The 243,793-nt window shown below is 38.3% G+C and overlaps 12 protein-coding genes and 3 long non-coding RNA genes across 29 annotated transcripts; 8 read left to right on the top strand and 7 right to left on the bottom strand.

Annotated features, from left to right (window-relative positions):
- The first annotated feature begins 734 nt into the window (after window positions 1–734).
- mmp11a (matrix metallopeptidase 11a) lies at window positions 735–17,460 on the top strand. The gene is made up of 8 exons (XM_079637924.1): window positions 735–1,000; window positions 7,639–7,889; window positions 9,915–10,058; window positions 11,160–11,293; window positions 11,998–12,215; window positions 12,985–13,189; window positions 14,342–14,605; window positions 16,081–17,460. The coding sequence occupies exons 1-8, from the start codon at window positions 890–892 to the stop codon at window positions 16,197–16,199; spliced, it is 1,446 nt and encodes a 481-aa protein (XP_079494050.1). The 5' UTR covers window positions 735–889; the 3' UTR covers window positions 16,200–17,460.
- Window positions 17,461–17,843: 383 nt separating this feature from the next.
- derl3 (derlin 3) lies at window positions 17,844–21,830 on the top strand. The gene is made up of 7 exons (XM_079638315.1): window positions 17,844–18,218; window positions 18,915–18,980; window positions 19,083–19,156; window positions 19,327–19,420; window positions 20,097–20,292; window positions 20,681–20,771; window positions 20,865–21,830. Exons 1-7 carry the CDS (start codon window positions 18,129–18,131, stop codon window positions 20,995–20,997), a joined length of 744 nt encoding a protein of 247 aa, XP_079494441.1. The 5' UTR covers window positions 17,844–18,128; the 3' UTR covers window positions 20,998–21,830.
- On the bottom strand, window positions 21,731–27,586 carry smarcb1a (SWI/SNF related BAF chromatin remodeling complex subunit B1a). 2 transcript variants are annotated; one of them, XM_079638314.1, is made up of 9 exons: window positions 27,348–27,537; window positions 26,893–27,004; window positions 26,650–26,758; window positions 25,624–25,761; window positions 25,136–25,263; window positions 24,854–25,020; window positions 23,721–23,911; window positions 22,536–22,667; window positions 21,731–22,309 (listed from the first exon to the last, which is right to left on the bottom strand). In XM_079638314.1, the coding sequence occupies exons 1-9, from the start codon at window positions 27,429–27,431 to the stop codon at window positions 22,270–22,272; spliced, it is 1,101 nt and encodes a 366-aa protein (XP_079494440.1). In that variant the 5' UTR covers window positions 27,432–27,537; the 3' UTR covers window positions 21,731–22,269. The 2 variants fall into 2 exon arrangements, with proteins under 2 accessions (XP_079494440.1, XP_079494439.1); XM_079638313.1 differs by having other exon boundaries at window positions 21,744–22,309; window positions 26,650–26,779; window positions 27,348–27,586.
- Window positions 27,587–28,484: 898 nt separating this feature from the next.
- LOC307011908 (ral guanine nucleotide dissociation stimulator) lies at window positions 28,485–58,770 on the bottom strand. Of its 3 annotated transcripts, none has more exons than XM_079638001.1 (17): window positions 58,576–58,770; window positions 38,131–38,435; window positions 37,972–38,046; window positions 37,642–37,835; window positions 37,429–37,553; window positions 36,918–37,133; window positions 36,571–36,674; window positions 36,189–36,273; window positions 34,052–34,129; window positions 33,809–33,895; window positions 33,679–33,711; window positions 32,369–32,490; window positions 31,976–32,246; window positions 31,548–31,622; window positions 31,185–31,457; window positions 30,980–31,094; window positions 28,485–30,344 (listed from the first exon to the last, which is right to left on the bottom strand). In XM_079638001.1, exons 1-17 carry the CDS (start codon window positions 58,753–58,755, stop codon window positions 30,169–30,171), a joined length of 2,514 nt encoding a protein of 837 aa, XP_079494127.1. In that variant the 5' UTR covers window positions 58,756–58,770; the 3' UTR covers window positions 28,485–30,168. The 3 variants fall into 3 exon arrangements, with proteins under 3 accessions (XP_079494127.1, XP_079494125.1, XP_079494126.1); XM_079637999.1 differs by lacking the exon at window positions 58,576–58,770 and adding an exon at window positions 55,888–56,260; XM_079638000.1 differs by lacking the exon at window positions 58,576–58,770 and adding an exon at window positions 46,479–46,789.
- LOC307011909 (serine/threonine-protein kinase pim-3-like) lies at window positions 58,326–103,344 on the top strand. 2 transcript variants are annotated; one of them, XM_079638003.1, is made up of 12 exons: window positions 58,326–58,493; window positions 58,579–58,726; window positions 58,855–58,935; window positions 90,183–90,793; window positions 94,106–94,216; window positions 94,375–94,469; window positions 94,870–94,920; window positions 99,874–100,225; window positions 100,322–100,438; window positions 101,294–101,395; window positions 101,516–101,533; window positions 102,925–103,344. In XM_079638003.1, exons 4-12 carry the CDS (start codon window positions 90,652–90,654, stop codon window positions 103,209–103,211), a joined length of 1,275 nt encoding a protein of 424 aa, XP_079494129.1. In that variant the 5' UTR covers window positions 58,326–58,493; window positions 58,579–58,726; window positions 58,855–58,935; window positions 90,183–90,651; the 3' UTR covers window positions 103,212–103,344. The 2 variants fall into 2 exon arrangements, with proteins under 2 accessions (XP_079494129.1, XP_079494128.1); XM_079638002.1 differs by lacking the exons at window positions 58,326–58,493; window positions 58,855–58,935 and having other exon boundaries at window positions 58,598–58,726.
- LOC307011802 lies at window positions 69,953–83,818 on the bottom strand. 2 transcript variants are annotated; one of them, XR_013800477.1, is made up of 4 exons: window positions 83,800–83,818; window positions 71,249–71,339; window positions 71,061–71,152; window positions 69,953–70,420 (listed from the first exon to the last, which is right to left on the bottom strand). It is a non-coding gene; the product is annotated as an uncharacterized lncRNA (long non-coding RNA). The 2 variants fall into 2 exon arrangements; XR_013800478.1 differs by lacking the exon at window positions 83,800–83,818 and having other exon boundaries at window positions 71,249–71,500.
- Window positions 103,345–107,745: 4,401 nt separating the features above from the next.
- ptgesl (prostaglandin E synthase 2-like) lies at window positions 107,746–111,235 on the top strand. The gene is made up of 7 exons (XM_079637089.1): window positions 107,746–108,144; window positions 108,269–108,460; window positions 108,556–108,611; window positions 108,923–109,075; window positions 109,193–109,393; window positions 109,485–109,602; window positions 110,254–111,235. The coding sequence occupies exons 1-7, from the start codon at window positions 107,851–107,853 to the stop codon at window positions 110,371–110,373; spliced, it is 1,134 nt and encodes a 377-aa protein (XP_079493215.1). The 5' UTR covers window positions 107,746–107,850; the 3' UTR covers window positions 110,374–111,235.
- Window positions 111,236–111,555: 320 nt separating this feature from the next.
- Window positions 111,556–120,970, top strand: odf2b (outer dense fiber of sperm tails 2b). 4 transcript variants are annotated; one of them, XM_079636880.1, is made up of 19 exons: window positions 111,556–111,681; window positions 111,927–112,064; window positions 112,172–112,270; window positions 113,777–113,941; window positions 114,024–114,211; window positions 114,790–114,919; window positions 115,004–115,135; window positions 115,220–115,294; window positions 115,848–115,919; window positions 116,091–116,207; window positions 116,291–116,476; window positions 116,753–116,862; window positions 118,157–118,292; window positions 118,369–118,479; window positions 118,563–118,826; window positions 118,935–119,035; window positions 119,479–119,641; window positions 119,719–119,844; window positions 120,398–120,970. In XM_079636880.1, exons 2-19 carry the CDS (start codon window positions 111,972–111,974, stop codon window positions 120,560–120,562), a joined length of 2,433 nt encoding a protein of 810 aa, XP_079493006.1. In that variant the 5' UTR covers window positions 111,556–111,681; window positions 111,927–111,971; the 3' UTR covers window positions 120,563–120,970. The 4 variants fall into 4 exon arrangements, with proteins under 4 accessions (XP_079493006.1, XP_079493004.1, XP_079493005.1 ...); XM_079636878.1 differs by having other exon boundaries at window positions 112,169–112,270; XM_079636879.1 differs by having other exon boundaries at window positions 111,590–111,681; window positions 111,762–112,064; window positions 112,169–112,270.
- Window positions 120,971–120,983: 13 nt separating this feature from the next.
- snrnp200 (small nuclear ribonucleoprotein 200 (U5)) lies at window positions 120,984–137,403 on the bottom strand. Its single transcript, XM_079636877.1, has 45 exons — window positions 137,032–137,403; window positions 136,546–136,709; window positions 136,267–136,438; window positions 135,607–135,799; window positions 135,468–135,523; window positions 135,285–135,380; window positions 135,015–135,167; window positions 134,834–134,933; window positions 134,539–134,675; window positions 134,346–134,423; window positions 134,042–134,215; window positions 133,242–133,379; window positions 132,948–133,103; window positions 132,542–132,712; window positions 132,267–132,460; window positions 132,054–132,177; window positions 131,790–131,939; window positions 130,585–130,695; window positions 130,362–130,493; window positions 130,083–130,271; window positions 129,438–129,635; window positions 128,016–128,168; window positions 127,811–127,891; window positions 127,645–127,728; window positions 127,443–127,549; window positions 127,234–127,352; window positions 126,998–127,152; window positions 126,658–126,847; window positions 126,294–126,464; window positions 126,052–126,212; window positions 125,695–125,922; window positions 125,386–125,577; window positions 125,094–125,272; window positions 124,853–125,004; window positions 124,065–124,173; window positions 123,856–123,964; window positions 123,561–123,750; window positions 123,253–123,417; window positions 122,760–122,881; window positions 122,522–122,665; window positions 122,204–122,380; window positions 121,962–122,122; window positions 121,752–121,833; window positions 121,413–121,505; window positions 120,984–121,266 (listed from the first exon to the last, which is right to left on the bottom strand). The coding sequence occupies exons 1-45, from the start codon at window positions 137,074–137,076 to the stop codon at window positions 121,117–121,119; spliced, it is 6,405 nt and encodes a 2,134-aa protein (XP_079493003.1). The 5' UTR covers window positions 137,077–137,403; the 3' UTR covers window positions 120,984–121,116.
- Window positions 137,404–138,992: 1,589 nt separating this feature from the next.
- On the bottom strand, window positions 138,993–155,827 carry slc20a1a (solute carrier family 20 member 1a). 5 transcript variants are annotated; one of them, XM_079636754.1, is made up of 12 exons: window positions 155,718–155,827; window positions 152,969–153,055; window positions 145,441–146,070; window positions 144,209–144,349; window positions 143,726–143,811; window positions 143,484–143,580; window positions 142,304–142,423; window positions 141,415–141,630; window positions 140,798–141,290; window positions 139,961–140,146; window positions 139,543–139,627; window positions 138,993–139,451 (listed from the first exon to the last, which is right to left on the bottom strand). In XM_079636754.1, the coding sequence occupies exons 3-12, from the start codon at window positions 145,787–145,789 to the stop codon at window positions 139,287–139,289; spliced, it is 1,938 nt and encodes a 645-aa protein (XP_079492880.1). In that variant the 5' UTR covers window positions 145,790–146,070; window positions 152,969–153,055; window positions 155,718–155,827; the 3' UTR covers window positions 138,993–139,286. The 5 variants fall into 5 exon arrangements, with proteins under 5 accessions (XP_079492880.1, XP_079492879.1, XP_079492878.1 ...); XM_079636753.1 differs by lacking the exon at window positions 155,718–155,827 and adding an exon at window positions 153,953–154,017; XM_079636752.1 differs by lacking the exon at window positions 155,718–155,827 and adding an exon at window positions 153,623–153,964.
- A 9,620-nt stretch (window positions 155,828–165,447) lies between these two features.
- vgll4l (vestigial like 4 like) lies at window positions 165,448–171,111 on the bottom strand. The gene is made up of 5 exons (XM_079636759.1): window positions 170,594–171,111; window positions 168,346–168,469; window positions 168,002–168,239; window positions 166,440–166,512; window positions 165,448–166,335 (listed from the first exon to the last, which is right to left on the bottom strand). Exons 1-5 carry the CDS (start codon window positions 170,658–170,660, stop codon window positions 166,028–166,030), a joined length of 810 nt encoding a protein of 269 aa, XP_079492885.1. The 5' UTR covers window positions 170,661–171,111; the 3' UTR covers window positions 165,448–166,027.
- A 6,711-nt stretch (window positions 171,112–177,822) lies between these two features.
- On the top strand, window positions 177,823–194,362 carry syn1 (synapsin I). 2 transcript variants are annotated; one of them, XM_079636749.1, is made up of 14 exons: window positions 177,823–178,031; window positions 178,129–178,661; window positions 180,002–180,059; window positions 180,815–180,906; window positions 181,287–181,443; window positions 182,005–182,094; window positions 183,209–183,271; window positions 183,443–183,585; window positions 183,680–183,754; window positions 186,467–186,569; window positions 186,697–186,828; window positions 188,197–188,269; window positions 189,362–189,953; window positions 191,597–194,362. In XM_079636749.1, the coding sequence occupies exons 2-14, from the start codon at window positions 178,354–178,356 to the stop codon at window positions 191,625–191,627; spliced, it is 1,917 nt and encodes a 638-aa protein (XP_079492875.1). In that variant the 5' UTR covers window positions 177,823–178,031; window positions 178,129–178,353; the 3' UTR covers window positions 191,628–194,362. The 2 variants fall into 2 exon arrangements, with proteins under 2 accessions (XP_079492875.1, XP_079492874.1); XM_079636748.1 differs by having other exon boundaries at window positions 177,892–178,031; window positions 191,559–192,014.
- LOC307011286 lies at window positions 190,905–195,018 on the bottom strand. The gene is made up of 3 exons (XR_013800392.1): window positions 194,797–195,018; window positions 191,476–191,684; window positions 190,905–191,391 (listed from the first exon to the last, which is right to left on the bottom strand). It is a non-coding gene; the product is annotated as an uncharacterized lncRNA (long non-coding RNA).
- Window positions 195,019–211,435: 16,417 nt separating this feature from the next.
- On the top strand, window positions 211,436–222,593 carry unm_hu7912 (un-named hu7912). Of its 2 annotated transcripts, XM_079637231.1 has the most exons (3): window positions 211,478–211,662; window positions 215,998–216,126; window positions 217,610–222,587. In XM_079637231.1, exon 3 carries the CDS (start codon window positions 217,653–217,655, stop codon window positions 220,854–220,856), a length of 3,204 nt encoding a protein of 1,067 aa, XP_079493357.1. In that variant the 5' UTR covers window positions 211,478–211,662; window positions 215,998–216,126; window positions 217,610–217,652; the 3' UTR covers window positions 220,857–222,587. The 2 variants fall into 2 exon arrangements, with proteins under 2 accessions (XP_079493358.1, XP_079493357.1); XM_079637232.1 differs by lacking the exon at window positions 215,998–216,126 and having other exon boundaries at window positions 211,436–211,662; window positions 217,610–222,593.
- Window positions 222,594–229,559: 6,966 nt separating this feature from the next.
- LOC307011128 lies at window positions 229,560–231,072 on the top strand. Its single transcript, XR_013800355.1, has 3 exons — window positions 229,560–229,651; window positions 229,733–229,827; window positions 230,124–231,072. It is a non-coding gene; the product is annotated as an uncharacterized lncRNA (long non-coding RNA).
- Window positions 231,073–243,793: the final 12,721 nt, after the last annotated feature.

The raw sequence follows: 243,793 nt of genomic DNA, 5'->3' as shown, positions 1-243,793 counted from the left end.
TCATGGGTTTGTGTGTAGATGTAAAGGATGCCACACGCTGAATCGCCCTTCCACATTTTAATTCCATTGTCATAATTTTATTCTGCAAAACTGCTTGCAAGTATGAAATACCGAAAAATACAGAGAGAGGACTCTATAGAGCTAAGAATGTTTACAAGTACAAAATAGAAAATGGTTAGTCTACTTTACATTGCCTATTCAATAACTTTAGCAATTCTCATTTGCTACTTAAATCTATATAAAAAAAATTAAACAATAAAAATTAGATCAATTTAGCATTTGCTTCACTGCCCGCGCTTGTGTCAAGGTTCAGCCACATGTGCATCCTAAAAACGCGGTAGTTTAGGAAAGTGCTGCGGCAAGTGTTTGTGCCATCTAGTGGTGAAGAGGAGAATCAAATCAAATGCGCCTTTGTATGTATTTGTACAAATGTTCTTTAAAATGTAGCGCTAACCAAATAGATTATTATACAGTTTCTTCCCCTGTAAATCTTAGATATCTACATCAAAAATATTAGTCTTTCCCTAAAATGTTAAACATTTAGAGAACATGCAGGTCTAGTGGAAATTAGCTACATTTGGAAGTTATCCAAATCTGACAAAAATAGGGAGTTTTTGTATGCACTAGATTAGGCTACAGGCTAATTGATCAGCTCTCTTCAGAGGCAAGAGTTAAAAGTCACGTGGTGAGACAGGGCAATATTGTCACTCCGGCCCATAAGAAAAAAAGCCGGTGTATTTGAGGAAAGAGAACAAAGAAATCATTGCATATACATTACTGCAGTCTCCGCAGCAGCAGCAGTCGCACAGGCATTGCGCGAGTTGTTTGCACCGCTACCTTCCATTGCATTTCCACTTCCAGCAGTGGAGCTCGAGGATACAGGAGGAGGATGCGGGTCTCCGGGCTTCTGTCAGGCGCTTTTGCTCTGCATGTGCTCCTGACCGTGAGATGCATGCCTTTGCATGGGGGGCGAGAACTGATGAAGCACAAAGAGCCCCCGGTGAGTTTATTAACGCCAGTACTCTTATTCCATACATTTGATTTATTGTTTCGTTCCAGCTCTTGAAAACCGGTAGGGTGCTGTTTAGTTATTTTACGTTTTACCGTTGTAACTTGCCACAAAGTTTTAAAGTTTGAGTTTTGGGCTACTTGATAAAGTGTAATAAAATGCTTTTTATTTTACTTTCATGCAACATGACAAATAGGGCAACGTTAACAAAGCTAAATTTGTTGAGCTTTGGCTTGTTGCCAGACTGGGTTATACATAATCATCATAAATTGTAAAACGTCGTCTGAAGCCTCTACAATTACGAGCCAGAACCTGTCATTTTCATCTGGGATTGTTAACGTTTTATGATTTAGGATTAGTAAAGAATGCTTATGAGAGCAAGTTTATCTCATTTAACTGTTTAACTCCCTTTAAATGCTGTATTTTCCATCAATTTAAAATATACTAACAACATTACTGTGCCACACATTTGAAGTGTTTGTTTGCTTAATAAAATGACCTAATCAACAAAAATGACCTAATTTCTATTTATGCCCCATATTTGAAGTGTTTGTTTGCTTATTAAAATGACCTTATCAACCTGTGATCATAATCTGAGTACTGAAGAATGGCTTTTTTGTGTTTTGTTTATGATGACTCACTCAGGTGTAAATTGATATATAATGCTGTCAGTTTGTTCCCTCGGCGATGACAAAAGAGCGAGGGATTGTGCAGGCATGGGCAAGTTTGTGTTTCTGTGCCATCTGGAGGGGCAACACTCCCTCTCACACACACACATGGATGCATGTGTGTAGAGAGAATTTACTGTAGAGAGAATTTAGGGAATGTGATAGCCTGCTCAGAGAAACCGCACTGTCCTTGTTCCTGTTACGATTATTTTGGCCCCATGTTCCCAGGCACGTCCCTTGCTGAGAGATGGAAGAGAGAATAGATTGTGTAGTTAGTACTATACTACTAACTACTAGTCCCTGTACTGGGACTGTGCTATTTAAGAGCAGTTTTATTGGATCTGTAGGTGCTTATGTAGTATATTGTGTTAATTTACATTTTTTTGGAAAAATAAATCCTAAATTTGGTGCAAGGTCTATTTTATTAAGTTGTTTGAATAAAGTTTTATGTATGATCAAATTATACACTGTGTATAACATAAATGTAACTCAGAACCTTATCTGTTTGGTCATCTTGAAATTTATCTCTTAGATCATTCCATCTTAACTTAAGACTACATGGGAAATTGTATACTTTTCCCATGTAGTCTGTATACTTATGCAATTTGTCAGTGAGTGTTTACGTCATGTCCGTAAATTAAGACTCGTGGTAAAGACTTATTTTTTTTGGATGTTTTTTTTTTTGGTGAAGATAGCCAGGGAGTTTTGATGTCACAATGTAATGTTATGTAATGTATTGACTTTCGCTCTCATAAAATCACCTGCAACCAAGGGTACACCGCAAACCATCATCCGCTTACTTAGAATAGCAGAGACGAAGCCAAACTCACAAAATTACAAAAACAAACCACTAGAGGGCCAAAAGTTACATATTGTAGAATTCAAAGTTTCTGTAAAACAGCCTCTGAAGTGTAAGTGAAATCACCTGCAAACCAAACAGCATTTCCATCACAACACAAGGAACATTGTGGTTTACGTATATTTGTCAAGATTATAAGGCTCACTCACGTTAACTTATTGGGAAAATGCCCCTGCTGTGATTTCGTCGGGGTCATTCAAGGAAAGCATGATATCAGTTTCATGACTTCCTGAATGTGCCAGAGCAGGAATATATGTGTGTGGGAGAGGGAGAAATAGGTTTATGTGAATAAACCAGGTGCCAAAATCCTTCAAGCATTGATCCAAACTTTGCAACATTTACTACAGCTGGTAGATATAGAGGACTGAGCTGCTGGGGATAAAGTTTAACATGAGCACTGGTGCATAAACAGTATCTGGGAGCTTATCACTGAAAGCTACTTGAAAGTCTCCTTTAGTCCTGCACTGGACCGCTCATCACTCCCAAAGTCAGCTGCAGCTTCTAGGGGATTTACCTGTGAATATTTGTTCAAATGGTAATCCTTTAAAGCTTCATTTATCTTGCCATGTAGAGTTGTGATATGTTGGTGTAAGGATTAGCTTTTATTTTTCTCTCCCTGATGTCTGTAAACCAGATTGGACAGTAACCCATATCTTTGATCCTGCACTCTAACCATCCAAAAAGTATTTATAGGGTCAAAAGGCTAATTTAAGTACTTTTGATAAATGTGTAAATATGCTAAATCATACATATTCCAACATACACCACGATCCTTTTACCTTACTTTTACTTTTTTACTTAAAGTAGTAATCTTTTAAGAAACCGACTCAGTTGTTCCTGAAATAATCTTGCTTTATGAGCTAAATGTGAAGTGTGGGATTTTTGCATTACTAGTCATCAAACTGATTAAAAAAATGTTTGTTTCCAAACATGTTTCCCAGACAGTCCTACGTCTTCCGGTGGTTGCATAAACAGATGACTTGCATCTCATTGACTCATTGGTTGAGTCAGTATTGCTGTGTTGTGCTAGATCGGATGCTTATGGATTCAGTTCAAGTTAACTCAATTAACAGCATGCCATAATGATGATTACCTCACTCGTTCCTTGTTTTCTTTATAAAAATCGTACTATCATATAAGGTACTAAACTTGATAAACTGTAAAGTTATCGTACATTTTTGGGTTTACACCATTATGTTTGTCATGAAAAATTAGTCGTAAATAAATGCACACAGTAAAGGATAGTAATCGATTTTTTTTCCCCCACTAAAATACACATATAGTTTGTCTTGTGGCTATACTGAAACAGTTGCTGCATACGAATATGCATACTTCCTTACTCTATAGTAGGCGAAAAACATTTTGTGAAAAGAGTTTAAAAAGAGTACATCCAAACTCACAATATTCATAAAACTATATTCAAAAAGTATCCGTGTGACTTACAACTGCTGGTGAGATTCTGAAGTGCGCACATCCATGGACGCATCAATCAATAACTTTTGCTGGAAAATAACATTATTCAAGAACCGCTATAAAGCCAAAACAATCTGGTACCTTAAATTATAAGTTTATCTCTGTAAAGCAGCTTTGACACAATCTACATAGTTAAAAGCGCTATATAAATGAAGATGACTTGACTTGACTTGACTTGACACTTTATTGTCCCATGAGACCACGGAAGAGAAGTTTTAAATGACAGTGAAGAGATGCAACTGACACTGGTTGGTCACATTACAATGACAAAATTACATCCATACTACACATATTCATACTAGAGCATATTTATTTTAACATTTGCAAAGTAATAACTTATTCACAGAGTATGCGATTTCGAACGCAGGCAGTGAGTGAATATTTTAATGTTTATGTATTGGCCTCATTCACTTCCATTGTAAGTGACTAACTGTAACCCATATTTTTGCTTCTGTCTTAAAGAAAAGGAGGGAAATGTAGAAATTAGTTTTTGTGGTTATCAACATTATGCAGCAATTGCTGCCAATTGAGCGAAACATGACACTGAACCCAGAATATTCCTTGGAGCAAACAGATAAATGCTTTAATAGCACCCCCAGAACTACCGTTTACACTTTAATGAAATATAAACCTGCAAATTGGTTTACTTACAGTTGACTCTGTATATGGATAGGTGAAATGATTAAATCACTTTAAAGTATTAGCTTTAAATTGCTACTGAAAATGGCTTGTACTCTCAGTTAGTTGAAAGCAATGAGAAAAAAATCCCAACAATTCATCCATTATGCAATACAAGAACCTGACATTTTTTTGCAACATAATGGTCCCATATTCACACAATATCACTATTTCTTATCAATCTTCCTCAACAAAGGTTTCTGAACAGTTCAGATATCATTAACCTGAATTTGGTGATTCTGAATCTTTGCTGATGTTTTGCAGTATTCTAGGGCATAGTTCTGGAAAACGGCACATAGGGGCAAACTTGATGCACTCAGATGCACCATGTCAGGTCCTCTTATCAGGATTTCCCCTGTGCTGAACGCATGTGTGAACACAGGAGAGAGGCGGGGGGACGTGGGAGCTCTAGGCAGAGACAGGCTGTGTTCAATGGGACTGGCAAATCTAACCACACATAAAAGGAGACAGCAGCATTTATAACTTGGCTTTGTCTGGGAGGGGGGCGTATCTGAAACATGAATTAAGTCGAACTATACAGGCAAAACGCTGACTCTAAATACTTCCAGCATTAAAAAATGAATCAGAAAGCATTGTTGGCTAGCTTTCAAACTCTCTGAGACAAGTTTTTCTCTCCCTGTCTGATGTCTGTGAACCCATTAACCATTGACCCAGAATTTTGATCCCACTCTAAAAGGTATTTTCAGTAGCTCTAGGGTCAGACGGTTCATTTAAACAGTGTTGATAAAAGTGGACAGCTACATTCTCACACATATTTCAAAATTCACTCTGATCTTACTTCCATTAACTGCAGTAAACCCATAGCATTCCTTTCTATGGCCGCTTGGTTTCCATTTTGTGTATATAAAGTGCAATTTTGTTGCTTTAATCTCTTCAGAAATTAAATGAAATAAACTGCTTAAACATTGGGGATTGTGTTTTGGCAGAACATCAAGGCAAGTTGGGTAATTCTTTCTCTTTAGATTACACACACACATACACACTCTCTCCCCCCCACACACACACACACATACATGAAAAAGCGACCTATTGTGTTGACTTCATTCCCCCCTGCATAGTCAAATGTGTCATAACTTGCCCTTCATTTTTGAGAAGTGGGTCATACACATATAAACTCTGAACTGGTGTTCTAAAAACATGCATTGTAAATGAACAATGCAGAAAGCACCTCATCTTTGTGTGTGCCAGATGTGGAATGTGTGTGTTAGTCCAGGGTAATGGCCGATCTCTCCCACTGATAGGTCAGGAGTCATGATGCTGTCAGATGTTATGATGAGATAAACAACTGCGAAAAAGTAAATTTAATCAAGCATCTGCTTTGAATTTCACTTTGTAGTCAGTTTGGTCCATGACATTTGATTGAGGGTAAGTGCTCAGCGTAAATATTTTAAATGAAAAAAGATGATGGCATACATTATTAGAAGAAGAATATTTAGATAGAAGAATATTTCTGTGAATATAAATGTGATAGAATTTCATGAGCTGTAGGTGCATTTTGTGAAAGCAACATGCTGGAAAAAATATATACATACATTTCTAAGAAATTGACATATGCATTTTAAACTAGAATGTTTATTTTATTTATTGTGCCCCTTATTTGTCATTGGGCCATAAGGGTATTAAGTATACAGTAAGTAATACCTGCAACTTAATCCAAAACACAAAGAGCATAATGAACCTGAACTGTCTGTGCACATGTTTGAAATCAGTGTGCTGGTAGAAAGTCTCGCTCAGAGACCAGGGCACATTCCATAGTTCCTGCTGGGCATTGTCTCCAATATAGCAGCTCTGCCTCACGCATGAGGAGTCACCGCTGAGCCCTCCGTCTCTGGGAGAGAGACACAGGGTCACAGAGGGGGAAACGTTTAGCCTGTTTGCCGTCTCTTTGCAAAAGTCCTAAACATTTTATAATATGTTGTAAACCAGTCGGGGGAAAAAAACAAGGGCGCCAACAATCTTGTCAGGACTGTGATTGTTTTTCTTCTAGTCCAAAGGAAAGATAATAAAAGTCACATTGTAAAAACTTAAAATCTTCAAATTGTAACATTTTTGACTTTTTGTCATACATTTTGGTGCTTATGATTTTATGTAAGTATTTAGACATCTGGGGTTGGTAAAAGTGGGTAAAAGGCAAGACTGTAAATGAAAGCTGAAACATCCTGAAGTTTAAAACCTCTATAAATGCCTCAAAAATTCTGTCTAAAAGCACCACAGTGCTGCCCAAGGCATTCTTCTCTGTCATTAACGCCCATGTTAATGAACAGCCATTTCCTCCAAAAGTATGTTTAGGGATACTAAGCAGTCCATCCGCAATCATATCTCACGGGTAGTAAACAGCATCAACCATGGGAAAAACATAATTTTTATTTTTGTATCAGATTAGGTCGGCTTGGCTTGTTTATTTTTATTTAATGTTCCTTAACATATTTTGTTCATTATCATGAACTGTTTAGCCAAAGGGGTCAGTATGTAAAAATAAATAAATAAATAAATACATTTTTAATAACTTTTTTCTATTTTAAATTAAGTAATTTATTCCTGTGAATTTTTGTCACATGGTCCTACAGAAATCATTCTAATAATATGCTGATGCTCAAGAAACATTTATTGTTATTATCAATGTTGAAAAAAGAAAGGATTATTTGCATTTATTCAAAAGCATTTATTTGAAATAGAATTCTTTGGTAACATTATAAATGTTTTTAGTCACTTTTGATTGATTTAATGCATCCTTGCTGAATGAAAGTATTAATTTCTTTAAAAAAACAACAACTCGCTAACCCCACAATTTTTAACAGTAGGGTCGACTTTATTCAATTCATTGAGCTTGCGTTAATCTTCACTTACACTCACAAGAGCATTACAACAACATACTGTCCATTGTTGTCCATTACCAATAAGTTCATGCAGGTCTCATCTTTCCATAACAGAGTTTGCCCCAGATTCCTCATTCACTCTCTGAGAAGAGGAGAGACATGGTCCACCTCCACCACCCTCAGGACACCATTAAACCTCAAGCAAAGGGTGAGCCGCTCAAGAACAGCTCCAGGGGTGTAGGTCCACTGCGCTGTGGCGTCCCAGACTACCCTGACCAGAGAGAGGTGCATCTCAGCAGCCACCCCCGACAGAAACGCTTTGTGATTTTTGGAGGACGCTGGCCAAAAACTGGCCTCACTTACAAGTAAGGTGTACAAGAAAAAAAACTTTTTCTACACAAGGTTTAAACAAGGTCCAGATCTTTTCAGTTGCTGCGTCTCAATTTGCCTACTTATACTACGTACATACTTTTAGGGCGTAGTATAAGTAGGCGAATTGAGATGCAGCAACTGAAAAGATCTGGACCTTGTTTAAACCTTGTGAAGAAAAAGTAGATACTTGAGTGTGTAGCAAAAGATTGCACAAGCTTTGGGACATACTATCACATCATACAATTGCATCTTTAACAGTTGCTCTCTGTCGCATCCTGTCACAGTAAACTGGCCTGTCAATCCTCTTGTGACAGTTAAAATCCTCCACATTTCATTTCATTATTATTTCCTACCGAAATGCAGTCGCACGTTGATCTGCAGTCACGGGTCTTTCATGCAGAGAACTCTTCTCATATTAATGCATAATGATACATTTAAAAGGCAAATGGCAAAACGGATCTTGATAAAAGTCCACATTGTTATTGCAGATGAAATATAACACGGGTCGGATACCATTAAATATATATATTTTTTATCAGGTTAAACTCACTCAAACCTTTATCTAAACCTCACCGTCAGCCGTGCACATCCACCATTCTTTGTAGTTTTTTAACACTTTTTACTCGTGTTTGTAGTTCCTCCTCCAAAGCGCAATGGGTTGTGGGCAATATTAGCCTTTAGAGTGAGCACGGATTCACACTTTGAAAATCTACCGGAAACAGTAGACCATCCGGGGACTTTTGACATAGGCCTACTCTTTTCAACATACTATGCTTTGGGACACACTAATCTCACAAACTATTTAGGATGGATAGTATGGACATTGGGATGCAGGGAGTGTCTCAGAGCCCTCTTGTTTTCAACAAAAGAGTAATTTCCCCAATTGGTTCAATATCTGAATTAATAGTAATGTTTGTGCGCTGATAGCACTTTCTATCTCTGTTCTGATCATACCTATTCAGACAGTTTATGTGGAGGAATGCAGGGGCATTATAGTCAGAGCTGTGAGGGAGAAAAGGCCCGTCTTTGAAAAAGAAACTAATCAGCCACATTTGTACAAGAATCTATTCACAGGCAGCACAGTGTGGATGCATCCGGTGGAAGATGTAGGATACACTGTTTTCTTTCTATGGTCGTGTCGCTCTGGATTGTTCTTTGTGTAACAGTTTAATGGATAGTACAAGGGTGTGTACAATGTGGATTAGAATGGGACAGTATAAGATAAACTAGATGTTTACATTGAAATATATATATTTCAATGTAAACATCTAGTTTATCTTATACTGTCCCATTCTAATCCACACACACACACACACACACACATATATATACTAATGGTTGTGAATATAATTCGCACAACGAAGGCAGACTAATCAAAGACTAATGAGAACTCAGGCAGGCAGGAAACAAAGAAAACAAGATTCAAACTGAACATGACACAATAAACGTGTTAGTAATGCTATTTTTAATTTTTTTCTTTTGCTATTGGAGCATATAAGAACACAAAAATATATTTGTTGTAGTATCCATTCACTGGTATAGAAGTTTACCCAACTATGACGACTTGCCCTTCTGAGAACCCCAGACATGGGAAAAGCATAAACACAAGAACACAAGCATAAGAAGTGGTATCAGAAATTCTAAGCCGGAGGGGCTGAATGAATCGAGACACATTCCATGACACAGACAGGTGTGTGGGCCCTCTGATAAAGCTTGGCTTCCTTTATTAAAATGCGCATTTCTAAATAATCTCTGATACAAGTAGAAACAGCTTTTATAAGTTCCTGCAACAAATTATTACTGCTGTTCAACACAAAAATTTGAAGAATGTTCAATTAAGTGCTCACATTTGTGTGCATGACTATAATAAAAAGTTAATCATGCCCAAATTGTAAGTGAAGATGGAGAACAGTCTGATACTGTGCCTGAAGTTACACACAATGTGTTTGTGCAGGAGCAAAAGTGATCACATGTTTTTTGTTGATAAACTTTGAGCATTTCTCAAATTCTGTGTTCAGAATCCAGCGCTTCCCGTGGCAGATGAGCGAGGATAAAGTGAGGCGAGTTTTACAGGAAGCTCTCAAGGTCTGGAGTGATGTCACACCTCTCACCTTTACTGAGGTTATCAACCAAGAGGCCGACATAGTCATTGACTTCACAAGGTAAAAAACAACAACAAAGTGCAACACAGTAACAAAGTGAAGGATTGGGAATTTTGTCATTTTTGCTTTAGGTCTCCAGCTCATCTTTATCTTCCTAAACCTTAATAGTGACATCTATTGCAATAAATGCAGTACCTTGCAAAATCATGTTCTCTGTTACAATTATTTCTGAAATACCCTCTTCATAGATGTATTTGTCATCCTTGATTACTTTATCCTGCAAACAAAGTGTCCAATAATACAACCGTTACAAGATAAAGTGAGTATTATTATAGTATTCAGTATAACTATAATATTGAATGATAGTATAGAACAGCACATTATAATAAAGTACAGATGATACAGTATAGTACAGTACAGTGCAGTATAATATGGTATACAGTACAGAATAACATACAGTACTGTTCAAAAGAATGTTTAATATTTTTGAAAGAAGTCTATTATGCTCAACAACGCTGCATTTATTTGATCAAAAATACAGTAAAATTAGTATTATTTTGAAAAATGTGTTCTATTCTTTATAGTAATATAACATTTATAGTAATATAACATAATATATGTTAAAACATAATTTATCCCTGTGACGGCAAAGCGGAATTTTCTGCATCATTACTCCAGTCTTCAGTGTCACATGATCAGAAATCATTCAATTTTGCTGATTTGCTGCTCAAGAAACATTTCTTATTATTATGAATGTTGCAGACAGTTGCGTAATATTTTTGTGGAAACCGTGATAAAAATGATTCAGAATTCTATTAGGAATAGAAAGTTTAAAAGAACAGCGTATTCGAAATAGAAAACTTTAGTTAACTTATAATGTCTCTACTGTCACTTCTGATCAATGCATCCTTGCTGAATACAATTGGTTTAAAAAAAAACTCACTGACCCATCTGGTAGAGTGGTGTAGTAAAGCACAATATACTATAGTACAGTAGCATTCTGCTGGACATGCAATCTCAAGATAGCAGAATAAAATAGCTTTTTCTTGACCACTGATATTCATTTTAATTTCATGTTTTCATATGTATGTCTTTAGATATAAAACTAAAAAAATGAATATATGGAAAAACTTTACATTATTACTAAATATCCTATACTAGGTACTGGCATGGTGATAATTTGCCATTTGATGGCCCTGGTGGGATCCTGGCTCATGCTTTTTTCCCAAGAACGCACCGGGAGGGAGACATTCATTTTGACTATGATGAGTCCTGGACGGTGGGCAATGAGCTTGGTAAGTGGTAAAGATAAAATCCTCATCTAAATGCTTCACTGCCTGCCACTTTCTTGGAAAACTGTACATCCCTGATACAGATAACACTCATTCTTGGGATATATCAGTGAATGTATCATAGATTATGCTTTCAACACACGCCTACTGTATAAAAATTACCTGTAAAGTTCTGATTCATATCTGATTCGCTTTAAGACTTTGTGCAGACAAGCAGAATTTTTTTTTTTTTTTTGCATATCTGACACAAATCTCAAACACGATCCACATTTCACTGATTAAACCAATCAGACCGATTAAAATCAGATTTCTTTTAATCATTTGAGGTGTGACGTGTGTGACAATACAAGTTTGTTTTAATGTGTAATGTTGCGTAAAATACATTTTGAGTTCAGCACCTCAGTGAGATGTCATGACAGACATAAGCAGGGGCACAATTTCTAGTTTTATGTCTCTCATTCCACACTGAGAGCAACTCAGTTTATCTTTACCACTTTCAAGTTCACTCAGCTGTTGGATAAGAAAGCCTCTCGGCATCCTGCTAACATTTACATCATTACTACAGAAACTGATGTAGAAGCACCAGATACTGACGGAACAGAAGAGATTACAAAAACAAAAATGACAATCATTCCTTAAGATCACATTTGAAAACCAAATCAGATTTGTGTGAAAAAAAAAGCATAATTTAATTTGTCATCCTACAGGAACAGACCTTCTTCAGGTGGCAGCACATGAGTTTGGCCATGTCCTGGGTCTACAGCATTCTATGGAGCCTGGGGCCATCATGTCCCCATTTTACAGCTTCTCCTATCCTCTCGAGCTCAGTGAGGATGACAAGAAAGGGATCCAATACCTCTACGGCCCCCGACCGCAAGCCCCGCCCCAAGTCCCAGTGGAAACCAATGAGATTATCACCAGTGCAGTGAGTCGCTGAACGCATCATCCCGCTTCACAGTTTATCTGCGGTCAATTACACTTGAGAAATTATTATTGACATTGAAAATAATTGAATGAATTTCAGCAGCAACATCAAAAAAAAAAAAAAAAAAAAAAAAAAAATATATATATATATATATATATATATATATATATATATTGAAAAATAAAAATCCGGAATTGAGGTTATGGTGAGGCATTTAAAATAGAAGTGAATGGGGCCAATCCGTTAATGTTAAAATACTCATTGTTTCATTAGTATAGACTATAGATTAGTATAGTATAGATTTTTTTTTTTTATAGACATAAGATATAAACAATATGTGTGTTAACATATCACATTTTAGTGTGAAAAAACATTTACTAAAATATATATTATATCCACTATATTATATTATATCCAATTTTACAACTTAAACCCTAAGATGTCCTAAAATTATGATTTGAAACAGCTCTACAGCTCAAATAATACACATTTTAACAGAATGAACAGTTTTAACAGTCATTAATAATTAATCTCCATTGTAAGTGCTTCACTTTAACCTCAATTTTTTCGTTTCCTTTTCCAGGGACAGTTGATAATTATATATTTTTTGTGTTAATAAATTTTATTATTATTATTGTATTACAATTGTGTTATTGTAGTATACCAAGAATATTTGTAAAATATGAAGTATTTTAAATTAGTTTATATGCTCCCTTTATTCTCACTCCCGTTATTCCATTTCTTCTTCTCCCTCTGTCATTGTTTGTAGCCTGACGCTTGTCACACAGATTTCGATGCTGTGTCTATAATCCGTGGGGAATTGTTCTTCTTCAAGGCCAGCTATGCCTGGCGCATCAGGGAGGGCCGTCTGCAGGCGGGATACCCTGCCTTGGCCTCCCGACACTGGAGGGGCATTCCAGAGAAAATAGGCGCTGCCTATGAAGACAAAAAGGGCAATATCTGGTTCTTTGAAGGTGGGTGAGTGCAACACCGGTGGCTGACTGTGGTGATTTGTGGTTGGAGGACAGGATCAGACAGGCCTGGTTATATACATATTTATGGTGACTGGTGGTGCGGTACTTCCCCTTGACCCATATATGAAGCATCCTGAATTGTGCTTCTAATGCAGGGCATGATAAAACATGACCATGTAGAACAAATGCTACTAACAACAGATACATACACTTGTGTTGTGCAGTGCTGCAGTATCTAAACAGAATTGTACACTGTAGGTTGTTCCTGTAGTTAAGATGGTACTTTCTCTGAATGAATTTCACTGAGCTTTACAATATTGAGAATTTGGTTGAAATTCAGTGCATTTAGACTTCAGTCAGTCAAACATGGGGTACATTATAATGTAAATGTACTTCATTTTTTCACCATTAGAGGGAGCACCTGTGACTGACAATTTTATAGATAAAATGTTTTAAATTCACTTTTTCATAAATTAACGCCATAAAAAGTCTAAACATGCCATATTGTGGTCTATATACTATTGACATTCTGTACTTTTAAAGCTTTTGAGGGCTATATAGTACATTTTATACTGATTTATATGCTAACTTCTGCTGCAAAAACATCTTCTTAAGCCATCTTAAAATATTGATCATTCAAAAGGCTAAACATATCAGGATTTTGTTGATTTTTTTTTATCACCCAGTGTAGCAACTCATAATGTTGCATACAAAGCATAATGTAGTAGGGCTAGGTATTACATTATTAATGTGATAAAAATGTTTATAATGTAATGATTTTGTCAAAATGTAATAAAATCTTGAGCTCATAATGTGATAACAATTTTCCAATGTAAAAACAATTTTTACATAATGTAATAGTCATGATTACAATTCTTTGTCTTGTGTTTTGTAGGACTTTTATGTTGAAGTGTAATCTTAGATCTCTTTCTTTCTGTTCATTCCTGTGTCCCGTTCCTGTGGCCATGTTTGTAGTTTTGTAGTTTTTCCTGTTCATTAGTCTTCCCCAGATGTTACTGTTTACTGTTTAGCTTGTTTGCCCCTGTGTATATATTTACACTGAATTAAAATCACTGAATGGAAATCATTCAGTGAAAAATACATTAATGCATTTATATTTATAACAAACTATTCCCTTGTGTCTTGTGTAAGGTTCCAACTACTGGGTGTTTGATGCAGAGCACAAGATAACAGGACCGGACCCTCTGGAGACTATAGGCCTCCCTGTCACACACATACAGGCTGCACTGCGCTTAAAGGAGCACCATGGCCTCCATACATACTTCTTCAAGTCAGGAAACTACTGGCGTTTGGATCCCCAAGAGAACAAAGTGGACACACCCTTCCCACGCAGCATTCAGCAGGACTGGTGGGGCGTCCCTGATGAGATTGATGCTGCCTTCCAGGATGCTCACGGTACTTCCAGCTCTTGTCTTTTTAATACATATCAGGGAATGTTAATATTAACATGAAAGAAATCAGGTCTCATAAGATAAGAAAGTTTGTGCGTTTTTGAATTAATCAAGTGACTGATTCAATAGCACATTTATAAATCACTTGCATAATCTCTGAATGAATCAGCCGTTTTGAATTAAAGGTAGGGTAGACAATTTCAGAGAGACAAGCAATAGCAAGCTAGCTTTGAAAGCATAACATACTTTATGAGTTAAACTCCCTTCTGAGCGTCTCCAAAGCCACTCCTCCTCCAAAAGAAAAGAACGTGCACAGCAGAGTCTGCAACGCGTCACGAGAGATGCCGTTAAATGAAAGCACATAAAATTACAATAATAATGAATGTAAACATCTTACAGAATTCTGACTTGTACCACCTGACTGCTGTAGATTCATTTCTGCGTTGATGGTGTTGACAGAAACGTACAAATATGAGTCTGAGGACGGGAACAGCTCCGAGTAGTACGCCACGGGTTGCCATCTCGTAATACGGTTATGACATGGCTTGAACGCAGCATAAGCTTGTTGTTCTGGTTCAGGAGGAACTGTAAAAGGCGGATGCTGATTTTTTGAGCTGCATTTAATAGTCTGTGTTAATACATCTAAATGCCACTTCAGACGCAGATTCTTTGCCTCCACTGCATTTCAAAGATGGATTATGTTGATACTGATTTGAATGATAACAGCCCGATTGTGTATTATTATTCTGATTGTATTTATTGATTAAATGGAAGAATTAAGATAAAAGGTGATGGATCATTATCAACAAAATCCCTCAAAAAGTATCCAAAATGTTTTTTTTTTTGGTCAGTATCAGACATCCCTAATCCCAGAACAGTCATATATGGAACGTAAATGTATTTGTTACTTAAGCTGCACATGAACGTTTGTGACGTATGAACAAAATTACTTCAATGTTTGAGTCACTTTGACCCAGATTTTTTTTTTTCTTCTGCATTATACTATGGCTTTTTAGTGGATAAAACTCAACATATGTTTGTGGGTCAAAGTGACTCAAAAAAGATGCAGCAGTTCACGTTCACAGAATAAAGGCACTTGTAGCTTCTTCAGTATATTACAATTGTACTGTGGTCATTTTCTTATTTTGGTGAGCTTCACATTGATATGCTTCAAAATTATGGTGCTTCAATCCAGGAGAGGAAATTGGAAAGAAACGTAATAGGCAGTCGGTTGATTTGTCTCTGCCATTTTGAATTGGTGAGTGTGACAGACCTCTGACAGAAGAGGGCGATATTTCAGCAGCAGCAGTCGGTGACACTTGTTTTGAATCAAGTTGTTTTGTTACATGATACTTGTGCACACTCACTTTACAATTTATAATTTCAGTGTATAAATACATTGGTTTATGAATGCAAAAACATTTCCCATTAATGCTTTTTCTTGCATGAGATCGTTTAAAACTGTTTTATACTCTACAGGCTTTGCCATCTTCATCAGTCGCCGACAGTACTGGAAGTTTGACCCAGTTCAGCGTAAGGTTTTGGAAGGTTACCCGCGCTACATTGGTGCAGACTTCTTTGGATGTAACATGCCATAAACCCTCAGGAAGCATTTCTTTCACCATGTTCTCACACTCTGGTTTGAAGCATACAGTGTAAATTTCCCAACATTTTCATGATGACGAACTATGTAACCTAAGTTCTTGTTCCCCCGGGCATTTCACTTCCCTTCTCCTCAAAAATGTCTGATTAATCTAATTTCTTCTCAGGAAATCTTGCACATCTGAGCTTTATGAACCATGAGCAGCTACAGTATGTCTGTATTTGTTGTATATCAAGCAACCACTGTGTAAGAAGACTTGTTGTTAAGGTGCTAAATAAGGTGCTAAACATTTGTCAGGGATCTTTGCACCAGTTGCAATGTCCGTAACTCTTATCTCGAAGTTTTTACAATTCTTTGCAAATTGTACTGTATCTTAAACTGTGCAGTTTGTATTAATTAATACAAATTAATTTTAACACACACACACACACACACACACACACACACACACACACACACACACACACACACACACACACACACAACTATTGGTGCAACTACATTATGAGGACTCTCCATAGTCGTAATGGTTTTTATACTGTACAAACTGTATATTCTATCCCCTTACACTGCCCCTATCCCTAAACCTACCCATCACAGGAAACATTCTGCATTTTTTTAATTTTTTGTTTTTTATGTTATCTATTTTAATTACGAGGACTCATGAAATGTCCTCATAAACCACGTTTAAGTTGTAATACCAGTGTAATACGCATGTCATTATACAAATTTGTGTCATAAATCACACACACACACACACACACACACACACACACACACACACACACACACACACACACACACACACACACACACACACACACACACACACACACACACACACACACTTATTTAGAGATTAAGTTTCTCTCATTCTAAATGTTTTTTTGTTTCTTTTAAGTGAGAGAGAATGGAAAGGCAAGGATGTTTTGTGTTTGGTAGCCTAATGTTTTTTTTAAGAACAAAAACTCTTGACAGATCAGCATTTGTTTATGATGTTGAGACTGTATGTTAGACTTATATACCAACAGAAAAACTGGCACTCTTCAGTGCAGGACACTGACAATGTTTTAAATCTCCTTTTTTTAAATATACAAACTTGGAATTTTTTTCACATCATCTGTGTACATTTTTTTTCCCTCTATACTTTCTCAAGTTTTTTAGCTTTTACACTATTTTCTTCTGCTTTTCATATTTACTGTGTAAATACTTTTATATAAAATGTGTGTTGTATTTTGGTACAATTAAAATATTCCCAGACCACTTATTTGTCCGAATTTTTCTGTGATCCACTCGTTTATAATTGTAATTTTATTCATAATAATATTTATAGTTTTATTTGTAATTTTATTTGCAAATGTATAATGGATCATCCATTCGTTCGTTTGTTCATTAATTAATTAATTCACTCCTTTAAAACAAATAGGCTACAAACAGAAAAAGTTATGCCCAAAGTGTCATGAAAATGAAATAGCCTACGTTTTATTTATAACAAATATAGGCCTACATTTTTCAAAATATAATTTGTATAATCTATTAATTCTCAATTTATTAAAAAAAAACTATTTTCATCAGGTAGTACATTTACGCCAATATTACATCACGTCAGCGAAACCGTGCGATCTCATTGGTCCACGGAAGAACAAGAGAATTTTGCTTATAAACACGTGGAGGTGCTGAAGCGACAGATGAAGCCTGGATGTCTCACTCCGCCCCTCATATCCTACCACAAACATTATGAACCATTAAGAATAAATAGTTGACGCTAACACTAAACGCGGACATGCATCTATTGATCCAATCCACACTGAGCCGATCGATTGTTTGTTAGTGTTTTTAAATGTGATGTGAGATATAGCCGACTATACAGATAGGATAGGCTACAAAAGTGTGCAGAAGAGTTTAGATACGCCGGAGAAACATTATGGCAAACAGCGTCACTCAAGAGTACATGCAGATCCCTGCCGTGACGCGAGCATATACCACTGCATGCGTCCTGACAACTGCAGCTGTGGTAAGTAACCCGTGTCTATTTACATTTCTGAACAATTATAGTATCACATGCTGATGATGATGACAGTCAATAATAAGTCAATATGTCATCAAAATAGTTATTCGCACATAAAGATTCAATGTCAGTGTAAATCCTTAAAGAACCAATATCCTTGTGAAAAAATTGCCTATTTAACTTCAGCTGTAACTTCACTTTTTTGACTTTTTAAATGTGCTAATTATTATAAATAGCCTCTCAACAATGAGGTCATAAAATGTAATGTATTATTATACAATAATTAGAAATTAGTGTTTTTATATGAAGATAGCTTGTCACACTGTCAACTACCCAAAAGTACATTTTTCATTGCCACTAAAAACCTTCTTCCCAGAAGAATACATATTTCTTCTTCCCAAATACATATACGTTGTGGCAACGTCTGTGGCACGTTGCATTTCTACTATGGCAACGTCGCTGTCTACGTGCTCGCAACATTGTAGAATTGACGCGACAGGGCTGTATACCGTTGTTGCGCGACATTCAGCAACTCAGAGACGACGAGACAACATTGTGACAACAGTGTAACAACCTTCACCAAACAACATAGTTATAGCAACCTTTTGGCCATGTTGTTAAAACGAGAAGGTTGGGTACGTTGTGCCAACGTTCTGTGTTTGCTGGGTTATCACTTGCTCAATATTTTTTTGTGTATTACAGCAACTGGAGTTCATCACACCGTTTCAACTGTATTTTAACCCTGACCTGATATTAAAGAAATACCAGGTTAGTTCCCAAATTATTGAAACAATGCTGCATTCATGACAACAACTTTAACATCAGTATGTAGTCTTTTGGTTTTATAATCACGTTTCTTGCTTTATGTAGATATGGCGACTGATCACAAACTTCTTATTTTTTGGACCTCTTGGATTCAGTTTCTTGTTCAACATGATTTTTCTGTATCCTCTTTGATCAATATGACTATTTTTCTCTGTTGGTTGTCTGTGAAATGTTCAGGAAGTGCACACAAAAACACATTCAGAGTTTCACAGTGTGTTTGCTTTGCATAACAGCCGTTTGGCTCCTGTGCAGCTGTAGGCCATCTGAGTTTCTGTCCTTGACTGAGCAGATATCGGTACTGCCGAATGCTGGAGGAAGGCTCCTTCCGTGGTCGAACGGCAGACTTTGTCTACATGTTCCTGTTCGGTGGTGTTCTTATGACCGTATCCTTCAACATTCATCACATTAAGAACAGTCAAGCATGCATCTCTTCACCAAAACATATCATGTTGGTTGAATAAATTGAAACTTATATGAAGTACACTGCCATTCAAAAGTTTGGGGTTGGTGAGATTTTTTTGTGGAAACCGTGATACATTTCCCCCCCAGGATTCTTTGATGAATAAAAAGTAAAAATAGAATTTATAGAGTAAAAATATTAATTTCTTTACCCACCCCAAACATTAGAATGAAGTGTATTTCTTTCCTCTGTGAAACATAGAAGTAGATGAATTGTAGGGGAAATTTTTGGTGCTTTTATTTTAAATTCATAATTGTCACAAATAGTCATACAAAATGCACTTGATGTCATGACTCCATTTCAAACTATGGATTGTTATCTCATAAATGTGACTTTTTATCTCAGAATTATCTGAGATAATAATTTGTATTATCAGAATTATCAGAGATTATCTCACAATCTCATGATTGTGGCTTTTATATCATAAATATGACCAATTATGTACTTGTTTGGAGAGAATAGACTTCCACAGGTTGAAGCCCTGTCAATATAAAAACATTTTCTTAAGGAACATTTAATCTTTTCAGGTTATTTATTCGTAGTAGCAAATTAAGTTTAGTCTTCCATCCTTCTAATTTCTTTAACTTCGGTGTCTATAGCTCTTTGGTCTGTTTGCCAACCTGTTCTTTTTAGGACAGGCTTTCACTATCATGCTGGTTTATGTCTGGAGTAGAAGGAACCCTTACATCCGCATGAACTTCTTTGGCCTTCTCAACTTCCAGGCCCCATTCCTCCCCTGGGTGCTCATGGGATTCTCATTGTTATTGGGCAACTCCATTGTCATTGATCTTTTGGGTATGTTAACCTTTGTATAAACAAAATTATTAAATAATTCACTAGAAATACTTGTAGCTGAAGTTGAAGAGTATATACATTTCAGAAGTTGTTCTATCCAGTCTTAAGTGTCACATGATCCTTCAGGAATCATTCTAATATGCTGATTTGGTGCTCAAGAAACATTTCTTCTTATTATCAATGTTGAAAACAGTTGTGCTGCTTCATATTTTTTTGGAAAGCATGGAAGTCAGGATTCTTTGATGAAAAGAAATTTCAAAAGAACAGCATTTATTTGAATTCAATTTAAAGTATACATGCTGAATAAAAGTATTAATTTAAAGAGTAAAAAAATCTGACTGGTCTCAAACTTTGGATAGTAAACTTTAGAGTGTGTGTGTTGGTGTAGGCATTGGTGTAGGACACATCTACTACTTCCTGGAGGATGTATTTCCTAACCAGCCAGGAGGCAGAAAGCTTCTTGCCACTCCTGGACTTTTGTGAGTATGACTATAACGTTTTTTCTTTTATCATTTGTTTGGCTTTAACACAATAAACAAACAAAATTTGAACTATTCAGTCATGTTTTGCAGTCGAGTTTTGTTTGACGCACCTCAAGAAGATCCGAATTACGCCCCCCTTCCAGAAGATGAGGATGGGATATCCTGGAATGGACAAGGTGTTGAAGAAACTGGCCCAGATCAAAATGAGGAGGATCCACAATGAGAAGAAAACTGAAGGATTCAATACCACTAAGACAGCAATAAACGTTGTCATGCTTTTCAAGTCCTGCTTGTTTTAGTTGGGAAAGTTTATGTCTGCATGTCAAGTTCTGTAAGTCAGAATATTTTGAAGACACTCCTTGTTAAAGGGACAATGCTTTAGCATAGGGTCCACAGTGGATCCAGGAAAGACGGACACTATGGTCATCGTAGTGCCTTTGTGTACTAAATAAATCAAATGGATCCGAATTTTGCATTCAGTGCCATGCACATCACAAAACAAGTTTTCCTTTGTTATTTTGTTCTAGAAGAACAATGCCTTTCTGTTTTACTTCACACCACATGGCTTGAAACAATTGCCGTATTCTCGTCAACTTCTGTTTAATGAATATCACAAAGTAGTGGTGGCTGGCAGCATTGGAGTTCAAAGAGAAACCATTCAATCTCCCGAACTATAATCCATCATTTATAGGGAGTGCGGACGCCACAAGAGGGTATTTTCTTGGGTACAATACTGGCATATCTCTTTTCCCACAACAGTCAGCGGCGATGGAGGTGGACACATTCACAAATGTGCCGACTATCTGAAATGCCAAATTGAACTGCAGACTGTGCATTTTCAAGCCTTTGGTCTTTGTTAGCACTGCACCATTGCAAACTACAAAAGCTTTGTGTGGTGAAACTGAAATTGTCCGGAAGAGTTCGTCCTCCATAAAAAAAAAAAAAGTACGCTTCTTAAAACCCTTGGATATATGTGCGAGATTTTTTATTTAAATATAAATACAAACACTTGTTTGTCTGAAGGCTGATGAATAAAGTTTTCATATTTGCCATCTGATTGTTTGTTGGCTGCTTCTGCTTTAAAAAAAAAATGTGGCTCATATTTTTATATCCATAAAACTTGCATGTTAATTGAAAGCTTTTTGGAACAAATTGTTTGGAAAAAAAGATTTTTTATCTTAATAATTTTATTTAAAAGCACATTGTTTACAAAATGGCATCTATACACAAAACAAGACAATAAAGATACCATAAAATACTTTTAACATTTAGACCGGCTGTCTCTGATCAGACAGATATTGGGTACGGGGGAAGGTCACGACGAGGGATGTGACTAGGCCAGACTGGAGCAGATGTTGCTTCACATTAAGTTACTCTGATCAGGAGGGACTGGCCAATGGAATGTCTCTTATGGTTTTATTTCAGTAATGCTGGGTTGTAGCTCTATTGTATTTCCTCTTCAGATTTACATAGTTGTGGGAGAGGGCTGTTATCTTCACCATGCTGGGGCTGTGTTTGCAAGTCGTCTCATCCGCCTGAAATACACAGGAACAAGTTTGATATGAGCACTGGAATGGTCACAGTCACCTCTCAAATCTCCAAATTCTGAGTACATTAATCTTCTTTCTATGTTGAAAATGCTAGGCAATTATTGGTCTTAGAGCGATAATAGTTAGTCATTGATATGGCTTGCCTCTGGAGTTGGTATGTGTCTGCTAAAGGGCAAAACGGTATCTTAAGTAAGGCAGTTCGTTCTCTTACCTTGTGTTTCTGTCCTGGTCCCTGATCTTCTTCTCCATCTCGGCATCTGTCAGCGTCTCCAGCAGTGGACACCACTGGTCAGCATCACCTGTGTTTCGGATGGCAATCTCCACTGTGGGGAGAGGGTTCTCGCTACAAAAAGAGAAAAAACAGCAATTTAAATCCAAAGTTCAGAGACAACTTGTTCTTTTTAGTCAGATATTTTCCAATTAAATACAGTATAGGTTAAAAGTTTGGAAACATTAAGGTTTTTTGAAAGTTCAATCTCACCAAGGCAGCATTTATTTGATCAAAAATACAGTAAAAACAGTAATACTGTGAAATATTATTACAATTTAAATTAACTGGTTTCTGTTGTAATACATTTTAAAATGTAATTTATTCCTGTGATGCAAAGCTGAATTTTCAGCAGCCTGAATTTTCAGTCGTCTTTGGTGCTAAAGAAACATTTCTTCTTATTATTATTAATGTTAAACACAGTTGCACTGCTTAATATTTTTGTGTTAGCTGTGACTTTTTTCCCCCCAGGATACTTTGATGAATAGAAAGTAAAAAAAAACACCCAGCATTTATTGTATAAAGAAATTTTCTAAATGTTTTTACTGTCTTTTTTGATCATTTTAATGTGCCTTTGCTAAATAAAAGTATTAATTTATTTTATTTATTTTCTTAAATCTTACTCCAAACTTTTGAATGGCAGTGTATCTTATGTGTAATATGTATATATATATATATATATATAATAAAATATAAAAAAAATGTTTCCAAACTTTTTACCGGTATGTCGGTTCACAAAACTGGGCTGAACAAAAAAAAATTGAACCTTAAAATGATTATTTCAAGACATTATGTCTTCCTCCCAGAGGAAAATCATGACCCTTCTGATGAGTTTTGTAATAACAGATGTTAGAGACAGTCTGAAAAGATCTCCAACTTGGGAAAAAGTTCACATTGGCAAATTCTGAACACTCTCCTATGCTCTTTATCATATAAATGGAGCAACATTTTATACAGTCAAACTAAAATAAAAAATCTCTGTAACAATATGGGGATGTTTGGAGGCATTTTAATAACACACTAACACTTCACTTTTTAGCACATTTTATCTTATGCAGTGAAAAAGCTTTAAAAGGATTCATTCTCAGCCAGGACTGTGATGAAGTGGATTTGTGTGCAAGTCTGAACCTGAAAGCGTAGGTCCTCTGATGCCAGCTGAGCTGTCCACGTATGCTGTATGCGATGGTGGTGACAAACTCTCCGCCCAGGCCCAACTCAGAGCACAGCTTCAGAGCAAACTTCTCCGGAGAGTTCTCCTTCTCAGACATGTCCCATTCAAACTGGTCCACCAGAGATATGTTCCCAACATGAATGTTTAACTACAGAGATGACAGCATAACAGCAATCAAAAATCAACCACATAATCAATTTTTATGCAATCGAATAATAATAATACTTTATATACATTCCAATTTAGGGATGATTTTTTTTTAATTTTCGATTCTTTAATTCAAATAAATACTATTATACAGATTTTTTTTAATCAGTTTTCAAAAAAAATATGAAGTGGTTACTAAAACAGTTATTAAACCGTTTCCAACACTGATAATAATAATAATAAAAAAACTAAAAAAACTAAAAATAAATAAATAAAAATCTGTGGGGGAAAAAAAAATCTAGCATTTCGAGATTAAAGTCGAAATATTTAGACTTTAATCTTGAAATATTTAGACTTTAATCTCGAAATGCTAGATTTTTTGTTTTCCACCGATTATTATTGTAAGATTTTTTTTATTTTACAGATTTTTTATTTTTTCACAGATTATTATGAATTTTTTTAACGTTGCGTTTTTTTCAGAGATTAAAGTCGAAATATTCAGAGAATAAAGCCAAAACAGTACGAGAATACAGTCTTCCGTAGAAGTTGCGTCTGTGCTTGTCGTTGTTTCACATTGCCGCACAGGCATTCATAACAATGAGAGTCCATTGGCGCAAGAGCGAGTGTTCATTACTCGCGCGTGTGCGTGTAAATGCGCTTGTGAGGTCGAACTGGCTCAGACATGGATCTATACAAAATAATAGCTTTTTACTTTTATCTGGGCTTTCAACAAAAGGAAATTCTACAGGTGCCAATCATCTGTTGTTAGTAACTGGAGTTTGTTAATGGTCACACCACAACTCGACTCACTATAAGTAGAAACAAAACTGTTAAATTTATGATTTCTTATAATCATGTTTGTAGTGGCTCCAGCTTAATGAGTTCTGATATTAAAAGATGAGATTACTGAAATCAAGGGGACTTGACAGAATGACGCATGTACCTTGATGATGACTCTCTGGTCCATCTGCTCATCCAGTATGCTGTCTGTGGGGTAGGACTCGATCTGCTGTCTGATGGCCGAGGCAATGGCTGGAACAAAGGTCAGTGGGCTGAGGTCCAGATCGTCGCAAAGGATTTCAGCAAACATCTCTGGAGTCATTAACTTTTCTATCGTGTCAGGGGAAAAAAGAGAGTTCAGGATATTGTGTAAAGCGTGAAAAACATAAAAAAAATTATTAAATTCAATGACCGCTGCTCAGAAGCCGTGTAAGGGACAGTCTACCATTCATGTTCCATGTGAAAGCATCACGCAGCTTCTGCCCGTCAATCTCCATGTCCAGTCGGATGGGCACCAGGATCTCAGGCTGGGTGGCATTCTCATGAATGACAGCAGGGTCATGATCATCAAAGCTGTAACAGCACATATCCAGAAGACAAACACAGTAAGAAAATTAAACCAGTGAAATTATATAGAGTAAGCAGACTTTATGAAATCTGTTTTTATTTTTTCACAGATTCTGTTTTTTAGTCCCCAAATTATTTTTTATTGGTTTGATTAAATTTTCAAACTTTTGCTTTTTGACAAACAAAGTGCTGCACAATAGAGGATTACTGTTTAAAGTCACCATAAAACACATTTTTATGGAATATAGCAATATTTATTATAAATGATTTATCCATGCACATCTTGTGTCACTTAATGAACTGTGATGCACAGCTCCACAATGTGAGATTGAAAGATTAAAAAATAAAAAGTAAAAAAGGTCTCACCAGAGGGGGAAGGTCCTCTTTTTGTCACGGCCCATTCGGTTGCGGTTAATTGTGGTGGAGCAAGGCACAGCATCCAAGTGATGGGAACTATTGGGAAGAGTGGGAACCCACTGACTGTTTCTCTTGGCTTTCTGCTCCCTGTGAAGAAAACCATAGGTTAAAAAAGCAGATGTGCTGTCATGCAACAACTAGGGCTGGACAACATTTTTTTTATTTGTGGGTGACAAAATTACCATGATGATTTAATACACTATTTAGTAGACTTAGTCACCAAATAAAAAGTGCATCATTAGACTAATTTCATCATCATACAAAAATAGTCAAAGGTCCCTGTAACGTCATATCAGAAGAAGCAATGGCTATATTCATTGCAAAATCAACATTATTTCAATTTAAACAAATAATGATGATTACAATATCATTTCAATACATCGTTTACAATAATTTAGCAAATTTGTCTTCACAAAACCAATCAATATACAAAAACATACATAGACAACAATTATACAGATATAACAACAATTATACAGAATAATAATTATATAGAATATTTTAATTTAATAGGAATATGATATAAATTCTAAAAAATATTCTAGGAGAAACCTTTTAAAAAATGTCCATTCATATATTTTCTGATTAAAAATATTGTCTAATATCATTTAAAATAGACATTCTATTAAAATATGTTATACATGGAATCAATAAGATTAATCAAAGACAATCTCTTTATGAACATTATGAACCATCTGAGTTTTGGGTGAATATATAGGTTTCAATGGGGGGACAGAAATCACTCAGATTTCATAAAAAATATCTAGAAATACAAACGTCTTACGGGTTTGGAAAGACACGAGATTGAGGAATTGATGACAAATTGTTATTTATTTATGGGTGAATTATACCTTTAATGAATGATTAATTCCACCTTTTTGTAATTTGAATTATGATGAAGAAGAAACCTCTGAAATGAGCATGTTTGAACTTGAAGAATGTGTGACTGATTTCATAAGATGATAAATGCTTTACCTGAGATAGGCTGGAGGTTCAGTGCTGATTGACACAGCCTTGTACTTCTCGTCATGTCCATCAAATATCTCTTCTACTTCTGAGGCCTTCAGAAGCGTCACACTGGTGGCTAAAGTGGTGTAACCGTGATCTAACACAAAACATTGCTTATACTGTAAGATAGAAAGTGCCATTTCCAGCTTACTTTTAACCCCCCAGTCCTCAGATCTCTTATCAAACATCCCTAGTGAATTCAACACTTACCGTGAGATGATGCTACTATTTTCTTTCTCTCCTCTACTGACGCAAGTCTTCTTGAGAGTGATGGGTAGCGCTTATATAAAGACCCTCTGAACATACGCAGGTAATTTCCAACCTAAATACAAACACATAACGGAAAAGTATTTAGGATTGACTAAATAAATACCCTTAACCTGTTCTGTCAGTGACTGTAACTTACTGTTATCTCTGGTCTCTGGTAATCCAGTATTGTGTATAATACAACTACACCGCAAATAATACATCAGTACTTGATGTGTAAAATGTCTGGGACCGATTCCATTCAAGGAATCATCAATAAGTTCAGCAGTTATTGATCTTATCACAAACAACAACAATCTTAGCTAGCTAGCTAGCTGACGTTTTAGCACCCTATGCAAAACAATACGGTTCATAAACATAAATCCTCGTTAAAATGATAAGTGCGTTTAATTACAAACCTCTGATCCAATCATGTAAAACTCCCCATCCTCTTCCAGTTGGAATTTAATAGGTTTCTGTCCGTATGTTTTGCTTAAAGCCATGTTGATCGCTAGCGCGACTCGTTCCGCTAGTGAACGCCGACCTGTGTGGCGCAGGAAAATGACGTATGCGGACTTAGTCTCACAACATACCTAGTTTAGTAAACACAGCAGAAGATTCAGTTCAGAGACAGGAATTTATCAATTCAAATCGATACATTTAGTGTTTAAGACCGCTCTCATTTTATTGGAAATTGTACCTGCACTGAATATCCTAAAGTGGGTGAAAAGTGTTGTTATTTAATTAATTTAGCTATATTTTTGGCTAAATTTCAGATTTATTAATGCAAGAAAAAGAAAAGAAAAAAAGTTGTATGGTTTGTTGACTGTAGTAAGACTCTACATAGACCGTAGGCAATTCATTATTATTTGAGTAAAAAGCTATATAGACTGTTAAAGTTTGTGAGCTCCACAAATTATGTATTTGATATTTCTATACCAAATTGTACACTTATTGATGTTTATATGATTATTTATCTTTAAAATATAATTTAAAGCTTTTGTTATATTTAAAGATCTAGCGAGACCACAAGCTTTTATGACATTTTAAGGTTTAAAAGACCACAACCTTAGAGAAAGGCGAAGAATTTCGCATAAAAATATATATATATATATTTATAACTATTTACACTTTTCAGTCTATTAAAATGTATTTCATTTCAATTTATTATGTGATCTACCATGGTTCAAAAATTAATGAATGACATTAATTTATAAGTAATTAATATGATGTCTGAAATATTTTATGTAGTTAAAGGAACTAAATTTCATTGGAAAAGTTTTTTTTAACAACAAGCATCCTGCACAATTTTTAGGACTCTAATCAAAGAAGCACATTTGTAATATTGATCATACAAGCTCTCTTTGTACACAATATGAGTTGTTTTTACTTTCAAGATTCACAAGACTCTCTTTGGAACATTCCTTTATATTTTTTTTATAAAAAGCATTTTTACTTGAGGTCTCAGACTTTGGATCCCACAGAATTGATTATGTCTGTATATGAGACATGTGGCTTATGTAGGTGAAATAAAATAAAACAGAGACATCAAGTACTGGGCTCTCAAGCGCCTCCACATTTATTTGTAAGTTCTTAAAAAATGTAGTGCTCATTTGTACATACAAAGGTGCATTTATTAATTTATATTCACAACAGTAAAATTATAAATAAAACAATTATAAAACATATAAATAAATAAAAATGGGGAAATGGCACAAACTGGAGTTCAACATTCAAACTTTGACATTAACATTCAGAGTTAGATTCAGACATACAAAAGGGTAAAAAAGGGGACAAAACCAAATACAAAATCAAGTCTGGATATGGCACATGTGTTGAGTGACACGCTGCAGGCGGTAACATTTTAATTCATGTCCGTAGCTTCCTGACAGCATGTTTTGACAAGGAGATATTTATAACAGTGGAATCATCACTATTGGCATATATTTTCTCCATGCATTTTGATCTTTTAATAAATCATAAATAAAGCACAATCTATATTTTGTTCCAGTTCAGTTATATAGTTGGCATATTAGCAGAAAAGCACTGACACTTGGTGAACTTCTTTCATCATATTACAATATAAATTCCTCTATATAATTTCTCTCAAAACGCACACACTCACACTAACATTCACCTCTGGCCGAGCAAACACATCTGTAACTCTCTCCTGATGGGAACAAAATCCCCTCAAATTTTCAGCTCATCATATTAGACCACATGGTAAGAAAGCACTCATGGGTATAGTTGTAATGCAAAAAGGCTTAGCAGGGTGAAGCCACTCACAGTGCTTGGTACAAAAAAAGCTTTTCTGTAAAGATACAGCGATCTATTATGTGAAACACAGAGAGAGGCCAGCTGCAAATAAAAGAGAACGGCTTTGGCATTGCTATCTTTCTAAGACACGGATGACAACATTTGGACTCTATATGCATTAATAATATTATTTATAGTCATTAAATAACCATAAATAATAACAGCGTAAATCCTGCACCTTAGACCTGTCATCTCCTCATGCTCAATTGTGACTATGTGACAGCCTCCTTATGAAGGTAACCTTGTCACTAGGCAGTCAATAGAGAATCCTTCAGCCTCGATTATTGCCGGAAAGGTTAATTTCGGGTTGTAATCAGTTCTGGGAAAACATGGGAAGCTAAACTGGCAGCAGCAACAGTCAAAACAGTCATGTAAAAGAACAAAAAGCAAATTAAAGGCTGAACACTTTCCATTGTTTGCATTGTACATGTAATACTGTAGTTTTGCCATGAGCAGTCCTAATTTCTGAGAGACTGTGATGGCAAATTTAGCAAGAGTCAGAAGGGAGAACCTGTTTAAAGGGGAATCGAAAAGAAACCCCACTTTGAACTTGAAATGGACCAAGGACCACATCAGCTCTCCACAAATCTCTTGCTTTAAGGACCGTTCTAAAGTGCTTGAAATATTTTTGTTTAGTGTGCTCATGCATGAATGACTGCATTTGGTAAATGCTTCCCACACACAGTGTGTCTCTCATGTGCAGTCTTAAAGGCAAACCTTGAAAGAACCACAGTGTTCCTCCTGCGCCTGTCGCATTGTCCGTAGGGACAGGAAACACAGGCATAGCGTCCTGTAAGAAACAAGCTGCTCAATAACGCAACAAATCCATTGGATGAAAGATCCAGATAATACTGTGGCGGGTTATTAAAGTGACTCTTGATAATCTTCAACAGTTTCAGGCTCGCTGAACTCAGAAGAGTGCTTTCAGAAGAAGCCCTTGGGTATTTTGAACCCTTTCTGCTTCATGCGTGGCAGAGTCAGGCTCGGGGAGCTCTTCGAGCGGCAGGTTTTGGGGACACCGCGCTTTCTCAACAAGAAGTCGTAGTTGGCAGATGAGTTCATGGCGTAGAAAACGTTTCCATTATCTGGGATTCTGAGTTCTGTGGGGTAAAAAAAAATGGTTAGAAATGTCTACAAGCTTAATTTGGACATTGAAAATCCCATCAGAATCAGAAGTTTGCAGCTTTCAGTCAATGTGCGTTCGATTTGAGGCTATTTAAATGCTTATGTACTCATAAAAGGTGACTAAACCTTTAGCAGATATACACATTTAAAACTACAGTCTTTCTTTCTCCTGGATATTGGACATAAATATGGTCACTAACTTTTTTTTTTGTCCAATGAAATGCTCTTTAGAATTAGCAAATGCCACCTGCCATCAACTAGAAATAGCAAATAGCAATTCATTTTGAGGCTCATAACCAATAAATGGTAAAACATTTACTTTTAAACAATTGTATATAAAATAGATATAAATACAAAAAACATAATTATATAATAATTGTAATTTTGAAATATAAAACTGTTTTTTAAAGATAACTTTAAGAGAGCGTTATATGATGGCTAAGGTCATTTAAATAAAACAATAAGGAAAATTAGCTTGTATAATTAAATATATATAAAAATCATCAGATACTGATAGATTAAAAAACTAATTTGACCTGATAATGTACCAATATATCCCTAAAAAAAAACAAGCCCTTTGACATTTTCCATCCCAACTTCAAGTTTTTACCTTTATGCTTTGAGACCCTCTGAAATAGTTCATAGTCTTCTGGCTTGTCATTGTCCAGGTTGTGCTTGACCATGGCTTTCCTAATGACACCAGGGGTTTTGTCCTGGCTAGTCACCTGAAAAACATGATCATTGAGATTAACTTTACTACTACATCCCCAACAATCCTTCATCACTGTCAATCTCCCGTAATGTCTCTCACTCACCAGGATGCTCTTGTACATGTTGCCGTTGTCCGTGTCAAGGCTGACTCTGATGATGCAGCAGTCGTTCACCTGCTGGTTGTACAGCGGCAGGGAGAGAGACGAGTAGTCAGAGACACCAGAGACCGACCGTTTGTGGAAGTGGAAGGCCTGTCCAGTGGAGGCGGACACTGAGGATGAGGATGAGGAAGAGGAGGTGGAGCCGCTGCAGACAGACTCCAAACCCAAGCCTGATACAGAAGCATCCAGAGATGAAGGGGTGGACGACTCCCAGAGCTGGAAAATAGTGAATAAGTTTAAAGCTCATAAAAACAAATATAATAATTCAGTTGAAAGGATAAAATACGCCCAAGAAAATGCAAATACCTTGGAAGAGGAATCAGACGTAAGCTCCCCTGTATCTGAGGTTGATGTAGAATGTTTCACAGTTGGTGTGGATGTCTGGAGAAAGAACCAATAGTCAGGTTAATACTTATTTAATTTATCTATTTATTTATAAAACGAAATGTAATGGCTGGTAAAAAAACAGTGTTTTATGTAAATTATTAGTGTTTTTAAATACAAATGTCTGAGTATTAACTATTTCACATATGACTGTTTTATAACTATATAGTTTTTGATGGAAAAATAAGGGAAATTAGCATTCGCAATTCGCTATTCAACATCTAATCGTTTTGGTACTGCTGTATCATGCATCACTGCCAACAATTGCTGATTTTTCTATATCTAAATCTATATCTAAAGTTTGCTAAGCATACCATGGGTACTGTAAATAAACAATAATATGGCCTTACTCTCTGACTCCCTGATTCTGGGGAGTTCAGCAGACTGAGACTCGTCTCCTCTGCGTCTGAGCCGCTGGATCCCACTGAGGTGAGGCTGAGGGAATCTGCTCCGTCTTTGAAGCTCTCTTTGAACTGGCTTAAGCGAGGTTGCTCAAAAGACTTTGAGTGTAACGTCCCTGCGCTGCTGTAACCCGACTCCTCGCTCATGCGTTTGATGATGCCCCCGTTCTTTTTGCACACTGACTCAGAAGGCGGCTCGATATCACAGGACATGGAGTAGCTGAAACAGGAAAGACACCATAGATATTAAATATATAAAATATCCTAAGGTATTATTTCTATCACATATCTCTCAAATGTTTTGTTTTCATATCCTTCACGTTGACTTTTTTACTTTCTCACCTCTCAGTCTCTGTAAGTTTCTCCACTCTCTTGAACCAGTCAGTGAAGCGCTGGCTTCTGGCGAAGTTGTAATAATTGCAGGTCAGCTGCAGCAACTTGATCTGAGCGATCACTTCAAATTCCTAAAAGAACAAACAAAATAATGTACTTTGATTAGTTTTATTCATTTTATTCAATTATGAATGCATTTTAGTTGTCCATGCATTTATGCAGTGTTAGGGAAGTTACTCTTTAAAAAATAATTAATTATAGTTACTAATGTTCAACAGTGTTTGCATTAGTAATAAGTAATACTTTCTAAATCCCATATCAACCTCGACCAGTTGAACAATAGGTTAGGATAGACACAAAACTGCTCTTTTAATTTAATTCTAAAGTATTTAAAGGGAGAAGGTTACATTAGAAACATACATTTTAACATTAGCCGTACATTTATTTTATTAAATCCGCTATAGAAATGGTCTATAGTCTATACAGTATTTAATACAATTACATCAGAAGTAACCAATTAAGTTACTGAAAAATTAAGATTAATCCTTACTTTACTCTTCAAGGGAAAAGTAATTTAATTACAGTAATTAATTACTTAGTAATGCATTCACCCGACACCGCATAAGACCTGTTAACATCAACAGCGATAAGTATAACTAACTATATTAGCGTCCACACCAACAGATGATAAGATCCTGTTTATTATTAGCGTGTGATGCAGTGATGAATGTATGAATCACCAAGATTGTTAAACTTAGGTGGATTCTGATTGGCTGTCAATGTTTTTCTCATTGATCAGCTGGTAAAAGTCGTTCTGAAAGTAATTCCAACAATATCGTTCTTCTGTGTCGTTTTCGTTATAGTTGTAGTGTGGACTTCCCTATTCTCATAGAATTAGAATAATTTAAATTGTAAAAGTTATCGTCTTTGTTGTGAATGGGCCTTTAGTCCAGCCTTTACTTAACCAAAATAAGGTTGAAGAGGCCATGCAATACTGTGGATATAACAATGGCCTTTAGCTATGCCTTTATTTACAATAAACTGCTTTTAAAAATATTTAAAATATTGAGGACATACATTTTCATAGAATATATTATAGCAAATTCATCCTTCCACAATAATATATAGTCCCTTGTATTTAAACAATAAAATTGTATTCTATGGGTGCAGTGATGATAACACAGTGTCTAGGTGTTTCACATCTTAGCTATTATTACAACAGGTTAGTTAGCATGGTTGGATCATTGTATTGACCAATCAGCATCCAGGGATGAAATTATGCATTTTATAAAATATAATTCATGTGCACAAAGACTCACCTTCCTTCTCTTCTCAAAGTTGATCAGCCCAACCTGAAAAAAAAAAAAAAAAAAAAAACAACAACCAGAAATTATAAAACAGAATATTTTCCAATTACAAGAATATTACATTGATCTCTGTCCCCCTCACCTCAAGATGGTCTTTCATAGCAGTATCCAACATAACTAGGTCGGTCAGAAAAGTGCCAAGGTATGGAATAGTTCCTTGCACGACACCCTAAACAGCAGTGAGAAGAAGAGATACACTAAATAAATGAATAAACATTGATCTCCCCAAACTGAATATCTGACCCGTTTTAACCATAAGAGGGCGCTGTAGCTTAATAAATATAAATTTCAACTGTCAACATGTGACATTTATACCTGTACATACCATGTCTCTTTGCTGCTGGTGTCTTCTCTGCGTTCCTTTGTGGTTAATCTCGATGATGGCAGATTTGGAGGTGCCCTCCTGGAAAATATTAGTTTCACATCATCATTTTGAGTTTCAAAAGGGAAAGCATTTGCATTGACGCAATATTAGCAAGCAGTATAACCTGAAGGCAGATAAGGATGTCAAAGTGGAATCTTAAGACTGCACTGCTATGATATACCATGACGTAGAATGGACGGGGAGTTTAACTGTATGGTGTTTAGAGATAGTGCCAGCCAACACCCTGGGGAAGCCCTTTGGTATTAAGGAGGGCCGTTTATCTGGCCATACATAAGGCCTATGACCTCATCCCAGGAATTCCCTCATAATGAACAGCAGCTGCTAGTTTCTCGGCCCCACCACACATACCAAGGATATTGTTGAATGTACGGAAAGGAAAGCTTTCATCGTGCTTGGTTTCTTTCTATTGAGGTCAGCTATTTTCAAGGCAAGTTCCGAAAGTTACTTCTGCGGGGGAGATATCTAGATAACATCAACACAACTCAAACTATTTTTAATCCCCACACTTTCTGAGTCACGTTTGTGTGTCATGGAACGTCAGGTTGCCACAACAAGGTTGTGATGAATTTGAACAGTATTCATCTGTTCTGTTAAGTTAAATAAAACATCCTTAAAACAAGATACATTAACTTGAGAAGTACAATTGTGTTAGATAAAACTTATTTTCAGAGACACATTTTTATGTTTTTGAAAAAAAAAGTCGCCTATGCTCAGCCAAGTTGTATTTGTTTGATAAAAAAATGTAAATTTAGATATAAAAACTGCAATATTGTGAAATAAATTGTTTTCTATTTTAATGTTTTTTAAAAATGTATTTAGTCCTGTGATGGTAAAGCATCATTACACCAGTCTTCGGAGTCACATGATCATTCAGAAATCATTCTAATACGATGATTTGGTGTCTGATACATTTTCTTCAGGACAATACATGATTATACATTTTCTTTCTGAGGACTGTTCAAAATTCTCTCTTTTCATAATGTGTCATAATGCTTTTAACACTAATGGATTCTTTTCAAGGTGTCTATCAAATGCATGAAGCATGCCCACTAGTGAAAAGTGCAGAAGAGCTGAGCGATGAGCCAGCAGGCTGCATATATTGTGCAATTGAATATGTCTTTTCTGTTTACCCTGTGGCTGCTATAGAAACATAGCTTTACAGGCGCTGAAAGGGCTGGTAAGTTGACAGTCGGATGTAACCACATCCTGTCTTCCCCCAGCAACAGATACAGCAAACGTTGGTGGCTTATAGTGCACTTTTAGAAATTTGAAAAATGCTTGGTGTTTGAACAATTGACTGCTAACGTAAGGTGACTAGATTTCTGAAAGGGAAACCGGGTCAAAATATCTTTGAAATTTGAATAGTTATTTTCCATAAAATAAAATAAAATATTGTGGGTTGAGTTCCAAATACTATCATTATTATTAATAATTATTATTATTATGATGTTTGCGTGTCACCAAATATCAAATATCACATTATGAAAAATAGTAAATAGTAACCATTGCAAATAGAAAACGGATCAAAACAGTATTATATTATAACAAACTAATGATTTTGTAAAACAAATTAAAACTGAAAGAAATAATTTTCTAATTCACAAACTGTAAATGTACTTTATACTGTAATTACAACTTAAAAAAAAAACTTTTCAAATGTTATTTTATGCTTGTTCTTTTGGAAATGGATCTATACTATCCCTAATTAGGCTTATTATTTTGGGCACATTTTTTAACAATGAAAAATTATTCTAAAGAATTTATCAATCTTAGTTAATGTTAATTAAATTAAGTAAATTATTAAAATCAAATGTTGTTTCTGTTCATATTCATGAACTGAACAAACATGAACAATAAATAGTGAATACAAATAGTGAAAACAGATGAATAAATACTGTAAAAATGTATCGCTCATTGTTAGTTAATGCATTAGCTAATGTTAACTAATAGGACTTAATTGTAAAGACTTAATTTATGCATATCTGGGTGTGCTAATGTAAATTAAGATGCATTTGTGGGAATTATAGCATTATGACCGCAGAAAGTACATGTGCAAAGCAAGAACCTTTTTACTCACCTTAATGAGAAGCTCTCTGCTGAGGGAGTAATTATTGTCATCTGAGAAGATTTCAGACAGCTCTTGGAAAGTACGATAGCTTTCCCTGTAAGCAGAAGAAAACAGCTTGAGTCATAATCTACAGTATTACTTCTATGTGAAATCCAAACACTGTAAATAACTAGCATTAAATCTCCTCTGCTCCTCTGTCTCCAAATGCCCCACTATAAAACAAGTCTTTCACAAAGCGGTTTTAGCTGCTTCAGATTTAACTGGAGGTCTGTATGACTGAACACACAAGAAGCAAGGAATGCTACTATTAACCAGTGGCTAATGCTAATGCTAAAGTTTTAGCGTTTACTCTTGCTAATCTTTGCTGACAGAAAACCAGTCAGACTCTTACCGAGACACATCCTCCCAGGTCCTCCTCAGCCTATGGATGGCATTACTCTGCAGGGCGGACAAGATGGCTTTTAGAGAGGAGAAGCTCTTCAGGATACGACATTTCTGAAGACAAACAAACAGATGTTCATGAACCAAGTTTATCAGAAAACCCATTAATATGAAGCTGGTTATGTGATCAAGATGTCAAAGTGTATTGGTTAACAAATCATGCACTATAAAAGTGTTTTGAGGTCATAGCATTATATATATACGGTAATCATAACTGTACAAGGAAACCGGCGAAAATAAGTCTTTATTAATCGATAATCGTCCTCTCTCCATAATCATAATTTGTGAGTGTCTCACCCTGGCCACTTCAATCCAGTGTTCAATGCTCTTCGCTCTTTGAAAGGGTCTGAGAGACCTGTTATCCAAGCAGGTGGCAATCACACAGTTGGTCACGCTGTTGAACTGAGCAACAGTGGCACGGATGGTGGGTGCCAGGTGCTCTTTGCCCTTCTTGTCCCGCTGGGACCATATGCCACCCAAACAATGGTAGGGAACAACCCTCTTAAACAGCTCCTGTGAAAAACATACGAGTTCAGTCGCATTCACCAGCTTAATTCGATTTGTACTATATGAAAATGTTTAGCAGGACAACTTTATTTACACTTTAGAAATGTATTTAAATAGAAAAGTATTTAATGACTTAGAAAAGTAATGAACTTTGTTCAAAGGTTGTGGTGCAGTACAGTCCTTATTCTTTCTTCAGTTTCCCTACTCCTTTGCAACCAACTTAACCTCTAACCTTGTCCCTACCAGCTCCCTACTTAGACTTTTGCCATTAAGACAGATTCACAAAATCTTGATGTCTTACCGCATCCATGACCGTTAACTGCTCAGCGACTAGGACAGGACTGAAGGACATGAAGTGTGAGGGGGAGAATTCATCCTCCAAGCTGCTCTCCTCTGGTGTGGCAAAGGGGCAGGTGCACATATCACCTAAAAAAGAATAAGAGAAGTTGTCACAGTCAGTTTGAAAGACCATTTTTCAGTTGTTCAGAGATTCAATCGTTTAGTGAAATTGTACCTTCGAGCTCAACCTCTGACTGTTGCCGTTGCTGGAAGTGTTCCAGCAGGTTATGGGCTCGTCTCTCCAGGTCCGATCCAGAGAAGTTGAGTTTCAAGTAGGATATGAGGCTCTGCAGGCATCCGTGGTCAGGAGGGCTCCAGAAATCCTCAGAATACTGATCCAACCATGCACCCAGGATAGATGAGACAGTACTGTCGAGCACATCAAATTAAAGTTGCACCCATGTTCAAATACAGATAAGCCGATTTTCATGTAATATGACAGATAAATATCGACTGATACCAGATATGCTAAAAATGGTTTCAGTTGAACGACATAAAGACTTACTTTTTAAGTTCTGTGTGGTCCTCTGAGGAGAGTTTTGGCTTGCCTGAGACTGGCTGGTCATGCAGTTTGGCATACCTAAGATAGATAACAATGCATTTTAGGTAATATTGAAGTGTATGATTTAATGTTTCCAAAATCACTGATTGATGACACATTTACCTGTTAAGCAGCAGGTCCAGCACTTGTTTGGTGGTGGCGAAAGCTCTGTATGTGCAGAGGAAAATAGTGACATATGTATAGTCCTTCCCTTTGAAGGCCAAAACCATGTACTCCACCAGTTTCTCCAGTGTGCCAGCCTTTATGGTCCGACCCTTGCAGGTCTCGTACAAACTGAGGGCGGAGTCTGTCTCCACGCCCAGCCATCGCTGACCCTTACTGGCCGTCTGGTGGAGTTGCACCTTTCGGAGCGTGATGGTATAGATGGCTCCGTCCTCGACCTCCTCTCCGATCTCCTGAACTGAGCTCTACAGATAAAGAAGGAAGAAGGGCTGAATATTCTGGTCCTTGTATCCTTATCAGACATTCTTATATTTTATATACATATCCTCTATTTGAATATATTTTAAAATGTACTTTATGCTTGTGATGGCAAAGCTGAATTTTCAGCAGCCATTACGCTAGTCTTCAGTGTCACATGATCCTTCAGAAATCATACTAATATGCTAATTTGGTGCTCAATACAAATTTCTTATTATCGTCAATGTTGAAAACAGTTGTGCTGCTTAATATTTTTGTGGAATTTTTTTCATGATTCTTTGATGAATAGAAAGTTCAGAAGAACTTTATTTTAAATATAAATCTTTTGTAACATTATAAATGTCTTTACTGTCACTTTTGATCAATTTAATGCACCCTTGCTGAAAAAAATCTTACCCCAAACTTTTGAACACTGGTGTACATAAGTTATATATAGGCCTATTTAATGAATAATATCACAAATCACAAAACCTTGTATCATCCAGACAGGGTCAGTTTTTTATATATATAATGGACAGCTTTTTGTACATTAACTTACACAGCTACTTACAAAATAAATGTATCAAAATAATGATTGATGATTTTGATATATAATATATATATATATTGAAATAATGATTTGAGTTGAAATTATTTTATTATGTGATCAGAAGAAGAAAAAACAGAGAAAATGTCAAATATCATTTTTTTCGGTTATTTTGCAAAAATATTTGACTGCAGAATGTGATTAACCAATCAGTATTCCAGAGAAATGAATAATGTAATAAGTCATTACAGAGGTAAACAGAGAGTCTAATATATAAGAGAAAAGATAACTGATTATTATCAAATAAGTGCTATTCTTCTCACTGCATTGTTTTGTGAATTTGCAAGGTCACTCAGTTATTATATATATAGCACAGCAAGAGCTTTAAGGGTGAGTCTAGGATTACTGCTCATTTAATTACTAAATAATCCACACACCGTCTTAACACCAAGTGCACAAGACCAAGAGTGTGGCTCTTTATCAGCCACTGTCACAAGGCTTACCCAGCCCTTTAACTCCACATCTTCAATGTGTGCACTAAGTAGTTAAGTTTCTCTGGCCGATAAGACAGAGATCTCAGACTGTATACTGACACCTATTGGCATGGATGTAGCATGATGCAAACGTTGGTCTCTAGTCTCATTGCAAGAATATGTGCCACCGGAGATTGATTTATTCAGCAACAATAGGTCTAAATTCTATCTTCAACCAACATAAGTTTGTCATAAATTATTATAAAAACATGTCTAAGAATATTACTGAATGGTTTAATTCCATAAGTATACACAGTGCTACATTGAGAAAGCCTGGAGAAAGGGGACAAACTCAAGTACTGTAACTGACGTCATTATGGAAAGTAAGAAAAGAGGGAACTCCCAGGGAACCTTGAGCTTTGCCTAAGGCAAAGAGCCAATGGTGTGGGATGTATCCTGTGTAAGTGTGGGTGTGAGTCAGTGCATGGTCATTTGAACAGCTTTCTCTGCAGGAGATTGGCTAAACAGATAACCAAACCTGAGCTCTCTGCTCAGACGTAGCTATGGTAACAAACACACAAACGCACACGCACGCCACATAACAGTTTCTTTCAAATATGGTTGCTGTGTTATTTTGGAAGTGCATCAATGGGCAAAAAAAAAAGGAACAAAGTCTCTTTCGCTTTCAAGCAATGTTGAAATGTTGCACAAAAATGTAAAACACACATTTGATGTCTGTATGCAAGACAATTTCCATCTGATGATCACAATGATGGTGATGGAGATCTTATATTATATTATATTATATTATATTATATTTGATCCAGCCAGGGTGGCCATTATATTATATTATAACATTACTATGCAATCTTATAAGGCTATATAAATATTAACTTGATGTGCGTAAATAAAATAAATAAATAAAAAAGGGGATGTAGACCACTTCACCAAAACAAGAAAGCAAAACAAAAAGTGAATCTACACACACATGGGAAGCCCCTTACTCTGTTGACATTAGTGGGCAGTAGAATCAACCACAGAGACCTGAACAAAAAAGGCCTGACAGAAGAGCACTAAAAGGGACCCTCTTTGATATCTGACATTTCAAAACAGAAACAGCACCTACATTCAGCTGTACTTTCTAAGGGAAAATCCACCTCAAAACTACAGGCCGCTAGGGAAATGTTTGTATGGTAAAAGAATATTGTTTTGCACTAATCACAGGCTTGCTCTTTGTTATGTTATGGTATAAGGTGATCAAAGTCACACAAAGACTATGACAGAATGCATTAAACAATTTTCTAACTCTGCTGTGAATCCCTCGACTGCCTCTGATCCACTAAAGCCACAGGGTTTCCTGTGAAAAGACAAAAAGTGCTGAAAAGTTACTGCGTAACAGCTTCCTTGACAGATGCATCCTTCACAAACAATTCTTGGAACACATGAAAACAATGCAGAATTCCTGCTGTCAAAATCAGGGAGGAGTTAAAATATGTTAGAGGACAAGCCCAATTACGTATCCTCTTTAACATATATTAACAATAACATTCTAAAACAAATCAAGAAAAACAAGATGTTAAAAATAGACGTAAATATCAACAATCCCTGATTGATTTGACATGACATAGACTGATTATTCACACAAGTCATTTTAATACACTCTGTCAAATTAAAATTAGTTTTAAAAGCGCATATTTTTTTAAATCCCAAACTGGCTGTTTTTGTGTGAACGTGCAACTCATGGCGTGAAATGCTGAAAAACACAGAGACCTGTCGCAATGGACAAAGGCCGTCTGATATCTGATGTGTTTACAGCTGAAAAATAGTGCATTTGAAATGCAAGACCACATTCTATACGCAGCTGTAAAAACAACGTGAGAAAGCAAACGAATGAGTTCAGATGAAAGGAATTTGAAGCAGCAGTGATCAATTTGCTTGTGCTCAGCGTCAGGTGTCCTCCTGTTGATCATTAATAAGCCTAGCTTCAAAAGGCTAACATTCATTCGTATTCTTCATAAGGTGTCATAACATTGTCTGAATACCTAAGCATGTTTGCTTTTATTGCCTTGGCTACGCATGACGCATAGCTGTGAAAAATATTGTCTCTGAGAATGATTTGATCTTGTAATATGATATTTATAAATGCCCTAAACAGAACACTGCTTAAGCCACTGTAAGCTGGGACCAAATCTCTTTTCTGTTATTAATGGCCAGAAGCAAAACAATGCTTATTTGTGTAATGAGAGTTATGGATTTGGGTTACGTTTCATATGTTCTCTCAAGATTCACGGTCCTGTACGATTATTAACCTAGAGGGAGATGGGATATGTCGAGCGAAGCTGCAGAGTGTGTATTTTGGCATTGCCCAGTAGGTTTTTCAGCACACTCGGTTACAGCACATTAAACCTCAGCTCGGAGTGATGGCCAGATTCACTGCTGCAAACATCTACAGTGGAAAAAAGGCAGAGGAAGGTTAAAAGGTGATTTCTCTTCTTATCCACCTCAATTTGGAAGTTTCCAGACTCTTCTTTTTTTCTATCATCCACTGACTTCTTTGGACTTCTAACCAGGCTTAGTGTTCAAAGTATGAGAGTGACACAAAATTACATGACAGTCGGCATTAAAAACTGCACTTTCTATTAATTTGAAATGGCAAGAAGCCTAACAAAATGAAAGAAGCTCCACTCTTCCCCAAATAGCAGCACAACTGTTTTCAACACTGACAATAATAAGGAATGTTTCTCAAGCAGCAAATCAGCATATTAGAATGATTTCTGAAGGATCATGTGACACTGAAGACTGGATGAATTGTGCAAAATTGGAGTAATTGGAGTAAAATGTAGCTTTGCCACCATGATATGAAACTTGAAAATTGTTATTTTAGATTGTAACAGTATTTCACATCATTTTACTGAGCATCGACTTTCTCCAAAACATTGGGTAAAACATCACTGAGCTGCAATCATTAACCTCCGATGAGCTTTTCTGTATTGTTTGCATACTGTGAATATTTTCAAATTGATAAATGACTTTATCAGTATTTTTCTGGTTTGAATGTTGTTAATAATAACTGGATGTTGCTGTCGCTATTTTGCCTTTGTTTTTGGTTGTGCCAAGGTTTTCATGAAATCTGCTCAAGCATTTTGGAATGAGATTAGCAGAACCAAGGAAGGAATTCTCCACTATAAGCCCTGGAGAAAGAATTACGCCCGAGTGCAGCCCAGAACTGCTGAGTGTGGTTGCCGTCCGGCTCCAGAATAGCGCAGATGTAGATATAAGGAATGTATGCATGGTGTTATTCTAAAAGCTGATCATTTCTGCATATTAAAGAATTGTATTTGTCTACATTCTACATGAAAAACCACAATCAATGTATGGTCATAAAAAATTGTTCCCACGTGTCTCATGACCAAAATTCATTGAGGTTGGGTGGCTTAATAAGACTTAGAATATGGTGCATTAGGATGGATAGCCTACATCAATTGTGCTTTTTGTTGTTGTTGTATATTAGAGTTGAACAGACAGGATATTGTTCAAAAAATTCTGACAAATACAAGACAAATACAATCTTCTCATCCAGGCCCTGGTCATATCTAGGCTTGATTACTGCAATGCTCTTCTGGCTGGACTTCCATCATGTGCAACTAAACCTCTACAAATTATCCAGAATGCTGCAGCCCGTCTTGTCTTCAACGAGCCCAAAAGGGCCCACGTGACTCCTTCGTTCATCTCTCTGCACTGGCTACCACTCGCATCAAGTTTGCACAGATCGACAGCTACCTCCTACTTTCACTCGCTCCTATGAGTCTACATCCCTACCAGAAGCCTATAATCATGGTACCAACACAGAGAGCCACAAAATCACTCTCCAGAACATTCTCATTCACGGTTCCATGCTGGTGGAATGATCTCCCCACCCTCATCCCGAATGCAGAATCCCTAACTACATTCAAAAGACAACTGAAAACTCATCTCTTCTGTGAACACTTAACATAAATAATTTTTTCTTATTCTACGCTGAGCAATGCCTGAACTTTGTATTTTGAGCACTTCTTGCGTTGTTTTTGCCTCTTCACGATGACTCGCTTGGTTTAGTCCTGTTGTAAATCGCTTTGGATAAATGTAAATTCACTTCATATCATCTTCCATAAAGTCACAATTTAGTTTTGTAAATATTTGACATTTTTGGTGAACGATTCGTTTAAAAACTCTATTCTATTCCATTCTATTTTGTTCAGTCACTTTTACACTTGGAAATATTCATTTGGCGGACCATTTATTCAAAGTGTTTTTACAGTGCATTTTTATCAGTGTGTGAACTGAACACATGACCTTGATAGCACCACTAGTTGAGCTGCTTTTCTACATGTAACCTAACACACTTGATATAACAGTGGTGTATTAAGTATTTGTATATTACACCTTAGACAATTGTTTAAATACATCAACGCTCACCTACGCATCATTGCCTCTTCACTCTGCCACTTTCCACTTTCCTGCCTCTCACATCCACTGTTCCTCCCTCTCAACCCTTTATTTCCATTCTAGAGTTCTTTCATGACAAAAGCGTCTCTGTATGTGTCAATGTGACCCCTGTCTGTTCTCCTCCTTAATCAAAGCTGAGCTCCGCTGTCCCCATTATGACGTTCTGAGTTCAATCTATCACACAAAGGCCTCTTTAAGAAGAATGGAGAATTCGTAAACAATTTTGACAAACACAGAACAATGACAAAAAGTAGTATAGCGATAACCGAGCGTTCCCAGTGCCCGAGTTTGGGCTCAGTAAGATTTTGTTTTGTTTTGATTAATACTTATATTCAGCAAAGGTGCATTAAATTGGTCAAAAGTGAGATTAAATACATTTAGAATATTACAAAAGATTTATATTCCAAATAAATGCTGTTCTTTAAGTTTATATTCATCAAAGACTCCTAAAAAAGTGTAAAGGTTTTCACAAAAATATTAAGCAGCACAACTATTTGCAACATTGATAATAATAAGAAATGTTTCTTGAGCAGCAAATCAGCATATTAGAATGATTTCTGAAGGATCATGTGACACTGAAGACTGGATCAATGATGCTGAAAATTCAGCTTTGCCATCACAGGAATAAATTACATTTTATATTATATTACAATAGAAAATAATTATTTAAATTGTAATAATATCTCAGTTTTACTGTCATTTTTGTTAAATACAGCTTTGGTGAGCATAAATATCATACTGATCCCAAACTTTGACAGGTAGTGTATGTAGTCGTCCGTTTATGACAATAACAAAGTATTAAAGTGCTCTTACACAAGATCTTACACAGCTTCCTTTGTGGCAGCTGTTACGTTAAGAGATTAGCTGATCTATGTACTGAGCCAATGATCCATTATACAAGGGTACGTCTACTTTTACATCCTGCTGTTTTGGTTTAGATCTTCAGGGATGATGTAACCAATTCTGAGCCCTTGCCAGGCCATATGCAGACTTGAATTACTTTAAAAGCAGAGATAAGTGCCTCCTTTTTTACAAGCCATCCCATAAAAGAAAGAGGATGAGAGAGAGCACAAGATAAGAGAGAGGGATGTATGGAAACATTATTCGACCATTGCAACTCCATCCATCACTCATGGTTACCAAAGGGCCAACTTTTTGGAGGTTTGGAGCTATACATGCCAACTATTTTCACATTAAAATGGATGAATAAGAAAATATGATTTCTTCAAAGGAGAAAGGAGAAAGGTTCTAGTGCTGCGCAGGGTGGAATGGGAGATTTAACCATCACTAATTGTGTAAAGAGAGCCGATTAGATTTAGTCCAGTGAAGGTTAGCAGCTGGTGACACACTGGAACCTTCTTTTTGTGCATTACTAGTTAAGCTGCAACATCGTAAACAAGTTTTGGTGTGAACTGCCGTTTAAGTCACAACAATGTGCTGTTGTATTAAAAGACAAGATAAAAAGGGGACATGCTGTTCACACACCATAGAGAGATATCTCATGTCTAGCATAACAGAATAGCAACCGTAAAATGCGTGACTGCCATGGTGATAAAATAATTGACTTGTCTTCAAAAATAACCTAACATTTTGCACTGGAGAGTTTAAGAAGACACGAATAGAAAATCAATTATGAAAGTCTTTCATCACATCTGGCAAGTTAATGCGCTGTCACGTATTATATAAGAGGTTCTCAAATATAATCATTTATTCTCAGCTGACATATCTGCACTATTGTGGGCAATCTCATCATAACAAACAGCCCCTGTTAAACTCTCAAAATAACATCGTATCAATAACATCTGATTGTATTAACCTTTCTTTCCATGTCCTTAGCTAAATCATCCTGAGGGGAGCCTGTGTTTTTATTTAACGCCTAAAGGGGACGTAAATCTCATCTGACTGTTTTATTTCCATGGCTCTTTTTGAAGAGAAGCAGAGAAGGGAAAGTTGGAGAAAAGGGGGAACGGCGTACTCTTGCCAAGATTATGGTGGAGACTCAGTTTTGGTTTACTTCATGTGGGCCTTCAAGCACAAAAGATTTGTGTAAATGCATTTATTCTGTCTTTTTGTGGAATATATATTGCTATATATGTGCCGCCTTTGCAGATGGCATAAGACTAATTCATACAAGACAAAGATAAATAGATAATAGACCCAAAACAATTTTCAACTGAGCAAAAAGTATTTGAAAGAGAGCAAAAGTATTTTAAAACGTTTACTCTAATCTCTTCTAGCTCAAAGTTTTCTATAAAAGAAAGAAACAATAGAAAAGTAGAACAAAACACTCATGACAGCTCAGCAACATATACATCAACACTATGCAAAAAATGCAAAGAAAACATGGGAAGAAACGTGAAAAAAACCTAACATGTCATTCATTTAAAAGCAAGAATACAGACACGATGTTAACATTAACAAAGCTAAATGAAATAACATTTACAAGGCTATAACTAGCTCAGTTTTTTTAATATATATATTTATAGGATTTATAACCTAAATTAAAGAATGTGATTTGAGCAATGACGTTTAAATCGTTGTATTACCTCCAGCATAGGCAGATCAGGGTCCAAATGCGTAAAACTATTTAAGACCACCGGACATCCATCTCCGGCAGCGATCTCCAGCTTCACCCCATCCCAAATGTTTTTAATTCTCCATGTGCTGGACTCAAACAGCTCATCCTGGGACGTCGGTTTGACACCCAGAGCGTCCGACTGCATCACCATAATGTAGACCATAACCGAAAGACTGTCACTGTTTACGATCTATTATTTTATAACAAACTTCATATTCTGCCATTCAGACTTCTGCTTTAGCAACGACTAGTGCTTGTCTGTATGGGTTCGGGACTTCGGGTGAAGTACAGAAGGGAATACCCTGCCTGAGCCGCTAGGCCCCGCCCCTTGCCGAGCGGAGCGGAGCGCGCGTGCGGCCCCGCCCTTTCTATGACTAATCGTGATGCCTGGTTCCGGGAAACTCTGTTGATAAAAATATCACTTCTAATCGCTTGATTATTACTCAACATGCCATAAATAGACGGGTGCAACTGTAATAATTATGTGGCATCAATTAAACTATCATATGATTAATTATCAAGCTTAGGTTTAAATGGGCATTTGTGTAGCCTATAAATAAGAGGATCTGCCCACGTATATCAAATTGAATAAAAACAACAACAATAATAATTATAAATATAGCTGCAAGCAGCAATCACCGGGGCCAAGCGCAAGCAAGACGACAAGACATGCCAAAGTGGCTGGGAGTGTGAGACCCACTGCAGCAAGGAGCAATTAAAGACATTTGAAGATGAATTTTGGCAAAATGGTTGAAAAATCACATACAATAACTAAAAATATGATTATCACTTTCGACCAATAGGTGGCGCAGTTACGAAACTGATGTGATGTGGTCAGAGTGAAGTGACAATGACACATACAAAGTTTGGTGTCAATATGTCAAGGCATTGCAGATATAAAGCCTGAATAGTCATTTTGGCATCATGCCTCAACTTTGCCACTGCGGTATACAAAAACGGTTTTGTCTATCGACACGAAATCCATAACTTTTACTCGGCACAGTCTGGAGATGACACGATCCGATTTTGGTGAAAATCGGACGTTCGGTCTAGGAGGAGTTCGAAAAAGTAGGTTTTAAAAGAAAATAAAGATGGCGGACAGGAACTTTGATTGACTATGACAAAATTGGTATCTATGTTTTCAGCATAACCCAAGGAATCTATTGAGATCAGTGTCATTACTATAGGCAAATTTATTCAAAAGTTATTAGCATTTTTGGAAATTTCATTATAACTTTTGACCAAAAGGTGGCGCTGTCTCATAAATTTTTGAGTACTTTTAGGGCGTTGTACTGATGACCCATACTGAGTTTCGTAACGATACGTTCATGCGTTCATAAAATACAGCATTTTACCACATAATTCAAAATGGCCGACAGCCAAAATGGCCGATATGGGAAAATTGGATATCAGTCGACTCAGCACGATGCCCTGAATCTAACGAGACCACTTTTGTGATTTTTGGACAAACCGTTCAGAAGTTATAAGCAAAAATATAAATTCTTCATATCTCCGGACCAGTAGGTGGCGCTGCGCCGAAACGCAGCATGTAGCCTCAGGTCATGCTTGTGATGACATGTACCAAATTTGGTCTGAATCCGATAAAGCGTTGTGGAGATACGGCCTTACGTCTGTTTTTGCAAGCGCTACGTAAAATTTATTTGCGCGGTATTCGAGAACCGTAATTCGAATCAACTTGAATTCCATAACTTTTTGTCGTCATGGTCGGGAGTTGATCTGGTTCAATTTTCGTGAAATTCGGAGCAACGGCCTAGGAGGAGTTCGAAAAAGTAGGTTTTTTGGAAAATTCAAAATGGCGGGAAAACTATTATGACGGAAAATGACGTCATAGGGTGCAATCGAATCGTCGTGAGCTCAGGAATCAGAGGAAAAAAGAATTTTGATTCTAGCCCTTACGGTTCAAAAGTTATCAGCATAGACATGAGTGAAACTTTGGACTGTTGGTGGCGCTAGAGGGAATGAGTTGGAGACACCAAAATTGGTGTATTTAATGTTGGGACTGTCCTCTATCAGAATGTCAAATAAAAATATAGCTGCAAGCAGCAATCACCGGGGCCAAGCGCAAGCAAGACGACAAGACATGCCAAAGTGGCTGGGAGTGTGAGACCCACTGCAGCAAGGAGCAATTAAAGACATTTGAAGATGAATTTTGGCAAAATGGTTGAAAAATCACATACAATAACTAAAAATATGATTATCACTTTCGACCAATAGGTGGCGCAGTTACGAAACTGATGTGATGTGGTCAGAGTGAAGTGACAATGACACATACAAAGTTTGGTGTCAATATGTCAAGGCATTGCAGATATAAAGCCTGAATAGTCATTTTGGCATCATGCCTCAACTTTGCCACTGCGGTATACGAAAACGGTTTTGTCTATCGACACGAAATCCATAACTTTTACTCGGCACAGTCTGGAGATGACACGATCCGATTTTGGTGAAAATCGGACGTTCGGTCTAGGAGGAGTTCGAAAAAGTAGGTTTTAAAAGAAAATAAAGATGGCGGACAGGAAGTTTGGCTGACTATGGCAAAATTGGTATCTATGTTTTCAGCATGACCCAAGGAATCTATTGAGATCAGTGTCATTACTATAGGCAAATTTATTCAAAAGTTATTAGCATTTTTGGAAATTTCATTATAACTTTTGACCAAAAGGTGGCGCTGTCTCATAATCTTTTGAGTACCTTTAGGGCTTTGTACTGATGACCCATACTGAGTTTCGTAACGATACGTTCATGCGTTCATAAAATACAGCATTTTAGCACATAATTCAAAATGGCCGACAGCCAAAATGGCCGATATGGAAAAATTGGATATCAGTCAACTCAACATGACGCCCTGAATCTATCGAGACCACTTTTGTGATTTTTGGACAAACCGTTCAGAAGTTATAAGCAAAAATAGCCTTTTTTCATATCTCCAGACCAGTAGGTGGCGCTGCGCCGAAACGCAGCATGTAGCCTCAGGTCATGCTTGTGATGACATGTAGGAAGTTTGGTTTGAATACGATTAAGCGATGCGGAGATACAGCCTTATGTCTGTTTTCGCAAGCGCTACGTAAAATTTGTTTGCGCGTTTATCGAAAACGGTTTGACGAATCAACTTGAATTCCATAACTTTTTGTCCCCACAGCCTGAAGATGATCTGGTGCAATTTTGGTGCAAATCGGACAAACCGTCTAGGACGAGTTCGCAAAAGAAGGTTTTTTGGACAATTCAAAATGGCGGCCATATTTTTATGACGGAAAATGACGTCATAGGGTCCAGTCGAATCGTCGTGAGCTCAGGAATCAGAGGAAAAAAGAATTTTGTTGATAGGCCTTACGGTTTAAAAGTTATTAGCATAATATAAGTGAAACTTTGGACAGGTGGTGGCGCTAGAGGGAATGAGTTAGAGACACCAAAATTGGTGCAATTACTGTTGGGAATGTCCTCTATCAGAATGTCAAACCGGAACAACTTTCCCGCATACGCTTCTATGGGCTGCCATAGACGCCCAGTCGGAAGAAGCAGAATAATAATAATAATAATTAAAGCTGCAAGCAGCATTTGTCGGTGTTCAAGCTTTTAAGGCCTTTAAGGCCTTTAAGCACATTAACGTTAAAAGACATTAAGATTTATTTAGCAAGCATTTAATCACTGACATCATAGATGGAAAAACACCATTTACAGCCAATACAGGCAATTTACCATAGGAAATATATGGTTTAAAAGCTTTTTAACTGTTATAGCGCCACCTATGGTCCGATCTCCATAAAATTTTGCATGCTTGTTAATGATGTTATTGCACATATGCTCACCAATTTTTGTGAAGTTTTGAGTTTTTATTTAGGATTTATAGGCTTTTGAGTGTATTTTGACACTCCCCTTTTCTTAAATTACCCTCTTATAGCCATCCAAATGCAAAAGTTCAACTTTTTTTAATAATTATTGATCTAGAGAGTCCAGAGAATTGTTCTAGACTGGTCTGGTTCCGATCGGGCGAAAAACCAGGGACTAGTTCGCAAAAGTAGGTTTTTAACGTAATTGCGTATAATTAATGAACAATTCAATTGACAGCATTAGTTCTAGAGGCAAAGTTGTTCAGCATGAGGAGATCTATCAAATGATATGTATATTTTGACGATATTTGTAACACCACGTGATTACAGAGCCGTAAAACTCGTTAGCGCCAACTAGTGGCCGATTTCTTTCAAAACTCTTACAGACCTTTAGGGCCATGAGTTGAACATGGCCATCGAGTTTCGTTACGATTGGCCTCCGTTAACCATGTCTAATGGGTGCTTAAACTTCATTGGCCAATGGCGGCCATTTTTTTTTTAGATACGCCAATATCCTTCTAGACATAGATGGCCCCTTGGGCCAAGACACTGCATACCAAATTTTAAGTCAATCGGACAAACGGTCAGGTGTTTATACGTTTTTTCTGTGTTATAGCGCCACCATGTGGCCAATCGACGCGGTTTTTTTATCGTGACCTCAAATTGACCTCCTACACATGTGTACCAAGTTTGGTGAAGTTATCTCATTTACTACTTGAGTTATAGGCGTTTTAGTAATATAGGCTCCGCCTACAACGTTAATTTTACGCCCCCTAGCGACCGTTAATCGATAATTGAACTTTTTTTCAATAATTATTGATTATCAGACTCCAGAGAACATTTCTGCATTAGTTTGGTTCCGATCAGGCGAAAAACCAGGGACTAGTTTGCAAAAGTAGGTTTTTGACAAAATTCAAAATGGCGGAAAATCTATCATGGCGGAAATTAAATCGGAGATATACGTTTTTTACGTCAGGTGGTCAGCTTTCCAATGATATAAGACACTTGAGTCTACAACATACGGTCTAGGAGTTATGACCAGTTTCGCGCAATTGATCGCTATAGCGCCACCTATGGGCCAATTGGGGTCATAATTTGATAACCTCTCCTCGATTTTTGTACTACCATATGGCAAAGTTTCAAAGCTCTAGCTCTTACGGTTTGGGCTGCACGATGCGTTTTACGGCAGAATAATAATAATAATAATAATAATTAAAGCTGCAAGCAGCATTTGTCGGTGTTCAAGCTTTTAACGCCTTTAGGGCCTTTAAACACATTAACGTTAAAAGACATTAAGATTTATTTAGCAAGCATTTAACCACTGACATCATAGATGGAAAAACACCATTTACAGACAATACAGGCAATTTACCATAGGAAATATATGGTTTAAAAGCTTTTTAACTGTTATAGCGCCACCTATGGTCCGATCTCCATAAAATTGTGCATGCTTGTTAATGATGTTATTGCACATATGCTCACCAATTTTTGTGAAGTTTTGACTTTTTATTTAGGATTTATAGGCTTTTGAGTGTATTTTGACACGCCCCTTTTCTTAAATTACCCTCTTATAGCCATCCAAATGCAAAAGTTCAACTTTTTTTAATAATTATTGATCTAGAGAGTCCAGAGAATTGTTCTAGACTGGTCTGGTTCCGATCGGGCGAAAAACCAGGGACTAGTTCGCAAAAGTAGGTTAATAACGTAATTGCGTATAATTAATGAACAATTCAATTGACAGCATTAGTTCTAGAGGCAAAGTTGTTCAGCATGAGGAGATCTATCAAATGATATGCATATTCTGACGATATTTGTAACACCACGTGATTACAGAGCCGTAAAACTCGTTAGCGCCAACTAGTGGCCGATTTCTTTCAAAACTCTTACAGACCTTTAGGGCCATGAGTTGAACATGGCCATCGAGTTTCGTTACGATTGGCCTCCGTTAACCATGTCTAATGGGTGCTTAAACTTCATTGGCCAATGGCGGCCATTTTTTTTTTAGATACGCCAATATCCTTCTAGACATAGATGGCCCCTTGGGCCAAAGCACTGCATACCAAATTTTAAGTCAATCGGACAAACGGTCAGGTGTTTATACGTTTTTTCTGTGTTATAGCGCCACCATGTGGCCAATCGACGCGGTTTTTTTATCGTGACCTCAAATTGACCTCCTACACATGTGTACCAAGTTTGGTGAAGTTATCTCATTTACTACTTGAGTTAGAGGCGTTTTAGTAATATAGGCTCCGCCTACAACGTTAATTTTACGCCCCCTAGCGACCGTTAATCGATAATTGAACTTTTTTTCAATAATTATTGATTATCAGACTCCAGAGAACATTTCTGCATTGGTTTGGTTCCGATCGGGCGAAAAACCAGGGACTAGTTCGCAAAAGTAGGTTTTTGACAAAATTCAAAATGGCGGAAAATCTATCATGGCGGAAATTAAATCGGAGATATACGTTTTTTACGTCAGGTGGTCAGCTTTCCAATGATATAAGACACTTGAGTCTACGACATACGGTCTAGGAGTTATGACCAGTTTCGCGCAATTGATTGCTATAGCGCCACCTATAGGCCAATCTGGCTCATAATTTGATAACCTCTCCTCGATTTTTGTACTACCATATGGCAAAGTTTCAAGTCTCCAGCACTTACGGTTTGGGCTGCACGATGCGTTTTACAGGAGAATAATAATAATAATAATAATAATAAAAATCAGTACAATTACAATAGGTTTTCAGCACTTCGTGCTTGAACACCTAAAAATCAGTACAATTACAATAGGTTTTCAGCACTTCGTGCTTGAACACCTAATAATAATAATAAGAACCGGAACGAAAACAATAGGTGCCTCCGCACTTTCAGTGCTTGGCCCCTAATCAACTTTCCCGCAAGCGGTTCATAGGGCTGCCATAGACTTCAATGGCGGAAGAAGAAGAAGAAGAAACGGAAGAATAATAATAATAAGAACGCCAACAAAAACAATAGGTGCCTCCGCACTTTCAGTGCTTGGCCCCTAATAAGTGCATTTAACTCTTCTATTGTCTCTATATCATTTTTGACTAATTTTATTTAAGAAATACACAATAGGCCACATTTCACATAACTTTTGGAATTGTGAACCAGCCAGGCTTTGTGACACTGTTTCTAAACAAAACAATAAAAACACTTAAATAACATGTGGACTTTCAGTACATTGTACAGCTTTGGTTTGTCAGTAAATCTATTAATGAAATTTGACAAATAATAATAACTATAATAAACCAGGCCCGCTTATTAACACATTTTTAATGCTCTTCCTGATCCATACTTTTTAAGACAGCCATCTGTATATGAATAACCTAAATTTGTATATGAATCTGTAAATCATTATGAATAACCTGTTTCAACCTTAAAATAAGTGTTTAGCTACTAGCCTAGTTACCACAAAAATACACAACCTTACCCAAGCATGATCTACCAGGATCTTACCAACGCCATGACCCTGACTTTAATGCATACTAATAGCGCCCTCTGTTGGAAAATACTGGTAACTTACTCTTCGGGCATGACTGCAACAATGACGCAAAGCAGGAAACTCAAACTCTCCAGAGGAATTGTGTTTTGCGAGAAAGAGAAGCAGCTGTGCACCTGGTGTTTTCCCAAATTCCCATACTAAATTTTCATAACCATTATGATGATATTGTGAAATCTGACAAGACAGACAGCTGTTTGAAACGCATACTCTGTGCTTTAGGAGCTGTGGAGAGGCTTTTTAAATATTGAAATCAGCACTGAAATCATTTTTTGTGAATTAAAAAATAAAAAAATATATAAAATAGATTGAATGATTTTCACTCACATTAAGAACCCAGAGAGACTAATTAATGTCAATTACATATAGGCCTATATATATACATACATATTTTTTTGTTTTGTTTAAGTGTGATATTTCACAAAATGACTGTATTCTAATATATCGTATTATTAATCAATGGACACATTAGATTTCAAAAGATTGGTACAATTATTTTATTTTTTATTTTTGTGGGGATAGTCTCTTATGCTCACCATGCCTGATTTTTATTGGATCAAAAATACAGTTAAAACAGTAATATTGTGAAATATTACAGTTTAAAATAACAGTTTTATATTTTAATATTTTATTATTTATTCCTGTGATGGCAAAGCTGCATTTTCCAGCATCATTACTCCAGTCTTCAGTGTCACACAATCCTTCAGAAATCATTATAATATATTTGATGCACAATATATATATCTCACTATATATCTTTAACATCTCTGTTAAAGAAAAATGGAAAAATGGCATGGACATTTAGGCCCATGTATATAACAGAGATGACCCATGGCACCAAAAGTTTGGGATTGCTGCATGTATACTTAGGCTAAGGCTATCTCTGCCGCAGCTGGAACTCAATTGCACAACCACTATTTGCACTGCTCTCTGCTGAGATTGATAGACAACAGCTTGTTGTTCTCTTTCAGCACCAGCATGGTTTATAATTCTTTGGAGAAGCTTCATTTGATCACTTTTGTTCTTTTTCCCAGACACACAGTCAAAAACCAGTGATTATAGGATCTAGAAGAACTTTTCCATACTCCTTTCTATCAGGAATCAAGGCCATCAGAGTTCTCACATAAATGTTAGCAAACAATGTTCACCCTGAACCCAGTCTCCTCTCAAACCTGCGTCAACCTGAGAAAGAACACTTGTACTTTGAGAGTACACAATATCAAATGGGGACAAATGTAATGAGCCTGCAAACAAGTTATCTTGTATATGCTATATTTCTTTCTCTTGTTTGCATACTCATCATTTCAATCTGATACACAACAACCCAGTGTAACCTTGTCAAGGGAAAGCAATCAATATATATTTTTGTAGGTGCTTACAACTCCAAAAAGATTTAATCTTATACAATTCTGAGTGATTAGTTGGAATGTGTTGAACATTTTACGCTTTCTTTCTTTCTTTCTTTCTTTCTTTCTTTCTTTCTTTCTTTCTTTCTTTCTTTCTTTCTTTCTTTCTTTCTTTCTTTCTTTCTTTCTTTCTTTCTTTCTTTCTTTCTTTCTTTCGTCAAAATAAAGGAAGACCCAGAAGAGGATAAGGTACACATTTCTCAGCCTGTGGAAAGCACCTGAAAGATACTATCACAGCCAAGAACGGTTTAAAAGGTGCAGGAAGCAACTTGTCACTCATTGGTATCCATTCACACCCATACACAAACACTACCGCCTTAAAGACATGTCAAACTCTAGCACCGATTTCAACATATTTCTATAGGAGCAGCCCACTAACTTCCAATGAAATCTGCATGCTCCGGAAACTGATTTTGAATATTTTTCTATAATGCCTTTTTCTGTAATCCATTAGTCAACCAATTACACTACAGACGACATTAAATATGAATAAACAATGTAATCATAAAACATTTATTTTGACTATATTAATAGAATACGATCAGCTGATAACTAGTTAATATAAATTTGCAGACTATTAGAGAAGAAATAAGTAGTTCTTCTTACCTGTTTTCTTTCCTCTAAACCTTCCAAATCACAGAACAGATCATCATTCACGTACACACAACCAAAGCCACACCAGCGTATCAGTTGAACAAGTTGATCAATTCTGTCTTTCCAGCACATCACCTTCCCGAATGAGTCTTTGTACCATAAACTGCAAGGGATCCTCGATCTTGTGACAGACACGAAGCGCAAAATTCTCTTTCCCCATTCGCTGACCCCAAAACACTGGCCCTGTCCGACACGTGTGGACTCAAACAGCTGTATCAATATGCAGGGAACACGGTAACACAACTCTCTCACTGAAATCCACAACATCTACAGTTTTTCTCATAAGCTCTTCTAACACCTTCAAGGCTACCAATGAATGATTTGTAATGCACAAGCCTCCGGGAATTTAAAAAGAATTCCCGCACAAAACAGAAACTGCAAGTGAAGCAATCAAACAAAACTAAAAACCTGATCGACAACTTTTTTGTTCCAACATGATCAAACCAATGAAGGAGCAAATGTTCACATGGTGTACAAACCACGTATTACCCTGCATTGTTATCCTTCTATAATCCTTATATTTCTTTTTTTAATAGAGTGTTGGTAAAATCAGGTTTTATATCCTTGTGGGTGCGCTTGGTCTCAACAATCTGGGCAAAACACATTCTGTTAACTATAACTGTCTGATAGTTCTGTAATCTGATAGGCTGATTACTTCCAGGAGTAAAAACATAGTTAAAGTATGATTTTTTTAAAACAAAGTCAAGGTACGAGATTGATAAGAAACAATGAAACACAAAATAATCACTGGATTTGACTGTTTTTCAGGTTTAGTGACATTTCATTTTTGAAAGATATTCAGAGTTTTTAGGTGTTTAATAGCAAGACAACTAGATTTCCACTGTTCATTCAATTATGTAGGCCTATATGAAATATTATATACTTATAGTCTGTATACTTTATTTAGTTTTTCTGTACAATGATTTGCGGATACTGCCATGCCATTATTTAAATGTGCAGTTCTTGGCTAGAATAAGATGCAGTATGGATCGTCAAAGGTCTGGCTGTGTGAGACTAGACAAAACCTGACCCACAAACACAGACCACAGGTGGATACTGAAGTTCAAGAGGAAATGCATTGTCAATGCATGTCTGCTTAAAACAATAATGTTGTTATAACAGGCCAGTGTGAAACAGCTCTCAATATGGAAGTGCAATCTGACAACAGCTTTAAGTATTGAAGACACCTACCTTCTTTTCAAAAATAGGTCAAAAACTTAATTCACTGACCTAATGTAGGCCTAGTATGTAAACCCCTGATTCTTTTTCACAGAGAGAGCTCACATACTTTCCTTTCTTGAGTGCCACAGAAACACCATTCTGTGGCTCAATTTATTACCCTGCTTTATTCTCTGGAGCTCAATTACAATTCTAAGGCGCTTTGACACTCAGAACTTGGCATTTAAAAGTGCTTTCTCCTCACGGCTGAGGCCAAAAGAGAAACTATATCAAAAGCCCCGTCCAGTCAGTGAGAACAGACAGTCACTGGCTGAGACACGGATACAAGCCGATCCGATACCACTGTTGCCAAACATCACTGCTGGAAATATTTTGATCATTAATAAAATGTGCAAAGTTCTTAGAAATGTACTCTGTATTCATGTTGGTTTCAGTTGGTTTCATATTTTTTTACAAGCATCATGGCTTATTAATTCAAAAATGATCAAATATAATGACTAATGTATTACGACTAATTATCCCATATTTTAAGAGACTTTTTGACCTTGACTCACAGCCATGGTGGTCTACAGGGGTCCTCTCTATGACAGAGGTTTGGCAGACAAAGTTTTAAAAATATATAATAATAAGCAGTAAAGCAGTTTTGTTTTTATAATATATTTTATTCCTACGAAATAATAATAAAATATGCCTAATAAGGTTTTGTTTTCAAGAGTTTCAGAAGTATTTCAGAATTTACAGTTGGATCACCCAAACATTATTTTACTTTCAGTCCTCCAAAAATTATAGAAATTAAAAAACATGCCCAAGAGGTGTATGCAAAGACACTGCAGAATGAACTGCACGTTTAACATATTTTTGAATAAATGAATATTAACCCATTTCATTAACAATTATTCAAACAGATCCAAAACAAAAGCCACATGACCAATAGTGATTCACATTCATTTCAAGATGACTCATTAAACTTGAAGCAGTTGCAGTGCAGCACTGAAGTGAAGCATGTAATATGAAATAAAGGAAGCCTCTGTAACTAGACACACATGCAGAAGTGCTGACACATAAAAACATCTGCTACTTAGCAAAAGTAGCACATTTCCCTTGAACATCTCTGTCCGAAATGTGCCACTGACATTTAAAAAAAGAAAACGCCATATAGCCACGGGCAGCATAGCAACAACATCCTGTTCCGCATGCCAAAAGAAGAACTCACTACTGAGCGTAAGACGAACTCCAGACGCCGTTATCGATTAGTTGTAACCCGTTTAATGAGAAGGAACAGTGTGAACTGAGGAGAATAGAGGAATAGAGGACCGTCAGTTAAAGTCCTCACTGGCTCTAAGCCAACATGCCCGAAAACAGAAGAATACAGCCAAAGGGTGAGTACAACTAAATGAAAACACATGCACATGAACTCGCACCAGGTGAATCAGAACGAAACGACTGCAGTCTCTCTCTTACCAGATCATCCAGGATGGAGACAGGAAAATCAAACATGCACATCTTCACAGGCTGAGCGAGGGCTTTATGCAGACTGAACAGAGACTTGGGCTCCATCTTCCCCGATGGAGAGAGTGCAGGCTGCTGTCCAGGCGCCTGCTTCATATTAGGGGTATGCTGCTCCCCCTCGTCCGCTCTCATTGATACACAACTCCCTCCCTCCCTCTCTCCCTTTCAATCGTTCCCTTTCCAGAGTGAGTGCCTGTTCACTCTCGCTCTCTCTGTGTTTCTCTGTACTAGTTTACATGCAGCACAAAAAGGAACTTGCTGCCGCTGTCACTAACACTCTGTTGCCATCTACTTCTCTCGCCTCAGAAGACGGTAAGAAATCTGAAGAACTCGACCTCCTCCCAGTGCTTCCTTTTCCACATTGTCTCTCCTTCAAACAATCTCCTGCATGTAAACACCCACACCCATACACGCGACGTAGGTATGCAGGTACATCTCGGTTTAAAATGCAGTGTGTCTCTCTCTCTGTGTCTTTCCCTCCCTCTCAAGCCAGCTGTGCATCACATTCAGTCTACGGCTATCGCTCACACTCCCGTTTTCCAGCTCAGGAAGATCTAGGAGAGTTTGGCCGGGTGTTTTTCTGCCTTCTGCTGTGCTTTTCCCCAGGCGTGCCCCTCCGAGACCTTCTGTTTGTGTATCTGAGAGCGCTTCGGCAGTGGAAAAGTGCTCTCATGTGCTCTGTCCATTTTGCACGAGCAACAACAAAAAAAGTGTCCAGGCAGACAGAGTGTGTTCTCGCTCGCGTGACCAGTCTGCCCAGTGACCTGTGCAGCTGGGAGTCTGAATCCTTCAACACACACACACACACACACACACACACACACACACACACACACACACACACACACACACACACACACACACACACACACACACACACACACACACACACACACACACACACACACACACCCATTAAAGAGTTGAAAAAAATTGCAATGCACTATCATTAAATCTAGGTCACAAAGCTTTTCGTCCAAAAGATCTGTCCTACACTAACACAGCCTTAATGGTAACAGAATATGAGACATTTCTCTTCTGGTCTGAGTGAGTTAGGGTATGCGCACAAATACATTATGCTGGAACTGTTCGTGTAAGGCATAAGCAACAGGATGAAAACGCATAAACCCGAACAGCACACGGTTCAATACCAGAGGGTTGCATGTGATGATTATCTAACGGCATACATAGTTGAGGACCACGGGGAGGTGGCACTCTATTATGAAAGCACAGACTGTGGGAACTGTTTTGAAATGCAGAGGATATCCTACGCAGCCATAGAACGATGTGGTTGCCATGGAGACAGCAAACGCTCAACCTTTGAAAAGAGATGCCTAGAGGAACTGCAATAAAGCCCACAGAGACGGTATGCCTGACTTATTTGCACAAGAGCACCGTACCTCACCACAACGATGTGTGCACAAAAGCAGTTTCTATTTAAAATATGTCTCCGATACCCTTTCAGTTGCATTCTGTAGTCTGCGTGACATTTCAAATTCAGTCAGAATATGCACTAACATGTCTTGCCTATTTGCCTCATTCCATTCACGTCCAGACATGTGCAAGTTCTTGAGAACAACTTGGATGCTGAAAAACTACTTCTTTCGTATGGTGGCGTCACCGGTTCAAAGACTCATTTACTGGATAGAGACAGACCAAGGAAATGTAAAACATTTTTAAATGTTAAAACAATACTGAATTTTATACAATAGTTCATGGGGCCCTTTTAAAAGAAATTAATACTTATATTCAGCAAGGATGCATAAAATTGATTTAGTATCAATAAAGAATCATGATCTGTTCTTCTGTATTCTATATTCACCAAATAATCCTGATCAAATCCGCATTATAATGATTTCTAAAGGATCATGTGACTGTTTAAAATATATTAAAATAGAAAACAGTTATTATAAATAGTGATAATATTTAACAATATCAATAAATTCAGCCCCGGTGAGCACAAGAGACTTTCAAAAACATTTTAGAGGGCACAAACTTTTGAACAGAAGACGTGTAAAATACTGTTCAATATGAATGAACTACAAAATCTGTAACTCAAGCCAATGATCATGGTGTCAATATATTGTGCTGTTTGTGCATATTTATATGTTGTATGATGCTTGCAAATCAATTAAAAACAGATTGAAAAGTTTGTAGACAAACTTTAAAGTTTATATAACTTTATAGTATTTAAAATTTTCTCATAAAAAATTAGTAAGATCACTAAATCTAAATTTCTGGACCCACTGCATTACAGTTGCAGACCCCCTTTTATGGACCCCTGCTTAAAAATAATAATAAAAAAACTCTCTCTAACTAAAAGAACTGTGTGTTGGGTAGAACGAGAGGTAACCGAACGGAAGCACAGCTTCTGTCTGAACACCCTCAGAGATCCAACTCCACACAAAGGCAGGACAGGGTGGTGTTGGAGAGGAACTGTTGGAGCCGTTCGCTTTAATGTTCCACTCGGCCTTGGGACACTGGCAACAAAAAGGTTACACGTAGATGGGAAACTTCTCTGTCAAGATACATTTTCCAAGGGCTGTACCTTAACAACCACATGTTTACGCAGACTGTTCCAGCAGCATGAAATGCAGAATGGTTCTGTTCAAATATATAATTTCTAGACATCCAAAAGGTTACAGCCAAAAGTCTTGCAAGATAAATCTGTCATGTGGCACTACAACAAATATTATGCCATTGGCAATAGCTGTAACTATTAGTACCTCTTACTGTAAGACCAGTGAGACATGCAGTGACATGACACACATCCTATTGCCAAAGAGGATGCCACAAGAATTCTGCATCCTCTTTATTGTGTAATGACACATCGATTATAACATGCTGTAAACAACTGTCTGCACATTCTTAAAAGCTTTTCCTTTGTTTATAACATCAGTTGAACAATGCTGTGTCCCCCCTTTTCTGACGCAGTACACTTTCCTTTTGCAAGTTTCCATATCAGAACACACACAAACAGAATGAGGAATCAGAGTGATTGAGAAATAGAAAAAGGGGAGTGAAAGTGGTCCTGACATGTGACGTATTCTTCAAAATCGATAATTTGTAGGTGAATATCCTGAAAAGAACTGTTCAAAATTGTTACTATGCCTGCGGGTCAAAGTCTTGGTTGGTTAGCATGGCCTAGTTAATCCCTGCTGGTAGATGCTGTAACTATTCACATATTAATGTCTGGGTAGATTAAGCAAACAATCAGTTGTAGTAATCAATGTGTTGGATGCAGGAGAAATGGGCATGAATAAAGATCTGAGCGACTTTTAAAAGGGCCAAATTGTTATGGGAAGGCGACTGGGTCAGAGTATCTCTGAAACGGCAAGGTTTGAGAATTTACCAACAGTGGTCCGAGAGGGACAAACTACAAGTCACACAAATTGTAATGATGGTTATGGGAGGATTGTCACAACACAGATCTCACTCTGCTGCATATGAGGCTGCGTAGCCACAGACCAGAGTGCATGACCCCTGACCCCTGAGATTACTTTTTCTTTCTTTCTTGTTTTACGACGGATGGCATCCAGCTTATTGGTGCATTACCGCCACCTTCTGCTCCGAAATGTGGATCAGATAATAGGTTCACATTCTATATTCCTTAGCTTCTCCTCGACCACTAATACATACATATTAGGGGTGGAATGGTACACAGAAGTCACGGTTCGGTTCATACCTCGGTTCAGACATCACGGTTCGGTACGAGTTCGGTACAATGCAGGGAAAAGCAAAACAAAAATGCAGAAGGCAATTTTTTTTATTGTGCATGTTTTAGGCTGTACTACCACCTGTCATACAGTCTCTCCCCTGAGTTAGCTGCAACAGCCTGTCCTTAAGTGTGTAAAGTAAGATGTAAACAATAAGTAGCCTGCCCCACATCATCTCCAGACTCCATCTGTAACTTGTAAACAAAATAAGACAATCAGCCATAAAACTGAAAATACAGCATATCTTATTTATGTGCAGAGGCACGAGCGCGAAGGTGCGCGCCGCAAAAATGTCATCATTGCGGATGCAGGCGAAAGTATAAACCTAGTTTAAGACGGGGCTATAGATTAGGTGTCCATAAAGAACCTGCGTATCTAACAGTAGTTCCGCATTACATTCATTATTTATTTTTATACCGTGTATTCTCCGTGTAAATCCACGCACCGAACCGTGACACGTACCGTTTCGGTTCAATACGAATACATGTAGGCCTACTTTCCCTAATATTTACTCACTCACTCACTCACTCACTTTCCACAATTTATGCCTGTGCGATACCTCGAGTTGTCATAGACGCGGCGCTGCGCTTCTCGGTGTGCGATACCTCGAGTTGTCATAGACGCGGCGCTGCGCTTCTCGGTGTGCGATACCTCGAGTTGTCATAGATGCGGCGCTGCGCTTCCCAGTGTGCGATACTTTTAGTTGTCATAGACCCGACACGTAACTCTCTCTGCCTGCCTTGCTTGAGCAGCTCCCGTCCAGATGTGCAGGGCTCTCTTGCGTGCGCAATCTGCACCATAGAACTGGCTTAAACAGACGATCTGACGGGTTTTAGAAGATTAAATACAACCCGAAACTAAAAAACAGACCAGGGGCCTCATTTATAACCGTTGCGTACGCACAAAACAGGCCCTGAAAGAGGCGTACGCCACTTCCGACGCATAAATTGTGATTTATAAAAACAAACTTGACGGGAAAATGTGCGCACCTGCACGCAAACTCTGACCCATGCGTACGAACGTTTTGGAGACGGAGCAGTTTGGCGACACCGATGGTGAGCTGGAGTTAAATGTCTTTTTGGTCACTTTTAGACAGAAAATCTAAATAAAATTTTACATACAGAAAGATAATACAAATATAATTTCACTCACCAATTCTATCACTTGAAGCAAATATCCACATCTTAAATGTCCGCGCCAGCGAGCGCGTTGGGCCGTTTAGCCTAGTGAAACTGACGCATAATAACGGCAGACGAAGTAAAACTGTATATTATCTTCATTATGAGTCCTAATCATAAATAGGCTACAGTTTATATAAAACAATGATTTAAACTAGCCTATGTTTTACTTCTGATATAAACATTTAGATTAAATATGCCATTCTCATTAACGGAGTTAAACACTTAAACTAGGCTACATGACATTTACTGAAAAGTAATATATATATATAAAAAATATAAATCAATTAAAAATACTATTTGGTCAGTGGAAAAGATTGAGAAAAACTTTCTCTGAAATGTATTTTACACTATTTGATTTATTTATTCAAAAACAAGGCAAGGATAGGCTACTAAATGATTTTTATTAATGTAATGTGACGACACATCCGTATTTCATATTTTCCTAATGTCTTGTACCGTTAAACATGTTATCACGTGGATGAATAATCATATGCAAATGATATGCAGATGAGGATATGCATAGTAAAACTAGGCGTTGTAAGCTCCATATATGGTTATTTCGGGGAGGAGACGCATGTGCGCACAATCTTCCAGCTGAGTGGGATTATAAAGTGAATCATGCGCAGGTTCTGGCGTACGCACGCTTTTATAAGTCTGAATATTTTTTTGCGCACGCCAGTTTTGGCTTTCGGGCGCACGTACACTTTTAGTAAGGATCCTACGCACAGTTTTATAAATGAGGCCCCAGGCCTCTATTTGAGACCGGCCTTTATTTATCCGAACCTGTAGCCACACCAGGCGTGTAAAAGAGACAGGACTCGGTTATTATTTGAAGTTTTACGGTATACATCGGTATCGGCATCGGACAAAATTAGTTTGAAAATATCGGCATATCGAATATCGACCAAAATCCAATATCGTGCATCCCTAAAAATATCAGACAAAAACAAAAATACAAAAGGTACAAGACTGTGTACTTACTACTTAACAGCTTTAGTAGGGATATAATCCCATCAAGCATTGCAAACAGCATAAACTAAAAAACAATGGAGAAACATAAAACTACTCATTTATAAATGTTGATTATATACAAAAATTTAGGCCTAACTATATTTTGAGATCGTAGAGATCGACTCAATTACGCCATTCACAGTGCTTCATGGGAGTGTTTTTTTTATTTTGACTGGTGGAATGGTGGAATTTTTCTGTACAGCATCAAGGGTTATTATTGGGTAGCCTAATGTAGTTTTTTTTAACCAGGAATTCCGCTGTTAAACGATAATTTAAAAAAATTATGTGGACAGATGTCTTCAGCAGAAGCAAATACACAGTAGGTCTGTCTTTTTATAAGTTACCGCTCAAAATCAATTTCAGTTTTTACTTCCAGAACCTGACTTTTGCACTCTGTTGATGGCCATTCTACAACATCCATATATTCAGATGAAACAGGCTGACATCACAGCTCAGGATAGTCGCTAGTGAAGACTCTCTTACCCCGAAGGATTTTTATCCCGCCAGGACCCTAAAGTAGCGGTTTATTATGTCTTTTCAAAAATGCATTGCATTATTGTGATATCTTTTTCAACTTAATCAAAATAGCCAAGTATCCTCAACATGTAAATGTATAGTGGTAGTGTTTAAACTCATGTTTAGCCTAGCAGGTTAATCAGTATGACAAACTATCGTAATCAGCTAGAGCAGGGGTTTCCAATCCTGATTCTGGGGGCAAATACACTGCAGAATTAGGAGCCAGTCCTAATTAAACACACTTGAAACAGTTAATCGAGGTTTTCGGGATTGCTAGAGACTTCCAGGCAAGTGTTTAGGCAGGTTGTTCGGAGCTGAACTTTGCCAGACATCATTGGCCCTCCAGGAGCAGGACTGGACACCTGAGCTAGAGCTAAAGCTATGAATTAATATTAGCTAAAATGGTTAAGGAATTGTTCACTGAAAAATGAACATTTTGTCATCATTTACTCACCCTCAAGTTGTTTCAAACATGTATGAATTTCTCTCTTCTGCTGAACACAAAGGAAGATATTTTGAATAACGTCAGTAACCAAACAGTTGATGGACCCCATTGACTTCCATAGTATTTTTTTCCTACTAAGTCAATGGGGAACTCAATTTCTTCAAAATGTCTTTTTTGTGTTCAGCAGAAGAAAGAAATTCATACAGGTTTGAAACAACGAAGTAAATAATGACAGAATTTTCATTTTTAAGTGAACTAGCCCTATTCTGTTTGTAGAGCGGGACTTGATTCCATCCATTGTGAATAGATTAGATTAAACTAAGGGATTGTTGTGGTTTGCTATTGCTGTGATGTCATGTGAGTGACAGGTTGCCCAGCCCCGCCCTCTCGCAAGTGAACATCCTCATAAAAGAGATGTCACTAGAGGGAGGGGGAAGTTATTTTGATTAAAGATTATGAGGGCACAGGAATTTAAAAAAAGATGTGCATGGAAAAAAAAAACATTTATAATAAATACGGCAATATTCCATTTATAAAAAAAACAAGATTTTCAAAAAGCTGTCATGTGCTTGTCCTTTTCTCTGATTTTCAAAATAAATAAAAAATAAAATGTTGTTGTTGCTTCAAATCAAAGTTTGTAATGTTGTGATTCACCCTGTGGCTGGTTGGTTTGGTTTCCCTTTGGGAAAATTAATGGGAAAAATAGTTCCCCAAGGAAAAGTGGTCAGTACTGTTGTTGAACCCTATGGTAAAGGCGAGCTGAATCTCACTGACTATTGAGCATGATAGGCTACACCTCACAAACGTTAGTTTTTTTTTAGATTTTTTTTTTTAGATTTATCAACTATAGCCTACTCTGACATTAACTATTTAAAGATGATAACTAGAATGTATACCATTGACATTTACTCACTATTCATAGAACGACCAAATCTATCTATCTATCTATCTATCTATCTATCTGTCTATCTATCTATCTATCTATCTATCTATCTATCTATCTATCTATCTATCTATCTATCTATCTATCTATCTATCTATCTATATAATGAACCCTTGAATTATGTCAGGACATATTTATATTTAAATTAACTTTTTATACAACCTTTCACAGCTGTGTATTTAGGCTAAATAATAAACATAACTAGAAGGTACATTTCCAGAAGAAAATGTGAATGGTGCTTGCAGTGGCAAAAAACACGACCCGGTTGCTAGGGTGTTCTGGGTGGTTGCTAGGCGGTTGCTAGGGTGTTCTGGGTGGTTGCTAGGTGGTTGCTAGGGTGTTCTGGGTGGTTGCTAGCAGGTTGCTAGGCGGTTGCTAAGGTGTTCTGGGTGGTTGCTAGGCGGTTGCTAGGGTGTTCTGGGTGGTTGCTAGGGTGTTCTGGGTGGTTGCTAGGCGGTTGCTAGGGTGTTCTGGGTGGTTGCTAGGCGGTTGCTAGGCGGTTGCTAGGGTGTTCTGGATGGTTGCTAGGCGGTTGCTAGGTGGTTGCTAGGGTGTTCTGGGTGGTTGCTAGGCAGTTGCTAGGGTATTCTGGGTAGTTGCTATGGTGTTACTAGGTGGTTTGTAGTTGTCACAGATGGTTACTATGGTGTTTGTAGCATTTTATTGGCATGATTTAGCACTTAGCTAATCAATATTAGCATGTAGCTATTCACTGCTAGCATGTGTAGCATGTAGCAAGTCCTGTTTGCTAGCATGAGTCAAAAGAGCCAACCCCCATCTCTATACGATGTTCTGATGCAGAGATATACGCCTTGCAAAACGGTTGCTAGGGTAATCTGTTTGGTTGCTAGGGAGTGTCTTGGCATTTGCCAATCATGAAGCTCCAAAGTCAGTGTGAATGTATAAACCAACCCCCATCTCTATACGATGTTTTGATGCAGAGATATAGGTCTTGCAAAATGGTTGCTAGGGTACTCTCTTTTGTTGCTAGGGAGTGGCTTGGCAGCTGCCAATCATGAAACTCCAAAGGCTGCTTGTCAGTATGAATGATATAAACCAACTCCCACGTCTCTGTGACATTCAGAATGGAAGACATCCCTCTTTGGATTTTGGTTGCTAAGGTGCTCGACAATGGTTGCTAGGGAGGGGCTAGGATGTGTTGAGGTGATTGGGGATTGGCTGTTTGCTGCCCCGAGTCAAACGAGCCCACCCTCATGTTTCTATGACACCTATATCCTGAGATATCCCTTTGATGTCTTTCAATGGAAGTCTATGGAGCTTGTTGCTAAGGAGCTCTAAATGGTTGCTAGGGCGTGGCTTGAAAGCTTCACAATGATCCTGAGAGACTGATTGGTCGTCTGAGTAAAATGCGCCCGCCCCCTTGTCTCTATGACACTGTGATCCAGAGTTATGTTCAATAAAAATGCGGTTTCTATGGTGTAGGACAGCCCATTTCATGGGCTGTCCTACACCATAGTACGTGAATGGGGCAACTTTGGGCCGGTCCTGCCCCCCAGGGGTGCAACTTTTACCCCATTGTGTGGTATGTTGTTACAGAGCCTACCAGCCTCTTCAAATGTGATCCAGAGTTATGTTCAATAGAATATCGCTTACTATGGTGTAGGACAGCCCATTTCATGGGCTGTCCTACACCATAGTACTTCATAGGGGCAACTTTGGGCCCCTCCTGCCCCCCAGGGGTGCAACTTTTACGCCATTGTTTGGTATGTTCTTACAGATCCTATCAGCCTCTTCAAATGTGCCAAATTACACGTTTCTGCGACATCCTTGCTCTGAGCTATGAGTCTGTGAATTTTGGTTGCTAAGGTGCTCGACAATGGTTGCTAGGGAGGGGCTAGGAAGTGTTGATGTGATTCATGATTGGCTGTTTGCTGCCCCGAGTCAAACGAGACCACCCTCATGTTTCTATGACTCTTCTATCCAGAGATATCCATTTGATCTCTTTCAATGGAAGTCTATGGAACTTGTTGCTAAGGTGCTCTAAATGGTTGCTAGGGGCGTGGCCTGATAGCTTCACAATGATCCGGAGAGACTGATTGGTCGTCTGAGTAAAATGAGCCCGTCCCCTTGTCTCTATGACACTGTGATCCAGAGTTATGTTCAATACAAAATCGCTTACTCTCTCTCTCTCTCCATTTCATGGGACGTCCTACACCATGTTAAGTCAATAGGAAAAGTTTGGGCCGCTCCTGCCCCCCAGGGGTGCAACTTTTACCCCATTGTGAGGTATGTTCTTACAGAGCCTGCCAACCTCTCCAAATGTGGTAAATTTCATATTTCTACGAAATCCCAACTCTGAGCTATGACTCGTCAAAGTTTGACGTAATGTTAAGTCTATGCGTTTTTTCGTCGACTTTTTCGCCCCTGGGGCAAACACCGCACCCCCGATCGCTTATAAAAGTCATAGCACACCATTCCCGAATAGGCCGCACGATTTGACACCTCATTCAGGGGTCTGTGACAAAAGCTGCGGGAGGAGTAGCGCGTCAAAAAAGCGGCGGAATAAAAAGAATAAAAAGAACTAGAATGTACATTTCCAGAAGAAAATGTGAATGGTGCTTGCCGTGGCAAAAAAACACGAACCGGTTGCACATGAGTATATTATATTCTTTTTATTGTTTTAAATGGCACAACTCACTCGTTTCTGTGGAGGACCCAGTAGAGTATACATGAGCAGCTACTTTACACTCAGGCACTTAACTCTGACACACGAGATCTGATGGATCGCGGTGCACATTAATACTTCAATGAAAATTAAATATAATTTAACAGTTGTTTTCAATTTCATTTGTAGTTAAAATAAATAAAAAAATAAGTGTATTTTAAAGTTTAGAATTAAGAAATGAGAAAATGTTAGAATACAATACTACACCATCTGGTCATAATTGTCATGAACTTGTTCAGCGATCGCTGGACGCCATTAATGGTCATCAGGTCGCAAAATTTATTTGAATAGGAATTGATGATTGTCTAAATATATCAATATTCCTCCAATTATGCACACTTCTGAATTAAAATGGCAATTGGATGCTGTTCAGTGAAGCTGTGTGAAGACACGTAAACAGTTGTGTCTGAATATGAATGCATGTTATTCTGTTCAAAGCATCAAACATTAATTGACCGTTGATATACCCTGTACATGTAGCGGTCTTGATTTTATAAATGTTGAGTATATAAAGCTCATTTAAATGTAAGCTTTTGAATGACCCGACCACTTACCATCTTAAAGAACCATCTGTGAATATACCTGGATCTTCTCTGAAGTTCACAAGAAAATATTCATAATGTGACAATGATGACTAACTTTCAATAAAGACAAAAACAGAGTGTGTGTCAATTAACCAAATGTTTATTTAAAAGATTTTTTTAAATGCCTGTAGTGTCAAATTCCACCCAGCAAATGGATTAGATCAGGGATGGGCCACTTGGGTCCTGGAGGGCCACTGTCCTGCAGAGTTTAGATCCAACCCTAATTAAACACACCTGAAAAAGGCAATCAATGTTTTCAGGATTACTAGATAGATACAGGCAGGTGAGTTATCATCAGGGCTGAAGCTAAACTCTGCAGGACAGTGGCCCTCCAGGACCGGAGTTGCCCATCCCTGGATTAGATCCTAGTGTTGTACTAGTTATTAGATATACTTTGTATTAAAATTATCTTTAAAGCATTACCCCTAAGATTATAAAAATATATATTTTTTATTTATTATGTACTAGTTTAGCCTATAGTGCTGAGAATTTTGTTGTGAATACATTTGTAAAAATGCTCTTTATTTGAAGGAGTGGGTAGCTCTGAAAAGAGCCGTTGTTGTCTTTAAAAAGACATTTGGTTTCAACTTTGGAGTTCCACCCGCAGACCGTCTCTCAGGTTTGCTCAGGAGAAGCTGGTTTCAATCTGCGCTCAGGTGAACTCGGTCTCTGGTGTTTCTATGCTGAATGGCACGCATCTGTCTCCCTGGATATCCTGAGGGCAGAGGAGATAAAACATATGTGATAATGTTAGTGAATTTATTTGAATTGTTTACTTATTGAGCAGCATAGTTGATGGGTCAGATGTAAGCCTTTAGTTTTTACATCAAATCATACATCTTTGAACAAAACCCATGGTTTTTCCTGCATTTAACTTTTTTAGCATTTATTAATCTTTGTTAGTGATTTTTACATTTACTAATACGGTACATTGTTCAAATCAAAAGTTGTAAGTGTTAACATTAGTAAATGTAGTGAACTAACATGAATAAACATTGAACAGCAGTTTTTAAAATAAATAACTGTCAAAAAGTTCATACTGGAGTGATTAATGTCATAAAGCACATAGCAAGTTGTTGTTAGCTAGCTGTTCATTTTATTCAATTGTTAGCTATATGTTAGAAAATTAAGACTAAAAATAATAGAATCAAAAGGTTTATTTTAACTAATAGGTTAACTTTTTAATAGCAATATGATTATATAACAAAATTATGAAATCCAGTGGTAAAATCTGCTCTTTTTTTTTAATAAGAGAGCAAGATAGGACAACAGTGTCTGTTGGCCACCAACGAAGACATTTGTCGCGGGAAAAACCCTGAAACCATTGTATAATAAAATGCACTGAAATACTACACCTTATCAGTAGTATTGACCTCAGTGTGCTTCTTCCTCTGCTTCTTCATTCTTCAGAGTTGTCCTCAATGCCATAGATATTTGGACCTGTTCTCTGGGCAATGAAATTAATAAATGAACAATGGGATCACGAATACACCCATACTAATAAAAATTAAAAAACAAACTAACAAACAGAAATAAAACTTACGGAAAGAAATTGACACATAATCTGGTATCCAGCTCGTCGTCGTCATTGATGTAGCACACGTGATCTTCTCAGACAATCTCACTTCATTTGGCTGGTTCATGAAAAACATAAAAATCAAAATGAGAGATTCAAATATAAAATTTCCATTCAAACGCGGTTATGAAAAGCAGTAGTACACAGCTAAAGCAAAAAATTGTAACACTTAGCTTTAGAAGGTAAATTGCACACTCATATCCAGACAGGACTGCTATGGTCTCCAAATTCTTCCTGCAACTTTACAGAAGGGCACATATCAATCATAGAATAGCAGGGGACTGCATATCCCGCACAGATTGTCACAAATTTTGTAGATTGAACATCAATTCAAGTTAAAATGTATGTTATAAGGTCAAAATCAAAGATTACAATGGTGTCTTGCTACTTCTCTCTTTCCCTTGTCTTTTATAACTTACTGCCACTGTTGCACTGACTGTCTGTGTCCTCCCTGGAGCTGTCACACTAGTCCTCTGTCCTTCCTGCTGCTGCTGCTGACGTTGCTCCTTCCTCGTAGCTCAGTGGTATAAACCCTTAAAATGACCTAACCACAATCTCCTAACCACAATCTAACCGCAACACGACCATACGCGCCAACCCGTTTGATGAAGGCTGTCGAAGCCCCGTTGATGTCATGAATCCAGGTCCATTGGCAACGGTTCCGTATGGCATACTACCTAACAACCCGACCATACGCGCCCAACCGTTTGAATAAGGCTGAAGCCCCACAGTCGTCGTTAAAGCAGGTTCAGTGGCAAACGGTTTCGTATGGCATACTAACCTACCACCAAACACAACAATATCAGTCCACCAAAAAAAGCCGAATTAACGCAAAACGCAGTACACGGGATTGTGATAGCTATGGTAGGTATGCAAGACACCTGACCCAAGGCACAAATCCGGATGAGAGACGTAAATGTGGTCCAGTAGAGTGTTCTTTTTGGTTGTTGCTGTGGTGATCAGTTGCGTGTATCCTTTAGACTGAAACAATTCCAGAACAGTTTTTGTCCCTGCGCAGAGGAGATCCTCATTAAAATCTCCACAGATTAGTGTGGGGTGTTCGTCCACCATTCCCAAATAATCCAGCAGACTCTTCAAGTTTTTGGAGAACTCTTCAAATCCGTAATGTGGCGGCCTGTACACAGCAGCGATTGTCGCTTTGATCGGGCTATCCACTTTGATGACGACATACTCCAGATCGGTCACATTTTGCACAAACTGCCTAGCCTGAGCTGAAATATGCTCTTTGCAATAGATTGCGACTCCACCACCAGCTTTCTGTGCAATTTCTTGGTGTGTCGAGTAGGAGACATGTCTATTTCGCATAAATGCGTTGTACCCTTCCAGTTGGACGTGGGGTGTCATGAGTGACCCGGTCAGGTGAGTTTCCGTCATGCAAAGAATATCCGACAGAAGCAGTTCGTGATGGCATCGGATATCTTCGATGTGTGATGACAGTCCTTCTGTGTTGTGATGGATTATTTTCAGCGTTTGATCCAAGTTGGTTTCCCTAACCTGCTGTAAAAGCGGCATGATTCCTTCGAATGATGCTCTCGTCATGTTTTCCAACGATGCGGTGACTGTAGCATCGGCATAGATCTTCTTTTCGCTGAAGTCCGTGATGTGTAGTCCACGAAGCGAGGTCGTTCTGCTGAGGGCAACGTAGGCCATTCCCGGCTTGAAAATCTTCTTCAGTGAAACCACGGCATTCTCCAACGTCATGCCTTGGACTTTGTGAGCTGTGCAGGCGTAGGCCAACTTGATGGGGAATTGTCGACGAACGGCTCCTTTCCTCAGACTTTCTTCGGATCTCTCGATGTACACACAGTCGTCTTCTTCACCTTGCACCCTTTTGCGGTTTTTCTTCCCTGCATGTGGATTGTCGAGCTGAAGCCCTAGCATGTGTACGGTGTCGATTCCATCTTTTGTCTTATTGACAATACGAGAAATCTTCCCAAAGCACCCATTGCATAGACCGTCCTCGACATCCAAATTCCTAGTCACCATTATGCGTACTCCCAACGCAATTTGTATGGTGTCAGGCAAGTCGTCCTTTTTACCGGTGACGGGCCTCGTTTGTCTCTTCATCCCTCCCGTTCTTGGGTCTTTCCTGTAGTCTTCGGCATCGATGGTAATGATGTCAGTGTGAAGAGCATGGATTGTTTCAGTGTTGTGTCTGTGGACTTCCTTGTTGGTGGCAAATACGTGCAGTGCATCACACGGGCAGTCTTTGGGGTCCTTCACAGCCTGGAGCAACAAAGCTCGATCTTCTTCGGCAAGGTCGTCGGTCTTCTGCTTGACCCGTATGCGGTTTAAAAGTTGGGCAAAAGCCAAGTCTTCTTTCTGACGCATGATCTCGGAGAGAGTAACCATTTGGAAATGGTCTTTCCAGAAGTCCAAAACATCGTCTTCGTACACGCAGAGTGGTTTAGCTTTACCCAGAGGCGGCAGTTGATAAAAGTCACCCACAGCGAGGACAGAGATTCCCCCGAATGGTTTCTTACTGCCTTTTATTTGCTGAAATCTCCAGTTGATGTAGGCAAAAAGATCCTTTGAAATCATCGACACTTCATCGATGATAAGAATCTCCACGTCGCGTAGTGTTGCTCGAAGCTCATCTAGGGCGTTTCCAAGTCCTTGATACGGTGGCTTCAGATTCCTCGGAAGTTTCAAAATGGAATGCAGCGTTTTACCGGAAATGTTGAATGCTGCCGTTCCAGTAAACGCACTCAAGAGCACCGTAGGCACGGAGAGATCCCCTTCCTCCCGTAGTCGAGGCAGCTGTCGCAGAATCTTGGTGGCTTCCGTGTGTATGCACTTGATGACGTGCGATTTGCCACAACCAGCACCACCTGACACGAAGTAGAAAAACTGTTCTGGATTATGACCCCACACACGCTTCTGACACCACTGGCGGACCGTGTAGAAAATGGCTGCCTGCGTCTCATTGAGACTCCTGAACAGCTTCCTGACAAATTCAACACTCATCTGCGGTGCCTCTATTTGTGGCACGACCCCGTCTCCACGTTCATGAATCTGGAATTCTGGGACATCATCTTGTACGTCCTCATCATCCGGAATGATGTCTTGTTGTTCGGCGACGCACTCCAAGCGATCCACTTCTACTTCAGGTGCAAAAGCGTTCCATGCGTTCTCAGACGGTCCTTGCTGTTCCAGCTGATCGAATGCCTTGTCCAACTCGTCGCTGTGTTTTTCAAACTTCTGCTTGTTCACTTGAACTATGGCACAGACAGGAATCAGCAAACCAGGGTGAGTAGGTAGTTCCACAGATGCACCTTTGTAAAACGTCTCGTAGGTTGGAAATCTTGGAGGTTTTAGCTGTTCGTTGGTCCGATGCGGCATATAAAGCTTGAGTAATCTACCGTAAAACTTTTCTGGTTGTTTTTTCTCAGAATAACGTGCAAACCTAATGACTGCAGCCTTCCCAGACGTTCTTTTCTGAAAAAAACCCATGCCGTTGAGCAGCCGGTGAACATTTTTGCCTTCCGTTTGCTGACCATACACGATGCGGCACTCCGAAGCAAAATCTGCCAGGCACATCTTTTCAAAATCACGCGTTTGAGGCCTTGCCCTGTATTTATCGATCATCCCCGACATCCAGACATCCTCTGAATCTGGATTTTTATTTTGTAGGACACTAAGGGGAAGACTCATCTTTAGCGCGTCATCATCCGTCGGTAGAAACACAACACTTCGTGAACACTTCTTCAACGGTAAGCTGCATGTTCGTGCCACAGACTCCTGAGCGCTAACTTGCCTGTGTTTGGAGTAGGCTTGCATTATCTGCTTCATCTCATCTTCCTCGCTAACGTTCGTCTCGCGCACACTCTTTATGACGTTCTTTAGCACGTCGCCCATTTCGTTCTCCGGCTTGGAAATATACGAGAGCATGTACATGACGCAGCTAAAAGCGTCAAGAACGAACTGAATGTCCATATTGGCGTTCCATGCCCTTAATAAATCAGGATTGTATCCATTCACCCAAGACTCCTTTGGATCACGCTTCAGCAGGATCACGTTGGCATTGGACAATGCTACGATGTTCTTATTGTAATCCTCGATGGACATCTTACACGCTGTCAGTAGCTCTGACAAGCTGTCAAAGGAGGCTTGGGGGTCATTCAACAGATCCCACACCGGCTTGAGTTTGGCCCTGGCTTCGCTCATTGCCTTTCGCGCCGCTTCTAGTCTCAACTTTTTCCTGTCTGCTTGCGTTTCTGCTTTCTCGTGCTCTTCTTCAGGACGCTGTGGTTGTGCGGTTTTAGACGCTAACATGCAGCTTCCGGATGGAGAAGTGTCCGTGTCATCCTCTTCTTCGGGACGCTGTCGTCGCGGACGAGTGATCGTGGTGCTAGACACCGGTAGTTTGGGGAACCCAAATCGACACAATACATTTCCCTTCTTACAGGACTTTGAGTGGTTCCTGCTGTGAAGCTGGACCTCTGTGACAATCTGGTGAAGCTCAGGATCAGCCGAGGAATCGGGCAACCGGCAGGTTATGTTGCGGTCGATAAAGGCGAAAACTTCCTCATCAGAGTCCGATTCAAACTCGGGTGCGTCCTTTATCCAAACAAGAAGATGGATATGTGGGCTTCCTCTAGCTTGAAACTCCACTCGGTAAAAGTAGTCCTCAACTTCACCGATGGGTTGGGCAGGCGACAAAAGCAGATGAGTCATTAGCGCATCCACCCGTTTCTCAAACATACGCATGACAGTGACTGGGTTGCTTCGGAGGATTTCACACTTCGTCGTCCAGTCGAGCTCGGAAAAGTCGACGTGTTCACCTTGTTGGGCCTTGATTGCGGTTATTACTTCAGGCCATCTCATTTCGGCTGCGCTGAACGTGCAAAAAAACGTAGGGGTTCCTAACTGTCTTATCATAGCCTGTAGATCTCTCAAGGTTTTCTGCCAATACGCTGGAGTGCCTCTCAGTGGTTGCATGAACCGCGTGGCGTCTTTGTTGTGTACCAATCTTTCAACCTCCCGTTTGTCCTGAAGCAGTCTGTTCGAAATGTTCCGGCCATCTCTTGTGATGGGTTTGCCTTTTCGCAACTGGATAGACATGCTGTTTCTAGCCAGTTGCGTTTCCGTCACAAACTGTGCAAAGAAAAGATAACTCTGATCTTTTGCAAAACGCGTGTCCACGCTGAACAATCTCGCGTTGAAGTACATGCTGGGAGAGATTGAAATTTGTCTTTCCTCATCAATGGAATTTTGTCCAGTGGGGAATTGAACAGGGAACGCCATGGCTTCCAGCTTTGGGATTTTGAAAAATCCAACAGGCTTTTGTCCTTGTGCAGGTGCGACACTAAATATCCCCTCACCGTACGACAAGATCTCCTGTGCGATGTCAGGCGGCTGCATGCACGTGTCTAATGTGAGGCCGGGTCGAAGCTCGTCCTTTTCCTCAACGCTAACTTGTTGCTCATTCTGCTCAGCAACATCAACTTCTTGTGGCTTTTCAGAGGCATCAGCTTCCTTGTCCAGGTGACTTTCAGAGACAGCGGCTTCCTCATCTAGGGGACTTTCAAATACAGCATCTTCTCTTATGGAGATATCCCTGTATTCTGAATGCATTGCTTTCAGCTTCGATAAAGCTGCAAGCACGTTGCGCATGTTCACAGTCTGGAACTGCTGGTACCCTTTAAACTTGACGTGTCTCTTCAGCTTCACCTGCAGCAGCTGGGCCTCACTTCTTGGCCTTGGCAGAGAGTTGACGGTGTTCTCCATCTCGGAGGGCACGCACACGACGGCACCACGTACTGCTCTCTGCTGTCCTTTGGGCAATGAAACTATTTTTGCAAAGGGTAAAATTTTTGCAATTAGTTGACGCTCAAGGACATTTAATTCATCCAATTCCGCAGGGATTGGTGGCAACTCCAGTTTGTTGGCTGCTGCAATTGAAGACATCCGTCCTCTCTTTAGATGGCTGTCACAAGTGTGGCAAATCCACTCCTGTCTTCTCTCTTCCGGAACTACACAGGAACCCGAGCAGGCACTGTCACAAGCATGAACATACTTTCCGGTCAAGCAAGACGCTGCAACATGAACGTTTTTGTCATAACTCTTCCTATTACAGACCTTGACTTGATTAGGAAACAGGGCTCTGTGACAGACTGTGCAGACATGTGTAGGGCCATGCTGAATCTTACACCGGAATGCATGTATGGCACTTTCCATCACTTTGTTAACCACAGGCTGGGGTGTCTGCTGGCTGGAACGGATGTACGGTTTATATTTCCTTTTTATCCTGAGTGCGCATTGCAACCGATGAAGAACGTGATATGCAGCATCACCGGCACATTTTTGGGTCTTCCGCAGGGTACATCGCAGTATGTGATGTGCTCTAAACTCTGGGTCACTCGTATATCTCTTTGCCATATGAGCTTTCATTTTCCTCTGGAAGAGTGCATCTGTGCTGTACCTTTTCTTTATGTACTCTTTCTTCTTCTTCTGGAAGAGAGCATCTGTGCTGTACCTCTTCTTTATGTACTCTTTCTTCTTCTTCTGGAAGAGAGCATCTGTGCTGTATCTCTTCATTATGTACTCTTTCTTCTTCTTCTGGAAGAGAGCATCTGTGCTGTATCTCTTCTTTATGTACTCTTTCTTCTTCTTCTGGAAGAGAGCATCTGTGCTGTATCTCTTCTTTGTGTACTCTTTCATTTTGTTTTTGAAGAAAGCATCCCGATTATACTTTACCTTCATTGCTTCTTTTTTATTTATTTGGTATTTTACAGAAGTGCCATACCTCAACCTCTCATAATCCCTTTTTCTAATGGAATAAGATGCAGTTGTGCCCTTAGGTTCTCCACCTTGTTTTGAAATGTTTAATACTTTACGCATTTCTTTTCTTCTCCTGTGTTTATTTATTTTATTAACCACATCATGGTTTTTATCTCCTGAGCCAACAAGATTTACTTTGGCTGGTTCTGGCAAAAGTGAAATCCCTTCTGATACGGGTTCACAGACTGATGGTGAAGGCAATTGGACAGACTGTTGCCCTGTTTCAAAAGAAACAGGCATGAATTCATAGCTGGTCTCATCACCACGATCCCAGAAGATCTGTAGAATTATGTCTGCCATGTCACTCAGGTGGGTGAAAGTCAGCATGACAGCAGTTCCATGCCCAGTAGGATGGGGCAAGCCTTCGGCAGTCCTTGAATGTGAATCAAAAAATCCGTACCTTCCAGATCTGTCTCTGAACACAGCTATACACTCTGGAGCAACAAGGAGCAGAGCATGACTGACATCTGTTGAGAGACACTGCAGTCTTTCAGTGAGAGGAATGCACCACTCTTCCGTACCAGGGGTCCCTGTGGCTCTGAGGTATCCAATCATCACTCCTGACTTCCGCACATTGTGTATCCGATTAAATGAGGAAACACTTAAAGGTACTTCCTCCATAGTCAGAAGGTTGCGATTAAACCTTCTTTCAGCAATAAGCTGCATTTTAATACCGACATATAACGCATCTCCCTCCTTTAAAACTCTATCAAGGTCAGGCATCTTGAACGTAATCCCTTCACTGTGGTTGACCAAAAATGTCAACGCTACACACGTGCACTGATTATTTCTCGAGAAACTATCATACCTAACATCACCCTGACAATGAGATGCCTGCACAGACAAAACCCTGGGTGCAATGTCACCACCTTCTGCATCCGTTCTACCCGAAAACTGAGCTACAGCTGCACTGGTGCTTGCCTGTTCAACCTGTAAATAATCAACCTGGAATTAGCCTACTGGTCAGAATTAGTGTTATAGAATCAGTGTTAAATTTTAAATTGCACTTCATAATGTTTGGGACAAAGACATTTGTGCTAAACAGGCATTTGCACACATCAAGTGTGCACAAAAGACAAGTGCAAAAAAATTGTTTATTAGGGGTGTGAGAATACACATAACTAACGAGACGATACAAATGGATTCACATGACCAAGAACAGACAATAGTTTAACCAATTTTAAGAAATCTTCAATGACGTATTCAACTAAAAGTCACCAAATGTAAAATGATGCAGGTGCATTTTGAAATATTGTATCTAGTTTTTAGAAATGTTTAAACTAATCTAGGGCTGTTACTAGGCTTGCTACGATAGTCAGTGTTGCCGGTGTTCAGCCGCAACACCACTCACCTCACTTGTCTACAGTGGCATCGCCACCCCATGTCGTTTAGATTTTTGTATACTAATGAAAACATTTAGTATGTTTAAAAACCATGTTAACAAACTTTCAAGACTATCATGCTTATAAAAATAAATATGGTTGTCTTTGAAAAAAAAAAGCTCACTTGTATATAGCTTTGGTGCTGCTGGTGTGATGCTGTACAAATGCTTCCAGTATGAATACTTTAGTGATGGCCTAGTTGTGAAACAGCCAAAATTAGAGTGTGCGCAACAGAACACCATTGTCATTGTATCAGCAGCTGCTTCTTCTTTAAGTCTCTATTATCAGTCACTAAGGACACGGTATTACTAGTCTTGCCGATACTGCTTAACGATCCGGTACTTTAAAGGGGTGGTTGATTACGATTTCACTTTTCTAACTTTAGTTAGTGTGTAATGTTGCTGTTTGAGCATAAACAACATCTGCAAAGTTCCAACGCTCAAAGTTCAAAGCAAAGAGAGATATTTGCTTTTAAAGAAATCACTTTTTAAGGACTACAACAAACAGCTGGTAGGGACATCACTAACCCTAAAATGTACATAAACCCCACCCCCCAGAACACGATTTATAGATTATTATGACAGAATATGCTAATCAATGACTAGAAGATAGTTAAGTCCACATCAGCTACATAAATTTAAACAAACATATTTGATTTTTTTCAGGACAGAAGCTGTTGTAGCTCCGCCCAATGTGCTGGGAGCAGCAGCTCATTTGCATTTAAGGGGGCAGACATAAAAACGGTGCATTTTTGCTCACCCTCAAAAAGTGACAACTTTTACATGCTATATAAAAATATCTGTGGGGTATTTTGAGCTAAAACTTAGTTACATCTTGTGAAAAGGGCATTTTACCACCCCTTTAAATGGTATCCTTATCGGTTCTTTTTGTTTAGAATTAAGAACATAATCAACATTGCTTAGTATTTTGAAAGGTAAAAAAAAAGATCTGATACACCATATTTTCTCCCAAATATTTACGTTTATTTAAGACATAAACCGTGTTTAAGTGAATAAACTGTTTAAGGGAATCTCCAAGCCAGTCATTTTGACAAAATGTTTGTGTATATCCAGTGTTTCTCAACCCTGTCCTGGAGGACCCCCAACCCTGCACATTTTGAAAGTCTCCTCTTGAGGCTCTTTCTGACAGACCCAATTCAGATCCTGGAGTTTCTTCTAGTGAGCTGATGAGTTGGATCAGTTGTGTTTGATTAGGGAGACAAAGAATATATGCAGTGTTGGGGGTCCTTCAGGAGCAGGGTTGAGAAACACTGGTTTAGTAGCACACACGAAGCCCAATATAATTTGCTGGTCTTGTTGCAGTCCGTTTTGCAACATGCACCGTCTTGGGAACAGCATCTCTTGCGCATGCTTTTTGTGCTTTTAATAGCTCTTTTTATTATCAAATGCATCACAGCAACAGTAGAGACTGCATTTTACAACAATCACCAATTATGCGGATTCGGACGTTAAGTTTGTGTTTTAGGGAGAAGTTGCACTAGACAGAATGGTATAGTTTTTAATGGTTTTACCTCAAATATCTTCTTTTTATAATCATTGGAAGCTAAAATCTAAATCTAGAATAAAATTTGATTAATATCAAAGGTCTAAAGTGTAACCATACATTTGAATGTTTAGTTCTGTCCTGGTTAACCATTAAGCAGGGGCTTGTCGTGTTGTGCGCGCTGTGGCTCCGCATGAGAGATCTCTCTCTCTCTCTCCCTCTGGACTAGGGCTGTCAACGAATATTCTAAATTCAAATATATATTCGAATAGTTTTAAAAAACTGAAATTCGGAGGTGAAAATTTAAATTCGAATGTGGAAAAACTATTTTTTTACAGTCTATGGGAAAAACACGCCCGCTGTAACAGAGGCGCGGCTGTCTGCTTTGCAAGTGGGCACGCGCTGCCTGAGACAAAAAAAAGTTGACTTAACGTTACATGGAAGATGGCAGAAAGTGCCGAGCCCAACTCAACCGCAACAGAGAAAGTGATTTTAACCCCGCAAAATCTAAAAAGCCATGTCTGGAAGTACTTTTTGGTATTTTGAATTTTGGTCAGTAGAAGGTAAAATTGTGGACCCGCGAGATAGTATGCAAGCTATGTAAGATACAGTTAGCATACCCTTCGACCAGTAACAACAAACAGAAATATTACTTAAGTGTAGGCTACTGTACTGACTAAATAGATATTGCATGAATAAGGTTAGATACAGCAGTTTCATGCACTGCAGGCTTCCACTGGTTTGATTATTTACCGTTTCATGTCAAGGAAAAGTTCCATGTTTACCACAGCACAGCTCGCTCGGAGCGTTCAATGTCGGTTCTATATACTGTAAAACTTAAATTAATGTTAATAATATTTGTTTCTATCACTGAATGAAGCCTGCTATATTTGGGACAAGAGTCACGACCTTAAATTGCTTGCACAAAACTCTTGATCAGCACTCAACATTTGTTTATTGTTGTTCATTTAAACCATTATGCGCAGAGAGGGTGAGGGCGAGAGAGAGAAAGAAAGAGTGCCTGCGAGCGAGCGAAAGTGAGGTCTGCGGTCTTGGCCATTAGTTGATTTACCTGTTTTTGTGTATTAATACGTTGTCGAATATGTTTAAACTTAAATAAACTACCTATACAAGTAGTTACGTCTCTTTGTATTAATTTGTCCTGTTATTGACGTAATGCGCGTCATTGACAAAATGCGCAACCAAATGTTCGAATATATGTGTGTTTTTTTTAGAGGGAATATTCGAACGTCATTTTTGAGCAATTTTGACAGCCCTACTCTGGACTGTGAATAGCAAAAACAATTTTTTTTAAATACTATTATATAAATGACTGACAAGATCAAATTAGCAAGGTAACGTCTTTATAGCAATAATAAATAGTATGTGTATTTTGTTGATTTCTTAATAAAAAGTTTGGCCAAAAACTGTGGGCAATGGTGTGTTTGAGTATTTCATTTATTTATTTTTACAGCGCTGAATGTCATATGGTGATTGTTAAACACAAAACACCTCACTTACATGAATTTATGGGGAAATATGTTATTTTTCATGTTAATCAGATTAATTATGATCAAGAAAAATGCACAGTGGCTTTAATTCAACGGGAGTGGCGTAGCAAAAATAGACTCGACACTGAAATGATCGCGGCACTGCTGTGTCTGCTCTGTGACGGCTCTGGGTACAGCGCGGAAAAAAATACACGTTGCTTACACTCTGCTAGCGCATGTGGTGACAAACCAGCGTTAGTATGGTGTCATGTATTGCATTATAAATATTATTTTTGAAAATACCTAGATGAACACAGATAAGCCAAATTTTGTCGCAATTGTATATTTATTGTCTTCACGTTTCATCAGTGAAATAATCTTTATCTTATCTGCATTTTATTCAGCTACAGTGATATCTGGATGTCTTTGTTCATATAAGGGATTAATTCGCCTTTTTCACACGCAACCGGAAACTACGTCACGCCGGGTAAACGGATTTCCGCCAGAGCTGAATGTTGAATGTGTATCTTTCAGTGTTATGAACAGGACAGTTTCTGTTCATTTTCTGACCTTTGGATTTATTCTTATAATTGTATATATACCCACATTTATGTACATAATGGTGAATACATGCTTATCTTTTTAATTTGATCTTGTCTAATATATGTGATTATATGCATACACATTTACTAATTCTATATGTATTTATATTGTGTGAATAAAAATGAACAACAGAACTGAGTTGACATTTGTTTTTAATGAATTATTATTAAAACAAGCATTTTGTTGTCAACTATTTCATTGTGTCTGTCAAATTATTTTCAGGAAACTTAGTATAAACAATGACAATATACATTTGATCAAATGTTACAGTACAAAGTAAAAAAATAAAAACAATTTATTTAATTATGTTACCATTAAATATTTAAAGTATCACTACTATTGTAAAAATTAATCTAAGTGTAAATATCTCATATTTATTATATTATCCTTTATTATATTTATACATATATTGTATACATTTACTCCTCAAGAAACATTGGTCCCTGGTAATTAATCATAAAACAGCAATTATGCCAGATTTGATGCTTCCTGACAAGATGAGTGGCACAACAGAATCCCAAATGTGGTTTTCCTTGACGCTACAGCAACACTTATTCTTGGTCTCGGTCATTGTTGTTGTCACCGGAAGTAAGTTTACCCGGCGTTGGTGAGCAGCGGAAACACAAAACCCGGAAGTGTGAAAAAGGCTTATTAAAGCGGAATCGTGACAGGCCTAGTCCCAAACATTAAGGTGCCCTGAAATTAGCATGTTGTAAGATACAGATATTAATAGTACCTGGTTAATCCTGGAGGGTCTGGTCTGTTCATCCTCCAGGTCCAACTTTCTCCATCGAATTTTTTGAGCCTGAGATCTCTTCCCTTTCCGCGGCATCCTTTAAAATATGAAGAGATAAAAAGAAATGAGACAAAAAAGGGTTTTGGGGTGAAAGTCAAGGATGTGGGATAAGAAATGAAATGAACTGCTCTCTGTAGAAACCGCCAAAACACAAGGAACCTGAAAAGGAAACAGACATATTAGGGTACACAGACTACAATTATGGTGATATGATGAAAATGCTATAGAACTGCTTAAAGCTACACTGTGTGATATTTCCCCCCATCTAGCAGTAAAATGGTATATGACTACCCAGTGAATATTAATTTCTGTTCCTTTCAATTATGAGATCGTTTTAACTCGTACGGTGGCCGCATTATTCCAAGATTAACATGGCTTCCAGTTTGACTTCCTCCATGAGTGTCACTGAGTGTAAAACGCGAAAGGCGAAGCTTGAATGTCCAGGTATGTCCCTCTTTTTATTTTTAAGATGAAGGCACAACATGGACGCCATTATAGCGTCTCACTCGTATGTATTATAAATGGCAGATTCTACGCTTACGAGAATACTTTATTAGTTGGTGGAAGTAATTACACATGAATGAGCACATATACTTTTGATAAAACAAAGTGTTTTTTGCTAAGAATCAACTTAAAAAGTTACACAGTGTAGCTTTAAGAAACAATATTAATACTAACCAAGGAGAAAAGTGCAGCAGAAAATGCAGGTTGTGCTCTGATCAGTTAGTCTGAAAAAAATAACAAGACAACATAATGAAAAATTACTAAACTCAAGTCAACTATGCATAACTTCTTTGCATGTTCAATATTAATAACATATTTTCAAGAAGCAGAGTTATTTCAAATATGCCACCAAGCAAGGTTTACTATATATGACAACTGGTTTTGAGAATGGATGGGTGAATGTGGTCTTAATTATTTGTGCCATTAATAAAGCAATTTATATTTTAAGACCTTGTTTGATCCGGATCATTTTTTAACTATAACGATTTCCTTATCAACATGTCACTAATTAAACCTTTACCTCAAAATGCAGTAAGTAATGCTCTGAAAACAGTATTCTGAAACAGAGAAACAAGAGTGTCAAAACTCAACACCACACTCACAATCCATGCAACTTTAACTTTCATTGCAAAGATTGATTGGGGGGGGGGGGGGGGGGGGTATGGGGTAGCAATAATTATTGTACAAATATTATTTAGCGTAGTACCATAACATATATTGTAAATATTACTGAACTAAAATAGTGAATTTATTTTTAATTGATAGAAATTACACTTTCTCAGTTGACCAATAGTCTATAAGGAATTACAGAGGGTTAAACAAGAAAAACATTAACGTTCTCTCTCCATCACTCCCCAAAATACTGTACATATTATCGTCATATTATGCGTTCATATTTACCACAATTTGCTGCAAATAAAGTGAAGCTGTTGTGTCAATCCTACTTGAACCCATACAAACAGATTGTCAGCGCGGATTTCTGCTACATGATGCACGTGACCACAAGGCGCGAAAGCAAAGGTTCTAAACAACATTCTCAATAGCTTACTGAACTCCAGTTATATTCGATAAACCCGTCTACAGAGCAAATTAATTTCTCACATACATTATATTTATGGTTTATGATTAGAGAATTCTGTCAGTGAGTGTGCACTGAAACCTGTTCGCACCGGATTTCTCTAACGTTACCGATTGCATTTTTTAAACTCATCACAAACACGTGTGATTGACTGCTTACCGCTGCCTTAGATTGGAACAGATGTAATTCATCGACACTTTTCATTCTAATATCTATGTATCCATAATATGCACGAATGTTACAACATACGGCTAGAGTACCATAATATTAACTTGTACATCACATGACATGAGCTACTATTAAGGATGCTGTAGCTTAAAATAAGCGCCAAAAATTATGCACTCCTCACGCAGTATAAGATAAAAATAACAGCAAAAACCAAAGGGACATAATATCAATAAAACACACAACGTAATACAAGTTTTTACACAAAGATGGAAGTGTAACTAACTAGCTTTAAACATTAACGTTACTTAGCACACCATCTTTACAGATAAAAATGAAGTTTCAGTGCTAACAAAAACGATATAATCTACACCTCATATTATAATACGATTAATCTTGTCTACATTTATTTCGAATAAAGAGCAGCATTAGATATACAATGGTTTATAAAACAGCACCTTTGAAAACGACCGTCTCACTCACCTCAAGAGAATATCTGGGGACGATTCATCAGCGACAGCTTCGACTCCTAGATTTCGCAGCCAATAAGCAGCGAGCTTTGATTGTATAACCAATAGAATCACACATTCTAGTGATGATTCGGTCATGAACGATTCGTTCATTTTGAACAAATCTTTTATAAAAGTGATTCGATCATTTGTGCTGTGCATGCGCGACACATTTATACATCCTATAAATTCTGTACAGGACAGAAATTATTATTTCAACTTTCGATGGAGTCTTCGGGGTTGAGTCGTTCATTTATCTTGTGACAGCCCCATAGAGACTGCCTGTACCAGGAAGAGAAATGATTCTTCGTCTCTGACTCTTCTGAGTCTTTCATTCATTTGTCACGTTAGTCAACCATTACCATTTTATTCCTATGGATAAAATAGGATTTGAAAATGAATTATTCGAATTTTTTAAAGTTTGTTTATGTGCACCAATTGTTTTTTTCTATTTATGAACATAAGAATATACGAAAATGGAAGAAAAACACTGAAACCATTTATTAACCAGCAATCTTGCAGCTAGATGATGGATGGCTATGATTCGGTAACTGAAACATACAGAGAGAGAGAGAGAGTGAGTGTGTGTGTGTGTGTGTGTGTGTGTGTGTGTGTGTGTGTGTGTGTGTGTGTGTGTGTGTGTGTGTGTGTGTGTGTGTGTGTGTGTGTGTGTGTGTGTGTGTGTAAAAGAGAGAGACAGAGAGAGAGAGAGAGAGACAGAGAGGTACTAAGGCCTTGTGTCGATTGTGTCGTGGGTAGCTGCTTTGGCTTTATTAGACGATTGCTAAGGGGTTCTAGATGGTTGCTATGGTGTTATCAAACTGCTGCTATGGTGTTCTAGCCGAGTGTTAGGCAGTTGCTAAGGTATTCTGGGTGGTTGCTATGTTGTTGCTAGGGTGTTCAGGGCGGTTGCTAAGTGGTTGCTAGGGTGTTCTGGGTGGTTGCTAGGTGGTTGCTAGGGTGTTCTGGGTGGTTGCTAGGGTATTATGGGTGGTTGCTAGGGCGTTGCTAGGCAGTTGCTAAGGTGTTCTGGGTGGTTGCTAGGCGGTTGCTAGGGTGTTCTGGGATGTTGCTAGGCGGTTGCTAGGGTGTTCTGGGTGGTTGCTAGGCAGTTGCTAGGCTTTTCTGGGTGGTTGCTAGGGTGTTCTGGTTGGTTGCTAGGGTGTTCTGGGTAGTTGCTAGGCGGTTGCTAGGGTGTTCTTGGTGGTAGCTAGGCGGTTGCTATGGTATTCTGGGTGGTTGCTAGGGCGTTGCTAGGCTGTTCTGGTTGGTTGCTAGGGCGTTGCTAGGGTGTTCTGGGTGGTTACTAGTCGGTTGCTAGGGAGCTTTGGGTGGTTGCTAGGGTATTCTGAGTGGTTGCTAGGCAGTTGCTAGGGTGTTCTGGTTGGTTGCTAGGGCATTGCTAGGCAGTTGCTGGGGTATTCTGGGTAGTTGCTATAGTGTTACTAGGTGGTTGGTAGTTGTCACAGATGGTTACTGTGGAGTTTGTAGCATTTTCTTGACATGATTTAGCACTAAGCTAATCAAAATTAGCATGTAGCTATTCACTGCTAGCATGTGTAGCATGTAGCAAGTCCTGTTTGCTAGCATGAGTCAAAAGAGCCAACCCCCATCTCTGTACGATGTTTTGATGCAGAGATATTAGTCTTGCAAAACGGTTGCTAGGGTAATCTGTTTGGTTGCTAGGGAGTGGCTTAGCAGCTGCCAATCATGAAGCTCCAAAGTCAGTGTGAATGTATAAACCAACCCCCATGTCTATACGATGTTTTGATGCAGAGATATAGGTCTTGCAAAATGGTTGCTAGGGTACTCTGTTTTGTTGCTAGGGAGTGGCTCCGCAGCTGCCAATCATGAAACTCCAAAGGCTACTTGTCAGTATGAATGATATAAACCAACTCCCATGCCTCTGTGACATTCAGAATGGAAGATATCCCTGTCTGGATTTTGGTTGCTAAGGTGCTCGACAATGGTTGCTAAGGAGGGGCTAGGAAGTGTTGATGTGATTCATGATTGGCTGTTTGCTGCCCCGAGTCAAACGAGACAACCCTCATGTTTCTATGACTCTTCTATCCAAAGATATCCCTTTGATCTCTTTCAATGGAAGTCTATGGAGCTTGTTGCTAAGGAGCTCTAAATGGTTGCTAGGGCGTGGCTTGAAAGCTTCACAATGATCCTGAGAGACTGATTGGTCGTCTGAGTAAAATGAGCCCGCCCCCTTGTCTCTATGACACTGTGTTCCAGAGTTATGTTCAATACAAATGCGGTTTCTATGGTGTAGGACAGCCCATTTCATGGGCTGTCCTACACCATAGTACTTCATTGGGGCAACTTTGGGCCCCTCCTGCCCCTCAGGGGTGCAACTTTTACCCCATTGTGTGGTATGTTCTTACAGAGCCTGCCAGCCTCTTCAAATGTGATCCAGAGTTATGTTCAATAGAATATCGCTTACTATGGTGTAGGACAGCCCATTTCATGGGCTGTCCTACACCATAGTACTTCATTGGGGCAACTTTGGGCCCCTCCTGCCCCTCAGGGGTGCAACTTTTACCCCATTGTGTGGTATGTTCTTACAGAGCCTGCCAGTCTCTTTAAATGTGCCAAATTACACGTCTCTGCGACATCCTTGCTCTGAGCTATGATTCTGTGAATTGTGGTTGCTAAGGTGCTCTACAATGGTTGCTAGGGAGGGGCTAGGAAGTGTTGATGTGATTCATGATTGGCTGTTTGATGCCCCGAGTCAAACGAGACCACCCTCATCTTTCTATGACTCTTCTATCCAAAGATATCCCTTTGATCTCTTTCAATAGAAGTCTATGGAACTTGTTGCTAAGGTGCTCTAAATGGTTGCTAGGGGCGTGGCCTGATAGCTTCACAATAATCCTGAGAGACTGATTGGTCATGTGAGTAAAATGAGCCCGCCCCCTTGTCTCTATGACACTGTGATCCAGAGTTATGTTCAATACAAAATCGCTTACTCTCTCTCTCTCTCTCTCTCCATTTCATGGGCCGTCCTACACCATGTTAAGTCAATGGGAAACTTTCGGGCGCTCCTGCCCCCCAGGGGTGCAACTTTTACCCCATTGTGAGGTATATTCTTACAGAGCCTGCCAGCCTCTCCAAATGTGGTGAATTTCACATTTCTGCAAAATCCTCGCTCTGAGCTATGAGGCGTCAAAGTTTGACGCAATGTTAAGTCTATGGGATTTTTCGGCGACTTTTTCGCCCCCGGGGCGAACACCGCACCCCCGATCTCTTATAAAAGTCATAGCACACCATTCCCATATAGGCCGCACGATTTGACACCTCATTCAGGGGTCTGTGACAAAAACTGCGGGAGGAGTAGCGCGTCAAAAAAACGGCGGAATAAGAAGTAGGAAGAATAATAAGTATGAGCAATAACACTAATGTGCTTTGCCTATAGGCAAGCACCATTAATAATAAGTATGAGCAATAACACTAATGTTGCTTTGCCTATAGGCAAGCACCATTAATAACAATAATACTTTTAATAGCGTTTTAAAACTTTAGTAGTAAGTAATTGCACTACAATTTTGTAAATAGGTCTCTTTAGGTATTTAATGTATTATTAATTTATGTATTAGTAAATGTGCACAGCATGCAGTCAAAATCACCAGAAAATAGCCTACTGCAGAATTAAAGTGATTGGGGGAAATTGTTTCCCAATTTACCTCCATGATTTTTATGGATGACTCTCGTGTAAAGTGCACCAATAGGCCGTACACAACTCCAAAATGTCATTTCTGTTATAACAGTACAGTACTGTAATATTATTTTGCCCGAGATTCTAAAAAAAAAGTATTTTTTGTCGCTATAGTAATCTTAAAGTGTGTTGCATGCATTTCACCGCTAGATGGCAATGCTTCATCACTGCTGAGTTGCCAAGACCTGATTTGTTTTATATTGTAGATTTTTTTTTTATTGGATCAGACAGATATTAGAAAATAAATATATTACGACAATATAAGAATATAGGCTATAACATAAATTACATAGTTTGACATATAGGTTACTATTATTAATTCGTTTTTTTCTTCTTTTTTTCTCAGGTTTCCTGCAGGTCAGTCAAATGATCCTTGTCCTTGTGCACCACACTTTTCTAGTGTCTCAGATCCTCTATTGAATTGGGGTCAGAGTAGAGTAGAACTAGACCACACTCAGAACTCACTAACCGACCCAACACTACAGCTCTTTCACTGGACAAAGTTGAATGGACTTGATTGCACGGACAACTCATTGTTTTCATTAACTTTTCAGGACGTCTTCCCACTTTAGTCGGGACACTGAACTCCATCAAATATTATACGACTCGTCCTTGCTGACAACATGAGCGCCAGCACATGTGAAAAGTTTGAACTCTTTCTTCTCGGTGTCAATGGTTCCCTTCCAAGCCATCATATGACGTCACAGGCGCGCCAGTTGTTCATCATGACGTCACAGGCGACGTCCAGTGATTGTCAGAGTTATGTTCCTGTAGTGCAAACACGCAGTCAATAGAAACAGTTTACAAACTTGAAGATGGATAACAGCAGCAGCGACGTGTTCGTGGGTGCATTTCAATACTTTCCCTTGGGCATTGCTCAACCATCGACCAGCGCTGCTGTGTTATCTGAGAGAAAACCCAGCAGTAGCCCGACAGATGCGCCTGCGCGCTCGACAGGTAAGTTGAGGTAACTGTACTTGTTTAACAAATCAAAACTCAAATGTATGCAGAAATAACAGTCGGGTTACAGTTACTTCTCACTCAACTCAAACTTTGTAACAGTAGGCTATTCGAATGAAAGCGTAGAATGCATATTTGCATTTTAACTGAAAAGGACTGTGCTTAACCCTTGTGCATTGTTCAAATTCACTAACCTTTCGTTATGTTCGTGGCTGAAAACAGCCACTACTTTAAACTGCTGTAAAAATGTATCAGATCAATATTTTTTTATTTTTTTCCTTAAATCTATTAATCAACCAAAACTACTAAATGTTTAAAATAAATTCAGGATTTTAACTTTTTAATTGCCAAATTCATAAATGATGTCACTGATTTGAGGGGGAAAAAACACACAAAATGACTTATTTTCAATATAAAATGTGATTGTAGACTGGATTTTTTTTTTACCTTTTATCACAGTCTTGGACATGTCAAAGATTAGAAACAACATTGGTTTTGATGCATTGTTAGTTTTTGTGCAGCATCAGATTTTAACTTTTTCTCCCTTATTTACTGTTTGTGCCCCATTGACTTCCATTATAACCAAATTTTTTGATTGCAAAGCCATGACACCATAATGCATTTTTGATTGTTGGTGGTTTTCCCTGTTGGGAAGTGGTACAATTTGTAATTTTTACTGTTAATAACCAGGTCGCACCATTAACCCTTTAGGCCTGTGCAAAAAAACGCTTAGTTTTTGGCTTTCCCATGGGGTTATGGAGTATAATAGCACAATAAAGTGTGTGTGTGTGTGTGTGTGTGTGTGTGTGTGTGTGTGTGTGTGTGTGTGTGAGTGAGAACTCACCTTGATGTGTCTGAGAAAATCAAAATATGCACCTCAGCTCTCAGAACAACAAAAAAAGAGTAAACAAAAACAAAGTAAGTGTATTTATGCATCTGCTGCCTTTTGATGGTGAGAAATGCAGACTAAACAAAAACTAAGCAAGTGGATTTAAACACTTGCATGCAAGCCTGCTGGTCATTTGATGGTGAGAAGAGCAGCAAGCAACATGAGAAAGGGCTTGACTTGTGAAGTTTTAGAGAGGAGTATGCAGTCTGACCCCTCCAGCGAGCTGCAGGATGTATTGTCTTCTCCCTCTGACACCACAGACTCAGGAGAGTCAGATCCTGATTTGGATGTGGCACCACCCATCACCCTAGCTTCCACTGAAGGCGAGGAGGATTCGTAGGATCCTGGATCTGGGTGGATTGGGAGAAACGGCGAAGTGTGGTTTTCCACCAACGCAATAACTCCCTTTCTTCAGCCTGCCAGAGGCGTGACTCCAGGGCCGACGCACTATGCCATCGCAAGGGTCCAGAACATCGATTCTGTGTTCAATCTGTTTTTTACGGGCGCCACACAATGAGAAACTTGACCGGGGTGGACTCCACAGATCTCCGTGCCTACATGGGGCTACTGATTTTGGCCGGCGTCTACAGGTCCAGAGGGGAGTCCACACGTTGCCTGTGGGATGATCGCAGTGGTCATGTGATTTTTAGAGCCACCAAGTCCCTCTCAAGATTCTCATTTTGGAGGTTGGTCATGCTGACAATGAGGTCAATCATCTCGTCGGCCCTGGAGTCACGCCTCTGGCAGGCTGAAGAAAGGGTTGTCTCTGCGTTGTTGGAAAACCACATTTCACCGTTTCTCCCAATTGCAGGTTCAAGGCCTGCGTGGTTTTCTGTACCTCCGAAAACCGATCCACAAACCCGCTTACCGCTGGGCCAAAGAGACCGGCGGGGGAGAGCGGGGCATTGAGGAACACGGCTCGCTCAGATTCGCTCATGTCGGCAAGCGTTAACCAGAGGTGTCTCTCTGTGACAGTGAGCGAGGCCATGCATCTCCCAATAGCCTGGGCTGTGGACTTAGTGGTGCGAAGGGAAAGGTCCATTGCGCTGCGCAGGTCCGTCACGGACCTGGTCCGGGCCCTTCTCGTCCATTTGGCGGAGGAGATCGGCCTGGAGAATCTGCAAGGCTGCCATCGAATGCAGGGCAGAAGCAGCCTGTCCAGCGGCGGAGAAAGCGCGGCTGACGAGAGCTGATGTGGTCCTGCAGGCCTTAGACGGGAGGGTAGACTTTGAGCGCCATCTCGCGGATGCACATTGGATTTGGCGGCCATCTTGGCCCTGAGGGTCGCTGGCTCCGGTGCCCTAGCTAAATCATTTCAGTATGACATGAGCTACATCTGTGCCAAATTTGGCGCTTTTAGATGAATTTGCGCGAATATGTGCTTATGGCCCCCAACTAGAAGTGGTTTGAGCGATCGGATTTAAAGAATGAAAAACTACTTTGAATATTATAGCATTTGGGGCATAAACATGTTAATAGTGAAAAGATTGACATCGGAAAAATTACACAGAATGGTAAAAATATTTAATCCAAAAAAATTAATCCAACGGTTCGTACTGATGTTATTCATCCGTTCTCACCGGTTCTCACACACTTCAGCATCGCGGTCACTAGTTTAAACGAACACCCTGTGGTGAAATAATGGCGTATTTTTAACACCAGCTGCTTTCTCAGATGGGTTTGGGTGGGATTAAAACTTCATGTTCCGTTAATTTTGGAAAATTTGGAAATCTTCAGAATATCCCTTTACCTTAAGTGAGACGTACTATATCATTAAATATTATAAATATTTTGTTTTAATAAAAACCGCATTAGGCCTATATTTAATTTGAGTTGTTATTATTAACCTTTAAAAATTAACATGTATCTACTATACCTAAATACGTATCCAAATTGAATCAAGATGGGAATAAAACCACAATAATTAAATAAAAATTTGATCAAAAAAAAGCAGTAACCTATACCAAGAATTGCACCATGCTGCCACTAAACTTAATACAATTATGTTTAGTTATGCTACCAAATGTTTTGACAATCACAATAGCCTTAACTTATAGTGTATGTGATACAAGTGTTTTTTTATACACCCCCCCCCCCCTTCCATAATTCTCACTCCCAAGCTAGACTCAAAGTTGCCAGCCCTGTGTTTATACAAATCATAAATACAGATATTAAATAGAAGATAATAACTCTGTGATTTCTATGTAACACAGCATATCAGGACTGTGCTTGTAATTTCTCTAGTGTTCTTGTAAATTGGGTGAGCAGGAACATGAACTTAAATGCAAAAACTGCTAATTATTAATTTGAACTAGCAGCATAACGCAGCTCTATGTTAGGACAGTTTTACTAGTGAATCATTCAGCTGTAATCTCTGCTAATATTAAAAGATGTTTCTATTCAATGTTTGTCGTTTACAGAAAAACACACAAAAGGAAAGTCTTTTCTGTCTTTTGGTCTGAGAGCATGGAAAGCTGTGAAACATCCCATCCAAACCCTCAAAACCAAAAAGCCTGAGCAGGAACAAAACGGTGAGTCTCCAGTTATTCTTACTTGAATTAATGTCAATTTCAGCCCGTTTACTGATTTTATTTGTAATCTTCACACTGGTTGGTTCCTCACCTGATCTGCACAGGTGTGTAGGTTTAGTCACAATCAGTTCAGTATCATGCTGTTGTGTGTTTTTCAGGATCCTTTGACTCACTTTATAAAAAGGGAAAGAAACTGGCATCGGGATCCCATGGCGTTGTCCGTGAAGGAATTCGAAAATCAGATGGCAAACAAGTATGTTGCTCTTTCTGGATACACCAAACTTTTTGCCTCTTGTTTCCTTCTGTCTTTCAAGTCCTGACATAAACGTCAGTGTTTACAGTTTTGATCAAAACATGTTTTAAAAAAGATTGTAGATTATCATGTAAACCAGGGGTGCCCAATCCTGCTCCTGGCAATCGACTGTCCTGCACAGTTCATCTCCAACCCTAATCAAACACACCTGCCTTTAATTTTAAAGTGATCCTGACGTGCTCTGAAGACCTTAATTGGTTGCTTCAGGTGTGTTTGATTAGGGTTGGAGATGAACTGTGCAGGACAGTCGATCGCCAGGAGCAGGATTGGGCACCCCTGATGTAAACAAACAAAAATGAATCAGTTCACTAATGTTTGCAAATGTTTTTTTATCTTTTAGGTGGTCATCAAATTTGTTAAGAAGCGCCAGTTTGATTACATCATTGAAGTGGTAAGTTGACACAATTTTGTTCATAATGAAAATTACTATTAAGAATTATTTATTAGGGGCCAAGCACCAAAGGTGCGGAGGCACCTATTGTTTTCGTTCGGGTTCTTCTTATTATTATTATTAGCGGCCAAGCACCTATTGTATCTGTTAGCGTTCCTATTATTATTCCTCTTCTTCTTCCGCCATGGAAGTCTATGGTAGCCCATAGAACCGCTTGCGGGAAAGTTGTAACGATTTGACATTCTGATAGAGAACAGTCCCAACATTAACCCTCTGGGGTCTGAGGTGTTTTCTGGGTCCTGGAGGTGTTCTGACATGCTCTAACATTTGTGCTTATTTCTGTTACTTGTGACATTTTCATGGCTAAAATCTTATTACACTGCATTCAGCACAAATTCTGCTACAATAATATGTCAGCAGCATGAATTTTAAAAGCTTGTAGTTTTGAGATAATAACATTTATGCGTGGTTTGTGAAAATGACAAAAAAAAAGTCACTGAAATGAGGTCATGAAACCCAAATTGATTATTTCTACACAAGACTTTTGAAAATTGTATCACGTAGCCTAGAATATTTGCTCCAAAACTATGTGAAAATCACCTTGACTACTCATTCAGGAATATATTGATTTAAAATTTGTAAGACATGTCTTGTGTAAGAAAGCTTTATGCGAGTAGGCGTTAACCAACCATGAATATTGAGTGTTTCACAGCTGAGAAAGACAAAGAGCCTCCCATAATGGCCCTATTAGGAGCTCTCAGGTCCTATGAGGAACTTTGAACAAAGAATGAGGAGATTTTAAAAAGAATGGCTTTTTGATTGTTTGGATTTATTTACAACACAACAATCCAAAGATACACAACACATGGCAAAATAGCACATTATTTAACACACTGAACTAAAGACAGAGACTTAACCAGTCACACACCTTTGTGCCATTCCTGAAACATAGTGCATACCTGTCATTTCCCAGGTGTTTTTTCACTTTACCATGTTCTGCTCATGTTGAAGTCAGCAAGACTATACCTAAAAAAAAAAGATTAAAAAAAAAAAGATGTGAACATGCTGATATCAAGAGAAACTAGGGCTGCACGATTTTGGGAATACATTTTAGATTTGTTCTGGTTAAAATTGCTTTAAAAAAATTATAAAATACACACACACATATTATATATATATATATATATATATATATATATATAGGCCTATAAAATTAACACCAGGTTTGTTGTGCCTTGTAGGCATACATGCAGGGCTGCATAAAATAATAACAATAGTAGGCATCGTTAAAAAGGAACACTTCAGTAACACTACACTAGAGAAAAATATATCTATTATCATATGTTACTTCAAATGTTTACATCGATATGACGCGTTTCGTTGTCACGGCTACATAAACAAATTTCCGCACACAGGAAGACAGATGTTATGGTAATATTTTACATGTATTTTAATCACAAAAACGAACGTTTGCATCAAGTGAAAGCATCAGGCACATTGGCTACCTACATAATAAGCTGTTTTAAAAGTAAAATGTTCAATGCCGCGCTGATGTGGGCTCGGGTATATCCATCCTCTATTTCAAACACACAGCGCGACTGCAATGTGAAGTGTATGCAATAACACTAACTAATATAATTCAGAATAATTTCTTACCTTAAAATCTTTCTTGTCTTCAAATCGCGTTCTTCTTCTTATGATGTAAATCCATCTCACAGCGTGTCTTCCAAACGAACAGCAGAGGACTGATGAAGTTTGGCGGCGCTTTGTTGTTGAGGTAATGGGCGCGTTCGCGCAACGCATGGACGATTTGCATCTCTATATGTTTTGCGCGTGTGGGTGTGGTCACATTAAAGGATTAGTTCACTTTTAAAGTGAAAATTCTGTCATCATATACTCAACCTTAAGTTGTTTCAAACCTGTATGAATTTCTTTCCTCTGCTGAACACAAAGGAAGATATTTAGAAGAATGTCAGTAACCAAATAGTTTTTGGTTCCCATTGACTTCCATAGTAGGAAAAAAAATATACTATGGAAGTCAATGGGAACCAAAAACTGTCTGGTTACTGACATTCTTCTAAATATCTTCCTTTGTGTTCAGCAGAGGAAAGAAATTCATACAGGTTTGAAACAACTTAAGGGTGAGTATATGATGACAGAATTTTCATTTTAAAAGTGAACTAATCATTTAAAACTAATGAGCAAAGGTTAGAGAACCTGGATATCTTGTTGGTTTTATACAAATTACTTAAACAGAGAATATTTGTTTTCGTTTTGAATCAGATCATTTAAAACTACACACTTAAATGTTTATAAATATATAGAGCTCACAAATGTGTGACAAGTATTCACTGAGTTTTGTTTATGTTTAGAGACGTGCTCAAGAAAAAAAAAGTTCACGAGACGGAGAGGCAGAAAGCACACCCTGTTTAATTTCTTTATTTTACAAAAGCACAACGTTTTGTTTTGATTGTAAGTGGACACATACAAAAGTAGACATCTCACAGATTCTTTTTTCATATTTAAGTCTGTATGACCACAAATGACGGAGTATTTTAAATCTATTCAGCTGCAATGTGAAAAAAATCGCGCAAATCACGCCGGCGTGATTGCCGACCCCAGAGGGTTAAATACACCAATTTCGGTGTCTCCAACTCATTCCCTCTAGCGCCACCAACAGTCCAAAGTTTCACTCATGTTTATGCAAATTCATTTTAATGCTAATAAAAGGGCTTGAAACTAAATTATTTTTTCCTCTTATTCCTGAGCTCATGGCGATTCGAGTGCACCCTATGACGTCATTTTCTGTCATAACAATGCTTTCGCGATTTTGAATTGTCCAAAAAAACTACTTTTTCAAACTCGTCCTAGACGGTTTGTCCGATTTGCACGAAAATTGAACCAGATCATTTCCAGACAATGCCGACAAAAAGTTATGGAATTCAAGTCTATTCGTCAAACTGTTCTCAATAAATGCGCAAACTAATTTTACGTAGCTCTTACGTAAGGCTGTATCTCCACAACGCTTTATCGAATTCCAACCAAACTTGGTACATGTCATCACAAGCATGATCCTAGGCAACATGCAGCGTTTCGGCGCAGCGCCACTTACTGGTCTGGAGATATAAGAATTGCTATTTTTGCTTATAACTTCTGAACGGTTTGTCCAAAGTAGGGATGTCCCGATCAGGTTTTTTTGCCCTCGAGTCCGAGTCATTTGATTTTGAGTATGTACCGATACCGAGTCCCGATCCGATACTTCTATAATACATAAAAAAAGAATAAAGAAGAGCGAAAAAACAGATCCAGGATGTTCCTTATTTTTTATTTAATTCACCTTATTTTAACATTCAACAACTCTGTTAACAAACAGTAAATTCTTCACTTTTGGTGATGTCAACAAAGTGATGTCATGCCACACGCATTGCTGTTTCTGTGTGGAGTCAAAAGGGTCTAACTCTGTGCCACCGCATAACTATAGTGTTAAAAAATAATGAGAATATATATATACATATATTATATCCGAGTCCTGATCGGGAGGTAACGTCCGATTCCGATCGAGTCTGAAACCACGTGATCGGGCCCGATTTCCGGTCACGTGATCGGATCTGGACATCCCCAGTCCAAAAGTGGTATCGTTAGATTCAGGGTATCAAGGCGAGTCGACTGATATCCATTTTTCCCAGATCGGCCATTTTGGATTATGTGTTAAAATGCTGTATTTTATGAACGCATAAACAAATTGTTACGAAACTCGGTATAGGTCATCAGTACGATGCCTTAAAGGAGCCTGAGAAGTTTCGAAACAGCGCCACCTAGTGGTAAAATAAAATTTTCAAATGCTTATAACTCTGTCTGTGGTTGACTTATTTTCACAGGAGTCTTCTCATTTGACTCCTGAATCCTTGCCGAGTCCAACGATACCAGACTTGCCAGGTTTCGGCATATGGTTTGTGCAGCCTTATAATTTAGCGCTTAAAAAACATTTGCCGATATCTTCGAAACCCCCAGTCCGATCGAGACGAAATCACCGTCAGAAGTTTGGAAACATAGGTCGATAGTTAATCTTCAATGGCCAAATGTGAAAATATTGATAGTACGGGGTAGTAAAATTCAATCAAAATCACGTGTCAGTCATTTTTGACGTGTTTTTTCACATTAATGTCTATAACTCCGAAGCAGATTGAGATATTTTCACCAAAATTGACACACAGATGTATGGACTCACTCTGAGGACACATAAAAAAAATGGTGGGATTGAGCCTCTTGGTTGCGCTATAATAGAACAAAACATGAAATTCCCATTGACTTTAATACAGTTTTGTGATGTAAAATGCTATACTTAATGAATGTATTGCTGTAACATTACGAAACTCAGATTGTGTCATCAGCACCATGCCCTGAAGGTACTCAAAAGATTTCCAGACAGCGCTATCTGTTGGTTAAAATTGTCAAAAATGCGAATAACTTTTAAATAAAGCTGCCTATTTTAATGCCATTGGTCTTAAGGTTTGTCATTGTCACCAGACTCTGACAACATCACATCGATTTTGTAACCACGGCACCTATTTGTCGAAAGTGATAATCCATTAAATCATATTTTTAGTTATTGTTTGTGATTTTTCAGCCATTTTGACTAAATTAATCTTTAAATGTCTTTATTTGCTAATTGTTGCAGTTGGTCTGACACTTTCAGCCATGTCTTGTCGTATTATTGTCTTTTTTTGCGCTTGGCCCCGGTATTGCTGCTTGCAGCTATATTTAAATTTGTATTCGGTAATTGATAATTGTGTATGTAGACAGCATAAGATAAAACTGAAATAGACAATCAAAGCCTTGAAACATCAGTTGGAAAGTACATGTAAAGTTCATTTTCATCTTGAATTTCCCTCACTCTAGTAAGGAGATTTGAGGTTAGGAGTCAACTAACCTTTTGTCAATCTCTTCTTTTAGGCTGGGTATTCCAAACCTGTGTGTCGAGAGGGAGCTATAATGCTGAGGGTGCAAGATGGCGACCATGTCGTTAAGTTATATGACTGGTTTGTCATGAAAGATCACAACATCTTAATTATGGAATATCTACCTACCAGCATAACCTTGTTTGATTTCATCAAAGAAAACGGAGGTCATCTGACTGAAGCAGTAGCAAAAGACGTCATGCAGAAAGTCATCGTTGTGATACAGCACTGCAGGGATCGGGATGTTTTTCTTCATGACATAACCATGAGAAAAGTACTCATCAACAAAGACACCATGCAGATCAAGTTAACTGGCTTTGGCGAAGCAAAGCTAATCAGAGAAAGACGTGAGTTTGGTTTTTGAGCACAATTCACTGATTTATTATGCACAGGATATGGAAATAAGGGTGTTTTACTAAACACTGAATATGTATTGCTTACAGGAGGTGAGGAATTTGCTTCAAGATCAGATGGGAGAACTTTCTTCATAACAAATTACCGCTTATACGAAATGCTGTTGAAGATGGTCGCTGTTTGGAAAAATAAACGCTTGTCCAAAGGTGAGATGAGAATAATAACGAAATGGAAATAACATTGTTTTAAAAACATGTAAAGCTCTTAAACAAGTGACAGTAAAATTACCTCTGACAAATAAGCAAAGTGTAAAACACAGTGGATGGATTGACAGTGAATTTTCAAGGCAAGTTATTTATATTAGGACTGGGCGATAAAATGATAATGATAGTTCGCTTTCGAACGGTCACTTCGTTTAGCATCCACTATCCATCTAGATGAGCTCACTAGAGCAGACGTGTTTACTCTGATCGGTCTCGGTCATGAGATCCAGTGAGAAGTGCTTGAATTCAGTGAACAACACATGTCTCAGTGATTTAAACCAGATGAAACAGCACTGACGAACAGGAGAAACACTGCGCAACGATACAGTCAGAAGGCTTTTCCGTCTACAAATTCCCATAATTTACCACGGATTAACTGTAACGTTAGCCTAGTAATATTAACTGCACTATGAAATGTGGGATATACATATTGAATTGTATTATATTATTAATGTAGACAATGTATTAAATGACTAATGGAATATAATTACATTATTTAATAATGTATAGGCTACTCTTTTTCATACAAATACCATAGAAACCATAAAATAACATTTTGCCATGATAGTGTGGTGCTATAGGCTATGCCTGGTTTTATCTGTGGTTATTATGATCTAAATGCATGATGATGACCAATGGTTAATTTGAATAAAAGTCAAACAGTCAGAATATTACATTTTACCAAATAAAAATGAGCACATGCAGAAATATTTTTTTCTATTAAGATATTTATTTTGTTAAGGAAAAATGACAGGAATCAAACAGGACTATTCAGCTCTCTTCTAAAAACTTTTACAGAATACCTGGATCTAGAAATGGAACTTATTGTCAGAGGACCATGGATCACCTTACAGGAAATTTTAGATCATGACTGGTTTAAAGAGTCCGAGCCGACAGACGGTGAGTCTCTAGATATTACCACTCTGATTCATATCCATTTCAGCCTGATGTTTCTAGTGTTTGTTTTAATTTTTCTTCCTACTCCTGTTGGTTCCTCATCTAATCTACACGGGTGTTTAGTGTCACAAGCAGCTGCTGGTGAGTTCAGTCTCATATATTAGCATTCTGTATGTTTATACAAATGGACACAAGGACAAATAATAACCCTTGTGCGTCTTTATGGATTTTCTTTTTCTTTTGCCATATTTGTCACCCATGGCTTTTCCATCTAGGCTTTATTTTTGCTAAATATATTTGTAAATATAGGTATGATATGTCATCTGAGGTTTTATTTTCCAAATTTTCCAAAGACCTGCCAAGCACTAGATGAATTGTTATCATGTCCTGATCTGGAAAACCATGAAATTCAGTAGGGTGTCCTAACTTTTTTACATGACTATATTCACTGTACTCCTGACAGTAAAATAAGCCTTCACAGTATAGGGAGAAAAACGTGATGTATTGTGAAACCGCCTAAATCTTAAAAAAAAAAAATTGTGATGCAGGTTTTTGGCCACCTCACCCAGCACTAATAATAATGATGACCTTAAGCATAGATTATTTTGAATGATGATAATAATATGGGGTGCTATTGGTAAATTTGCTAGCAGTGTATTGCTTAAAGGAACACTCCACCGTCTTTTGAAATAGGGCTTATTGAAATATATTATTGAAATAATATGCTATGCTAAGCTAAGCTAGCGGCAGTGCTGCCAAACTGAAACAATGCATGCTCTGAGACAAAAATGCGTTTGCCCACATATCTAAATGTAGGAAAGACGGTGAATAAGCCCTATTTCAAAAAACGGTGGAGTGTTTCTTTAACTAAGCTAATGAAGACAAAACTAGCCTACTTGAAGATGAAACTAACCAGGCTGCACTTGAACAGGTCAGCTATTTTGCTACATTTCACTGCTTGTTCTTGGAGAGCTTTCATTTGAATGCACGCTTTGAATGCTCCATTCTCACACCTCTCGCATTGGTTGCTCGGCTCGAAACTGTTGCTGTTTGGCTGAGATGCGGAGCGCACGCGAGTCAAATCGTAGTGCTGACAGTCAAGACTAACCGATTCATGATTATTAGCGATTTATTATCGAATGCAGAATTTGGAAATGATCAATTTAGTATATTGGGCAGGCAATGATTTATAATTATATTTTGGCCTATATTTATATAAAATAAAATAAAAAAGGCTGCGGGCCAAATTCTCCCGGTGCTCCCGATGATCAATCCAAGCCTGGTGACACATTTTTGTAGTGTTCTTGTAATTTGCAATGCTGTGCTGGTCCTTCTTGAGTTCTTGGCTCAGGGTTTGACTCCTGGCCTCGTTTTGGAAAAAAAGATTGAGAAGTCCATGAATATAAATGTGTGTTTTGTTTTTTTCTTTAATGAATTTATCTTATAAAAGCCAATTTTCAGGAATTTGTTTGTCTTTTATCTGTGGTCAGACTTTTTTCTAATAATTTGCATTTAATTTGTCTTTATTTTAGAAAAACCTGCAAAAGGAATCAAGGGTAAAGTCAGAGCTTTCTTTCAGAAAAAATGGAAGGCTGTAAAGCCCACTTCCCGTCACCACAACCCAGACAGAGTGGTGCATCTTACAGCACAGCCGGATCTAGATGATCCCGAGCCAATTTCTGTCCAAAGTCCTGTCAGGAACACGTCAACTCCGTACACAGAACCTGAGTTGGTGTGTCTGTCAGGCCAGGTCTGTAAAGGTCTGGAGTCTCTGTGTGTCCCAGGTCCCTCCAGGATCAAGCAAACACCGGACTGTTAGGGGGTAACAGTTAAAAGACCCGAGACCAGATATGATGAAAGAAGGACCAGGAGTCGTGGAGTTCAATCAAAAAGATAAAAATTTTACTGAAGAATAGTTTGCAGTTTCATCGGTAGAGCGAGCGTCAAAATCTCATGAGGGAGGTCGCAAGCCAACTCTACTTACACAAAATCATACACCAATTATACCATTTTGCAAGGGCAAGCATAGCATCATCATGCATCTGATTGGCTAAGAGAACATAAAAACCTAAACAATTTCACACATGTGAGCAGATAGAGGTGCCTATCGCCATTAGTTAGGATAGCTGTTGCCGATCCTTAGATTTAGGTCTTGTGGTGACCTCGCAGGTTAGAGAAGGGCGCCTATGCGTCTGTGTGTTGTTGTCCCAAATGGTCAGGACCTACGTAGAAAGTCAAACGCACACACACACACAGAACACCACCAAATAACATCAAGGCTGAAGGGAGCTTGAGCTCCGTATTATCAATCCAGTTAACCAAAACATAGCGATAACATTTACTCCTCAGGAAGAAAGGCAGAGAAATGGCATTGCTCTCTAGAGAAAATATACATGAAAGAATATATTTAATACAACATGTAAAGCACTGTATAGCTTGATCATCTGTCCAGCGAAGAACCATATGTGTCACCCTTGACCCCCAAGGCGTCGTGGTTTCCGTGAACTACGTGCAGTATGTGTCCTGCGTGCAAAGTCTTAGGCCAGGATTGGAATGCAGGTATTCAGAAGAAAAATATATTTTCACAAGCACACAACAACATAATATAGAAATGATTATGTGATAATGCATATATTTGATTATTGATTTGTATAAAAGTAATGTAGGCATTCAAAAGGATATATATATAACTGAAGAGACAAGGGATTTTGACCAACCCTTCAGGACCCAGATCCTGCTGAATCTAAGTTGCCGCCTGTGCCAGATCTCTCCAGTTTTGATCTGGATGACAGGGAGTCATTATTACTTTGGTTCATGTTATTTCTGCCATCATTATTACTTTGGTTCATGTTATTTCTGCCATCTGTTATTTTCTATGTTCTATTCTTTTTGTTATTACTTTCGGTTATAAATCTGATTTGACATTGCTTTAAGTAACTGAAAAAATCTGAAAATTATATTTGTTGTACTATTTTCATCTTTAATTGTATTGATTAGTATGTGCAGCTTTAATAGTCATTCACAGAGATGTTTCTAATAATTTGCTAATCGTTCTTTTCATTTCATCTTCATTTTAGAAAAAGGTAAAAAAGGAAGGAAGAGGAAAGTAGTGCGTGCCTTTATCCGGAGATTACGTAAGGCTGTAATGCACCTCTTCCTATAATACAACCCGGACAGTATCTAGCATCTTAGGCGACAAACGGATCTTGACAAATCTCAGCCAAAGCCTATCCGAGTTTCATCTGAGATCAAGTCAGTGACTGACCCTAAGCCTGAGTCGGGCCAGGTCTGTGAAGATCTGCACTCACCGTCTGTCGTCAATCCAGAGTTGTTGCCTGTTGGAATGCAAAACGGTGAGTCATTATTACCTGGGCTCTGTTTATTCTTTTTCCAGGGGCTAGGATCACTCTGACTACCCTGAAATGTATGCTATTTTTTTCTAATCCCCTATTCTTGGTTTATATGGTTTGCTGTGGTTTCCTGCTTTAAAAACGTATTGCTCTAGGTGTCTTTTATTCTGTTTTATTATTGTTTTCTTTTTTTACATGCTGTGTTCTAAGATCATACTCTACTAATATGATTCATTTCAGCATGATGTTTCGAAATTGTCTAATAATCCAAATGTAGTTGTATAAGTTACTATTATACAAACCAAAGGACAGGCAATGATTTTCGGGCTACAGATGGCAGAAATAATGCTTGTCTCTTCTGTTTTTGTTGGAAAGATGGCCTAATTATGATAATAATAGTAATTTAAATGAAAAATATCTAAATAATATCATAGATTTATCGACTATCGATTATCGTTTTATCACCCAGCCCTACTCCTAACATGTAATTGCGAATCTCTTTACATTTATTTGTGGATCATTGGAAAAAAGGGACAATTCTAACCCCATATCTGAAAGACCTGACTGAAGAGGCTGAAAAGAGCAGCTTTTGGCTCTGGACGAGTGTAAAGCCCGGGACACACTGCATGATTTTTGGCTGTCCCAAACGAAAGATTGCCATCGTGAAGCAATCGTGTGTGTATGTGATCGTGGCTCCTAATCGGTGGTCCTATGTCGTACAGTGAGAGAGGTTAAAAGACGGCCGTTGTCTCAGACTTGCGACCAAAGATAGCCTACGATCATTTTCTGACAGTGTCAGATATTCAGCATGTTCATCGCACAGCATGTTCATCTACGCTAAAACTTAAAACTGCTTACCTCAAGCTCTTTTCCCTTCCTCTTTCGCTGCTTCCTCTTTTTTGTGTGTGTGTGATACTGACATTAATCCGTGAATCTCTTCCTGTGCATTGTCGGTCAGCCGGAACCGGGAACTCTTCCTATAGAACACCTGATGTAGTTGTTAAAAGAATGGCATCTACGCTAATGTTAGTCTTTCTGTTTATTCCGAGGTTTACTGTAGTCAGCCGGATCCGGGCCGTATCTGGATCGGACCTGCGCCTAGATACGACCATAAAGCATGATGTAGTCAGCCGGATCCGGGCCGTATCTGGATCAGATGGTGGACCTGCGCCTAGACACGACCACAAAGCATGATGATGTCAGCCGGATCTGGGCCGTATCCAGATCAGATGGTGGACCTTATGTTTCATCAATTCACTGTTGGCTACTAAGGCCCGGGTCACACTGAAGACTAAAATTTAATCTTTTAATGTAATTAAATTATTTAATATTATGTATCTATTATTATTCTTTATTAATATTCATAATCAGTTGTATTGATAGTTTAAAATGCATGAGTTAGACTATAGATTGCATGTACACATGTGTTTAAGGATCATATTCTAGACACAGACACAGGGAGGGGAGCTAGTAGAGTTATATTTGCTTAGAGGTATGCAATGTTCACTTAGCAGAGATGTTAAAATGATGATACTTCAAATTCGTACAGTACAGTTGGTATGCTCTTTGCAAGAAAATTAATGTTTCAACTGATGCAAATGTACCATTTATACCACTAATGTATACACCACTAATGTATACACTGAAGAAATAGTTTCTTAATGTGGACAGTAGGGCTGCATAACGATTAATCACAACTAATCGTTTGCAGAATAAAAGTTTTTGTTTACATCATATATGTGTGTGTACTGTATAAAATAATTATGTATTTATAAATACACTCACATGCATGTATATATTTAAAAAATATTTACATGTTTATATTTTTATATTTAAATATAATTTATATTATATATACTTATAAATACTTAACATATAGATTTTTTTCTTTAAATTATACATAAATAATGAATAAAAATGGCGGATTGCTCGAAGTGTTAATGGGCCGGGAGTCGATGTCCTTATTTGGCAGTTCCGCTGCAAATATTGTGACGTTATTGTTCAAGGTTGCAAAATATGACCAAAACAGAATATAAAGATATCAACGAAGCACCTGGAGAGCCTAATTTCAACTTTTCTGTACTTCTAAACATCCAAATATACAACAAAATGAATTTAAGGGCTAAAAAAGTGGATTTAGAATGACATGAAACAAAGAAAAGCCACATTTTTTGACAAGTTTGTATTGACGAACAAAGAAAACAGTTTGCCAGTCAAGTAAAAATGTTTCAGCACCACAGCGATATGATTGACAGTGCACATTATATCATTGACATGGCACATTGAACACAAAGTTTGTTTACAACTCCATAGGTAGGCTACAGGTGCTACATGAACACTTAACTGGGATGAAAACTTTGAGAAAAACAACTGATTTATAACATTCTCACATTCTGTGTGACTTATTCATAACTAAAATATAAAAATTTTAAGACGATTTTTTTTCTTACCATTTTGTTGTCTGCTTAACGATCCGCCAGAACAAATAAATCGAACAAAACTACATATCATAGTCCCTTATTAAATCTTCATCATCCTCTCTTTCATGGTGGCAAATCTGCCAACCACTTTGTCCTTGTCAATATATGTCCCGCTCCACACACAGCAAGGTTTGACAGTCTGGCCTAACCCTAACCTATTGAATACACACTAGTATCTAGTAATAGGTACTATCTAAAAAAGAAGTACTATAGTACCCAATGAATAAGTACTAGTATCTAATATATATGTACTTTAAATGATTAAATGTTAAAACGGCTTGCCATATACTTCCTCACATTCTAATATTTATATATCAAATCCTATTTAAAACCCCTGATTTTCTTTAAAAAGTCACACTGATCTGTGCCCTGAGATTATTGAAGAAGATTTGTATGTGTATTACAATGGAATTAATATATAAACTACTAAAGTATATATTACACAAACAATAATATCTCAAGACAAAAAAAAAAGTTATGAGATTTTAATGTGGCTCAAAAGGGGATTCGGTTTTTGAGCCTCACGCGCCCCCTGGTGGAAATAAACTTTAGCTATTAGCTTGTAGCATTTTCATATGTTCAGCTGTCATTGCGCTTTCCGTAGACTTGTGGGAGTTTATGTAAAATCATGATGGCGGCGGCCTGTGCGAGAACATTTAGTAAGGTCGGCCGGTTAGTTTTAGACACGCCGAAATGCCGCGTAACAAACACCGCAGCATTAGTGCCGAGAATGAGCACGAGATGCCAGGGAAGAGTTTACGGTACCGGCGGTTCGGGATTTAGATCCAGACTTTTGCTCGCTGCACCGGTGCGTGGCAGTGGCAGAGTCCTGGGATGCGCCTTCTTGCTCGGTGGTGGTTTCGGCTTGTACCAGACCATCAAACTCACGCTTCAGCGTCACCTTGCAGAGGAAAAGGCAAATGTAAATATTCAGTTATGTGCTACATTTCTGGATGTCCTACACTTTTTGACATGCAACTATAGCAAGTAAATGTCATTTTGGGGTTAGTTTGCTCACCTTTGTTTTGTTAACTTGTTTTGATTAGGCACCGCTGGGGACAGATCTTAAATTGACTCTGTATCAGTATAAGACCTGTCCGTTTTGCAGCAAGGTGCGAGCCTTCCTGGATTATCATGGTCTGCCATATGAAATTGTGGAGGTCAATCCCGTTATGCGAAAGGAGATCAAGTGGTCCACTTACAGAAAAGTTCCCATCCTGGTGGTGAACGAGACGGTGGTATGTAGCTATTCGGATGATGTCTTTCCTGATTATGATGATGAATAATAAGATTCATCAGATCATCAAGTCCCTCTCTGTTATTTCTTCAACAGCAACTCAATGACTCTTCTGTAATTATTAGTGCTTTGAAGACATACCTGGTCAGCAAGTGAGTAGCCTATCTTCTGCTTGACAGTCTGTATTCTTTTTATATGGATGTTGTTGATAGACTTTATATTTAACATTTGGTATAGTTCTGTATTGTATTCATGCAGTGAAGGGGGTTTCAATTTGGGACATTAAACAGAAGTTTTTCCTTACAATATTCATTTGATTTTTATGTAAGGGGATTGTCATCGATTGAGATTGGACCTGAGATTGTTTTCTCTTTTGTGCTAGTTGCTTTGCTAATAAAAAATGCTTAGGCAAATTAATGTATATAAATGGAATTTTTTATTGTCTATTCACTGCTTCTTTTAGGGAGAAAACAATATCTGAGATCCTCACTTTTTATCCTGAGATGAAGGCAAAGAACGACAGTGGGAAAGACGTGAAAGAGTTTGGCAATAAGTACTGGGTCATGGTGCATGACGCTGATGCTGATCAACTATATCCTGGAAAAGACACCAGAAAGTAAAGCAAATAAGTCATGTCTGATAGTGATTGCTTTATTAGTCTTTTTAAAAAGTTTATTATTTACGGTGTCAAACATAATTTTGTTTGTTGATCTCACTAACGCTTTTTGCTCAGAGAGGAGATTAAATGGCGGAAGTGGGCAGATGATTGGCTGGTGCACCTAATTTCCCCAAATGTTTACCGCACACGGACCGAAGCCCTCGCATCCTTTGACTACATAGTACGGGAAGGCAAATTTAGCACCTTTGAGGGCTTCTTTGCTAAGTATTTTGGAGCTGCAGCCATGTGGGCAATTGCAAAGAGATTGAAAAATAGGTATGTTTTTGAGGGCTGTGGGTTAGTAAATAATGAAAATATTTGACAAAAATGTTTTTATATTAAAGTTTAACCTCATCATACTACACAGACACCATCTGCAAGATGATGTGAGACAGGATCTCTACGAGGCCGTCAATGATTGGGTGGCAGCCATTGGAAAAAAGAAGAAATTCATGGGAGGTGATCAACCCAACCTTGCAGATCTGGTATGTGTTTCTCTTTCAGTCTAAAATTATATTTAAAAAACATAAAATACACTACTGCCGTTCTAAATTTTGGGGTCATGAGATTTTAAATACAATATGTTATGCTCACAAGGGCTGTATTTATTTGATTAAAAATACAGTAAAACCAGTAATATTGTGAAATTTTCCTATTTGAATATATTTTAAAATGTAATTTATTCCTGTGATGGTAAAGCTGAATTTTCAGCATAATTACTCCAGTCTTCAGTGTCACATGATCCTCCAGAAATCATTCTAATATTCTGATTTGGTGCTCAAGAAACATTTCACATTATCAATGTTAAAGATAGTTGTGCTGCTTAATATTTTTGTGGACACCCTATACATTTTTATTTTTCACTTTGATGAATAGAAAGTTAAAAAGAACAGCATTTATTTGAAAAATAAATATTTTGTAGCATTGTAGCATAAATGTGTTTACTGTCACTTCTGGTCAATTTAATGGCGATTTAAATCAAATAAATCCTGACCCCAAACGTTAGTGTAAAGTAGTGTATATTTTTCTCAGTGTCACAATTGCTTGAGGAATGTCAATTGTATTCGCTTTATTTTGATTGGCATATTTAAGGTGTGCTGGAAATTACCTTCTTGTACCTTGTGCTTTCAACATAGGCTGTGTTTGGGGTTCTGAGGGTTATGGAAGGCCTTCAGGCATTTGATGATATGATGGAACATACCAAGGTGAAGAACTGGTACCAGCGTATGCAGAAGGTCACAGAACAAGCGTCATAAAATCAAAGCTTCGGTCATCGCTGCAACAACTTGAAACACTTGACACCACTGCACAACTTGCCATCTGTTGGTAGCGTAATGGTTATGCAAATCTTAAAAGACTATTTTTCCAGTAATTAAACTGGCTTCCATTCTTCCTCTGCTCAGACTATACCCACAGAGCTTATTTGAAGAGATCAACAAAAACACGCCCAAAATAGCATAAAGTGCTTTTCCTGTTTTTTCCTCTCTCTCTCTCCATGATTTGCTTTACTACTCAACTGATTTTCTACTCAACTATTTATTTTACTTTAAAGAGCATTTGGTTAAGGTAGCACTTTGCTTTCCAAAGTAAAACAACCTCATATGATCTACAGACATTGTGAATAGGTTTTAGTGGGATTGTTCTGAAACCATCCAGTTTTCTCCATCTTTGTGGGCTTAAATAACAAGTTATCAACAAATTATCTGGTAGGTTTTTTTAACAAGCAACGGTTAATTTTTTGCATATGTTGCTCTTGTTCTTTTGTTTCTTTTTGTAATGTTGAAGTGCTGCCACTCTCATCAAGTGGTATTTACCTACTAAGCAGATGAGCTCAGCCCTTGTAGTAGATGCTTATGTCTACCTCTGTTAGGGTTATACTGTTCCCCGGTTCATAAACGTTCAATCTGAGGTTGCAGTGACTTTCAAATCTTTAGGTTCCCTATTGTTGATATTAATGATTTTCAACCTGGGGTTCTCAATTTAACTTAAAATGTGATATTACTGATTTATGGTTATGTGAAAGTTGCTGAAGATTTCACCAAGAACGCTATGCATCATCTTTTGATTTGTCGAAAGTGATAAATATTTGTCAATGAAATAAATAAAAAATCTCAAGCAGATGGTCGTCAGCTTGCTTGTCTGTAGCCTGTCATGTTTTTATAATTGAAACAAGGCATGTTAGGTAAGAACTCGTGAAACTTGAAATACACAAACTATTAATTCAAATATGCATCCTACTAACATCCTACTGCTAATAAAAAAAGTGCGATATATTTATGAAACAATTTTACAGACAAATGCAAGATAAGGAGGTGCCTGCACATAGCAACGCGTCGTTGACATAGAAACCCAATAAGCTTCAGTTCATTGGGCGTTAAACACACTTCTCTCAAATCTTTGTCGCCGAAGTTTCGAACTAGCCAATCAGATGCAACACAGAACGTTAAAGGCGGGACTCAGAGCGCCAGACGCGTTTCTGATTGGCGGCTATTGTTGTCCATGCGAGAGTCAGAGTCTACCGGGTATTTGCAAACAACATTACGGGGACGCAACGTTGTATTGAGGTTAGTGGCATTTGTATTTGTATCACTTACATTTTTAAAGTAACGTTACATAAATACATTTTCAACGTATGTTTTATCAGGAGGATTTAACTGGCCGTAACAGTGCATGAACACTAAGGATTAGGAACAAACTTGACTGAGGACAAACAACTTGGTCTTGTTTAACAGATAACGTTACACATGAATGAATCATAACACTTCTATTTCATTTTACTCACAATTATGCACTTCTGGTGAACTTTTAGAGACCATCAAAGACAAATAAAAACCCGCCCTACTGAATTGAAGGGATGAAAACACGGTCGTCCTCTCCGCCCGTCCATGTTCATGTCCCAGACTCAACATCTGTGCATGTCCACCTAAAGAGTCCTCAGAAGAGCCAGGTCAGACTGGATGATTTTTGCTATTCCAGTTTAAATCAGCCTTAACATTACTGGTTTACTGGGACAGTGAAGCAAGCAACTCATCACACAACTCGTTTCTTCAGCAGAGTAAAGTGATCCATTTACGATCCACTTCCAGTGTAAAGGTCCGAGCTCCCTGGGTTCCTCCTGGAAAAGCCTCAAGACGGAGAGAATACAGATGGGAGGTTTGTTTAGTCCCATTTACCTTTATTTTAGTAGCATAAAACAATTATGAGTGTTGTTTTTTTGTTTTGTTTTTTACGTGACTTTGAATGAATGACTGGTCTTTAAAGTTGTCATGACACGGAAGTTGCGACCGTCGTTGTGTTGTTACATCCGAGTGAAATGGCATAACGAACAAGAAAAAAAGTAGGGCGTGACTTGAGTTTGTCCATCGGGAATTGTTGGATGGTTGAAGTTGGCCGTTGCTGTGATCTCATGTGAGTGACAGGTCCCGCCCACGTGCCAGTAAATACGTCATTGGTCAAAGTTTACAAGGGCACATTAAAGTCAAGTCAAGTCACCTTTATTTATATAGCGCTTTTTACAATACAGATTGTATCAAAGCAGCTTTGTGATAACATGAAAATAATACAAAAAACAATTTCATCATCGTCCACCTTTAAAGTCGGCATGAAATCAAAATTGACCCTATTTACTTTGTTAGCGGATATTACTAGTCTTGTGGTGAACAATTAATCCGTGCAAGTTAATACACGGAAAAAAATTATTTGCCGAAGTTATCTTTAATCAAAGTCTGAAAAGTTACTTCCGGGTCTGGAATGGCGTTCTTTTCTGATGACATAGGCTTGACGACTTGGGTTGGTTTAAACTCTTAACCACTCCCTCAAACCGTTACTCTGCTATGGGTGAGAGATGGAGAGGAGGAGCGCTGAAGTAAAACCCTGCCCTCTGTTCAATATTCCGTTTCACTCGGAAATGCGTCACAACACTTGAGAAAAGTCGTTTGCAACTTCCGGTTCACGCGGACTTTAAGGCAGATCTATAATATTGTTGAATATTAAATGTCCCCAACTAAGCAAGCCAGAAGGTAAGGCAACAGCGGCAAGGAACCAAAACTCCATCAGGTGACAGAATGGAGAAAAAAACCTTGGGAGAACCCAGGCTCAGTCGGGGGCCAGTTCTCCTCTGCTGCAGTGTGTGATTTTTAGTGGTGCATCTAGTGGTGAGGTTGCGAATTTCAACCAACAGAAGTTACGGTGGCCGACAGGAAAATATGTCGTCTAAGGCAGCAGAGAGTAGCCATTTAAGCGATAAGGTTGCTTTACAAAGATAAAGAAATTATGTTTACTTAATTATTCAGTAAAACTAAATGTTATTGTGAATATTATTGTTACTTGTTCATCATTGTGTCAGTGTTTTATTCGCTGACTTTTCGCTAACTTTGCACGAAGAACAACAAAGTGACGAAACGCGTTTGTCCATTTAGGGCTACTGTAGAAACATGATGGCGCAAAATGGCGACTTAACATGTAAGGGGACCCGCGGTGTATGTAGATAGAAACTGCTAATTCTAAGGTAATAAAAACATAATGGTTCATATGTAATGTCTTTATACACAACTGAAACAGTGCACCTTTAAGTTTAAAATGATAATAATTTATAATTATACCGCAATATTCCATTAAAATTTTGAATTGTGATACTTTAATAACAAAATTTCCCATCAGGGGGCTACTCGCTGCTTGGAGATCGCACCGGCCACTGACCCTTCCTCTCCTCCTCTGCGGCTCACTGACCTGTCCAGTGAAGAGGACGATGCAAGAGAAGTACTTGGCAAATATGAGAGAAAAATTGAAAGCCTAATGTCAGAGGTTGACTGTATAAAAAGTGAGGTATGGATTGTGAATAATTAATCATGAGTCATGACAATAAGATAAATTTCACAATTGTATTTGAATGTTAAAATCTCCACAGGTAAAGTTACGGCAGACAGAGGGCCACTTGAAGCATCAATCACAGCAGTTAAGCGCCTGTCGGCGTTTGATTGACCAGCACGAGGAACGACTTGAGGAAGCTAGTAAGGACTTGAGGAGGTCAAAGTGCGAAAATACTGATCTACGTAGCACTGTAGATGGGACGCAGGGTGAGCCTGGACAAATGAGGTATAGTTCTTCCAGATTCATTTGTCACATTAGCTTTTAGGTTGTTGGCCTGAATGCTTAAAGTCACCACAAAATCTAAATTGTCAAATCTTATTTTTTTATTCTTATTCATCTGTGCGTGTCATTATTTGTTTTAATTCATGTGCCCTCATAATCTTTAATCAAAATAACTTCCCCTCCTTCTTGCAACAACATCTCTTCTCTGATGATGTGTTTACTGGCGTGAGGGCGGGACAATCTGTCACTCACATGTCATCACAGCAACGGCATATCAATTCTTGATGGACAAAATCAAGTCCATTTCACTTGGACGTAGGGTTGCCACCCGTCCCTTAAAATACGGAATCGTCCCGTATTTACAAGTAAGATGATGCGTCCCGTATCAAATCAATAAGGGACGCGATTTGTCCCGTATTTTACATTAGGCCCACATATAGTTGAATAAAAACATAAGGATTCTGCAGTATGGATAATACTAATAGCTCTAAATGGGTGTCCCTTATTTTGCCACACTGAAGGTGGCAACCCTACTTGGACGTCACATCATGCTGACTTTAAAACGTGATTTATGTGGACAGATCCGAAACAGGACCTCCTCACGAGGAGATGGAAACTCTGCTGAGGAAACTGGTGGAGGCTGAGATAGATGGTCAGGCTGCAGCTAAACAAGTGGCGGCTCTGAGGGAAACCGTGGGAAAACTTAAGAAGGTAAGAAGATGGACAAACTCTGCAGTTACCTCTGAAATCTTTTCACGTAAATAAAAAAAAACATGCACGTCGTTGTGTATTCAGGACAAAAAACAGTCAAAGACGCACTCTGATCATTTGGGCCGTCAACATGAGCTGCTCGAGCAGAAGCTGGACACATTTTTGGACACAAATCGCACTCTCAGAAGACTTTTGAGGGAGCAGCATGGGCGGGAGGTACGAAAGACTTCCTGTAAACTAAATTTGTCAATATTTTTCTGCAATATTGTGTATGTGAAGTTAAAAAACGTTTCACCACAGACAGATGGTCTGAGGATGTCTGATGAGAGGGAGATGCTAATGAGAAAATTAGCTGATTCTGAGGCTGAGAAAAGGGTTTGTAATCTAACTCACTACATTTGTTTTTGTGCTGTGAATGTATATACTTTTTTATATTGTTTTGGGGCATTATTGGTATGACTTCTAATTGTAACATCGTTGTGAGCTTGATGCATTATATGTATAACAACGATGTATTCAATTGATCTAAAGTGACAGTAAAGACTTGTTACAAAAAATGTCTATTTTAAATAAATGCTGTTCTTCTGAACTTTTTATTCATCAAAAATCCTGGAAAATGTATATCAGGGCTTCCACAAAAATATTAAGCAGAACAACTGTTTTCAACATGGATAATAATAAGAAATGTTACTTGAGCACCAAATCAGCATATTAAAATGTTTTCTGGTGGATCAGACTGGAGTAAAGGCTGCTGAAAATCATTTTAAAATATATTAAAATACAAAACAATTTTATGTTTATTTTAAATTGCAATATTATTTTACAATATTCTGTTAAACGGTAGTTAATGCTTGAATGTAGAGCGGTTTTGTTTTCCTTAAATACTTTGTTGATAGTATTACTAGTTATCATCATTTTTCTCTTGTAGAAACTTGAGACCAAACTCAACAACAGGGAAAGAGAGGCCAATAAGATAGCTGAGAATTTGGAGACTGAAAAGGTAATGGTAATTTCCACTAATTAATTCTTATTTTTTTCTATGCGTTTGCGTAACATTCTTCTATGGCACGTTTTAATAGCTCTTCTGCATTTCGAAATACTTGAATTTGCATCAAAGTTGCGCCTGTGTTGCTGAGTTTTAAAACTCTGTGTTTTTATATTGTTGTCACAGGAGCATCTAAGGACCACAGGAGAGCTGTCCAAGGCTCTTGAATCCACTCGCAGTCGCTTGCAGAACCAGCTTCACAAGAAAGAAGCTGAAAATAACCGTTTGGAGGCTCAGGTCCAAGTAAGACAGCATTTTACTGCAGATTCATAGTTTTCATTTACATGAATACAGAGATATCTCACAGAGACTGTGCTGTGGCACAGAGGCTGGAAGGGACACTGCAGCATCAGCAGGAGGAGGTTCAAGGCCTTCTGGAGCAGATGAGAGAGCTGAAGCAGCACTGTGAAGGAGACAGAGACATCCACAAACAGGTCTCGGAGGACCAGAGGAAGCGGGCCGAACATAGTGTGAATACAGCTGCACAGCTCTCTGCACAACTCTCGGACAAGGTACTGTATACGGAAGAACAATGTTAAATGTGTTTCATGGGTTTCATAAAAATCACAAAGTTTCTGTTGACCTTAATGGTTTACAAAGTGCTAATTGATGACATAATTCTCCAAAGGTTCTTTGTATGGTGTCATTGTGCTGGCCCCTTATATTTACTTCACTGGGAACTCTGGCTCACATTTTACTGTTTTTTTTTAAAAGACTGATTTTCTGTAGTTGGCTGTGTGACCCATGCAATGCAAACTTTGACTGATGTGTTTCTGTCGTTTCTTCAGGAGACTCGGTTAGCAGAGGCTCTCTCCAATGCTGAGGCGCTTCAGCAACGCTACTTCAAACAGAACAGAGAGAAAAGCCAGCTGGAGTTGGAGATCACCACCCTAAATAAGTCAGTGACTCTCTTTCTTCACTTGCTTTTAGTGTTCACTGAAGCTCAGCCTAGTCTACATGTCTATAATTTATTATTTTTATAGTGTGAATTATGCTCTGAGTAATTTATTATGTTTGCTATACATCAGTGAGCTTTGAGTTTCTGAAATTCTCTTTTAACTTAACTTTTAACAGCTTCTTTGTAAAAAAAAGAAAAGAAAGATGTTGTTGGGTGAACTTTTTTTCTCTTTTGAGAGAAAAAAAGTCTCTAATGCTCACCAAGGTTGCATTTATTTGATCAACAAAAAAAAAGTAATAGTAATATTGTGAAATATAATTACAATTGAAAATTAATGTAATTTATTCCTGTGATCAAAGCTACATTTTCAGCATCATTACTCCAGTCTTCAGTGTCACATGATCATTCAGAAATCATTCTAATATGCTGATTTGCTGCTCAAGAAACATACCTTATTAGTATCAATGTTGCAAACAGTTGTGCTGCTTAATATTTTTGTGGAAACTGTGATAATTTTTTCCCCCAGAATTCTATGATGGATAGAATGTTCAACAGCATTTGTTAGAACAGTTGTCTACTTAGTTTATTTATATTTTTCACATTACAATAATGAGACTGTAAGAATAATAGTCGTTTTGTATTATGGCAATAAGAAATGATGATGTTCTTTCTGCATAACATTAAAGGTAGGGTAGGTAGGATTTATATAAAAACTTTTTACCAAATTTGATTAAACTTTCTATATATATCAATGCATAATTAAAATGTAAGTACTCTGATAAAAAGAGTATAAAAATCGAGTGATTCTAGACCGTTTAATCTTCATTAAACACAGCTCATTATTTCCATTCGGGACGAATCACAGGATTGGCTTGCGCGACTGTCACTCTCCGTCGCCATGACTACCGCCGTTATTACTGGCTCTGCCCACGTGCGCGCAGTCGCGCACCCGTTTTTAGGTGGGAGTGAATGGAATTAATGAGCTGTGTTTAATGAAGATTAAACGGTCTAGAGTCACTCGATTTTTATACTCTTTTTATCAGAGTACTTATATTTTAATTATGCATTGGTATATAAAGACAGTTTAAACAAATTTGAATAAAAGTTTTTTTTAGACAATTCTGACCTACCCTACCTTTAAGAAGGTTCTTTCTGCAAAACATAAGTATTTTTTTTTTCCTTTGGATTTTTGATTGGAATATGAATATGATTTGGACTTTTCTTGACAAGATTTTTTTACCTGATTGTTATATTTAGCATAATAGACAGTGATTGTGGGCTCTTCTCTTTGCAGTCGCCTCACTGAGTTGAGCGAACAGCTGCGCAGCTGTGAGCAGAAGTCCTGCGCCGAGAGAGAGGGGCTTCTCAGCCGTCTGAACTCCCTCACCTCAGAGAACACGGCTACCAAACTGGAGAACCAGAGACTCAAGGCAACAACTCGGACTCAAAGACTTTTCTCACAAAACCATCTAAGCTGATTCTCATTGTGATTTTTGTCTCTATTAGAGCGCACTGTCAGCCACAGAGGACAGGCTGTCATTGTCTCAGTCAGAGTTCCAGCAGCTGAAGATCTCTCTCAAAGACTTTGAGAGTCTGGTAGAGGGTTACAAGAGTCAGGTGCTTCAACACGCCTTCCTCGCAGCTCGTTACAATCCATCTTCATTTAGTCACAGTACATTAACCCTTCACATTTCTTGCAGTTGCAAAAGACGCGTCTGGAATCCGAGGAATACTCTTTGAGGCTGGAGCTGGCGGAGAAGGAAGCACAGAGTGACCGCACGGAGGTGGAAAGAGAAGTGGAACAGGGCCGCAAACAGCTCCAGGCCCGGCTGAGGGAAACGGAGATGCTGCGGGAAGCTCTGAAGCGCCTGGATGATGAGCTCAGGGAGGCCAGAGAGAACATGCACATCCAGGACAGAAGAAATGCAGAGCAGAACAGCACTCTGTCTGAGCTCAGAAACAAGGTGATGTTTACGGACACCACGCAAGTGAATGCATATTTACAGCACAAATATTATGCTGAAATCAGATGAGTTTTTGTTTTCATGACTTATTTTCCGGTTTGCATGTAGATGGAGCAGCAGAGTTGTAAAATAGAGAACCTCCAGGAGAAGAACTTATTTCTACTTGAAGAAAATATGCAGCTGAAACGCTCAATGGAAAGCATTGAAAGGTCTGCTGCACATATATCATAATTTATAAGACCTAACATACAATATCATCAAACATCAACACCAAAACTATGCATATTTATTCATATATCCTTCTATAAAATAAGCCAAAATATATTGATGACATTATCTTCTGCTTTATTTAAAAGGCCTTATGAATAGTCTTTATTCCTTATCTATTAATTGATCAAAATATATTGATGACATTATCTTCTTCTTTATTTAAAAGACCTTATGAAAATCTAAATTATGAATATTCTTTATTCCTTCTCGTCTAATAATTAAATCAAAATGATGACATTTCTCAACAGGAAATAAAATACTAAATTAATATAATTGAACTGGGTCTTTAACATAAACCCATACACACAAAGCTGAAGCTTAAAACCTTTTGTAGTTAAATGTCCTAACAGTATTTGAGCTTCGTCATATTTCTGGCTCACAGGAAGATGGAGGAAGTAAGCACTCAGAACAGGGATCTGCTTCAGGTCATCGCCAAGCGTGAAGAGACCATCCACACCACACAGCTGCGCCTGGAGGACAGGAGCCGAGAGTGTGACTCTCTCTCCCGACAGGTGGAGCAGGCCAGAGACGAGGCGCACAGACAGGTCAGAACACTTCACAGGAAGCTCATTTTGTTGCACCTGTGTGAGGTGAGGTTAGTGTATTCATGCTTTGTTCACAGGTGGAGCAAAGCCTAGAGCGGGTGCTGTCCAAAGAACGCTCAGCTCAGTCCAAGAAGCTGGATTTGGAGAGCCAGCTGAGCCTGGCTAAAAATGAGCTGGGTCAGATGCGCCGCAGCAAAGATGACGTAAGTGTTCTCAAGCTGAAACTTTCCATTTAAAAAATATTATGAAAATCATCAAAGAATTATATTGTGAATACAATTTTACAACGAAAAATAATTTTGAGCTGTGCTTCAGTTTGACTTGACCACAGCATGTCAGAAACATATGGAGCCCCTAAGGGACATGGTGATTGGGAAAAAATTAGATGGGAGGAAAAATTATATTAAAAATGATCTTGGCGTTCCCCCAAGAAACTTTGCATTTGCTTGCAACACATTTCTGCTCTCTAGCAAAACTTGCGTGTCCCTCCAAGAAACTGCGATCAAACACCAAAGTGGTGATGGAAATATGAAGTGGGAGGAAAAACTGTCAATGCTTTTGTGAGCTAAAAATTATTTTTCCTCCAGTGTTGTAATTTCCAACTTCATATCCCTTTAGAGGCTTTGTAGAAACTGAGATGAGTCAATGTTTTGTGTTACAGATGTTTAACTTAAATCTATTCAATAAAAAAGTCTTTACATGTCAAATATTTATAGACGCACCTTTTAAAAACAGTTTGGTTTTTAATTTTTTTAGATGGAGAAGCGATTTCAATGCAAACTTCAAGACATGAAGAATCAGTTGGAGCAGGTGAACAGCGCCAACCGCAGTCTGCAGAACTACGTCCACTACCTGAAGGCTTCATACACCAATGTGTTTGGAGACTCGGCTCTAACAACCTCATTGAATCCCCATATCTAAACACTGACCATGAATATGAATAAAGTCATTTCATTTCTTTATTTAATGCAGTTTTTTTTAATTAATTATACCTCGATGACTTGGGGGTAGTTTACACAACACGGATTTACACGACAACAGTGTTTTGGAGGCCTGAAAACGAACTTTCGGATGTAAAGTGCTAGTTTTTAAAAATTGTGACACCATGCGCATGGTAATTACGTGTTCAGATTATAGGCACAGTTCTTTACAAAGTGACATCGCCAATTACTGGCCTGGCAGCATAATACAGCATTAATTGTTTTCACAAATCTGTGTGAACGGGGATAGTTTTGAAAACGTAGTCGTCTGTCATTTTCCATTTTTAGCACATCATTGTCATGTAACGTACCCTTAGTTTCATCAGATGACCTTTTAATAAAACAGTGCAAAACAAAATCTCCAATGTACACGTTTCTTTAATTAAATCATAATGCATTAATAAACAAGTCACAATATTCCTCAAAAAATATCTATAAAAACACTTAAGATTCTTTAACATGACAGTATATCAGTCCAGTATGACTAATCTAGGATTAATCACTGTCACTGTCTCCCTCACTGTCTGCCTCCTTAACGTCCGTGCTGAACTTGTATTCCTGGTCACAGCCCATGTAGGCATCGCTCATGAAGTACAGCGTGTAGTTGTGCACACCAACAACCGGTGCCACAAAGTCTAGTTTTACCTGTGGGAAGAAGAAAAAAAAACCCATTGTCTAACAGAGTTCTGACAAGACTTCCACTCCTTTTTTTATTTTTTTATACTACAATTTGAGGGTTATATAAGACTGGAATAATGTACTACTGCCTTGGATGTAAAAGCAGGACTAACCTTGGCCTTCTGTTGAAGAGTTAGTCTCTTGATTGAGATGAGGCTGTTCGATTTGGGGTCTCCAATAACAACCCACCAGCCTTCTTCACGTTTCTAAACAAACAAACAAAAAGTCATTAATAAATGCTGCAAGTATAAAATAACCTCAAAGCAAGATCAACTATTTTCAAATGTTGTTAAGAGTTACACAACCACTCAAAAGTTTGGGGAAAGTAAGATATTAATTTGCATTAAAGAGATCATTCACCCAAACATGAAAATGGTCACACTCACACTCAAGTTGTTCCAAACCTGTACGAGTTTGTTTCTTATGCTAAATGCAAGTAAATAGACACTCACCTGCGGGAACAGAGGAGCAATGACAGGCCCTGTAACTTCCTCTTCTCGTTCCAACTGCACTTGGACGACCACTGGACTCCCACTGTGAGCACAAGAAAATAAATGAATATCTTCAGCAGAGATTAATGGTAAATGGCTGGTTTTGTACACCCACACACAAGGTTGTAGGTTTTCAATTGAACTCTTTTGGATTTTGATTTCAGCTCATACCTCTTGATGTCCTCCTTGTCAGCCACTTCGTACGAGAGCTCGATGTTGGGATAGCGGTTACAGAAGCGTGCCACGTCAGCCATTTGTATATCTGAAAGCTGCAGAAGACCAGTGCGGTCCTCATCTTCCATCTCCATGATGTCAAAGATGCTCTCCACACCCTAAATGCATCAACAAAAGAGTTGAGACAGACAACCAAAAGGCGATGTTCACAGATGAACTCACTCAGATCCAAATCTCACCTTGTCCGTGCAGCGCTTGATGTGTTCAGAAGTGAAGTGGGGTAGTTGTTTGAGGTAAGAGTCTTTAGACCACATGGCTTGTGTGACCATCTGAGCCAGCTCCATGGCAGCGAGTGCGGGACTCAACCAGCCGTTACTGGAGAGCACGTCCACACACGCCTGGATCAGCCTCACCGCCTAAAAATACAGGCAAGAGAAGAGCAGGAGGACTTATGAAACAAAAAGATTTCTATTAATCAAACATTTATGAAATCTAATTTGCATGTGTTGTCCTTTTTGATCTGTGAAAGATTATGTGCTCAAAGAGTTTCCCCTCACCTTGCTGAGGATGTCTTCAGTATCTGACTGGAGCTCTGCGCTCAGCTGCATGCGGGACAGATGAGCCTGAAGCAGCAGGTTGGTCTTCACATGAGGGTCGTTGAACTTGGGGTTGTTCAGTTTATGAGGCACTTTCTGAGCCAGCTGCAAAAGTCAAAGAGTGGTTAACAGAGATCTGATACAGTCTGCTTGTTCTAAGAATTAACATTACACTCATATAATGGAAAGTTTTATTTACCTGCCGCAGAAGGGTGTCTTCGTGATGCCTGATGGGAATGTTTTTATACTCCGCAGCATTGGAGATGATCTCGATGAGGCCACGGACCTTTGTCTTGGCATTTAGGGACATACTGAACAGCTCTGGAGCAAGGACAAACAGATAAGAGATGTATCAGTCAAGACGGACATGGCTAGATAATTGAGCAGCACATTTCAGCAACCACATTTGGCTAAAATGGTTTTAGAAGGTCGAAATCACTGACCTAAACAGTGACATTAAGTTAGCACTTCTCTTATGGCATGTTTTGACTGTCAGTGTCCATTTCAAGTACACAACATGGATAAGCTACAAAAGGTAAAGCTTTTTTAGCTGTGTGGATGCTAGCTAGACTGACAAAATCGATTTTCTCGACCCTCACTTTGATGAATCAATACTGATACTTATTACAGAAGAAAAGATCTGTTGCTACTTCAGTTCCATCGCGACTGTGTTCAACAGAGAAGGTCCTCACCGATGGTTGTGTAGTTGATGTAATAGTAGGCTGCAATCATGCCCAGATTCAGAGGTGCCACATCCATCTCATCCTCGATGCTGATGCACTTGGACTGTTCCAGATCTTGCAAGGTGTTTTCCACCAGCTCAGACAGATGATCCGAGAGGTGACGATGCGACATACCTGGAAAATGAAGAGATTTTAGTTTCTGATGCATACAATACAATAGTAAACTCTGCAATGTGAAGTCTAGATTTTGAAAGCCAAGTCATTTGTCCTGCTGTGGTAAAGATCTGTAGGTATTAGAAGGTACTGTGATTCCTCACCCTGCAGGTTGTAGTAGTTGGGGTTTTGGGTCATGCGACGGTACAGAAACGTCCATGTCAAGTAGTCCACAGCGTCCTGCTTGTTCTCCACCGTCTTGGTGACGATCTCAGCATTGAAATGGTCATGAAGACAGTGGTCCAGGTGAGACTCGACAGGGAGAGGCTCGTAAAGGAACTTTTTGAAGAAGTCCTAAAGAACAAGGATGTGCAAAATGTTTAAGAGCAAATCAACAACGGTGCAGCAGACAAGAGACTAACCGATCTTGAGTCAAGAAAATGTGTTTAGTAGCTTTACCTTTTTGGACCCTTGACACATGATGACACAGCGACCCTCATCGTCCTGGAGAGGACGGTTTGCCTTTCCTACCATCTGGAGCACATCATAGATGGGGTAGTCCACGTACCTAATCAGAGAAAGATATTCAGGATCAATCCACATAAACAAGGTAAAAATTAGTGATGACATTAGACATTTGAGGCCACTAAGGATGAAAAAATACTTACGCATGGATTTTACCGTTGTAGTACTGTGTGTCCATGACAATCACCAGGTGGGCAGAAATGTTAGTGCCCCAGCAGAGAGAGCGAGATGCCACCATCACCTGAATGGCACCTGGCATGAGAGAGCAGAAGGGGGCAACACTCGTTTTAGCTCAGACATCAATCATTCAACATAAATTTCAATTTATACATGAACTACAGCAAAACAAGTGATGTAAGAAAAATCATCAATATGAGAAATTGTATTTCATAATTACATGAAATTTAATAGAGTATATAATCTGAGAACTACCAGTATTAACTCTTAATTGGATTTAAATAAATTCCTTTATAGCTCATGACTGCTTAAAAAACACATTTTAAAAACAAACATCAAAATTATTTTGGAATGTTTTCAAACAAAATTTATTAATTTTACTGCATAAGCTTTCACTTTAAGATAAAGAGGATACATCTTTCATGCTGAATTACTTCATTAATAGGTGTGAATATTCATGTTTAGAACCAAAATTCAGTCCCACATGTGTGAGAGAGATATGGAAAAGAAGTTAAATTATTTTACAGAAGTGTCTAGTCAAAACTAACTTTAAAACTAAAACTTTAAAAGTTAAAAACTAAAAAAAATTTAAGTGTACTGAACAAAAGGTAACTTTTTAAAAAGGGTTTTCACATTTAAAAAAAAAAAAGTACTAAAAATTATTCTTTTTTATAGAGGTTTATGCTCTCTTTCCCCAGGTCAAAACTGACCCGAGTACATATGACTGTTAAACATTATATTTCATGTGTCGTACCAGAAATGAAGAGATGCTCCACAATCCTGCGCTCTGTAGGTGAAAGGCCCTCGTGAAGGTACCCCACCCCGTTAGAGAGGGTCTCCTTCAGTGTAGCATCAGCGAGATTCTCCATGAATGGAGCCAGATCCTTCTCGGTTGAGTGTAGGAACCTGCAGGGACAAAAAGAAGGTTGAAGATGAAATGCCCGATTGGATTAGAGTGTATTTAGTGTATGGATGTGATATAGATCTTCCAGCACCTTTGTGGCACCACGTCAGCAGCACAGAAGGTGAGGATATCAATAGCGGTGAGACGAGTCTGGCGTCTTGATGGCACAAATACCAGCACTGGCTTGGATGGAGAGTGTTTCATTATGGCGTGATACACAGGTTTTGCCATGGACAGCAGACGAGTCTGTGTGTGACTCACGTTGAAGCCCTGAGGAAGGGGAAAAGTAGTCAAGTGGATTGAAAACTTCAAATATAAACAGAAGAACCGGGTAAGGATTGTGCATGTAGATGAAATTAAGTTACAGGGAGCTTTAGACTGACCTGGATGTGAAGCTCCAGAGGAACTGGCCTGACATTGGGATGGAAGTTGAAGGTGGCTGTGGTGCTGCAGCCAAGCCAGTGGGCCACATCTTTAGCATTGGACAGAGAGGAGCTGAGGGCCACGATACGGATGGGCCGCTCAATCTGAGAGGAGATGTACCTCATTCTGGAGCAAATAACCTCCAACACAGGCTACAAGAGATACACAGGAATAAGAAATAATGGATTCAAACAACCAAAACAATGATCTCTGAGAAACTAACAGCTCATTCTTGGTGTTTAGAAATTAGGATAAAAACAAACACTTACTCCGTTGTCACCTCCAATGAGATGAACCTCGTCTATTATGAAGAGACTAACGTTCTGCACATTCTTTCTCTGTTTCCAGCGACGGGAAAGAATGTCCCACTTGTCTGGGGTGCTGACGATGATGTCACCTTTACCCAGCAGCTTTAAGTCAGTGCTCGTCTCACCAGTGAGTAAGACAACCTTCTTATTCAAAGTATCCTGGAACTTCTGGTGCCAGTCAATAAAGACCTACACAGAAAAATAATGTCTGAATCATGACATTCACATCCTTGTTTCATCAATTTATCTTAAGTCGAACTATAGACACTTTTACATTATTGCATTTATTTCCATAAAGGCAAATAATTGTGCCTGTACCTGTTCGGCCAGAGCCTCCATGGGTGTAATGTAGACACAGCGGCCTTCTGAGTTGTGTAGGAGCATCCTAAGAATAGCAAACTCCGCACATATGGTCTTCCCGCTGCCCGTGGGGGCGCCAACAAAGACGTTGTCGTCGCTGTTGTACACCGCATTGAACACTGAAAACGAGAACAGTTTCATTTAGAACAAACTTCACAATCAAGTATGATAGCGTGTTGGAGGGTTACGATGGCAGGTACCTTGTGTCTGGATTGGGTTGAAAAAGGGAAACTTCTGGTAGAGGCTCTCAAAGGCTGCGTTTCTCAGAGCGGACACGGGCAAAGGCTGCAGGTCCAGCAGCTCAGTAGGAGGAGGATATTTCTCAGGCAGGATCAGATGACGAAATGAAACCGGCAGCTGTGTCTCACATGCTTGAGAGAAAGAAAAAAAAAACATTCTGGACTACTGCAATACCTCCAACACTCCATTTTACTTCCAAAATAGTACAATGGATTTTGGTCGTTATATCAAAGCCACAGTAAATTAGATATGCAATATGGTTTAGTAATATTTTCTGCAGTATTAAGTTGTTAGTATCACCAAGTTGTATAAATAAAAACATACATAGCCAGCGGTCTGAAGCTATGCGAATGAAGTACTGCGGTGGCAGCGGCTCAAACACGGGCACAAAGAAAGTCACAAGATGTTCGTCCTGAGCGTACTTGGCCTTCAGGAGGAAGTACTCATGGTGAAGGACGACCTCACTGTCCACATCCTCCACTAAGATCCAGAAGGCCTCAGATGAGCCATGTATCTGGAAGAAGCCAGCATTTAGTGTGTGTGTGTGTGTATATATGTATAAATAATATACACACATTATTGTTATTAATCTATACGTAATTCTTTATTCTAGTTATAATAACAATAATAGTATTGTTATTTACTGATCTTTTTTTGGACTGACCTTGTCATCCCACTGGAAATCTGGTGTGATTGTGAGTTCCACTTTCAGAGTGGAGCGTGTGATAGGCTGCAGATGAACTGCCAGGTCCAGTTTAGGGAACTGATGGACATACTTATGAATGGTTTTCCCCATCTTTGGCATGCGAATCAACTCACCTGAAACGGTTAAGAGTTTCAGAACATGATAAAATGTAATTTGGGTACAAAGACAATGTTTGAGTATTAGCCACTATTTACCAATTTCATTGTGGTTCAGGTCATAGAGGCGCTCAAAGGGGAAGTTTTTCTTTTCAATCTTTTTGATGACCTCCTCTGGAAGCTTGCGGAACTGACGCAAGGGAGACATCGACTGCCACCTTGATAGTAAAAAGCCAATAGCATAAACATCACACTGCAAGACAAACAATACATTTATGCTTGGCAATATCAGCATCATGACAACTCACATCCTTTTGTCGATCATCTTGCAGAGGTTCATAGTCTTGTCGGTAAGTTGGGCCCAGCCTCTGCTCAGAACAATCTCAAAGATGGCCCTCATCAGTCTGCCAGCACTCTGTAGGATCAAACAAAATGTAAAATCTGATTATTAAAAAAAAGTCCTTTCAGAACAGGAGAATTTTACAAAACATTGTTTCCCCAAACACTCACCTGTGTCACATAGACCATGTCAGCCATGAGAGCGAAGCCCTCCAGTTTAAGCTGAGAGATATATGCCTGCAGCAGCACATTAATCTGAGAAAGAAAACATTCCATTTAAGAGACAATCATACAATTTAATATTCTGTAATATATAAGTTCTTCTACACGCATTTACCTTTGCGCTGGGCTCTTCAATGCTTTCCTTCACTGGAATAGGGACTCTCTCAAGCAGTTTCTGAAGCTCAAGTTTTTCTTCCTGTCAATCAAATTGTAAAAACCATGTTTGTTAGTGCTGTCATTTTCCACTTTATCCTGTCTTTAGGATTCAAGAGGTAGAAGTTTGTTCAGATGTTTCATGTTTGTTTAGACAAGACACGTACCTCTCTGACATTAATGTTTCTGAACTCAGAGGACAGCGAGAACACCCTGAAGAGCTCGATCTCACTCAGTGTGGGCTTCAGCAGCTGGTTGTAGGTCATTATGGACTCGTGGGTGATGTAAAAATGGCTTGCGATGCGGCCCAGGTCTGTCACCTACAACAAAACACAAGACATTTTAACCACATCTGTTGCTGTCATTTAAAAGTTTAATTGATGTGTTCAGGCAGACCTGCTGAAATCAATTATCTATTGGTCGACCGATTGATTGGGCCGATTTGTGGCATTTTTTTAACGAATCGTCATCAGCTGATTGTGCAAATGTGCGATTGTGCAAATTAGGCCGATTAACAGGCAGGCGCATCTACGGGCAGCGGTGTTGTGGAACACGTAACAATGCCTCTTGCAGCAAGCAGATTGCCAGTCCCCCTCTGCCTGCTAACTTTTTGAAGACGACTACCTGGTAACTTCCCAAGAAACAATAATGTTCGTGTTTTTAAGCCTTTCCTATTTAAATATTGAATATGGAATGAGACAATACTGTTGTTTATATCAATATAGCCTACAGTAGTAGGGAAAGTGCATTATCCAGTTCGTCCTAAGCATGAGACAAGCTTTATAATAAAATAGCCCCGTCAGACACTGACAGATTCATGTGCTGAGTGCTGACTGACAGATAGATACCGGCGCTGTTTAATGGGTTTGAGATGTAGTGCTTTCCTCAGTGCAAAACTTACATTTCACAGATAGATTCTTCATCTGTAAATGTTAGAAACTCATGTAAATATTTCCATTTTGTTGTCACGAGTGAATCTCAGCTAAACTTGACATATTTGCATGAACGAGCGCCACCGAAAAATAGAATGAACAATAGAATAGGAGTGCAATAATTCTGACAAAAATACACATATTGCTAAAATATTTTTTTGTTGAACAATAAATGTGCCATATGAAGGATTTTAAACCTACAAGGTTAGTTATGACTTATAACCTATTCTTATTATATTATTTATTAGTACGTTTTTTTTTAGTAAGTTAGTAAAAAAATGTTTTTCTCATTTAAGTTTATTTGACAGTCTAGATTTTTAATTACCTGTTTTGTGCATTTAATATAATTTTTATATTTATTTTATACAAGTGCACTGATTGAAGAGGCTTGTGTTGTTCAGTAAATGTTTAATTTAAGCAATTTTCTGTATCACTTCTTATTAACGGTTCGATTTTATGAGATTATTTATAAGATATATCAGCCGCCCTGATTTAAAAATATCGGCATCGGCCAGAGAAAAACCCATATTGGTCAACCTCTACAATTATCCTGGGTTGGGGATTTAAAGCTGGTACAATCTCAGCATTGATCATGCATATTAATCATCTGGAAGTGCCCATTTAGAAAGGGGGGTTAATATGACAAACTGTGTGTACCTGAAAGCTGCCAGATCTCTTGTCGTATTTGACCAGGTTGTTCTTCTCCAGCACAGTGGCTGCTGTGTGTACCAGGTCCAACCTGCGTCGCTCCAGCAGTGGGTCAATGCTGCGGTCATCATGGGAGACGCCATATAGAGTGGGGTTCCGCAACATCCGTACATACAGGTATGTGTAACCCAGCCAATTTACAGCATCCTGAACACAGTAACAAAACAGATCAAACCATGGAACAGATGCTGAGCTTACAGAGGAATACTAATATTAGGCATGTGCAAAACTATGTAATTTCAGTATAATAAGACGTAACTATTTTATCAATAAGCTAGAGTAAATTATGAATATAAAAGCTTTTTTTATATTCTGAAAACATGAGGCAAAATGAAGGCAAAGAAGTTATAAAACCTATATAATAAAACAAATCAATATTAAAACATTTTAATATGCTTCAATAAAATTACAATATAAAAGCTTTTTTAATTTATTGTAATATTGTTGTCTTTATATCCCCACATTTGATATTCAATCCCTCACACAGAGAAACCCAAGTTAAACCTCCTTTATTGGACCCCCAATAAAATATTTAAGTTACAAAAACAACAATTTGACTGACTAATGAACTTACACCAGTACATTCAGACTTACCTTGGCATTCTGCACGTTGCCCAACACTATCTCTGCATTGAGCATGTCCGGTAGTTTGGCCACCATCTGGCTCTCGATGGGCAGCTGCTGATTGAGCAGAGACAGGTAATACTGCAGCTCTCCATGAGAAGTGATCAGAATACCCTCTCCTTTAGAGTCATACTGCGGCCTGCCAGCACGACCCAGCATCTGCGTCACAAAGTTGAGAGGGAGTCAAGTTGCTACTCGTGGTCTATTTAACTTATCAAAACACAAAGTACGTGTGGACATACTACAGACCTGTAGGATGTCCAGGGCTCCCAGCTCCGTCCATCTGCCTTTCTCTGGGCTGTACACTTGTGTGCCTTTGATTATGACCGTGTGTGCTGGCAAGTTCACACCCCAGGCCAGAGTGGCCGTAGACACCAATACCTAAGAAACACATTCATGGTTTAATCTTCTGTATTTTAGAATATGAAATGATCCAGAATGTTCTCTGCATTCCTGAATGTTAAGCACTAACCTGGATGTGGCGGTCAGCAAACAGATCCTCTACCAGCGTTCTGTCCACTCTGGTCATTCCAGCATGGTGAATAGCAAAACCATACGGCAACAGATCCTTCAGCTCCAGGTTCTGTCAACAGAAAGTAAATACATTTTTAAGAAAACCAGTATAAAACAAATGTGTGTTCAGTTAGGCCGCATTTACACAGCAGATTTGATGCCCAATTCCGATTTGTTGATTAAATCCGATTTTGTTCACAACCAGCTTACTTCTTTTAAAAGTGACTCGTATCTGATGATATAAATGATGATGATGTAAATCCGCATTTACAGTATATATACTTGGCGAACAAACCACATTTCCACATATGATTGAGGCCTGAAACAGATCTGAGAATATCGGAATTCATGTGCTTTTTTTCCTGCTTACATATCCGTGGGTCATTTCCGATCTGTGCCACATGGAAGGAGAAATTGTATTTATCGGAATTGAGTCACTTGAACCATGTAATGTAAATGCGGCCTTAAGACAAGGATGTGAGGGAATCTGGGGACTTTGAATTGCACAAATTGTATGGAAAATAAACTAAACAAATTAGGTTAAAAATCATTTCTGCACGACTAGCTGCTAGACGTATTGGATCAAAATAAATGGTGTAAACTTGGTGTGGCCATCTGGGGTGGGACAGGAAATACCGGTTCATCAAATAACAGCAGAAAAAAGGAATATTTGAAACTGGTAATTATTTTAATTAAATAATAAATTAGGGCTGTCACTTTTGAGAAAAAGTGTCTCAAAAGTAAAGATTTGATTTGCGATAGTTTGCACGTTGGATTGACGCTTGATGAATAGATCATCTGCGGTGATACGTGTTGCAGGCGGCCGTCATATCTGACTAAAAGTGACAGCCCTATAATAAATTGTAATTTTTGCAAGTATAATTATAATTCATTATAACAATTTATTTTTTGCAATCGTAATTTAAACCACAACAATTGATTACAGTTTATAATATTATAAATTATCATTTATTTTTGTTATAATTAAACTATAATAATTTATAGTCATTCTGTTTGGTACCACCAGTTCCACTAGATGTTTAATAAACTAATATGCAGTCTTTGCCGTGTATGACGTTCAGATTCTGTGCGGGTTTTGTTAAGTTTACATCAGTTTGAGGCTGTGTCTTATGTACAGCACTTTCACGGTAGTTGTGAGCTGACCTTGCACTGTTCGGCTTCAGTCCTCAAAACCTCAGTGGAGGCCGAACCTTCTCTCAGGAACAACCCCAGAGTGTCCTTCTCCAAACACATGTCCCTAATCGCACGGGCCGTCTTTCCTGTCTCCTTTCTTGAGTGCACAAACACCAACACCTGGGAAAAACAGACAAATAAATGTTTAAAAAGGAGAAGAGGAGAGTGTTAGTGACTGAACAAACAGTAGAATTCAGGAGATAAAACTATTCCATTTATTGTGCTCAGCTTCACCTGATTCTTTCCAGCATGTTCCATGATCTTCTCATAGACAATCTCATTCATAATCTGAAAGCGCTTGATGGCCTTCTTCTCTGTAATTCCTACATAGGTTTGTTCCAGAGGCACTGGTCGGAAACTAAAAAAGGAAAAAGGAAAACATATTTACTTTATTATACAAAACCAGAATACTATTTCCCCATTTATCCACAGCAGTCTCATTCTCACCTGTTGTCGAAATAGTAGAGTCCCTTGGATGAATCGACACGAAGGCAGTTCGCCACATCCTCGTAGTTGGGCAGCGTGGCGCTGAGGCCGATGAGCCTCACATCTTCCTGTGTCAGCTCCACATTGCGGATGGTTCGAGCAATCAGGGACTCCAGGACAGGGCCACGGTCGTCATGCAGCAAGTGGATCTCATCCTGCATGACCGAACACGTTATTTTGGAAAAACATAAAAAAAATCTTTGAAAAGGGGAATCTAGGATTACTAGATTACTTACAATAATCACAAGGCGCACAAGCTGCGTATATGTGCGCTCTCCTCCTTTCCGGGTGATGATGTCCCATTTCTCTGGGGTACACACTATAATCTGGGTGGCGTTTATTTCCTCCTTACACAGTTGATGGTCTCCGGTCAGCTCAGAAACAGTGATACCATAACTTGCCAAGCGCTGCAGACGGAGCAACAAATGTTGTAGGGACATTTAATACTTTATCACAATTATAAACATACATTTTTAAATAGTACAAAAAAAATTTTTGGTGTTAAATTTAACTGATGAGAGGGACTAATTTATAAGGAACACATTTTTCAAGTATTATTATGCAAGATTAAGCAGAGAAATTACAGGAAATGATGGGGAAAAGGGTTATTTTTTCTCTCTTCATCATGTCTGGTAGTCCTACCTTGCCAAAACTGCCCACCATCTCCTGTACCAGTGAGCGCATGGGAGCGATGTAGATGATTTTAAACTCATCAACATTGATGGTGCCATCCATGTTAATATGCTTTCCGATTTCTCTGAGCATTGCCATGAGAGCAACATTAGTTTTTCCAGCACCCTACAGGTCAAAGAGATGAAAACCAAAATCCTTAAGGTCAAATATTTAAGTAACTCAAATATATCAAGTTCTATACTGCATCATATTTATGTCATTATATTTTTAACTGTAATGTTTATTTTAAGTCAGTAGACAAACCGTTGGAGCGCAAACCAGTAGGTTCTCATCTGTCTCCATGGTAGTTTTGAAGAGTTTACTCTGTATGCGGTTCAGGGTTTTGAATCCTTCAAATCCAGCTTGAGCATATTTGGGCAGCTTCTCAATAGGCATCAATATCTGTAAGAGAAATGAGGGAAACCTTGTGAGAGACTAATGAAAATACATAGAGCAAATCAACCAATGATTTAAAAAAATGCATCATAACATGACCATTCAAAAGAATGGTGTCAGTAAGATTTAATTTTTTTAAAGAAATAAATACTTTTATTCAGCAAGGATGCATTAAATTTATCAAATGTGACAGTAAAGACATTTACAATGTTACAAAAGATTTCTATTTGAAATAAATGCTTTTCTTTTTAACTTTCTATTCATCAAAGAATCCTGAAAAAATTTCAATATTAAAGTAGCATAGCCGTTTTCAAAATCGATAAGAAAAGTTTCTTGAGCATTAAATCAGCATATTAGAGTGAGATGAGCAGGATCATATGACAATGAAGACTGGCGTAATGGCTGCTGAAATTCAGCTTTGCATCATAGGAATAAATTACATTTTTAAATATAGTGGAGTTCTTTTAAATTGTAATAGTATTTCAGAATGTTTTTTTTATTTTTATCTTACCGATCCCCAAAACATTGAACGGTAGTGTACTCTTATGTGGCAATTTGATGTAATAACCAAACAACCATACATCCCTTCCTGAAGAAACAATTTAGCCTCACTTAAAGAAAACAATTATTTTTAATACTATTATTATAATAAATAAATAAATAAATACCTCATCATCACCAAAGGGTTTGGGTTTGAGAGCGGGCACATGAACCTCTTCGTAGCCCTTCCTCTGTTTGCGAAAGGAGCCGTCGGGCAGCTGGCAACGCTTGTTGGCCATGAAGTGACTGCCTTGAGAGAAGGCCAGATCTTCCAGATCTAGTAATTGCTTTGAGGCCACAGACTAGAGACAAAGATCACAGGAAAAAAAATCAAGATCATCACATGGACATTAGGAGTGGGAGTCAAATTAAAAGAGCAGGAACATTGTAAATTTTGTCTTGAAGAAGTAAGTAGCTTCAAGTGGCATTTACCTCTCCATGATCAATGTCCATAGACTCCAGATCATCCACACGAGACTTTCTCACTCTCTCACGGCGAGATCGCTCCTCCTGCAAGGAAACAAAAGATCATAACCTTACAGATGGATATTCTTCTTTAAACAGCTAAAATAAAAAAATCTCACACTCTGCTAAACCTACTAAAAAAAGGAGGGGAAGTACTGACCCTGATGATGTCCTCTTTCTCGGTCTCCTGCAGCTGGTAAAGAACTTTGGAAAGATCCTGATCAGCTTCCATTTTATTCATAATCTTTTCCTTCTCAGCCTCACTTTGAGCACTGGCCAACATGGTGCAGTAGAGGACTGGATATGGCAAGGAAAAAAAAACAGCAACATGAAACAATATTTCTAAAAACCTTGTAAATCTTTAAACCCCTAACAATAAGTCATTTTGCTGCCATATTCTCAGAAATCACAATCAATTTAATCCAACACAGTCCTGGCTATTGAGATCTACTTACTCATTCGTCTGTGCTGCCGGAGGACCTTGATGAAGTCGAATGTGTTGAAGCCCAAAAGCAGCACCAACTGGTTCTCACACTCTCTGTCATCACTGGCAGTCTAACCAAAGGGAGGAATAAATCAGCCACACACAAAAAATCTTAGTCTCCAAGGACATGAGTATTCCCGAGCATTTCTTACTTTAAGGATCTCCAAGACTTCATCCGCTTTCTTCTGAGAAACTATGGCATCGTTGTAGAAGCGGCTGAGCTGTCGCTGAAGCCAGAAGGCATCGATGTCTCGCGGGTGAAGATCTTTCTTTTTGGTCATCATTACGTCGCCCGTGTTGCCCAGCTATGGAGAAAATGTCTTGTTAGGTTGGTTGTTTAACTCTATATACATTTTTTGACCGAGGGCCCCTAGTGGGTCCCCTAGTTGAGAACCACTGCTCTATGATGACATGTGACTTACATTAGCAGTCAAAGTGCTGGTTTCATCTGCCTCCTCTCCCTCGCTGTCATCAGAGCCTTCATCCCGAACCTCTCCGTACTGATCCTCATCGCCCTCCTGCAGTTGAACAAAATGCACATTTAATGTCACATCGAGAGCCAAAAACACAATCTGACCACAAACAACCAGCATGTAGAAGCTCACCTCCTCATCTGACTCGAATTGCACATTGACTCCATAGGTTTCATCAATGTTGTCATCTGCAAAAAGAGAAAGATGAAGTGTGACCAGGCTTGAACATCATGAGGAGAATTTGGACTCAGGTTGGACTAAAAATATTTACCCATATTCTGGAGCTCTTTGTCTCCACCATAGTCAGAAATCTTCTTGCCCAGGTTCACCAGGACATGGTAGCGGGTGTCATCCGTAGGCCCCAGCAACTGTTCCACCTCCCTCCTCCTCTCTTTGTCTCTCATCTTGTCATTCTTCAGCACGGCCAACACCTCGTCTGCAGCTCCACACAGGATATCCCTTGGCTTAGTGGAGAGAAAGAGCAGCAATTTGTGATCTGGTAAATTAACCCAACATCCACTGTTCACATCTATTAATATTAAGATGATTGAATTTTAAATTGGGCTTTTTTCTTGTGATGGCAAGGAAAAAGCCTTTAATCCATTCTTCAGCATCACATGATCTATTATGCTGATTTGATTGCCTTTGATTTCAAATAGTTACAGATATTTATTTGGTTTAAAAGGCCAGTTTGGCCTGTAATAGAGCAGATAAACAACAAATAAATTTGCTAAAAAAAAAGGAAAACATCTTCCAGCAATTTGGAATCAGCCATGACAAATCATGATCAGTGCATCCCTACATAGCATTAAAATAAATAACCATCAGAAAGAATTTTAATAACAGTGCAGGAGCTTCCCATGTAGATACCACAGTAATTACATTTGAAATAAATGTTCACAGCACATGTAAACAGACTCTGTGATCTTACCTGATCTCCAAGGGCTGCCTGAATGAAGCTGAGAAGGATTTCATACGTTTCTCTGGTCTCTTTGGTCTTGGGCTTGTACACGATGCCCACCATCTCATCAATCCCCTCAGACAGCAGTGTGAAGCCCTTCATTTTGTTGATGTCATGCCTGTCCTCGTCTCTCTTTCTCCTCCTGCATCACACAGCGAATAATATTTGTTTAAAAGACTTTCACACAGTGAATGCAAGAATGAATGAATGCAATGCAAGCAAACACTGTGGGTTTCTGATCAAACTGACTTTGATCTCTTCTCCTCCTGCATCTGAGGTTTGGTTCTCTGGCTCCTGTCTCCCATCTTTGTCCCATCCAGTTTGCCGACCAGAGACAGCACCTCTCCGGTGGGCTCATCTCTGCGGGTACGGTCGATCAGAGATCTGTCCGCTTGCAACACCAAGTTGGAGTTCTGCGGAGGAAACACAAACACTCAGGATCAGCTCAATGATTATGTATCAAATCCTAGCGAGCTGCATTTGTCAACATCACAAACACAAACATGCGCTTATGTTCTGCCGAAAGACTATTTAATTCAAAGCTACATTCAACATGTCCTACTACTACGCTGACCAAAAATAAAATCTAGGTAAAGCTCATTGGGTTTTAACACTCAGTGTGTTCAAGCTTGCGCACACCAAAACAAACAACATTAGCGCGCTAAATAATGAAATTTAGCTACGAGACATATCAAAGTCGCAAAAAAGATATCAAAAATCTTATATGATACTTACCGCTTTGTATTCATACTGCAAACTACGCGCAGTAACATCCGCCATGACTTCTTATTACTGTAAATGCGCTCAAAATAAAAATATTCTTTATCAACCAGCACACCCGGTGCTAGCGGAGAGAGAGACGACTAAATTAACTACACAGCACTCATGTACGTCCCTAGTTACGCAAAAATAAAAACAAAAAAACGTAATGTGCACACGACAATAACAACACACTTTGAAAAGTTAAGTCTTTTTTCTTTATATTCGTAACTGCACCATACGTCTGAAACACGCACGACGGTTTCAAAACGCAGTTTGGTCTAACTTCCGCTTCCGGGTTCACCCGCTCCTGAGTGAGGTGGCTGAAAAATGCTGCCTCTTCTGGATAGGAATGGCACTTTTTTTAGGTGTTTTTATTTTATTCAACAAAACACACAATGACATTAAACATCAAACACAAGCTCAAATAGAAATTGGGGGATACATATCAGATCTTACATCGTGTAAAATTAAATTCTACAAATTATTTTTTACAACATATAATTTTTATTTCTAGTAATTGAATTCAATGAGTCATAAAATATTTTAAGATTGTGTTTGTGGGTAATAGCTTTATGTACATGAAACTTCCCAAGAAGAACTATTACCTTTGATGTATCATCAATCACTATAGAAGCCTATCACAGTCCAAGAAGAGGATCACTCCTCTATTTTGATTATTTTGTTAAATGTATCAAAAACCATCAGATACTTGCTTCCAAAAGTCTTCAGAGTAATTACAAAATAAATGTGTGAGTTTCAGATTCAAGATTACAAAAAGAACATTGTGGTGAGATGTCTTCTTTAAACTTATTGAGAAAAACATTACATGGATAATACATGTGCACTGTGCAGTATTTTAAAATGAATTTCCTTTATCTTATTTGGCAGTAAAACGTTTCATTTGCAGACCAAATTTTCTCAGTTGAAGGTATGGAAGAAAAAAAATCCATTTCAAAAGTGATTTTGGGTAATAATTGATATATCTCAAGTAAGAAACTTTGAATCCAATATATTTACACCTCCAATAACAAGTTTTGGAATCTTCCGGAGTTGTAACTGTCATTCGATTTCACAAGGTGAAGCAATTTAGTGGAGATGTTTTTCACAACCAGATTGAGAAGAAATTACTATTTACATTACTATTTAGTAAGCCTGAAATAAAGATAATACCCTTGTCAAACCATTCTTTTTTTTAAAATATACATGTTAGAATTGTTAAATCGTGTTTAAAGGCTATTTTCCATGCCTCTAGTGATTGCTTGTGAAAGTTATATAATTTCTTTTTTTTTGAGGCAATTACACTCGGGATTTACGCAGGTTTTGTTGAAAAGGAAACATAAGCCTGTCTGAGTCTGAGGTATGAAAAATGAAACATCTTGGAAAGCACAGTGTGCACAGATTCTGAGAAGACTTATACTTTTGTAAATGCAAAAAACTAGTGAAATTGTTCTTAAATAGGGCTAGGGTTCAATTTCAATGTGTTAAGCATATCAAATGGAATATAACTGCAAGTTCTCATTCATTGAAATGCATTGCCCCTGAACCATTTGAAAGTTTGTTCAGCAATCACCAATAACAAAAGATGAATACATAAGTTATAGTCTACATAACAGCCATTATTGGGGTTCCTGTCTTTATTTATTTTAAGTTTTAACAGGGAAAGATAGAAGTGCACGTCCACAGATTGAATATTCTTGTAATAATTGACGTGTATTCTTGTCAAATGTAATAAACCTTGTTGTGTTTGATAGGATTTCAAAGTAACCATTCATGGATCCTTGAAAGATTTAGAATCATTTTCAGCAATCTCCATTTTATACTCTAAGGATTTGTTATTTATTTAAAAACAGGGCTCTCACAGTTTAGGATGACAGGACAGCATGATTTATGTAAAAACTGTAGTTTATTTACAGGTGGAAATTAGCATGCACATGTCAGCAGGAATATGATTTATTTCAAATGTCATGCAAGTTTATATATTTATAAATAAACAATTGCCTTACAGCTTAGAGTATAAATTGTCATTTTCCAAAAAATGCATATAAACATTTTCATACTACATATCTCACACTTTTTACAGCTAAAAAACTAAAATCACAGAGTAAGAGTGTGATGTGCAAACATCCACAATCATTGATTTACTATGTACAGTACATATGATGGGACAACGTTTTTTTTTCCTCAAGAGTTGAAGTATTTACATGGAGTAAATGGTTTAACGTAACACATTAGGCCAAAGGCAGTATAACGTAATAGAAGAGTGCCATAATAGCAGCACTGATGACACCAGAAATTGGCACGGTCACAAACCAAGCGATAAAGATATTCCGGAACAGATGCCAATCAACGGCCTTCTTGGAGCGGAGCCAGCCAACGGACACCACTGATCCAACCTGCCCATGCACACACAAACAAAGAAGATAATAAAATTGGACGTTTAATACTATAAATTACAACTGTAGGGATTTAATCTAAGCAACTTACCTTGCAATGAGTAGTGCTGACTGGGAGTCCAATGTTGGAAGCGACAACCACAGTTACAGCAGAGGCGAGCTCAATGCTAAACCCACTGCGAGACAGACATGATGATTATAATAAGCACTATAAGCATCTTCACACACAGCACAGAACTGTTTGAATGGGAAAAAGTACTGCGGCATTGTCAAAATGTCATAATACTAAAGACAAGACAAATTTTCTTTGCTGTGTTGCACGGGGGAATTTCCACGAGGGAAGGAGTGTAAACTGTTTGTTTGCACTGCAAAGTCAATAGAGATAAGTAAGCGGGAATCGGCTCTTAAGCCCCATGAGAACCACAGTGATAAAGAACTATAAAGTCTGATCCCACAAATAAGCACTCTTATCATCAGTTTCTTCTCAGTGGAGGAATAAAGCTTGTTACCTGGAGGGTGTGATGGGAGTCAGGTCTTTGCCCATGGTTTGTATGACCCTCCGACCCCAAATCCAGAGTCCTGCACAGATACCCACTCCACCATACAGGAGCAACCAAACTGGTGTAGGAGCACTGGGTGCTACAGAAGCGGTGTCATAAATCAACCAGAGAGCAACGAGGGGGCCAATCGCGTTACTGTAGGAGAGGAATGATGGGTTATGTCACCATTAACACTGAGCTCATTATAAAACTATGTGAGAAGCCAGGATAGAAATGCATTAAATACATTAGGGTCGGTACATTTTAAAAAATGCTTTTGAAGGTCTCGTATGCTCATCAATGCTGCATTTATTTAGATAAAAAATACAGTAAAAATGAATAACATTGTTAAAATAGCTGTTTTTTATCTTAAATATATTTTTTCTTGTGATGCATACATTTTCAGCAGCATTACTCCATTCTTCAGTATCACATGATCCTTCAGAAATTATTCTAATATGCTGATTTCGTGAAACCTTTCTAATTATTATCAATGCAGAAAATAGCTGTGCTGCCTAATATTTTTGTGTAAACTGTGTTTTTCAGGTTGTACTGATATTGGATATTTATTTGTGCAGTTCATTTCTTCTATTTATACATTTAGATTACTTTGCCAGCATCTAATGCTCATTTAAAGTTAGTTTTTAAAAACACCAATAATTCAATGTAAACTTAACAAATCCCAAAATGAATATCCAGTTTTATACTGTACATTTTAATGTTGCGATACCTGAATTCACATTAAGATGGTTAATTTTGTCTTATGTTGGACAAAATATGAAAAAAGGTTTATTATGTCTCTCATACCTAACATCATTTCCTCCATGAGCAAACGATCCGAAGCAAGCGGTGAGAATCTGCAGGAACTGGAAGAGCGTGGACACCTCCGGCCTGTCAATTTCTAGCTCATCGATTTCCTCTTCCAGCGAGTCACTTCTGACGGTCTCGTCTCCCAGCTCCACTGCCACAACTTCATCTGCAGGAACTTCTCCATCAGCCACTGCAGTACAGTAACTGTTATAGCTGTCATACCGCGAGCGCCTTTTCTCTCCATCCAGTCCAGTCCGGCTTCCCTCGCCCTCCTTCAATGACCCGTGTATTCCATAGATGGCCATGGTGTAAGAAGTATAACTGTTGTTGCGGCGGATAGGTTTTTCTCCGAGCTCTCCCATACATTCGCCCACCTTGGCCAGGTGAAGTTTGTGGAGTAGATCCTTGTAGATTCCAGAATCTTTGTGTACGGTGTGAAACTGGCTTCCGTTCAAGTCCGGGACAGCAATTCCAGCACTGCCATTAAAAGCTAGAATGGATGACCGAAAATTGTAGAATAAAGAATGAGTAATATAGTCAAAAGTTAATCAGTTCATCAAAACACAACCTTAATTACAATTAATTTAGTGCATTTATCATTTCAAGAGGCTGACCATGAGTGCAGTCCAAATCTTTGGTGTCAAAATCTTTGTTGTCCAAGTCGGTTTCCGCTGATCCTCCGATGTCAAAGGCCACTTTGTTGCTGTCAGCAGGGGGTGTCTGTGGAACAGGAGAGTAGCTTTGAGGTGGGGCGGGATGGTCCACAAGGCCATTTGAGGATGGCTTCTTCTCAATCAGTTGTGTCCCACTAGTGTCGGCAATATTCTGACCTGAAAAGGTGAAAACAATCACAGAAATAATTATATTAAGAGGAAGGATCCAAAAGCATGCAAAAGTCAATGAGTCAGTTTATTAGAAACATATAAAAAGATATTTAATTTCATCATGAGAAATAAAGTCACACTGTGAGACATCACAAGTTACAATTGCAAGAAATAAAGTTGCAATTGTGATATACCGTTCAAAAGTTGAAGGATAGTTTTTGAAAGAATGTGCACCAAGGCTGTATTTATTTGCAGAAAACAACAGTAAAAACAGTAATATTGTGGAATATTCTTACAATTTAAAATACGTTTTCTATTTTAATATATCTTAAATTGCTATTTATTTATGTGATGGCAAAGTTGATTTTTCAGAAGCCATTTATTAAACAATTATAATTTTTGTCAATTTTAAAAATGATAAACGGAAAGTTTAAAAGAACAGCATTCCTTTTAAATATATTTTATATGTGCTTATTCTATTTTACTGTTACCTTTGATCAATTTAATGCATACTTGCTGAATAAACATTTTTATTTCTTAAAAAAAAAACTTTAAGAACTTTTGAATGTTTCAACAACATTGCAAAAACCTTATAAGAATTTTATACTTTAAGTAGCCTATTTAAAATGAATACTGACAATGGTCATAAAATGACAGATATGATAATATAAATATTCACTTTTGATCTTCTTCTTTAACCGTGGACACACAATGAACCAGACCACCAGAGCAGTAAGCAGGGCACAGCCCAGTGAGATCAGCAGAGTGCCCCACCATGGTACCCTATCGAATCCCAACACTGCAGAATAAAGAAAAGAAAGAGATGAAAACCTAACATGTTTTTGCGTTAAACAGTGCAACATGTTCTACACTTTCATATTGAAAATCATCAAGAACACCAAGTCTCACATTCCTCTTGAAAAGACCTTGGGATTCTTTAAATTAGCAAATTAGCATTAGCATAATTTCACATTCTTATTAATAGCAAAACTGTGTGAATAAGTCAACCTGAAATACAAATAATCTTTTAAAATGGAAAAAAAAAAAAAAATTGTGCAGAGGGGAAAGAAGGACATCTTTCTTATTTTCTAAATAACATAGCACGTTTATCCTTCAGAATTACTGTAAGTTTGTTGTGCGTGTTGACAAAACACTACAGTGAGATAAGCAAATGGTTATACAATTTCTGTCTCAAATCAGGTTGAAATAGGGGACATTCCAGTGAAAGTGTCTTTTTTATCATTATAACTTACGGCTACGTTATTTTTCAGTTCCTCTGAATGAGGAGAACCAGTATCAAACAGGGTCATGTGCATGGCTCAGTAGATAACCAGGAAGAGGGCGGCCCTGTGGCCCGCTGATTAGTACACAGACTTTAGGACAACAGTTGGTTCACAGCTGCCTTTTTATTTTCAGTACATCATGATCCCCCTGACGTTTGCCTAATAGTACAGATTGTTGAACTTGGGCCAAAATTATATTTCATTATTCCATCGACAAACTTGACAAACAGCTACACATTTTCACATAGCACATATATTCATTAGCAATATAGTATACTGTGTTTAACCCACCAGCCTCTGTATGCGTGAATGTGAAAGTAAATTAAGTAAATTAGATGAGGGAGGGGTACTGTATGCATACATGTGATCATGACCTCAGCATGTTGTATGTGTGGTCAAATCATATATCATCTCAAAGTACATTCTTCGTGACAATTTGGGAACAAAATGTTCCTCAAAAGGCTAAATCTGACATAACTCCTTTTAGTGACATTTGGAGACATTTCAATCAATGAATAAAAAAAAATCCAATATAAAAATTTTAAAAAAATTATTTAGAGCAGTAAAAAAGCTTACTTGGTGCTCCGGTATACATGATGGAGAACAGATTGATTCCCATTGTAACAGCATAGAAAACTGGCAATGCTCTTAAACCATTGGGCACTGGATCCTCCTAGAGCACATGGATATATAGCTGTTTAGCACGTGGTAAAAAAGTATGTTCTTTCTTTATTGACAACAACAACAAGAGATTACGTAAAATACCAAAACAGACACTGGCACATTATGTAACAGGTGAGCTCAGATTTGCTTTTTACCTTACTCAAGATGAACTTGCGGACAAAGTAGAAGAGAATAGCAGACATTATGCCGGAGAGAAGAGGTGAAAGAAACCAAGAGGCAACTGGAACACATACAGTATATCAATGCTTTACAAATATGCATAATTCCACATCCAAACATTGATGCTATTCTCTGTTATCTAAAAATTGTATGGCCCAAGATTTCTCAGGGCTGCATGCCGAGTATCAACAAACACCCAGTAAGTCACCAGGGGTAAGCATGTGACCACGTTTCCTGTCTGTATAGTCCAAAATGTTCTGTTACATAAATAGCTCTTATTTGGGTCATGTGAAAAGAACAATAAAACTAAGAAATCTGCATTAAATCATGTTGGGGTGGTCTTATCGCTTACTATTTCTGGGGTCACATGGGAAAAAAATACTCATTATTTAGGAAAAAACATGTAATCTGACTAAGCATGTTTATGCAAAATCTCAAAAATACTAAATTTCACATACCAATGCGAAGCAGTTCGAGCCATTTAACCCCCTGATGACCCCTAGCAACCATGGAAAAGCCTATTGTAGCGCCCACAATGCAGTGTGTTCCAGAGATGGGGAGTTTCAAGAACGAAGCTACGAGCTGCCAAACAGCAGATCCTGTAATAGTGCAAAAAACAAACATACTGTAAGCGTGTGACGTGACCAACACAAGTCATGGCAATATGAGAAACTTCCACCTGGGTGATATGCTCGCAATTTACTGGATTCATTTTTGAGGGTGTTAAAGGAGAACTCCGGTCAATTTTAACATTGAGCTCAATTTTTAGTAAATTTGGAGTGCTGTCAATACAGAGAACAACGACAAAAAACGGTGTTGCCTACACTGTGTTATCCTATTTTTAAAATTTACACCCTATTGACTTGAATGGGGCAAGTTTTAAACTTAACCAGTTCTTAGTCTTATCATCCTTGATGTGTCATTACAAGTGCCCAGCCATGTTGAGTGATTCCTTCAGAGTGAACACGAGTGTATCTGACTGCAGTAGATGTGAAAGATATGAATAAAAATGATGTTATATCAGCCAGCGCACAGACCTGTATTTAGTTCCTGTTTTCGGTCGAAGTCCAAAGTAGTCGATTGTCGAGTTCACGCGCATAGGTTTAGTTACTATGATCACGCGCGTGAACTCGACAATCGACTACTTTGGACTTCCACCGAAAACAGGAACTAAATACAGGTATTTGCGCTGGCTGAATTAACATCATTTTTATTCATATCTTTCACATCTACTGCAGTCAGATTCACTCGTGTTCACTCTGAAGGAATCACTCACATGGCTGGGCACTTGTAATGACACATCAAAGATGTTAAGAGGATAAAAGCAGGTTTAAAACTTGCCCCATTCAAGTCAATAGGGTGCAAATTTTAAAAATAGGATAACACGGTGTAGGCAACACCGATTTTTGTCGTTGTTCTCTGTATTGACAGCACTCCAAATTTACTAAAAATTGAGCTCAATGTTAAAATTGACCGGAGTTCTCCTTTAAAATATGTATTGGCTTTGAGTGAAAGAAAGAGCAATGGAAGTCAATGGGGTCCAAAACCACATTGGACCCCATTGACTTTCATTTGGTTCACAAATATCTTCTTTTACATTCCACAACAGAACTAAAGTCATACAGGTTCAGAATGACATGAGGGTGAGAAAATTTTTGGTGAACTATCCTAAAATCAAGTACATACTCACCAAACATGGCGCTGATGGAGCCAGCCATCAGCACAGCCTCTGAGCCGTTGTACATGTGAACATCGATGATACCCGAACGGATGGTCTCACTGACCTTGGCCCCCAAAAGGATGGCGCCCACTGTCTCAAAGATGGTGGCTAGGACGCAGGCCTGGCGCAGGGTCACGACCCCAGAACCCACTGCTGTACCGAAGGAGTTGGCCACATCGTTGGCGCCCACAGAGAACGCCAGGATAAAAGCGATGACGAAGCCCAGCACCAGCAGCCAGAGAAAATTAGACATGTCTGTCTGTGTGGCCGCCGTTAGCATGGTCACAGTTGCAAGGGATGCTAGTGTAGTGGATTCCATTGCAGGAGAGTAACTGCACTATTGGCCTATTGTGAATTAAGCTGGGGCAGATTATTGAGGTATTTCTTCTTAATAAATAAATAAATATCCAAAACAATAAAGGAGACAAGCTAAAAATCTGTCTACACCCGGTCTACCTCCACAAATAAAAAGTAGCAGGAAGTAAAAAGCATGTGTTAGCTACATATAATATCAGTCAGGGCTTTGCATTGGCTTTGAGTGGCTACACAGACAGAGACATCCATTGTGGACTAGATCTTAGAAGTGATCGACAGTACATTCTGGAAAAGAAAGAGCATTTTGGATGATTTAGAGATTTTAAGACCTGACTATTAAAAAGCACAAAACAGAAACACACAATTAAAGTAAACCACACTGTTTTTTATGCCTTGATTTAGATATTTTTGAATGAAACAATGAAATGAAGTTTCATACAATGAAACTTTGGCCATATGGTCTATAAAATAATGCCATTTTTTAGCTCAGACTGTAATTATTATGTTTGTTTACTTTAAAAGCAATGCAAAGCATATGCTACCGATACGATTTACATTCACATTTGCAGCAATATCTTTCTATTTTATGTAGTAGTTCTACCTTTATCACGTGGCTGGGTTGGTTAACCAACAAAGACCCACGTGGCTGGGGTGACAAAGGAATGGGGATTTTAATGCATTTCATTATTTATTAGCAATTTTTTTTACTCTTTTTTTTTTATCTGTTAGCATAGCATATTATTTATCCACCACACAATAATGCTGTTTTTATATCTAAAAAACACAACAACTTTGAGGGACATTAAGATCTACTGTGCCAGTGTAAGTAGTCAAGTAAGGAATTTTCAAAACAAAGTGCCATATTCATTAGGAAAAAAAGAGGCTTAATAATGCTTCATTAAGCATGCTATTTGATTTTGAGCCTGGAAATACTTTTGATATTTTGATGGCAACTTGTAACTTTTTGATGGCAAGCTGTGATGTAAAAAAGACTGTAAGTGCCTTCGGACATCAGAGGATTTAGAGAGACTCAGAACACTTTATGAAGACTTAAGCACATGCTTCTTAGTAGATGAATGACTTGTTGAATTACTTATTCTATGAGAACAGGTGTTTGATTTGACTTTGTACAGACGACCACCAAACCATCATGATGTTCCCTGACCACACAAGAATACATGCACAAGAATCACAGAATTAGTTAATTTAATTACTTAATTTTGTGTCAAGTGTCAAGTCTGGGTGATATTAAATACAGATAGCTGTGAAAAGACAATTGATGTAAGAGTCTCATGACATTGTGCAGTTTATCATGCTATTGTGAGTTACTGTTAAGGACATGTATTCAATTACTAACCAAAATGACTAAAATCATATCAGCTTTGCCCTGGAGTTCAAATACACTGTTGAAATTTTCAACCCTTAACAAATACTCTCAGATGTAACCTAAAAGGAACTAAACAGGGTACTCACCAAATGAGTTGAATGACTTCTGCTTGATCGGCTGTGTTATCAATAAATTGATTGATAAATGAACGCTCAGTTCATATGACCCTGAAACCTTTCTTAGCCTTTAACTCCACGACTCAACTAACTGTAGCTCAGTCTGGCCTGTTATATATAATTACCAGAGAAGGAGGGGAGAGTGAAGAGAACCACACCTCCAGAGGATCATGAGACTGTGAGTTCTGTGAAAGCCAAAGACTTTTAATGTTTAGCCAGAGGTTTGCACCAAATAACCAATTATACGTAATATTTCGTCATGTATGCCTTCATGTAAACACATGTTCTTATATGCGTTTTCTCTATATGAAACACGGCCACATAATTGTGTATAATATTAAAGCAACCGTCTGTGAAAAAAATATTACATAAGTTTGTTTAACAAGAGCTCATTTACAGACTTCTCTTAATATAAAGTTACAAAATAATAGGCTAACTCTTCATTTCGATGGTCCACTAATTATATTCTACTGATAAGTAACTTCGCAACTACATGTCAACTAACTCCAGTGGCGGGCCGTGCATTTCACACCTAGGCCTTCAGTGATGTCCACCCTGAATTAATAACTTTTAATAGTGTAGCAGCGCACGCACATACTCTCTATAATTGTTGTGAAATTCCTGTTTTTATTTTGCACCGACAATTATAGGGTTAATGCGGTGAGTTCGCGAAAGGCCGGGCAGAGAGAAACGAGCGAGTGAGTTCGGCTTTTGTGTACAGTGGTTCTTGCGTTCCGATTATAAATTCAGAAACGGATCCTCATCTCTGTCTTATCCTTCAATGGCTATAGTATTAATGTTTGAAAAAAATAAGTTGTTTCAATCATAAATTTACAAGAAAAATTAGGAAGAAAATCATATTCAGCACGGACAAAAACAGGGGGAAAAAAATGCATTATACTCTCCAAAACTGATTTTTTTTTTTTTACACAAAATCCATCCTAATTTCTTTCCTCAAAAAGACTTGAATTACTTGGTTGTACAGGTTGTCTGTGCTTTTCAGTCCCAGCAACCTTTTCTATCGCCATCGAGGCTAATGTGCCGAAAGTCGAGTCTGTCCCGTCGTATTTCTGTCATAAGTTTGAATTCGCTTTAGTGCTTAGTGTCTGCTCGATAGAAGCAGTAACGTTAAACAGGGAAAACACCGCAAAACATGACGATGTGTAACGTTACAGCCGACACAAGCTCTCACACAGATTTTTGAACGATATCAATGAGATCAGCGGGACTTTTGCCTTCAAAATCAGTCCTGGCATAACTTTACATTGCAGTCAGTTCTGTTTTTACCCGGACAGATCGATAGAGTTCCGAGACTCCGCGTAAGCTGGATAAGGGCTTTATTCCGGTAGGTTTGAACCTGCTGGTGGTCGAGGAAGGAAATAAACATTAATTTGTGGGTTTAAAAACTATTAAATCTACAGGTATTTTAGTTTACACAGTTCGCAACAGATGCGGTTAGCTATCTCTGACTACCAGTAATAATAGTACACGCTCTGACCATCCAATCAAAGGGCGTGAAAATGCTTACGTTATTGTATGCCTGCTAGATGGCCCCGGTGCAATCAACTCGATATCTGATTGGCTGATTAAAAATCACCGATTATCTGATTGGTTAAAGCAACAGTTTCGTTGCCATTCATTTAAGCTACAGGCGCCCGCACTATCGATTCTGAAGGCCTCGAGGCAGATATATTTGACCCTGGCAACACATGATGACTGAAATATGATTGGATAAAAGCACTAAAATAAATATACACTACTGGAAGCAGCGCAACCAAGAGAAAAGCTATGAAATTATGAGAACGGACTATTGGGAATAATTTAATACTCATTCATAAAAAAAATATATTAAAGTGCAAGTCAGTGATTCTCACAGTGTTTAGGCCAGCAGAGAAGGCCTTGCTGGCCCTGACGGCCCACCACTGACTAACTCTCATTAGAGTATTAGTAGAATAAGTTGACATGTAGTTGCAAAGTTACAAGAATGTCTGTTGAGGGACCATCAAAATAAAGTGTTACCAGATTTGATTTGTTTTAGAAGCATTTTGAAGGCCATAAAATAACTTTAGAATAAACTTAAAAAAATAATAATTATGTAAAATTATATTGTCATTGTATATTTTACACATAACAGGCCGTCATTTATTTTGACAAATTGCTTAAATAATGGAAAACAGCTTTAAACTCAGAACAGGATAGGCCTACTTTATACGCATCTATCTCTAATCATTTATTAGTTCACGATATTTATGAACATGTCTTTTTCCGTTATCTGTGACTAATGAACATCCGTTTTTTCCCCATGTATCACAAACACACATCTATGACCGTCAGCAACTCTGCCAGGACCGAAATGCTACGATGGACACTGGACTGCTGACATCTTACTTTCGTGTAATTATTTACCGTTTGAAAGTGATGGATGGTATATATGATATGGAAAATGCTTTCTCAGCGCAAAAAAGAAAAGAGGCAGATATTTTTGGATCAAACTTTGAACTCCATTTGGGAAGGCCGGGGAGGGCCTGGATTTAAAGGAACACTCCGACTTTTTTGGACTTTAGCCTATTCAACTTATCCCCCAGAGTTAGATAAGTCCATACATACCTTTTTCATCTCCGTGCGTGCTATAAGTCTGTTTGACGCACCCACCGCTAGCCTAGCTTAGCACAAAGACTGGATGTGAATGGTTGCAGCTAGCATACTAATCCAAATAAGTGACAAAATAACGCAGACATTTTCCTATTTACATGTTGTGATTTGTATAGTCACAGAGTGTACAAAAAACAAAGTCACATGAGACACAGACATATTTTAACCGTATAAATACTGGGAACTATATTCTCAGAAGGCGAAGCACTGCTACTTGGGCGGAGTGATAACCGCAGCACCTGAGACGCGCCGTGGTGAGGAGCAGAGAGTTCGTTCAGAGCGCGTCTCAGGTGCTGCGCCCAAGTAGCAGGTGCTTCCACCTTCAGAGAATATAGTTCCCAGTATTTATACGGTTAAAATATGTCTGTGTCTCATGTGACTTTGTTTTTTGTACACTCTGTGACTATACAAATCACAACATGTAAATAGGAAAATGTCTGCGTTATTTTGTCACTTATTTGGATTAGTATGCTAGCTGCAACCATTCACATCCAGTCTTTGTGCTAAGCTAGGCTAGCGGTGGGTGCGTCAAACAGACTTATAGCACGCACGGAGATGAAAAAGGTATGTATGGACTTATCTAACTCTGGGGGATAAGTTGAATAGGCTAAAGTCCCAAAAAGTCGGAGTGTTCCTTTAAGGTCTGTCAACATATAATGTTATGGAGATTATTTCCATGTCAGTGACCCACCTCTATAGCACGCATTGTGTTTATCGTGCAATTTATACGTGAAAATTAGTTTTTACGTGCATAGGATATGCATGGGTAGGTTTAGGGTAGGTTTAATAGTGGTGTGGGGTGTGTGTGTATTATACATTTGGTTAGGATTAGTGGTGTGGGGTGCGTGTGTATTACACGTTTGGTTAGGATTAGTGGTGTGGGGTGCGCGTGTATTACACGCAATAAAGTGCGTATGCACGCGAAAACTGCAAATCATATGCACGTAAAAACTCCTTTTCGCGTATAAATTGCACGATAAACAATGCGTGCTAGTCTAGAGACGCATTTTCATGAGATCAGGCTGACGCAGCACTTCTTAAGGAGGCATTTATCTTCATTACAGTTGTTAATATTAGCTATTGTTTCTTTTCAAACTGAATTTCAGTTGTGACAAGATCATGGTGATGCATCTTCATTAAAATATGACTTACAATGAATAGCTCTGTCGTGGATATTTGAGTGCAGATATTTGATGATCCTAAAGCTAAGGACAGCATTTCTGCTGCTAGAATGATTCAAGATGAGTAGGCCTAGTCTATAGAAAGTTCTATATAACAGAGCTTAATATCAGGAAGGACAACCACTGTTCAAATGGGTTTATACAATTGTTGTTGTTGTTTAAAGTCTCTTATGCTCATCGAGGTTGCATTTATTTGATAAAAAATACTGTAAAAACAGTAATATTGTGAAATATCATTAAAATTTTAAACAACTGTAAATGTAATTTATTCCTGTGATGGCAAAGCTGAATTTTCAGCATCATTACGTCAGTCATCAGTGTCACAAGATCATTCAGAAATCATTCTAATGCTGAAACCATTAATATTTCTCCTTCTTATTATTATTAAAACATTGAAGAAACATGTCCTATTATTATCAAAGTTGAAAACAGTAACAATATTTATGTTGTGAGTGTGTGTGTGTGTGTGTGTGTGTGTGTGTGTGTGTGTGTGTGTTTCTGTGTGAAATATTATTAAATTTTAGTTGAAATATTTTTATTTCAACATAAATATTAGGTATATATATTAGGATTATTTGTTTTTAAAGTTCAAAAGAACAGCATTTATTTTAAACAATATTTTTGTAGCAATATAAGTCTACATATAATTGTCACTTTTGATCAATTTAATGCATCCTTGCTAAATAAAACAACCAATTTCTTTTTTTTTCTTTTTTTAACTAAACCCATTATTATGAAACCTACTGCATGAATATGGATATAAGCATTATGTTTTCATGTGCATGTTGGTTCAATCACGGGGGAGTGAGGAATTTTCCCTACAGGATTTTTTGCTTCCAAACAATCCCTGCCCTCAGTCGTGACCACAGGCAGCTCCATGTGAAATACAGAAGAAGGTTCTGGATCAAGGCCAGACCAAAATTAAATAAGCAAGCATGTTGTTGTATTTGTCTGACATGGCAGGTTTTTTACTTTTCTTTGTAATTTAAAGACTGGCAGATGTTGCTTAACATCTAACCTGCCGATTAGTCTTGTGAAATCAGCCTTGAGTTGACATTTTGAACTTACTTTTTCAATCATAATATTTGCCTCTTGTTTTACAAAACAGATAACCTGCTCATTTTAACTCTCTGGGAACATACAGTCAAATAAAAAATAAATAAAAAATGCATCCTCTCAGGCACACAGTGGCAGCTCTGTTTTCTCCCTAACCGCTTGGATAAACCTGTATTTAAACTCAATGTGTATGAAAACAGGAAAGGAATCTTCAGACTAAATAGTTGGGTTTTGCCATGTGTCTCACCCACATGTGTCTGCAGGCTGCTCAGCCGTTCCACTAATAGGCTAGCACGCTGACGCAGAGCAGGAATACGCTAAAATAAGCGGTTTTCTTTCTGCCTGTTGAACGCCCTGAACTGTGACATAGATCTCTGAAGCCCATGTCTGCTTTGCACCACACTACATAAATCCCAAGATAGGGATTTTTTTCACTCATAAAATAGATATGAGTGTATCACTACATGTGAATGTGCCACTAACGTTACATGTACTTTGGAATAAATGTAACTTAGCCTACAGCTCAGTGAGGAGTCATGATAGACTGCTGAGTGCTTTATACCCTATACCAAAAACTTGTCAATAACATTTATTTTCAATTAAAGGTAGGGGATTTGTTTTCATACTTTTAAAAACAATTCTGGTTGAAACTTTTTTTTTCACATCCTGATAGCAATAAATAATAGAAGGGATCTAAATATTAAAACATGCACGTCTGTGGAAATCTCAGGACCAACAAACGTTCGTCCAATCATTGTATTCGGTCCAAATGCAATGATATGATATCTTACCTGCTTGTCAGGATGTGTATTTCCCTATGGTATTTTCCCCTCAGTGCACCCTGCTCGCGCAGGCATCACACGTCATCAGCGCGTTCCCTAAGGATATGAAGAATGTTCAGACAGTCACCGAGCGCCACAAACAAACAAACATCAATAACCTTTTACGGTTCCTCATGAACCAAAACAACGATTTTATGCTGAATTCACGTCATGTCATAACCGCGATGGCAACCCGAAGCTGTTTATGTCTCACGGTCTCAGATGTATGCGTTTCTATGTCAACACTATCAACACAGAACTTCTGCAGCTATCAGGTGGTAACGTTAACGTTCGCCATGGCAATTTCAAAACATGCTTCATGAAGCTTCGAAACCTTTACGAATATTTTGTTCCGAATCAATGGTTCGGAGCGTGTATCAAACTTCCGGAGTCACATGATTTCAGTAAACGAGGCTTCATTAACGTTACCTCTAAACTGTTTCGAAATTTCAATGCCATCTCTTCACCACACCGTTCAATTCGAACAAGCCTATTATTGAGTGAGTCAATTGAATTATTGATTCAGCTGATTCGTTAAAAAAGCTGATTCATTCAGTAAGATACACCGTCTGGAGACGCAAACCAGTGCTGTGGACTTTTGGACCTAACGTTAACGTTACTTACGTTGGCGGAGTAGAGCGAAACAGGCTATTTGATGTCTAAGTCACTTAATATTCACTTGTTTATTAAACTTACACGTTATATAAAAACAATGTCACATGTGTATATCACATCATGCTGATATTTGAAGAAAAACGAAGCTCTTCGTGTAATATTTGTTAACTATATTAAATAAAATGAAACATAAAATACATTTTTGTCTTATCTTAAATCTATCTGAGGGCATTAAAAATTCGAAATCACGCAGAAAGCATGTGTTCTAAATGCACACGCTAGTCTAATCTATGCGTGCACTCAATGGGCGTGTTTTTGCAAAGTGACCGAAGGACATACTCGATGATGTCTGAGTCTGATAGTTAAAGCAGCACTAGGTTACTTTTCTTTTTTTTGCTCTCGGGGTCCCCCTACAGTTGGGAGACAGTATTGTCCTCTACTACTGTCGTAAACTCTGTCATACATGCACGTGCATTTGTTGACAACCATGATAGCCCTGAACACTGTAGGAGTTCACATGCAGGTGTTCTGCTTGCGTCGCGTGTGAAATGTCTCCATCCAGGTACAGTGGCATATATTTCAGCATGTCATGATATGAATATAATTTCATGGGTTTTTTTTTTTTCAAACGACAAATGATCGCGATGCTCACGTTTACAAGCCAGCGTCATTATAGTAGCCTAGTCTATTCGTTACCGTTTTACTGAATCTATATGATACTTCAATGCAATGTTTGAGTGGTAGATAATAACCATATATCGTCAATATTATAATATCAAGCTACCTATAGATGAATCTGCAAATTTTACAAATCGATTTGCATTATAGCTTGTTTATTTGTTTACAAATAAACAAATATCACAGACATGTTAGGTATCCTAAAATATTATTTTGTACATCTTATATATTTACTTGCAAGAATGTAGCCCCTATCAAACTTGTACACGCCGTTTAGACATAGGCTTTCATTTGATATTTGAAAGTCCGCATCGGTCGAGCATAGGGTTGCCACCTTTGATTTGTGAAAAACCGGGACATTCAGATTATTATTATTTTTTGGGGTCTGAGTTGTAGGTTGTAAATAGTATTTTCTTTGACACTGGTGGCTCATCCGACTTTGTTGTGTTATCCTCATAGACAGTGGTTATCCTCCTCGTCCGTCTCTCTCCCCATTTCACACAATAGATGTAAATAGACAGTTTTTAAAAAGCTAGCTAGCAACTAAACTCACACTGTATCATCTTGGATGTGTGTTGATGCGCGCGCGCGACCGACCGACAGCACAGGCAGTTGCTAGGCGATAAGTTGAGCTTCTAATCAAATAAAAGTAAACGCCTGGCATTGGCCAATCCACTGTTTTACCCGTTTTTACCATGGTTTTTACCCGTTTACGGACACAGGATTGGATGTACTGTACACAACTATGAAGAAAACACAGTAGCGGTAGACGGAAACGGTTTAATTTTAAACCAGGAAATTCTACTTTAGAAGTATATTTTCACAAAAAAAACGGGACAATTCGTGTCCCGGGAAAGAATAGGAATTTTCTGGGACTGTCGCTCAAAAAAAAAGAATAATCCCTGGAAAACATCGGGCACCCCTCCTCCTCCTCCAGCTCACGCCAGCGAGGAAACGCTGGCCCAATGTTGATCCTCGTTCTGCCTTTAATGCGATCACTTTCTCGTTTCCTCTTGTTGCTTTCCTCCGACAAAACCTTTGCTTTCTTGCTTTTCTGTCTGCTTCGGCTATGACTATAACATTTGGCAAACAAACGCTAGTTTCGATTTTTAAGGAAGTGGGGGTGATGGTGGAAGTGACGTATATGCCGTAAAGCAGTCGAATTTTGTAGTTCTCTTTGTTCGCCGGTTACTACCCGAAACCCGAAGTTTAAAAGTACGATTAAAAACGCTACAGACCCCGTCGGGCTATGGCAGACGTGTCATTCAACCTATTGTAAGTCGATGTACCATCACAAGAGACTTGGAAATATATTATTAAGGTTGAAAAGTAACCTAGTGCTGCTTTAAATCAACAATAATGATGACATAGACGATATCGCGCACACCCCTACAGTTTGTGGTCAACTGTCCCGAGCTTCGTTCACCTTATTGTCGAGCCCTGGAACTGTCTCAGCAGTGTTCCACCCCCGAAGCCTCGATCTGCCCACCATTAGTGGTAAGACCTCTGTATGTTATTTACGTTCATTATTGTAATGTTATGTGCTTTGAAACATGAGGTAATTTAACGCCGTCTCTTATGACGCTTTGCTGAATCTGCTCTGGTTGTGCGCGTCTGCGCGTTCATGTCGTGGTTTGAAGAGTGCTCTGGGACTGGGAGGGTCTATGGGAGGGTGGGATCTAGTGCTTTCAAAGCTAGCTTGCTATTGCTGTTGCTTCCCTACCTTTAAACTTAAACAGAAAAAGAATGTAAAAGAAAAGAAAAAATATACAATAATATATCTAAATGTGAATATATTAATAACATGAACAAACAGAATGGGAGGAGCTACACAATACATAATGGATGAAAACTTACAAACATCTAAGAGAACCAAGTGTATCCTAGCATAAATAGCACAATCCTTAAGAAATAAATGGACTAGGGATAACTAACAATGGATTCTAATATAACATTTTTTTTTATTTTACAATAATTGCTTAAAACGGATTGTTAAAATTTTTACACATGGAATTTTAGACAACCTCTCTGTAAATACCATGATACATGTTTGCAGATCAGTGTCTAATCATAGACTAAAAGTTTAAACATTTACTAATATGTCTGTTAAAACACTATGATCTCTTGTATTTCTGAGGTAAAAACAATTTTTTAACCATGAGTATATATATATATATATATATATATATATATATATATATATATATATATACTCATGGTTAAAAAATTGTTTTATATATATATATATATATATATATATATATATATATATAGGCTATATTATATAAATCATTTTAAAATATATTTTAATATCTATATTTCTCTATGTAGCCTTTAACAAACTATTAAATCATCAATAATCATATTATCATTTTACGTCCTGGTCAGGGCCTGCTTAAGCTTAAATCCTAATTTGTAATATGACATCCCTTTCTATTTGTATTATGTGTTAAGGGAAAACACATGCAAAGTGATAAGTCTGTTGTACAGGAGGTTTGAATGTGACTCATGAAGCCTTATTATTATTGACACAATGCAACGGCCCAAAACGACATTGATACACTGACTGAAAAAATCACCACACCCAAAATAACCACCAATTACATGCAATTTTACAAAGCCTGCTACTGTAATTATAGAGATAAAGTGCACAATGGGTAGCTAAAAACGAATGAGAAATGTTAAATATCACGTGAAAGGGTAAATACAAGATTATTTGAAATACTTTCTGCCTCTACTGAAAACATCACTTATGAAATAACAGATAATAACATGTGAAAAGCTGTGGGAGACCTGAACTGTAAACACAAAGAGAAGAACTCTTTGGCGTCTATCTAAATCAATCTCTGCATTATAGGGTACAATGACAATTTACCCAGTACAGTGCAAGGTTTTGTTTATTTATGTACTTGGTGCTGTTTAGTTTAATTGCTAAGTCTTTTTTCATTTCACAATGACAACTAAATAGATGGTGTTAGCTTTTTTTTCTTCAAATGTTCTTTTACCTTGACATCTTGTTAACATGAATCTGGAGATGCTCAATTAAGAAAGACCGAAACAGCCAGTATTGCCTAGACATCATTTCATTAACAATAACAGTGAAAAGAACAGTGGGCAGATTTTCCCCCGCACATAAACAAGTCTATTTTAACAATAGTGTACACAGGTTTGCAATCATAATCCAATATTAGTGCTTGCCGGAGGCAAAGCAACCCTGTTCCCTAGAGTCTCTGCTGCCAACACCTCACATACAACAAATCTATTCAGAAAGCTTTTCAAACATGGATCCTCTGAATGTAGTAATATTTACACAGCAGAAGGACTGCCATAATAAAAACATTTAAAATGAATTATTAAAACACTGTAATTGGCTCAGTTTCACGGCATTTCATGTTCATATTTTCTCATACTGAAGGATAACCCTGCTATTTAAAACATCTGTTTAGCTCTCATACATTAAAGTGAGATACGGCCAGAAGCTACCCAGCTAACAGGGAACATTCTCAGAATGTTAGCTAACGTTGTGGCAAGGTTCTCTCAAAGTTATGAAAATATGTTTTCTAGTAACATTAATAAAACATTTGTTTAAAGTTATCTGGTCTTTAATAATAATCTCAAAAAGGCAGCACAAAAACTGCTGTTCGACTAATGTTTTTTAAATGTTACTAAATGTTTCCGAATTTTTAGAGAACATTAACTTTTCCAATATGTTTGCAAAATTATAAAATGGAATGTTCCCTTAACATTCGCATAACCAAGAAAAAAAAAACTTTAATATATATATATATATATATATATGTGTGTGTATATATGTGTAATATTTTATTTATGTTTACATGTGTGTATATATAAGTGTAAGTTTTTAATGGACAGAGCATTTCGGCATTTTCGGATTCAGCCTATGATCCAACCATTGGTACAACCGATGCACTCAGCAGCTTGATAATACCCATAATGCACTGTGAGGGTCACACCGAATAAATTGAGTTTGGGGTCTCTCCTGAACAAAAGTGGGCGTTTCTAAAGATGTGGACCGCATTTTCAAAAATTTTCATTGTTTATAAATCATGCAATGAAATGATGCCTTTCAATCGCCCCAGAAGATGGCGCCCACAGCTGAATCATCCATCCATCCATTCATTTTCCAAACCATTGGTCCAATGTTGCTTCCTACAGTGAAATGTCAGGAATATTTATTTTTGATTGATTATGAAATTGTTTAATTATGGTTTATACATAGTTGTTTCCATGACAGAGTTAAAGATGCATCTTTTCCTTTCTACTGGAGCTGCCAGTTACTAAGTGTCAAATTATTTATGAACGGCAAACTCAAACTACGCAAAAGTGTCATAATTCGCTCACTCACACTTTTATTCACTCCGTCAAGTGAACTATATAGTGGACTAATGAAGGGAATAGTGAATATGGGTATAAGGGGCGATTTCGAACACAGACGACATTTGTACTTAATGGTAACGTTATTAAAACCTTCTCGGAACATATTTTTTGTTAGCTGGGCATCGGATGTCAGCCACTACCAGTTTAATGCAATGCTTTGCTGACTTTGGTTCTGGAAAAAGCAAATGACAGTTTATGAATTAAATCTAAAATGTATGAGTTTAATATCAGTTTACTGGTGGTGACAAACATTTAGGCCTATGCTCATTAAGTTTTATATGTGGATATTGCACACATTGCATATCCAAAATGGTTATGGTTTATAGGGTCATTATTTGTGGATGCAGAACCGACAACCATTGGGTTACTACACCGGGTCTTTAACCACTATGCCACTCAGTTGAAATTAAAAACAAATTCCTAACTGTTAATCTCTTTGGTTATTAGCTTCCAGCTATAACACAAGAACACAAAGCAATTCAAATAATAGCCACTAGATGCCAGTAAAACTTAAATTCATAATCAATTATTTACATTTTATTTTACTGCTATTTTTAAAGCAGAGGTGGGACAAGTGCCCCATAATCAGTAAAACCTAAAATCACCTACGTTGTGGGGATTAGCAACAGTATGCGCAGAATGAAATCTAAATATTAAAAAAAGGTTTGTGTGAGGGTTAGGTTTATGGGTTAGTGATAGAAATATCATTAGTTCAGTATGAAAAGAATACATTGGAAAGCCCCCAACATGATAGAAAAACAAATGTGTAGTGTTTGTTGATGATTTGTTCTAGATTTAGATTAATCTATGTCATCATCAAACCATTTATTGTGCACATAATATTTGTTTATATTATTTATAAATGTGTATGTATATTAAATGAAACAAATATAGTATTTTTTGAACAGTTTTATAGTTTTATTACATTCTGTTCCTGAAATCCACCCTTCTTCTGGGATCAGTATAATACTGTTTTTTTTTTTTTTTTTTTTTTTTTCCATCAAAGGTATCCCAATTTTACTTAAAAGTTTTGAACAACACAAACTGATGATTTTATCCAAAGATTGGATTTTGTGATCAAATCCTATCAGAATTCTTTTGAACAATTTTGCCCTGGTTTCTATGCTCTGAACTTGATCCATATATTTGTAATCTCCTTCTAATCCCATTCATTAATAAACAGAATACATTAGGTCTCACTTACTGAAAACATATTGCGAATTATAGCAAAAAGGGTGAACCTTATAACCATACTTACACAGGTTTGTTTTTTTTACACCATTTCCTCATTAGATTCTCAAAATAACTAACAGCATAGTGATTTTTTCCATGGTAAAAAAAAAAAAATCCCTAAATTGTTACAGTTAAACCTGATTCAACATGCAAATAAACCCCTTAAAAGTAGTTCACAAGAAACATGTTGTCTATCAGTACATCTTTCCTCATTTTTTCCTCCATCTGTCGCTTCTTCGTCCACCCATTCCCTCCCTCCATTCCCTTGCCAAACAGGATCGGTAGGATCACTCAAAGCAATTTTCTCAGTAGTGAGGAATGTCTGCATGTGTATGTGTGCATATGTTGTGTGTGTGTGTGTGTGACTGTGACCTAAAAGACTTGCTGTGGCCTGTATGGTAAGGCTTCTTCCCCCTTAAAAAAATCCCTGACTAAAGCCTCGGCTTGTGCTGCCCTGACTTAAATGCCTTTAGGGGAAAAAATGAAAAGAGTGCTGCAAAAACGAAAAGCAGCAAAATGACTAGTCCACCATCCTCCCTATGTGAATAAATCGCACAGATGTTGCCTATAGCCTCCCTGTTAATGCAGCCAAGCCTGAGGAGCAGGCAGAAGAGGTGCAGACAGTTGATGTGTCACAGACTGTGCTGGTGCTGACTTACCTGTCTGTCAGACCGGTGAAGGTGGGAATGTGAAGGTTTGGTTGAATATATTTTTGAACTGTAATCCTACGGAAGTGAGTCAGAAGCATGAACACTTAATTACTGGAATAATGCAGGGAGTGCTCCACAACATAAAGGTCGAGTCTGCATTAATCAGAAGGTTTTGAGTCTGACTATGAAGCTTCTTTTCCAAAAGTAAATTAAAACAGCCAAGGACATGCTTGCATTGCTAAGTAAGTTTGGACACACAAGTCTAATAAGTAACTGCAAGTCCCTTGTATGTTATGGTGGTGTTCTCATTTACATTTCAGACTTTTTTTGTCTGAATTGCGAGTTTATATCTTGAAGTTTGGACTTTATTATTATATATTCTTAACTATACTTTAGAAGTATATAATTTATACTTAATTATACTTTATATATTGATTAATTATACTTTGTACCTCACAATTCTGAGAAAAAAAATAAACCTGCAATTCTGAGTTCATATTTGTAGGCCTACTGTCAACATAATATAACTAAATAAAAATATCACTCTAGCAAGAGCGTTATTACCCACAACTCTCCACATCCGAATATAAACATAGCCTAACAGAGCAGGGGCCTATACCATGAAGCGGGTTTAGGTGGATTGCCAAGCATGTTTCAGTTTAGTTTGTTCCAAGTTGCCAACCATGCACCAAGAAAGTGGCTTGGCTTTTAGCGGTGTTCATCGCCATAGCAACTTATGCTACACGGGGGCATAATATGAATAAACTCAGGGTTATGGTTTTGTATAGTTTTTAGTTTACAAAACAACGGGGGAAAAGCCCCCAATCCAATCAGACATTCTCTGTCAACTCAGGCATGGAGCGCATGCACATGAAAGTGTGACATCAGTCGTGAACAGCCAATCACATGCCATAAACAGAGATACTGCGATTCACAGAATTTCGCGAGAGAGTCAGCGTGATTCAATTCTCTCTTCTGTCGAAGATTGAAGAATATGAATTAGGGGCTTATATAAATGCATGTACACAGCAAGAAGAACATGTCTTGAATGTTATGAAGTGAGTTTATAAAGAGATTTGTCTGTTTTAAAGCATTATCTATTGATTCTAAAGCGTATATATTTTATATATTAGCCACCTAAACCGGCTTCATGGTATAGGCCCCTGCTCAAGGGGAGGTTATGTTCTGAGTACGAGATTCCAAACAGAAATTGGACTAATCAGCTGTGAGCAAAGTGACATGTCTGACACAATAAAGTCACTCCCTCACTTTCTCTTGCTCCAAATTAAAGGTCCCTAATAAAGCTTTAAAAATGATTACATGCGAGAGCCTCTTTGATAAAACAAGAAGATAGTATATTGTGTAACTTACATTTTAGACAGAATATTAACAATTCCTTTTGATCCATCATCGAAAAGAGTTTCAAACGAAGCCTCAGAAGCGCTGAACAACTCTGAGTAATGAATTAATCAGTGTGTTTGAATGAATCGGTTACATGTATGATTCAATAACTCACTCATAAAAATAGTCACTTGTAGCCATCTACTGGCATATCGAAGTAATGTGCAGAAAGAGTCACTGAAATATCCCCAACCACCACAGTCTGTCTGGAACAAACATGGACAGTTGGAGTGAAGTAAATAGTAAAAAGTCTCTGTGTACTTGGACCCATTTCACAGACTGTGATTTAAATAAACAATAAGCATTCATGCACTTTCGTTCAGAATTTCACATGACGATAATAAGCGTTACACAATTATGCACACAAAAAAGAACAATAAAAAATAAATGAAAATTTCGGGGTAATAATATAAAATCAGAATATGGCTGCAATCGAGTATAAAAATATCAAATAAATTCTTTGTAAAGCTCAGAAACCTTAAAAGTGTTAAAAGTTAGTGTTTAATGTCTTTAGCTTTCTTATTCAAAGAATCTTTATACTGTATGCTTTACTTCAGTCAACAAAACCATAAAGTTGTTTTTTTAGACAACTTTTGTTTACAATTATTTTTTTTTGCATGGCAAAGGAAAATGTGAATTATATATATTTGCTATTTTAGTACTCTTGTTAAGGGTACCACCCTAGTCCTGAAATGAATATAATATAAGGCAATGACTGATGTCAGACGGGATCTGTTTCAACACATGCTTTGACATGGATAGGAGGGTGCGGCCTTTTAAAAATCTGCTTCTCTGAAAACCTCATGAAAACATTTGATCCATTTTAAATGCTGATTCAAACGTGATTATTGTTGAAGGATGATATTCTGACTTCAGAGCCTCCCACACAGACCCCCTCCCTTTGATTCATAAGTACACTCCAAGACAAGCCACAGTATGTGTAGCCTGAGGGATGGGGCTCAATTACAGCAGACCTGACATGCATGATAACAGAGGGAAAATGACAGCATAAATGCATGTTTAGACCTTCTACTGCAGAAAGAGAATGCTGATGCCACTTACAGTGTTAAATATTAGCTTTATAAAAATATTATGAGATGAATCTTCCATTGGAGTCGATGTGTTATTCACAATATGAGTGAAAACATTTTAAACCATTTGTGGGGCACAAAAAAGAGGATTAATTCTCATTCACAGTTATACCTTGAGTCATGGCACACTTCATGAGATTAGAACACTGCTGACAGAAAAACACGTGAGTTTTAGAAGATATGACAATAATGTCTCGCATTGTGTTTAGAAGTCTGCAATCAGAAGTCAAAGATTTCAATATCAACTCAAACATTTCACATTTTTCATTAAATATATCCAAGACCACTTTCTCTGAGCTACTGTATCTGCATTAATTGTAACAATGGAATAGCATCTTACTGTCTGTCAACTATTCAGGTTTTTCAAGTTTCTATTTTTATTTATGCTAATGGATTATATAGAGCGACATCTGAGACAAAGATGCTAAAATGAATCCTTAACAATAAAAATAAATAGTTCTTCATAATAATGCTATACTCATTCAAGGTTCCATATGCTAACAAAACTACATCAGTTAACATGAACTAACAATGAAAAATAGCATTTATTCAACTTATTTAATGTTATTTCAAGATTTACTAATACATAATTAAAACAAAAAAATCTGTTCATATTATTTAATGGATTTGGCTTACAGGAACTACAATGAACTTAAATAGTTAACAATAATTGTATTAAATAGTACATATAAGATAAATACTGTAACAAACCTATTGCTTTATGTAATTTAATGATAGTTAATACAATAGCAAACGTTGACTAATAGGACCTTATTGCAAAGTGTTTCCCATATTGCTAATGTTTGTACTCTGGTGGCATAAAATAATGCAAATGTATGAAGCAATCAAAGTAACAAAATGTTAATAGTATTGTTGATCTTGCTAGTTATATATTTTGTGCGGATCTGCTCTGCTAGACAATGATGTCATCTATGCTAACTTTTCATGTGACTTAAAGTTGCCTTGAGGTGTCCACATTCCAGAAGGACATCATGTTACTGCAACACCTCGAGATCTGAGCCACTGAGCATGAGTCATTTTGTTCTCTGAGAAACACTAGACTCTCCCCTGTATGAGGCCAGTCAAGCCTGCAAAAGAGTGTGGAAGGCAGGGCTTTTGGCAACAGGACTTCTTTGAACTCTGTTCAATGGCTTCTTACAGTACCTTTGTGCCAGAAAATCTTCATTCAAACCTGTTTCTCAGCTTCTTGAACCTGATCTTGTGATTGACAAGTTTTGCATCTGATCTAACTGGCAGTTGATGTGTGTTTTTTTTTTTTAGCAACCATGGAAAGTTGTTTTCCAACTGTTTCCTATTTATCATAAACCATCTAAGAAGGTCAAATCTATTTGCAGTTTAGCTGATGCTTCAAGGTAAGCTTATAACTTGAATCTGGCCTCTAAAATGATGACACAAGTGTTTTTTTATATAACGTCCTGGCTAATTGTACCCTCCCATAACGATAATTTATATAAACACAAATTTCGCTCTATTGATTTCCGCTAGAAAAAATCAACTACTATGACCTTTGCATGTGTCCAAGCATTTAGCTAGAAAAAACCTTAAAGATCATCTACTGATAGATGAATTTCAGTCTACTTACTTAACCTGTTGTTCCTGAGTTTACAAAAGAAATATTCCAAGTAAAATGCACATGTTGATTACTTAAGAAAATAGTTTGAGCCCTAACGTTTTCCACTTTCAATTTTGAGGACATAACTGTGTATGTTTACTTGTTTTTAACACATTTAAAGAGTTTAAATTATTTTTTGTGGAGTGATGTAATAGCAGTTTAACCATAAAGTGATTAAATTGACAACTGTCTGAGCAAGTTATTACTAGAAGTTTGATGAAAGATTACAAAGACAAATATACTTTTCATAGGAATAATTTGCATACCGTTTAATTTGGGGTCTGTTTGTGAATTAAGACTCTTATGCACACCAAGGCTGCATTTATTGGATCAGAAATACAGTAAAAGTAGTCATATTGTGAAATATTATTACACTGTAAAATATATATTTTTTATTTTAGTCTTCATTCTAATATGCTGATTTGGTGCTCGAACATCATTCCTTATTATCATCGATGTTGAAAACAGTTGAGCTGGTTAATATTTTTGTGAATGCATTTATTAATATTCTTTGAATAGAAAGTTCAAAAGAACAGCATTTATTTGAAATATAAATATTTTGTAACAATGTCAAATTTGATGTGTACCTGCTAAATTAAAGTATTCATTTCTTTAAAACATTGACCCCAATTCTGATCATTAATTCGCAACAATAGGGGGAATGTGCATTTCAGGATAGATTTTTTACTAAATATTTTTTACAAATATAAGTTAATAATAATTTTTATCATCACAAAAAAAAATCTACAATGAATGCATTAAAAAAATGTGTTTATTACAAATATGTACAATAGTATAAAAGCTTGAAATTTACACTGGGATTGAAATGAACAGCAATAGTCCATATAGAGATGCCAAAAAGTTACCCACCTCTTTTCTCAACCATTTGTTTTCTACTAAAACATGAAACTTTCTGACCTAGTAAGTTTTAGTCTGTTTTGCTCAGTGCTCCACAAGATCTCGGTTCACTGTCTAATATAAATATGCACATATTATAAGAAGAAAGCTTCCAACAGACAATGAAATGTTATTAGCAATAATCAGTGCAATCACAGTCAACAAATAAAAACCAGTGGCACCCACGAAACCAATGACAAAGCCAACTCCAACAATGCTTAGCTACCATGAAATGATCCGAAAATGGTCAGACATTGAATATCTCCCTTTAAAAGACAATTTAACAATCCCTCATTTGCTCATCGAGTGTTAACAGCCATTGCAACACGATCGAACAGTCTCCCTTTTGCTTTTTACAGCAGAAACACATGGGCATACACATGCATTTTAAGTCCGTTTTGTCATATGTACATCAACATTTCTTTTTTCTTCTTCATTTCTCAGACCATAAGTTGGGTGTGGTTGTGGAAGGACTGATTGAATCTTTGTGGGCCCTTTTGGGACTCTGGCAGTTGCCGGGTGAGTGGATGAAGGTTGGACTGCTGGGTGGAGATGAAGAAGACGAAGAAGCGGATGAATGGCAGGAGGAGGATGAGGCTTTCAGCTGGAGCCATTTATCTCCCAGCGCTTTGGCAAAGTGGTCATCCACAGACACGCTGATGGAGGCGGCTCTGTGGTAGTTCATCCCGAGACTCCTCTGGAAGTGCTCTTCAACGTGATCATAACTGTGCTGGGTAACAACTGTAGAGACATAGTGGAGATAGAATCAGATGATGCTCAAAAATATCTGATGAAAACATATCAAAAGGAAGCATGCCAAGCTTATTTATATCTTTTTTTCTTACCAGTGGAGCGATCGCAGTCTTTTTTGGTTGACCTTGTTGCAGAGGAAACGCAAGTGATGACAGATGGCCGTATCTGGAAAAAAAAAAGACAGGAAAGGTCAGCAAATCCTTTTAGCCACACCGTTTTTCACTCATCTATAACAGAGCTTTCGGAATAGCTAATGAATAAAATTGGTGGAAAGATGGGAAACTAAAAGGGAAAGATGGACAGTTATGTTGGTGGTTCTATACTGTTTCTCTCTCAACCCTAATGCCACTAGCAGGTCAACAACAGCACTGGTGTGTTGAGACTTGTTGACAACATTCCTCCACCCATTGCTCACATTTTCTCCCTGAATCCGGCTGGATTGCATATCTGAAACAGGCAGAGGCCTGTCCGCACTCTAAAGAGCCACTCTCTCAGGAACACAAAAGTGCCTTCCTGCTTTCTGTTGTGTTTCATAGACAGTGAGTGAGGATGAACAGACTGCGGTGGCCTCAGGATATAGAGGTATAATGCACAGTGTGTTAAGCCAGCACGTACTGCTGAAGGAGTCAGGGCTCAACAATAAGGACGGGGTCAGCGTGAAAGACTCTCGGGCCAGTTGACGGAACTGTCACTTGCCCGATTGGGCCAATGCTGCATCTTCATGAAAGTTGAAGATTTGCGCATGGTTTTAAGTCTTGCCAACTTAAATATTTAAGCGAAAAAAGACACAAAACTACCCGCGTCTCTCAGGTTGGTAATCGCGAACGCTGCATATTTACTGCGCGCGAGTACACTTTCTCGTCTTCCTGAGCTTGAACGCACATATTTCCACACTCTTGTCCAGTATCATCGTAATCATAGTCGGTTATGTCTTAAGTGAACATGAACACGTGAGAAATAAAATGCATGTGTAACGATTCGTACAGCTCTTACAGTGACAGCAGCCTAATATTCCTGCTGCTGTCTGTTTGCATATGTTAATCAAACAAAAGAAGAAGAAAAAAACGCTCACTGCTCTTGAATGGATCACTCTATAAATATAGATTAACCCTTATTAAAGTTAAGACTTTAAACTGTGATATTTTACATTTGATTACTATTACTGTACCTGAATATCTAGTTTAGACTTGCATGAACAACCTGAAATTTTTATTTTATTTATTGTGTATATGTTTGTTCTGTTGTATTTATTTGTGCCATTGCTCATAATTTGATTATTTGTTCTTATTTTATTACTGACTGACTTTAGGAATATTTAAAATTTATACGAGTAAGGCTAGTAGTTTTTGTTGTCATAACCTTAGTTAAGTTTACATGGATCAAAAACAACTAAAACAATAATTAAGGCTATTTTATTTGATATATTTATTACTTTTATTGATGGGGCCACTGGCCCGACTGTCGATTTAAATATGTTATATTATGTTTATAAGTTAAATATATATTATATATATATATATTAATATTATATTATTATTTATATATTTTTAATAAATAGTACAATTTTAGTGTTGTTTTTAATTATAATACAAAATAAAATAAACATATTTTGATATAAAACATGCCGTAATCATTTTCCAGTAGTAGTAATCACCTGTATTTGTTTGACTGATGTGGCTTTGTTTTGGCTTTCTGCTTTCTCTGGTTCTGGGCGTGGTTTCTTGATTAGGGCGAGAGGCTCGTCCATGACTGGGGTGGAGTACACTGGGCTGGGGATCAGGTGAGTGGGGCTGGCCGTTGGGCTCCATGTAGATGTGGGGCTTTCAGGAATACTGAACCCAGATGATCTGCGGGAACTGTTGGCCAGGCTGTTTCTAATGGCCCTCCCTCTTCTGAAACAGAAAGTTCAAAAATAAATGACAAAACTAACTCCTCTTCTTCAGTCCCTCTTATTCTACTGGTTATTGCTTCCATGTTGGAAGGTACATGGTCCATTACCTCTCCTCAAGTGTCCCTCCTCTCTCTGAACTGATTTTGCGCTTCATCGGATGTGCAGGGCGCATCCGCACCCTGTCGCTCGTCATGTGGCGAAATCTGTCTTCACTTCTCAGATTGGGCTGTCCTGTGAAAAGATGAACACATGCCCGTGTGACTTCAGATTATGATAAATGACATCGCTGCAGGGTGCTCACACGGTCATTGCCAGTCACTGATTCGCTTACTTGTGAAAAGGTGTGGCAAACAAGTAAACAACTGACTCTTAATCCTTGGAATTGCATCACTGCGTGTGTATCTTAATTGTGGGAAAAAACGTTGTTGGGCCACCGTTAAATGTAAACTCCGTTAAGTGGCAGAGCAAGATCAACTGGCTCTGTGAGTGTTACTGTAGAACTACCCAGCTGATTCACCACTAACGGTAAATGTCATTCAAATGTTGGAAAACATTCAAGGCAAAAAAAAAAAAACGACATCAGTGAACAAATTAATATCTTACTGGCTTGTTCAAACTGCTTTGAGGTGCAAAACAGGCTTTGTAGGTTAAAGCATGTGGTTCACAGAATGTTTACCCAACATAACGATAGTAACAGACTAATCCAAACTGAAATACACATCACCATTCACATGCTAATATCATCAACAGTGTCATGCAAAGGTGTTGTCATTAAAGACACACAATCTGCAACATGCTACAACTGATAATGGTTTAGAGCTCATTAAGAGCTCATGAACTTTAATAGTCTCAAAATAAGTTTTGCGGGGTTCAAATGTTTTGTTCATTAAGTGCTAAACCTAAGACAATACTTTTCACTCGCAAAAAAACAGATTCCAAAAAAGTTTGGAATGTCTCCAGACAAATAAATAAATAAATAAAAACAAATCCTAGTTAAACAAATCACAAATAAATAACTTCTCAAATGATAATGCATAATAAAAAAATATATATAGTATAAAATAAAATAAATCCCTCATTTTTTAAATTTGTAAAAAAGTTTTGAAGTCTTGTTTTGAACCAGGTTAAGTATACCTGCCCATAGCATTGTATGGAACATGCTAACATTGCCTTTGAACCAGCTTTTGACCATTGATATTGGCTTTCACAACATCCTCTTGTTAGAGATTTTGTGCAACATGTGACTTAAAGTAACTCTAATTAATGATTACCACAGTCAGTTAAGATTTTATACTCGAATGTTTGCTACGACAATCATTTGACTTTTAACTTGTAGTAAAAACAAGATCATGGGCTGTGGATATCAAACCAACCACATATTAGACCAGTCGGGACCTGTGCTGATTTGATTGGTGATTAACATCTGAGGTATTTTACCACTGCATGGATGAAGTTTAGCGCTAGGCACTATCAGACTTCAAGCGGATAAAGTTTACTAAATGCTCAAATGGCTTGGATGATGAGGGGGCATTGTTGGCAGAACCCTCTTTCTCTTACACACACTCAAAAAATCTCCTAAGCAGTGGACTGTGACAAGGCAGGTTGACTTTGCATGACAGTGGATGGGGGATTGGGTGTAAACCACACCTTAAACCTTGACTGATGACTGATTTTTAGTGCCTCAGGGAGGGATATTTTTCTTGGGGAGATTAAAGACCAAATAACAGACCCACATCCTTTCCTCGTCTCTTTCATTTGCAGCCTAAAACACGCATCAAGCCTGTCTTCATCTCAACTCTTCTCAACTAACCTTCATAATAACAGAGCATCATAATTTTTGTCAGTAGTTAAAGGGGTTTTCCAGCCTCTTTTCTTACTTGAAACCTTCTGAAAATGCATATGTGGATTTTTTTATGCATTTATATTTAAATACGAATTAGCTACATGAATAAATATAATGTATAATATCACCAAATAATATAAACTATTAAAAAATAAAGGTCCTTTTTTCAATGAAGAACCTTTAACATCCATTGAACCTTTCCATTGCAAAAAAAAAAAAAAATTATAGTGAAAAAAGGTTATTTCGTTTCTATGGTTCTTTTTAAACTGTTCACTGAAAGCTTCTCTTGGGAAACAAAAATGGTGCTTCATGGCATCACTGTGAACAAACCCTTTTGTAACCTTCATTTTTAAGAGTGCACATTAAAATGGCCAGACAGTTCAAGATAATAAATTCCAGTTGTGCAGTACATTTTCCTTCTGCTACTGATTATTGTTTTAATGCAGATAACATGCAGACATCATGTAATTCTTAGTTTAAACTCGTATTAAGAGATAAAATGTGATAATTACCCTCTAAGATGTAGACTTTGAAGCCACTGCTCATCCGGGTAATGTAGTGGAAATTAGTGACCGCCATTCCTTATCTTCAGTGTTTTCTAAGCCGTGCAATGCTCCTTAACAAGTTGAGTTTTGAGCGCCAGAATCGTTCCTCACTCAACTTTGAATTGTCACTGAGCTCGAGTGATCTGTGCTTTCCATGAACATGCCTCTCTGCCTTCTTATTGGCTGGTTGAAGGCCAACCCACTCCTTCTGCCTTTGTCTGCATGACCTACCACCACAGGTGCCTTATGGGAGGAGACAAACCAAAAGCAATGAATTGCCTGCTGTCTATCACCCCCACCCCACCATACCACCCCCAACATGGGCTAAAACTGAGCTGCAATCAAATCAAGTAAAAATTAATAAAACTGCATTTTACATTAGTTTAACAATTTATGGTGAAAGAAGACAACAATATTGGTTAAATGTTTTAATCTAAGCTGGCATGAGTGTTTAGATTTCATAAAGATGTGTATCACAGAGATGTGGTTAAACTGAATTACTCACGCAGGCAGGCAAAACACTCAAAATAAAAGAATCAGGTCGTAATTTGGTCCGATCTACCCTCCTCTCCATGTATCAACACGCCAGTGCAGCCGGCTAGAGAGATGAATGGTTTCCTTGTTGTACCATCACTGTTCTTGAGAAACACATTTCCTGCTGTTATAAACCTAAAATTGATACTATGCGCAAATAAGCTACTTTATTAGACTACATTTACATACAGAAAGAGGCAATTGTACAGAAAATTCTTAACTTGTGCTAATATATGACATGATAATATTATATAATATGTAATTAAATCTTATTAAAAGGTCAGGGCTCACTAAGGATGTGAGCAAATATTACTACAATTTAAACGTTTTTGTATTTTAATAGGCTATTTTAAAATTATTATAAATAATAATATTCATTTATTAATATTATGAATACATTTATTTCTGAATAGCTGAATTTTCAGCATCAGTCTTCGGTGTCACGTGATCCATCAGAAGTCATTCTAATATGCTGATTTTGGAAACTGAGATACTTTTTCCCAGGATTATTTGATGAAAATAGCCATTTATTTAAAATAGAGATATTTTGTAACATTATAAATATCTTTACTGTTACTTTTGATCAATTTGATGTATCCTTCCTTTCTGAATAAAAGAAGCCAATGGTAGGCCTAATATATATTTTGGTATGGGATTCTAATCTGAAATTTCAGAAAGTTTTTGTATTTTTGAACGGTGTAACACAAGAGAAACAGAAACATTTGAAATATAATGAAATCAAAATGAAAGGAAATGTGTGACATTGATCTTCCGAAATCAACTTTCTTTCTTTATTTTTTCCGTTGAATTTTAAGATGCTCTTAGACTTTTGAACCCAACAGTAATTCCTTTTGGAACGTCACCATCCCTCTTTTCCTTCCCTGGATCTTTTTTAGAATCCACAAACAAGTCTTGCTCTGTCTTTTGTTTCCTTTCTAGGAGTCAGCACCTGTCGACAGACCCCCCCTCCCTAATCTAAAATCTCACCCGACTGCATTTTTCAGAGTGTTTAGCCCACCTGAGCTGCAGTCATTCCACCATCTTGCCCATACATGCAGTTATGTTGTGAGTTCCCAACCTTTATGCATTGGGCCTTTTCTTTCCACAGATCTGTTTCTCCCATTTCTTTTTTGGCAGAAAGACAAAGACTTGAGAGTGCTGAAGAGAGCTTTGTACAGCGCAATCCTGCCTGAGCATGCTAAAGCCACAAATGCTTACATACTACATCACTGAAACACACTCCCTCTGGACACACAGTTAACCCCATTTGCATTACAACAAAACCATCATAGTGCTGCTGCTCTACATAAGGATAGCCTTTAAACATAACTTTTTTTTTTAAAATAAACAAGGTAAAACAGGTAAAGTTAGAACAGGTGATTAACTTCCCGTAAGAAAACCATATGAACAGCGCAATACTTTCTCAAAACTCTTACTCATAGGTCATATATTTTGTAACATCCTCTGTGATTGATTGCCTCTCTCAGTACCTGCGAATTAAAACTGTAATGACCTACTGTAAATATTTACTGTACTTACCAACTATCATTATTGGATTGCCATCTATTTTATAACCACTTTTCCCAGGATGCCACACACAGTGTAAATGCATCATATTCTCTACAGACCAGTGAGAAAAGTTTCTCACAATCATTCAAGCGCTGACATTTCCAGTTTGGTTAAACAGGACATTGTTGAGCTGTTTTATGGAAGGTTGTGTATATTTCTGAACATAGACCTATAGTGACAGTCAGACCAAGGTTATAGCTACTTTTGACAAATTTTACACGATTTATCTGTTGCCTCGTGGCGCATCATGTGGCGCATCAGCGACCTCTTGCGGTAGAAACAGCAACAATAGAATTAATAATAATTCCGGCATTCTGTCACAATGGCAGTAGCCTACAGGGAAACGGCTCTGAATTCTCAATCCAGATGTATAGTTTTTTTATGCTACTTAGTGTGTTTAATGCAGAAAATAAGAAACGCTCACAGAATGCGTAAATCACTCAAGTTTTGTTGGTGTCGTTTTAGCGCCTGAAGCAAGCTACTGTCGGTTGATTTGGCTGTTTGAGGTGAATACAAAATGCAATATTATTGTTCTTAGCAGTTGCAAATATACTACACACATTAGGCTAGACCCAACGATATTAATTTGACTACAGTAAATATATTCTTATATACAACTAGGCTATATTGTCATTCTTTTATGATGCATTTATTTGCATGGCTAATGATGATCATAGATTATAAAAAAATGCAGCATGATTTCTCACTTTCATCGTGTCTTTCGAAGACAAACTACAATTAGTATAGCACGTAGCCTACAGCTATTTTTTCCACCAAGAAACTGTCTTTCTCATTATGAAGGGATTTGATTTTGTTCGATATTGTTTCGCGTTTAGCTCATTTATTTTACATTTAGGTTATTTTTTTAATACATCACGTAAACCTACACAGCCTTTGCAGCATTGTTTCAACAAATAGTCAAATATTTGCAATTTGATGGCTGTTTTCCATATAGTTGTTTAGGTGTAAATGGCGTCTGTTGATTTGAATAGCACCGACTGTCTGAACCATTCACGTGTTGTTTATGAATACTTTTGCTCATTCATTAATGGAACAGCTTTGTGAAGGCGGATATAAGCTTCCTTTGTTAATGTAATGGCTCAGAATTAGGGTCAACACCAGAAGTGACAATTCATGTCGTGCATACTGTGCACTGTATGTAGAGACTTGAGCAACTGGTTCCAGATGGAGGATAACAACTATTTTCTCAAGGGAAAGGAAATTTTTTCCTGTAAAACAACCCTTTGTGAATCCACTAACAAGGGGAAGATGATGTAGTGTAATTGAGCATTACTGTATAACACTACAGTTTGTGCTCATTTTGTGTTTTAGTGCTACTCTAAAACAGTGAGAGACTAGTCTAAAAAAAATAATCCAAACACAATGCACATACCAAATGTTCTACAACTAGGACAATGAGCTGCAATTATATTAAAATAGTAAATGACATAGACAACCATTCAAAAGTTTGGGGTCATTAAGATTTTTCTTTTTCAAAGATTTAACGCATCCCTAGTTATTCAGGAAGGATGCATTAAATTGATCAAAAGTGACAGCAAAGGCTTTCCCATTGCCAAAAAGATTTCTATTTCAAATAAATTCTGGTCTTTAAAATATTAAGTAGCACAACTGTTTTCAACATTGATAATAAGAAGACATATTTCTTGATATGTTGATAAAATAAATGCAGCTTTAAGCAAGAGACTTCTTTCAAAAATATTTTACAAATCGTAACGACCCAAAACCTTTGAACGGTAGGCTACTGTATGTGTAAAATAAAAAAATATTGTTTTTGTATATAATTGTGTGTACCAGTAGTAACACATAAATAAACTACTACAAACAATTATAATTACATAAAATATTATTTTGTACTTTAAAAATTAAACTCTTATTTTACCTTCACAAAAGCATGTGTAAAAAATATACATATTTTTCAGAAATGTGACTGGTAGTATCCAATATAGCAAGGTTGCTTTGGGGCCAATTTAAGTCAAAAACAAAAAATCCAGATGTTATGGAAATTATTATTATTTTTTTTTTTAAGGTATTAAAAGAGACAGCCGGTGAGTATTAAATGGTTAAAATATTTTAAGAGATTTTCCCTCTATACATTTTTTATAGTTTGGATTAGGACATAATGTGTGAAAAAAACAAAACAGTAAACTAATTTTCGTTCATTGCAGACAGAGATGGGAGGGCGAAAGACCTATGAATTATAGACTGCAGTCCTCATGTAAAGCTCTGGTGTAAAATAGCTCTCATAAAGTCACATCTCAGATAGCATTGTGTGCCTGAAGGTGTCTGCTGCTGCCCACCTCCATTTTGTGCTAATGTGGGTGTAACTGATTCACCACTCAAGTAAAGAATGTAAACAATACTTTGTTTATTGAAAGGGTCAGTCTGTCTATGCGAGGTCCTCTTTCATTATCAATCAGACATGGCCATAGAAATCAAAGGTTATGATTAAGAACCTGGACAAGCGACAAAATGTATGAATACGAAATGGTGGAAATAATGGAGTACACAAACCTTTTAGAATCACATGAATACAAAGGCAGTAAATGTGTTGTTAATGTATTGTGTTGCTGTGGGTGGAGCCTGTAAACATTATGTTTCTCCATTTGAAAGGCAGTCTACTTGTCACACTGACTGCATTTCATTAACTTTTGAGTCAAGCATTCAATTATTTACACAAATGATTGATTTCGCTGGAAGTGATATTGCAGGTTTGTTCAACACAGTCTAAAAAAGAATGTTTGTGAATATCACTGTAAAAGATTATATGTGACCCAGGATCACAAAACCAGTCACATGTCACACGGGTATATTTGTGGCAATAGCCAGTACATTGTTTGGGTCAAAATTATCTTTCTTTTTTTTTATGCCAAAAATCATTAGGATATTAACTAAAGATTTATTTCCTTCCGTAAATATATAAAACATTTATTTTTGTGAGTGAATGCAGCACAACGGCGAACATAAATGGACAACTTTAAAGGCGATTTTCTAAATGTTTAATTTTTTTTGCACCCTCAGATTCCATATTTTCAAATAGTTGTATCTCGGCCAAATATTGTCATATCCTAACAAACCATACATCAATGGAAAGCTTATTTATTCAGATGATGTATAAATCTCAATTTAAAGTTGACCCATGTGACTGGTTTTGTGGACCAGGGTCACATATGATCAATACGCTATGACAACATATGTTTTTACATTGCTTTAACTAAACTAAATAAGTTAAGCAATTTCAACAGTTTTATGTTATACAAGATTCAACTAATTCAACTAAAGTCAGTTTGATGTAATTTAGATTGAAATAACTTAAACATCCACGTTGATTGTTTTAAATAATTTGAGGGAAAAAAAACTATAAGGCTTAATATAATTTAAGCGGATGAGTTATGCTCAAACAGCGTTGGCGCTTGCAACACCAAGGTCATGGGTTTGGTTCCCAGGGAAAGTGAGAACTGATAAGAATGTGAAATGTGTACCTTGAAATGCAATGTAAGTCACTTTGGATAAAAGTGTCTGCCAAATGCATAAATATAAATGAGTTATTAAAAAAAATCACCCCCCTCACAGTTGTCATGAAGGGCAAAATTAGCTATAGACCAATACCAATTTTTGTTCCAGGCTGTAAACATATTTTTTTTCTGCTGTAAAGTTGGGTATTTTAACATGGTGGATATATGGAATTGACTCCCATTTGGACCCTGTCTCTAGCGGCCAGTTGATGAATTGCAGTTTTTAGTCACTTCCGTATTGGCTTCAGGAGAGAGACTGGAAGGTTGCCGCTTGGTGGGGACTTGGTTCTGCTTCTGTCCATCGGTTAATGATTGTCTGAAGGCAGATCTGTATGCAGACCGTGAATGGAGAATCTGACATACGTCCCCAAAAACCGAGTTCTGATTTCGAGTTAAAAAAAAGTAAAAAAAAAAAAAAACATGCCAGTAGGTATGTGTTGTTGACTATACACTTTCAAACTTTCAAAATGAAATATTCCATGGAGAAAAAAGTGTGACAACTATCCCCGATCTCTCTTATTAACAGCAACATTAAGAACATAGCTTCACTGTCCATGGTGCTGAATCAGGAAGGAGTATTTCCTCAAGAACTGTCCAGAGTACTGAAATCCCATCCTTGCTTTTCAAACATGAAAATTGCATTTTTGAAAAGTCTAAAATTAAATAAAAAAAATCATCATAATATGCAAAACTATACTATACAATTATAGTATAATAGGCCTAATATTTTAAAAATACCTGGAAATATACTTTAAACAATAATTTATACATTTATTATTCATTTTTCAAATGTTTTCATTGAGTCTCCAGATATTAAATAATAAGTTGGCATCAGGATCAGAAATCAACCAGGGTTGAGAGCAAAAATGCAACAGAAAGTGACAAAAACACCTAAAATGGTTACAGAGACAAAACGTCCTGAACTTAATTGAATTCCTCAGTTTTTATGTAACATTTGATGTATTCTATTCTAAGTGTCCCTTTAAATAAATGTCAATGTGAAAAATGTGCCCTTGATTAAAAAAAGATAATTCCTGACACACCACCAACCTAATTCGTTAACTACTTTATTTGCAAGTTAATTTTTGTACTATATATTCAAGATGAACTGTACTATAATTAATTGTCTGAGGTTGTTCTTACTTGCAGCACCCTATAATGTACAAGGACAGTCCTGAGGGAACAACCCTGGTTTAGGTGTGTTGCTCAAGGGCACCATGGTGACAGTTCAAGGATCGCACCTGCAGAGTTTGAACCTCTTTTTTGTTACTAGCTGTTTAATCGCTTGGCAGCATCACCCACTGCCAATGATGTCCAATCGATGTCTCTCTCTTCTTTAAAATGAACACAAGCACATGCCAAAATCGTCTTTAATTCCCATTCATCATACGCATCTAAACAATTACATCCCGGACCTGTCCCGTGCGTAAAGAACGTGCGCAACGGGAGAAACCGGTGATGGGTCTGAAAAAACGACGAGGGGAAAACACTGGGCGGATTACAAGGATTGGATGGCACGAGTGATGCAATCCCTGCATCCTCCGAAGCCCCAACCGGATCACAGAGAATCTGGCCAGAGATTTTGCCTCACCGAGTTGCATATAGGCTATGACAATTACTACCTTCACCGAGCGAGCACACTTTGAACAAGTGCCTCTTCGTTAGGATTGTTTTTCTCCACGCCCGTGGATTAGGATCCAAACATCATCAACATAAATGGAAGCAGCTTGATATCGTAATGCCAATTGTTGAACAAGCTTCTCAGTGATGTAAGTCAATCAAACACAATGATTACGAGCATTTATTAATGCATATTTAATCGTGATCTCCATAAAGCGTTGATTTGATATCTTTCATTTGTTGCAGTGCTGCTCTGCATGCGTGAAGCACGACCTTTGCTTTGAGGTGCACCCTGAAGAATTGCGTATCGACTCGTTTTTGCGTCTCGTTTTAAACTGAAACACTCGGTTGCATCCTAGATATCAGATAGTTAATCGGTTTTCCATTCGTCTTGGATTTTTTTTTTTTTTTTTTTGCCGTGCAGAAATTACAGGGAGGTAATTTACCGTCGCATCCCTTTTCATATTCAACATGAATTACCTGCGACGTCGACTCTCGGACAGTAATTTCATGTCCAACTTGCCCAATGGCTACATGGGCGATCTACAGCGGCCAGAATCGCCGCAGCAGAGCCCAGCCCCGGAGCTCTCGCCCGGCTCTCAAGAGAGGCGTCAACCCCCCAGCCAGCCTACGGGCGCCGGCTTCTTTTCCTCCATTTCCAACGCCGTCAAACAGACCACCGCTGCCGCTGCCGCCACCTTTAACGAGGCCACCGAGAGAGGAATCGGCTCAAGCAACGCCAAGATCCTCCTGGTCATTGATGACCAGCAGACAGACTGGTAAGATCCTAAGGAAATCACAGCGTTTTGAATACGATGGTGGCTTGGAGTTTATGAACAGATTATTTGAGAGTATCAGAGGTGTTTGTTTCATACTCGCACCTGAGGTGTAGCTCGTGCTAATGCAGGCCAAAAGGAGTCACTATCCAAATGTCGTGACTCATTAGTCTATGGGCCTTTCTGGCACGCGCGCCCGTGTAGTTGTGGGTGTGCCCGCGCGTGCGTTTGTGCGCATTACACTATTCAGCCTGGGACAGTTAATGGAGAAGCAGTGAGATTACATTAGCTGTTGAGTCCAGATTAAAAGGTCCTGTGTTGTTGGGTTTTTGTGTAGACTGGCTCTGCTTGTGAAAAAAAGTAACGTTATCACAAAGTCTTTGAAAATGACAAGGTGATTGAGGCACTTTTGGAGTTATCATTAAAACCATTTGGAGAACTCTTGCCAGGGTGGATCAAATGTCTTGTTTTATACTTAAGGAACTAAATATATTTTCAAGAAATATGTCAAGTGCCAGCCTATCCTTTATAATGAGGTTAATGGATTGCCAGTCATAGGGTTCTTGTAAGAACTTATGGGTTCCTCAGAGAACTGTCCTTTTTTGCAAGGATGCCTGGAGAGGTTCTCGAGAGGTTTCTTCTCGTATAGGGCGATCTAAGGAACCTCACATGGTGCCTCAAGTGTTTTTACAATTTTAATGTGTGTGATGTTTCTCTCATAACCCGATCACACTAAATGCGTCTCTATAGCACGCAGTGTGTTTATCGTGCAATTTATAAGCGAAAATTAGTTTTTTACGTGCATATACGCATGGGTTGGTTAGGGTAGGTTTAGTAGTTGGCTCGGATTGTTTCCTTTGAGGGCTAGTGACACATTTACTAGAATAATAAAACCAACATCATCAAAAACTTAATTTCATGCATTTTAGAAACTTTATTTTGGAGTTTCAACATTTCCATCCATCCATCCATCCATCCATCCATCCATCCATTTATTTATTTATTTATTGCACTTTATGTATGTCTCTCTGTGTATAAACATACAGGATTTACAGGACAACAATCCTTTTTTTTAGGTTAAAAAAGTATAAAAGTAGCATATAAATATAGAAATATTATGACAGTTTTAGACGCATTGCATAAAAACAGTTTCAGACATTAAACTGAAACTCCTCAGTCTCCCCTTCTCAAAGAATTCATGCTTAATAAATGTTTGAAATACATAATTTTCACACCATTTCACTGTTGCATAATCCAGTTTGGACACAGTGTAAGTGTTTTTGTTAACTATGACTCACAAGAGTACAGATATGTTCTTTCTTTTTTGATCTTTCTTCCTACAGGGCAAAGGTGTTCAGAGGGAAGAAGGTTCATGGAGAATTTGACATCAAAGTAGAACAGGTGGGAAGTTTTTTTGAATTCTTCCAAACTACCGGAGCAGTACAACTCAACAATGTGCTTGTGTAATGAATTAGATGTTGCCAAAACACATTAACTGGCTAAAGATTATTGTCATCAATCTGAGAGGAAATTGCATTACAGGGCCTTTGTCAATTCTTCAGTGGCATTTGTTTGTTTTTGAAATGGAAAAATGTATCAAAACTGTCCCTAGTAATGAAATGCAAGATCTAATCTATTCTTGAGGAGGATAAAAGAAAATTAATCTGTTCTGTCAATGAATAATATTCTTTTAAAAAATTAGTAATGGACGAGATGGATTTTGGTAGCAGCTTTACAATAAACCAAAAGTAATTTCTTCCAGAAGAAACATTTTTATTGAATAACTGCTTGCATTTATGATTGGTTTTATATGTAGCCTACTGTTAATTATTTATGTAAGACTTTGGCAACATACTGGATTACCAGACAGAAATACAAAACGATTTGACACGATACAAAACGAAAACACAATTTTTTGAACAATTCCACATTTGTGTTTTGAATTTTTAATGATATGTCAGTCAAAAATCTTGTGTTACTAGGAAATATGCATGGTATTCTTTAAAAAGCCCTTTTTGTTGTTTTAAAACAACCACACTGGCAACCCATCACAGGCCTCAGGTGCTGTTTTAGTGTATATGCTTTGACAGCAGCACTTTATTGATAACATGCATTGATCCATTTATTCCATCTGGTGATTTCCATTGATTTTCAAGGCTGAATTCTCGGAGGTCAATCTGGTGGCTCACGCAACGGGAAGCTATAGTGTGGACATTGAGGCCATTCGTAATGGCAACAAAATCACAAAGTAGGTTTCAGATCTGTATAGATCTCTTCCAGAATGTTTTCTTTATTGCACAGATAAACCATGTAATTTTCTTTGTCTAGTTCAGTTTGCATTCAATTATATAAATAAAAAAATTATGAGAACAATTAATGTATGTTAGGAATATTTAGAGCAGCAATCAAGATGATTAGTCGAAGAAACTACGTTTACTGTACATTCTACTGTACTATATATAGACACTGTACAGACAGACAGACAGACAGACAGATAGATAGATAGATAGATAGATAGATAGATAGATAGATAGATAGATAGATAGATAGATATCAGCAAGATATGACACATTCATAGATCACAGTATTTGACTGATAATACTTACCAACATTTCTGTGGTCATTTAGGTGTTTCAAGCCAGATTTTGTGATGGTGCGACAGCATGCTTTCAGCATGGCCAAGAATGGCGACCACAGGAATATTGTGATTGGACTTCAGTATGCTGGTCTGCCCAGTGTCAATTCCCTTCACTCTGTCTACAACTTCTGTGACAAACCATGGGTGGTGAGCACTACACACATCAGTCCATACTACTCAGCCAATTATAGATTAACAGCCAATTAAGGATAAATCCAAAAATAGGAAATATTCATGTATTTTGAACATGTTAACATTTATAAGAAAATTAAACATTTTCAGTTATGTGATTCCCATGGTCATGCAGAATAGTGTTTTCCAGGTCTGAAAAAAAATATTTTTTAAATGAAATCTTTAAAACACTGGAAATTTCTAAAGTGAATATACATGTTTATTGAGTTGATGCTCTGCTCTAAAAAGTTAATTGGCTTTATACTGCTTTTGTATTGTCAGAAATATATAAATCGTTTTCTTTAGTTTGTTATTTACAATGAATTGGGTCAAGCTGGTTCACAAATCAGATTAAATAATTCATGTGCAAATTGGCCTTAATCAGATTGATTTTTAACAAGCGATCAAGTTAATTTGATAACTATCAAATTAAATCATCACAATTTTACTATTGAATGTCCTTAATTATTGCTGCATAATATTTGTCTCTATGTGTATGCATGTATGTCTGTGTGCGGGTCGCCATGCATCTATCAGTTCGCTCAGTTGTCCAGATTGTTCAAGCAGTTGGGTCCAGAGGAGTTCCCACTGATCGACCAGATTTATTACCCCAACCACAAGGAGATGGTGAGTGTTTAACCATCTGTTCCTGTCCCTTCTCACCAGTAAACCCTGAGCTATAGGGCTCTAGACGGTCCCACTGGACCCAGTACAAAGCTCCCATCTGTGGCAGGGACAGCGGTGCCTGGATGCAGTAAATAGTAAAATATACAGGGCTCATGCATATTCAGTGCCCCAGTTCAGCAGTGCTCCACTCAACTTAGCTCTGTCTAGACTGGGAATTTCATAAATCTCAAACTAGTATAATTGTGTGGTACATCATGGTTCTTATAGACATAGTTCAGGGTTTAAAAGGAGAGGGAGGCTTGCTGCAGTGCCACCACCTCCTCCTATTCCTGCACTGCAGGCATCTTTACACAAAAATGATCCCAGACACACACTCTGCCAGAATGTTTTTCTCTCTCGCTGGCCTTTTTGTAAGATAATGCACAGCAGACTCAGACATAATTTTGTGGGCTCGTTTTGTGGAAGATTTTGCTCTCGCATTTCTCCAGCAGCAGCAATATAAAGAAGATGCCTATCAAGCAGCGCTGAGACTGCAAATACAACATGTTCTACCATTAATAAACAGTTCAAAGTAAACCAAATTGGTGTCGTTTTCTCCTAAATTATTCAGTCGGATAATAAAAATATCAGGCCAGTTGTGTATTAACATTTGCAATAAGAACATGGTTGAGTAATGGCATGGATAGAATTCTATAAATTCTTATGTTCACCATTTATTTGACCAAAAATAGAGTAAAACTGTGAAAATACAGTAAAACTGTAAAACACCTTCTCCCACCAACATCTTTTCAAATGTAATTTATTCCTGTGATTACAAAGATGAATATTCAGCATTCATGTCTTTAATGTCACATTATCCTTCAGAAATCATTATATGCTGATTTGCTACTCAAGAAACATTTACATTTAAGAAACAGCTACTTAATATTTTTGCGGAAACAGTGATAGATTATTGTCAGGATTCTTTAATGAATAGAATGTTCTAAAGAACAGCATTTATATTTGAAATAGAAATGTAACTTTATAAGGCATATTTGATCAATTTAATGCATCCTCGAAGAATAAAAGTATTTTTTTCGTAAAAAATAGCTTCATATATTTCTCTTGTCATTAGATCACTACACCTGGCTTTCCTGTGGTAGTGAAGATGGGTCATGCTCACTCTGGTATGGGAAAGGTATGACTGAAACCCTTTCCTAGACATTCCTGCCAAATGCTATTTTCTTTTTAAATATATGATAAAAATTGAATTCATTACATTGTACTACTTGTATCTATATTATTGTATGGCCTGTTTGGTGTGTTTATGATTATAGCAGTATCAGTGCAATTTAAATTCTCTGTCCAGGTCAAAGTGGACAATCAATATGATTTCCAAGACATTGCTAGTGTTGTGGCTTTGACAAAAACATATGCCACATCTGAACCTTTTATCGACGCCAAGTATGACATCCGAATCCAGAAAATCGGTGACAATTACAAGGCATACATGTAAGAGATTACAACTACATTGTTGTTCTCAACGGCATGATATAATCTATGGTTTTAGAATTTTGAAACAGTTTTCTGTTGTGTTATTGGACAGGAGGACATCTATATCTGGCAACTGGAAGACCAACACAGGATCAGCCATGTTAGAGCAGGTGGCCATGTCTGACAGGTACACAAGTCTTAAAATATGTTCTTTCTGCCATGATACAAGGCATATTATACAGCACCTATAACATGACATCAGATAACCTTATTAGATGTTTACCTGTCTAAAAATGACATATTTTGCATAATTTAATATATTATGTATTATGCATATGCTAATAGCTCTTCAGCTGCCTCCGTAGACAGCATTATGAGACATTAAATGGTAAGAGACCTCATTTTAGGCAGCATTGCATTTTTATTCAACATGGCGGATGAAGCAATAGAAATGTTGAACATATGATAATATACTCATGAATTCATTATTATTTCATGCCTTTATTGAAATCAATTGTACGTCGGTGTCTCCTGTGCTTTTCACACTAGTTGCTTCCAACGTTAAGTGTTCCAAATAAGCCACTACTGATTTTCCATTTCAGTTAGGATACAGTAGGCAGCTGTCTTTTTATATTTCTTTTTTATTCTTATTTTTAAGAATAAAAAAGCTCTGTTTGCTCCCTGTATCACGGTTGGGTTTAGTTATGTTCATTCTTATATTACCATATTTGATATAAGAATAATGTTAATATATCCATCATTATAAGTTAGTTTGGTTAAGCTGTGTTTAATTGTCATCATTGTGTATATGTTCTTCCTGGTCACTCAGTGTTTGTCCGGTATTGTTTGTGTCTCGTGTAGCACCTGGTTCCGTATGTTATTTTCTGTTACCTTAGCGTTACAGAATACCCAAAATGAACTATGCAGCTCAGTTCGCTGCAGTGGCTCGTATGAGTCAGAACTTTTTTGTTTTTGCTGAGAGATTTTTTTCATCTTTCACTCACCTTCCCCTACGACGACGAGACCCTGAAGTCACTGTTCTGGATCGGGGCAAATTACCATCATCCTGTTAACCTCCCAGACACCATCGGATTAAACTGGATAGAGCGTCGTCTATCCCCGGTCCAGAACAAAGCCGGACCCAGAGCCTATTTCACCTCGGAAAAATTGCATGAGCCCCCCGCAGATGGAGAGCTACCACTCGCTGCGACGCGTCAGCCAGAGCCCGAGGACAAGAGGGCTGCGTTGACCCTCGTCCCGGAAGAGGAGTTCCCTAGTGAGTCTGACCAGGGGTGTGAGCCCGCAACATCGGTGGCCGAGGGTATACTTGTGACTGAGGACTGGCTGATGCATTTCCATACGGAGGTATCGCCCACCCTACCCTAAACGGGGTGGCCGTTTTTCATTCTTCACAGCTGTTTTTAGACAGCACACTAGACTGTTTGGACTGTGACTTATCAGCTTTCTCTGAACCCTCATCGCTGTTTCTAAACAGCACAGAGACTTGCATGGACTATACATTACCTCAACCATCCATCAGCCTCCGTCGCCGACCTTCTCAGCCATCATCTCCTGGACTGCCTTGCTGGGACGTCAAGCCTTAGGTCGAGCAACCTCCACCAGCGCCTGAGGGAGCGGATCCTGTGACTCCGCCTCCGGCCTCTAATCGCGGCTCCGCCCTGGCTCCTCCCACCTTCAGCTCCACCAGACCCCCTCGGCCTCACGACTCAACCGGGTTCCCTCGTCCCAGCGGCTCCCCTTGATCAGTCGTCACACCACCTCCCTCACGAACTTGAGGTTCTCCCGGGCTCCTCCTCCTTCCCCTTTGGACTCACCTCGGTCCTCGAGTACTCTGACTCCTCCTTCGACAGTCGTCGCCACAACGTCGCTTAGGCCTCCGATGCCAGCGACACTACATCAGAACTACATGCACTACATCAGCTCTCCATCTGCACCCTGGGATCCATCGGCTCCGCCTCCGTCGGGTCGTCCCCCAGATGTCGATAGTCCTGTCAACACCTTGGCGCCTCCCTCCCTCGTCTCCACTTTGGGTTATCATAACTCCCAGGCTCTCGGTTCGGGCCATCGGCCATCCACCGATAATCCATCCATAATTGTCTTCCCATCACCACTCCCCCACCGCCACCTACTGTCACCACACCTGTCAACCTGTCTCTTTGTCCACCTCCAAAACCCCCTTCATCCCTCCCTCACCTCATCTGCTTTTATGGCGTGAGGTCGCGCCTGGTCGGAGGGGAGTGTACTGTCACGGTTAGGTTCATTCTTAGTTTTGGTTTTATGGACTTTTAGTTTGTAATTCATTCCCGCCTGTCTTCCTTCTCCATGGTCACACATCATTATTAGTTAGTAAGCTCTGTTTAATTAGCATCATTGTGTATATAAGTTCTTCCTGTTTGTCCGGTATTGTTCATTCGTGTTTTATTTACAAGTGTTATAAGCATCAAAAACCTAGAGCGAATGCAAATGCAGAGCTCTGAGACACTGAAAACACCAGATCATGAGTTGCTTGTGTGTAAAAGAACACAGTGCTGTGCTTCACTCTGAAACACGAAGCTCATATATTTATTTAATTAAGAATTAAAGGCTGTTAATAATCACACAACCCATATCACGATTTTGCTTTTATTTTATTTATTTCAAACTTACACTGAATAAATATCACACATTCTTCTTGAAACTGACTTTTTTTCAAACCAAAACCAGTTTAGTTTGCTGTAGGAGGCTTTTCAATCAAAACAGTCGATGATACCAAGCCAAATATTAATGTCTTGCCCTGCAGTAATCCTAAATCCCTTGTTTACTCTGGGCAGTGTGTTATCAGTGGGTGGATGCTTTTAGTGGAATGCACAAGGTCATCATTTGCACTTTTCCCCTGTAGGTATCGTATGTGGGTGGACGTATGCTCTGAGGTTTTCGGAGGTCTTGATATATGCGCTGTAGAAGCATTGCATGGTAAAGATGGTCGAGATTACATCATAGAGGTAATAACATCTGCGAAAACAGGCAGCTTTCAAAATAACTATCAAATACCCTTAGTGCCTCAGGCAAATGATTTGTGTGTGTGTGTGTGTGTGTGTGTGTGTGTGTGTGTGTGTGTGTGTCTATCAGGTGGTGGGCTGCTCAATGCCTCTCATAGGAGACCAGCAGGATGAGGACCGGGCTCTGATGGCTGATCTTGTTGTGGCTAAAATGAACCAGACCATGCTACACACTTCATCTCCCACTCCAGTCCGTTCTCAGGTTAACACACTTGCTTCAAAACATCCTCATATATTCTCAACCCAGGCTCATTGGAAACAAAATGATTTCTGCAAAATATTCAGTTGCTTCTTGCACAGTTCGTGACACTCTCAAAGTGAAATGTCCAGTGAGTGTTCCTAAAAGCGAGTTCAGTTTTATCCAAACCAGATGAATCTGTTAACGTTATTACATTTGTTGTTGTACGTAGTGTGGCAGTTTGGAAATGAAATATCCGGTGAGTGGTGCTAAAAGTTATTGTTTTAATGCATTTGAAAATAACGTGGCGCCTATTTGAACTCTACCATAAACCTAACCCATAGTCTTTAAAGCAAATGTGAGATTAAAAAAAATGTGCAACGCATGCTATTTTAGCTTGCTTACACAAGTCTTTCAGCTCTTTTATCATAACTCTGTTATCGTGGCTGTACTAGTTCAGCTACTGAGCAAGTTTACTACATCAGAAAAGCCATACATATGGAGCTGGTTATGTGATGAAAACATCAAATTAGTTTACAAATAATGCACTATAGTAAAAGTATTTGTATGTCATAACATATTATTGTGCAAGGTACTGTGAGAAAATAAGCATTTATTAATGAATAATCATGCCCCTGTAATCATCATTTGTGTGAAACGGAATAAATTTTTTTATATTCTCATGTGAGATTTTGAAAAAGCTCTGCTCTGTGCAAAATCAAAGACTAAATTTTAATGAGCTACGCGGTTAGAATGTGGATGCTATTAGAATATTGCTATTGCCTTATAGCATATGGACCTAAAAACATAATTTTTGGTTATGCAGCATAAAGCAGTGCCATTCTGCTGAATAATACATTAAAATGGTGTAGTTTCCACACACCAGTCATTATTATTGTCAATTTAGATTGCAGTGCAGAGACTGCTTTTCTCCATTTTCCCCAAAGCCGTGATTGTAATGATTCATAGCCACACAGATGGGAGAGAATAAGAGTGAGAAATTCTTTTAATGCGTAAGCTAGGGACTCAGACAACATCTCTCATCACCGCTCTGCGTCAAATCACTTGGTTTAATTCCCTCCACATTCGTGCTAAACTGATTGCCTGAAGATTAATGATTGCATGTTTTGTCTACATCAGCCATTTATTTATGTTTCGAGAATGATGTTCAGCTTCAGCAAATTTTGACATTACAGCTGTTTAAAGGTCTTATTTGTGACAGAACATTCACTTTTTTTAATAAAAGTGGCTAAACGTGTTACTAAAACTTGCACTGAAAACTCATGAAAGCCAGCATTCTGTTTCTGTGTGTTTTGAATGGTATTATCTGATATACTATGTCTATACAGGATATACTATACAGGAGGGATATATGTCTGTTTTATATTCTAGGGCCCGGCTGTTTCACCTCAACCCGTCTCTCAGTCTAACGTCCCACAGCCACAACAGCGCCCTCCTCCACAGGGTAAGGGATTACAATATTGCAATAATGAAGCCAACCTTACAGGGATAGTTTACCAAGAATGAAAATTCAGTCATCATTTACTTACCTTTGTGTCGTTCCAAACATGTATGACTTTCTGTCTTGCGTTAAACATATAATGAGAAATCCTGAATAATTTTTATGCTGCAGTTTTACATAATATGAAAGTGGATTTTTATGGTAAATCTCCAAAAAGATCATAAGTAGACCTTAAAGGGATAGTTCACTTTAAAATGAAAATTCTGTCATCATATACTCACCCTCAAGTTGTTTCAAACCTGTATGAATTTCTTTCTTCTGCGGAACACAAAGGAAGATGTTTTGAAAAATGTCAGTAACCGAACAGTTACCAGGTCCCATTGACATTCCAAAAAATACTATGGAAGTCAATGGGACCTGGTAACTGTTTAATTTTGAAGAAATTCATACAGGTTTGAAACAACTTGAGGGTGAGAATATGATGACAGAATTTTCATTTTAAAGTGAACTATCCCTTTAAACAATTCTATTTTTGCATTACATGGCATTTATCAAGCAAAACCAAAAGACGAGAGTTACTCAATATATTAATCTAGTCTTCATTGTTTTTTCATTAAAATACTTCATATATTTTAATAGTTGTCTGCCACTTCCAATTGTTTTACCTGTCAAAAACTAAAAAACTGCAAACGGATATTATTCTAATTCATTAACGTAATCTCAAACACATTGGTTTGTAGCACAAATAGTATTATTGTTTACTGCATTTTATTATTCTAGTTACAGTATGTACCTATAGTGGCTAATAACTCGGAAGTCTCAAATATTAAAAACTAATGAATTAGAAGTCACAAATGTTGAAAAACGTTTGTGCTGCATAATAGTTGAGGAAACCATGCTATATTTTTACAAGATTCTTTGCTGAATAGAAAGTCTAAAAGAACAGCATTTATTTGAAACAGAAATCTTTTGTAACATTATAAATGTCTTGAATCGGAAGTCTCGCACATTTAAAGAAAATGTATGCTTATTTCCGTACGGCAAAATAAGGTGGATTTTCTGTAAATACTCTGTAAAAATGAGCTCTGTTTTTAGGAGGTCCACAACAAGCAGCTGTTAGCGCTACTCCTGCCCGTCAAGGAGCCCCACCCCAGCAGCGGCCCTCTCCTCAGGGCCAGCCCCCTGCCCAAACCCAGTCTGTGACCAGCCCTAATGCTCAGAACCCCCCTGCTCAACAAACCCGGCCCACTCAGCCCCCACAGCGACAAGCCAGTCAAGGGTCCGCAGGTCAGCAGAGGCCCGCACAGGGTCCCGCCCAACGTAGCTCGGGTGGCTCTCCTCAGTCACAGAGGCCCCAGCCAGCCGGCCCCCAACAGCAGCCGCAGAGGCCTCAAACTGGTGGCCAGGGTCCCAAGCCAGCTGGTCAGCCCCAACAGAGGCCACAGCAGCCAAGACAAGGCCAGCCAACCAGGCAGCCCACCCAGGGTGGGCCGCAGCCAACCCAGGACGCCCCACAAACAGCCCCGCAACAGGGCGGTCCTCGCCCCCCTACCACTCAGCAACCACGGCCTACTTCACAGGGCCAGGGAGGTCCAGGAGGCACACGACCTCCCTTGCAGCAGAAACCCCAACCTCCACAGAAACCAAGTCCTGATCACCCGGCCCTGAGTGGATCGCCGCAGCTTAAGTAAGATGTTTTTTGTCCTCTGTCATATTTGCTTGAAGTTTGTATATTTAATTTGACTGGATGTGAAAGGTCATAAGAATCTGGACATGTTTCTCCATTTATTGATGATGTTTCATCACTCATGCAAGTGACTACACCAGATGGTGGCCATTCTCTTTTGCTACGTCATAAGATTCGCAAATCGCATGACAAGAAGCAGTAGTTCTAAACCTCTTTGGCCCCCCATTGTCTACAACAATAAAAGGCCCCCTCCAAACATTTTTTAATTAAATTTCTACCCAATAAAATATTTTAAAGCTTGGCATTACTAGAGAAATGTATATTCTTTGCAAAGATGCCCACGGGGCTTTACGTCTTTACCAGGTCTAGAAATTACACTTTTAAATAAAACAATACAGACTTGATTTAGACTCAGAGGTCTCTACATCTATAATTACTGAACTATTAATTTAAAAAACAAAATGACTCCGAGTCATTTGTTCATGAATTGGGCTACACTGGTGGCAGTGTATGTATGAGCATATTCATTTTTAAAAAGCAGGGCCTAAGCTAAGCACTGTACAAGTAGATTTTCACACGGTATTCAAATGAAGTGTGCTATTAATTCGAAAACAATATTTTTACACAGCGATGTCACAGATCTACACTAGAATTCTGGATGTTATTTATCTGTTTATTGTTTATATAAAGAGACTGGGTGGAGATTATTGATCTGATGGGCCCTTCCTTGACTTGCCAGCTACAGTGCCATTATACACCTTCTAGTTTAAACTAATTCATAAAGCCTGAATATTATTTATATAATTAGCTTTATTTATTTAGCCAAAGCTATTTAAAAAATAAACTATCTAAACATTACGGTATATATTCCATATTTCAGCTCAGTTTGTAACTCAATGCGCATTTAAATGAGCATTAAATGAATGGATAAACACATCCAAAAGCTCCTGAACAGATTTAGCAAAATGACTTTAAATATTCCGATTTTGACAATGGTGATGACAATAATAAAAATGACATTTGACAATAATAATGATGAATGTGGCTTATACATATAGGCAGACGCATAATTAAAACAATGGAGATACAGAAGTATGCACTCTAGATGATCTGGTATTTTGCATGCCAACAAAGATGGCTTCCTTCAGTCTTACACCCAAACCATTCATGCATTGATTGTGGAAATTGCATTTTTTCTGATTGAAAATGTGCATTCGATCTATTTTCACAGTCAAGCAGTTGTTAGCAAGTATGAATGTGATCATCTTATTCCCACTATTCCTCAATTAAGTTCTAAGGTGACTATACAATAGGTTCATCCAAAATGTTATATTACTGAGATGCCTCTGCACGTGGTTCTTCATTTAGGAATAGTGGCCATAGATGCCATTTCCCATAAGTCCAAGGGCTGATGTACATTGCACTGGAGTCATGATTGCTTAAATGAATGACACAAAAGAAAGCACATGAATTTCATTCTCTCTCTTTCTCTCACAGCTTTTTTCTTTTCTCTCTGCCATACCTCTATAAAGCCATCTCCATGGGTTTGCTGCATGACTTTAATAGCCTCTTCCTCTCCTTTATTGCCACTTCTTCTCTTTGTAGCAAATCCCAGTCTCTTACCAATACATTCAACATTCCAGAAACGCCGGCCGCCCAGCACCAAAGTCCTAGTCAGGACGAAGCCAAGGCTGAGACCATCCGCAACCTCCGGAAATCCTTTGCAAGCCTCTTCTCCGTGGAATAAACACACACACACACGGACACACAAACACATACACAGACAGAGAGGTTACACAGTCTTTCTGAAAAACACACAAACACAGACACTCTCGTCAAATATACACAGAAAGGACCAATTATATATCGCACTTTGCGGTGCACATCAGATCTGTGCACGTCAATTTGCAATGCGACATTGATAAAACACTGCCTGCACTTCTAAAGATTGCAATATGAAGTGAGATATCACAGCATTATTGCAGTTAAATCTTTTAACACAACTGAATTCTTTAGACACATTCCCAGTTTTTTTAAGACCAACTGATGGAGGGAGGTGTGAAAAAAAGAAAGAAAAAAACACACACACAGAAACGCTTGCACACCCTTTTACACTACCTACGCAGTGACTGGACATACACGTGCTGATACTTGTCTATTCATTCCAGTCTACGAATAACTTCAATAGATTCTTTTTAAAAATGAAATGTTTTGGTGGACATTTTGTTGCAAAATCATCCACCACCACTCTTTCTCAGATATACGATATCTGAAACATGTCTGCTAAGTGTCTGAAGCATGTTCTGTTACAATAAGGGGCACCATTTAATGATTTTAACCCGTGCGCCACATTGTAATGTAGCCGATTGGTTAATCGTTACGTAACTTACACGCTTGAGCAGGATTTGGATTTTGCAATGATGACCCATTGTGATGTTGTTAAAATTTTGCACAGGCTTCCATCGTCGAAACTGACCCCCCTCCCGCGGCTGTTAGCGCTTCTTTGAAACTGCATGTCACTTAAGGAGAACGTAGTCGCACAATGTGGGTGTTCTTGCTTTGTGTCGTGTCGTTGCGCCTAGATAAGGTAGTTGTAGTGAAAATGATGTTTTATTTTCGTGAGCAAGCTGTCGCTGCTTTCCCTACGTCCCTCTTCCTGACAAAAAAAAATAATAAAACACACACACACACACACAGACACACACACAATGGTACGCCCTTCAATATGTTTAAAATGCCTTAGATAGGAATAAGTAAAGAGACTGGTTTTGTGCAATCACATATGTCTCAGGGATGTCCTGAAGAGAAAGACACAATGACCTAGCGTCATTGATCAGGTCTTCCAACCCATTACTGTAGAGAGTTACTGATTGCGAAGGCCAGTAAAGGGAGGAATCTGTCGAATGTATTTGTTTGCTACATAAACATGTTTGCACACTAATACTGAAACACTTGAGAACATATGAGGTGAGTGAAAGCTCAGGAAGGTTTGTTGCATTAAAAGAAGGTAGCCTATATTTTGCATGCCTGGATGAGCAAAGGAGAGCATGTAGGTGTTTGGAGCTGCTTGTTCATTACATTTGGGCCCTATGAAAACGCAAAGCCAAAATACAAAGCCAAGGATGCCATCGGCAGCAAACTACTTCACAAAAAGATCAACTTTAGAGGAGATGCTTGTCACATGTTGGGTTTTTGACTTAAAACTAGTACGTCCCAGTGTGATCCCAGTTACACAATGTGGATCCTTACACCAACAACTCCTAAAATTTCTTGCCATACCTGAGGAGTTTAGAGCTGAACCGGCAGTGTCTTCCACAAGTGAGGATAAAACCTCCCAACACTGGTGTGTTTTAGGCAATATATTTAATCAAGGCCATTCCAGGAGTCCCGACCCATCCCGAAACCTCCCCTGCTTCCCGCTCACCAGCCTGTTGTGTATTCACAGTGATCCTTTTGTGACAAATGGTGCGTTTATGTGTATATATATGTATAATGTAATGTTGTACCGTAAACTGTCTAAACCAAATAGAAGTGTTGTACAGGTCTTAAACTCAACAAACGATGCAAACATCCTGTATTTGATTTGATTCTCAAAAGTTGGTCGTTGTGGGTCTTGTGTATGACAGGATTTGACTTCAATCAGATGTGATTTAGGTTGTGCAATATCTCCACTGTTAACTAAACCTAACAGATGTGTGTTCTTTATTTTACCCATTATGTGACAATTGCAGTTGTTAAAAGCCATCTTCAGTGTGTCCATTGATATGAGTGTAAGTGGCTTGATTGGTTCACATTTGTGGTAATCTAGATGGTCCACCATGATATTATTGTGGCTCAGGCAAACTTTCAGTGCTCTTCTATGTGGTCCATGTTTTTACAAATTAGGATAGATATGTATATTATAAGATGGCTTTACTGAATGTCTAATGAATAACTGTATCACTGATGCAATCAAATTGGGAGGCAAATGGAATTTCAGTCATTTATTTGAATGTTGCAGTACTTATGAAACCCATGCCTGAGGTTTGTACTTCACAATTTGATTTGTTTTTCGGCATATTTGCATTTGTGTACTTTATTTATTTATATATATATACAGTGGAATTATCTCATTTGAAAGAAAATGGGTCATAATTTCTAAATAGGTTTATCCTGTTCTGACTGTTTGAATCTTAGTGAATTTTATTGTCTGTTGATGCCTGCCAATTGTATAAAGAAAGGAAGATATAAAATTAAAGTCACAAATATAGAGAATTATTATAGTCTTAAGTCCTATTAAAATGAGAAATATTGTTAAACATTGTGTAGTATTACACAAACAGATGCAACCTTGGTGTGATCTTCAATGTAGCTTAATAATGGTGTCAAATTACTATGCTAAAATGTGCACATAATCAATAAAGTCTATCAAATAAATATGCATCCATTTCTCTGTTAACAGCCGTTTTGAATAATAATCATAAATCAATAAGTAGCCTAAAGGAGGCAGTGCATTAAACTGATTTTAAAGGCTAACATAGCCTACAGCATAGCCAAATAAGAGACATGTTGTTAGAGTTCCTTATAAGGGGTGGTTGATTATGATTTCACTTTTCTAACTTTAGTTAGTGAGTAATGTTGCTGTTTGAGCATAAACAACATCTGCATAGTTACTTACAACCAAAGCTAAGGGGGATATTTTCTTTTAAAGAAATTGCTTTTTAAGGACTACAACAAACTCATCCCGGGTTAGTGACATCACGAACCCTACAATTTACATTCCTGTGTCCCCATGAACGCGATAAATAGATTATGCTAATGACATGCTAATCAATGACTTGACTGCATAAACTCATCAACTTACCATTCAGAAATGTTGTGTAGGCTACATGTCGTCACTTCTTTAGTCTCTCCATCTTTGTCTGCCTCCGGTTTGAAAAAAAAGGCTAAAAGTTTTAGAAATGTTCAGTGCATGATGTCTGTGTGTGAAGCAAATCGAAGAAGCTGCTAAGAACAAGCCGTTGAAGCGCCGCCCTCTGTGCAAAGCAAGACTGTGTTGATAGCCGCTCTGACGGATTCGGTGAGTTGATTTTAGTGAAAGACTCATCAAACTTATTCAAAAAAGGTAACTCTGCTTTCATTTGGCCATTCGCTAGAATCGGAGTCCTAACTAGATAATTTATTTGATCATGAATTGGATTCACAGGTTGCGGAGCATATTTTATTCTCAAAACAATAACACTAATAAATAAATGATGGTGTATGTTTTCCCCAAGTAGCGTACCCAATAGGCTAGTTATCAGATCCAAAGGTGCCAAGGCCAAAACAAAAAGAGAACAGTGAAAGATTTTGGAACTTAATGGGATAGGAAAACATTCTTAGAACATATTTTTGTTAGCTGGGTCATTCCTGTAATTATGTAGAAATTCAAACTTTTTATTATTTCTTATTTCTTATTTTTTTAAATTAAAATTTGTGTAGTCATGATAGGGTGATGTAAACCGTTTAAAAAGTAATTTTATATTGGGTAAATAAATTTAACCATTTATTAAAGCTGCAGTCCGTCGTTTTTCCTCTTTGTCGCCATCTCTGTTAGAAATCTGTAATTGCAGTTATTCGCGTAATTATTAACTGTGCGTGGGTAGTAAATCGGCATGAAACAGCGCGGATGAACACAATGTATTGAGGAGAACCTGTCGCTGCCGCGTCGCTGTGGATACTGTACTGTCATCAGCAATCTCAGAGTATACTTTTTGAAAGTGTCAACATTAGAATTTTCATCTGAAAATGTCATCTGAACAAGTAAGTAACATTCACTTTTGTTCAGACCAAATTCGGGGGGTGGGGGGAAGCATTGCAGTAGCTATATCATGCTGATTAAATCTAACGATTGCTTATATCACGTCAAAACATGAAAAATATATTTTTTCTGTAGCCACTCTGAAGTCCGAAGTCTTTGGGTTTTACAACTGGTGAATCTCCAGTTGTCACTGGTGATTGTCGCTTTAAACTTTCGGGATCCGCCATACCAAGTGCTAAGCTAAATCTCCACCATCATCCACACACGCTAGCCGGGGACTCCTTCTCTATGTGTACAGAAGTGACGTAATGACGCAAAGACATGCTCGAAATTCCCGCGGAAATCCACCAGTACCACTGGAATTAAAATCATTATTACAAGCTTACCGTTTTGAATCGAGGCAAGGCAAGCAGATTGTTTTGAACACTGGCTGATATTTTTAAACCCAAAAAAGTGCCGGACTGCAGCTTTAAACACAATAAATGAAATAAAAAATGTCCACCCTAGGGACAAATGAACACTTTCAAATACTTGTGACTCTAATTTGTGGGCACTGTGTAAATTATCTTAGACAACTCATGTAGCCTACCTTTGTCCCTTTAAAGGTATTTTAATAAATGATCATAAAATATAAATATTTTGTATGAATTGTATGCTTTCTCACAAACGCATAATTTTACAATTTTCATTTTCAGATACAAATGCCTAAAAGGCGTTTTTTGTTTACTTTTTGAAATACTGCATTTTTGATACTCCAGTAAATTTTCATTGTCACTGAATTATTACTATGTTTTTTGCTGATTTTATAAAATGATTGTTTAAAAAACCCCAAATTATTTAGTAGCTATGTACACTCTCAGTGTCCACTCTGTTAGGTCTTCTGATATAACAAGGTGGACATTCTGATATAAAATCAGCCAATTCACCGTGTCTGAGCAAAAACAAGAAGGTTTACCAAATAAAGAATTGCTTGGTATTTTAATTTAATTTTTCATTTTTTCCTTAAAAGAGTGGACTTACTGGGTTGACCACATCAAATTTGAAAGATAGACAACTAAAATAGTGCAGGATCTCACTGACTTTACCAAGTTGCTTTCCATCCAAAGAAGTGATTCAAAAGTCAAAAATAACAAGGTTGAAAATAAATTGAAGGCCAAACTACAAACCTTGATTAATTGCTAAATAAATGTAATAATCGAAAATAATTAATACATTTCAGAGAATCTTTACTGATTAAATTTATATTGTTCAACATTTTAAGGCAGTAAGATCATGATCTTAACTGGGGACAAAAAATGCACCGAATCCCAGGAATGACACAGCTCAGCTGGGAAGTTGTATGCTATTTTATGGTAACCTTCATTCCTGGAAATTCTCTCGATTCCAAAACTCCAGATGGATTTTGAGAAATGTAGACTTCAGGTAGAATCACATCGTAATGTACAACTGTGCAGTGTGCACTAAAGATGTGCAACAGAACAAGTAGGCCTATACACAAAACACAATACAGTAACATCCGATATAACATTTAACCAGCCAGCCCCATGTCAAGAAAGCACGAGAAGCTTTTACTCACTACGACCACAGTGTGGCAACATCGTCGGAAACATTTTTGAGCATCATTTGTGATCTATTTTAAAGCAGAGATATGCTGTCTAATACACAGCACGACTAGGCTCATGCAGGCTATATTAATAAACAACAGATGATTCGTTTTCATTTCTAACTTCATATTTTAATCAAACAGATTTAATTCACAGTCTTGTTTTAGTGTGAAACGTGTGATTGGGCATCATTGAGGTTCAGTTCAGTTTGGTAGTTCTTGGACATTTATATTTTATTGTGTCATAAATGTCTGACTACACAAAGAAGAGGGAGCCGCTTTTGTTGATTAATACATCTATAGAACAGAGGAGCTTTTAGTAGGCCTACATCACTGTTGTCAAAGGCATGATGCAGCTACATTCATTAAGAGCCATTCTTGATTTTAAAGCCATTTTTATCCTGTATAGTTTCCAACAAAGCTTCTACTCAGCAAGCTGCAACTTTTGTTTGCTTTTATACAATCTACTCATAATCAAGGCATTGATTGGGCCATTGTGGTGTATAATTATTTTTTATTGGTCTGTGACATTTGTTTATTCACATCGAACTAAAGCTCTATCTTTATTGCTGAAAGTCTCTTTATATGTCTAAGCACAAATCAAGCAGAGACATCTCTTCAGTGCCTGGACTACTCTGATACCAAACACCATTATGCACACAACTCTCTCATACTGTTCATGCTATCAGAATAAGCCTCCGGCAAGGGAGATATTGATGTTATGCATAATTTGGAGTGATAACAAGACGATAAGAGCATTTCAACTGAGTGATACTGTTTTTAGCATGCAAAGCTTTACGCAACCCGATCACACTAAATGCGTCTCTATAGCACGCGGTGTGTTTATCGTGTAATTTATACGAGAAAATTCGGGTTGGTTAGGGTAGGTTTAGTAGTGGTGTGAGGTGCTTGTGTATTATACGTTTGGGTAGAATTAGTGGTGTGGGGTGCGTGTGTATTACACGCAATGAAGTGCGTATCAAATGCATGCGAAAACTGCGTATCATATGCACATAAAAACTCATTTTCGTGTATAAATTGCACGATAAACACACTGCATTCTATAGAGACGCATTACAATGCTGGTGGCACATATGTGCTGTTGTCTCACAGGCACCATCTACTTTGAAAATAGGAAGCTGAGCACCACAAGAGAACTGTCACACTCACTGCAGTGAGCTATGAGCTCATAATTACATTCCTCAAAGGTCACGACCTTCTTTGGCATCATGAAACCATATGAGTTCTGTTTTACATCAGTGGTATCTGTTCTCATGTATTTCACTTAAACAAATGACTTTCTCTCAAACTCCAATTAAAATAAACCATTGTTTTAAACTCACTACAGTCTGAAAGCAGCCCAGCTATTATTGTAAATCCCAAACAGCCGATAGCCTTGCTCAATTCTGAGCCTCATAAATGACAAGAAAACGAACTGTGCTCCTGGAAGTGGGAGGTGGACGAGGTCGATTTTAATTAGAAGGCAGATCAATTTTTAGTTTTTGTTTCCCTTTCCATTTATCTGGACTATGAATTAAACCTTTTAAAAGTCATATTGCAGACTTTGTCCCTAAACGTTCTAAAATCAAGAGGGTTTGTTAATAAGACATTTTCAAATGCCCATCCCATATAAGGTATATTTCCAAAGTTTCTCTGCTATAATTATGATAAAGCTGTTTATAAATATGCATGTCTGTAACCCCTCAGGTCCTACTCGCCCTGCTCTGTGCGGACCTCGAACCCGGGTAGCCGGCATGGGAGGCGGACACGTTAACAAGGACGCTAAAGTCTGCAGTCTTTAGCAACAGTCGCTAGCGCGCCTCTTGAGATCAGGGGAGTGAGGTTCACACACACAGCTCTTACTAGCTGGCCTCCGTTATAGTTCCTTTAGTGTTGAAAGTTACTATCAGAGCTCCTAATTAGACATGTTTATTGTAGTTTCATAGCATGAAATCTCACTGCTGTCTGATCAGCCTATTTTCCTTGTTTCCTTGATATTTTTTTCACTGTGTAATAATAAGTGTTTCTAAAATAAAATGTATGTAGCTTTTGCAGTTTTGTTGGTGCTAATTAAAAATGACTGGAAAATCTCACCAAAGCAAATTTAATTTGACTGGTTGCAGGGATGCCACATTAGAGAAAGTATTGTGTCCAAAATGACCTTTAGTTATGGCTGTAGCAGAATTCTTCCACTGACATTTTAAAATGTGTGCTTTTTGTTATACAACATATTAAACTATTAGGCTCATGTGCCCATATTTATATTTAAAATGTACATCGTTTACATGAATCAGTATGACATTATCAATCCAAGTCTTCTGAAGACTGCTTTATATGATGAAAATATTTAATTTAGGGTTTCATTCACATATGATATAAACATCGATTTACATACACTCTAGTAAAAATAGGGGCCAATGCACAGACATTTTCCTCATTTATATTTTCATAGGTGTTTTGTGTTTTGTATTAGGCATTTCAATTACCCGTAGTTGTGTTTTAGGGTTAAACAAAATGTTGGACATAAATGTCCCATGTCTAGTCTTCTCTTGTCTTGCACTGTCGTCACTCCTTTTAAATCCTTCCGGAGCTCCTCCGTGGGACTCGAGACCGGTGTGGCTCATTAACACTCACGCCCTCGCTCCGTTCCCACAACTCTCGGCCCCGCCCTGCTCTCCACAACCACCAAACAGAGAAATTTATCTCATCAAGGTGCTGAAAGTTATTAAAACTGCCTGAAAGAAGACATAATTATGGATTTCTAAGACAGTGCATAAATATTAATGCCGAAGATTAACACATGCAGTGTGATTGGTTGTGAAGTGGATTATTATGAGGGGCTGACTTACAGTTGCTTTGGTAGATCAGAACCAGATTACAGTACATCTGCAGATTCTGCACTGTAGTGAATTATTCCATATTATTGAGACACAGTTGGTGTGTTCATTGATCATCTAAGCACTGTGCAATAGCTGATAGCTGCCTTTATGTTAACATGCAATATGTGTGACAGTCATTTATTCAAACTAGACTACTGGAGAAGATTTAAACCTGCCAATGGAAGAGGAGAAAGGGAGTTGGATGCACTCATTTAGCACACACTCAAACAAATCTCAAATATTCAATTGTTAAAGCTTACAAAGTATCTAAAGCATCTAAAGCAAAACTCTAAAGCATTAAAACAATTTTATAATGAATATTTTAATTAAAAGTACATAAAATAATGCAAAATGTATTTTTTTTTTTTTTTTTTTACAAATGCACAAATAAATCTACAGTAATGAAGCATATGAGTTATTTTAAATGATTCCTCAGGCCAATATACAGTGCTTGACACTATCAATGCTCCGAGTGGGGCTGCCCTCTTGAAATACCGCCTATGTAAGTTTGGAGAAGACGCACCGTCTTTGGCCAGGTCATGTGACCTGGAGAATGCCTGGAGAACGAATGACTTTATGACCGCCACGTGACTACAAGCTCTGATATACTCAAGGAGCTAACGCTTTTGCTATTTTTTCACCTGCTCGACTCCTGGCCATGGCTGAGGCAAGGAAAACTGCTTCTGAGGAGGCAAAAAAGAGAAAACGCGAGAGGGATCGTGCTCGAGGAAAAACAAAAGTCGATCTTGGAAAGGAGTTTGCTCATTGGCGCAGGTTGAGAGAAGAAGCTGGATGTAAAACCAATTCTCTTCTCTCAACTTTATTATTAGACTGGTAAGTTAACTCTTTGCTCCTAGTATACAGTCATACGCCTTTGTCATTATTTTCGCTTTTTAGTAGAAGCTAAATATGGGCAGATGAAGCTAACAGGCTACAAACCAAAGCTAAATGGAACCCCATGACTTTTGCGACAGTGCTGCCACGCTTGTGGCCTATAGGGGCGCTAGACGTGAAAGTTACAGGTCTAGCGCCCCTAGTGGCCAAAAGTTCCGCGGTGTGCTTTTAACGAAAATATACCTTTTCTGATTGGGAACAACTCCAAAAGGAAAGAGGCATAGTTAACAGAGGAAATATATTCACTGGGTACAAATGAAAGGGCCAGAGACATACATATGCAAGACAATCAGCAAATCAGCTGCACAGTATTTATGCACAAAAAGCTTTACCTTTTTAACTTTACCTTGGTCTACATCAGTTCGGCTGAGATTATATTTCTCAATTGGCATCAAAGTTTTTTCCTTCTCCCACCTCCCAAAGCAACCCAGTCTTAAAGCCCTGCCTCCGCTGGTTCCCTTCAGTCTCTTGGCTCCTCCTCAGTTGACTTCAACCAGCAACTCGAATCTGCCTCCTGTCTTCCAGTTTTCAGCTCCACCTTGGCAAGGGGATCCCCTGGCTCCACTTCTAACAGTTGGCTCCACCTTGGCTCCTCCCTCCTTCGGCTCCACCTGGGGCCATTGTCCTTACGGCTCCACTGGGCTCCCTCATCCCTCCGGCTCTGCCTTGGTCAGTCATTGCTCTGCCATTGCTCTGCCTGTGCCACAGACTTCCGGGCCTTCAGCTGCACTTCTTCCCTCCATCATTTCGGCTCTGTCGGGCTCCGCCTTGGTCCTCCTCAGTCCCACCGGCTCAACATCAGTTCTCTCGCACCCTATCTCCCAGTCCACAGTTGGCTTCCAGATCCATCTGTGTCGCTTGGTCTCGTCGACTCTTGGTCTCGTCGACTCTTCTACTCTGCCTGGATCTCCACCTCCATCAGCTCTGTCTCAGTCTGTTGTCCCCCTGATTCCGCCAGCCAAGACTAAATTCTCGAATTATGTTGTACATTAAAATGTTTAATTAATGATATCTGAAATACATTAATGTTGGTTAAGTTCTGTTTCCCCTAAGGGGGGTTATTGCTGCTCACAATGCTCTTATCCATGCTAGGCTGCATGGATGCGCAGGGAGTTCTTGCCCAAAACAGAACCATACCGCCAATCCAAACTGTATGCTAATTGTCAATCGTATTTGACGACAGTTGTCCTGACTGAAACTGCGATTCACTTCTTGTGAGAGTTTTTCTCTTTTTTCATTTTTATATTTATGTTTCCTTGTATTCCTTTGTTGTTACCTTCATTTATATCATTAAAGAAAACCTGCATTTAGATCCGTCTCTCCTGGGTTTCATAGTCTGCCTGCACATCACAGGTCAGTGCAGGGGTTCACAGCGATTTATGCAACTCTCTATTACTTGCAGCATCATTACTTAGTTAGGTTCATAAATCCAGCTACTGCCAGCCAGCCTCATTTGCCCTCCATGATGTAAAGTGTGGGTAAGAGTGTGTGTATGAGATAAATGGAGATTCTCCTCTCCGACAGGAGGGGTCTGACAGCATTTCCATGGATTTAAATGAACACAGAACTCTCTGTACTGTCAAGCTATAACCACCTTCTATTCTTCTTAAGTCCATAACGTCAGTTTACTTGGTCTCCATGGAGAGCTGCCCTCAGCATGCCATTTCTCAGCCTTGGAAAAAAACACTATCTACATTGCAATTTTTGGCTTTTGCGTAGTTGAGGTAACCATGGATACTACAGCCATTCTTCCTCAAAAAGTAGGAGATTTCTGCTTGGTTGTACATTGTCTGGCTTCATACATTCATTTGAATGTTTCTAAAAAATGTAAAGACCATTTAGACATGGTTAAGGAATAGCTTAATTAAATTTTAGCTTTCCCTTCAACCTTCTGCATTTCTGTTGATATTACCCAGCAAGCAATAACTGTCGTTTCACCGTCTCTAGACCCAATATAGTTTGGCTATGAGTAACCCACTTCTAGCCAAAATAACCTTGCATTTGTTTACATGTCAGTTTTGCCAATATAACTTGCGTGATGTATGATATTCCATCATGTAATCAACGTTAACAGTGAATACAATGTGTTTGGTTTAATTTCTTTGACATGCTATCTAATTTATGACTAGTCTTACACTCTAAAAAATGCTGGGTTGTTTCAACCCAATTTTGGGTAAAATATGGACAAACCCAGCCATTGGGTTACATTTTTCAATTACATTTTTAATCCAACATTTGGGTTTGTCCATATTTTACCCAAAATTGGGTTGAAACAACCCAGCATTTTTTAGAGTGTATTCTTGGGCTATGGTTTAGACATCTATACAAAATTTTCAGTGACAGCCCAAATTTTGCCTTGTTTTAGCCTATACCTCATGGCTGTGTTTGGACGGCTATTAGACGTCTTTTAAACGCAAAATTGATTGTTAGGTATAAGATGCCAAAAGCAAATGACCAAGGGAAGGACTCTCGCCATCACTGACATTTGGGTAAAAGAATGAAGGAATAGGAAGCACAATCCCACCCTGTGTCCATGTGCCAAGTCACCCTGGCAAGATATTTCACCAGACATCACCATGCATTACCATGGACAGAGGTTGCTTTCATTAAACACTGCTGCATATTCTAAGTTTGAGGCTTCAGTAAGTCTTTATGCTTTTAGCAAAGGCTCACTGATAAGCCAAATTTCCTGAAAACAAAAAATGAGAGCGTCAAAGGTAGATCGTTCTGTTCTTTTAGTGGAAAACTCAATGACTATGATGATTCTTCTTTGTGTTCCAACAGTGAAGATAAAAAAAAAGTTTTTTTAGATATTAATTACATTTTTACTTTATTGAACTTGCTGCGCAAAGGTTGCAGAGAAAAAAAGGAGTGTAAAAACACATGCTAATGAAATGCTGCACAACTACTGTACATCCCCAGTGGGTCCCTTCATTTTAGCGCAGTACCTAACCTTTACTCAAACACATTCTGCTTTCTGTTGTCACACTCTAATGTACTTTCCCTGTTCCTTCTCTTCCATAATGGTGTTGCAGCTGTGGATGGAAAAAAGTATCAAATTTAAATAAAACATGAATATATAGCATGCTGTTCTCATTCAGCACGAATAGTCAATTAGGTTATGTACAGTTTTATAACATCATATTGTTGTATAATATAATCTCATATAAGACGTCATGCAGAAAACCATCAGCTGAGAAAAGGAGGAAACTTAACAGCTCTAGTCTTTTTTTACTACCTCCATGCACCTTGCTTTTACACAAGGTAGTCATTAGCAAATGCCCTTGTGATGTCTGCACCAAGCAAGAGCTCCTCTTAAAGAAACAGCTTGTCTTTTACCAAAGTTACAAGTATTGCATTATAATATATAAAAAACAGAGATTCTATAATGTCTATAATGTGCTCACTAAAATAATGCATGTGAAATGTTGTTAATAACAAATGCATGTCACTTGAAACCGTTACTGAAATGTTAATGACCTCAACAGGTGGGCATCTGTTTTAAAGTGTGCTTCATAATCAGATGAATAGATCAACAAGCTTGAACAAAATGACTCAGCATGAGGAGGATGAAAAATCAATATTTGCAAAAACCCCTCAGGGCATCTCTTACTGTTCTTCACTAGCAGTACATTATAATTCCAGATCATCTGGATCTTTCTAGCTGTGCTTTTTGCTTGTACAATTGTAAGTTGATTAAGTGACTGCTTGTGGAAGGAGTAAATGGCAGTAATTACTGTTCTTGTCAGAAGGATGGAGTAGCAGTCTGATTATTAAATTATATGGAACGTGGATCCTTTGTTATTAAACCATGTTAAGGTTGCTCAAACATGGGAGTAAAAGTGACTGAACACTACTTGATTTGCTTACATATTTATCAGTAGGCTACATAAAATAGAGTAGTAATCATATAAATATATGATATAACCCATTTATCAGGTTCAGTGAGAGTCCACATTAAAGTGTCCACGTAAAAAAAAAAAAAAAAAAAAAAAAAAAAAAGTGTACACATCTTGATCAAATTATCCCAAGGCAAGGCAAGGCAATATAAATGATCCCATATAAAATAGAAGAGGTATAAAAGCATAGAAGATGTGTGTTCAAATAATTGAAGGAATGAATTGCATTTTAATGTATTTTTGATTAAAATAAATGGACCCAGCGACCAAATTGGTATGCCTCATTTGCCATGTTTGAATGAATCATGCTACCGTAAGATATCTTGATAACACATAAGGATTATGTATTAGTCAGTTAGGAGCTGTTCAAACAGCTGTAGACATTGTTTCGAACACCCTAATGGTGTAACCCTGATTGATCCTCTGTGCAGGCCTCTTACAAGAACAGGATTTGCAGCCAGGACATTGATCTTCCTCTTCCTCCGAAGAGTCTCTGGAGCAGCTGAGACACCTGCTAGCATGCAGCTGATAGACGGCCTCTAATGCCTGCATGCTCCTTGGAAGGAGTTGCATCATTTATACCTTGAAAGATCAAAGCCTGTGGCTGAGCTTCTCTTCATGGCTCTGTGGTGGTGCCCTGGGTCCTCGCACCTTGTGCGTTGTGGGACCGGCTCCTGTCATGCTGCATCATTTCAAACCCATATGGGAGCTGACAGATGGTGGGCAGGCTAAACCAACGGGAAGCTGGGTTGCCATGCCAATAACAGCGATGAGTTCCCACTAACAGAGAAGGACAGAGGCACAGTAGCCTACAGTATGAACATTGTATATTACTGCACGTAAAATGTGAAGAATATTGCATTAAGAGGGCAACAGTCACCGTCCACTTACTAAGAAGCCTTGCTTCAGTAAATATTCTTCCTTTATTTTCTCCATAGGGGTTTTAAAATCTTCAAGAGCTCCTAAACCAACCCAATCAACTCAACACAATATTACAAACTTTCATTTGAGGCAAAAATAGGATTTAAAAAAAGGCAAATGAACTAATTTATAAAGCATTGTAAAGGACTTAGCCTAATTCAAATAATTGTACAATAGAAACTGATGTAGGCCTATAATCATTATAGTAAGCCTAAAATAACATACTTTCAGTTCATGTAAAATATTCATCATGAACGTTTTTTGTTCCTGTATGTGTCAGTGAATGTGAATCAGTGTTTTTAAATGAAGTGAAAGATTCAGTGGTTCAATCATAAAGACGGTCACTTTATGACAATTAATCAAACAATTAATCAATGGCTGCATCCGAAATCGGATACCCTCTTGAGTACTTATTTTGAATAAGTACTTACTCCACGACCGCTAAAACAGTGAGTGTGTGTAGTAAGAATGCAATTTGGACGGACTACATCTGCCATGTTGTCATTGTCATGTAACCTACCAGCGCCATTTACATCGCTTCACTGCCATTCATAAATCCCCTCCTGTGGCCTCATGGGCTAATAAAGTTTCCATCGTATGCACACTTCAGAATATCGCCGGTAGTTGTAGGTCATCCGGGTACTTTTTGCCTATACTGTGAATTCAGACATAGGCTACTTCTTTAGGCCTATAGGGAAGTATGCAATTTCGGATGCAGCCGGCCACTTGTTCCATTCCTGAATGAATCAATGTGTTTGAATGAATGGGTTAAGTGAATCACTTCATGACTCACAAAAAAAAAAATCACCTAGTGGCATAACAATGTTATATACAAAGAGTATTGTAATAGTTGCCAAATTCTCCACATAAATGCACATACTGAACACGCAAACATGGCGCGATAAAAAAAACATTACATTTAGTCATTTACATTTAGTCATTTAGCAGACGCTTTTATCCAAAGCGACTTACAACTGAGGACTACAGCAAGCGAGTCATCGTGAAGAGGCAAAAATAACGCAAGAAGTGCTCAAAATACAAAGTTCAGGCATTGCTCAGAGTAGCATAAGCCAAACAAGGGAGGATAAAAGTTTTTTTTTTTTTTTTTTTTTTTTTTTATGTCAAGTGCTCACGGAAGAGATAAGTTTTCAGTTGTCTTTTGAATGTAGTCAGGGATTCTGCATTCCGGACGAGGGTAGGGAGATCATTCCACCAGCATGGAACCGTGAATGAGAATGTTCTGGAGAGTGATTTTGTAGCTCTCTGTGATGGTACCACGAGCCGTCGCTCATTGACCGATCGCAGGCTTCTGGTAGGGATGTAGACTCGTAGGAGCGAGTGAAAGTACGAGGGAGCTGAGCCTGTGGTCGTTCTGTAAGCAAGTGTCAATGCCTTGAACTTGATGCGAGCAGCGAGTGGTAGCCAATGCAGAGAGATGAACAGAGGAGTGACGTGGGCCCTTTTTGGCTCGTTGAAGACAAGACGGGCTGCAGCATTCTGGATCATTTGTAGAGGTTTAGTTGCACATGATGGAAGACCGGCCAGAAGAGCATTGCAGTAATCAAGTCTAGAGATCACCAAGGCCTGGGCGAGAAGTTGTGTTGCCTGCTCAGTTAGGAAGGGCCTGATCTTCCTGATGTTGTGCAGTGCAAACCTGCATGATCGAGCTGTCTTTGTGATGTGGTCTGTGAAGGTCAGATGCTCATCAAATGTTACTCCAAGGTTTCTGACCGACCTTGATGGGGTGATTAAAGTTGAATCTAGCTGGATAGTGAAGTCGTGCTGTAGAGACGAATTGGCAGGGAGGACGAGAAGCTCAGTCTTTGCCAGGTTGAGTTGCAGGTGATGTTCCTTCATCCATGCCGAGATGTCCGCCAGGCAGCTTGAGATACGTGCAGCTACTGTGGGATCATCAGGTTGAAATGAGAGGTAGAGCTGGGTGTCATCAGCATAGCAGTGGTAAGAGAAGCCATGTGCCTGTATGATGGGTCCCAGTGATGTGGTGTAAATGGAGAAGAGGAGCGGTCCAAGAAATTAATAAAGTCCCACTCGACCAATCAAATTGAAGGACCGGACTATCTATGGTATAAATAAATATATAAGTAGTTTGAGAGTGTGGGGAGATTAATCTAGTTACATAAAATGTGGGGATTTACAGAAGGTTTTTTTGCAATAATTTTCTTATGGAAATGGTGACTTCTTAGGCAGGATTATGGGTAGTGTAGTTCTTCACCAGGAATTCACCTATTCATCTTCTAAGCATATATCATCGCTTAACAATCTATATGTCATCGCTAAAAATCTGTTTTACATGATCATCTTTAGGGATTTTTACTCTAAATAAAAAAGACTGTTGTTCAATAGTATGTGCACAGTAAACCATTTGAACTAGCTGGTAACTGTCACAGTTGGGTTTTTATTTATTTGTCAAGGATTTGTTTCTCCTCAGTTACCTGTTCCCTTTGTTCTAGTTTCCCGCCAGTCATCTGTTTCCTGGACATTCATTAACAATCACACCTGTCTGTATTTAGTTCATCACCATGTCTTTTTAAGTTCCTCAATTCCTAGTTCATTGTCTGGTTTTGTTTGTGCTTTGCACGCTGTCGTGTTGTATTCTTTAGATTATCTGTTTTGCCTTATTTAATAAAACTACTCCATTATTTTGAACCACCTCACTTATCTTCATCATCTGTTGACATTAATGTTACAGTAACACTGGGGTCTCTGCCTTTTGCTTGCCAGCCTGTGAAACACAGGCTTATTGCTAAAAATCAACTATATCCTGATAAACTTGTCATAGTCACCTTCAGACTACTAAAAGCCTTCTCTGTGTACTTTTCAGCTGTCTTTCCGGCAATAAGATACGATGAACATGGCAGCCCTTAGCTCAGCAGTCTTGTCTCTGCTAATTCATTTCTCCTGTGCTTTCCTGAAGGTACCTCTGCCGCACAGACACTCTCTTGTGATCTTTCTGGCGACACTGTAATGAGTTTGCTATCAGCAGAGCATAACCGTAAATTCAGCCGAGAGAGAGAGAGAGAGAGAGAGAGAGAGAGAGAGAGAGAGAGAGAGAGAGAGAGAGAGAGAGAGAGAGAGAGAGAGAGAGAGAAAGAGAGAGAGAGAGAGAGGCTCAGGTGTAGTTGTGCACTGCCTTGATTATTCGCAGAACAGCTGAGGGGTCATCGGCTAAGAGTGTTATTATTGAGATGACTGAAGCGGTGATATTATGAGTTATATATGATATATATGCGATTCTAGGTCATATCTAAAATCTATAAGAACTCTTTCAATGATTTGATGCCACTATCCTGGAAAATCCATGATTAGCTTGTATTGTATCTACCTGGTACCTTAACATGACTTTGTTTCCTGACATGAATGATAAGCAGAACCATTTGTGATCTTACTCTTAGTTGTTGTGTCAATATTTACAGGCTGCAAACATTTTTATTTGCACCATCCTTCAAAGACAGCCACTTTGCAGAAGATACAAGCCAATCTCCGATGTGTTACCGGACACAAACACAAAAACATATCAGAAACACATGGCACTAAAATAATACATATTAACTCTAACTTATTACTGTAACAGAACATAAAATTCATAACAAAAAATATTTATTTATTTATTTATAAAATCTACACAAAAGAGAAGGTTCACACATGGAATTTTGGAAATGCCATTTCTTCATAAATTATAAGGCAATTATTTTACTTATTAGAAATACAATTAAATGTTTTGCTTTGAAAAAATATATAAATGCCATCAAAATACCTGATAATTTTTACTTCTTGTAAAACATGCACTACCATATTTTACAGTTATGCATTATCTTGAATAAAGTTTTTTATACTGATAGATTAAGATAGATTCAAATAACCAATTGACAGTTTTTATACTGTTGCATTTTAAAAAAAAGTGCAACTGACAGTGTATTTAATATATTAATTTTATCTTACTACACAATGCTTTCTTTCTGTTTCTCTCCTTATTATGTATACTCAAAACTGAATACTGACGAGGCTGTCTTTTCATATGACAAAAGGCGAAGAAAGATGCCTTGAGACACAGAATAAAAGCTGAGTCACACCTCAGCACACTATACGCGCTATAGAGACCAGGAAGAAAATAGATAATAAGAAAACCAAAGAATGAAATGTCAGCTGCTAGCAGTGTTGTGCACTGAAATGACAGACTGAGAAAATAGTGCTTATCAAAAGCATTGTTGCTCTTTTTCACCGCATTGCATGAAGAAAATTCCAATAAGGAATGCAATTGCTCCAGTGAGATAGTTACACAAAATTACAAGACCGTCAGTCACTTTAAAATTGTAGGATGCACACAAGCAGGATTTAAAGCAATAAAAGTTTCACTCTGAGGGAAACAAGTGGATTTACAGCTACAATAATACTATTCAGCTGACTAACAAGCCTGGTCTTATAGGTTGCTCCCATGGCTCAAACTACAAATATGTGCATTTTACTCATGATCCTATAGTGTCTTCATTCAGTGTGCTATAGTGCAAGTTCACTGAACGTGCCTTTTTTTTATCATGTTTGATTAAATAGCCCACAACATCGGCCGGCCACATATCACACTAATGTGTAAATCAATGGCATACATGTCTCACTTGATCCCTTAAGCAGTACTTTGCTATCGTGCACTTCCGTGTTCAGCTAATTGAATAAATGGGGCAGGAGCCACAGTGCAAATAAAGTTTTATTCTTAGAAAGGCAGGAAATGCTGAGGTTAGGTTGCCCAATAAAATCATTATTTTCGGATGGGCCATTTACTGTAAAAATAAATAATTGTAAAATAAAAATGAATTCTCAATACAGTAAACATGAATTTCACATCTAAAAAATGTTATCCCATTAAAAAATAAATAATATAAATATTAAAGAGTAGCTTTAACACACAAAAAAAAAACCACCAGTAAAAAAATAAAAATAAATTAATACAATTTTCAATATATGTATTAATGTACGTGTAAATGAGGTGCACATTTGAAATTTGACCTTGGAGCCCTGCATGCCACAACTTTTTTTGTGGTTTATTTCTTCTAACAAACATTCCATTAAAAAGTATTTATATTATGAATTAATTATTATCATTACTTGCACATCTTGCAATAATACTTAACCTATAGGGGAATGAATGAATGAATGAATGAATGAATGAATGATAGGATAGATAGATAGATAGATAGATAGATAGATAGATAGATAGATAGATAGATAGATAGATAGATAGATAGATAGATAGATAGATAGATAGATAGATAGATAGATAGATAGATAGATAGATAGATAGATAGATGGATGCATGGAGATACTGGAGCCTGTCAGCAAGATATGACACCTTCATAATTAAAATCATGTCTCTAAACTGTGCCATCGCATATGTCTATCCAGCATGAGATTCGTGTGCATGAGACACGCGCGCAGGAAGGGTTCAAGCACGCACCCATCATCGCACGCATGCGCAGTCACTGGGCATCTCACACAAGAAACGCAACGCATGAGGGATGCGGTCACACCCCCTCGTCTCGTCTCAGTACGCCCCCGAAACCCGTGGGCACTGGGCAAACAACAATACTTAAGGAGTTTGATGCAGCCCACCCTACAGCATCTAATATGATATGGAGACTACGTAATCTCTAAAAGATCAGTCACTGATACACAAATCCACAGATTATCAGCACCTTCAGGATCTTAACTATGGATGAAGACGGTAAGATAAATGCGCACACTCCTAAAAGCTTGAAATACTCTGGAAAAACAAAACTTATGAGGTTGCAGTGGTTTTGCGTCTCACTGGTGTGTTTTGCTCCTAAAGACATTAACGTTAGGTCATTTTACGAGAGATGCTCGATAGTGCGGGGATCGTGCCGCAGCAATAAATGGGAACAAAGTGTGCTTCTGTGTTACATTTTTGGTGCGATGGGCAAAGGTTTCATTTTCGCACTGCACTTTCGCAGGACTGTAAAACCACGACGTGTTAATCAGCTTCGTCAGATTCATTAACGATCCTTATCAAAGATCGAGGAGAGAGGATGTGCATACACGCTACGCTTTATGGCGACCTTGTAAATCAGGTTGCTTTGTAAGTCAGTAGAGATTGTGCATTGAGGACTTTGTGGTTTTGCTAGGTATCCAGGCGACGGAGCATGTGGCACAGTGTGTGCTTGTCCTGAGAAGGCTTTAGGTAGGAGTAAGTTTAATACTTATCTGTGGATAAATGTAACATAGCCTACATTTAACAGTAGGAAATCTTGACATAAAATACTTTTGGGAAGTTGACAAGTCCTGAGATTTGGCATGTTCTAATTAAAACTATTTCTAATGTTATAATTATTTGGCAACATAATTTTTATCATCTCATATTAATTGAGAGGCCATATGGATTTTTTGTGCTTTAATACCATTACATTGAAATTGTGAAGGCAGAGGAGTGATTGCTATGATAAAATAAAATAAAAAAATGACACTTTTCCTTGTACCTTTAACCTAAAATCGAAAAAAAAGATCATTATCATAGATGTTTCAATGGATAATCAACAATATAGGACTTACTATTTACTTACTATTAAAATTATACTCTACGACGTAGAGAGAGAGAGAGAGAGAGAGAGAGATTATCTTGCATATCTTTTTTTTCTTGCTCGCCTATTTTTATTTTAACAGACCATAAATGCTGAAACCCATTAAAAGAGTTTATACACTGCAGCAATCATAATAGGGTATGTTGCACCTGTTGTTCTGAATAAATGCAATGGCTTGGAGAAAAAAAGATGAACAAATAATTGTACAATATTATTGTACCACTTGGACCACTTTTCTGCAATCCAAATATCCAAACTAGAGGCTAGAGTTAAAAAATATGTTTCCCCATTAAGTTTTAGATAGTACAACAGACATGCATGAGTGCATTAATAATGAAATGTTAAGGACAATCACCCCCTCAAGGGCTGAGTGGATTGTGCTGTTGTTCTTATTGATTTAAATTAAGTAAGTGTAATAAGTGTAATTGTTAGCAATGTGTTTGTCTAAATCCATTCTATATGAGATGTTAAATGGTGGAGTGCCCCCAGGTGGTAGGTACACATCATAATATAATAGCCGTAATATTTTCTTTTTTATGTTTTATCTCTCATTTGTTCTCAGAAACTACTGAATTAGCCAGTGGCAAAAATGCAATGCAGCTTTGATTGTATAGCAGGGATCTAGTTTTGTAGTTCAATTGAAGAGGAAAATAAATGTGCTGAATAAAGACATTATGTTTGAATAGTTCAAACTGAAGTTTCCACTTGTTTCTCTCATGACCTTATACACTAAAAAAACCAAAGACATTTGTGATTCATAGGTAGGTATAATCGTTTGGACTTTCAGTTCTACAAAAATTCCTTTGAGCTTTCTTGTTGGAGAAGAAAAGAAATTTCGCCTCCAATCCACAGTCTCTACAGAATCATCCAGCTGGGCTGCTTTCACTGAGATACTCAGATGCATCTTTCCCATTATCCATTGTGTCCAAATATAGCCTCTTTGCCTCATATCCGGCCAAAAAAAACCCTACTCTGCAAGCTCATTTGAGGAATGGGTTGTGTATTTAAGGAGATAGGCATCATGTGAGATTAACTGCTCCTGCAAACACTTTCTGCTGTCATGGTTTCTTGGAGTCAGACTGTAGCTTAAAGGAATTTTTCATTACTCGCACAATGTCTGTAACTGACTCGTTCAGTGAATCCACGATCACGACTGATTCACTCCAGATCTGATTCGTTTGTGACTTTGCTGACGATCGTCATATTTTATGAGCAGTTTATTCAGAAATCCCGGTGAACTCGCATGCCTTCTCCTGCAAATGTACATGCATAATTTGTACTTCCTAAACATGGTTGTTTTCAAGAATGAATGAAGTGAAAGGAAGCAGACTGTGATGGAAGTGTCAGAGACAGGTGGTGATTTACTGTGTGAGGGCAGTCAGGTCTGGCTCTGTTGCTAGCCGTGAAAATGCCTGCTGATCAGCCACCTTGCATAAAGGAAGAAGGGAATTATTAACATCTACTTTGCCCAAGATGGACGTTTTTGCTTTTTTACGTTTTAATCCAAAAGAAAAATGACAATGCCCTCAAAACCCTCTCTCATGCATGCTCTCTTTTTTTTGTCCTCATTATATTTCTATTTGTTGAAGTTTACTTTTAAATAATTCCGTCCTTCTAAATTAATGCTAAATGCTGGTTAGCTGACCAAAGGAAAATGTTTTTTTTTTATTCTCATTGATTCAGTGTAATCTAATACTGTACACAGAGGTGGGTCAACCGGGGGTGATGCAGTAATATTTTATTTAATTATATGTGAACCTAATTTGCATTTCTCAGCTTTTATGTTACTTCTCCATCCTTTTGTGACCTACAATGTTAAGAGCAAAAGGAGAAGGACAATGAGAGATGGTGGGCAGATATTAGCTCACCAAGAGGACAGTTATACCCTTAGTCAGCTAGAATCAGAACCAGTGAAAATGGCAGCCCAAAGGAACCTGATTCGTAAGCATTTACCATGAGTGACACTGTTTATAAATAGCTTTCAAAATGTGTGATTCAGCTTCTTTTTAACAATTGGAGAGGTACAGATGGCATTCAAGATATTTAGACACAAAGTAGTTAATATGGGTAATCGGCCAACCACATGACACTGTTCATCCGGGCTGCACGATATTGGGGGAAACTGACATTGCGCTATTTTTTTCCCCTGCGATATATATTGCGATATGAAAACAATTTCACCAGATTATTTGAATAGCTCTATTTGTAAAGTTTTTGATGATTGGGGTGGTTTTTATGGGGAGTGCATCTGCATAGATAAATACAATAGAGCAAAGATACAAGTGAAATAAAAATGCTTTAAGTTTTTCAGGTAAATATAACAGTATTCAGGACAGGTACAGGAATTGAATAATCAAATGTAAAATAACACTATTTACTGTATAAATGAAATATAATTAATTCATTTATACAATTTATCTTTGTTAAAGCTACAAAAGTGATTTTATCTTTCCCTTTTTGTTGTTTGATTAAAATTTGACACAAACAGCTGCGGGTATTCTTTCACTTTAAAAAAAAAAACCCGCACGGATCCAATATAATGATGATACACATCCGTTTTCTTTCTTGATTGTTTACAAAATGACGGACTGTGTTTGCAGGGGTACTCACCGAGACCGCCATTTTGACCTATTTGTGTCCGTTCAAGCTCAAAAGAAAGGGAAAGAGAACTGAATTTGGTGTTCACGTGCTGTTTACATGGCTCTGTGTGTGCGCATAGAAAACAGCGTGCGAGTTCCTGTCTTTTTGCCTTGATGATTTAACTGACAAGACTTAAAACACATGCAAATGTTAAACATTCACTGTATGATGGTTAAACTTTGCAATTAATCCACGAATCGCATGCATTGCGATCCGGGGAGCAGGTGGCCCGTACTGATCACAGATCAACCACGACATCGCACATCCTGCGATGGGACTATCACACATTGCGATATCGATGCTAAATTGATATATCGTGCAGCCCTAGCTTCTAAGATGAAGTGCTTAGTGCATTTTAAAGTGCAATTTTGTGTTTGTGCCCGAAAATGGTTTCCAGCAGACATGTAATAGTACAATAGCTGATCTGAGCCCCGGTGGAGTTTTATTAATCTTTATGTTCAAGAAGTAATGTCATTGTCCACCTGAGGTTTTCTTTGAGGAGTTGCCACTGACACTGTCTGTGCCAGTCAGTTCATCCCTTAGGATGCAGAAAAATACTCATGTCAGTTTATGTTGATATTTATTTGTGTATACCATTTACTAGATATAATTTTATATATATATATATATATATATATATATATATGAAACAGTGCTTTGACTTTGGCCTGCAGTGTATGAAGAATTTTGTTTAGTATTGTTAGTGCAAAAAGTGCATACACAATGTAATATGTTGAAAAGCTGAAATTCTAGTTCTATTCTATATCCAGTGAAAAGAGTGAAGGTGTGTGCGTGTGTGCGTGTGTGTGTGTGTGTGTGTGTAGACTGCTCGTCGGTCCTTTCTCAGCAGGATGAACAGATGGTTTTCAGGGATGGCTGAAAGGAGGTAGCCAGTATGTGGGGCTCCGTAGCTCCTACTGTCATTAAAAAAAATCCCTGAAAAGCCAAACATTGTAAGTAACCTCAAATTTTGCTCCTAAACCTTTGTAAATGACACACACACACACACACACACACACACACACACACACACACACACACACACACACACACACACACACACACACACTCTACTGTATCCCAGGATAAATAAGCAACCAAATACAGTAACATATATAGTACCACTCCACCATTTACCATAGTAGGTAAACAAAATGTTATTCTTAACTGTAAGCCTTGTACTGTGCTCAACTAGTGATGTAATTTGACCATTGGTAAGCATTCAGTGAAAAAAACAACCAACATAATTGTCACACACAGAGAGGCTGGGTGTAGACAAACACAATCAAAATCACCCTTTGTTTTGAAATGCAAATATTTAATAAGACAAAAAAATACATAGTCTCAAGAAAGCAAAGAACTGAAGAACAGCAACAATCAGAGCAATTATAAATATAGACCATGTGCATCACTTGCATGGTCCTTGTGTGTTTCTATGTGCAGCTGAAACTGAATTCTGGGATCAGAACTGATCTTCTACATTCTAAATGAACAATGTGCAACATATCTATCATCTATGTGAAACTACCATCTGACATTTCCCAGTTTATATGCTCTCCTTTTTTAACCTTATTTTCACTCTATTCATTTTTATTTCCCCAAAGACCAGAGTGGCACTATTATTAATGAGCAGGAGTAGAGCTGTTGCAGTAGGATGCGGTAAAACTGTATGTTGTTGTAAAAAAAAAAAAGCATCTGCATTGATGGAAATAAATTATTTGCATTTGAAAAACAAAAATAGTTTTAAATTCTTGAATCATTTTTTATACCTTTTCATATTACATTTCATATATACATTTTAAAAGATTTTATTATGTGCAAAACAGAGAGACCCCGAATACATAAATCATGGTATTATATCATGTTTGTGTTTGAGAACTTTTAAAAATACTAATTGGTATGTGAATCTGAAAACCTTTAATTTTAACAGAGCATAAGCTGAGCTGATTTAGAGAGGACTGTTCTATCCTTCACTGAAAAAGGAGTTTTCTTATATACTGATTTATTCTTCTGAGATGAAGCAATGCCTCCATCTTTATAATTAATTCCGATTTTTCCATTCAGTGTTGTTTTATTTGTTTAGCATTCTGCAAAATGCCTTTTTACTTTAAATTTGGCAGCCATGTGAATGATGCCTATATAACTGACCATGTGTGTACATAGAAGTATAACAGTGATCCAGTGTATGCGTTGTGAAGCAAGAATATTTGTGAATGAATGCCTTTCGAAGTATTTTGCAAATCTAATGATAAGTCATAAAATTATCTCTTTCATCTTCATCTAAAAATCCATTATGTTCTTTTCTAGGCATAAGTGGGTCGTTTTGAGAGAGCTGACTTTAAATGGGATCCTTTATCCATACATACTATTCAGATATGCAAATGGTTTATTTAAAGAAAATGTGTATCTAATAAGGCTGTTTTTGATTCTCTTTAGGAGACACCAACTGAGGGGGGAAATATCGGGGGGCGCATTTAAGATGACACGTACGGATCCCCCTGACATATTAACATCATCTTTGTATCAAGACATAAAAATTGGCCCTAACTCTGGGCTCTCAAAGTACTCTGAATCTTATAAGCAATGTGATTGCCAAATGGTTGGCCCACTGGATCAAAATTTCGAAACCATTAACAAAAGACATTGCCGTAGCTTTGACTTCATTGAGTCACTGGATGACCCAAAGGACTTTTCCTCGTCCATGGAGTATCCTTACAGGTCTGATCAGCAAACAGTAAGTAAGGATGTAGTCTGGAATGGCATTGGACAGCAGGGACACTTGCGTTTTTCCTCACCAGATCTATTCAACTCAAGACTCTCCCAACAACATATCAGCACAGACAAAAACAATGAGGCAGCAAGGACTAATGTTCTTGGTAAGCCTCGCTCAAAAAGTGCTCCCAGGGTTCGAGCCACCCTGACCCCTGTGCCCATCAATGTCTCTCCACCGGCAACCATGAGGCGTCGATCTCCCGTGGACCCCCAGAAGAGATCTGAAGGTTTGCCAAATCGAGAAGCCTCTCATTCAAACAGGGCTTTAGTCAACGAAGTTCATCCAATCAAGTTACAACCCCACACACCCCTCTATGTTTCTGATTGTTTTGAGGAGAGTAGACAGGAGAAACAAACTAACACTCCCCATGTAAGGTGCCGTGTTGATATTAAGCCAGATGCCTCAGTTCTCCAGCACACTGCACGGAAGATGCCTACTCACAGAAGTAATGTTCCCTGGCAGCTTTCCTCAACATCAGGGATCAGGAACGTCTCTTTTCCAAGTCAGACGTCCACCTCTAGAACGCCTACTCCTAGTGAGTGTTACAACATGGAATATAGGCAAGCATATCCCAACAGCTTGTCTGGTAGTTACATTCAGTCTGGGGAGATCCCTTTGAGAAGGACTTCTCTTAGAGACCCAAGGGAGCACAGGACCTTGTCTAATCCTAACATCCCAACCAAGTTCTTCTACACGGACGATCCCTGCAGGTATCCAGTTCAACCACAGAGTAGGACATATTATCAGGATGACCAGTACAGTATTAACAGCAGCAACAGCCAAAATCCCTCCATCAGTAGTCAGTATGTACTTGACCCAAGGACTCGTTGGGTTCATACTTTGCCTGTGCGTTCGTACTATGCAGATTCCCATCGTGAACCCTTGGATCCATTTTATGGAAGACCATATTCAGTGAGTGAGCCAGGGCCATACTTCATATCTCCTCCTCAGAGTGAAACATACTTTCAGGAGGATCCAAGAGCATATGCTGTTCCCTCTGACCCCTCAAATATGTTCTATACACGGCCTTGCCATTACCCAGCAGAAATAAACAATCCTATGAGAGCATATCAAACGGAGGGACGGCGGCGGCCACGTATGTCCCAGGTATTTTCAGATGACTGGCACCGGTCAAGCATTGCTACTTATTCCAGTCAGTACGCATCCTCACAGGCCACTCCTCAGCGAGTGCCATCGATAAGCCCTTGGTATCCCAATGACTTTACAGAGCCAACTCGTTTAGGAGCAGATGTCCGAAACTACTCAAAATCCTGGGACAACATTCTCATCCCTCATTTGGAGCGAGAACATGGTGTTTCACGAGGCAGGAGTTACGAGAACCTTCTCCATCACGGGAGACCAGGAGTTCCTTCGAATAATAACCAACAACCGGTTATTGTAAACCTTTCTAGTTCGCCGAAACGTTACGCCGCCTTGTCACTCTCTGAAAACTGTCTAGAAAAGTGTGCTGGTGACAGACAAAGCAGTGCGAGGGGACAATGGTTTGTAACCCCAGAAATTACAATAACTGACAATGACATCCGTGCAGCAAATAGCAACAAGAGAGATGGGGGAACAATCAGCTGGAATACCCAAAATACAGCCCGATGTCAAACTGCAAACTTACAGAATTTACAGAGACCAGCAAACCCACCAGAAACCACAGAGAGGAAGAACAATAATTACTCCCTGCAGCAAAGCCTCGAACAGCTTGATGAGCTGCTTGCCGACCTAGTCATTGATTACAAACCTCAAAATAGCAGGAGACCAAGCAAGGATCTGATAGACCAACTCAAACAATTGATTCAAGATGACGAGACCAAAGAAGGGAAGAGGGACATAGATCAAGAGGATTCAGGACTTTTGAACACACAATCAGACTCTTCAAAGACCAGCCCAGACACATTTAAAGACCCAGACAGTGGTTGTGAGGGTTTTCAGCGGAGTGTTGAGGACATCTCTTTGAACCACATTGCAGTCGAGGATGACACTATGGTGTGCTCCAACAGGAAATGCTTACGCAAAGACACTACATTCAATGCTTGCTTGTACTTCAAGTCCTGCCACAGCTGTTATACCTACTACTGTTCCAGAAACTGTAGGCGAGAAGACTGGGACACGCATAAAGAGAACTGCCTTTATGGCCGCATTAGTAGTGTTTGCAGGCACATATTAAAGCACTGTCGTGAGAACTCTGACATTCATAAAGCTTTTTCGCGCATTGCTAGGGTAGGGTTTCTTTCCCGCGGGAGAGGCGTTCTGTTCCTGGGTTTTCCAAACCCCGGGTGTGCAGATAACTTTCTTCAAGTTGGTCTTGACAGCCTTACCATCTCTCCAACATACCTGTCCCTTCGAGAGTTAGACAGTTTTAAAGATAACCTTGGGCAATACTGCAAAGAATTGCAGAATGCAGGCAAGGAGTATGACCCCGCTGAATGTTTCCTCCTGAATGTATCCATTGCTGTTGGAGACCTAGTGCCTAAACTTCCTTCACCCAAATTACAAACGCCAACAGTTCGCAAGTATGCCAAGGTCTCATTGGCCTCCTCAAGCCCAGATAAGAAAATCTTTAAGAAAGAATGTGAAATGGAGACTCTGATTCTCACCCCTCCTCCTGGGACATCTGACATTGACAAGGATGGCCAAGAGGGCAGGAAAGCAAGAGAGATTTGTTTCATTAACATCCAAAGGGAGCTTCGTACAAGAGGTGTATTCCTTCGTCACGAGTTCCCACAAATATACAACCAGCTTTGTGAGTTTGTGGAGAGCAACAAAAGGTTCACCCCCACCACAATTTATCCCATTGATAAGAGAACCGGAAAGCAGTTTATGTGTATGATCATGGCAGCGTCTGAACCAAGGATGCTTGATTGGGTTGGTGCACCACACCTTCTAGATGACATTATATAATCCTATGCATCCAGCATTATCAAGCTTTTACTGTATAAAATAAGACTTAAATGACTAATGTTTTAGATATGTATTTTAATAGGGAGACTATATTTACTGGTTTTCTGTATGGCACTAAAAATAAGAATTAATACGAGTTGCTAAAGGGATAAAAAGCTATGTACAGTATTTATTAGAAGATATGAGCATATGTGTCTTGTCTTAAAATCTGTTTCTTTTCAGCAACTACTATATATTTAATTGGCCCAAACAGAATCAGAAGGCTTTTTTTGTTGTTGTGCATTTTCTGAGCTGATATTTGAGGCAAACTCATTCTGCAGAATGGATTTAAATCTGTTAAATTGAGCTTTGTGTACTCCTATAGGCAAAGCTCAAATTAGCCAAAATATTAAAACACTTAAAGGGTGGGGGGGATGTGCAGAACTTTGTGAATGACAAGTGTTCCAATTCTGTGGAAATGATTGACTTTGTGGATTATGCTTGGGACTGCTTATGACTGTATTTCTTGTGCTAGTATGTTGCAGTGAGGATATAACAACTATTCCATTGGAGAACCAATGGTGAAAGTCTCTTTTTTTTCTCTTGCAATACAATAGTTTTTAAAAGAAATTGTCTTTAGCCCCTTGAGAGGATAAAAATGCACTTGCATGGAGACTGCATGCTGGCAAGGAAAATGCAAATTCACTTTACATTTTGTGATGATTTGTAATTTCTTTAAAATAAATTACATTCACAGATAATGATCAGTATGGCAGACAAGTCAAATAAACTGCTTGGAAGATTTCACTGTATTGTACATGGCAACTGCTTTCTGTATTGTATTTATGGAATACTATATTTATTCACATGGTTGATTCAGCTGAAATTGTTAACAACTTCTAACTTTACATGACAGGAAAACATTTGACTTTGAGTTATCCACATTTCCATTATATAAAATTAAGATAACTTGCTAATTTATTAATTTGAAAGATTATTAATCATATTCTGTTTTGAATTTTTCATGGTATTGCAAAGTTCCGAAATCATGATGTTTCTATTGAAACATCCATTGAAATATTGACGTGTGAAAAATATAAACATGTATATAAAATATGCTATTCATATTTTAATTATTCATAACAATAACTGACAAAACTTAGATGCCTATATTTGAAATGTAATATTTCATTAGAAAAATATAAAATTTGAAAAAGATTTAAGCAACGGTGTATAACACCATTGAATGCAAGATTGTTAGATTTAGCACTTTAATAAACTGCTGAGTGAAAACATTTTTTTTTTATAAACCTACCATTTAGATAATGTAATCAACAGCATGCACACAACAAACCTTACAGTGATTAATAGTCAGTGTTACAGTGTTTATTTCTGTGACCATTTTTATGCCATGCATTATTTATTTACACTGCTCATTACCTGTTGTGTTCTGTTGATGAGTGTCACTTTATTTCTGTACTATGGTCAATAAATGAAACACCCAAAGTACTTAATGTCTCATGCATTTGACTGATAATAATTCTACTACTATAATACACGAATAGTTCAGCCATGAAACTCTATAAGCATTGGTTTGTTCGATGTAATGTTCCCAGTCAATGTATTTCACGAATCCATTACTATTTCCCTATATGACAACTCATCCAAACGAATGCACATCTTTGCATGCTATGCAAATTATCATTCTACCCCTCCACCTCCCCAGCACCACCTGCCTCAGCTATTCGGGGGTCTACCTCTCTAGCAGCATGTTTCCTTTAATTTTATGGTTCGATCATTTAGTAGAAGCAAGTCGTACTTGCTCTGCAGCAGTAGCAGCAACCATAGCTCCATCAGCAGTAGCAGCGTAGATCTAGTCCACCAAGACCAAACCTACATTCTATTTACATTAATAAAATGTTTTAAAACTATTCTGAGAGTTGTCATGACTGAAATATGATGATAATACAGCCATTTTGTTATTATATTTAGTAGTTTTGGGAATTCAAGGGCATGCTTGTAAGAAAACCTATAAAGACAATTCATTCTTTTTTAAGCTATAGAGAGAGCACATTTCTTTTTTCATTGATGAGCTTTTTAATGATTTTGTTTTCTATGTCTGACTACAGCATTTACCAAGCATGCAAATAGTGCAAAGGTAGACAATAAGCATGATCAAACGAGCTTTTAAAGGCATTTAAGTGAACGTGTGTTATACCGCTTGTTTAAGTGTAACACTAACACTGCAGTCTAGATCTAACAACTGGAAAATTGTTATGGGATACATGGCGTGAAAAGAATACCAACAAATATGACTGCAGCGACATCTGGTGGTTAATACAACTTAGCACATGAAAATAAGGCGTGCACGATGTTCAGCTATTGACTCATTTCAGTGTAATTACCAGTGTCGTGATAGTAGAAAAACAACTCATGCACATGTGAGTGCAAAAAATACTGAAAGTAGCAGAAATATCACATTAAATGCGTGACTGAAAATTACTTGATGCATTTCTGTAACGTTTACTAGACACTGCATTTTACATTAAATTTTAAGATATTGATTTCAAGAGACAAAAAAGCAGATTAGGCTAGTTATCAAATGTAGGCTATATTTAAACTGACAAATACAGTTGAATTCCTGAAGCGCACGATACGAGGGACTATCATAAGAGATTTTCTCAAAACACAGATTGTCGTCCTTGTTAGGCTAGCTATATATAGCCACTTCCGACGTGATTTCGTGGATCTGTGCCACACTGCAATTCCATTTCTACTTTTAATGTATTCCTGTGAAAGCAAGAACCTTTTTAGACTTTGTAAAATATGCATTAAATGTCTTTCATGTGCCCATATACTTATTATGCAGGACATACTTTCCACACCATGTTATACATTGCATTGCATGCATATTGCTTGAGGATAGGGTTTTGTCGATTTTCTTTCTGTTCTTCGAATTTTCTCCAAAGTTTTGGACTGTTAAATGTCTTGTTTACCCAAAAAAATAAAGTTTTGTCATTACTTTACTCATCCTCAAGTTGTTCCAAACCTGTACGGGTTTCTTTCTTCTGTTGAACACAAAAGAAGATTTTTTTAAAGAATGTTGGTAACCAGACAGTTGACGGCACCCATTGACTTCCATAGTATTTTTTTTTCCTGCTATGGAAGTCAATCTGGTTACCAACATTCTTTATAAGATCTTCTTTTGTGTTCAACAGAAGAAAGAAACTCATACAGATTTGGAACAACTTGAGGCGGGTGAGTAATGACAAAATTTTGATTTATGGGTGAACTATCCCTTTAATCTATTGACATGATCCAATAAAAGTCCTGGTAAGGCAAGCAGCAATGCACAAGGTATGAGGTGTATATTTAAAGGAGTAAATCAGCATATTTCATTATGTAATAGGCCTATGTGTTGGAGGAAAAAAGAAGAAACATTCCTGGAGGCAGAAAGGTGGAGGCTCAGAACTGATGCTTGTTGCCGGGAAACAGGAAGCTGAGTGAACATCCAGGCAGGGTGATAAATCGGGGCTGCTGGGAAAGCATGCGAATGGTGAAATGATACGCCAGCCTTCAGGAAGAACTCCACATAAACGGGAATGCTTAATCTTTATCTGTGCAGTAACTGCTTTCCAGTGAAATTATTCAGCACAGCTAAAACTATTAATGTCCTTGAAACATGCTCACATGAAAACATACTCATGTATAATTCAAATCATGCCCTAGTTTGCAGAGTTGCACCACAGGGCAGTTTATTCACTAGATGGCACCACATTCACATGTTTCATGCATTCACCTTTCAAGACGGTCCACAGCATACTGTATTTTAAGTGTATGTGTATATGTTCATTTGTTATCAGCCCATATGCTGGTTCTCATTTCCTCCAGTAGAGGGTGGTAGACAGACACTCTCGATATGAGTCAGAATGAGTCATAAATGATTCATCTGCTGTAAGGGGGAGATGAGCTGCTGTTGTCTTTGTAAGCACCACATGCCCAAACACATCCCAGCCCACATGATCACCAGGTGCTGTAAGCATGGCCAAAGCACAAGTCATCCCACAACTTTGGTGACAAAAGAATCATATCAGTGCTACAGTATTCATTTATGAAGTCCTGGATTTTACACTGCCGTATAACATAATTTACTTTACCATGCAAGATTATCATATAAATATGCTTTGTTACTCTTCAAGTTATTTTAGTGAGGGGAGCATATTTAGGTATTTATACAGATACAGTGCAAAATCTTACACTTGGAGCAACAAAACATGATGAGCAAGGCCAAAACCATGTCTTGAACAAGGAACACATTTCTCTTTTTTTTATTTAAAGGAATACAAGTATTAAAGAAATCTAACCTGTTAACTGTCACCCCCGTTTTGGAGCATATCTGAATTTAAATGGTTGTAATTCATGAATGCTTAGAAATACAGGTATAAGGTTAAAGCAGACACTCAGCAGATTATTGCAGAAGTAAAAAAAAAAAAAAAAAAAAAAAAAAAACCTATAGAAGTTTAGGTTTAGGGGAAAGCAAATTTATAAACTGTTTATTTTTATTTTTATACAAAATATATATTTTACAATTTTATTTTACAAAATCATATGTCTAACTAATTTGTGTTCCAAATTTGAAGTTGATATCACAAAAATTTTGCCTGCTACAAGGTTTTAAAGTATCGTTTCCATGGTAAAGCAATGTCCAATAAAAAAAAAAAGACGTAAAAGTAGGCTACTAGTAAAAGAACTAGATTTTTTGTAAACGAATGCATTTTAAATATTTGCAAATGCTATTTTTATGTTCACACACAATCACTCTTAATCCTACGTAGTACGTCAGAAAATGGCTCTGTTAATGTTTCCAGATTTTTCACATTCAAATACAAAATGCATTTCATTTAATCACGTAAATTAAAGGGGTCATGACATGGGTTTTTTATTTTTATTATTATGTTCCCTTATGTGCAAATATAGTATTACTATAGTTTTTTTTACAAAAAACTTTTAAAATGTAGTGATTTATGACCTTTTCCCACCCTGTTTCTCATCCTCTGATTCAAACAGTCTGTTTTGGGGGTGTTTCCCCTTTAAGAGTTCAGTGTTAACGCCCACTGTTATGATTGGCTAACTTCAGTATGCACCAATGCATCAATTATTAACGCCCCCAGCCAGAACATTCGCGGATTTGCGGATTCGGCGCAACTGTTTAATAGCGGGTGATGCATGCGAAGCGATGGCTCTTGCGATAAATACTGTCTATGGATAAAACGTTTGAGCCGGAATCAGATGAGGAATCAGAGGAAAATGAACCACAACAACGAGGACTGGATCAGCCCGTGTCCACATGGAAAGTGAAACTATTTTGAATTAATAAAAAAATTGTAACCCGAGACACTTGAAAACGTGAAATTATTTGAAAGACACTTGAAATTATTGTTGCATAATTATCCTATAGCTTAATTTGCTAACAGTTTAACATTTATTTAACTAATTTCAATGAAATGATAGGGTACGTGTACCACGGACAAAAATGCATGCACAGCACAGGCCATCTTTGAAGATGCAGCATTGATAAAGGCAACATTTTTAATTTTCTATCACATGTAGGACTACTAGAAAGGCGACATATTTTCAAGATTCTCTTATAAAAATGTGTTTATATCAGCCAGTGATAAAAAGTAAGTTTGCGTCGTCGTTGTTGAGCCCAGAATAGTCGGCACGGACTTATCTTTGAGCAACAGTTATCTGGCAAAGCCATTAAGCCAAGCATCATATTGGGATTTTTTCTCAAAACAGTCATCCTTAAAATGTAACGTTATAGAACAAACGCTTAAACTAACACTGCCGTGACTGAGACGTCCGCAAAAAATAAAGTGCATCCATTTTTCCCTGACGACTGGATCTTTCGAGGCGTATTCAAAGATGTTGTTTGTCCACAGCCAGAAACAGCACATCTGCGTGGCATCGTAATTTCCCTGTACACAGACCCACTCGCTGTGTACAGACCCACTCCTGTACACAGACCCACTCGTCGACTGAACGCTTGAGAGGCGCGCGGCGCGGGCGCGACAACGATACGAAATGAGCGTAGTTGCCTTGCGCTTTAAGCGTAGTTGTCTTTTGCTGGAGGCGGTCATTATGCAAACGTTGGTACGTCACTTCGTACCGTGACGTCACTTCTTACCATGGATCCAGAACGAGCTGTATTTAGAGCTTGATTAAATAAATGATTAGTTTATAATGGGGAGGACGTCTTAAGCTATGAAACTTGCAGGACGTTTTAATGGTACAAAGACCTCTTATATACCAAAAGATCAAGGCAAATTTGGTTTCTCATGTCATGACCCCTTTAAGGCTTTTTCCCCCATTGAAAACGGGAAAATTTAACAAAAACTGACAAATACAAAGTTCTGTGATGAAACTCTAGATGGCGCTGGCTGATCACATCATTATCTACATAGCGGACCTGATTGGTTGCTGTGGCATCAGCAGCCAATGAGCTACAGCTCAACATTCAAATACTTGCCATTGTTTGCTGTTATCAGTCTGCAGCACGCTTTCAGAAACCCTCCACCTTCCCCAGCTCCACCTGTATAGATCTGCTACGAGGGTTCATTCATTTATGTTATATGTGCAGCATGTCTTACATGCTCACACAGCAGCATGTCTGTGAATGTATTGGCAGTAACAAGTCTCTGTCTGTACTTGCTTTGCAGCAGCGCATAAGATCTATTCCGCCAAGACCAAATACATTAACATTGCCGCATCCATTACCATGCCAATCTCTCCGAGAGTTGTCATGACAGAAATGTTTTTGAGAACCATTTGAAATCAATATAAATCTGGAAAGTGTAAAAGCTTTTTTTGCTGCACAACTACCATTAAATGACACATTTGTGGATATCATAGTGTCATTTCATGGCCGATATCCTTTCCAGCAATTCACACGCTTCCTCTTAATGTCTAATAATTTCCTTCTCTCTGTAGCAGAGACATACTTAAATTGTTGAAAATGTTGCTGTAAAGCAGCTCCTCTGGGACAGCTTGAGGGAGGTTGGGCTGATGTGGGCCAGTAATGCACATACCAGTAGAATAGTTTAAATATGCTTCTAAATATACATGCAAATATGTTTCCTTTAGCACGTGTCTCTCACGCTATGGCATTTAATACTGTGTGCCATTTGCCTCCAACAGGGGTTCAACAGGATTTTTTGGAGTTTATATTGAACTTTTATCCGATGCACCTATGATTGATTCAGGTCCTAAGGCACTATATTTTGACACTATATGATGATTATAATGGCTTTGCAATGAAGGCATCATAAATTCTCTAAACATTACATTAATATAGAACTATACACATTATAGGCTTAAATTGCAACGCTAAATTTTACACAGTATGTGACTGGGGACTTTATTCTGTGTCTATATCCATCAATGGCCTAAAAAGGTTCGAACTCCCCTGCTTTATATAGATTTAGTTCTGCATGAGTAAATCAAAAGATGTCAGCTGGATCCCTGCTTGGTCAACAGGTTATAGACATTTGAATCCCCTAAGATGGGTGCTTTCCCCACCCTCCATCCTGTGTAGGAGCAAGGATGACTCAGAGTCAACAACCACGCCGTCCTATGTTTACTGAATTCTGTTTAGAAGAGGGCAGCGTTGTTGCTACAGCTTGCATGCATAGACTTTATCACTACAACCACGGTAATGCATTCAAACAAAATGTGATGCATATGACAACTGCATGTTGGAATAATATTATAGTTCTTTTAAAACATCCGAAGTCCGCTGACTCGCTGATGAGTCACCATGCAAGGGACAAAAGGAGTGCAGTGTGACTCTGCTCTCCATAAAAACTGCACATGGTAATTTGAGAATGAGTTCATCTGTGCCGGTGTTGGGTTTTGTCACTATGGAGCTGGAAGAGTGCATTGTATTGTCCATAAAGAAATCTCATGATCAGTGGTAAACATCATTATATTAACAACAGTAATCCCTTATATTTACCACATAATGGTGGCAATGTCCTAAAGGAAGCATAATGTCATTTTGACCATAACTGTCCAGTTCTGTACATCTAAACAACCGTAACCCACCTACAAAACACATAAAGAATGAAAGCAGAATATAAAAGCACATCATGTCCTTCCTGTTGTGCGGATATCTAAATGACTGATATTTCAAAAAGTAAAAATAAAAAGAACATACTTAGTTTCTGAGAAGCACATAAAGGCATTGTGTTCTGAGAGTAAAACATCTTTTTTTAATGATCATAATTATTGTCTACTTTCGTTGATTTAATGAAAAAAGTGTCAGCTTTTTGTTTCTTGTTCCCATTCAGCTTGGAATATAAATAGATTTTGTAACATTTCAAGGCTCTTTCGTGGTATTTTTATGACTGTTCCTGTATTTCATGCTGCTAGATCATTAGACCGGATCATGTGAATGCATTTATGTGCATTCAGCAAATTAGAAAATATCTAACAAGTGATAATGACTGCATTAAACTCGCTCTTGTATTGTGTAACCCATGTTAAAAATGGTGCTAAATAAATAATATAATTGTGTATTCTAATAGTTAAACTTTTAATTAAAAAGTTGAAACGATCTATTCATATACATTGTGAATTAAATAAGTATAAATAAAAATAATATGCATTATAATCTAGCACCGAACATGTGGTAATACACGTACACGAGTTGCGTATGACGTCAGCAGATGACGCACGGAAGTGCGAGAGACGCGCTGAACACGAGATGAGAGACGCTCTGAACACGAGATGAGAGTGATGCAGAAAGGATTAATAAGGTTTATATTGTTCAAATTCATTTAATAAGGTTATAAGCAACTTTATAATACTTTGTGGTTGATGATGATAAATCGTTTTAGAATGGTGATTGCTGATTTAAGTGCGGATTCTAGCCGATTGTGAAGCTCCTTTGAATCTGAAGGTGTTTAAAAAAAAAACTGAAACTCGGGATTTGGTGAGTTTATTTGTGTTTTATTTTCTATAAAGGATGTATTTTATGTTGTTATGCATATTATGCACGCTGTGAAGTCTATTTGCATATTTTCTGAATGTTAATATGATTTTTGAAATGTTGAGTAATATATTTTTGCTTAGCTATGAATGAATATTAATTTGCACATTATCAATATGCCTGTGAGATATCACACGTTCGTCATGAAAGTGAAAATGTATGTTTAAACACTGTTTAAAGAGCAGAAAAGTTATAAAGAAATAATATTGAATGTTAATGACACTGTTTTGGTAAAACAGGTCAGGTTTATTGCTTCATTGGAAAAATTCTCTCATGGATTTGAGATGGCGAGCCACCAAAATTGAATGCTGATTTCTGAGCCTGGGGAAAAGACACTTTTGCTGTATCACAAGGTTTTCGTTGCGCCAGAGACATCACCTTTTTCAATTAGGAGGACTTTTCTTTTCTGTTTGGACCACTTCTTCGAACTGGTAGGATTGAACTGATTGTGCACTTACCCACTGGATGCCTTAAAGGATTTTTCTGGACGTTATTCAAGAGACAATTCACACAAAGAGTTAAAACAAGAGTGTTGTTTATTGAATGTTATTGAATGTGGGTCACATGTAAATATTGAATTTCCTTTTACCATTTCATTGTGAAAAGAAGTTTCAGTTGGTCAAATTGTGGTTATACACCATTTTATTTTTGTTTAAGGAAATTATTTGGTTTGTCTAACACGGTATAGGAAATTATAACATTAAAAGCAAAATAGAATAAGAATCCTAAACTCTAAAAGTAAAAAAAAAGAAAGACAGGGACCTGTCCAAAATACAGAACAATCTAATAAAAGTCTTACTAAAGATATATGTAAACAGAGATAAAATAGATAACATTGATTAAATTGTTTTAAAGAAGAAAAAAAGAAAGAAATTTAAATCTTAAAGGAATAAGATAAGAAAACCCAAAGACAACAGAGAATTTATAATTTGTGTATAATTTTATTTGTTTTATTATTGTTGTTGTTGTTTAAAATCCTGTTCCATTTTATGTATGTGACCATTCAATTTACAATTACAAATACTTTCCTTACTTGATGTCTGTGATTCATTTACTGCCAATATTCTGTTCTCCACCGACCTAGAAACTGGTCCATTGCTCCAACCTACGTTGAGGGCCCTTGTTACATAAATCTTGGCGAGCCAGCCAGGAGAACAGTGGTAGTAAATATATCCTGAACGGGTTCCTAAAACAAAACAAAAAGAGAAATCAGATTATACAAATTTGAGATCACGTTAGTCCTTAGAAACATGGATATCGTTGAAACTGAGAATGTTAAAGTTGCAAACTCCGTGATAGTTCGTGGGTTGACTGACACAGAGTGTGACGAAGACTTGGTTGAATTTCTAAATAAGCACGGACACGTTAGTAGACATCTGAGAGTAGATGACCCAAAGTCGCCTTTTCACAGAGACGTTATTGTAGAATATGAAAGCTGTTCTGCCCTTGTAACTCTTAAGCCAGTGTTACCTTACACTTTCAGAAGCTCTCATAATGTCTCTTATGTCATATCACTCTTGTCAAGTGCCTACTTGCCAGCAGCAACCAAGCAAGCTACCGCCTGTTACTTTGCTGAGCTGCAGAAATTAGCTACAATTAGTGGAAAGACTTTTGAGGAACTTCTGCAAGAACAGTTATCTCAAGCCACTACGTCATGTGCTGAAACCGCAACAGATGAGAACGAACCAAAGCTTTCCTTGGGGACTGGCACTCCCACACATGATCCTCTTGCCTCATTCAAGGAAGGGAAAAGTGCAGAAGGTTGTCAAAGCCCGGAGACCGTACGTTCAGTGGTCTTTGAAAAGAAAATGGCAGCTTTCGATGTGGCTGATGTAAATCCACCTGAGATCCAGCGTGTGGTAGTCGAACATCTTATAAAGAATGAGGGAACTTCCCACATGCATGCACCTTTCAGACTTAGAGTGTTCTCTGGGAAAATTCCACGTCCAACCACTGAAGTTGATTATGATGCCTGGAGAGGGAGTGTTGAACTGATTCTCCAAGATCCTTCTCTTTCAGATTTGCACCGATCCAGGAAAATATTAGACAGCTTATTACCTCCAGCATCGGAAATTGTGAGGCATCTGGGTGCCACAGCTCTACCTAATGCATACCTTGACATTCTGGATTCCGCTTTTGATGCAGTTGAGGACGGAGATGATCTTTTTGCTAGATTCTTGAACACATTGCAAAATACAGGTGAAAAGCCTTCCTTGTACCTACAGCGCTTACAAGCTGCTCTCTTAAAAGCAATAAAAAGAGGTGCCGTTTCCAATGCTGAGGCTGATAAACAGCTCTTGAAACAGTTCTGTCGAGGCTGTTGGAATGACGCGTTGATAACAAACCTCCAGCTCGAGGCTAAACGAGAGAGTCCACCTTCATTTTCTGAACTGCTTCTGCAGTTACGCAGTGAAGAAAATCGACATTCTGCCAAAGAGAGCCGTATGCGTCAGCATCTGAATGTGCATCGACATAAAGTCAGCTCAAATGTTGTATCCACAAGCTCTTTTGACTTGGATAATAGTGCGGCATCAGAGGGGAGAGAGATTGCAGAACTAAGACGGCAAGTTACAAAACTTCAAAATCAGCTCAGTAAGCAGAAAGCCAAACAGACGGAGAGTGATGATGTGCTCCACTTGAAGAAACAGATTGCAGAACTTCAGAGTCAGTTCACAAAGCTTGGATCCCAAAAGCCTCAAAAGCAAAAAGACCGTGAGACCAAACAGGCTTACTTTAAGCCCACTGTTTCAGCTGTTGTCCCAACGTCCCTAGATAGACCTAAGCCAGGTTATTGTTTCCGCTGTGGCGAAGATGGACATATCGTGTCTGGTTGCGAGAACGATCCAAACCCATCTTTAGTGAATGAGAAACGGAAGCAGCTGAGGGAACGGCAGAGTCTGTGGGACCGCCAACAGTGCCAAGGGGCCTCACAGTCTTTAAACTGGAATTAGCCCCTGTAGCGAGACGTACAAGGGCTACCATATGCAAAACTAGTCTCAAAAGATCCACAGGAAGAAGGGGTAGTTCAGAGTTTTCCAACAGCAGAGGTCCGTTGGCCAGCCTCCCAAAGGGGCTGATAGGGGCCAAGTGTACAGCTCAAGTGTACATAGAAGGAAAACTATGTTCCTGCCTCCTGGACACAGGGTCGCAAGTGACGACAATCTCAAAATCCTATCATGAGCAAACTCTGCCTGAACTAAGTATAATCCCTTTGGAGAATCTGCTGGAAGTGGAGGCTGCGAATGGACAGGTAGTACCCTATTTGGGGTATGTAGAAATGAGGGTCAAGTTCCCTGAGGATTTTCTTGGGAGTACTGTAGAAGTGTCAACGCTTGCGCTGGTTATTCCTGATACAAGTAGTACTGCTCAGCCAAAAGTGCTCATAGGTACCAATACTTTAGACTTGGCATATGGGAAGCATCTTGAAGCCAATAACACTGTCTGCAAATTCATTCCATTTGGTTATAAGGCAGTAGTGAGAACGATTGAATATCGACGGAATCAGAGAGTAAACAGTAATGTAGGAGTTGTCAGACTCCCCACCGCTGATGCCACTATCGTACCTGCAGGGCAGAATCTTGTAATGGAGGGTGTTGTGAGTGTAAAAGGACAAGTGACGGATAGGTGGGTAGTCATGGAACCCCCCTCTCATTCCTCTGTTCCTGGAGGACTGTTAGTTGCAAGCTGTCTTCTTGACTTACCTAAGCATCCATCTCGTAAAGTCTCTGTAGTGCTTAAAAATGAGACTGAGCATGATATCACCATTCCTGGAAAGAGTGTAATTGCGGAAGTCCATGCCATACAGAGAGTAATTTCAAGTAAGAGCACTCCGAAGGGTGACGTGTCCTCCAATGGAGAAGATAAATCTACTAAGGAACTCTGCTTTGATTTCGGCGACTCTCCACTAACCAAAGAATGGAAGGAGAGGATTTCCCAGAAGTTAAGGGACATGTCAGAAGTTTTTGCTATGCATGATTTCGATGTTGGGCGAACTGACAAGGTGAAGCACAGCATCAAGCTACATGACAATACTCCTTTTAAGCACAGGGCCCGACCCATACATCCTGATGACTTCGAAGCAGTTCGTCGACATCTGGAAGAGTTGCTTGAGGCTGGAATCATCCGGGAATCGGAATCATCCTTTTCGTCACCCATTGTGGTTGTAAAAAAGAAGAACGGCGATGTGAGGCTGTGTATCGACTACCGTAAATTGAACACACAGACCATAAAGGATGCATATGCACTGCCGAATCTTGAAGAAGCCTTTTCGGCACTCCGTGGATCTAAGTGGTTTTCAGTGCTCGATCTTAAGTCTGGCTATTATCAGATTGAAGTTGAGGAAAAGGATAAGCCCAAAACCGCTTTCGTTTGTCCTCTTGGGTTCTGGGAGTTCAATCGAATGCCTCAGGGAATAACGAATGCTCCCAGTACATTTCAACGCCTTATGGAGAAGTGTATGGGCGATATTAACCTCACTGAAGTTCTGGTATTCTTGGATGATTTAATCATATTTTCTGAGACACTAGAAGAACATGAAATCCGTCTTTTGCATGTCCTAAATCGCTTGAAAGAGTATGGATTGAAGCTTTCAGTAGAGAAGTGTAAATTTCTCCAGACATCTGTTAGGTATTTAGGACATATTGTGTCACAGAATGGCGTCGAAACCGATCCTCAAAAAATAGAGACTATTAAAACCTGGCCAAGTCCTAAAACTCTCAAAGAATTACGTTCCTTCTTGGGGTTTTCTGGCTATTATCGCCGTTTCATCCGAGATTACTCCAAGATCGCAAAGCCACTAAATGACTTGACTGTTGGATATCCACCGCTCCGCAAGAACTGTAAAGGCAAGAGCAAGATAACGTCCTACCTGAGTCCTAAAGTGCCTTTTGGAGGAAGATGGACAGAAAGTTGTCAGCAGGCTTTTGACACGCTCATAGAGAAACTCACCACAGCACCCGTATTGGGATTTGCTGACCCCACACTGCCATACGAGTTGCACACCGATGCTAGCACCACCGGGCTAGGTGTCGCACTTTACCAGCAGCAAGGGGAAGAACTGCGAGCAATTGCTTTTGCCAGCCGTGGGCTTTCAAGGAGTGAGGCTCGTTACCCTGCTCATAAGCTCGAGTTCTTGGCCCTGAAATGGGGAGTCACGGAGAAGTTTTCTGATTACCTGTATGGAAGCAATTTCAAAGTGATCACAGATAGCAATCCGTTGACTTATGTGTTGACATCTGCAAAACTGGACGCGACAAGTTACAGATGGCTTTCTGCCTTGTCCACATTCTCTTTCACTCTTCAATATCGTCCGGGAAAGAGTAACCTAGATGCAGATGGATTGTCAAGACGGCCTCATGGAATGCTTACCAACGACAGGATATCACAGAAGGAGCAGGAACGCATACGTCAGTTCACTTTGCACCACTTACCTGAGGAGGGGAATTCAGTCTTGGTCTCCACTGATGTAGTCCAAGCTATCAACGATAAACATCTGGTACGCACAGCTGAGGACGGTGATTACATTCCTCTGATTGAGTCCCTTTCTGTGAGTTCAGAGGCGATTCCTGAGACTTATGAATGCTTTGAAGGATTTCCAGTGGTTCCTCAAATGACAGAGCAAGAGCTGAAAGATAAACAAAGAGCTGATCCAGCAATACAAGAAGTCGTCTTGCAACTGGAATCAGGGAAACCATCTTTGCCTGTACTGAGGAAAGAATTACCAGAACTCCCATTTTTTCTGCGAGAATGGAAAAAGTTAGAGCTGAAGGATGGTATTCTTTATAGGAAAAGAGTGGTTGGTGAACATACAACTTACCAGCTTGTTCTCCCAAAGAATCTGAGGCCTATTGTCATGGAGCAACTGCATGACAATATGGGCCATATGGGTATGGAAAGAACCCTTGATCTTGCTCGAGCCCGTTTTTATTGGCCAAGGATGGCTACAGATGTGGAGGTGAAGATCAAGACATGCAACCGGTGCGTGTGCAGAAAGACTCCACCTGAGAGAGCAGCGCCATTAGTGAATATTCAAGTATCTAGGCCACTTGAGTTGGTATGTATGGATTTCCTATCTTTGGAACCAGATCGTAGCAATACAAAGGACATCTTGGTGATAACTGATTATTTCACGAAGTACGCTGTAGCGATCCCCACACCAAATCAGAAGGCCAAGACAGTCGCAAAAACCCTTTGGGAAAACTTCTTTGTGCACTATGGCATACCTGAAAGGCTTCATAGTGATCAAGGGCCTGATTTTGAGAGCAAGACCATTAAAGAGTTGTGTGAGATTGCCGGTATTCGGAAAGTCCGAACCACACCGTATCATCCCAGGGGAAACCCGGTTGAGCGGTTCAACCGAACGCTGTTGAGTATGCTGGGTACTCTGAGAAACAAAGACAAAACCCATTGGAGAGACTTTGTGAAGCCTGTTGTGCATGCATATAATTGCACTAAACATGAAACTACAGGGTTCACTCCATATGAGTTGATGTTTGGCCGGCAGCCTAGGTTGCCAATAGATCTCGCTTTTAGAGTACCTGTGAGTAACAGCCATAATGAGTTCCATTCCCAGTATGTGAAAACTTTGAAAACTCATTTGCAGGAGAGTTATGAGCTTGCCAGAAAGAATGCAGCAAAGGTTGCAGCAAGGAACAAGACACGGTATGACAAAAGAGTGACAGAGTCTTCACTTGATGAGGGTGATCGAATTCTTGTCAGAAATGTGCGTCTCAGAGGGAAGCACAAATTGGCTGATAAATGGGACTCTGAAGTATACATTGTGGTGAACCGTGCTGGTGAGCTTCCTGTTTACACCGTGAAACCAGAAGGAAAGGAAGGACCTTTGCGGACGCTCCATAGGGACTTATTATTGCCTTGTGGTTTCTTGTCACCCTCTGTGGAGGAAGAGAAAATGGTACTTAAGTCACAAAGAGGGAGAACAGTTCCGAGAGAAGTAAATGAGGAAGAACCAGAGAGTTCAGAGCAATGTCTGGATTATGAGGAAGAGGACGATGATTATCTGGTGCAAGAAATTGAGCCCAATTTCAAAACCACTCCAGTGAGATTCGTTAAGGAGTTTGACGTTGTGAGAACATCAGGAAAAATTCCTGTCAGAAATGTTGAACCTGTTACCCAGATGCAACCTGATTCAAACCTTGCCAGTGCCAACATCATTGAAGGTACACATGAAGAATACTTACCTGAACCAGCATACTTACCTGAAACTCAGTCTTCTTCCGGACCAGCCTCCGTGCACAGTGATGTGATACCTGAAAGGGAAATGTTGGAAGAGAGAATATGTCTGTCTGAAACAGAGCAACAAAGTTTGAATGCTCCTGCAAATTCCAGAATGGTGAATGAAACTAACACTAACACAGAACAAAATCAAAAATCCATACCTCATATTCCAGTGGAAGGAGACAGAGTGGATCCAGTTGAATCTGCAACACCTGAAGAAGATACAGAGTCAGATGAATGTGAAGCTGAAAGTAGATTAAGGAAGTCCAAAAGAGTGAGACAAAGATCCAAAAGATTGACTTACCCTGAGTTGGGAAATCCCATGGTATCTATTATTCAATCTCTTCTGCAAGGGTTGAACACAGCTTTCATTGAAACATTAACAGAGCAACCCAGATCGGTTAAACACCCTAAGAAATAGGCCTTAACACTGATTAGAAGGCATCATCACAACGCAAAGGGACTTGCGTGGATTTAAAGAGGGGAGGGTGTAACCCATGTTAAAAATGGTGCTAAATAAATAATATAATTGTGTATTCTAATAGTTAAACTTTTAATTAAAAAGTTGAAACGATCTATTCATATACATTGTGAATTAAATAAGTATAAATAAAAATAATATGCATTATAATCTAGCACCGAACATGTGGTAATACACGTACACGAGTTGCGTATGACGTCAGCAGATGACGCACGGAAGTGCGAGAGACGCGCTGAACACGAGATGAGAGACGCTCTGAACACGAGATGAGAGTGATGCAGAAAGGATTAATAAGGTTTATATTGTTCAAATTCATTTAATAAGGTTATAAGCAACTTTATAATACTTTGTGGTTGATGATGATAAATCGTTTTAGAATGGTGATTGCTGATTTAAGTGCGGATTCTAGCCGATTGTGAAGCTCCTTTGAATCTGAAGGTGTTTAAAAAAAAAACTGAAACTCGGGATTTGGTGAGTTTATTTGTGTTTTATTTTCTATAAAGGATGTATTTTATGTTGTTATGCATATTATGCACGCTGTGAAGTCTATTTGCATATTTTCTGAATGTTAATATGATTTTTGAAATGTTGAGTAATATATTTTTGCTTAGCTATGAATGAATATTAATTTGCACATTATCAATATGCCTGTGAGATATCACACGTTCGTCATGAAAGTGAAAATGTATGTTTAAACACTGTTTAAAGAGCAGAAAAGTTATAAAGAAATAATATTGAATGTTAATGACACTGTTTTGGTAAAACAGGTCAGGTTTATTGCTTCATTGGAAAAATTCTCTCATGGATTTGAGATGGCGAGCCACCAAAATTGAATGCTGATTTCTGAGCCTGGGGAAAAGACACTTTTGCTGTATCACAAGGTTTTCGTTGCGCCAGAGACATCACCTTTTTCAATTAGGAGGACTTTTCTTTTCTGTTTGGACCACTTCTTCGAACTGGTAGGATTGAACTGATTGTGCACTTACCCACTGGATGCCTTAAAGGATTTTTCTGGACGTTATTCAAGAGACAATTCACACAAAGAGTTAAAACAAGAGTGTTGTTTATTGAATGTTATTGAATGTGGGTCACATGTAAATATTGAATTTCCTTTTACCATTTCATTGTGAAAAGAAGTTTCAGTTGGTCAAATTGTGGTTATACACCATTTTATTTTTGTTTAAGGAAATTATTTGGTTTGTCTAACACGGTATAGGAAATTATAACATTAAAAGCAAAATAGAATAAGAATCCTAAACTCTAAAAGTAAAAAAAAAGAAAGACAGGGACCTGTCCAAAATACAGAACAATCTAATAAAAGTCTTACTAAAGATATATGTAAACAGAGATAAAATAGATAACATTGATTAAATTGTTTTAAAGAAGAAAAAAAGAAAGAAATTTAAATCTTAAAGGAATAAGATAAGAAAACCCAAAGACAACAGAGAATTTATAATTTGTGTATAATTTTATTTGTTTTATTATTGTTGTTGTTGTTTAAAATCCTGTTCCATTTTATGTATGTGACCATTCAATTTACAATTACAAATACTTTCCTTACTTGATGTCTGTGATTCATTTACTGCCAATATTCTGTTCTCCACCGACCTAGAAACTGGTCCATTGCTCCAACCTACGTTGAGGGCCCTTGTTACAATTGTGATTCCAAAACATGTACAGCCGTTTACCGTTACAGGCAAATGGGATGATAATGTCTGTACTTTTCCATTCCCTAATAGATATTGATCGCTGCATGGTTTCCCAGGCCATAGTGGATTCATTTCTCATCTCATGGCCATTTCTGATCACAGTGAGAAACGAGAATTTAACAGGGTTGTATTTTCCTGGAAAACATACTATGTGGTATAGAAAGCTGCTCGATTTCGGCACACAGGAAACCATGATGATAAGGGGAACCCTGACACAGAAAAGACCCCTTCTTCAACATACACACACTCACACCTCTCATTAACATACATGTTCTTCTTTACAATGAAGTTGAAAAGTATTTCTTAAACATTATTATTTTATCTCATTCTGATCATTACAAAAAATAGCTTTTTTCCTTCTAAATGTGTCTACAGGTTTTTGTTGTTGTTGACATCTACAAGGTCAGGTCACATAACCCTTGGGCTAAAGCCTAATAGATGTATTAGCTCTTTATGGCATGAGGTGTTCAAGGGGCAGATTGTCAAATCCTTAGATCAACCCTAAACTTAACCTCAACCTACTCATTAACCCTCCACTGACTTTGACCACTGATCTGTCAGCTCTTAGGGCAGGTCAACATGTGCCATGTCATGAAGGGCCTATTAGCTGCTCTTGAAGAAGTCCATTGTGTTACTCACTAGCCACAGGTCACTAGATGAAAGCACATTAGTTAAATGTGCAACAAATAACTGATTATTTCACATGTTCTCTGTGGAACAATTACTGTGTCTAATGCCCCTAGTGGACAGCACTATATCTAGACATACACAAGTGTGTTTTGTGATTCCTCAGATCACTCAAAGCATATTTGTGTTCACCAAAAACTCATTAAAATGATTGATGTAAAGACTTCCATCCTAATGTGTCCTGGACAATGGTAAATAATGCCTACTACACTATTGAAAAATGCATGTTCTTTATTCGATCAATGAATAACCTTTAACATTTATGGAACCATTCCATTGCACAAAAGGTTCTTTATAGTGGAAAAAAGGTTCTTTAGATTATTAAAATGTTATTCATTTGAATAAAAATATGGTTATTTTAATAACTGTTTACTAAAAGGTTCTTTGGGGAATCAAAAATGGTTCTTCTATGGCATCTCTGCGAACCTTTGGAACCTTTAGGAGTGTATTTATCAATCAACTATTGCGATTTATGTTTAAAGGGTTTATGTCCAGATTTAAAGTGGTCATGAACTGCATTGTTTTATTGTTTTATAATGTTTCCTGCGGTGCACTTATAATGTTAGTATGATTTTTGCAACAAAAATTTACATAATTTAAAAATAAAAGGCATTTTTCCTATCCTGATTTTAGCCCTCTGATTTGAACGCTCTGTTTTAAGGGGCATGTCTGCTGTGAGCCTTCACTGTAAATGCCCACTTCTGTGATTGGCTAACATCTCTGCATATGGAAATAGCTAAATATTACATGTGGAACTCTTTCGAAAAACTTTTACCACGTTCTTATATAGGTTAACTAATTGTGAAAAGGGTTGACTATAGCATTATATTTATCTATTGCATTATATTGAGATCTAGGGATGCACATAACTGTTACGCAGGTACGCATGGGCGACAAAAATCAGGAATGCGTTACTGCGCGCCTTTGCGTACTTTAAGTGTAACTGTCGCCAAAATGCAACCTAGGCAGTGTTAATTAATTTCTTTCCCAGACGAAAACGAGACGATAACTAAATAAAAACCCGTTTTAAATGACGACCACTATGACGAAAATGTATTGACATTTTCGTCAACGAATAAAAAGACGGAAATGTTAGGGAGGGACGATTGGGGAAGAGATCCAGTCAGAACTGATTTGCGTTTGTGAAAGATTAGCACATTTGAATTGTAGCGTGGCGCTGATCTACCAGCGGCACAGGAGTTGGCATGCGCTTGATGCATGTCTCAAATCGTTTAAAAATGTAAACGTCTGGGAGAAAGAGAAGAGCAGACATATGGATAGATCTGAATAGGAGTGACGATGCGAAAGAGAGCTTTATTCGGTATGTTTTTCTGTGCGAACAGACACACACACGCACACACACACGACCTGAAGCGTGCAGCCATGCACAGACAGCTATACAGCGCACTGCGCGCAAGGACTGAATTGAGCTTTCTTTCGTGTCTGAATGGACAAATACACACAACATTATGTCTAAATGTCCGTTTTGGAGAGTATTCACGTAAACACAGCCGGTTATGTCTTTACAGAACGTACAGTGCAATGCATCCGCAATTGACCGTTCGCAAAAGCCACGCCCCTTAGTTATTGTTACTACGCCCGTCAAACAATTGAGAACCATAGCCATGGCTGGGTTGAGATCCATACATTAAGTGATTGGTTTTGGAGTAATGCAGCAGACATATCCTCCAGGGCACGACAGAAAGTATAGACAGAATAGCGCACGGGAGCACATGCACAAAACAGTTTTGTAAAATTATATATCAATCATTTTTATTTGATCATATATCATTTTACAAAACTGTTTTGCGCATGTGCTCCCGCGCGCGCTATTTCAGTCACAACACTGCAATCAGAGGACGCGCTGAAACCAACTCTCGATGCTGTTCTCTTCATTCATAACTCGTAGCCTACTGAGAAGGATATGTTTGTGTAAATAGTTGTGCAACTGCGCGAACTTTGTTTTGAAGTTTAATGCTTGAGTTCCAGAGGAATTTGTGACTGTGTTCCTGTTCAACCACATCAACGTTTCTTAATTAAGTTAGTAAGTCCGTGCTTTTCTCTTTTTTTTCTCTTGTTTGCTGACTGATGAGGGGGCCGCAGTGCCGTAGTGAAACGGTGTTTGTACATGTAGCCTATTTTTTAATAATAGTTGCAAGCAATCATAAAATACAGCAAGTTTTAAGCCCGTGCAGACCTCACTGCCATAGGCGCATCATTGCACTATCTTGCTAAAATCGGAATGTTTGACGGAGGTCCTTCTCCTAGTTACAGTTGCTGAGCTAGGATTGGACGAGAACCGTTAGAGGGCGGGGTTTTGCGAACGGTCAATTGGATCTGCACACTCGGTCTTAAAGTGACAGTGCGTAATAAACCTAATGCTTTCTGTACACTTAATATTGATCAAACAACGAAATAAAACGAGAAAATTCACTGCTCTTTAATAAAGATGAATTATATTTCATTTATACAAATAAATATATCTGAACTGTCACGAACCACACACGGGAAGCAGGGGTTAGATCCATTTGCAGTATTTATTGGGTTATCCGTACTCGTAAACAGTCCAGGCAGGGGTCAAAACCAGAGTAGCAATCCAAAAACATAAAACAATACAAAACGGGCAACAAAGCAGAACTCAGAAGTGGTGTGATAAATAACAAGGACTCCGTGACACATACTAAAACAGACAGGGTTATATACACAGGGAAATGACAATGCTAATGGGGAATTGGCTGAGTGCAATGATTAGTGACAAGGGACAGCTGAGTGCAATGAAGAACAAGGATCGTGGGGAATGTAGTTCAGAATGTGACAAACACCGTGGGGAAGGAGGACATCTAGTGGTGACCCAGGGAACTCAAACCAGACACTGTGACATAACCCTCCTCCTACGGAGCGGCTACCAGACGCTCCAAGACATAACAGACAAAACAAAGTCCAGGCGGGAGGTGAAATGGTGGAGGATCAGGGGGCGGGACGGGGGGCCAGGTCCATGGAGGGGAACATGAACAAGGGGTGACGACTTAGCCGGCAGCCAGGGCGAAACCGGCAGTCCATCGGGAGGCCAGGGCGGAGACGACAGTCCATCGGGGGGCCAGGTCGGAGACGACAGTCCATCGGGGGGCCAGGGCGGAGACGACCCCTCGGTCGGCCAGGGCGGAGACGACCCCTCGGGCGGCCAGGGCGGAGACGACCCCTCGGGCGGCCAGGGCGGAGACGACCCCTCGGGCGGCCAGGGCGGAGACGACCAGGGTGAAGACGACCACTCGGGCGGCCACGGCGGAGACGACCAGGGTGAAGACGACCACTCGGGCGGCCATGGCGGTGAAGACCAAGGCGGGACAGGGACAGACCCTGGCTCAGGAACAGTCACAGACACCAGCGGCTCAGGAACTGCAACAGACACCAGCGGCTCAGGAACTGCAACAGACACCAGCGGCTCAGGAACTGCAACAGACACCAGCGGCTCAGGAACTGCAACAGACACCACCGGCTCAGGAACTGCAACAGACACCACCGGCTCAGGAACTGCAACAGACACCACCGGCTCAGGAACTGCAACAGGCTTAGGCTCAGGAACAGGCACCAGCTCAGGCTCAGGAACAGACACCGACTGAAGCACAGTGTCCGGGGTTCCAACCAGACTGGAGGCTGCCATCTTGGTGGTGTGTGCAGCCCAGGCACGCAGGACAGCAACTGTGTAAAAGGTGAAGACTGCCCTCTTGGCCGTGGCAGGACTGACGGGAACAGCCTCTGGCCCAGGAACCGTCTCTGCATCGGCAGACGTGACGTG

The sequence above is a fragment of the Phoxinus phoxinus genome (assembly GCF_949152265.1).
Source record: "Phoxinus phoxinus genome assembly, chromosome: 15".
NCBI lineage: Eukaryota > Metazoa > Chordata > Actinopteri > Cypriniformes > Leuciscidae > Phoxinus > Phoxinus phoxinus.
Note: the sequence above shows the minus strand (reverse complement) of the source record. Positions and strands in the feature narration are given on the sequence as shown.

Coding starts and splice junctions, on each gene's coding strand:
- mmp11a (XM_079637924.1), top strand. CDS start 890: ATGCGGGTCTCCGGGCTTCTGTCAGGCGCTTTTGCTCTGCATGTGCTC. Junction 11,294..11,997: donor GACGGTGGGCAATGAGCTTG/GTAAGTGGTAAA, acceptor GTCATCCTACAG/GAACAGACCTTCTTCAGGTG. Junction 13,190..14,341: donor CAATATCTGGTTCTTTGAAG/GTGGGTGAGTGC, acceptor GTCTTGTGTAAG/GTTCCAACTACTGGGTGTTT.
- derl3 (XM_079638315.1), top strand. CDS start 18,129: ATGGCAAACAGCGTCACTCAAGAGTACATGCAGATCCCTGCCGTGACG. Junction 20,293..20,680: donor CATTGTCATTGATCTTTTGG/GTATGTTAACCT, acceptor GTGTTGGTGTAG/GCATTGGTGTAGGACACATC. Junction 20,772..20,864: donor CTTGCCACTCCTGGACTTTT/GTGAGTATGACT, acceptor CATGTTTTGCAG/TCGAGTTTTGTTTGACGCAC.
- smarcb1a (XM_079638313.1), bottom strand. CDS start 27,431: ATGGCTTTAAGCAAAACATACGGACAGAAACCTATTAAATTCCAACTG. Junction 25,762..26,649: donor GAACCTCCAGCCTATCTCAG/GTAAAGCATTTA, acceptor TTTTCTTCACAG/GGAGCAGAAAGCCAAGAGAA. Junction 23,912..24,853: donor ACCAGAGAGTCATCATCAAG/GTACATGCGTCA, acceptor TCATCTCTGTAG/TTAAACATTCATGTTGGGAA.
- LOC307011908 (XM_079637999.1), bottom strand. CDS start 56,202: ATGTTGTGGATTTCAGTGAGAGAGTTGTGTTACCGTGTTCCCTGCATA. Junction 36,675..36,917: donor ACTGGATTGAAGTGGCCAGG/GTGAGACACTCA, acceptor GTTTGTCTTCAG/AAATGTCGTATCCTGAAGAG. Junction 33,896..34,051: donor ACCAGCAGCAAAGAGACATG/GTATGTACAGGT, acceptor ACTGCTGTTTAG/GGTGTCGTGCAAGGAACTAT.
- LOC307011909 (XM_079638003.1), top strand. CDS start 90,652: ATGGATAACAGCAGCAGCGACGTGTTCGTGGGTGCATTTCAATACTTT. Junction 94,217..94,374: donor GCCTGAGCAGGAACAAAACG/GTGAGTCTCCAG, acceptor TGTGTTTTTCAG/GATCCTTTGACTCACTTTAT. Junction 100,226..100,321: donor AAAGCTAATCAGAGAAAGAC/GTGAGTTTGGTT, acceptor TATTGCTTACAG/GAGGTGAGGAATTTGCTTCA.
- ptgesl (XM_079637089.1), top strand. CDS start 107,851: ATGATGGCGGCGGCCTGTGCGAGAACATTTAGTAAGGTCGGCCGGTTA. Junction 109,394..109,484: donor GCAAAGAGATTGAAAAATAG/GTATGTTTTTGA, acceptor CATACTACACAG/ACACCATCTGCAAGATGATG. Junction 109,603..110,253: donor AACCCAACCTTGCAGATCTG/GTATGTGTTTCT, acceptor CTTTCAACATAG/GCTGTGTTTGGGGTTCTGAG.
- odf2b (XM_079636878.1), top strand. CDS start 111,972: ATGAAAACACGGTCGTCCTCTCCGCCCGTCCATGTTCATGTCCCAGAC. Junction 115,920..116,090: donor AGAATTTGGAGACTGAAAAG/GTAATGGTAATT, acceptor TTGTTGTCACAG/GAGCATCTAAGGACCACAGG. Junction 116,863..118,156: donor GAGATCACCACCCTAAATAA/GTCAGTGACTCT, acceptor TTCTCTTTGCAG/TCGCCTCACTGAGTTGAGCG.
- snrnp200 (XM_079636877.1), bottom strand. CDS start 137,076: ATGGCGGATGTTACTGCGCGTAGTTTGCAGTATGAATACAAAGCG. Junction 135,168..135,284: donor CCAGCACTTTGACTGCTAAT/GTAAGTCACATG, acceptor TTTTCTCCATAG/CTGGGCAACACGGGCGACGT. Junction 134,216..134,345: donor TGGACATTGATCATGGAGAG/GTAAATGCCACT, acceptor CTTTGTCTCTAG/TCTGTGGCCTCAAAGCAATT.
- slc20a1a (XM_079636754.1), bottom strand. CDS start 145,789: ATGGAATCCACTACACTAGCATCCCTTGCAACTGTGACCATGCTAACG. Junction 143,812..144,208: donor GCTCGAACTGCTTCGCATTG/GTATGTGAAATT, acceptor TATGTGTTCCAG/TTGCCTCTTGGTTTCTTTCA. Junction 141,291..141,414: donor AGATTTGGACTGCACTCATG/GTCAGCCTCTTG, acceptor CATCCATTCTAG/CTTTTAATGGCAGTGCTGGA.
- vgll4l (XM_079636759.1), bottom strand. CDS start 170,660: ATGGCGGTCACTAATTTCCACTACATTACCCGGATGAGCAGTGGCTTC. Junction 166,513..168,001: donor CATCAGTCAAACAAATACAG/GTGATTACTACT, acceptor TTTTTTTTCCAG/ATACGGCCATCTGTCATCAC. Junction 166,336..166,439: donor AGACTGCGATCGCTCCACTG/GTAAGAAAAAAA, acceptor ATGTCTCTACAG/TTGTTACCCAGCACAGTTAT.
- syn1 (XM_079636748.1), top strand. CDS start 178,354: ATGAATTACCTGCGACGTCGACTCTCGGACAGTAATTTCATGTCCAAC. Junction 183,755..186,466: donor CAGGTGGCCATGTCTGACAG/GTACACAAGTCT, acceptor TTTCCCCTGTAG/GTATCGTATGTGGGTGGACG. Junction 186,829..188,196: donor CCACTCCAGTCCGTTCTCAG/GTTAACACACTT, acceptor TTTATATTCTAG/GGCCCGGCTGTTTCACCTCA.
- unm_hu7912 (XM_079637232.1), top strand. CDS start 217,653: ATGACACGTACGGATCCCCCTGACATATTAACATCATCTTTGTATCAA.